Raw genomic sequence first — 288,358 nt, forward strand, 5'->3', positions numbered from 1 at the left:
CGAGAGCAACGTTCACCAAAGTCGTAATAATTGTCACTTTGACACTTTCAAGTGATCTTCATGACTGGACCAAAGTGTAGGGCTGCCAGAACTATACAATTTAAATTCAGATTACTGTACCTCGATTCTCTACCACTATCGACTCCCGACAACCGGCTAGCTATCGAAATTTTGCCATTTAGAATGTATTGCCATATTGTTTCCTACAACACCCGTCAGAGGCGCTTATCAGATTTTCATACAAAATTTATCGATGACAGGTCGGTTGTCGGTAGTCGATAATAGTAGAGAATTAAACTACTGAGGCAATAACCGAAAACGAAAATTCGTACGAAATAGTGTCAAAGTTCTTGAAGCCCGAAAAGCCTTTACACAGCTTAACTTTGTTATCTTAATTGACAACACGACGGACGTTGTGTTGACGTTGACGTGTGTCCACGTTAAATTTTCTGTACCGCGCCTGAGCTCTCACGGGGCGTGTTGGTTGCCGTACGTATCAGTTATCAGTACCGCAATGACTATCTACAACTGGCTAGCGAAATCTAATATATAAAATTCTCGCGTAACAGTTTTCGTTGCCATACTCCTCCGAAACGGCTTGACCGATTCTCATGAAATTTAGTGAGCATATTGACTAGGTCTGAGAATCGGCCAACATCTATTTTTCATACACCTAAGTGACACTTTTTTTTTATATGGCAAAGCAACGTTTGCCGGGTGAGCTAGATTTGAATAAACATCATATTAGCGCCTCTAGCGAGGGCCCTAGGGACTATTTTCGTAGTATACCTTAAATATCAAACTTTCGCTGCTCGATAATGCCGAGTGTAGACAATCGTGCTGCAGGTTACCGTAGAACAAGTTCTGCTCAGTTTTAGATTCAGGTGACCGTGTGTGAGATGCTTAAATATCATTAAGTACTGGTACTTGGTAGCCCTAAGCGTACAATATAAGTGTATGAACCGCTGTCAGTTTTCATTGAAAACATTTGAATTAATTCGCAGAACATCGGTGCAGTGTATCATTTCATCTCGTCCCATTAAACGATTTAATTTCGTAAGCCGCGACCGCATTATGTGACACAATTGCATTCTTTATTCGTTTAATTGGTGAAGACAATTAAATGTAATGCAAGATTTTTGATTAGTGTAATGAAAACATCTCAATTACTGTTGTAGAAATAAAACTGGGGGCCAGGCTTCGTTTGGATCAGCCGATCATAATTTGTATTAAATCAATATGTTGTCCATGTACCTACATCTATCCATAATAATTTAATGGACGTCCCTATGCGTCAAAAATGCGTTTTTTTCTCGAGAAATTGATTAGTCTCAAAGATTACAAACCAAGCAACAAAATTACCGTCCCCTTTTAAAAAGCATAGGTTTCGCCAAACAACTTGAACACATTTGGTATTTGTTTCAGAAAGCAAACTGAACGTAGACCCAGTGCAGAGGACTCGCGCCGTCGCCGCGTCGTGCCCGTCAATTCTTTCCTAGTCGAAGCAAACATCGTTAAATAAGACGTAGCGAAATTGTTCAAGTTGTTTGTACACATAATATAACGAAATATAATTCGGAGCTTCTTAGCAGCGAGTGTCTACATAAAAGTTCATATCTATAATGTCTCCACAGATTATATTTTACAATGGTGAGATAATGGAAGTCAAAGTGGCATTATGCGATTATCATATTAAGAGCTAACTGCATCGAATAGTTAACACGTTCGAGGACAGAACGAGATTATACGTCGTCGTTCGAAATTTTGATATGGCACAACGTACAATGACGTCCAAATAAAATTTTTACTTTACGACAGAACGTACATTTCCGATGAACGTTCAAGTTAAAATCCTATTGAATGTATCTTGTGTCACAACATTTAAAATACTCGAAGCTTTACTGTCACGTAGAGTAAGTTTTAAACTATTTCAAATAAGAGCCGTTGACGGTGGGCGGTAACGGTACTCACACACGCACAACGTGTAAATGCGTCGCGCGCTCCTACCGCGCTCCTACATTCAGTGCGGCTGCGTCACTGCGGGGTGCGCTCGCGTTCACTAAACATTTCGTGGCGTATCGTAATATTTGCCGCGACACAACATCGTAAGTATTTAGTTTATTTTATTTATGTATTATTTCTCAGCCAGACAATATACTATTTTACTATGAATTAATAATTTTACTCCGTGAAATTGATGTTTATTGGATTATTTTGTGTGTTTTAGATGGATAAGCGCAAAACAAGACTGATGAGCATTTTCGATGATTCCGACAGCTCTACCGAGGCGGATCCTTACACGTTGTGTCCGTTCACGTCTAGTTAATTTTACTTTTAATGACGTAACGTATTTATACGATAACGTGATGAAACGGTTGTGTCATGGTGTCTTTAAAACGATATATTTTCATGGGACGCTACGTACTCATACGTCGTATAATTTGTATGGACATTTACTGTGTCATTTTGGTACACAGTCTCAAGTGGTAGCGTCCTCGAACGTGTTAAACACTTATGTCACCGTTAGACTGCATCTGAAGCCTTTTCCTACATACATATACAGATTTAAAAGTCGTATGTATTATTTGTTCTTTCACGCAAAAACAAGTGATTAAACTTTGATATAGCGCACGGACAGTTTATAACTGGAATTAATTTCAGTTTTTTATGGAATACTTTAAACTCGTTTTTAGTTTCTGATCAGCGCTCCTGACATATTTCGGAAGAACTATTTTCTTAACCTAGTTTGAAATGTCACACGATCTCTGAGTAGTACCGGTCGTACACTATAGATTTGTTTTTTAAACTTTCGAAATTAGAATTGAATTGACAGTTACAACCCTCACTTCATCAATATCGATGAGAGTAATGATATAATAGATACGGGCTACTTAAGCCCTCATTGTATTTAACACCATATAAATACTATAAATCATTACATCAATCGTTGATTTTTATATGTGGTCTTTGCGGTAGTTAAAGTACTGCTAACACCAAAGCCTAGGGTTTTGTTCCCGGGTTGGACAATGTTTTTTTATTGATACCAAAACTTACTCAATAGTATCCCGGAGTTAGGTAACATGCTCAGTATATGGCAATAGGCTCGCACCCTATTACATGGGCTATGGACTAACATTAAAAATAGCGAATCGTGGGTATTCCATACACTTCTGCCTACATCTTCGAGTATATCAAAATCAAATCATTTATTCATTTAGGTCAAATATTGACACTTATAATAGTCGTTACAATTACTGAATCTACCACTGGCTCGGAAAGGGGGTAGAGCCTTATGAGAAGAGCTAGCAAGAAACTCACGGCCACTCTTTTCAATCGCCAAAACTTTTACAATGTGGTTGATACAATAATTGATCATGCGAGGAGCTGCCAACAATCAGCGATATAGACTAAACGTCAATTAAGGAAAATGAATATAGCTAGGTTATTTATTAGTCTCTGATCATACCGTATGTTGGGAGCAACTACTAGCATGTGATAATAAGAATATGGGCAGCAAGTGAGCACATTGATTGTAACATTATAAGAGAAAAAAAGTGACAGTTTTATGATTAACATCAAGTTGTACGTAACATCACCTATTTGCATCTTAATGATGCAAATAGGTGATGTTACGTTTACGTTTGCCCATATTTTACAATATTTAGACCTACTTCTACTGAGTTTATACAATTTATAGCAAAGTTCCCTAATTTCAAAGAATCCTAATCAAGCGAGCGACTAACCCCAAGAGCTATTGTCGTTTAGATATAACAAGCGTAATGTTAAATATGTAACAACTATCTTGAATGACTTATGTACATTGATTCATTCATAACTTCAATTATGACACATTCGATGACACAATCATACTTCTAAGGAACATCTTAATTAATTAATTATAGTTGTTATTTCAGTTTTCAGTACTGAAATAGAAACATGAATAATTATACATTATTTCCTTTTAATAGATTATTAAGGTCAACCGCAGAATTCAGCTGAAAAGGTGTTTGAAGACGATTAGGCTGTCTTGTACAGTTTATTACCGTAAAGGAAAACACAGTCAAAAACTTAATGTGATTAAAGGTTGCTACGTGCTTCTAAGCATGCCATAGTCGCTGACATAACGACAAATATTTCATGTAGCAATATACTGAATAGTGACCATAAATTTCATGTACACTGGTTGTCAACTGTAGCTCGATTCTAACAACCACCGACAATCGGCTAGCTATCGAGAAATTCATTTTCCTTAATCGACGTTTAGTATATATCGCTGATTGCTGAGAGCTCTTCGCATTATCAATTATTGTATCAACCACATTGTAAATCTTTTGGCGATTGAAAAGAGTGGCCGTGAGTTTCTTGCTAGCTCTTCATAAGGCTCTTCCCCTTTCCGAGCTAGTGGTAGATTAAGTAATTGTAAAGACTAATTGTAAAGACCTAAATATATTAATGATTTGTTTTGAATGCACGAGAAATCTGTTTTGAACTATTTTGGCAGTAAATTTTAAATGTCAAACTCTCGATACTCGACATTACAGACTATACAGTAGCTCGATTCTCTACTACTATCGACTACCGACAACCGATCATCGAGAATTTTTGTATGAAAATCTGATCAGCGCATCTGACGGGTGTCGTAGGAAATATTTTGACAGTACATTGTATTGTGTCAAAATTTCGATACTCGACAGTACCGACTGTACAGAATCGCGCTACAAATATCTATCTATTCGTGCTACGCAGCGCCCCTAGCCGATATTGCATATAGTTTCTTAAAATAATGTTTTTAATGATAAGCGCTCGATAGTAGATAGTATCGGCTGTAGAAAATCGTACTACAGACATCTCCTTCTATCGACCGTTCAGTTACAAACAAATTTTGTATGAAAAACCCTCACGATCAGCGCCGATAGCGTATTTTCCAAACAAATATACAAATGTAGAGTACTTGATGGTACTTAAACCTTTAATACGAATACTCATGTCTTAACAAAATATTATTGAAGATTTGGCGAAATGTGGGTGTTTTGTTTACTTCTACCCACTCTTGCGGAGAAAAATAGGCGTGATTGTATAACAAATATGTTCCGGAACTAATATAGTTCTAGTAGCTACCTCGCAGATTGTTTTGCGATTATTGTGATTACTCTATTAGCGAAGCGTAATGGTATAGTATTTAGCCTGATAAATGTCGCTAGGGTTTACTGAAATATCATCAGCCTTTCTTCCAACTATGTTGAAGTCGACTTCTAATCCTACCGGATGCAGTTGAATACCAGTATTTTACATGGAACGATGTATGTATTATGTTTTCACGTATCTACATAGTAAGCTTTGGAACCGTAGCTTAACCTCGTAGATCAATCCGCGTGGCTTGTTACTAAGCCACGCAGATTGATCTCCTCATTAAACAATATCATAGTAATTATTGTAAAACTACTAAACCGATCTCGGTGAAAATTTCGTATTACAGTTTTTGAGTAAATATTTATGCTCAATGTAGGAATCGAACTAAATAAACAAACTATGGATGAATAATGACTAGTCCGAAATAAAAAATATTTATTTCATTTATCTATGTAAGAGGAGGGGTATTTTCACCATTAAAACCATCTTGATGTTCCATAATTGAATATATTTAAAGTACCACAATAATCGCACACACACACAAATTATCCAAATAAAATAACTGTAAATAAAAAAAATCACTACTTCACTTCTCAATAATTAATTTAAATAAAATATAATTCACTTATAACTTGGAGACCCGTCTAGCTCAAGCGCCGACGATCGAATGGCACGTTTTCGCTCCGCACCTCCTTATAAAGGCGTGTCGGTAGTGGGGGCGTAGCAACAGATGACGCGTTGTTGACGCTCAGACGGTTTGCGTCACAATCGTACGATGAATTGTTCGTTTACTACCCACTATTTTAATAGTTTTATATTCTGTTTAATTATTGCGCCGATACGGCCATTCTGATGATAGGCGCGTCCCTGCGTCTACATCACGTTAATCTCATAGCCTCAGCGCTTATTTTTGTAAGATTCACATAACACAGCACGTTAACCTCATAGCCTCAGCGCTAATTTTGGTTAGATTCTCATAACACGTTAACCTCATAGCCTCAGCGCTAATTTTGGTTAGACTCGTGATGCATCAACCTCACAATCTCAATGCTAATTAGGGTTGATACCGCATTATGTTAACCTCATAGCCTCAGCGCTAATTTTGGTCAAACTCGTAAACAATGATCATGAGATCATTAAGCTATAACATAGTAAGATAAAATCGATGTTTTGCCATAAGACTACAGTACTCGTTTTTGTTGACACATTATTGTAATACTCACGCTGGTCACCTCTTTTAGATATAACCGGATTCAGTCACAGTTTTGTCATGATCAATTTGTTTGTTCATCGCCGATATGGCCACATCACTTTGGACACTGAATTTAGGAGCACTTCGTAGTTGCTCATGACATACCTTCCTTGATCGACCACGACCATTAATGCGTCGAATTTCATACCTGTCATGTGGTAATACCTTTCGTATTTCAAAAGGTCCATCGTATTTTGGGCTTAATTTGGTTCCAAGTCTTGGGGATTCTTTTAGCAAAACATATTCACTCTTCTCAAATCTTTTCACTTTAGCTTTGTTTTTATCATAACGTAATTTATCTTTTTCGGCCTGTTCGGTCATCCTTGTCAACACAACTTTTTTCAACATTTCTGGATCTATGCGCTCATTTTCTTCGTCTATGAGGTTTAGAAGTTCTGGAGGTACACTACCTTTTTTTCCGGTTAACAGTTCAATTGGTGTCTGACCTGTGGTTTTCGAAAATGTTGTATTGATAGCTAATTGTAGAGCTCCCAGTGATTTCATCCAATGGTTTCGTTGGGTGTTATTAATGACAGTCAATCCATTTTTTATTATTCTCATAATTCTTTCTACTTGCCCATTGGCCCTGCTTGTATATCCAGCACATTGATGAAGTTCAATCCCAAATTGGTCACAGTAGGCTTTGTAGTGTGAAATAAATGCGCCGTCACCATCAACAATAATGCGCCTTGGAGCTCCGAAAAGATAAACTATTTCTTCTAAATGTTTTATCGCACTGGCTTGCGTTTTATTTTTGGCATATTGTAAAATCACAAATTTCGTATATGAGTCAATTGCCACAAAAACATATTCCTTCTGAGAAGCGCTCCCACTGAGTTTGCCAGAAATATCAATATGAAGTGTATGAAAAGGCTCCGGAATCTTTTCGATGGTATGAAGACGACTTTGTGTTGCTCCAGATGATCCTTTCATTGTCTTGCATATCACACAGTGCTCTACAAAGTATCTGACAGTTGAAGACATCTTTGGAAACCAAAAGTTCTCTTTAAGTTTTGCCAGCGTCTTTTCCCATCCCATGTGCTTGAGTGCTTCATGATACGTATTTATAAGGCTCCATCGATAAGATTGAGGAACAACTTTAGTGAGTTTCATCTTATCGTTTGATATTGTTTTGTAGTGTAAAACATTGTCCTTAAGTACGTAGTCTGGATGCAACTGGGGATTTGTACGAACCTCTTTCATGATTTTACTCAAGTCGGTATCGCGATATTGTTCCACAATCAGCCAATCATCCTTAGTTGACAAATTCATAACAACTTGAATAGGATTTCGGCTGAAGAAATCCGCATGTTTTAGTTGTTCTCCTTTTCGGTACTCTACATCGAATTCAAAATTTTGCAAGAATGCCCACCATCTGTGTATCCTGGGCAGTAATTCTTGTTTGTATCGTGATGCTTTTACTGCGTTACAGTCTGTAATGACTGTGAACTTTCTTCCATATAAAAAATGGCGAAAATGCTTAATAGCTCTGACTATTGCCAATGTCTCCAGCTCGTAGCTGTGGTACTTGGATTCTGCTGAAGTTGTTCGCATACTGAAATAGGCAATCACGTGACGTACTCCTTCTTTCACTTGGATTAACACTGCTCCAAATCCCATAGCACTGGCATCCGTATGGAGCTCTATTGGATGGTGTTCTTGAAATATTGTAAGGAGAGGTGCTGAAGTCAAATAATGAATTATCCTTGCTCGTACAGCTTCATGCTTTTCTGTCCATTCCCACTTTACGTCTGTTTTAGTCAAATTATACAAAGGTATCATTATGGTTGAGAAATTACGTATAAATCGACGAAAATATCCAGCCAGGCCATTAAACTGCCTTAGTTGCTTCACATTTGTTGGAGACGGGGTTCTAGCTAGTGCATCAACCTTGGATGAACTAGGTCTCACCTTCCCATTAGCTACTATGAATCCGAGATATTCGACGGAAGTCTTCAAAAAGGAGCATTTCTTAATATTTATAGAAAATCCACATTTCGTAAGTGCTTCTAAAACTCGATTCAAGTTATTGATTCCTTCATCAATCGTTTTGCTTGGTATAAGTACATCATCCATGTATACGAGCGCTATCTTGCCTCGAAGGTCTCCCAATGCCTTATTTATAGCCCGTTGATAGACTGACGGTGCATTCGTTAGGCCAAACGGCATTGTTAAGTATTCATACTGACCGTCGGGTGTGACGAACGCTGTCTTCTCAATAGACGCGGCTGATATAGGCACTTGATGGAAGCCTGAAGTCATGTCAAGACAAGTGAAATATTTCGCATCAGCGAGCTGGTCTAGTTGTTCAGAGATAAGTGGCAGTGGGTAATGATCTCTCACCGTGTTTGCGTTTAGTTCTCGATAATCCACACATAATCTGTCTTCTCCATTCTTCTTTTTCACCATTATTATAGGGCTTGCAAAAGGTGAGTTACTCTCCCTTATAATATTTTTCTCTTGGAGTTCTTTAATCATAGTTTTAACCTTTTCACGTTCGACTGGCGCCAATCTGTACGGCCGTCGATTAACGATTTTGTCTGGATTTTTCAACCGAATATTTAGTTCACCAGTTGTAATTCTAGATCCAGATACTCGCTCTTTGAAATAATCTTCGTATACATTAAGCAGACTCATCAGTTTATCTATTTCTTCTTTATTTTTTATATCAGTATTAATACAACTTGACGACAATTGCCATATATTACCAGTACTTTGACGTTGCTCATCTCTCGTTATCGAAATTCCATTCCGAGTCAATGTTACTTTTAAACCTGGTATGTTTAAAATATCTCTTCCAATAAGAATATCTGTGGGTAGCTCGTGGTCTAAGACTATATGGAAGTTGAGTTCGAGGTGCATATTGTCTATATTACAAACTGATGTTACTTGGCTGAAAGATATAACAGGTACCGGTCCAATACCCTTCAAGTACGTAGTCTTGTTTGATTTCGATCCAGGTATCGAAAGCGCAATTGATTCTCTTACTAGAGAACAGTCCGCTCCACTGTCAAATGTTGCTTGGAAATGTTTTTGCCCAATGCCAATTAAGATGTCACTCGTATTTACGCCATTGATTCTGGCTTGGCACAGGTTGATGTTCTTTTCAGCGTTCATTCGCTTGTAACAGGTTTCGTATGTGTGTCCAGGTATGGAACAATAGGAACATTCTTTTTTCCTTTTATCTGTGGCCTTATTTGCTTCTGTCAATCCTGAATTAGACGGCTTCGATTGTTGATCTTGTTCAGTGCGTACGCGTGAAATAGCATTTTGTTTACACCATCGAGCTCGGTGGCCTTGTTTACCGCACACAAAACACGTCATGGCTTGATCTGTTCGATCGCCATCAATCTTGATCCTTTTGTTTGCTGAATTGTTTTGAGTAGGCAAAAACTTACGTTTACGCATTGATTTGGCAATTGCAATGAGCTCTGGGACGGATTGACACTTAGCGTTGAGAAGTTCTGTTCGAAGATCATCTTCTTTAATGCTGCCAATCACAAATTCGACAGCATCTTGTTCCGTAGGATCAGGTTTCACTATCTTTTTAAACATCTTCCAAACATTCGATATATAGTCAGTTATGGTCTCAGCATCATTGATGTTGTAGCGTCTAAACTTCAAGACATCTGAAAAATACCTTGATTCTGGCTCGAAGGTTTGTAGCATGTCCTCTCTCATTTCAGCCCATGTGGTCGTTCGTAATAAGCAATCATCAGCCCATGTTTGTGCTCTTCCTTTTAAGACACCAGCAGCTTTTAGACGCACTTCATGGTCTTTTAATTTGTACTCTGATTGAGTTCTGCTTATTAGATCTACCCATTCTCTGACGTCAGTACCTTTGTCAGGGTCAAAACTAGGGAAATAAATGTCGGAGATACGGATTGATCGAGTTCCTTCCGTATTGAACGTTTTCATCATTTCAGCAAGAGCGGCACGATTTTCTTGAGACATCTGTATCATCATTTCGCACATTGTATCCTTAAAAGTGTTAGCCAAAAGCGCCATGGTTGCAGAACCTCCTAGAGCCGGTTGTTGGCGTTGGTTCATCCCACTTCTGATGTAAGAGGAGGGGTATTTTCACCATTAAAACCATCTTGATGTTCCATAATTGAATATATTTAAAGTACCACAATAATCGCACACACACACAAATTATCCAAATAAAATAACTGTAAATAAAAAAAATCACTACTTCACTTCTCAATAATTAATTTAAATAAAATATAATTCACTTATAACTTGGAGACCCGTCTAGCTCAAGCGCCGACGATCGAATGGCACGTTTTCGCTCCGCACCTCCTTATAAAGGCGTGTCGGTAGTGGGGGCGTAGCAACAGATGACGCGTTGTTGACGCTCAGACGGTTTGCGTCACAATCGTACGATGAATTGTTCGTTTACTACCCACTATTTTAATAGTTTTATATTCTGTTTAATTATTGCGCCGATATCTATACTAATCTATACTTAATAGTAATAGCTGAAGAGTTTGTTTGTTTGTTTGAACGCGCTAATCTCAGGAACTACTGGTCCGATTTGAATTTTTTTTTCAGTGTTAGATAGTCCATTTATTGAGGAAGGCTATAGACTACATCTCATCACGCTACAACTAATAGGTGCGGAGTAGCAACGAAAAATGATACAAAAACGGGGAAAATTTTGACCCATTCTCTCTTAATATGTTCAGCTAGTTTTAAATAAACATAGTTGTTCCTTATAGGAATCGAGCCTAGCTACGTTACCATTGTCGCCACTGCGCTACGTCTACGATGATTTATACGCCCTATTAATAAATAGATACGTCATTAATGATGAAACAAACACCATTGGTAGTCCTTGGAGTTCTTTGAATTCTTTCCATTGTAAACAAGTATGTTTTCAGTTATATATTTATAGAATATATTGTTTAATTGGTTTCCTCGTAGTTATGGAAGATTTCTGACTAAATGGTCCAGGAATTAATTGGTAGTGGCCTACTTGTACGATAAGTATTTAATTAACTAGCTGATCCGCGCAACTTCGCTTGCGTCACATAAGAGAAAATGGGTCAATTTTTTCCCCGTTTTTGTAACATTCTTAACTGCTGCTCTGCTCCTATTGGTCGTAGCGTGATGATATATAACCTATAGCCTTCCTCGATAAATGGGCTATCTAACACTGAAGGAATTTTTCATATCGGACCAATGGTTCCTGAGATTAGCGCGTTCAAACAAACAAACAAACAAACAAACAAACTCTTCAGCTTTATAATATTAGTATAGATTTTGTTAATTAATAGATGCTTAAGGTGTATGGAAGGTACTCACGTTTCCCTATAAACAATGTAAGTCCCATTTTTTAGGGGGCAAGCCTAGTGCCATATACCGGACGCGTTACCAAACTCCGAGCTACTAATAGAGAAATACATATAATTTATTTCCTCGGTGTATTTATTGATACAAAATAGTTAGTTATTACAGACATAAAATAAACGAAACGAAATTAATCTATTGGGCGTCGTAGAATTCGTACTTAAATTATTATATATATTATTATACTTAAATTTATTATTAGAATAAATGTTTTAACAGCAATGCAATAAATTTATAAATGGCCTAAATAAATTAGAAAATACTAAAAGCGCTTTGCTTAGCTCTGGATTCAAATCTGAGACCTCATGATCAACAGTCGAATACACTACCGACCGGGCCACAGAGGCAGTTCGCAGCAGATCGTATCAACATTATATCATAAAAACTAGACAGGTGTATAAACCATCAAAATGGTATTGAGAATTTAGTTCAAGGTTCAATTTAGATTGTTTCAAACATAAATAAGGAAAATGTGCTAAAAACTCAGTTTAGTGGATACTTATATCTCTATTCTAACTATAGTCCGACAACTTAGACCTTCGTTAGCCTCGAAACTTGCACACAAGGCTCACTACAAAGTTGTCGGACTATACTTCACTTTAGCTTTACAACCATTTTCAATATTCTCTCAATTAAATGTTTTTGTTAGTTAGGTACAGCTGTAACTAACTGTAACTGTAGCGCGATTCTCTACAGTCGGTTCTGTCGAGTACAAAAAGTTTGACATTTGAAAAGTAGTTACTGCCAAAATAATTCCTACAGCGCCCATTAGAGGCGCTGATCAGATTTTAATATAAAATTTATCGATAGCTAGCCTGTTATCGGTAGTCGATAGTGGTAAAGAATCGAGCTACAGCTTAAGTATTAAAAAACTAAACTGTAAATATCACTAGATTCAAAAATGGCGAAAAAAAAATATGATGAAAAATGACGTCTGTAAAACGTAGATTTTTCCCTCGATTTAAGGAAAAATAAGAAAGCACCTAAAGTCTTTGCGATGACGTATGCATTGCTAAGAATATCAAAAATATAAATAGATTTTTTACCTATGTAACAAATAAACAACTAGTTTATCCGTCAGCAAAAACTTATCAAACGTATGTGACGAATTTATAAAATCCTAATCCGGTTTTCCGCCAGCGTTGAGACGCAACAATATAAAAATTTCGACCAATATTACAATCATACATGTAAACTACATGTATAGCGACCGCATTTAAAGTCAGGTGTTCGATGGCGCTAAGCGCAGTCTGTGCCTCACTCAGTGTATTTGCGACAACAGTTCCGAACGAACGCCGCAACCACATTCAATTTATTCCCGCGCGAATTACAAAATTAAAAAAGTGAATTAAACTTTTCTGAACATTTTTTTTTTACATCTGTGCTTGTTCGTATTTCGAAATGGGCAGCTGATTTTTTTTTCATAAAGTCTAGTTTTGAACATTTGTGTTTTGGGAATTTATTTTATTGCATTTTTGGTCTCTTAGGCTGTGTTAGTGTTTAAGAATAATGGCTTACACGTAAGTATTTTACTTATTATTTATTTTAATATATTCCGGCGCCACTTTGTTTTCGACAACAATAATAACCGTGAAATTCGACTCTAACGTGCAATGAATTTAAATTATCGCGTAGCGGACTATTCTACATTCTTAGATTATTTTTATGACAGAAAACTATTTTTGTTGCCTAGGAAAACAATAGGAATATATAAACAGTATATTTATTTTTAACCTGTGACAAATAATGGCTTACGTTTTTTTTGAAAAGCATAAGAAAAAATATAAAGTACCTACTTGAAGATCGAGTTGGTAAAATTTAAAAAAAAATTAAAAAAACTAGTCAAGCGAAGGCTTGACAATTTTAATCTGGTAATTATTAGATGTACCTATAACAATTTTATTTGAATATTAATTACATCACTATCCATTCGAGAAACTAAGTCAGTTTCTTAATTAGTCAGAGAGGAAAACGGTTTGTTATTTGCATATTTAAAGCACTTACAGGGAGTAAGTAATTATAAAAACATCACAATTTTTTTTATTCTCGGTACGTTTTTGCCAGATATTTCAAAAATTGTTTGCGGTTTTTTTACACGTATTCGTAAAACAATTCTAATTTATCTGCATCTGCAGATAAATTAGAATTGTCTTAATGTAAACAGCACGACAGTTGTTATACTATTGAATTTTTAAATTATATTGATGGAAACTTAGCGAGCAGTAAAATGTTTAAAAAATATTGTTATACAAAAAAAAGTGTGTAGTGCCTAATCAGAAAAAAATCCTAGCAGTAAAAAATATAAATTAAAAAAATGTTTTACGTTTTAAAACGACACTCAAAATAGGTAATGTTCAATAATATTCAAAAAACAATTTAATATTTAAATCGACATTTCTTTTTTGAAATTTGAACATGTCAGAATAGGTATTGACATAAAAAAGTTTGTGAACGAAATTAACATAACAATGGACATTTACGAACGTTTAACAACTCGCATCGTCTGCATGCTGAATTATTTGCATTGATAATATTACGCTAATTTAAAATTAAATTTTAAACTCAAAAAAAACAATATTTTGTCTCAATGACATTTTTTCGTGGAGAACTAAATTTATCTGCGTAAAACGACTACGCCTTTTGCAAAATGCCAAAACGTCCAGAAAACTAAAGTCAATTAGGCATGCAAAGTTACTTTATATTGCGGTACTAGCTTAAAAACCACTAAAATACAGTCCTAAGATAAATATGGAAATACCACATACCTATTTTTTGTCCTTAGCCTGTTTGAGTGTCCCACTGCTGATCAGAGGCCTTCAAACTCTCCTTCCAAATCACCCTATCAGCAGCAAGCTCCGACCAGTCATTCTGAAATGCGTAACGCATACAATTATATATGTTTAAAATTACGTAGGTAGCTACAAAGCCCAAGCCCGAAAAATAATAAAGGTGACCTATTGAAATAGAAAATATCCACGTAGCGTAACTGTCCCACTGCTGGGCAAGGGTCTTCTCCCTAACGAGGAAGAAGTTAAATTCACCTTGAGTTCACAACGCGGCCCAAGTGGTGGTTTGGACGTAAAAATAAATCCATGCCAAAACGGCTGTGTAAAAACCCATTAGTCTTTACTTAGTATTCTAGACTAGACCAATAAAATACTAAACAAATGTCTGTCTGTTTTATTTAGACAACTAAATAGAATCTAATAGTATCAATTATTCCATTACTAAATGTTTTGAGTGCTAAATCTGTTCAACAGATTTATTACCCGCCATTTGCTTTCATAGATAACAGAGGAAAAAAACGATTTACATTATCTATGGTTAAGTAAATAAAAAGATTGATTGAGAATTTTATCAATAGAAATTGTTGGATGCGTTTACTGTTATTTTTAAGGCAAGTCACGCAAGAATTAGAATATGTATTAGTAGGCATTTGCCGACGACTTCGTTCTGCATGGGAGGATTTCCCGAAGTAAAATGTGTGAAACACTTACTGCAAAGATATTTTTTTGCCCTATAGATAGAAAAAGTATATCATATTAAACTTCCGCATTTATAATATAAGTAGACTTAATAGGTCAATGATCAAAGCATCGCGATTTTAAGGGTTTCAAGTTTGACCCAACAACACTAATTTATTGGCGAAAAGTTGTATTTTGAAACACCATAGTAGTCCAAAATTAAAACCAGACTTCCATATTTTTTAGAACCACTATCGTTGGTATTTCGAAAGATAGTCCTTTAGTCCTATTTTTAAAATTTCACGGCCACATTCCCCATAAAAAATATATAAAAAATAAACGATAACTTATATTGTTTATACAAAGTTTAAAAGTTATGGGTTGTTTCAACCAAATAACCCATCATATTGACTAAAAATAAATAGTTTGTTTATTTTAAAGAGAACGTTATAAAAATTCCTAGAGTCTAACGAGAATGCTTGTTCGATTTATTTATTGAACAAGAAGAATGAAAATGAATGTTATTTTATCACTTGCGTTATAAGTTCATGGGAATAGAAGTAATTACTATTCAGTTGAAAATTGTTTACATTTGTATAAATAAACTACTGTTTTTTTTTCATAAGAAAGTTATTGTCATAGTCGCTACATAATAATATGAAATAAACAGCTTCCTTCGTCCTTCGCAGCTTCTGTCTATCTGTTTGCGAGAAACTAAAAATTTACAGATTAGATTTCCGATTCCCGAAGGTTGTAGTGTATAATTTACTGATATCTACTTGTTCACAAGCTGCAAAACAGGCCCCATTATTCTGTTTAGTTAAACTCAACTTTAGTTTTTAAGCTAAATCCTTTTAAATATTTATTAAGGTCACGAAAAATCTAACATTCGAAAAAAAACATACATCAAACTCTTTTGAAGTGTAAATCGGGTGTTATAATATAAATATGCTTTGATCAGCTCTAGGTAAAAAGAGAATCTAGGATGATTGGTGGAATGCCTAAACAATTGTAATGGAAATAACGAGTGGGAGAAAAAAACTAGATCTGTTTTGATCATTGTTGATACGATTCTGAATCTCATTTTGATAATAATTTGGGTTTGTTTTCGCATACTTTTCTTACGTTTGTTTATTTTTAAACACGCCTTAATAAAAAGTTCTAAAGATCTCCCAAACGAGACATATTATATTACATAACTTTGATGATTAAAGAATTACATAGGTACATAATATCACACCTGTAATGCCCGAAGGCGTAAGTAGAGGTGTACGAATCCCAGGTTCCGCAATTGTAAATTTTGTCGGATGTAATATAAATGACAGTATGTCAAAATTCTTTTTATGTCTTGACTGGGCACTTCACTTTGCCTGCCCGAGAAACGAACTTCGACTTCGACTTCATGATAAGCAGATACACGTAGAAGCAGTCCAAAAATCCTTTGCTTTCAAAAATTCACTGAGCATCTTCCAGCCATAATTCTAATTGCAGTAGTAACATTTGTGGTAAGTGTTGCAATTCTGAATATGAAATCAAGTTATTTTAGCACACCTAAACACTTACATTTTAATTGATATTCTAATTTCATCCTTGACTTTATGCTCCCGTAATATCTACGATGATACATTCCGATCGTAAAATTTGATTAGATCAGATAATATCTTAAATCTAGACAAAATGTGTAGAGTCGCATTATAACACCCCAACTCGCTATTGGCCAGTGTCACTTCTTATTAATAAGGTATAATCGTCATACAAATAGACAAGGTTTTGTAAAATATCAACGCCCGTCTATCATAATATTTAAGGGGCCACTTTCATTTGTAAAATCTATACTAATATTATAAAGCTGAAGAGTTTGTTTGTTTGTTTGTTAGTTTCTTTGAACGCGCTAATCTCAGGAACTACAGATCCGATTTGAAAAAATCTTTCAGTGTCAGATATCCTATTTATCGAGGAAGGCTATAGGCTATATATCATCACGCTACGACCAATACGAGCTGAGTAGCAACGAGAAATGTTACAAAAACGAGGAAAATTATGACGCATTCTGTCATAGGTGACGCAAGCGAAGTTGCGCGGGTCAGCTAGTGCTTTAGAAAATCTGTTCAGTAGTACTTGAGTTTACCGTAAACAAACAGACGAAGCCTGGGGGACAGTTTTTACTGATAATATTAACTTACTAGCTGACCCGCGCAACTTCGCTTGCGTCACTTAAGATAATCATAATTTTTCCCGTTTTTGTAACATTTTTCACTGTTACTCTGCTCCTATTGGTCGTAGCGTGATGATATATAGCCTATAGCCTTCCTCGGTAAATGGGCTATCTAATACTGAAAGAATTTTTCAAATCGGACCAGTAGTTCCCGAGATTAGCGCGTTCAAACAAACAAACAAACAAACAAACAAACAAACAAACAAACTCTTCAGCTTTATAATATTAGTATAGATAATATTAAGTTTGCGTGACATACACTCACGTTTAGTCAAAAAATTATAATGATATAGTTATTAACTAAAACTTAACTCTTTGTGACAAAATTAACGGCTCGATTTAAATACGATAAATAGTAAACATATTAAAAACTGTAGCCTACTAAAAGGTCGACACGATAAGGTTGTATATGACTTCTATTTAACACAAAGGAATGTCACCTCTTTGAAACATTATCAGCCATCGCAAGCGGATACATCCGTTGTAGTATAATAGAATATTGTTTATCTGTGTACATCTTACTTGTAGTACATTTCTAAGGACTATGATATAGGCTATTGCCTGCGATTCTGTTCATGTAAACTAGCTTTTACCCGCGACTTCGTCGGCAACCTGAATTTTCTCATGGGAATGCGTCATTTTCCCGGGGTAAAAAGTAGCCTATGTCCTTTCTCGGGTATGAAAATATCTCCATACCAAATTTCATGCAAATTGATTCCGTAGTTTAGGCGTGATTGAGTAACAGACAGAGATACTTTCGCATTTATAATATTAGTATGGATAAGCTACAGTACTGGCAAGTTTCACCAAAATACGTTCGGTACTTAACGTGAAAGAGTAAGACTTTTTGACCTTTATAATATTAGTAGGATACTGTGTTATTAAGGTTTGTTGAATCAATCTCAGGAACTGCATTGTTGATTTGAAACCACCTTTTATTTAATAAACAGTTTTGTAACTTACATTTTTACTAAATTTTCAAAGAATGTGTTAGATTTTTTATTTTTTTAAAGCGACATCTCCCGCACTAAGATTTGCTCGTGTGTCACGGGGACTTTTACAAACATACAAACAATGGACACCTACCGACGCAATGGTAGTGGTGTGGTGACCTTAACCACTGCGCCACGGAGACAGTCCAAATCTTCTAGGAATCTGTATAGATTAACATCTAAAGGTAATTTATTATGACTTATCGTCTTAAAGATAATTTTATTTGAGGGGAAATTTTGACGACTTATTTCTTGAATAATTTACTCATAATCATGAAAAATAGTAAAAAAAATAGAAACTCAGTAATCTGAATTTGAAAGAGCATAAGCGTTTATACCGAGAAAACTGTAAAAAAAAAAATATTTTGGCTATATTATGTCAAAAGTCCAAAGTGGTTCGTATTCCCGCGCTTTTTTGCACAGACTATAAACAAAAAGGATGTTGTATCGTTTTATTTTGGACTTCACAGACCAGTCAGTGAAAGTCGAATTGTAATCCGGTTCTCCACAAAGAGATCTAGGCTGTAAATAAAATACGTTTGCCTTATACAGACGAAGATAAATAAAAATACTAACAAGAATATCAAGACGAATCATTTGTTTATCTGATTCTTTTGACAAATATTTCTGAGAAATTTTTCGTCTCAAATATTTTGTTTATCATTTTTAGATTTGTTCCGGTATTAGGAAACTTATGATATCATCTTTTCTTTTCTTAGAATTTGCTATATTTCTAGAACACATCTATAAAGAACTTGGCTTTTTGCAATACTTAATATTATTATGAAAAGCCTCATAACTCCCTCCCTCGGAGGAGACTCTTGCCCATCAGTGAAAAAAATATTAATATGAACAATGAATATGGTGAAATAGTATAATTTCAAACTCAATTTATATTATTGTGTAGCATTTTTCTTGGATTTTTTTTAACAAATTTTGTTTTTTTTATCGACTTTATTATTTGGTTCAAATATTCTCACAATGACAAGACGTAGTACAAAGCTTGAACAGCTGCGTATGAGATTACTAGTCTAGCATTACGAATATATCTTTAAATTGTGTCAATAAGTCAAACAATACAGAACCATCTGTTTATGTTCTCAGCTGTTTCAAGTCTACGAATTTATCAAATATTTTATAAAGATAAACTTGTAACGAAGGCCAGCGTCTAAAAGAACTAACCAATTTTGAGTTGTGAACATCTTTTTTTGCTCCAAAAAAAAAAACAATCTGTCACTTTGACGTTTCTAAATTGACATTACAATTTTTTAAAGTTTTCTTTTTCATTCTTTCCATCATCCCCGTAAATTTTTCTCTCACTTTGCAAGCAATTTACACCTTCGATTTATTATTCGGTATTCAGTTCATCATGGAAATAAATATTAACCCAGTTTATATTTTTATATCTACTTAATAAAAAATAACGACCACAATTCAATCTTAACGGCTGCTTTTTGCGTTCTAATTTTAAACATCCCATTATCGTATATCATTATTTGATTTTTTAATCGGTCAAGTGGCTGAACATCGATGCGCTGTGAAATACCTTTGCTTTATTACTAAACGATGTTTAGAGTAGTAGCGGGATTCTCTGCAGTCGCTACTTTAAGTCCTGAGAATTTGACATTTAAAAAGTACTGCAAAATAGTTCCTACGGCACCAGCTAGAGGCGCTGATTAGATTTTCACACATTTTTTTTCAGCGGCCAGCCGGTTGTCGATAATCGATGGTAGAAAATCGTGCTTCGGATTTAAAGAAAATAGAGATTGAAAATAGCGGGATCGTGCTTCAGATAAGAAAAAAGAGATTAAAATAGCGGGATTAATTGTCTAATATTGTTAGCAAGACATTTGTAGGAAAGATTCTGTTTTGTGTATTTTGAATCATAGCTACATATTTATATTATTAAAGGAAGTCTTTATGGCGAATGAAACATTAAAAGTTAACACTATATTTTACAATCCTTAGACAATTGTTTAATTGATTATTATTTTCGTGCGTAACGAAAATTCCATTAAGTTTATTAATACCATACGATTATTTTATATACATTATACAATATACATATGTATATACGCTACAAAGCCGAAGGTCAGATAAAATAATGAATTCATTTATGACGATTTCAACAGATAACACCTTAACTGTACAATATTCAGTTCCAAGATTTGTTCTAAAAAAATAACTTATAATGATCTATACTATTATTTTTACCATATTATATTTAGAATATAATATTAATAGAACAATAGACAATAATGTATCTGTATGTAATAGTTTTTATTTGTTTTACAGAATACCTGACGTTTCATTCTATTATACATATAATATAAACATGCAATGCGAAATTTTAAAAGTCATGTTTGTATCTTCGAAACACAGTCTAAATTTCACGCAGTCCAGGACTGCCAAGTCCTAAATCTGCACTTGGCTATGATGGGTTAAAGATTAAACAAGTGCTCTCATGCTCTACATTGGGATTAATGATTTATCCTGATACAAATGAGTGAAAGCCTACGCCATTCGTGAAAACACACAAATTTCTCTTCAAACTTATCGTCAACATTAAGTATTTTAACTTCAACTGAACCACTTTGAATATAATATGTTTATTGTTAAAACCAGTTTGTGTGTAGTTGATTTATTATCACTTATTATAAGATATATATGTTACTGTAAAAGCCCGAACGATGGTAAATCCTAAGATTTTCCGGTATAACCTAAGATTTACCAACTCGCAATGGTAAAAGTCCGAAAAATTATTTTATTTTGAACTTTTACCTATATTCACTTGATGATTTCGAGATGTCGCCGGAGCCCCGCTTCGCGGGGCTCCTCCTTCTGGATGGTTAAAAAAAAAATAAACACGAAGGCTAAGGTGGGAGCTTCGCTTCGCTCGCTCCCACCTTAGCCTTCTAACCTAACCTACCCATGTCGCTATGCCCAAAACTCCTTCTTTATAACTATGTCACAGTATATAATTATACCGTGAAATAGTTATAAACATAATTATGAAGGAGGATTTTTTTATATATCGTAACATAGTTTTTAAACTCTGGTTTGTTCGGACTTTTACCATTGAGAGTTGGTAAATCTTAGGTTTTACCGGAAAATCTTAGGATTTACCACCGTTCGGGCTTTTACAGTAACATATACACATATTTAAGATTAATATTGCGATTGCAAACCATTTGACGGCTCGATAGAGATTTGGTTCCGCATATAGCTATCTAAATAATATTATCAACTAGCTGACCCGCGCAACTTCGCTTGCGCCACATAAGAGAGAATGGTCAAAATTCTCCCCGTTTTCGTAACATTTTTTATTGGTACTCTGCTCCTATTAGTCGTAGCGTTATGATGTATAGCCTATAGCCTTCCTCAATAAATAGGCTATCTAACACTGAAAGAAGTTTTCAAATCGGACCAGTAGTTCCTGAGATCAGCGCGTTCAAACAAACAAACTAACAAACTCTTCAGCTTTATAATATTAGTATAGAAGTATAGATTAGTATAGATTTATCAAACAGGTTTATTTACAGGTTATAAAATAGGAGCATCATTTTACCATTGCAAGCTTTTGCACAAATCTAGCGACTAGCAGGTAGCTATGGATTCGAAAAAGAAGATGTAAGATGGTTTTGATATAATAATGATATTATATGTAGGTATACGTAAAAGGGTCCCGATTGTTAAAATAGACAGTAAAGATCTGGAATCTAGTTAGATAATAATATACTTTTTGATAAATAAATTGCGCAAATAAAGTCGGCCTGAATTCCTATATTTCTTTGGAAGTCATACATAAGTCCGAAATAAATTTCGTAATTCCGCTACGCAACTTCAAAAATCCTTTCCACTATAATTACAGTCAAAGAACTTGTTACGAGTTGTTGGCGCCGACGCGGATTAACGGGTTAACGCGATATGGCGCCAAAAATTAAGTCGGCCATCTTACATCTGTTGACAGATTAACTTTTTAATTGAAAGTAAGTTCTGGTAATGCGTTTAAGTGCTTTTTGAGAGCGTGTGAGTGTGAAAAAAAGCGACCTTATTTATTTAAAATTGTGTTATCTTACTAGGATATATCGGTCAACTTTTTGTGATATTTTTGACAAAATAAAAGTTAACATTCCTAAAAAGATTATTAAATATGTTCAAATGCGTTATTATTAAATGTTTATTCACATTAGGACGGTTTCTTAAAACACGATTTTCAAAAGGACTCTCCGATAGAAACCCTTTTTTCTATGGACTCTCATATCCTAGTTCAGTAGATTATATTTATAGTTTACCCTAAGCACCTTATCTAAAATTCTCTCATTACGTACTCTCACTCATTTCTAAAAGGACGCACACATTCAACTTTATCGCGTGACTTACACCTTTTTGAATGCATAATAATGTACGATAGTTTCCAGATCACCATGGAAACAAACAAATAATTCCATTGTATCTAGTCCAAGAGGATGGAATGCCAAGGTTGCAGACAATTAACGCTCAACTTACATTGTTATCAGTCGCGTCTTCAATGTAAACAGTAGCTGGCTTTTTGGAAGAATAAACATACCGGTTCAAACCGGTATGGTATTAGGCATTATGGTATTAGTACAGAAAATTTCAGCATTTTGGTTCTATTAGGCACTAGTGCTTATATCTACACATACATATTCTCAATCGTACTTTTTTGTTTCAAAATAAAAAATTAATAAGGTATTGCTAATAATTTAGTTCACAATAAATACATGGTACATGGGATGTAAGATTACTGTACGTTTAAGTTGAGTTTTCATTTTAGTCTTTTCATTGGTTAAAATCCTCTTGGAAATTTGTCCGTAGATACTTTTGTTTGTGATTGTATAATGTACATAACATTATTTTTCTAAAATTTTCACCAAACTCCGGACTATTGAGAAATCTATACCAATATAATAAAGCTGAAGAGTTTGTTTGTTTGTTTGAACGCGCTAATCTCAGGAACTACTGGTCCGATTTTAAAAATTCTTTCAGTATTATATATAGTCCATTTATCGAGGAAGGTTATAGCCTATATATCATCACGCTACGACCAATAGGAGCAGAGTAGCAATAAAACATGTTACAACAACGGGGAACATTTTGACCCGTTCTCTCTTATGTGAGGCAAGCGAAGTTGCGCGGGTCAGCTAGTATTCTATAAAAAATAAAAGACCAATAGCACTTTGTCCGACCGATTGCTAACGGTTGTATGTATATACACCATCGAATAGACCACATGAGCACAGCCACACAGTTGGTTTACAGTAAATAAAAGCCATAAAAGACTTCAAATTGGTAACAATTCGCAGAACTATCTATCAATCGTCACTTTACAATAGACTGTTTATTTAGCAACTATGTCACAGTATATTAAAGATGTCGCCACCCGGCGCCTGTGTGTTGTACACATTTGATACATTAAAATACACAAACATTGTTTTATGATTCTGTGGGCAGTAGTGAATACGACTGCAGTAGCGTGGTTCTTTTCAGTTGAACAAACAGTTTGACAAAAATATTTCCTACAGTGCCCGGTAGAGGCGGTGATAGAAATAATATTCATGTAACATTTTGATTGATGAAGTTAGCCGATAGTGGTCGTCGTTATCGTATGGTCAGTGGTCAACCTAGTGTCAAAGTTGTTCAAGCTGCCCGAAGGCATTTGACGTGGCTTAACGACTGTTACCTTAGTAGATAACAGCCGGGACCGACTTTTTACGTGCCCTCCGAAGCACGGAGACGCCCAGTTCAAATACCACTATGCGGTCACCCATCTATGGAATGACCGCGCCAACGGTTGCTTAACCCACAGATCGTTTACCGACCGGTGAGCACAACTGGCTGGGAGCTCTCGGGTTAGCTTTCCGGGTTTTTCCCGGGGTTTTCCTATAGGTATCTGTTGGAATGTTATACAACGAGCCCTACACGTCATAGAACCGTTAATTTTAAATATTTCATTTACATAATCATCGACCAGAAAGTCCCAGAGATAGAGAGTAATGAAAGGTAGAAGTTAATGAATGGTATTCAAAAATGTCAGTGTTTTCTAAGGCACGCAAATATCGTAGGTCCATTCCATACAAGATTCTTTGTTGAATATTTGGTGCCTGGCCCGATTGAGATAGAAAATCACCTTTTTATGAGTTATCCTACTAACATTACAATTGCGAAAGTTTATAACGATGTGTGACTGTATGTCTGTTACTAAGTATTTTACACGAAAACTACAAAACACGATGATATTTCGTACACATTAAGTTCATACCCTGGATACATATACACACAAATTAGTGTTTACCCCGGGAAATCTTTTCATGCCGACAGTGTCATGGGCATAAGGTAGCAATTCCATGCAACAATATTTAAGCGATTGATTTGAAATCAGCCTACGTCTATCAGAACATATCGAGTTGATTACTTCTCTTTAATGATACATTGTAAGTAGTTCCGAGATGTCAGCGAATATTGTCAGTTTGTTTAGTCTACGCAACTGCCGGGAATACTGAGCCACTTGGAATGAAGTGTGCCTGTGAATGATAGTTTTAGTGTTAAACAAACAGATTGACTTTGTATGCTCTAATTTAAATATTTGTGATGGTGTTAAGTACTTTAATTTATTAGTTTTTTGTATGTTTGTCGAGTTTCCCAGTCGATAAGATTTTTGTGATCGTTCCCCTGCACTTGAGCAGCCTGTTTGAAGCGTCTGTCTTAAAGACAAGATTACAAATGCTTTTACATTAAAGAGCATCGTTTCTTACTTTTTTACAAGTCGCGGATTACTACGTAATCAAGTAGAATTTCAAGGACCTTTAAGCAAAAGGCCTTCATTACTTGCTGGCATTTATTTTTAGCCTAACTAAAACAATAAAACGCCCATCATACGCTCTCTGACTCCCAGGGGTCCGCGAACTACGGATTACTTTTGCAGAATTGGAGCGCGCATCGCAGTCAACCTTCACTGAATAAATGTAAATAAATAAATTAAAAAATGGCACTGCACCTTGAAATGCACCTAAATAAATAATTGTATCTACAGCATATTGTCTCAGTATTTACATATTACAATGAATTATTTAATAAATAAGGAAATAAGGTTAAACACACTTTATCGTAAAGCTAGAAGGCTAGTGGGTCAGCCATTATCAGTTTGATTTGATAGACTGACAGGCGCGTGCCGATACGTTTAATTGAATTGCCAATTTCTAAAAGGGCGCACGTCTATTTTCTTTGTGATTTGATTTATGCCTTTTATAAATTGCATATTTTAACTTTTGCCAGCGACTTCGTCCACGTGGTTTCTGACTAAGGGCGGAGTTTTCACAAAAACTTTCATCCCCTATTTTAATCCCTTGGAGTTAGAATTGGTCAATATCCTTTCTTAGCGGATGCCTACGTCATTACATCTACCAGTATGACAAATTCTAGACCGATCCGTCCAGTGGTTTAGGCTGTGCCTTTATAGATCATTATGTCAGTCAGTCATCTTTGAGTTATATGTGATATCATTTAGATACTTGGTTGTTATAGATGTAAGCAACAATCTTGGCCATTCGAAAAATGATCAAGGAACTGCAAAGCATCTCGTTCTATATTCTCAATTTCTCCCACTTACAATATAAATCATAAAGTATTACTGTATCGGCCATCTCCAATCACGGCGACTATTCATTTTAATCGACCCATCTATCAAATGCAATAACTAATTTAAACTCTCATTCAAGTACTGTAAGGTACAATTTAAATTGCCTGCATGCGTTCAGATAGCCCTTAATAATGATAAATGATAATTTCAAAATGGTTTATTTATGACTAACTTATGTTTGACCGCGGTTTGTTTTGTTGTTTGTCTTTTGTAAGGATGTAATCTATCACTTAGGAAAATTCTATCCGAATCGGTTCAGTCGTTTTGATGTGAGAGGAGGACAAACATTTCTACAATACAACTTTTATGGGTGTTGTTTGAACGTGTACTTATACTTATATACTATCAGGAATTGATATATAAAATTCTAGCCGATGTTTATTTATTAACCTAAGACTGAAAGTATATTCTTATGATCGCAAATTCTGCATTGATGGTAATTTTTTGGTCTTGGTGTCTTTATAGGGTCTTTAAAATATTGCGTATTCTTCGATTCTCTTGTGATTTTTTTCAAACCATCTCTTGATTTTGAAAAATATCAAGTTCTACTGGTACTGCGCTTTAATTGCTACAAAAATGTCGCAAAGAATTATCATAGATTTTGAAAATCAAAAAGTCAACAATAAATTATCTCAAGAATGTTTTATCCGCGTGCCACTTTAGTTATCATATACATACTCGTTACTCGTATTATGTACTACATAGTTACACTACTTGTATAGGCGACAGACGGGCGACCAAAAGCATTATTCGTCTTATATAAAGTAATCTAACCAATATTGTAGATTAGCGAAAGTTTGTGAGGATGAGTATTATTGGGTATGTTTATCGATCTCGATTGTACGATCTCACCCAAAACCTACTGGATGGATTTTTTTCCCGCAGACGAAATCGCAAGCAAAAGCAAGTATTATAAATCGGAAGTTGTTTGTGTGACGATTTAGGTATCTACATTTATTACAATTTAAAACAATAACTAGTAATAACTACTGGATAGATTTTGATGAAATTTGGTACAAAGATAGTTTATTCCCCGGATTAACATAATTTTTAATCCGAGATTTTTTCCGCAGATAAAATCGCTGACTCTATAATAAAAAGCTAAAGTTAACTACTTTAGCTTTTAAATTGTTGGTTTGGGGTTTAACCAAATTGTGGGTGTGTTCCTCTGCCTGCCCCCTTGCGTCACTCGAATATATGTTACATATTAGTAATTAGTGAAACTAAACTGTTCTTAGAATCAATCAAAGTATTCAGGTCGAACTGTTCCGGGAAGTGCCCGACTATTTAGAGTCGTTTTAGCCGTTTGATATTTATGTGCATTCCTTTGTGTTTATTGTGAGATGTACCGTAATGAACTGCGGTGTATCCGCTGAGCGTGAGGTCTCGGATTCGATTTCCGGGTTGGGTACAAATGTCAGATTCAGTGCACTTCGATTTTAATAAGAAGGAAAAGTTAGTTGTTACCAACAAACAATCTACATAAGAAATTAATCACCGAATGAAACGGGAAAAATATATCTTTTTCATGTGTCTTAAGCTAGACTAATTTTGTTTGGGATCCACAGGAAAACAAACGGCATAAAATCATACTAGATATACCCAGACGAAGTCGGGCCCGTCTACTAGTATGAATATACATAAAAAAGTATGAAGGACTACTCTATGCTACAAACTTTTGTCTTCGTATCACGTTGCCATGGCAACCGCAAACGTCAAAGTCAAACTTAAAGAAAAAACATAACAGATTCTTTGAAACGCAGGTTGAACAAAAAATACCATTCATAAAACTTAATTGGTATGTAGTTTTTTTAAACGGAGTCAATGCTAATGATATAACGATAAGAATATAAACAGTAATCGATTATTGATATTTAATAACATCGATTACTCATAACTCATATCGCTGGCTAATTTAAAAACAAAAACATTTTTTTTATTTTTATTGTATGGCTAGTGCCTAGTGGTCAACCTAATGTCAAATTTTTATACCGAAAGACCTTTCACATGGCTTAACGACTGTTACATGAAATGATTTCAACCGAGACCGACCTCATGCGTGTCTTCCAAAGAATAGAGACGCTTAGTGGCTCAGTTCAAATGCCAATAAGTGGCCACCCATCCATAGATTGACCGCACCAAGAGTAGCTTAACCCACAAATCGTTAACAAGTCGGTGAGCATATTATCAATATGACGGTCTAAAAAGGAAAATCGGAAAATGACTGCTTTAATTCATAGGGTTTCCCCGAGTCTCTGTTTTGCGTTAGTCATATAAACCTGTTCTTTATTAGGCATGCCCTGCATTCCGCCTCAGTGTGTGTATGTGTTACCCAATCGCATATAACTAATGAACAACTGGCAACACAGGAAACAAACCTCAAAATATTTTCGCGCGCTTAGGCGCGTGGCGCGAATTCAGGAAAATATTTTAAGTACAGTCAAAGTTTGCATAACTAAAATGAATCTTTATCAATTGTGTTAGTTTCATTAAAAAAAATAATCAAAACTAGTTCAAATTCCCACGTTCAGTGTTACCCAAATGATTCAAAGTTACCCAAATTGACCTTAGATCCTTCTAATATTATAAGTACACGCAAAAGTTTGTGAGGATAGGCATGTTATTAACTCTTTCACGGAAAAACTGCTTTACGGATTTTAATGGGTTGACAGATAGTTATAAAGTAGATTAACACATACTTAGTATACATTTTTCCGCGGAAAATCTTTTCACGCAGACGAAGTGTCGAAGTCGCAAACCAAAGCTTTTGACGACCTCCGCGGAACAGTGGTTAAGGAAGTCGTGGGTTCGTTTCCCGCACGGAACAAATAGTTTTTCAATCTACAAATAGATGTCTCGGATCTTGTTTGTATTTTTGTAAAAGTCCCCACGACACAAGAGCAATTATTAGTGCGAGTGCTAACAAAAAGAAGCTAAATAATAAGCCTTAAAAAATAGGCCTTTTAAGTAAATATGCGGCACACGTTTCACTATTATATTTAGTCATTAACACAATAATGATAAATATTGCGTGACGCGTAACTTCATACCTTCTCATGATGTCATGGCGTCATTCCAACGAGTTGACGTTTTTTTACGTAATTCTGATTATTCTATTTAAAGATGAATATTTGAATGCCATTAACTTTGATATTTAGTTATTTTGATCTATTGTACCTTCGAAATAATAATTATAATAATTACACGAAGTGGACGCCACAAGATGGTCGGCGCCGAAGAGGAAGGCCTAAACGGAGATGGCGGGATGACCTGGATGCGTTCCTGCATGGATGGCCAGACGCAACAATCGACCGAGGGGACTGGAAACTCAGGGGAGAGGCCTTTGCTCAGCAGTGGGACATAGAAACAGGCTAAATAAAAAAAAAATAAAAAATTACACGATCGAAATCTGAAATGGATGGTTCACAAAATTTGTGCTAAAGACTAAATTAGTATTGATGAACTTAGACGTACTTATAAATAGTAACGTAAAGATATAGACACGAACAGAGAGACAAAAGTTCAGAAAAAAACTTCATAAAAATGTATATAAAACTAGCCTTCTTTGTTGAAACAAAATGAAAGGAATTTTACTATACGCGTGACATATTTATGTATCTAACATCTAATTCCAGTGGCATTTTAAACAAAAGACCTCATTCCCTTCCAATATGCTAATCGGAACTCAAGATAAAACAAAACCAACTTACATTTGCAGCTGTCAAACGATTCGTACAGAACACTTTCTTCGCGCCAATGGCATTTACAACTGCAAATATACATTTGTTTTTCTTGTATCGTAAATTTTGAATGTTCAAATGATTTATTCTCTGTTTGTATTGCTTTGTTAGTAACTTAAGACAAGGGCAAAGGAATAGGTTTTGTAATGCGACGCGTCATAAATCAATGTTCGTTTTTATGGATGTATCTTCCGAAACTGCTGGTCCGTTTTTGGCAAGGTAATCTTAGACGACACTAGGAAGTGTCGCAATGGATTTAGTAATATTTTTGTATAAAAAAATAATCTATACTATCTATACTAATATTATAAAGCTGAAGAATTTGTTTGTTTGTTTGTTTGAACGCGCTAATCTCAGGAACTACTAGTCCGATTTGAAAAATTCTTTCAGTGTTAGATAGTCTATTTATCGAGCAAGGCTATAGGCTATATATGATCACAGTACGACTAATAGGAGTAGAGTACCAGTAAGAAATGTTACAAAAACGGGGAAAATTTTGATCCATTCTTTCTAATGTGACGCAAGCGAAGTTGCGCGGGTCAGCTAGTCAATCATACGTAGGTTGTAAATAAAGTAGTGTTTCATAATATGCTTTAAATAATATAACAGCTGTCAAACTTCAGAGTAGCCACTTTCACAAAAAAAATACATTTCATGAACGTCATTTTGTAAGTACATTATTTACCCCCGGTTTCTGAGGCACATTTAACGGTATTTTATCTATTCAAACAATCATTTTTATATGAGCTTGAACGCTATCGACATATATAAACTACCACTAAATGTACCTCAGTAACTGGGGGTAAATCTATACTAACTAATATTATAAAGCTGAAGAGTTTGTTTGTTTGTTTGTTTGTTTGAACGCGCTAATCTCGGGAACTACTGGTCCGATTTGAAAAATTCTTTCAGTGTTAGATAGCCCATTTATCGAGGAATGCTATAGGCTATATATCATCACGCTACGACCAATAGGAGCAGAGTACCAGTGAAAAATGTTACAAAAACGGGGAAAATGATGATTCTCTTATGTGTCGCAAGCGAAGTTGCGCGGGTCGGCTAGTCTATACTAATATTATAAAGCTGAAGAGTTTGTTTGTTTGTTTGAACGCGCTAATCTCGGGAACTACTGGTCCGATTTGAAAAAATCTTTCAGTGTTAGATAGCCCATTTATCGAGGAAGGCTATAGGCTATATATCATCACGCTACGACCAATAGGAGCAGAGTACCAGTGAAAAATGTTACAAACCGAGGAAAATTATGATTCTCTTATGACGCAAGCGAAGTTGCGCGGGTCAGCTAGTACCATATAAAAGTAATTAATTCAGAAGAACTGAATCATACTCCTTTCCATACTCCCGTTTTCTTAGAAATCAATCATTCCTGTTATATTTCAGTCATTCGTCATAGTATCAAATGAAGGCAAACTTGCTACGACCGATAACCTACTTTACCTAGTTATTCTTTCATACTCTATTTACTGTGGATATTAGGAACGTGAATTGTTTCATAGTTTCTTAAACATAGTTTTCAATATACTTAAACAAATATTATATTAATTTTTTTGCCAAAGGTACAAAAGTATGCGAGCAATATTTTTCTTACCGACATTATTTTTCAAAAATTCGTTCAGAACAATGACTGAAGAGTGTAAATAAAAAAATATTTGCAAGGTACTTAGCGTAGAAAGTTTATTTTATCCAATGGGTTCAACTGCCTAGCCGTAAATGCGAAACAGACAAGCAGACAAGCTTTCAGACAGAACAGCAAACAAATTATTTATAATACTAGTGTCATATTGATTCAAAATCTAGTCGACAAAATAATATTAACAATTTCACAAACCCCATTTAGAAGCAGAATCTTCACAAGTCATCGAAACAGCTTCAAATTAGTTCTCCATAAAATTCCATTGGTTTTTTAACGGTCTTTCGTACAAAAACATAGCAGAAACACTTGAACACATTAACAACGATAGGGGCAATTTATAAGCAGTAAAACGACCATAGACTAGTTGTTGTAGATACGATTTTGTGGTACTTTGTACCTACAATTGTTCAAAATTATTAATGACTTAATACAATTTTATAATTATTGCCGAAGAGTTTTGTTAACATAGTTGCATTTAACGCTAAATCATTCAGATACATTGAAACAAGCTAAAATATTTTTACATAATCCAAAGTTTTTTTTATGATAATGTGGAAAAAATAAACTAACAGTAATCCTTTAAATATATTAATTACCAAATGTGTTATTTAGCACAAAACTCGAAAAGTCTTCACTTCTTTAAAACGCAAGGAAATTGTTATGCGAAAGAAAGTAAAAAAAACTGCGAATAATATACGAAAACTATCAATAAACTCGGGAACGGAGCCACGCGATTAAGCTTGTTTAAAATAAAGCTTTCTAGCAAAAAAAAATGTCGTGCCAAAATCAATAAAAAAATATAGATTTACTAGTACAAAAAATATATCAACGCACAGTCTTTTCTACAGCAATTGCGTTTATAAACGTTTGGTCGTAAATAATTTAATTGGGGCATTACACATATGCTAAAAAAACGTATTACTCATTCAAACAAATAAGTTGTTCATTTCGCAAACAAAATCTTAGTACTTAAATTTTATTGCTCTATTAATCTTTTAAACATCAACACACTCAACAAGTACGCTTGTAATGTAAAATAGTTGTTCATTCATTTATACTCAAATAACAACAGCCGCGCCGATAGATCTCTCAGATCAAGCTATGTTTTCCAAGGCTATTCCGCGGATGGGTGACCGTATTATGGGTACATACCGAATGCCTCCGTGTTTCGGAAGGCACGTTAAATTGTTGGTCCCAGCTAATTTTCATAGATCTTTGACAGTCGACAACAGCCGTCAAAAGCTTGAAAGTCTGACAACCAGTCTTACCGAGGGGTACCGTGTTGTAACCCAGGTAACTGGGTTGTGGAGGTCCGATAGGCAGTCGCTCCATGTAAAATACTGGTATCCAGATACATCTGATAAGACTGGAAGCCGACTCCAACACAGTTTGAAGAAAGGCTAGGCATAGTTTGATAATGATGCAATGAATAAACATCTCATCAATTTAACGTGCCTCCCGAAACACGGAGGAACTCGATATAGTCGATATGTTTAAGAAGGTCACCCATCCACAAAACAACCTCGACAAGCGTAGCTTAACCTCAGTGATGGATCCGCGCATTTGTTGTTAACTAAGCCACGAGCTCCTCAGATGTTTATTCATTGCGTTAGGCATAAATAGTTGTTTCTGTGCCACGTCTGTATACACTCATTGATGCTTCGAGTACAATGACCGCTTCAAGAGTTCCTGATAACATTGCCAGCGGATTGTGATTCAATAATCTTTTGTTTCCAAGATCTATGTACTATTAAAGAGCAAAGAATATTTATGCTCAGTTTGACCACTTCTAGATAACTATCAGATAGCTGAATAAATGGAATTTTGACAGTAGTTTTCCTACATTTGCTGTAACTTTATCTACGAGATAGGTTATCTGACACACTCTATTACACTTATTCATGGATTATGAAACTGGCACTTAGTTGTGACAAAAAGGGTTTTCCTGAGCTTTTTTTTGTACCTAAAATTGAGGTCGTAGGCCTGCGTACCGTGGAATCCGTGTAACGTCGTCGATTTTGCTCCTGACCTCTCAGTGATCGTATCGGTTACTTTTTCCATCGGCATCGGCCTGTATGAGAGTGGTTGAATAGAGTGTATCCCTGTGTATTGTCATCCATTGAAGCTAACAACGGTGCAGTTTTATAGTGTACACTTCATTTCATCAGTCTCATAGAACGGTGAGATAGTGGGATACTCCCAGCTATCAATCAGGCGCAGGACTAACCGCTTTGCGTGATCTTCGAAGCACGGAATATACTCACGGAAATAAGAAAACTTTGAAGCCTGTAAAACTTCGTTACAATGTTTTAATTGGTATTTCTCTTTGTTTCAGATTACAATTACTACTAGTGCTATGCGGAGTGGTGGGTCTAAGTTGCGCCTACTACGGCCCTGACCTGCCTCCAGGTCCGTACTGTGGTACTAGAGACCAGTGCTGTAGCGACAGACAGGACCAGTGCTCAAGACCTATCCTTGGTGAGTCTTGCGTCATAGTCTATACTAATCTCACTTGTGTTAAAATGCAGTTCAAGCCTACCCGTACGTGTTGCTAAATGAAGTCTTTAAAACATCGCTGAATCTGAAATGAAATGTAGCGTGGAGGTATTTGGGAACCAGAATCTTTAAATCCTGAACACGGTTTCCCTCCCATATAGAGGTGATGCCGATATGGGATTAGGACTTTCAATTTCATTTGAAAACTTGTTTAAAATTTCTTCAAGTTGTGTTCCATTACCGAATACTAAGCAAGTGACAATGATATCTAATGCAACCAAAGCTTCCAAGAATCTCTACAGGTTCAGAACCAGTGCATTGAAAGAGAATGTAATACAATATATCATATCTTCTTCTACGACGACAACGAAACAAACTAATTTTTGCTATCTCTTTTAGACACGCTATGCTACTGCGACTCATTCTGCAACAGAACGAGAGGTCACGATGACTGCTGTCCTGACTACGAGGAAGTGTGCCTCGGCCTGAGTCCGCCGACGAAGCTCACGGAGCCGTGCCGTCATGCTGGCAAGTTGTACTTACCTGGATCCTCGAGGGAAGATGGCTGTAATACTTGGTAAGTCGCTTTTCTTCGGATTTCCATAACTTTGCTGTACTGTGTTCACAAATAAATAAATTGATTGATTGATTGATTGTGTGTATTGGAGTTTCTTTGATAAGTTTTTTTAAGTAACGGTAGACTGAAAGCCAAATGAAGCACGTTTATCATCTTTAAGCTATTCTTATTGCGTTGTCTTTGTTACTTTGGCGGGTTTCGTAGAGTTAGAAATACTTTTAAGCGTTACTTAAAATTCGACGATATTTTTGCGTGTATGCTAAGAAAGAAGGATTTTCCATAATTTTCTAGAAAATTCCATTTAACTGATTTCATATGCGCATTACAATCCAAGTCTTAAGCAAAAAAATAATCTTTAATATGAAATATAAACACAAATACTTATTAAACTACCTGGATTTTCACGGTTTATGAAACACGAATACATAAATACATATATTTGAGGAATAATTTACATAAATATTCTTTATTGACTTTCAAATTATTATAATGGAGTGAGCATATGCCGTCAGTGTCTAAAAATATAGGAACCATTCAAGGCCAAAGTGAGAAAAAAACAATTATTAAAATTTGTTAAAAGTATTATATTCACGCATCGCATGACATATTTTTTGAGTGGCAGATACATACTAACTTAAAAGCATAAAGGACATAGGAATTTTAACTATAACTTGCTTGACGTTTCGGCATGTACAACACTGGTCGCGAAAGAGAATGAGTTGAGCATCCACTAAACAGTTTATGACTACTTGTATAAGTTTGGAAGGAACATGTAAAAAGTCGGTCCAAGTTGTCAATTTAGATAACACACCCATGGCGTCTTTAAACAACTCTAACATTAGAATCACTGACCATACGATACAAAATTGCGTTAATATTGAACCAATTATGTCGCACATGCTCAAGAGTTTTATTAAAATGTAAAACATATTTATAACGTACACTTAGATTTATTCATTTTTGAAACTTTTATTAATATCACCTTTGACAATGATAATAAAACAGGTGGTGAGTACTGCAATTAAATCATAAAACTATACACTAGAAAATAGTAAAAATGTATACGTTTTTATTGCCAACATTAATAGGTTTGACACCCGCGACATTGGGATTACCCCTAATTCTAGTGTTGCCATAAAACAATCCGTGCTCAAAATGTATTCTGCCGGCTTTTATTGGTATTACCAGACGATAAAATTTACTATAGTACGACAATTTTGTAGAGATCCTTGGCACATATGATTTATCTACCTTATAATAAATGCCTCTAGCTCTAAAAGAAAGAAAGGAAGTTCTAGAAAGTATCTTAAAGTTAGTTACATAATTAATTCTGTGAGACACCGATACTCTGAATTCTACATTTTCTATACCTCCGTAAGACACGAAACATATAACTAGCTCTCACCTGACGAACTATATTATACCATATTTACATACTTGTAAATAACGGATGAAAAAGTCATAAAAATGACAATATTAATTGGGTATCAAATATAATTAGAAACCGTAACAAACGGGTTTGTGGTTCAACAAATATTTATTTTATAATATAAATGGTCGAGTGTCAAAGTTGTTTTAGCCGCTCTTTGACCTTTGACATGGAAAGACTTGTTATCTTTAATTGACAACACCTGGGGCCGTTTTTTACCATGCCATATAGACAGAAAAGCGCTGTTCAAATACCAACAAGTTACCAATCTATGATTTGTTCGCGGCATTGGTGATTAACAACAGCGCTTACAGGTTAAGCACCCGAAAAATACATAGATGGATGGTCGCCATTGGGATTTAAGCTGAACGTTTCCGTATTCGAGTGGCATGTAAAAAATTGGTCTCGGTTGTAGTCTAATAAGTTAACAGCTGTTACGATTTGTCAAAGGCATTTGACATTAATTAGATTGACCACTATCCATTTTTTTTCCGTAGGCAAAGGTCTTCCCCAAAAAGTTTCACTATCCATACGATAAAAATAATAATAGTGCACAACAAGAAGCTAGGAGTGTAAATACAGCTGTGAAATCTCAATGCGAGCTCAAAGCTTTTAAAAATAAACAAAGGAAATAAACAGGTCATTCACAAGAACATAAAACAAATCAATTTATCTACACTACAAATAGAAGGTTTATTTCTGCATTCACGAAAATGTCACACAAGAATTTTGTTTCAATGCTAAATGAGTTCTTTGTCCCGAATCTCTAATGATTCATGGATTAATCAAATCCAAAATAATGTCTACACTAACGCCGACCTGCTGTTTTTGACACTTATTTGTCAACAGATAATAAATAACGGGAGCAGGTGTTGCCAGCCTGAATTAATTTGTGATTTAAATAGGCTGAAACCTGCACCTGTCTGTTTTATAGTGTTTTTTTTTAGTTTAAGCGGGATCTAGTAAGCATTCCTGAGATGATTCTAGATGAAGTCTAGATAAGCCAGTTCGATAAAATAATTAATCTGCATTATTGCGAATACGGCCTTCATTGCAATTACTAAAACATTTAATTATTTATTGTAAAGTAAATAACATTTACACACAACATTCTTCCGCGTAAAGTAGTTTACTGGAAAATCATTTTGACTATACTTTTTTCGATTCAAAATCAAAATTCTTCAAGCTAGTTTGGTGGCCTCTGGTGGATGCAAAGCTAACCATCTCATTATTTGAATAGTAGTTGATTTCTACACACGTGAAAAATAAATCCATTAAGAAATATTGACAATTATTGTTATACGTCTCTGAGGTTCGGTCGCTGATCACAAGGTTTTCTTTTTCGATTCCGGGCTAAGTATTTATTAGTCTTTTCTTATTTATTTATATGAGAATATTTTTCAAAAGTTACCTGGAGTTTGGTAACAGTCCCGGTATATGGTTATAGGCTCGCCCCCTATTACATGGGATTAACATCGTTAATGGCGAAACCTGGGTGTATTAAACCTTTGTCTACACTTTCGGGTATAACAGGCGTGATATTACGAGTATGTATGAATGTGTTTAGTTATGTTTCTATGTTAATATGTATTGTAACTACATAATTAAATTCTAAATACTAGAGGACCTCTACTAAAGTGGCCAAGCCTAGTTTACGTCATGTCGCAGACAAGCCTATTGTACGCGAGCATCGATTAAAGATAACATATTCATTACTGATACAAATACTATTGAATTATCGACCTTGTATCTATTAATATACGGTCAAGTGCTACACGTATTTGCGTAATACGGGTCCCGTAAATTACTTTCGATTATTGTCTTTGCTGGACACTGTAGCTTGTGTTGTTCGGGATACAGTCTGACATCTTGGCAATTTTTATTTTTTACAAATTGTCAAATCTGTGTCTGATGTTTTGGATTATGGGGAACAAATATAAGCACATATACACTTTTTGTTATTATCTTGGGACATTGCTTATCAATAATCTCTCCGCTGGACTTCTAGAACCCTCTGTCAACAATTTTCTCTCATGGGGAAAGAGCCCAAACAATGTTACTTGCTATGATCCCTACAAACATATTTTATTTACTTTACACATCTAATGATATAGGAGCGCCGGTTACGTATACCAAGCCCATGACCATTTTGAAGGACATCATCGATATAATCTGTACATGGATTTTAAATTGTGTCGCGGGGACTTTTACAAAAGTACAGCGGACGCAAGTAAAACCAGGCCCGAAACAACTAATTGAGGATCGCACAAATAATTGTTCTCAGTAGGAATCGAACCCACGACCTCCCGAAGCAATGTCGGTTGTCAAATTGACTATCATAGTTTCAGTTTCACTTTGTTCAGTCGGGAACACTAAATTCGGTCGTATTATTCGATCTGTCCCTGAACTCCGTATTACTTTGCATAGTTGATTGTACAATATTGTACAATTGTTATCAATTCATGAATGTCTACGTCTAGACTGTTACGGTTCTATTAAGAAACGTTTGACGACGTAATTATTGACGGAAATAAGGGAGTTCAATGTCTTGCCTTTGTTTTTGACAAATTGCTTTTGAGGGATTTTTTGTATATTTTTGCTGTTTGGACTTAAGTATGATAGTGTAGTTGCATCTTATAGTTTTCTCTTTCGGACTAGTGTACACATTTCGTATTTTATGATTTAAATCCTGTATTATATTAGGTCGGGGAAAAAGTCTTTTCACATTATGGTATGTATGAACTTGTAATAAAATATCTTTGGCTTCAAGAATAATAAATGAGTACACGGTTCTTTAGGTTTCTTTCAGTGAGCTCGTGAGGTACCTAAATATCGAGTTTTTTTGTGTAGAGAAAAGATTTTATTACAAGTTCATACATATATACTATAATGCGAAAACACTTTTTCTCCGACCTAATATGAGGCGGACCGACTACTGCGCGCTCCTAAATCCGGGTAGCTACCGAGAATATTCTCACCAAAATCTGTAAAACGCTTAAAGCTTGCTCGGGGCTTCACGATAAGTTTACAATCACTAAGACCACAGAAGCAATTTAAAGATATTGCAAGTGCATGAACGTAGGCCGTATGTCCAACCTCAATGGATTTGTATGGTGGTAGTCGCTTGAAAACTAACTCTTCTAACATTTTGTAAAGGAGAACAAGAAATAAGAAGAACTAAGAAGAAAGAAGAATAAGAATAAGCTTTAACAGCTTCCAAATTACATTTCTCGTCAACTTAACAGTGCAATTTCAATAGAAATTTTTGCTTATTGAAATTATTCAAACAAGCATTGAAACATCCTTGATCAATACCGTTAACACATGAAACTATAACTGCGGGGGTGTGTTTCATATCCGCACTCGCACGTGGGAGTAAAATTACACCACACGGCTCCATCCTTTATCAAAACGTCAGTTCAACCATGTAACTGTCATTCTACGTGTATCACCTACGCAATGTCATAGTCGATACTGAATGAAATGCACTAGTCATTGTCACTTCTGATTATGTTTAACATGGATTTTTGATTAGATTTTACGCCTACAGTATTATCGGGTGTATTTTAATTTTAGTGGTTGTGTTTTAATTTTGTGAAGTAACCAATAGGCCGACACGACATTCGTCCGCGATTAGATTCGTATGGTGGTAGTCGCCTGAAGGCTAAGATTGTTGAGTATCGAAGACATGTGTAGCCTTAGGCTAAAATAATATTGATCGGAGAAAAATACTACCTAGATTTGCTTAGGGAGTCCACAGATACAGATTTTTGTATTTAATTAATTTTGCACAGTACCTACACTATTCAACGAAATATTATGCTAAAGCTCAATGAGTCCATTATATATCTTTACTAGCGATTTTCACGTAAAGTTTTCTATGTCCCAATAGTCTTGTAGTATTTGATTAAAAATAACTTCAATGAAATAGATCACTAGTGGTTTATGAATCATTTATATACTGAGTATCTCGTAAAGAAAGTCCACTGACGCCACGGCGCGACGCAGCGAAAGTAGTAACATTATACCAATAACCGCATTGGGTTTTTAAATATTAACTATAAATAGCACTATGGAATAAGGACTATTTTCCTGTGACCGAATTTGCACATCTATAAAAGTGGTCCTGCAAGGGTCCTTTCATCTTTATAATTGTGATTATCGTATTTCTATTGTCTACATGATTTACTTATAGTCTTTTGGTTTTTAATTAACCTTGTTTGTGTATAAAAAAATCTGCCAAAGTTTTTAGAACAATCATATGATACGATTATTTGTTTATCCTATTTAATTCTAAGTTCATTGACCCACAATTCGATATTGTTCCGATTCTCAAACAATTTTTATTTCTGTATCTTTTGATATGAGAGAATAATATTTTTAGAGCGTAGCGTACGCAACGCGTGCAAAAAGTTTGGCAAAAATGCGTATGTTTGTAAATATGACATTCTTTTCTATTTATAATAAGTAGAGTTTCATAGTTTTATGCTTATTAAATAGGGCTATTGAAATGTTAAAAAAATTGTGTTTTCCGCGCGTCTTCGAAGTAAATTTTCGTCGTGATTTTTAGAGATATTTTTATAATCTATTCAAAATTTATCTGCTTCCGCGCAGTTGGTAGTGTATCCGACTGCTGACCACGAGGTCCCGGGTTTGATTCTCAGATCGGGCCAATTTCTTTTTAGCCTTCTCAAATTTATATTAATTTATCTTCTAAGGAAACCTGGAGCTTGGTAACATACCTGTTTTATGGAAATAATCTCGCCCCCGATTAGGTACATGGGACTAACATTGTTAATAACGAATTGCGGGTATATTTCATGTGCCATTGGATATAACAGTCGTGATATTATGTCATTGTATGTATTATTTAAATATTTCTGCGCACCTCAGTGATACAATGTCACAAACAAATTAGTCTAGTCCAAACGACTGTCTAATTTGCAAACCGCAAGCCATTATGTCCGTCGACAAAGTGTGAAATAATATAATGCACTTGCATTAACCGCTGGTTATATTTAGCAACCAGGTGGGACTTCTCACTGACTGGTATTTAGTAGAGATTCTAGACTCGTTGTCGGTCTAATGTATTGCCTAGGTTAGCATTTTATTATCTGGTTTTTGACATTTTGCCTGGGACGGTTTGAGAGATAGATTGAAAAGAATGTTTTAGTCTGTCACCAAGAAATGGTTTACTTTGATTTGATTTTGATTTAACAATTAGTACTTAATTAAAAAGACGATAAGACTCTATCTTTTTCAAAGGCAATCTGCCCCACAAAAAACTGATCTAATAATGAAATTAATAACACACCTAGCCACAAACATCTAATTCTGAAACAACTGTTAATGGATCATATAAGAATTAGTTTCGTAGGCAAAAGTCAAAAGTAGGCTCTATGAGCCTACTCTTGAACATAAAAACTGGCATCTTCAGTTTCTCCAATTATTTTTTTTTTACAAAAAATTACAAATTTTGTTGTGAATTCATTATTGACTAGAAAATGCCTGCAACTCCGTCCGAACGGACTATAATTGATATAGTTTTAGGAATAATAAACCATATTTGTTCAAAATTTCATACAAAACAGATTCGTGGTTTAGTCATGAAGAGGAAACATACAGACAGATTTACATTCGCATTAAAATATGTAACGGAATTCTCATTTTATCATTAACATCGACCAAGCATCACTCTTATTTTTACTCCTCCCACCTGGGATAGGTAGATAATACGTGATAGTGCACTTGCACACCGTTATATTTAGGTGTGACCCAGGTGTGAGACCACCATCAATCAAGTCCTGGCAACTCGCCATGCCGCCGCTAGGCATGCGACTATCTTCTTACCGTTGTCGATGTTTACCTCGGTACTTGATTGTAGGCGATTGAAATGCGAAAGCGTTCAACCTCTACTAACTTGTACGTCTAGTACGCCTGTACGGTGTATTTACATAATATTTTTTTTAAAAGTAGCCCTAGCAAATAGGCGATGGGCCGCTACACAAATTTATGTATTTAGACGTTTAGTTAACAGTTAGTTTAGTCAACTATAGTTCAACAAGTAGAGAGCCTGCATGATGTATTAAGATAATGTTTTTTTATAAATTGCCGTAGCGAATAGGCAACAGGCCGCTTCACAATAATGTGTCAAGTGAAAAATTTGCTATTTTTCCGACACCAGCGTTTTGCTTACAATGCTATCTAAAAAGTTGTCAGACGAATGGTTTTGACTGCGTCTTCGTTCGCGTGAAAAGATTTTCTGTGTAAAAAGTAGTCCTAGGTATATGTTAATACAGGTTGTAAACTGTCTGTATGCCAAGTTCAATCAAATCCGTTTAGCAGTTTTTGCGTGTGAGAGTAACTAACAAACATAATATTATTATATAAACTATCATATTAGTGTATATTATTTTTAGGATATGAACTTTGATTCATCCATTTTTTTTATGGTACAAGGCCCAGTTCACTAGTTGATCGGTATTTTTTATAATTATCACAAAATTGTCGCTCCATTCGATATTCAGCAACATCTCTATGAGTTGATATTGAACTATTTTTTCTACTGAACATTGAATAAAACATTCTGTTAGTCTATTTATACTTTAAGATCTGTGACCGAAGGGATCAATGTTTCTGGTTTTGTTTCGACATTGAATTAAAAAATATCCTTTATAGCTGACCCGCGCAACTTCGCTTGCGTCACTTAAGAGAGAATGGGTCAAAATTTTCCCCGTTTTTGTAACATTTTTTACTGTTACTCTGCTCCTATTGGTAGTAGCGTGATGATATATAGCCTATAACCTTCCTCGACAAATGGGCTATCTAACACTGAAAGAATTTTTCAAATCGGACCCGTAGTTCCTGAGATTAGCGCGTTCAAACAAACAAACAAACAAACAAACAAACAAACTCTTCAGCTTTATAATATTAGTATAGATTTCATAGACGTCGTGAGAAGAAACGGCAAGAAACTCACAGGCTGCCTTTTGCCTTTTTTTAAACTTTTTAACACAAACTTTACTTAAATTACTTACTGATCCTTTCAGCTCTGTTCGTGTACATAGCTACATTATTTCAACAGTTAAACGTATTAATTTTGCAAAAATAAAAATATGGCAAACGTTACGTTTGGTCTCCATTCTTGTACTATCGCCAAGCTATATTAAATCAGTCTAGAAGTTTAGCCGTTAAAATGCAGTAAAGAGACATTTTCCTAACTCTTATGCATAGTATGGACGAAATATTTTTGGGAATTTGGCACAAGAATTTCCAAATCCGCCTATCTTTACCTGTTTGCCTAATCAAATGGCTGAATTATTTCGACGACAAGTTTAAACCTTGGTTTACCGGTATTCCCACGTTTGCGTAGGTCAGTTGTCCGTGCAGACATATTGCAACACTCTAGGATATCTTTTGATAAAGGTAGACTGGTAAGGACCTTACGTTTGTAAATGAGGAATAGTAAGCAGCAAAAGTTTGTAGATTCTATGAAATTCAAGGCGCTTACGACAATTTGGTCGGAAGAAAATTAAAATATTACATATTTAATGGTATAATTAGACAACAAGGAGTTTATCCTTTGAACTCCTTGTCTCCTTAGAATGCAGCCTTTTTGCGCTTACTCGACAAAGTCATCTTCGACATATTTTTTTAAATGTATCTATGGATATGAGTGAGGCAAAGGAAGTTTGTAAGGTTCGTTACCAAGTGGCATTTTTAGGTCCTGGCTTACCACTATAGGAAGGATGCCAGATATTATGTATGTATGTCATTGTATGTATGTCTTTTTGTTCAGGGTGGCGTCTCAACACTTGTACTAATACATCAATGGCTGTAACACACAAACTTAACTGGCGTTCTACAAAACATGGCCTAGTTCATCTCGTTTCCTTGTTCCACATGAACTGCCGTCATACATCATTAAAAACATCTGCCCAATCAAAAAGAATGCACGTTGACGTCACGCATCTGTTTTCAATGCAATGCCAATAATACCAATATATTGATATATTAGAAAAATTGTGTCAATGTTGTTTCAATCTGTCTGTTTCACGTGTATAGGGTTGCCAGTGGCGATTTTCTATCACTATCGACTACCGATAACTGGCTAGCTAACAACCAATTTTGTATGATGGGTGAATGCCTCTGGGGAAGAACAAAGTCCAAGTAAAAACTGGACAAGGCTTCGACCTTTATTTCCTAGAATTACATTTTTCTGACTCAGGTGTATTTATGCGAAAGTCTACCTGTCTATCCCATCGGTAAACCACTGAACTAATTTTCATAAAGTTTTGAATAAAGATCAGAAGATTCGGGACCAAACATGTCATTGGGTACTTAGTTTACTATTTCTCAATAATAGCCCATATAACCGAAAATTGTCGAAATAGATAGAATTATCTACTTAAATTGTAATAAAACCAAATTAAATCAGTAAATCAGTTTTCTTTCGGCCAGTCAACCAAAAATCCTTGTTTGTCCGAATATATCCATACGCCTGGCAACACTGTGTAAATGATATGGCAATAAACAGGTCACCTATTGTCATATTTTTTGTGCCGAAGCTCCGGTTACTGCGGTTTTATGATAAAAATATCTTGTTGTATCATATTCAGTTATGAGCAAAAATATGTATGAAATATCACATTTTTAAAAATATTATTATGTTAACATCAATAAAAACACTTTTTTTAAACTCATTACTACCCCACTGTTGGGCAGGGGACTCTTCCCGGAATGAGGGAGGAGTTAGGCCTCGAATCCCCAACCCGCACCAGCGTGGTGGACACTTTGCATGCCCTCAACAGTACTTTCTCAAAAAAGTGACCTAAGCTTTACGGCGGATCGTAATATGGGTATTTTTCTCGGAAAGAAGGCTATGTCTTTCTGTAATAACTAATTTTTTTGAAAGTTCATCAAAATCAGGCGGGTTACGGCTAGGGCGGGTTACTAATATAGAGGACAAATTGTCAAAACGATGATCTACTTCACGTATTTGTCAGTGCGTTTTGAATTAACCTACTTACTGATAAACGAATTACAATGTTTAATTATACTAACATATGTTTGTTAAATCTTAGAACATAACAAAAATATAGGTCAGTAGTGGTAGTAAGAAATTAAATACTGGGTGCATACCGCAACCTGTCGGAATGGGTATTAAATATAGAGTTACATATATAAAATCACGCGTTCTCCCCATAGGGGAAGACAGAGACCAGAGAACGCCACTTGGTACGATCCTTATAAACTTCCTTTGCTTCAGTCGCATCCTTACATCTTGTCATACAAGACCGCCGATTACGATTGTAGACATTTTTAACAAAACATCATCGATATGTGTATCTGTGATTGTCTTTCTAGTCTATTAATAATAATTGAGAATAGGTGAATATTGATACGAGTCTAGAATCTAAGAAAGAAAGTACTTAACATTCATATAAACCGTAAAAATAAAGTTATACAAAAAAAAACTGGCAGCAATAATTAATCCATATACATAAGAGTTTGTACATATGTGAAAGTATGTTTGTCTTGTCCTGTTTAACTACCAAACGACTGAACCAACTTGTATAAAACTTAATAGTACAATAGATAATGTCATCACCTCACTACAAAAAAGTTCATAAAATCATCGATACAAACAACAAACTTTTTCTTCTAAAACATCGATATATTATTTACATTTTCATATGAAAATCAAACCCCAAACCTGCGACACTAATTTGACTGATGACAGCTCTAATTGCACCACACAATTTATTTAAATCTTTTTATTCATCTCGCAGTTATGCAGGAATTTCTTGACAGTATTACTAATGCATACGTCACACTATACTTGTGCCAAAACACATGATTACGAAATAGTGACGTCATTGAACAAAAATCTGCTTTACATTATTCAATCGTAAGGTCTTTGAGTCATTGATTTCGTAAGCTTATGTGACTCAGATATCTATCATCTATTTTATTGTCAAACAACTTTGATTTTTAACTGCCTCCGTGGCGCAGTGGTTAAGGTCACCACGCCGCTACTATTGCTTCCGGTAGTGGGTTCGATTCCCACACGGAATAATTACTTGTGCGATCCACAAAAAGTTGTTTCGGGTCTGGTTGTACTTTAAGTCCGTTTGTATGTTTGTAAAAAGTAAGCTCTCTAGTAAATAGTTGGACTATAATTACTTTTTCAATCGTGGTTAGTGGTCAACCTAGTGTCAAAGTAGTTCAAGCCGCCTGAAAGCTTTTGATATCGCTTAACGACTGTTATCCTAATTGACAACAATCGGACGGAGTGATTCCAGTTACCACTAAGCGGCCACCCATCTATGGAATGACCGCACTAAGGCTTGCTTAACCTACTAATTGTTTACTTACGAACTCATGAGCGCAACTATCTTTTATGCAAATCTTCAATGTCATAATTTGACATTTCAAACACTGATGATTAAATAAAACTCAGGAAATCACCAAATTCATATAAATCACTTTATTCATTAAATATTTTAATTATTTGAGTAATCAATCAGATATTAATACGCGATCTCGTACCTATAATTTTAAAAAATAAAAGCTTATTATACAATAACTATATTTTTAATTAACCAACACAAAGTTGAAATTGAATTTACGGAATATTATAAGTAATCAATTTATTTTTAATATGTATAGTAAATTGCTACCGTACGTTATGTTATTGATATTATATACATCATTATACATACTAGTATCTGCCCACGACTTCACCCGCAGTAAAATATTTCTCAGGGTATACAATACCTATCGTAAGCCTAGCTTTTCTTCCAACTATATTGGAGTCTTAGAGTTTCGTTTAGTGGTTTTTCCTCACAAAGTTTCGCATTCATAATATTAGCAGGATTTTCAACAGCAATTTTGACTTTTTAGAAGTCAAAATTGCTGTTGAAAAAACAGAACAGTTTATCGAGAACAGTTTCTCGATAATCCAAAAGAACATATTAGAACCACTAACTACTCTTTCTAATAAAAATTCTTCACAAAACATCTCAAGCATATTTACGTTCAAGCAATACACTAAATTGAGACGTGTTTAGCTTGAAATCGCTATTTTCTAATATAATCCGTGTTCCTACATTTTATTGGCTACATACACAGATTTTCAATGATTTGTCAAATCGACGTCCCAATGTTTTTTTTATATACAGACCTATTTAGTCTTTGCCTATTCGTTTTGAAAAACCGATGTGAAGAACTAAGTGAGAGTTGGATTCGAGCACGAAGTTTTCCCGAACATAATTTTAAAAAAGCCAAAAAAAATCTGTTACGTGTGAGCTCCCGTAAATCTATACTATAATATTATAAAGCTGAAGAGTTCGTTTGTTTGTTTGTTTGAACGCGCTAATCTCAGGAACTACTGGTCCGATTTGAAAAATTCTTTCTGTGTTAGATAGCCCATTTATCGAGGAAGGCTATATATCATCACGCTACGACCAATAGAAGCAGAGTACCAGTAGAAAATATTACAAAAACGGGGAAAACTATGACACATTCTCTCTTATGTGACGCAAGCGAAGTTGCGCGGGTCAGCTAGTTAAATATATAAGCAGAAATATACTACATTATGATCTCAATCCAATCAAGGATTTTTAATTATGATTATAATTAAAATGAAGATGAGGTACATTATTTACGAGCTTTTTTTTCTTAGTTATAGTTGTTTAAGATCTTGTTTTATGTTTTGCTTATGTAATAAGTCTCGATAGTTTTAATAAGAAACGGGAAAAATATAATAATATCTAACTGACATTGTAAGAGGACAGATGTTTGTTACTCTTTCACGCAAAAAGTACTGAACGGAATTTGATGAACTCCGTGGCGCAGTGGTTTAGGTCACCACGCCGCAACCATTGCGCCGGGAGGTCGTGGGTTCAATTCCCATACGGGTCAATTATTTGTGCGATCCACAAACTATTGTTTCAGGTCTGGTTCTGCTTTGTGTCCGTTGCTTGTATGTTTGTAAAAGTTCCCGCGACACAAGAGCAATTCTTAGTGCGGGAGCTTTAAGTAGTTAAAAGTAGCGAAGAGATAAACACCATAATAATATGTTTGTTTACAAAAACATTTTGTGCAAACCACAACCTGCCACACGGCAACCCTCCTTGGGTATTCTACATAAATTAGGAAGAATAATTTGAACAGTGCTGGAGATTCATAAGAAATCTGGAATATACATTAGTATGTTTAGGATGAAAGGTGCAACCGAGGTGAAGGAATTGGCGAAGGTTGTAGTGGGTCAGGTAGGCCGAGATGACAGATATCCCTATTCTATGATTGGACAGATTTTTCCCCAAAAATCTTTGTTTATAAAACCATATGGGAAGAAATATACTCATTTAACGCACGGTCCCAAATCTTTTGTAGGCATAGAAGTGCAACATAAGGAAACTATAAGTAAGCCTCTTTATCGACGTGTGGGCTTAAAATAACACCTCACCAATAAATATAGACATGCAAATCACTATCAAAATACTCATATACAATCAGATCATGATCTCAAAGGGCCTTACGAAAAACCTTCAGCTAAAGCCTTATAATAACAAAATCTATATTCATAACACAACTTTTAGATAACTATGATCTCACGCTAGTTAAAAACATTTGACGACATTAAAATAACGATAAAATAACTGTTTTTTTGGCTATAAAAATGTACACAATAGGAAATTTGATTACCAGTCAAATCAGCTATTGTTTATGACACTTTATGCTATATCAATAATGTTTTTTTAAGAAATATCTATGATGTCACTCAAGTCAAAATCACTCGGGCCATTACAATCGTGCGAACTACGTCATGTTATTTTATATGACTCTACCTCACAATTACATTTTATCAGCGTTTGACGTTTACGAAACTTAAAATACATAGGTAGTTTTGTTGTAGAATTCTAGCGGAATTGATTAGGTGGTTTACTTATGACACTCGATTTCGAATTCAGTTGTGGTGAGGAAATGTCAAAATTATATATTTAAGTTCCAAACTATGATGAATATTTATTCTCGACTGCTATTTCGTTGGTGATAGTCAATAGTGATCTCCCCTCAGTAGCTACATTCTCTAGCACTATCGATTATCGCCAACCTATCAAGAAGTTTCGTATAAAAATATGATCAGCGCCTCTAACGGGCGTCGTAGGAACTATTTTGGCAGTATATTTGAAATGTCAAACTTTTGATACCCGACAGTACCGATTTAAGATAATCGCGCTACTGATGTCACTATTGATTGATAACCAAAACGGTTATTATCACCGTGACCGTGACAAGATTTCTGGTGACATCACTAGTCAAGATTAGTATGATTGTTTGTTTGCCCTTAAAAGGGATTTATTTCCGTGTTTTTTTTTAGTTATTATGTATATTTATTAAGCGTAACGAATGTAAATATAGTTAGGAAATTATCATGTTTGTTTTTAAAAACATTACTATGGCTATTTATAAATGCGATTGTTTGTATGTGTGTATGTTAACCACTCATTCATACTAGTTAACTTGCTACCTACGGAATGAATATTGATAAAATTTGGCATATACCTAGGTAGTTTATAATCTAGATTATCATATAACACTTTTTAACTCAAAGAACCTTTAACATTTTCTTAACTTAATATTTTCAATCACAAGCTGTTAAAAATGTATATTATGTTTTGTCAACATTGAAATATTTCACAATCAAATATTCTTATACAGCAAGTGACTAAAAACTAGGCACGCAATTAGCATTAATAAATAAGATAAAATATTTGACACAGTACAAAGCCTAACCTACATTTTATGTAAATTCAAATACTAAGTTGATAAAAAGCAAATGGAAAAAAGATAAAAACGTAAATATAGGATTTTTTGATAAACTGTATTTGGCACATTGTTAATGACAAATTAGGCGAATACAAACTTTAACTTCAGATCCTAAAAAGAAACATATTTTTAACTAAACTATTAGCTGGAATTCTTTTTCATACGAAAGCAAATATTACGGAGATACCAAGTCAACAGTAGCTAAATACCTACTGTAAAAGTTCTGAATAGTCTCTCGGCGACGTTGAAAAGTCGCATGTGAGTCGCCCTTACTGGAAAAATAAGATTTTGGTGGATACTATAGAAAACTTCCGTCCTAGTCGACCATCAATACGAAATAGATTATAAAATACTAAAATAATATTCTTTAACAAAGTGTCTAGTGTTTCAGAATAACTTTTTTAAACAGTAACAGTTTTTATTGGACTGTTTAAAAAAGTTGTTCTGAAAGACTAGACATTTTGTTTAATAGTTTTTGTAATAATTCAATAATTATTACAAAAACTATTAAATCATTTTCAAACTATCTATATCTTACAAAAAATACAGCAAAAAATGCACTAAAATTTTGGCAAAGGACGTTTCAAATCGATCAAACAGCCGTGACCTAAATAGAGCATTTTGTTCGAATCAATCATGCACGACCTATATTTATCAAGTATCTAAATAAAAACTGTTTCGTATCAATCTATCACATCGCTAAAAGGTGCATAATTTTCGAATGAAATATCTAAGGATCGTTGCACACATATACTTGTAGACGAACTCCGCATCTCTATGGACTGTTCGGTATCTACTCATTATAAATGAAGCTCATTCCAGCATTCGTTTGACAGCTAAGAATTACAATCAATAATAATATAATTTTAAACACTACGTGAGGTATTAAAAATACAACATTTTGTTTATATTTTTCGTGATTCAGGCATTTTTCGACGATCAACAGTTGTTCTCAAGCTACCCAGAACTTTAGTCGGCGTTCGGAAAGCTATAAACTCTAACCTAGAGTACTCGTGTAGTCGATTTGATCTACTTTAGTTATATAAAGTCAAGACAAAAGCCTATGCATTACGCGTTTTTCATCGAATATGTGTGCGATAACCTATCGTCATTCTTATCTGAAATATGATTAATGTTTGCTAATTATTTTGACCTTGTAAAGAAAGGAGAGAGTTTTTAATTAATGGCGATAATAACATAGTGACAAAGTGATGGATATAGTCATTTTAGTTCAAGGTTTTTCAGTGACATCTTGCAAGAAGGTCAGGTGCGTAGTACTCGTAACCGGCGGTCTTGTATGACAAGATGTATGGATGTGAATGAAGCAAGAGAAGTTTGTAAGAATCGTACTAAGTGACGTTTTCTGGACTCTGCCTCTCCCCTATTCCCATAGGGGAATAAGGCGTGATTTTATCTATGTATGTACGTATGTATGTCATTGTTTGTATGTGTATGGCACTAATCGAGGCTTAGCCTTCCTCATTCCGGGAGGAGACCCAGGCCCAGCAGTAGGACAGTAAGCTAGTTAGTTACTAACGTTAGTTGCATGTAAATGAATAAAAATAACTATTATGTATTAAACGAGAGTATTTACATTAAACAAAGAATTTATGACACTAAATACTTTATAATACTACTTTATCTCATAGATAATAAGAATGTAGTGCAACATACTCATCAAGTAAAAATGACATCATTTATCATTTCAAAGAGTTAATTGTTTCGGTCGTCACAAGGGCAATTCGCCTAAATCTGTTGTACCGCCATTATTTTGATAGATTTGTTTTGACATTCCAACAATTTAATATGACTAGAGTAAACCTTGTATCGAATTTACGATATCTTCAAAGAAATATACAAAATGTTAATAGTGAGTGGGACTAGTACACAAAGGGTTCCGTACCATCACTACATATGATAAAAGTAAATCATCCGTCGTGTCTGTACGTGCGCGATAAACTCAAAATACGAGTATACTGAATCTATTTTTATGCGGTTTTTACCAATTCCTGAGAAAGGTTTAAGTATCAAATTTGCTAAGGCTAACCCGTGGTAACCCGGGCGAAGTCGGGTCGCAAATCTAGCTATTTATAAAAAGCAGCATACAAATCAAGTTTGTTGCAAAGGAGTTTCACTTAAGTATACATTTTAATATGTTTATGGTAATAGTGACGATAGAAATACATCGTCCGTGAATTTGCATACGGTACCCTGAAAAGTGACATTGTTATTTTAAATTCTGAAACTACAGTTACATTTAACTGAACTAGAAATACCTGGCCGTTTTTCATTTGTAATGAGACAGTTGGCACATGGCCCATTACTGTGTTCGAAATAAATAATATCAAGATAAATTTTGTTGTTAGAGAAAATCTCCGAAACTACTGAGGCGATTATGAAATTACTAGTAGTAGTAAAATTTTGTAGCTAGTCGTAAAATGATATATATAATATGTACGTAACGTAATTTTCTGCCTCTATTTTTTACGTACACGTACTTCGTTGAATGTCTCTATCACTACAAAGTAGACTGGCAGAAAATGCCTTTGGCTTTAAGTCCGTTTTTACATCGTTGTATATGAAGTTTTAAGGAAATACTATTTCTGGCATTACCCTTCACTGCCTAGGATGTGACGTTTTGTTTTAGAAAAAAGCTTTCTTTCCCAATATGTAATCTGTTTTCCGATCACAATTCAACGGCTTAGCAGAATTACTAGATTCCAGAAAATTATTACTTTTGGCCCTTCTCTACAAAGACTAGAGTTTCCGCTCCCGTATTTTAATGATTTTTTTAGTTTCATTTCATCAAATTCGGCTTAAACCATTAAAACGTAACAGCCAAAGTTACCTTCGCATTCAATATTTCATGGGTATCATACTTATTAATTCAATAAAAACTAGAAGCTAATTAAAACTTATCTAAGTATACGTTTCATTATAAGATATATTTTCCTACGAAATTAACTTATAAATAAACCATGTATTTGTCACTGAGGTTTTATCAAGCCTGAAACAGATATCCCGTCTTGTCTTGTAAGATCAGATAATCTTTAAAGTGTTGCTAGACCTGTAGCAGGATGGGTCAATGACTTAGTTTGTCGGAAACTCAGGATGCGAGTGGTAAAAAATACAGAACGATAATAATTTCGATTTCCGGTAGTCCAAATAGTGTTTTTGAACTTTGAAGTACATAAGTAAGTGAAAAGTAATAAGCAAGAAGGTCTAGGAGATTGGAATGTCAAACAAATTTGTTAAAACAATGCTACGAAATGAATGCAATCATGCTAGGAAACACCCATCATGCGAATTTTAGTTTTCGGTCGAATTACATATAATATAAACATTAGGTAGGTTAGTATTAGGTGATAAAAGCTGAAATAATGACGATGAAAACTTACCCTCTTATTCATGAAAATATATGAAGTTATGAAAGGCTTATAAAGATTTTTGTTACTTTCACTCCTTAGCGAAATGAAAAAGAGAAAATATATTTAGTAGTCTTTTAACTAAAACAGGTTTATAATGTGTTTATGAATAAGAGGGTTATTGTTTATATGTAATGTTATGTTGTTTGAAATCAATTATCTCTGAAACTACCAGCCAGATATGAAAATGTCTTTCTACATAATTATAGCCGTATTCATAGCAAAGGTTTTGAGCTAAATACCTCCACGCTATAATCTACGAGAGTAAAGTAATCAGTACAAAAATAAACCAGCGTGTAGTCGCGCAGGTTTTCTATAGTAATATGAAGTGACAGTCATCCGACACGGTAATTAATCTGCAAGATGGAATACCGGTCTAGGTTTAAAAATAAGCTAGGTCTATAAATAGACTTGAATATTATAATAAGCCTTTAGGGCATAGAGTCGAATGGATCATGATTTACTTTACCTACACTTTCTGGAGAAAATCATTTGATTAGGAATAGAATAATAGCGCTTTATACATTTGAGCATAAAATGTATGTAGGTACGTACCTACATAATTTTTGACGTACGCCAAATTGAAAAATTCTTTTTTAATATGTTTGTAATGGTCAGGACAATGTTTTCTGTGGGATCGACGGGATCCTTTCCTCGGGAATGGGATTATACTATTATATATATACCCGGACGAATTAGGGTCGGTTCGATAGTAAGTTTAATATCTTTTCGTGATTAACTTGATAACTTCCCTTTATGACCAAATAACTCATGAAAGTTAAACTTAAGATGCAATTGTATCTTATTTTACGTAAAAAATACAAATTAACATAAAATCAAGACTAAACGACATTTCGAATATGAATGACGCAGTTAAAAGTCGACTTTAAATCAATAACAAAACAAAACATTGACGTAAAATATTGACCGAAAAAATCGATAAAACGTCCTTCCATGTCCCATCTCTATAGGAAAGTGACAGTGACGTTTCGCGTCATTCAATTACGTAACGCGTGACGTCACGTCAGCGCTCGCGTCACTTATATTAATAGTGTTTAAATTGCATGTGTTTTGAATTAGTCATGCATTCCGTTTTGCTAATTAATCTTAGGCGTGTTAGTGTTGGTATGTTGTATAAATTGTTTTGATTCTTGAACGATTTCTGATCGGTTTTTATGACTGGAATACAATTTAGAATCTAAGGCTATTTTTTGTATGTTTGTAAGTTTTCGGTTGAACTGGAATCTATCTGAATGTTTATAACCTAATTCGTCTTTCCTAAACTGTAGAGTTTTTTCTAAAATGTTCACCCATCTTTTTACTTACCGACTGAAAGGAACTTAACTTCCCAAACCATTCGACCATTGCCATAGAATACTCTCTTGGTCACCCTTCCTACTCCTGACCTCACGAAATATAGCTTACCTTCAAAAATCGTTCAATCAATGCCATTAGACAAAGAGATTAATCATAGATCGTTAAAATTAATGAAAAGAACAGTGCATCGGTCACCCATCCTAATCTTGACTGTAGCTATGCTTGCTTAACTTTACAAATCATTCGGTCAATGCCGTCGACTCGCCGCAGACTCTGTCATAGTACTCTAGAGATATGAAAATAATTAATGATATGTTTAATGAACTAATAAATTATATAAAGTGCTCATTACACACTCCATTATGTCGTATAATTGATTCTGTAATAATAATATGTAATGGCTTTTATTAGTTATGACTTATGAGTTAGATAATCATGACTATTATTTATCATTAAACACTAATATAATAATATTCCTCATTGCCGATATTTGGCTACGGCGCCCAGTTTTTCTATAACCAAAAATCAAAATCAAATCATTTATTCATTTAGGTCAAATATTGACACTTATGATAGTCGTTACAATTACTGAATCTACCAGCTAACTGTGCGGGACTTTGTTTAAAGTGTCCAAGTATATCAGCTAAGCCTTTCTTCCAAACTATGTTGGAGTCGGCTTCCAGTCTCACCGGATACCAGTGCTATACATGGAGCGACTGCCTATCTGACCTCCACAACCCAGTGACATGGGATATAAACGGTACCCTTCGGTAAGACTGGTTGTCAGACTTTCAATCTTCTGACTACTGTTAACGACTGTCAAAGATCTTCGACAATGACAGCCGGGATCCACAATTTAACGTGCCTTTTCTATTTAGTGTCCAAGTGTACGCACAATACAAAAATACACTCTCTATTCCCTCACTCTCACAGTAGTATTAATTATGCCAAAAAATAATTAGACAATAATGACAACTATTTCTCGTATTATTTGCTGACATAAAAAATTAAAACTGCCTCAGTGCGCTTGACTGTAGTGTATTTTTCTGAACTCTAGGTTGATAAAGTTAATTACTGAATTCCATTTATACATTTGTTAGTACAGCGAATACTCGCATAATTACGCCTAAATTATGCCTAGTCTAGACATGTTTGTTTACCTTTATGATAATTCTTAGTACATATTTGGCATTTATTCGAAAATTAAGGTAACGTTCTGTCCATTTTTTGTTCAAAGTGCATTGACCTCTAACTATCTATACTAATATTATAAAGCTGAAGAGTTTGTTTGTTTGTTTGATTGATTGTTTGTTTGTTTGTTTGAACGCGCTAATCTCAGAAACTACTGATCCGATTTGAAAAAATCTTTCAGTGTTAGATAGCCCATTTATCGAGGAAGGTTATAGGCTATAAATCATAACGCTACGACCAATAGGAGCAGAGTACCAGTGAAAAATGTTACAAAAACGGGGAATATTATGATTCTCTTAAGTGACGCAAGCGAAGTTGCGCGGGTCAGCTATGTTTTATAAACATATAAAAAATTAAGGTTAGAATACTTTATTTAATGTAATTTTAAATAAGGTATCCTTACCTTAATTTTAATGGATAATATATTAATTACATATGTGTACAAGTCGCGAGAGTTAAAAATCGTTAGGCAACATAATTTTTGACCAACCAAAATTGGTCAAAAATTATGTTGCCAAAAAAAATTTGTTACAAAATTAAATGTCAGCCATCAGACTTCCTTAACTTAATAAGCAGATGTGAAAAACAAAAATAAAATAATTAATCATTATTAATCTATCTTTAATTTTATAATAATTTTACGTTCTCCAACAAGTTGGTTTTAATCCTTTAATGGCTAATCCTTTTGTCAAAAAATATTAAAACTAGCGTAAACTGAATATTAAGATACACCTGGCCCCATAATTAAAAACATATCTACATAATATATTTTACTCATATCTGATTAAATTATTAAAAATTTACGATCTATTTAATTAACAACGGCGAAGAAATATCAAATTTCTGATAAGTTTAATTCTTTTTATGACATAATTTACGACAAATTATGTTATGATTTCTTAGAGCGGAGTTTATCGTTTTTATTTTTGCCATAATTTCTACAAATATATGTATTTTTGTAAAAAACCTAAGAAGGTATCTGTGATAAAAGTTTTAAGGTATTTTTCTAAAGTTACTTAATTGATTTGAAATGACAAAACAAAACATGATCGAAACGTAGTGTCAATCTTAGCGTTCCCGCTAATATTTTTACCAAAGAGGTTTCATTTTCTTTTTTTAAAGTCTTTATTCGTGCAAGAATGTCAACCTTTTTATTATGACTCATCTTTTAAACTTGGCTATTATGCAAACTTTTTTGTTCAATGAAATCATTGAGTGAGTCATTTTTAGTATTTTATATTCACAATTGATCTAGTTAACATTTTATTGGCTCTGAATCACTTAATGTGAACAATTTAGCAAATGGCAGTGCAGCTTTTTGTCGTTGCTATGTGGGCTTGATTTATTTTTAGAGGTTGACAATAAAACTGGGTTTCGCCTACTTAATTGTACAATGTGAATCCAAGTTCGATTTCCAGGTCGAAAGCAGTGTAGGCATGAGAGACAACTGACAGAAGCTTAATAAATATTTTTATTTAAATGCTGATCGATTCTTTTGATTTCTTTGGATAACTATTTAAACATAATTGAGAAGTTAAAGAGAATTACTCTTTGTGAAATGTCAAAAAAACATTTTAGTATAGAAATACAACGTAGTGACGTCACTAGTATTTTTATTGCTATTAAATGAGTGCCTAATAAAATGTTGCAGTCAGTAATAATTACAATTTCGACATTTTTACGATGTAAATTACATAGCCTGAGCATTTGAGATGAAACTTTTTTGCGAGTTTAAGATTGTTTTGTTAACTCACTCAACTACCCAATTGTGTTCTGTTGCATGTTTTAATGGAGCCTGAAGCATATCTATTGTCTATCCCTTTAAAACGTCATAAATTGGCATTAGTTCGAATCGATATGTTATCATCAAAAGTTCGATAAATCAAAATATTAGAGTTACGTAAACAAGATCGATCAATCAAACAATGACATCATATTTTTTATTACGAATCGTTTTAAATAATCGAAGGACATTTGAAAAAAATAATGTAAATATCAATGATTTATTTAGATTTGATGCGACACGATGTTTTTAACTGTGGATATTATTTTATTGTGAGCTTTGTCATAAATTACTGTCACTTTTGAGGTCAAATAGGTAAACAGTTTGACATGAGGTATAATGAGGATTTGGATAAATAATAATAATAATAAATATCATTGGACAATTCACACACGGTCATTTGCTTCCAAACTAAGCAGAGCTTGTACTATGGTAACCAAATAACTGATAAACATACATAAATACTTCTAAATACATACTTATATAGATAAATTGACATCCAGGCTCAGAACAAATACTCGTGCTCATCACACAAAGATTTGTCCCGGGTAGGATTCGAACCACACGCGGCGCTACGGTTATTGCGGCGAGGTGACCGCTTAAACCACTGCGCCAAACGTGCAGTTAAATGATGTCTATACTTCAGTTATTGTTAAGACTTGTAAGATGGCGGAAAGAATGACGTAATATGGGATTGTGCGCTTTTTTCTAAGTCCAGTAAAGAAAGCTTAATGTCCTCGATTTTAAATACTTTTTTAAGCCTTTAGCAAGGGAGTCCATTTAGCTAGAATCGTTTCGGAAATTAAAAGGCCGTTGATTGTTTGTGGCATTATATTTGTAGCATACATATTTAGAATAGAAATTCGATTAGAGGTGAGAAAATAAATAAATAAATATTATTGGACAACTCACACACGGTCATTTGATTCCAAACTAAGCAGAGCTTGTACTATGGTAACCAAATAACTGATAAACATACTTATATACTTCTAAATATATACTTATATAGATAAATTAACAACCAGGCTCAGAACAAATACTCGTGCTCATCACACAAAGATTTGTCCCGGGTAGGATTCGAACCACACGCGGCGCTACGGTTGTTGCGGCGAGGTGACCACTTAAACCACTGCGTCAAACGTGCAGTTAAATGATATCTATGCTTTAGTTATTGTTAAGACTTGTAAGATGGCGGAAAGAATGTCGTAATATGGGATTGTGCGCTGTTTCTAAGTCTAGTAAGGAAAGCTTAATGTCCTCGATTTTAAATACTTTTTTAAGCCTTTAGCAAGGGAGTCCATTTAGCTAGAATTGTCTCGGAAATTAAAAGGCCGTTGATTGTGTTTGTGGCATTATAATATCGTAGCATACATATTCAGAATAGAAATTCGATTAGAGGTTAGAAAAGAAAAAACGTTATATGTATGTATACTTACATGCTAGATACTAGAAAATAGACATTTTAATAAATTACTTGGCTAACAGTTGACTACTGCAATGTAAATAATACTAATGTTTATTTACAAGACTTAAGGCATGCGTGTGCGCGTAAACATTTAAGATCCTTTAGGTTACGGTGCGATCATATCGGAGAGAATGAGGCGAACATATTATTATGTTTGTATATTATTTTCATCTATACTATACTAATATTATAAAGCTGAAGAGTTTGTTTGTTTGAACGCGCTAATCTCATGAATTACTGGTGCGATTTGAAAATTCTTTTAGCGTTAGATAGTCCATTTATCGATGAAGGTTACAGGCTATATATCACGCTACGACCAATAGGAGCAGAGCACCAGTAAAAAATGTTACAAAATCGGGGAAAATTTTGACCCATTCTCTCTTATGTGACGCAAGCGAAGTTGCGCGGGTCAGCTAGTAGTTTTATAATATACTTTTACTTTTATTATTTACGATAAGGGAAAACATTGTGATGGAACCTTGGACGCCTGGAAGTTCTTTTAAATAGTTTTTGAGGTTGTGAAAGTTCCTAACCAGCACTTGGCCTATGGTATTGCAGCGAGTACATTAGATTTGAGGCACTCCCTCATTACGGTAGATGACCCTTACCCAGCAGTGGAACAGTAATTCTACCTGATAGACTAACCGATACTTATTTATAAGTGAAAGAGTGGTATCTTTGAAATGTTCATTCGCCATAATATATTTTGTTCTGTATGTATTCTTCTTAAGTAAGGTGCAATCCCAGTATTTAAGTCTTTGCGTTAGACCGTAACATACTCGTAAATAAGCATATATTTATTTATTATATGTATTTATTTAAATCCTTACAGCCATTGACGTGAAATTACCGTGGCAACTGAATTGTTGAGTAAATAAAGCTTAGGTTTAAATTCTAAGGTAACCAATGACAACGGTCCAACGACATAATACTAAATTGCTAAACGAGACTTAAGTGCGGTGAGAATTTTAGAATTACTATAACTTATTTGTTGTCCGTCTAGCAGAATGGTTCCCAACCAGTGGTCTGCGGACCACTGGTGGTCCGCGGAAGTCAAAATATGGTCCGCGAATGACTTCAAAATTGTAAACTTTCATTATTATTACACTTTATTTTTAACTACCCGCCCCGCGCAACTTCGATTGCGTCACATTAGAGAATGGGCGAAATTTTTCCCCGTTTTTGTAACATTTTATACTGTTACTCTGTCCCTATTGGTCGTAACGTGATGATATATAGCCTTCCTCGATAAATGGGCTATCTAACACTGAAAGAATTTTTCAAATCGGACCAGTAGTTCCTGAGATTAGCGCGTTCAAACAAACAAACTGTTCAGCTTTATAATATTAGTATAGATATACTTACATAGTGGTCCCTGCTATCCAGAATAATATAAAGGTGGTCCCGGACTAAGAAAAGGTTGAGAGCCCCTGGTCTAGCATGACTTATTTGTCGAGTATTGTACAAACCACGATAGTTTAAAAAATATTCATCGATATATTGGTCTCTCATAGATTAAGATTAAGACTATAATCTTCTTGCTTCATAAATGCTCATCTATAATATATTTTCTTTGAATTCAGTGCTTTAAGAGAGTTTAAGTTCACGTCCAAAGAGCCCATTTTAGTAATTATTAGGATCCCATATTAATAGCGTCGTTTCTTGTTATATTCTTTAAAACAATCTTGTTTAGTAATATTTACAAAGGAAATAAATAATTTTGAAAGTCACTATACAGAAATCCTTACTAAAATGTATAATAGATAAAATATTTTACACATTTTACAATCAATTTCAAAATATTTAAAAAACAAGAATGTATTTTTTAAATCAATATTAACTGTATGTGATGCGCACATTTATATGATAAAATTATTTAATTATGTACTCAAATATTATTTATGCTTATTCAAGTTTTATTGGCACTCATTTTGCACACATTTTTGTATAATTTATTTAGTATGTAAATATTCTGGTATCTCCATATCTATAACAGATTAAACTTTGATAAGGAATCCAAATAAAAAATGACCGTGACAAGCTTTCCTAAGCAAGGTATTAAAACAATAACAATAGTAATAAAACGAAAGCTGGTTTAAAGTGAAACTAATAGGATTATTTGAAGCAGATTATTTTCATTTTAAGCCAGTGTTTGATCACGCACTAGTTGGAAATTGAAAACTACGATTTGACATTTCTTCAAACCAATCGAATTCGTAGGATGTGATAGCCGAGTGGTATAAGTTGACACCGCCCACTCAAGTGGTCGCAGATTTGAACCCGAGGCAACACACCAATAGACTTTTCGAAGTTATGTGTGTATCAGAAATAATTATCACATGCTCCAACGGTGAAGGAAACCATCGTGAGGAAACCTTGCATGCCTAAAATTTGTTTAATACATTTATTGAGGGCATGCAAAGTCCCCAACCCGCACTTGGCCAGCGTGGTGGACTCAAGGCCTAACCCCTCCCTCATTACGGGAGGACACTTGCCCAGCAGTGGGACATTAATGGGTTAAATTTATTATTTATAATCGAATTTGATTTTCGACTCGATATTGCCGGGAGTAAGCCTGCTGTATCGAGAGAAAATAAAATGCATAAAGCATTTATCATTGTGTACAGTCACGTCGCCTATAAAACTTTATACGTTTACTCGTTCATCAATGTCACTGATTGACAACATATGACTTGTGACGTCACTGCGACAACTATGACCTTGCGAATATAGTCATAGACTGTTCGTTTATTCGCTTCGATTCCTAATTGAGTACAAAAATGTGGTGTTCCTAAAAAGGTAAAAAACGATTTTAAAGAAATATTTTTTATTAATTTTGTAAAAAGCAAGAAAAAAAGTCCCAAACTAGGGTACACATTAATCATGTATCTTGGTCACTACAGAATTTCGTTTGATTCTGTGCAAAATTCTGGAGCGCGAAGTTATGCGTATGTCATGTATAAGAAAGAATTACGCCTAACTTAACGACGAATAAAAGTTAGCATACCTAAGAGTTCTTTAAACAGTTCTTGTGGGTAGTCAAAGTCTTGGCACTAAATTACAGTTGAGGACTCAATGCAGAATCCTCATATCTCGAGGACACCCTTGCCCTGCAGTGGGACAATTTAGCTTATTATTTTCTTATTCTGCATCAGAAAATAATAAGCTAAATTGTCCCACTGCAGGGCACGCTATCGCATATAACCTTTGTAATCCTTTTATAATCTATTCAAAACATAAACATTTATTATACAAACACCAAGCAATCAAATCAACAAAGCACACAATAAATTATATAAAAACCTATGTGATATTGAATACCTGATTGATCATCAAAAGACGTCTCCATTATGAAAAGGTAATTGTATGACGACCAGTCATGTCATGTTGAATAGTAAATAAATGTTTTGTTAAGAAGTTTGTACATAAAAACCGCCAACATTCCGTCACATGTCGCTGATTTCATGTTGGCGACTTTAATTTCAATATTTTAGGCGATTATAGCTTGTTCTTAGTTTGCCAAACGATTAACGGGTAAAGTATTATTAGGACAGATATTCCATAGATAGGTACCTACTTAAGTAGACGATTAAAGGTATTTCAACTGAGCGTCTCCGTGCTTCGGAAGGCAGACAAAATTACGGTCCCGACTGTTGTCGATTGAGATATTAGTCGTAAACCCATGTTAAAGGTATGCCATCAAAAACATTCTGTAAAAACCTCAAGTCTCGCCGTAAAAAGTTGTGAGATCTATATAATACCAAGTCGATTAATCTATTTAGTCTCTACTGAAAGGACATTCTGTCTTAAGTTATTACGTATGTTATTATCATGCCAATTTAAAAGAAAATACCTTTAAAATAAATAGACCGACCTGGCCATCGCATGATTTGATTATTGGTATGTATCACACTACACAGCACGACGACAAGTTAATGCTCCTGAAATGTTAATGGCGAATTTGTGTTTTCTTGCGATGACCAAGTCGATCTATTTGTTTTAAAGGTATTTTCTTTTAAATTGGCATGATAATAACATACGTAATAACTTAAGACAGAAGATCCTTTCAGTAGAGACTAAATAGATTAATCGACTTGGTATTATATAGATCTCACAACTTTTTACGGCGAGACTTGAGGTTTTTACAGAATGTTTTTGATGGCATCTCACTTCTTTTTGTAGAGCGAACATAAGTCCAATTTGTATGGAAAGACGTTTTTTTTTCATAATTCAACATATTTTCTTTTGGGAATGTTGTTCAGTTTCATGGGCTAAACACCCTTACCCACCCTTTACCCCCTCTCGTTATGCCTCATATAGTGGGTACCTATTTACACCTATTTATTTTATTTTCTACAGTAATAATAATTCATTAACTGCAAATGTAACCTTGTAATCTTATACATTTATATGGGATTACAAAGTTATTGTTGCAGTTGGTGTATTTAGAAAACTGGACCGAAATTAGAAAATATTAAATTTTTCCCATGATAAAGACACTAAACCCTATTTGTATTCTAAATTTTAAGCTTCTAAGTCTGCTAGAAGTACCTTAGACTTTTGATGATCGGTGAGTCAGTGAGTCAGTGAATCAGTGAGTGACAAAATTCTAAATTTTAACAAGTTGTCATTCTTAAACTACTGGTTCAAATTGACTGAAATTTTAAATATACCGTGTTTATACAATGACTGATTAGTTGCTGAAAATCCAGGCTTCTTGTTTTATCCACAACGAAATTATAGGGGTGTCAAAAATAGCCCGAATTGCTTCGAGAAAAGGATGTTACGGCCGTGCCGCTTTTTTTTTGCTCGACTTGCGGGGGCACTTCCGTGCCCCCAGATTCGGGCGGCTCAAACAACTTTGACACTAGGTTGACCACAAACCATACGATAAAATGTTCATATTTAATCATGCCCTGTATAGTACCTTTTAAATTAACTCGCCGACGTCACGTCGCCGACATATTTTGTCGGCGAGTAGGCGACTTTACTGTAGATTAAATAATAATACGGAAATTGTATGGCGACCTATTAAAGTGATGTCAATACGTTGAATAGGTTTCGTTAGATTACCTAGGTTTTGTGCTGTAATGCCTAAGTTATATAGTGTTATTGTATAGTCGTAATTGGACTGCGGTTAGAGTGACCGTCACATGCTGATGGTTTTGACATAATAATGATGAGATTATGAAAAGGTATTTTTAACTAGTATTATATATGCTTTCGCCTTAGCGTGGATTGGATTATCCAAATTATAGACTAACTAACTGACCCGCGCAACTTCGCTTGCGTCACATAAGAGAGAATGGGTCGAAAGGTTCCCCGTTATTGTAACATTTTTTACTACTGCTCTGCTCCTATTGGTTGTAGCGTGATGATATGTAGCCTATAGCCTTCCTCGATAATAGGGCTATCTAACACCGAAATAATTTTTCAAATCGGATCAGTAGTTACTGAGATTAGCGCGTTCAAACAAACAAACAAACAAACAAACTCTTCAGCTTTATAATATTAGTATAGATAATGCCAAAAAATATAGTAAAATTAAACTTTACTGTAAAAAGATTTTAAATGCTATTGATGTTATAAATGAGAAAGTTTGTGTGGATGGACGTGTGTATGGAAGTATGTATGTATATTTGTTACTCTTTCACGAAAAAACTACTGGACGCATTTTCATTCTATTTGGTACACTGAGATCTTATAATCTGGATTAACACATAAGATACTTTTTACAACAGAAAATCTTTTCACGCGGACGATGTCGCTCGCAGAAGCGAGTATTTCTATAAAAATACTGGAAAATATTTAAATATTCCGATAAGGCAATAAATTAGGTTCCAATCTAGTTTCAGTGTAAAGTTATAATTAAATAATAAATTAAAAACTGTATTAAAATGTCTTCGGTTTTGTTATTAAAAAAACTCATTCATTTATTATTATCATAGACTATTAAAACTAAATTATATCAGAAAAGGAAGTTTATTTATTAAATTAATTCAAAATTATGTCATCGTGTTACAATTCTAGATCATTTAGAAATAATAAATAATATGTTAAGAGCTTTTATGTGTCACAGTTTTAATCGAAAATCTAGTCTTTTAAAGATAATAAATACTATTATTTTGCTATGTCTCGTTCTAAAATCTATACTAATATTATAAAGCTGAAGAGTTTGTTTTTTGTTTGAGCGCGCTAATCTCAGGAACTACTGATCCGATTTGAAAAATTATTTCAGTATTAGATAACCCATTTATCGAGAAAGGCTATAAATCATCACGCTACAACCAATAGGAGCCGAGTACCAGTAAAAAATGTTACAAAAACGGGGAAAATTATGACCCATTCTCTCTTATGTGACGCAAGCAAAGTTGCGCGGGTCAGCCAGTAAAGAAATAGCACTCTAAGAAAATAATTGGTAAAACAATTCGTTTCACACAAAAATGTATTTACTTCAGTTTTATTTCAAACAAACCTACCGTGACATTCGAAAAGCTAAATCTAGACTTTAGACCCTCGGTCACTGACCTAGGTTTTTTGCTAGACTTTTAGATAAAAGATATATTATTCAGCCATTCTTTGTGCTATTTACGGAAGCGTTAAAATATATTGTTATTTTATGTATTTGATACAAAAGATGTTTAGACTGTAATTTCGACACGGATTTTGGAAATGGCAGGTTATGATAATATTAGCTGGCTTTTGAGTGTTATTTTCTTTGGAAATTTACTTCAGATTTATTTTTTGAAATTATTTTTAAGTTAAAGTCCCCAACTCGGACTTGGCCCGCGTCTCCTTCTGGAACGAGATAGAGGTTTTAAGACCATCCCGCTAGCCAAGCGCGAGAGACGTAAACCTACTAAAATAGTTCTTGTCTTAATGTATAATAGAATACGGGAATTAACACGAACACGCATTTTACCTTAAAATGCCTAACGTTTCGGCGCAGGTTGCACTCGCCGTGGTCGCAGGCTGACTGGCCCGTATTCTATTATACATTAAACATGCAACGCGAGAGTTTAAAAGTTATGAGTTCTTGTCAAAAAACTATGTATGGCCGTCGAAAATTTAGGTAAGCCATTTGACTAATTAGCACTACATACAATCTAATGCATTCTGCACATCATAATGAACGTTGCTACCATTAGATCTATTACCACTAGTGACGTCATTGTCTATCTGTCGGTCATGTTTCATCTTCAGAACCTTGGTGAGTTCCTTGAAGTAATTAGTGGAGCCATCATTAGCAGTTCCCAGGGTGATTGAGTTTAATACTCGTTTATCATCGTTTCTAACGACAATCTGGGAGGGTTTGGAAATTTTTTAACTAGGTTTTTTAGACATAGTAGATACATAAACACTTGTAACATGTTTTTTTCCCAAGTTCATACAGAGACTAAAGAACGGCATTATGCATAAAGCTGCCACGGCAGTGGTTAGTAAGAGCCGCGAGCCCTGCCTCACTAGGACGCCAGGACGCCACATACATTTCAATATTAACTGCTTGGATACGTAGCCAGCGACGCCGCCATGGCGTCCTAGTGAGACATGGCTCTAACATGTATCCTTCAAATTAAATAGTGGCTTTGTAATCTCTTTACCCATAAATTTAAGGATAGCTTAATACAAATAGGGCAGATATAATAATCAGTTCATATTTGTACTTAACTTGCTAATTATCATGACATTTGATCACTTTGGACAAAGATCTCATCAAGATATTTTTCTTTGCTGTTAAATGTAGTTGCTGATGTATCTATAAATGTATTAAGTAATATAAGTTTACTTATGTATGCACTAGTGAAAGAGAATTCTAGAATTAAAGTTACTCAATAATAGTTCCTTCAAAAGCATTCTTTAGTTCTTATTTTCGTAGTAATAAGATATTCAGATAAGCATCCATATCTGGACTGAGTTAAAAATTGTTCACGTCACATATAAATAAATGCGACTGGTTTATACCTATGTTTACAATGTATAATACATTGCACGCGGAAGACATTTCGAGACGTCATATAAATATTATCATAATCCCACACTTAATTGATTATGAAATGCTCTAATAATAATAATAATTTAAACTACATAGTTGTAGGCAATCGCTTCCTCATTCTATTTACAATACTAGATACTACCCACGGATTTGTTTGATCAAAAATACAATAACTACTGTCACATGTCCACTTCGATTATTCTTTCTGGTAAATGATTGTACTATATTATACTCTATCGCTTCAGGTTTTATGGGCTACCGCTAAAGCTGCCTCATATAATTTTGTAAATCTTACTTATATTATTTTACTAGTAATATTTCAAATGCAAAAGGTTGTGGAGTTTGACGTATGTTAGTTACTCTTTCAAGAAACTCCAAAAAACGACTGGAAAGATTTTCATAAAATCCGGTAGGTACACAAACAGTCTATGACCGGGTGTAACACATGAGATACTTTTCATCCCGGGAAATCTTTTCATGCAGACTAAGTGCCGGCAAAACTAGTAACTAATATTTGTAGTTTATATAATAAATACGGCACATACAAAACATGGTGGAATACTTTACATAAATCTTATTTAGAAATAAATCGATAAAAAATAATTGACACTCTCATTCAAGTTTCCTTCTGTTCGACGCATCATTAGTTTTGTTAATAGTTTGTAGGAGGATGTCGATTAAAGGAAGCGAACAAGACTTTAGGCTATCAGAAATCATAGGCCGGTCCATCAATTGTTAGTAGACATTAATTAAGACCATATGAAATTGATAGCAAGAAACAAAAACGCGAACACGCATTTTACCTTAAAATGCCTAACGTTTCGGCGCAAGTTGCACTCGCCGTGGTCCCAGGCTGACCAGTCCAGTTAATTCCCGTATTCTATTATACATTAAACATGCAACGCGAGAGTTTAAAAGTTATGAAAAAACAAAAACGTTATATTCATTTATTTTTTTGGAGGGTTAAGCAAAACCTTGGCGCGGTCTTTTATAGATTAGCGACGAATGTATTTGAACTCGACGTCTCCGTGCTTCGGAGGGCACGTAGCAGTCAGTCCCGGTTGTTGTCAATTAAGATAACAGTCGTTAAATCACGTCAAAGGTCTTCGGGCGGTCTGAACAACTTTGACACTAGGTTGACCACTAACCATACGATAAAACAGTAAATAAAGATAACCTAGATTAACATATAGGATACATATTACGTTTTGAAATCTTTCACTTGAAAGAAGTCGCGGGCTGAAGGCTATTTTCTTAAAAAGTAGTCTATATAGTCTAATTCAAAGTGCGATATAATACCTAAGTACATTAATTGAATGCAAATATGAGATATAAAATAAGATGTATTACGTCTTTTTCACACCTTGAGAGACCATTAATAAATTGAAGAACAATGATATCAATGAACACATACCACTGAATCATTGATCATTCTTCAATTATCGCCGTATTCGGAGTTCGCAAGAGCTGTGTCAATAATAGGCATATAAATAAGTGTCGCTGGATGTTTAGAAACTAGTGGTTTACTGAAGTTTACAAATGAGAAGTATATTAAAACAAGAACTAATAGTAATATTATTGAACTTATGTTTTCAAAACAAAACATTCTGAAACCCTATTTCCTTATTTTTTTTATAATTAAATTAAAGATTTTAATGTTCATGTAGATTATGCCACAATTTGAACAAGATGAGGTTTTTTATGTTTGGGTATTTGGCTGAAACATTTCGACAGCAATATTAAGATAATATACGCCATTTTTCGACACATGGAACTATAATATGAGGCATACTCATCCGACGCCGCCTGTTTTATACGAAATTTAAATATATTAAAATCAAAAGCATAAAATTTTATATATTTAAATCTTTTTTCATTACTCAGATCTGGGACACAGCTGGGCAAAGGCTTAGATTTCTAGTCCCTTCAGTCGTTCGTACCATCTGGCCGACCATCTACTTTATCATTAATTTGTAAGATTATCAAACTTCTAAATTCCTAATCTCCCTACAGCACATTGATAAACAAACGCCTACAAAACAATATATCGTCATAATCTAGCCGGCCTCGTCTTCAGGCCGTATCTCATGACATCGAGGCAATGTATTGAATGACGCTACACTACATCTTATGATTTACTTTATAGTACATTGAAGGTCTTCTCCAAGTCATTCATCATTCAGCTGCTAGATTGTTTTGTTTAGGTTAATGAGCTTTTTGAAAATTAAGAATATGGCTTGCTCTTATTTAAAAACTTATTTAAACTTAACTTAATACATTTTGTCAGAGGTGATAAAGCTTTTTAAGAATTTAATAGGACTTCCAAAATGAAAGTTTTGAATTTTGTTTTTGGTTACTATGTCTTATTATGCCAGATTCACCAACTAGACATTCGTTGTGAACTTAAACTACCAAATGTATGGTTAACTTACTACTATTTCAATGTCAGGCGATAATACACAAAATTAAAACTGCTAATTTTTACCTATCACGTTGAATAAATTGCGGACTGTTATTACGTGCACTTCCTAAATCCCTATGACACAAGACCTCAGAGCGAGAATTGAGTGAAACTATGAAAAATAACAGATCAATCTATATAACCGAACTTCGTGTTGTTGTATATAAGTTTCCATAAATTTCCTACGACAAAATATCAAATCTTAATTCAAGAATTGTGAGAACGCAAAATAATATTTTCTTTTTATCTCCACCTAACAAATAAATCTTCTTCCACAGTGAATGTGTCCTCGAAGACGGCATCACTCGCTGGAGCTGCAGCCAGGAGGCTTGCATCATTGATGGTGAGGTCATCAGCCGCGTCAACCAGGACCCTCGCCTCGGATGGAGAGCATACAACTACACGCAGTTCTACGGCAAGAAGCTCACTGATGGACTTATTTATAAACTTGGTAAGTGGAAAGAATAAGACTATTTTATTAGCTAGCTTGAAACGTCGTTGCACAAGGATTTCAAGCCGAGTGAGTGAGTTCCGTCCGTGAGTTTCTTGTCGTTTCTTCTCACGAGTAACAGCTTTTCCGAAACGGTGGTAGATAAAAAGTACTATGATGATTTCTAATACTTGTTAAAAGTTTATGAAATAAAGCATATTAGATTTTGGCTTCATAGAATGACTGGGCACTGGGCAGACTTTACTAACTTTATTTTGGAAATATTCATTATCATTATTTGTGATCATTATAAATCGTGCATGCCAAGGCCTTCTTCTGTCGAACTATAGTAAAAAACATTTTGTGCAACTAAATATTAGCGTAGCTGGAAAACCATATTTATTCAAAAAACTGTGTACTGAGCCAAAAATATAAGAAAACATTTCGAGGGATTTTTAAATCACTATTTATATATTTCTTAATCAAGTAGAACACAAGCAAAACATGGACACACTACACCATTCAAACCATCTACTTGCAACTTTTACCATTCAAACGCGTCGATTGTCCTGAGACTAAAGCCTCAGGCTGTATTCTAGATCTCATTGTTAGATGCACTTTCACCTAGGCTGAATAGAAATGATCTAGATTGTACCACTTTCGTACTGATATATACTACGACTAGCTGACCCGCGCAACTTCGCTTGCGTCACAAAATTTTCCCCGTTTTTGTAACATTTTGCACTGGTACTCTGCCCCTATTGGTCGTAGCGTGATGATATGTAGCCTAAAGCCTTCCTCGATAAATTTACTATCCAACACTAAAATAATTTTTCAAATCGGACCAGTAGTTCTTGAGATTAGCGCGTTCAAACAAACAAACTCTTCAGCTTTATAATATTAGTATAGATATGATTCACTCATAAACATAATATAAAGGTTTCGTAACATTACACATAAGAAAGACAGATTTTTCATAATTCTCTGGCAACGATTGCTTGTATTCTAAGTTCTGCCACTGAAGTTAAAGGAAAAACAAATATTTACCCAAATCTCGAATAAGTGTTAGATAGCCCATTTATTGAGGAAGGCTATAGGCTACATATCATCACGCTACGACCAATAGGAGCAGAGTACCAGTAAAAAATGTTACAAAAACGGGGAAAAATTTGACCAATTCTCTCTTATGTGCAAGCGAAGTTGCGCGGGTCAGCTAGTAAGATATAAGGTTCTTAGTTGACGTAACTATTTACTAAATTATTCCATTATTCTTAATCTCCAATACAATTTAACGGTTATTTATGTGATTTAATATGAATAAGCTCGAAAATACCAATGAACTAAGGTCACACCGAGGCGCCATCTTAAAACATGCAAATCGTTCCCTTTTATAGACGTTACATAAATATTATCTTTATTACTATTTAGTTTGACATAATGATTTATATTATAAGTTAAAATTCGTGACTTATTTAAGTCCATATCCATTAGTATATTGTTGAAATATAATATATGAATTAAAATGTTTTCTACTTTTTAACGTAACTTTTCTTTTTACGTAGATCGGGCACCATAGTACAGTGAGAAGAACTACATTAATTGAACTGGTTATTACCCGGGTTATTAATTTCGAAATTAAAATAATGGTTACTACCCGAGGTTTGATTCCTACTTCGAAGGGGACAAAAATATAATTATTTGGAGACTTAAAAAAATATTGTATCTAGTTCCCTCGCCTGTCTGTTTGCTAAAGTCCAATACCATATTGTCTTTTCTCATCATTAATTAATTCTTTAAAAGAATCACAAGTTTGTAATTAACTACATTTACCCACAAAATAAGAAGATAAACAAATAATCAAAAAGGTATTTATTATAACGACCTCATAAAGCACTTAAAATGCACATCACATTAAATAACCAAATAAATAATTTATCTCTCATAAACGCATCATATAAATCTATTCAGCAATGTATGTAAATTAAACTGATTTATTAGTGTAATTTTCAACCTTATTGCTAAGGTAATAGAAGTTATGTCTGCGGTTAAATTGACGAATGAAGTGCATTGAATACGGGAAAGTCGGTCACGATGACCAATTTAGTTGGTTGAAATTCTTAAGAAATATTTTCTATTCTTGTAAAGGACTGATGGCTTTATTATGATATCACAGTTGTTATAGTTTTAAGTATTTATTTTATTTATTTTGTACAAATAAACATTATAATTAGTGTTCATTGCAAGTATTGATGCCTCCGTGGCGCAGTGGTTTAGGTCAGGGTTCGATTCCCACACGGGACAATTATTTGTGCGATCCACAAATATTTGTTTCAATCTGGTTGTGCTTTGTGTCCGTTGCTTGTATGTTTGTAAAAGTCCCCGCGACACAAGAGCAATTCTTAGTGCGGGAGTTGCCAAAAAAAAAAGAGAAAAAGAAAGAAAGAGAAAAGAGAGTAAACTCACCAAACTTTGACGTTTGATGGCGAGAAGTGCACTTTTACGAAAATAATAACGTAACAATAAGAGTAAGTTGTAAGTCATAAGTGTAGATGTATGTATGGAAATGCTGTGGTGGTCTTATGTTATAGGGGACGAGTCATTCGAGCACGTTACTATGGGCTAGTAGGTATTCAGGAACATACTAATACCAATTACCGTACTTTTTGCCCAACGCGGGAATCGGACCCGAGACCTCGTAATCAGCATTCTATTTATTTAGAAACATGGGTGTTAATTATACACTTTTGCCTACACCTTTGAGTATATTAAGTTAGATAATATGTATGTCTATCATAATTATAACAGCACCAGCGGACTGGTCCGACCAAGCCCGGGTATAGTTCAATTTTATCCCTATGATTTAATTCCCATAGGAATTTTTAATCCCGTCGATCCCATATCAACCTTGTCCCAAAAAAATATTACACAACTTGGTTGAGTTGTTCAATAGTAAAGTTATGCGTTTACAGACATTTCGGTGATTCATTTTTAGTTATATAAATTTAAAGAGTCACATGGTCCTTTAACTATTCCTTCTTCTTCCAGGAACATTGAAGCTGAGCCGCGAGACCTCCCGCCTGGGCCCCATCAACTACGACAAAGAGATCCCCTACCCGAGGGAGTTCGACGCCAGGACCCGCTGGCCCAACTACATCTCTCCTGTGGTAGACCAAGGCTGGTGCGGCTCTGACTGGGCCGTGTCTCTTTCTACCATCGTTTCTGACAGGTAAGTTGGAGGGAGATGCAAGATAAAAGTGACTTTTTAGAGAAAGAATGGAGGAGGCAGCCATTCTTCGCGACGCAGGAGCAATTCATGTGGCAGTTATTTCATTAAAAAAAAAATTATGTTTACATAAAGGCTTAAGGAACAGATTTACCACTGGATAAGTATACGGATAAGATCCATCAGATAAAATATCTGACAGTTATTTGTAATCTCTAAGGCCCTTTATCATTACACAACATTAATTGTATCATTTTTATTTGCGAACACGCAATGCCCGGAGATTGTGCGTCAATAAACGTACAGTGAATACAAATATCTTTAATACCTCTCTCTTAGTAATCGATGTTTGGAAAACCCGAGTAGTCTTTAAAACATGACTGACATAAGGAAATGCCGCGAAGACTTTAAATGAGAGTATTTAAAAGAAAACCAAAATAATTGCTACGTTGCTCGCCCTTCCGGGAATACTGATGAGCTTTTTAGGTAAATATCTGGGATGGGTAAAACCTTGGGTTTTGTTTACACATTATACAAGTTAAAAGTGAAACTTTGCTAGCTTCTGCTCGCAACTTCGTCCGCATGAATAGATTACACGGAGTAAAAAGTATCTATAGTACGGCCGCTGAGTAATTACCGATTTGACAGAATATTCTTTAAATTAATCGATATAACCTTGCACGAGCGACACATTTGTCGAATGATTTAGAATACCTCTTTAATATAAAACGTTATGTCAAAATATCAGAATTAAGTTATTTTCCAATAAACACTGTCTCATAACTTAAAATAGTTTGTAAATAATATGAAAACATTTATTTTTTGTTCTTTGGCGCGCTTGTATAAAGTTACATCGTGCGGATTCGTGCGTCTAGTTTTCATAGTGATGTGCTTAATAGTATTCGGTCCGAATTCATTGGATTAGGTATGATTTTTATTTCAAGGAATATTGATGTAATATAGTAATAAGGGATATGGATAATATGGATATTTATTTTATTTCATCAAGGATACTCCACCTAATGAAGAACTTGTGTCTTTAACTATTATTGCTTTTGATTTTATATAATTACACTCTATACTAGAATATTTAAAAACAAACTGTTCCAAAATGAAATTAGGGTTACTGGTTCAGTCACTTCACTAGTATTGTCAATTTGTCATGTGTCAAATCGATAATAACTCAGCGGCCCTACTATAGTATGCTAAATATATGACCATTTCAAATACATTGTGCGAAGTTTTTGTATTAATATTAATAACTAACTGAACAGATTTGATGTTTGGCACAGATAACCTAGATTAACACATAGGTTACTTTTTAACCAAAAGGTTATTTAAAACTGGTATAAAATCATGTTACCGAAATATTTGAAATAACTCCATTTGAAATCGGTTAGTAAAATTCTTCGCGTCTATACGTATTGACATAACATGACTTAACAAAGGCCAAGCACCTACGGCTCGTCACATATACTTATAACACCTCAACTCGCTAATTAAAATGGTCATTTACGAGTGCATGATAATTATTTGTTTCATGATAGGCATAGGCTAAAAGGTTAAAAAGCTGTGATGATGACACTGTGTTCAAACTTCCGAATATGTGTCAATTAGTTTATCCAGGAGAATAGTGACTGAATGTTCTTCACCATATCTCTCAAATAGCTTATCCAGCAGTTACCCATCAGTAATTAAACTGCCTAAGACTTGTTTAAAACATAGGTCTTGCTCTTTCTTCTCATAATAAAAGTAATAACCACATTTTACTCCAATTGTTTTCGCGGTTTAATATTAAAACAAACCTAATACCGAAATTTAAAGTAACTAATAGATATATCAAACACGGTCTATGTGCACATACACAAACACTAACCGTCTGACTATTAAAACGCTCTGATTACTTATACAGAGTATTGTGTTTTTCACTCATATACCGTTTCACAAATTTATAAAAGTAACAATAAACACTATAGCTAATCACAACTTACTCAGCTTTTATTAATAGGCCAGTTTGAATTAAGTTTATGAAAAAAACCTAACCGCTGAAGTCAAAATTCAAGCTCGTTCAAAACAAATAATATAGTAAGTAAACAATATAAATATAAGAGTTGAACAGTCAAAAGCTTTTAAATGACTCGCACAATAAACAATAAGAACAAAGCACGGAATGTAGCCACTACGACGAATGATACCCGATTCTTTTTCTTGTTTATGCAAACCTGAGACGCGACGCTAAAAATAAACTAAGAGCCCTTCACACAACAGCCTCTCTTGCGCTACTTCAGGTAGTCAAGGAATTATAGGGTCGTGCAAGGTTGCGCGCTGGGACCGCTTTTGTTATGCTAGATTTTTGTATTGAGTTATGTTTGTAGATAATTTTATTGTTTTGTTTTATTAGTTTTCTTGTTATAAGAAAGTTTCGTTGATATGCTAAAAAGATGCTTATTTTTTAAAAACTTGCCTACATATTTTTTAAATATTTAGTTGTTTTTCTTTGGCATACTGGTATATTTTTTTTATTTAAATAATTTAATATAGAATTTGGTTAAAATTTATGAATGTCTTGAATCTTGACTTTGATAACATAAAGTTATTCTTAGGTCGCCCCTACACAATCAAATATATTACGCAATATGACGTATTGCACAATTTTAATAAGTTTCTGGTAATTCTATTGTGCAATATTAGAGAGAAGACGTTCATTTTATAATGTAAACTGACCCAATATAATTTTTGCACGTTTTTGGGCTGACCTGAAATGTTACAAGAGACAAAATTTGGATATCTTCACCATTTTTAAATTCAAAGTCAGTACCAATATTGATAGTTCTTAGTAGTAACTCATTTACAAAATGTTAAAACTTATGTCATTTGAATTTCAAACGCCATTGTTTTCTCAAGTGTGTTGACAGTCCTTTGTTTAAGAAACCCAAAAGAAAAACGCAATAAGTGTATTTTCTAAGAAATGCTTCTTTAAGTCCAAAGTGAATTACTTACTAAAACGAACGGGTCGCGTCAAAATATGAATCATTTCAACAGCTTCGGACTTCCCATCAAAAGTTGCGTAATGTTAATACATACTCTGCTACGGGAATTTCCCTATCTTTCTTTTTGTTCCACGACGTAGGTAGGTTCGAATCCCAAATGAGGTTTGGGTTCACTGTTTTGAAGTTGAAATAAAAAATATTTAAGTTCGTGAACGTATCGCTATTCACCTAAAAAGTAGGTAGCAAAGGACTATGAGGTTCTGCCTGTTCCTATTAACCTAATTTAATAGACTTCAAAATATAAGAAGGTTCTCAATTGGTTTATAAATATATATTTTTTGGGTGGTGTTGCCTCATAACCTTTTATTGGATGGACCGATTTTGATGGTTATTTTTTGTTTAATGGGTGTTTTATAATAATATTATGTGGTGTTATGTTATTATAATTGATCCAGATCCAAAAAATCGCTTTTAAGATATATTTTAAAATGCGTCATTTTGGATTCTATTACGTTTATAATGGTTATATTATCGAAATGCTACTAGTGAAATTTTGCTCTAAAGTCGGTCTTTTTTTGTAAAAATTATATTGTGATCAAACAACCTGTTTCTTTTTGTCCATAGATTTGCCATCCAATCCAACGGTGCTGAGAAGGTGATCCTGAGTCCTCAAACTCTCTTGTCTTGTAACGTGAAGGGCCAGCAGGGCTGCAAGGGAGGGCACATTGATAACGCTTGGATCTACGCGAAGAACCGTGGGTAAGTGACCTTTATGTCTGAGAGATTTAAGAACTATATTTGATTATATTATAATTGGGACCAGGCTTTTGCCCAGTAGCTAGACGATAAAAACTAAAAATTAATGAAAATGAAAATAACATTAACGTCATAATTAACTGCCCCTTTGATCCACGGTAGTGCTGATCACAAGACCCCGGTTTTGAAGCCCGGGTTTTCTGTTAAGATTTTTAAGTCAAATTTAAAGCCGTCGGATCTGCACCTGACCTTTCACTTTAAACAACTAACGATTTAAAACACTCGCAAGTTGTACATGTACATGTCCTGCAGTTGACCGGCATCGATTAAATTGGCCGCAATAGCAGAACATCAGCGGAAAGGACATTTTTCTAATGAAGCAATTTCTCTTACAGTTTAGTAGACGAATCCTGTTTCCCGTACAAGGCGCAGCTCACCCGCTGTCCCTTCAAACCCCGTGGCAACCTGATCGACACCGGCTGCAAGCCTGTGGTGCCTCAACGCACTGACCGGTACAAGGTCGGACCTCCCGGACGCCTCACCAAGGAGAAGGACATCATGTATGATATCATGCAGTCTGGACCTGTTCAAGGTATGTACTCAAACTTTTAGGTAAATTTTCAGCTTACATTGAAGATATTTTAATTTTTTTAAGGTACTTAATATTTTTATGATAAAATAATTCACTCGCTCTAACGGTGAAAGTAAAATATCGTGACTAAACATATGCCTAACAGTTTTTTAACATATTTCTTGAGGACATTCAAAGTCCCCAACCCCAACGTGGGCATCGTGGTGGGCTCAGGGCCTAACTCCCTCGTACGGGAGGATATTGGACATTGGACATGGGTAAAAAAATGGTACTATGTACGATGACTGCCTCTGTGGCACGGTCGGTAGTGCTCCGACTGCTGTTCATGAGGTCTCAGATTCGTTTCCCCGAATAGGCAAAGTACTGGTATTTTTTAATTTAGTAACGTACCTGGTAAATGGCAATAAGCTCGCCCCATTCTACATGGGACTAACATTGTGAATGGCAAAACTGCTCATATTATGTATGTAACATTATTTAATCAATGGTGCTACTCTTCAAAACTATTCCATTATCTTATAAAATCTGTAGTAGCTAGCGAGTGATTTCAACAATTTTTATCACAACCTTGTGGTTATCTGAGCCTGTTTACAAATACATTGTGCCTTCGCTTTGATAACAAATCTGATGGTACACAGAGATCAAGATATTTACAAGCTGTTATGGTTTTGAGATCAAGTACATGAGAATACTTAGCATACAAACTGAAGTAGTATTTTTTTGTATCTACTGCTTCCAAAATTAGGTATATATATTCCAGGGACTCAAGTCAAAGAGTAATTTAACATAAGCAGATATTAAGTGATATTTTGTGTGTTTCTTATTACAAATCGGTTAAATAAATGTTAATATGTTCATCGTGTATTCTCTTCCCCTTGTACTTGTAACAGAAATGCTTTTTTTTTTTTTTTTTTTTTTTAATTATTATTTTGACTAAGTCATATGAATTGACATATTCATAAAATTATACCGACCTCAAGTATTTTGTAAAAATACCTGTGGCAGCTATTATTTCAAAAGGAACATATCGACATATTGCAAAAAATCTAATAATCGCGCTTTGATTACTGAACACACCACGTTTTCAATCAAATGAAATAAAGAAATCAAAATCAAAGCATGTTCGAACAACGATCATCAGTACGACGTTTAACTGGAAATGTTGGAGAGAAGTTAGGGTACCTAGCGGTAGAGATATGGGTTTACGGTATAGGAATTTGGAATAAACATAGGCCGGACTTTGCCCTGCATATTGCAACCTGCAGCTATGGGGAAATAGTTGGTAAAGGCTGCAGTTTAGGATCACATGCCCAAATGTCTCTATTATAACATGATCGGACTGATATACATACTTAGTTTGTAAGACATTGACCGTTAGAGACATCCCGAACCATTTTGACATTCTACGGCATATCTTATTTATATTTTTTTTCCAGCCGTGATGACAGTATACCAGGACTTCTTCCACTACCGCGATGGTATCTACCGTCGCTCCAGGTACGGCAACCACGAGTTCAAGGGATACCACAGCGTGAGGGTCGTGGGCTGGGGAGAGGAGAACGGCGACAAATACTGGGTAAGAGATTAATTAAATAGCATTTTACCAGTAAATTGCTATAAGTAAACACATTTGAAGTGGTCTTCCACAAATATAACAATTTTTACCACTGTTTTATGAAACGTGGTCACCTTTGAAATAGTTTACCAATCTCCATACAAAAATCTACCTACTCATATGTTTTGACGCTTTTGTGGTACATTTTGTGTTAAATGGGCAAAAATGCTCTATCGATTTAGATGAAATATGGAAGGCCTGTATATTATTTCGTGGTGAAGAACAAACTAAGGTCGCATCGGATAAAATGAAATATATGATATTCGCCCAAAAACAATAGACCGTCTATGAAAAGAAAAGAATTGGAAGACGCTTTTCGATAAAACCAATATCTATAATTAATTCTTCTTTACAGATCGTATCCAACAGCTGGGGTCCCGAATGGGGAGAGAACGGCTACTTCCGCATCGCCCGCGGTAACAACGAGTCGGGCATCGAGAACTTTGTAGTGACCGTCCTCAGTGACGTCACAGAGGCTTACCTGCGTAAATAACATAGAACCTACCTGGTATCACCTCTATGCGTCACCACTAAAGTGGTCAATACCATAAGAGGTGTGATTCTGTTAAACAGTACCAGGGATTTTGGTTAGCGTAGACTTATAGACTGGTAGCGACATCTAGTGGTGAGAAGTAAAAACTGTACTAGCGCCATCTATGTGTAAAATTTCGGAGTGAAATTGAAAAAAATATAATATATTTCAGACGGTAATTAATAACATTTGTATGTAAAAATATTGATGTTTGTAGAATTTATAAACTTTTGTGTCAAAATTTCGACAATATTTTAAAGACTTGGAATGTTTTAGATGCTTTTATCCTGTTTTTGTTTTGTAAAATAGGGTAAGAGTATTTTTTTAGATAGGTACTTTCTACGCTGACCAAAATTGAGTATTTTAATACCCACGATAATTATTTTATTAAATTATTTAGTGTACGATCTCCGACCGACTAGGTGTATAAGAGATTCAAATTGCAATTTTATATTACTATAAAATTAAGGTTTAAACAAATAAAGACCAGAGCGAATGGATCCTTCAAATGTTTCTTGAATCATTTTTGTCGCTGCGATCTTTATTTGTTTATAATCTTTATCAGTAAGATATAAGTCACGTTATCACAACATATGATAATAATCTTCACTATTTACTATTTAGCATTGACAAACACACTTATTATAATCCTTAGTACTAAGTACTTATCAAAAACTGGGGCAATCCCCGCAACCCAGTGTTCCCACACTTAAATATGTGACTTAAACTTACCAATTTATAAAAAAGAAAGAAAAACTAAAAAAAATGCTTTTATTTTCTTATAATCGTATTTATTGTACAGTAGTTATTTTTTTGTGAATCTTTACTGCCATGTTAAATATGGACACTTAAAGTAAGTTACTTAAAACCTAGTCTTAGGCACATTTAAACTTTAGATCTAAGTAATGATCATCTCAAATATGCTTATACTTAGATATTAATCTAGATTTATTTCTCGTATTTACTTGCGTAACAACACTGCACCAAAAAAACTATATACGAATGTTTTCAAGTGTATTCAAGTGCTTATTGTTAAGTATATAGATGTCGCCTATCAACTTGAACACTAGTAGTCATTTTAGACAGCTAACTAAACGTAAGCCCAGTGTAAAGGACTCTTAGTTGACTGTTCTACCAATCAGACGATCGAAGTGCTATAGCCTTAGCCTTCGTGCTTTGCAATTCTTTCAAGGCGTACCTAAAAATTGTTCATTATGATGTAGCGAATTTGTTTAAATTGTTTGGCGACACCTGTATCAGTTATTATAACAGTTTTTTTAACAATAGCAGGACTTAAATAAAAATAGTGATGTTTAACTTTGTAAGTTATTACATCTTTATTTAGAATTTATAGATACGGTCGTGTCATGGCCAAGCCCAAGTTCAAGAGTTCTAGATTTAGAAAAAGAATGCAATGACAATAGCAACTAAATATAACTGCCAATAGGGATGTACGCAAAGTATTCATATCGATATTGCACGATAGTTTTGAGTATGGTTATGTGATCTGTTAACGAGTCATACTATTTTAGTGGCACAATATACCAATGTTAAAGTTTGTAATAGCACTGTAAAGTCGCATTTGTGACTATAGCCTTACATAAGCCTTTTAATGTAATATTGTTATCGCTATATACAAGTAAAATGTAATATTTATTTTTAAATAGTATTTACAATTTATTGTAATTTAAGTAAATAAAGATTTAATATTAAAAGCTCTTTTATTATGCCATTTCCTGTGACAATTGACTTAAACAGATGACAGTGTGTCAAGACTGTAGACTCTGTGTTGGTCCTTCGTTAATAAACAGTAAGGATCCCCAAATTTAGGGTGTTTAATTAGAAGGTGCCTTAAAAACCTATCGAAGAAGTGCTAGAGGTGTAGGTTATTAAACTATTTGAAGGTGCCAAAATATGATGTTATCTGTACGTCCTGAAACTGAAGAATTGTTTACATAAAAGATCTTAAACTACACAATTAGTTATGAGGTTGACAGCAAAAGTACAGGTACAAAATAAAAAAAAATCATTTACTAAATATAATCTACGCGAAATCGGGCCCAAGATTTGTTATTATATGAAGTCGCTTTTACTCAGCAATTGAATACATTTTAGGTCTTACCAGAGTATAACGACAGGGAGCCAATATTGATTACAAAAAGACTCATGTCTTGTCTCGTCAATCAAAATCAATGCAAGAAAAATACTCGATATCTCTTTTTACGATATACAATTCACTGGAGATACTGGACGAGAAGATTCCGTGTAATAAATTATTGGAATAGTCTTTAAAAATATATATTTTATATTACAAATATAAATCGATTGATTTCAAAAGGCGCATCCCTAGTTGACCCAATTGACACTTTACATGACATGACATCATATCTCAGAATGACACTATTGACATTTGATAGTGGCAGTTGTACTGCACGAATACAATTTATTTATTTTGGAATTGGAGTAAATAGATAAAATCAAAACTATATTATATTACACTACCAAAGTTCTACTTCATTATGGAAAGGTATTTCACCATTATACATTATTTGGTAAAGTAAACATAACCTTTTTTTGAGATTTTAATATCAATTTACATTTCATCGAAAATGTTATTTCAGTTCCACTGCCGAAGATGCTAAAACCGTTCAGCTTCTTGCCAAAGGCATAATGGAGTTATACGAACCTCCTTTGACGACTATAAACACGCATTTAAAAGAACTAACGTAAGTAAAGTTAAGATACATAGTTTAGTTTCGATTTTTGGTACATGATCATACTTATTTATTGTCAAATAATGTTAGCAAAAAAGTTTAGCCCCTATTTATCGTGAAATGAAGCTTAACACTGTGTTCCTCGATAGATATACCCTACGCTGGATTTATGCCGGGTTCGAACCCGAGGCAACACACCAATGACTTTTAGAAGTTGTGTGTATTCGAAATAATTATCACTTGTTCCAACTGTGAAGGCAAACATTGTGATGCAACCTTGTATGCCTGAGAGTTCTTTAGAACCGTTCTTGAAGGTATGCAAAGTCCCCAAGCCGCAATTGGCCAGTGTGGTATACTTAAGGCCAAACCCCTCCCTCATCATAACTTTAAAAGTTATTAACTCTTGTGTTGCATGTTTAATGTATAATAGAATGGAAATGCGTTTTCCCAGCATTTTCCCTCCCTCATTACAGGAGGAGACCCTTGTCCAGCAGTTGTACATAAATGGGTTAAAATTTATGATTTGTGTTAGATAATTTATCTAATAGATAAAGGTTAACATCTATACTAACATTAAAGCTGAAGAGTTTGTATGTTTGATTGTTTGTTTGTTTGTTTGTTTGAACACGCTAATCTCAGGAACTACTTGTCCGATTTGAAAAATTATTTCAGTGTTATATAGCCCATTTATCGAGGAAGGTTATAGGCTATATATCATCACGCTTCTACCAATAGGAGCAGAGTACCAGTAAAAAATGTTTCGAAAACGGGGAAAATTTTGACCCATTCTCTCTTATGTGACGCAAGCGAAGTTGTGCGGGTCAGCTATCTGCCATAATACTGGCCAGCTATTGAGCGGACTCAATTGTAATTTATTCATATTTTTATTGACTTTCTGCAGTGAAAAACAAGAAGCAGTTCATAGTATGTTGACATCAGAGAAAAGGAGACTGGAAGACCTACAAAATGATGCAATGCTTGATGCCTTGGTAAATACTTTTAATTACATACATATGTTACTGTAAAAGCCCGAACTGTGGTAAATCCTAAGATTTTCCGGTAAAACCTAAGATTTACCAACTCTCAATGGTAAAAGTCCGAACAAGCCAGAGTTTAAAAACTATGTTACGATATATAAAAAAATCCTCCTTCATTACTATGTTTGTAACTATTTCATGGTATAATTATATACTGTGACATAGTTATAAAGTAGGAGTTTTGGGCAAAGCGCCATGGGTAGGTTAGGTTAGAAGGCTAAGGTGGGAGTGAGCGAAACGAAGCTCCCACCTTAGCCTTCGTGGTTATTTTTTTTTAACCACCCAGTAGGAGGAGCCCTGCGAAGCGGGGCTCCGGCGACATCTCGACATCATCAAGTGAATATAGGTAAAAGTTCGAAATAAAAGAATTGTTCGGACTTTTACCATTGCGAGTTGGTAAATCTTAGGTTATACTGGAAAATCTTAGGACTTACCACCGTTCGGGCTTTTACAGTAACACATACATAAAATCACACCTTTTTCTATAGGTTAGGCATAGACTCGAAAACTCCTCTTACTATGATTTTTATAAACTTTCCTTGGGTTATTCATTTTCTGTATGGAAATGAATAAAAAGAATAACATATTGTCATGTAGGATTGCCAGTTATGAGTACTATGCACCTGACCTTTCATTTATTTTCTTCAATTACTTAGTAGTCTGTACTCAAAATTAAGTTTTTTAGCATAATATTATTATTAAAAGCTAGATTTAAATAAAGTAATTATTTATGTAAATTAACAACTTTTTCCAGTAAGCCTAGGCAGTCAGTTCTTTACTGTAAAATGTGGTTATTTATTTAATGTAATGTAAATGTTATTCTTTATGAACCTTTCAGTTAGCTGACATTGCAACTAACAAAGAGAAGTTAGTGACCATATCCAATTCTATGATGTCTTTACACAAGAGGGTTCAAAGTTTACAGGTAAATATATTCCTATATCTATCTATATCTATTTTTTGTCTATAACTAGCTGAGCCTGCGCAACTTTGCTTGCGTCACGTAAGAGAGAATCTATACTAATATTATGAATATGAAGAATTGATTTGTTTGTTTGATTGAACGCGGTTTTATAATATTAGTATAGATATCACACATCTTATACTTGAAGCTGTAGGTAAAGGTTTATGAATATTGAATGATTTAGTATCATTCAACCTTATCTCATTGTAACCTTGTTATCTCATTGTACAGTGTTAGTCGCATGAAAACGGGATGAGCCCCTGATGCAATACAACATGCCCCCTACCATGGCTTGTTTCTTTCAACATATGGGTAGGGTACAGCCCTAGGTCAATAGTCATGTGACAAATAGACAAATAATATAATAATTCGCTAATTGAAAAAAATCTATGTTACACATACTAAATAATAAAATAACATAATCAAGGCAGATCACTCTTTAGCTACAAACATTCATTCATACGATTCATCCTACCATGACTACAAATTATTACTTACGTACGCTGGAGCGACCGCGGCAACGTCGCAAGGTTCGCGATTCGGCGCCGGCGCGTCTCGATCCTGTGACGACACTGACACTTCGTGCGGCGAATGTATCACCGACTAAGAGTTATTATAACTTAGTTGTTGTTACTTATAAATCTTCACTAATCACTTCGAGCACTTATTTTGAAAAGGCAATGTTTAAATTTTAACGTGTTAAATGTGATCGTCGCCTCGACGGATACACAGTTCTAATCGGTATTGCACATTAGCGCGTACTCTTGCTAATACAAATCTCCAGCCGAATCCAAGAAACGTATACGGTTTGTATTAGGCACCGTGAAACAATACAAACACTCGCTACTTTAAAATGATAAACCATCAATAACACTATGGCGTCATTATCGCAGTAGGTAAACAGTTATTATTGAAATATCTATTTTACACAAAACAATAAGAATTAGGTATTACTATTTAATAACACTAAAAACTAAATCAAAAACCACTAATAGGCGTCCTGTTTGCGTAAAGTGAACTTATTTTTTTTAAGTTTTTAGCGCGCGAAATGCACCGGTAATTGTTTCAAGGCCACAGGTTCGGGCGGCACTGGCGGGATAGATCAAACTCCATCAAACAGTGTGACCGCGTCGCGTGCGCCGCCCGCCCAATATCAGAGTAGCTAGGAAAGAGAGGCTTTATTGTATTAACATTCTATCTCATTTTAGTTTCATTTAATCGTATAATAATAATATTATGACGGGCGAGTTCGGTGAACTAACTTTATGCTTTAATTGATTCCGCAGTTGTAGATACAGACTGTTGAATTTTTTTTATAAAGTTAATTGTGAATAATTTGGTAAATAATTTTCTTATCGTATGGTTAGTGGTCAACCTAGTGTCAAAGTGGTTCAAGCCGCCCGAGAGGCCGTTGACATGGCTTAACGACTGCTATCTTAATTGACAACAACCGGGACCGACTTTTTAAGTGCCCTCCGAAACGCGGAGACGCCCAGTTCAAATACCACTATGCGGTCACCTATCTATGGAATGACCGCGCCAACGGTTGCTTAGCCCCCAAATCGTTTACCGACCGGTGAGCACAACTGGCTACGGGCGCCTCAACTCCGAAATTCTATAGTCCCCGGATACACAACAGACGTAGGTACCTAATAATAATACCTAAGTTAAATGTTGTATTTTGATTTATTTTACAGACAAGAGCAGCGAATGTGGAAAAGGCAGCTAAAGCAAGGGCAATCAATAAAAGTAATGCGGGACCTAGTAGTTAGTTTAGTTTAAAATAATTTATTATATAATTAAATGATATATGGGTGATTTTTCAAGTTGGTGTTGCCAAATAAAAATAATAAAATTCGAGCGGCTGTCTGTGACTTAGTCCGTTAGGACTTTAGTTTTCTGCTCCACTCCTATTAGTCACAGTGTTATGTTATATAGCCTTCCGCAAAACTGCATTCAAAGGTGTTTGTTTTTAAGGAACCATTCGTTTCTGAGCGGGTTTATACGGTTATTCGGATAAAAGTGGAATTTGGCTATCAAATTGAAGAATCACCCTACATTATCTTACAACATATATTTTTGTCATAATAAGATCACAAATTTTGTGCCTACATTAAGTAGGAAATCACTAACCCCCGGTTGTTGGGGTACATTTAGCGGTAGTTTATCTATTCAATAGTGTCAAAACTCTTATAAAAAAACGCTTTTAAATAGATAAACTACCGTTAAATGTACTCAGAAACCGGGGGTAAATTATATGAACCTTAAATTGAAATATTATAATGTTTTTCCACACTCACATATATAATGTTTTATCTTAATTAACAGTAAAAAAAAACTCAATAAATATGTGCCAAGTATCTTTATGAGTCGGAATATAGTCACAAGTGAAAAAGTAAAATAATCAAAACAAGGGTTTTAGGCGCTTGATAGAGATGTAGTAGCGACGACGTTTGTCAGTTCCGTCTTGTGGCTATCTTCCGGCACACAAAGTTATTTGGAAATGTTATTACTAATTCCCTTATTATTTTTCTATAATAAACATGCAACATGAAATTTTAAGCTATGATTGGCTATTGTTACGTTTTTTTAATAGTTTAAGTTCCCACTTTGTTGTTGATTTAAAATTATTTTAGAATAATATGTACATATTACTGACTTAATTATTAGTGTCGCCAAACAATTAGACCACAAGTTGCTGTATTAAGAACTTAATTGAAATCACTGCATCCGTTCGGGAGTTACGATGCCACATACAGACAGACACGTCAAACTTATAGCACCCCTCTTTTTGCGTCGGGGGTTGAAAAGCTAACAAAACATAGACCTACTGCAGAGGTCACTAACCCCCGGTTTCTGAGGTACATTTAGCGGTAGTTTATCTATTCCATAGCGTTTAAGCTCATACAAACATGACATTTTGAATAGATGAACTACCGCTAAATGTAGGCTCAGAAACTGTTCATAAGTAGACTGCCCCGGACCTTCTTAGGTCTAATCGTTTGATCATTGTGGTGCAATTGTTCTAGTTGTTTTGCGACACCTAGAACTACAATATAAGGCTTGTACACAAAACTGCGATGAGACATCGCATCGTAAAAATCTAAGAGCTCGCACAACGCATCGCAAGAACTTGCGAAGTGATTCGCACGCGCATTCCCGTCACTCTGGGAGACACCTTGCCGCACGAAATCGCATCGCAGCAATTCGTGTCGTAATTTTCTGCGTTGCGAATTCGCATCGCGTCGCATCGCAGTTTTGTGTACAAGCCCATAAACTGAAAGTTATTATTATTTCATGGATTTGTAAACATTTTCATAAAAATAAATACAAAATCATGTTTCGTAGCTATTTTTCAGTCCATGTAATAGATAGATGGTCCAGGATTGGATTAATTTAAATCATTGTTTAGTAAAATAGCAAAAAAAAATTACCTAACTTTAATGTTATTTCTATTGCATTCCTTTATAATTTAAAGATTTATTATAAACTGAAATATTGTTATTTAGTTAATGGGAAACCCAGGACTTCTGTTCCACAATAGTGGATCAATGTCGGCACTGCAGTACTTTAAGATATTTTTTAATATCAACTTCTTGACAACCCTGGCTGACATGACAAACGACCATGCCCGTGAAGTCATCAGCAAGGGTTGCAGGCCGGAAAGCCGGCTGAAACGATGGAAGGAGACCAATGCCGACGAACTATTGGTGTTTTTGGGCATATTGTTTTTTATGGGCACTACGAGGCTCAGTAGAATAAATGGTTACTGGGCAAAGTCTCACTTGGTTAAATTTAATTTAGGGCAGTATACGAGCAGAAATAGATTTTTATTAATATTTAGAATGTTGTATTTCCAATATAGGAACGTGTCGACCAATATATATGATAAGGTCGACCGTCTTATAAATTATTTTAACGAAACAATGAAAGCCTCTATATACTCCGAAAAGGAGTTATGTATAGATGAGTCCATGGTGTTGTTTAGAGGACGACTGATGATACGGCAGTACATTAAAAACAAAAAACATAAATTTGGAATAAAATTATATATATTAGCTGACCCTAAAGGTCTTGTTCATAAAATCCATATGTACAAAGGGTCAGCTGATAGTGAGCTAGGTGGTACTGGCCATGTAAAAAAAGTCGTCCTCAAATATTAATGCAGGACTACCTTAATGCTGGTCACTCAGTATACATGGACAACTTTTACAATAGTGTAGAGTTGGCTGAAGTATTGCTTAGCAATAAAACTCATTGCACGGGCACTCTTCAGCCAAATAGAAAAGGAAATCCTGTTACGGTGACCAGCAAAAAATGGGAAAGGTGTATGCGTCATGAAGTGGAAAGACAAACGAGATGTTCTCTGTCTTTCCACGGAGCATGCACCTGTAAGCATCCCAGTAACAAATCGGCGTGGTCGTGTCGTGTCAAAGCCAAAAATAATAGCTGAATATAATAAATATATGAAAGGCGTTGACCGACATGACCAAATGCTAGCGTACTACCCCTGCGAACATAAATCCGTTCGGTGGTATAAAAAAATTGGCATCCATATATTTCAAACGATGTTCTTAAATTCTTATTTGATGTTTAAATCCGGGACCGGCAAAACTTCGTCCTTGGAAAATTTCAGGGACGAAGTTTTGCGCGGTCTTTTACCTCCAGCAAGTAGAACACTTCCCCCGCAGCTACCGACACACATGCCTAGAGAATTAGAGCGAAATGCAAATGGAGTTATAAGACGGAGGAAGTGTTCTAGATGCTGGACAATAAATAAAAAAAGAAAGGACTGTGGCATGTACTGCCCCGACTGCAATGTGGGGTTGTGCATTACATGCTACGGTCCTTATCATATAGATAATAATTTATTACCGTAGTAGTTTATTTAATTATGTATGTGTTATATAGTTTATTTAATTATGTAAAGTTTAATTTAAATGAATATTATTAATCAAATTTCTCGTTTCATTTCATATATGACAAATTTTCCCTAAGACTTGGTACGTTTTGCAGGTAGGCTGGCAACTCGTTCACTACCTTCATTATTTTGTGCTTGGTAGGTACTTGGTATCAATCGAACGCAATAGAAATAAATATATTTTAACATAAACCACCTACAAATGGTATCGATATAAAAAAATAATAAAATACGAAATTAAATTATGTAGGTACTCATAATGCATACTTTTTGTCGCTAATATACTAATAACGACTGCCATCATGAAACATCTGGTGCATTGAATTAAAACAACAATATAACTTATAGACAATTGGATCCTTTTCATAATCCTAACATCAGTTTGATTAGGTATATGTACACGAAATTGTGCTATTGGAAAGCATATGCACGACTCACAATAAAAAATACCCAAATAGCTTCAAGTGTGCCTACAAAATTTGAAGAGCTCCCTCGATTACTCCAAGATTCTTTCATCAGATCCCGATCTGCTGACTGTGAGACTAACTAGGAAGTGTACCCTTTCATACAAAAAAAATATTTTTCAAATCGATCCAGGCGTCTCAGAGTTATCGTGGAACAAACTTTTGATAAATCTGACGAATTCAGAACGTCCTCCTATTTTGAAGTCCAAGTAAGATTGTTTAGGTGGGCACAGACCTTTACTCATTATATGTATAACAAAATATACCCAACTATGAATAGGTTCTCCAGAACAATAGACGCACAGTCGCGTCGGCGGCACTCGGCGATGGCTAGAGCAAAATGTATGAAACGCGCATATGCGTCGAGGGCACCTAGTGTTGCATTACAAAACGCACATACGCGTCGCGGGCAGCGAACGCGTTAATAAATGCATTCGTTTTTATTGTTAAGAGTATTATTTTATAATCATGTGTTTATTATAAAAGGTTGCGATGTTTGAATGTCCTGGAGAACGCCCCACGGATAGCGACCATTTTAAAGTAAATTCTAACTCCATTTCCACAGGTTGGAGCGTGATTTAAGATGTCCAAAGGCATCATTTAGACGTGAAATACTGACTGCTAAATAGCCGTCGTGCAGCTACAAAGTAGTTAGGTTTCAGCTCCAAATCCCCTTTCAGGCAAAGTGATATTAGGCATTAGGTTAGGATTTCTGTTACAATTAAATGACGTTAGTATACCCGATACATTATTATTGTCATGAGAATTTCCTTGCACCCCATGGTTTTAATTTACGATGCAGCGGAAAATGTTCAGTGATTGACTAAAGTCATACAACCAAAAGTTAATTTCAGATGATTCACGACTGATTAAATAGTAAGAGTGTGCATACGAGTAATGCGTTTTGCTAGTGTCTTCATGCTTTTTTTTGTGTCAGGAATTATATGCATTACTGCATGTCCCACCCCAGGGAGGAAAGCGGGGTTCTCTCTTTTCGGCGTTCCGGCTAATTTGGGCATACCGACTAAAAACCTGACGGTGTTCCTTCTACGGTCACCATAAGGTGGCCAGGACGCGGTACCTCCAATCGGATACTCCGCGTCTCAGTCGGTGACGGCTTTGGGATGGATGATGAGGATCCCCCCCCCCTAGCTCTCCACTTCAAGGGGTGTGCCAGGAACACACAGCACACCCCCACCTCTCGAACCTGTTCCCTGTTCAGGTAACGGCGTTCCGCCTCCGCCGCCCTCAGGTCCGCGTCACGGAGGCCGGAGGTCTTGCCGGCCCCCGTGACGGCGTCTGCAACGCCCAGTGCGTCTTGCGCGGGATTGGAGGGGAGCGTTGATTTCTCGCTCTTGTTCCGCCTCCTCCTTTGCGGAAATGACGTCTTTATGCACTTAAGTGCCTAGTTCAGGGGTTCCCAACCTTTTCTTAGTCCGGGACCACTTTTATATTATTCTTGTTAGTAAGGACCATGTAAGTAGGTTTATTAAAAATAAAGTGTAATAATCATCCTGAAAAATTTTAATTTTAAAATCTTTTGAAAAGAAAATATTTTGACTTCCACGGACCACTGGTGGTCCGCGGACCGCGGAGTAGATAAAACCAATAATTTAGCGATGACATTCTAGTCAGTGTGATTATCCACAATCATTTGTTTATTGTAATTTGCTATTTTATTTTAACTAACAAAATATTATAACGACATGTATAAAACAATTATAAGTAAAAATCGTTTTTTATGTTTATGTTCTAGTAAATGTAAATAAAATATTGTTGAATAATTTAACGAGAATGTCTGTGATAGTGACGTTTACGGTCTAGTGTTGCCAAGTCGTGCTGTAACATTTCGTTGTACCTACTCATTGTTTCTTTTATTTTTTCTCATAATTTATATAATAATTATATTCACTTGCAACGTTCACAAAATAAAAATATTGTAATTTTTTGGTTTCGTTTTCATGAATTTTAGGTAGAGTTTTTTTGTTATGACCAAGTAGGTAATCAATTACTACACGATGTAGCGATAAGGACGAAACGGTTAAATGGAACGGACTTTTTTTATGGCCGCTAGATTCCCCTTGTTTTGACGTTCTTTCATTTCATTTTTCGTAAAACGAGAGGGGATTTCTTAATAACGACAGCATATCGAGTGCGATTACGCTGCAATTCATCCGTTAATATAATAAAGCCGTCAAACTGGAAGTACTTCAAGTTACGAGAGAGGACGCCGATATGACGTCCGTGGCTAGGAGACGAGAACACGAAGATTCCGAAGAATATTCGGATGCATCGCAAGATATCGAGCACAATAACTCAGGACATGTAAGTACAGACACTGGCCACAATAGAGTAAACTTTCGTTTTGGCGCTAAAAAGTATTACGGCTTACTTTCTCTCGAGCGTTCGCGTGACGGAATGTCCATTTCTTTTAGTCATATTGAGGTCACGAATTGGGCACCACTCACTGAAACGCCGCCGATGTGTTTAGACTTTAATATTAGAAACGTTGGCGCCACGTAGGTTGTAAACAAAAGAGTTTAGTTGTGTGAAAATGCAGTTGTTGAAGGTGGAAGGATGTTTGCAGGATGGTGGGCAGCACGAGTCTGACTACGACTCCCAAGGAAGTGATTCGGAGCCCTCTGACCAGGATCCGGAAAACAAGGTACTATTTTCTGCATATATTTTAAAACAACTTATCTAAATAAATACATCAATACCCTCTTTACTATTTAATTGATCAACACATTCGTAAATTATTTATTTTATCCAAAAATGTATTTTTTTTTATTGGTAAATGTTATTGTTACTAAATTCATAGATTGCATAGGTATCTTTAAAAAAAAAAATTGTAGTAAGCTTCAGCGACTATGGTTAGTGTTGGCACAGAGTAAATATCATAATAATTGGGAGAAAACTCTCATTAGTTACAATTAGTGTGTGGTAATTGCTTTAGAAACTGTCATGATTTATTTATGAAATGGTCATGAATAAACATGAATGCATATTGTTTGAAAGACAAGGATATTGCAAAGTGACCATATAAATTGAGTCTTATTAGAATATTGTGATCCAATTTGATGTTCATTGAATTCCAAAAGTCTGGTTTTGTACTGATGGTCAGATAATATTAGTGAATCTTTAGGAAAACAATGGTATTTCTTAGATATAATGGTGAAGTAGTACGGCAGTAGGATAATACCACTTTAATTAGTCTGTAAAAAGACATTTGAGTTTGCAAATAGTTCAAATTGATTGGTAAATAATTAAAAAAACCAAAGTCTAAAATTATTTTCTATATCTAGAGAATGCAATATAATCATTTCATATTGTAAAACAAATTCCATGAAAATTAAAACATATCTGTTGGTCTGTCTGTGTGTACTTAAAACACAAAATCTTTTGAACAGAATTCATGTGTTTTCACAAATAGATAAAGTGATTTCTATGATAGGTTTTGGAATATAACTTGTTAAGATTTAGTGTAAAAGCTTCTGTAGTATGTTATACTAGAGGCCGCCTGCGACTTCGTTCGCGTGGAATCCCTTCCCGTGTAAATCCCGATCCCGTGAGAACTGCAGCATAAAAAGTAGCCTATGTGTTATTCTGGGTCCTGAGCTACATATATAACAAATTTCATTGTAATCAGTTCAGTAGTATTTGCGTGAAAGAGTAACAAACATCCACATATACATACATTCTCACAAACTTTCGCATTTATAATATTAGTAGGATTATTTATGCATATTATTATCTTGAAATTATTAGCTGATAGTGTACTTGTTAGTTCAAGGGTCACTTGAATCAATGAGAGTGTTGCATTTGTCATTTAATCATTTTTCAGTTATTTACACCTCTTATATAAATATCTTGTGTTTGGAAACTTTTACCCTTTTACCCTGTGGGTAGATTTCTTGTAGCAAAAATTAACTAAACTGTTGACTATCTGTGTACCTAATTTTATTGAAATTCAAAGGTATTTTATTTAACTTTTCACTGATTTTAAGATGAACATATTTATATTATGTGTGTATACTTTTATTCTTTAAATGTTTTCTGTTTGTTTATTTATCCTTCTTGTATAGAAAAGGCGGATCTAATTAAGATTATAAAATGTAATTTGCTAATTATTATTTATTACACCGCTGCCCACACCTTCGCGTATAACAGGTGTGATACTTATTGATATATTCACTGCCTCTGTGGCCCAGTGGTTTAGTTCACCACGCCGCTACTATTGCGTCGGCAGGTATTGGGTTCGATTCCCACAGGGGACAATTATTTGTGCGATCCATAAATAATTGTTTCAGGTCTGGTCGTACTTGACCGTCGTTTGTATGTTTGTAAAAGTCTCAACACAAGAGCAATTCGTAGTGCGGCTGTCTTTTTTAAAGAAAGAAAAAAAAATAAACTATGAATGTATTTTCATGTTATGAATGAAGCCATATTTGCCTAAGGTTATGTATGTTTACAAACATAAGTTATGACATAACAATTATAACAATGCTGTAAACTGGGTCACACTACCATAGAGTTACAACTCTAGCACTTTTATGTATTCACTATGGATCTAGTATTTCTTGGTTTATAAAGTAGTATTTACTGGTATTTTATTATACATACATTAACGCATGCCGGTTTCCCCATGGGGTTAGGTAGAGACCAAAGAACGCTTTGCAATAATCCTTACAAAAGTCTTGTACTATTAAAATTCATTCAAAGATGCCATACATTACCGCCAGTTATGCATACCATGCACATGACTTGTATGAAGGACGACTCGCACTACCAATATGATCTCTGTGCCTGTTTAAATGAAATTCATAAATAAATTGCGCCTATTACTGTTACACTAGTGGGCAAGGGTCTCCTCCCAGATTCAGTGGCATTAAGGCTTATTTAATAGAAGACTTATTTATCATGGTTACACTGTTAGGTATAAACAAGTACAAACAAAGTCTTCAGTTTTAACAGCAACAATTTATTTATGAAATCATATGCAATCATTCTGTTCTTTAACTATCAATGAAAGGGATCCATTCGTAGAGCAGATATAATATCACTGAGTTTTTTAAATTTGAATAAAAAGTAGTATAGTGTAGTCTTAAGTATATGAAACAATAGACAAACACATCACAATATCTATAGTGGGGGAATTCCCGTTTTGTAATATTTATCAACAATGCACTTGCTAATAGATTTGTTGCGTTATAATTATTATTAGCGTACGTATAATTAATGACCTAATAAAACATACGAAAAATGGGTTTCAAATTCACAATTGATTTATATTCTCATTGTTATGAAAATATTGCTTACGAATTTTGATAACACTACAAAACTTTAATGACAAATAGGAAAAAAATATTCCTTAAATTATGGCTATGGAAATCCTACCCTTAAATATTTATACAAATATTTTTTTAATTAAATGCTATAGTTCAACAACAGTCTTTTTCTTTTTAATTTTGATGGGTCTGTGTTGTGTGTTAGCTACTAAATTGCCGTAACTAAAATGATTATATTGACTGCTGTGAATAACTCCTATGACTCTTCAAACAAAACTTTGTGTCATTCCTTTTTATGTTTGTGAGTATATTGCGAAATACTGTATCATTAATTTTACGGTAAAACTATATTTACTTGATTGAATACTGCTTTTTTGTTTTGCAAATATAACGAGAGAATCGAACTAACGACGCTTGCGGCAGTGTTGTCTTTTAAACTTTTACTTTTTTTTCTTAGGTGGCGCTAGCTACCGTGTAAACATGGGCTCCGTGTAAAATAAATAATTAAAAATAGTTTAAGTGAGATTTCGTAACCGATTGTGTTAAATATCGTTAGCTTTCTATCCAATACTTATCGTGTATCGTTGGTGAATATGTGTCTATAGTGATTTAATAGTAAACAGAGATTAAATTAAACAACAGTAACAAACCGCTTGGTGAGTGTACAAAGGCAAATAGTGAATATAAACATTAGAACAAGATATAAAATAAACTACAAGACTCATTATAATTAACATGAACTACGTAAAAACCTGTGAATTAAATGAAAAATACAATTAACTAGTGATTCAAGTGAAACCAAACAGATTCGTTATTTGAATTCGAATTATACGACGCTATTATCGCCGGCCAATCAGAACAGTCTATTTGTCTTTTGAAAACTGCAGTGAGAGGTCAATCACCGTGCAGCTGTTAACGTTTTGATGCTAAATTGTGAACTTTAAAGTGATCAGACACTAAATTAACTAGTCAAATTAAGTGTTCGCGGTATAGTTACAAATATGACAAAATAATTGATAATAATAGAATAATGTGAACAATTTTAAATACTTTATATAAAACTATAAACTTAACTAAATAATTAGCGCAATAATTGATAGATGGCGCTGGTGGTTTGTATTAATACACTTCTTGTGGATGAGTGAATTGAAAATAAGGTAAAGTGATAATAAAAGTGAATATCCTGGACTGCACTGGACTAACGTATGTATTTATCACTGTTTTATGGACTGTGTTGCTATGACTCACAAAATAACTTTGATTGGTGGTGGTATGGACGCTTAGCTTATTTAATACCTAACACGGCGCGTCATTGCATCTGTATACAGTATAACACTTGCTTGAAGTTTATTACCATATTGCATGGATGGACATAATTGTGTTAAATTATTATAATAATATTTCTGCGACCACAATAATAATTTCGAACGAAGTATCGATTCTAAAAGTGACATCTAGTATCAAACTCCTACAACTAGTTCACAACTAGTTTACAACGAGTGTACGACATCTAGTATTAATCTCCAATAACTAGTATACAACATGTCTTCAAAATATTGTGGTATGATCGATATTACCCGCAAGATGTCAGCTCTTGTCACATGCAATAAATGCAAAAAAACTGTTGACATAATAAAAACTGCGCTATGTTCAATATGCAAGCACAGATATGAGTTCGATTGTGATGGCTATCCCGAGCAAACGTATCGCATGCTGAAACAGGATTCCAAAAATAAATGGAAATGTGAAACCTGCACCAGAAGTAAGAAAGTTATTAGTACCAATGAGTTATCTAATGTTACATTGCGGAAAAAGCAAATAACTGCTACACTAAAGAAAACCTCTGACACAAAACGGTGCAACCCGATAGCAGACCCCAACTCGTCAACGATTATGGACTCACACATCCTCACAGATTGTGAAACATCAGATGAATCGTACTCGACCCCCAGCAAACTCTCAAACACGCTCGATAGTACTGTAACTGATACGTTATCTATGGAGGACATAAAAGAAACAGTAACTCAACTTACATCTAAACTTAATAGTACTGAAAATGACCTGAAAGATGCAATTTTATGCAATAAAGATCTGCATAAACAAATCCAAAACCTAACAGAAGAAGTCGACACTTTAAAATCTTTATGCAATTCGTTAACTACATTCAGAAACATTCCCGAAAGTGACACCAGCAACATACACCTAACTCGCCAGCCTCAGATCTCGTCTTCAGCTCAATACACAAATACTGACTCCGACACCAAAATTTTACAACTACAAGAAAAGGTTACAGAATTAAAACACCAGCTGAAAGAGGCAAAGCAAGATATTGCTCTTCTTACTACGAAATTAGAAGGTTTGGCACTACAACTCCATCTACCCGCCACAACTGCGAGATCCCGAACTACATCTACATTGGAACAAAGCATGAATACATGTAGCACGAATGAGACTGATCAATGCAATGATAGGACTATGTTTATCTTTGGCTCTCAACAATGCGTCGGTCTAGCAGCTAATATCATGGACTCAAGACTAAACACCAAGTACGGAAAATATAAAGTTATCGCCGAAACTAAACCTAATGCTTGTAGTCGTGATGTTTTAGCTAACTGTCGTAACATTAAACCACAATCAGAGGACATCATTGTAATATGCGTCGGTGAGAATGACCGTAACTTGAAATACTTGTTATCAGAGCTAGACACTATACTGAATATGTTTCAAAATAACTCTATATTAGTCTTGAATGTATTTCGCAATGTATATAATATAGATGTAAATAAATTGAATTATAGTATAAAAAACACATGTAAAAAGTATAAAAAAATGTAAATTTGTTTATTGTAAATATTCTAAACTATCCGAAATTAACAAGTTGATAAATTATAATACAGACTGTATATTTTACGAAAATAATTATTTAGATCCTAAACTAATTAAACAGCGGATAGCATGTAACAAACCAAGCTACATTCAAAGTAAAATACCCAAAAAAGGAACAATACCATTTTATTTTAAAAGCTCCAGCTCTAACACATCACGAGAAGACCCAACGCCTAACATATCTCAAGAAAATATAACATCTAAAAAAATAATTGATAAAATAAATAAAGGTACTATGCCCTATTACTTCCCTATATTAAATAAACAAAAAGATATTTTTTTTCGAGCCCAACAACAACCTAAAATTAGTAACTAGTAACTTCAGAATACTTCATCAAAATATAGCCAGTATATTATCAAAACAAGAATTACTTGAATTAACATTACAGGAACTACACGAAGCTCGTAATGAACCAAACGTCATTTGTCTTTCTGAAACATTTATTAAAAAAGGTAATGAAAACTATGTACGACTTTGTAATTTCAATATGGCCGCCAGCTTTTGCAGGGACAAGCAAAGAGGGGGCACTTGTATCTTAGTAAAAAAGGGCTTAGACTTTAAAGAAGCATTATTAATAAAAAATTACGCTACTCAAAATACGTTTGAAGCTTGTGGTATAGAAATCATGTCCCATAATTTAATTGTTATATGTCTATATAGAACTCCTCAATCAGACCCCGACCAGTTTCTTATTAAACTAAATAATTTATTGCATAACCTATTTAAAAAAATAAAAACTAATACACGTGTAGTAATTGCAGGTGATTTTAATATTAATACCTTAAAACAAGGTCATGTTACGAATGAGCTACAAGATTTATCAAGGAATTACAATTTGAAAATACACATTGATGTACCAACACGTAAAATGTCTTGTATCGATCATATTCTAAGCAATATTCCCGACGCAACTGCTACTGTTTTACCACTGCATCTCTCAGACCATGAAACAGCGCAAATGATACATTTTCCGATTAAACATAAAAACCTTAAACCAATTACACACTATATTTATAAAAGAGATTATAACTTAGATAACATTTCTAAGTTTAAGGAATGCATTCAAAACCTGTCTTGGTCGGAAGTGTATACAGAAAACGACGCCAATACAGCGTTCAATAGTTTTCATGAATTGTTGTGTTTATTTTATAATCTTTGTTTCCCTAAAATGAGAATAAAAGTAAATGTAAATAATAATAATAAAAAACTTAATTGGATTAGTAAGGGTTTAAGACAAAGTTCTAAAACAAAGCGGGTACTGAGATATAATTATTATAAAAATAAGACTCTAGATAATAGGAAAAAATATATAACGTATTCAAATACTTTAAAAAAATGTATATATAACTCAAAAAAGAACTCAAACATCCGATTTATAAATAAAAATGATAACAAATGTAAAGCTACGTGGGCTGTGATTAAAGACGAAATAAATAACTGCAATATTAAGGATAATATAGATAATATTAAAATAAATAACACAGTTGTATCAAATCCAACAGATATGGCCACAGCTTTTAATAATTACTATATTAACTCCATACATAAATCATCAGAAAAACAAAGTACACATAATACAAATCAAAAATACAATGCAAACTCAATGTTTCTAATACCTATGTCAGAAAATGAAGTACTAATGGAAATTAAAGCACTAAATAATACATCGTCTGAGGGCTATGATGAAATAAATACAAAAATAATAAAGGCATCTTCTGTGGAATTATCTAAGATATTAACGCATCTAATTAATCTGTCATTCTCATGTGGAACTTTTCCTGACGCTTTGAAATTTTCTATTATTAAGCCACTTTTTAAAAAAGGAGATAGATCTGATCTTAATAACTACCGTCCTATTACACTTATACCTATTATATCTAAAATATATGAAAAGTGCATGTATAAGAGAATAATAGATTTCTGCAGTAAATTCAATATTATTAAAGATGAGCAATGTGGTTTTCAGAAACAAAAATCAACAACATTAGCTACTTTCTCATTAATCAAGGATATTATAGTTAATATCAATAATAACAATATGACAACAGGCTTATTTTTTGATCTTTCCAAAGCTTTCGATCTTGTTTCTCATGACCTGCTGCTACAAAAACTTCAATCGATTGGCATTCGAGGACCGACACTTCAGTGGATCTCTTCATATCTCAGCAATAGACAACAATGTGTTACAATCAATAAAATGAACGAAAATCGAGATATGGTACCATATTCATCTGAATTTCAATGTAATAAACATGGCGTTCCGCAAGGAAGTGTCCTTGGACCTATACTTTTCATTCTATATATTAATGATATTGTTAATATTACTGGTCATAAATGTGTCTTGTTTGCCGATGACATCTCAATAGTTGTTTCCTCAGATAAAAAATGTAACACAATTCATGATCACGAAGATGAAATTAACAAAACTATTGACAAATTGATACACTGGCTAGACTCAAATCACTTAAAAATTAATCTTGATAAATCCGTATATATACAATTCAATAAATCAAATAATACTAAACATAACTTAAAGCTAAACATACCAAAAATTAAAGAAGTAGCACATGTAAAATTTCTTGGAATACATATTGATGAAAACCTAAATTGGAAAGCACAAATAGACAGTGTGTGTAGCAGGATAAATAAATTTGTTTATGCGTTAAAAAAGGTAAAAAATGTAACAAACATAAAAACAGCAGTAACATCTTACCATGCCTATGTTGAGTCCTTACTGCGATATGGACTTATGATGTGGGGTAATAGCGTGGATATTAAAAGAGCATTCATCGCGCAAAAAAAGTGTATTCGGGCGTTATATGGCCTGCAACCGGATGAGTCCTGCGAGCCGGTATTTCGTAAGCTTGGTTTGTTACCACTACCATCGCTCTACATCTATGAATGTGCTATGTTTGTACATAAAAATAAAGCATTGTTCAAAACCGCCTCTTCGGTTAATTCTAGGAATAGGAGATATCCAAATATGTTAATTTTAAATGAAATACCCAGATTAACAAAATATAATAAAAGTTGCATAGCCATGTCAGTAAAATTGTACAATAAATTACCTACTTGTTTAAAATCTTTAAATTCAATGGCATTTAAGAGAAAATTGTATAATTGGTTACTTAGCAACAACTTTTATAATGTTAAAAGTTTCCTAGAGTTTAAGACATCGAACTAAAATGTTAGTCTTTAAGTTTTTGCATGCCAATAATGGCAAAATGTGATTGTTCTTTAAGATAAATAACACCTGTATACCTGTATACCACCACATTTTTTGCAAATAAAATATATTATTATTATTATTATGTAAGTCTTTACCACATCTCGGGACTATGGAGTCCCGGATTTTTGGAAGGCGTGCGTGGGGCCGAAGCCAACACGTAGAGGCCCTTTTCGACTGCTTTAATATTTTAAAAATGTATGATGTCACAATCCGGTGATTATCCCTGTTTACACTATGAAATGCACCCAAGGACAATCACCGGATTGAGTGGAACTATGGCAAAACTAACGGGATATACTACTTGGGCTATTGGGATGGGGTGCTTATGGACTGGGAAACTAGGAAATTACGGGAACTATGGCGCCTGCCTATAACAATGTAAATAACACGTAAAAGTGGCAGGCGGAGACTTGCCAACTCACAAACTGGGCCCCCTAAACTAGTCGCTCAAAATGCAACAAGGGGGCAACAGGGACGTGAGCAGCTGAAGGACGGAGAGGCCTCGCTGGACGTTAAACTCAGCTCACGCGCCTTTGCTAGGCTCAGGCATCACTGGCCCACTAGCCATCTTACGCTCAGCATCCGTCCTCCGAACAGAGTGGGAGCTCTGCTCTTGCGACTCCACTCTGGACGGCCAATGAAGGCAAGCCAGAGGCGGGGGACCGCTTCCTCGTCAGTTTTCACTCCGACCAGCCAACTAAGGCAAGCCGGAGATGAGGAAGGGTGACTTCCCCCTGGAGCACTCAGGTACCGCGGGGTCGCTACTCCCCGTCACCTCGCCTCAAGGTGCCCTGCGGGCTTATTATTATTATTATTACGTTTAAATACTAGACTCTTTTCGATGAAATTTAGTAGGGTATATTGAACACAATCCTGGAGACATAATTATGGAGATACCTGCAGACGTAGGTTCGATTCCTACAGGAAACAATTATTTATGCGTTCCACAAACAGTTGTTTCGGGTCTAGTTGTGCTTTGTGTCCGTTTTTTTGTATGTTTGTAAAAGTCCCCGCGATACACAAACCAATTTTAATCTTAGTGCTTTAAAAAACAAAAACTAATATATTTGTTGCGGCGTTTTTAAGTTCTCGGATCCGAAACGAGTTAGAACCAGCGAAATGCTACGAAAAACACTTCATTCACCTCCCAATTACGGGATAAATACACTTAAGGACATTAATTGTTGGCGGCTTTTTAATCAACCCGACGACATAAACCGGCATGCCGGCAACTTTAGTGTGTAGACTCCTTCATGCTCACAGTTAGAACATTTTCTAGCGACAAAATACATATTTCAGTACAGTTACAAAAGGTGAAAGTAGTTCTAAAACGAGTAATGATTACTATCTGTCTTACTCAAATAAAAGAATATCGAAATTGTAACGGTTTTTACCCGTGATTATTTATACTAATATTATCTATACTAATATTATAAAGCTGAAGAGTTTGTTTGTTTGAACGCGCTTATCTCAGGAACTACTGAACCGATTTGAAAAATTATTTCAGAGTTAGATAGTCCATTTATCGAGGAAGGCTATAGGCTATATATCATTACGCTAAGACCAATAGAAGCAGAGTACCACTGAAAAATGTTACAAAAACGGGGAAAATTTTGATCCATTCTGTCTTATGTGACGTAAGCGAAGTTGCGCGGGTCAGCTAGTATTTTATAAGATAAGTAGATGGCTTATGGTGTTGTTATTGAAGTGGTCTTCTACGCCCGCTGCCACTGCGTGGGAATCGTGAATTAATCCTTTACGAAATATGTGGTTCAGCTTCAAGCTGGATCGCTCACACATATTATTATATCGACAGGCTTTTTTTCTAGGAAATCTAGTAAAAGTAAAAAAGCCCCTATTCCAGTCGCTCAAAAGGTAGTATTTTGAAGAAATATTATCTATGTATCGATCCCGGGTCTAACTATATCGTTGTCGAATAAAATTGTGGGATAGCCATATTGCGTAATAGACTGACAGACGTTCGAATTCCTAATATTATAGGATGGATTAGTATAGAAAAAAAATTATGTAGAATACAAAGACTTTTTTATAACATAATAGAAATTCTAGTTTTATCTTTACGGTCACTAGTTCAGTGCCAAAGAAATGATAATATATTCAATAGTTATGATAATAGGATGAATAAAAAACTGATGATTTTATAATCGTTATAGAGATTTATAGGCACTAGCGGGCATTTTTATAATATTTGCTGATTGAATATGCGTAGGTGTTTTTTGTTAAAACAACAATTATTAGGTAAATAAATTATTTTTGTGTTGATGTTTGCAGGAGATAGAGGCTTGTTCTATGGTCCCTAATAATCATCATTATCATTCATCATTAAAATTTATTGGGTGCGTTACCAGACTCCGTGTTACTATTGAGAAATACTCCAATGTGAATTAGAAAAGCTTAATAGTACAATGCCTGACCCGGGAATCAAACCCAAGACCTCATGATCTGTAGTCGGTTACAACACCGACCGCATCACATATAAAGTCAAAAGATAAAAGTTTTTTTTAACCCATATACGTCCTACTGCTGGGCAAGGGTCTCCTTCCGACTCTAGCCAGTTAAAAGCTATGATTTATTTAATTTATAGGTATAGATTATTTTGGGGAGCGTATTCTAGGTTTCCATACTTAAATACATATTTAGAACTTTCAAAGCTAATAATTGTGTTATTTTTCCAGGAGACCGAACGCAGGGTAGACGATGACGAAGACAGGAGCAACCCGCAGTACATACCTAAGAGGGGCACCTTCTACGAGCACGACGACCGTACGGCAGCTAGGTAAGTGACACATTAAAAACTGCGCCCTATTGTTAAGAGCCCTGCCTCACTAGGATGCCATGGCGGCGTCGCTGGCTACGTATCCAAGCAGTTAATATTGAAATGTTGCGTTGCCACACCGTCGCTGCGTGAGTTAGGTGACGTACATTTTAATATAAACTGCTTGGATACCTAGCTAGCGACGCCGCCATGGCGTTCTAGTGGGGTAGGGCTCTTAGAGTGCCTCTTCTTTGACCCGAAGCGAAGCTGCTTTGCAGAAATGGAGAAGAATTTACAAGCAGGAGTTCACGCATTCTCCTCTAATCTCCGGTTTTTCAATCCGATAGGTACTCTAAAGAGTGTACTTTAAACCACGTAGGCGAACTCTATCTTATATACATACCTCTATTAACATTTTCATGTCACAATATTAGTTACCGTACTCCTCCGAAACAGCTTGACCGATTCTCATGTAATTTTGTGAACATATTGTGTAGGTCTGAGAATCGATCGGAACATTCATACCCTTAAGTGACACTTTTTTTTCGCTTTCGCTGATTTCGTCATCAACCACTTTTTTAGGGTATATTTGTGTGTTGCGCGCACGCACTTACTATAAACAAACCCCTCTACAGCTGGCTAATTTCAATATAACTGGCCGGTGGCCGAAAATATTTACACCGTTATTCCACTTGTACGTTACATTCATTAACGAAATACACGATAACCTTGACCTCGAAAACAACCAAGGGTCGAACCTGTTTTGAAAGACATCTTATTTTTCAATACATTGAGAATAATTTGTTAGGAGATACAAGATATCTTCCTTTTATAAGTAGGTAAAGGGGTAATTCACAAAAGATACGTCGTTGGCGACCGTTTCTGTGACACCTGAGGGACCGTTACAACCACCTGAGAATTTATACTATTATCTATACATATAAAATTACTTGTCCTGACTGACTGATAATCTTCGCACAGCCTAAACCATAGAAGTTAGAAACATGAAATTTGGCCTAGAAATGCCTTTTATGATGTAGGCACTCCCTTAGAAAGGATTTTTTAGTAATCCATGCCTAAGGGGGTAAAATAGGGGATCAAAATTTTGTAAGAAAGTTTGTTATTTTCGGAATTGGAAGCATGAAAATTCATATTTGAGATTTTCGTTTAAATTAAATTAAAGTAAATGTAAATGTTCAGTGTTTTTTAAACATCCCCCAGCGGGTTACAAAAGGGTTGAATGTCAACTTTTAATTAAAATTATATTTATTTTTTAAATCCAAAGAAATCGTGATAATCGATTATCATTGGCCGAATCCACACCAAACGACGGTCGATCGGCAATCCCGTAATTCGTAATCCTTGATCGTTTGGTACTAATCTGGGTATTTACTACATAAGTATTAAACTCTTAATTTGCCGTGCGATTTAGAATTCGCAATATTATTCAGTCTTGTATGGAAAGTCGGATCGGACAAAAATGCGATGTTTTCGAAGCAGTTATGTCAAACGTTTGATACGAATGCCGCACGATAACATTGAAAGTGTTTGTGTTTGAAATGTTTACACGCATTTGTCTTACAAATTATATATGATAGGGGGATTTAGTAACACAGTTGAAATTTTCACTAATGATGAGTTTCTGATGCCACTTTAAAAACAAATACTAAGAAACAGGGCTCTCGACCACACTCTGAAGTAACTTGTGACAGCCTCGCCTTTCTTCCAACTATGTTAGATTTGCTTCCAGGCTCACCAGATGCAGCTGAATACCAGTGTTTTATCATAATCATGGGTCAGGGTAACATGATACTTTTCGGTCAAACTTTCAAGCTTCTGACCACTGTTAACGACTGTCAAAGATCTTTGAAAATTACAGCCGGGACCCACAACTTTAAGCGCCTCCCGAAACATGCAGGAAACTCGGAATGTATAATATGGTCAAGCTGGCCAAGTGCGGGTTGGGGACTTTGCATGCCCTCGATAAATGTATTAAACAATTTTTTTAGGCATGCAAGGTTTCCTCACAATGTTTTCCTTCACCGTTGGAGCATGTGATATTATTTCTAATACAAACATAACTTCGAAAAGTCATTGGTGTGTTGCCTCGGGTTTGAACCTGCGACCACTTGCATGGGAGGTATCATCTTATACCACTCGGCTATCACTGCTATAAAATAAATATAAAATAAGTAAATCATATTCGAACCTTGGTAGATTTCATAGAAGCAGATTGTTTCAGCTATCATTAACTTTCTATGCACGGTTGAATGCGCAGTTCGGTCATTATCGTCTTGTAAAGCACGCACAACGGCTTATGTAATCACTTATACATATATGTACCGTTGCTTAATCGTTTTATTTATTTGCAACACAGTTTTTTGGGCAGGAATGTTGACGCCATTTTACCGGCTCTCATAAATATTTTTATTATAAACTAGCGAGCCGCATCGGGTTCACCCGGTTTGAAATGTTACTTTTGCACGAAACCTTAAGAAAATATACACTAATACCTTCTTTGGGAATCACTCTATCGTCTGATGAAAGCTGTATGAAAATCCGCTCAGTAGATCTTGATAGAAAAGTTTGAGCGCACATTGTTGTTTATCGTTCGTAATTTTTAAGCTAAAACATCTAAATCGTTTTTGAGAAAGGCGTGAAGAGACGTCCTGAACTTCATTACGACTGTTTTCAATGTCATATCTATCTAATCCACTGTTTACCTACTTACTAAAGACAAGCATTTCGTGATGTCTTGCAAAAGGGTCAGATGCATAGTACTCGTAAGCGCTGGTCCTGTACGACAAGATGTATGGCTGTGAATGAAAATTAAGACGTCGTAGGGATCGTACCAAGTAGCGTTCTCTGGGCTCTGCCTATTCCTAAGGGGAGGAAGGTGTGATTATATGTTTGTTCATGTAGAATCAGATTATGTCAAACTACAATTCTCATTCATTAGTAATTTTTGACAGAGCATTATAAATGGTTGTAAATGTGGTTAAAGTAGTGCAATAGCTAGTTAAAATAATAAATCACGAATGCTGCTACAAGTCAATCGTCGCGGTATTTCGAAACGAATATTTCTTTGAACGCTAACTGTTGATGTTACATGTTTGGACATAAGGTAATGTTTACACGAACAGATGAATGTAACTCGGCATTTTTCTTGAAGAATCGGTTCATCAAATAAAAATATAAATCATGCATAAATTTACGGGTCTAAAATTGTTTATTTCTCAAAGATTATTACAATCACTTACAAGATCCATACTAATATTATAAATGCGAAAGTAACTCTGTCTGTCTGTCTGTCTGTCTGTCTGTCTGTCTGTCTGTCTGTCTGTCTGTCTGTCTGTCTGTCTGTCTGCTACTCAATCACGCCTAAACTACTGAACCAATTTGCATGAAATTTGGTATGGAGATATTTTGATACTCGAGAAAGGACATAGGCTACTTTTTATCCCGGGAAAATGACGCATTTCCCGGGAAAATAATTAAGGTTAAGGCTAAGGCTAAGGTAAACGCTAAGGCTTATCTGTCATTAAAACCGTTGCCATGACAACGGAATTTTGTTAATTTAATGTCATTATAATATTGATTATTCGCGACTTATTTCGCCACCTGAATTTTCCCGGGAAATGCGTCATTTTCCCGGGGTAAAAAGTAGCCTATGTCCTTTCTCGGGTATCAAAATATTTCCACACCAAATTTCATGCAAATTGGTTCGGTAGTTTAGGCGTGATTGAGTAGCAGACAGACAGACAGACAGAGTTACTTTCGCATTTATAATATTAGTATGGATTTTGAGAATATTTTTCGTGAAAAAAAAGCATAATTTGTATCATCACGCTACGACTAATAGGAGCAGAGTAACAGTAAAAAGTGTTACAAAAACGTGGAAAATTCTGACCCATTCTTTCTTATGTGACGCAAGCGAAGTTGCGCGGGTCAGCTAGTATAATATAAAACAATACGAAAATAATGTTCACAATATGCGCAGACGGTAATTCTATAATTTTATGATATTATGTTTATGATAAATTTTAACATTAACTTGCTTATCCTTTTAACATTAAAAACCCTTTCTCAACTGACTCTTCTTTTTTAAACACCTTCATAGTAATCTCTGCTCACACCCCAAGGTAGGCTGGCAGAAAATGCTACTGGCATTAAATCTGCCTTAATAAGTGTTTTACAATAAGTTTAAGGGACGGGCCACATCTGAAGGAAGATGCGTCGGGCGTAGCCTAAATAGTATGGGATTCGCAACGATGCATCATCGTTTGAGTGTGAACGCGTTACGCGACGGATAATACGCGACGCATGTTTCGTCAGATATGAACCTTCCCTAACTAAATAAATGCGTTAACAAACTTCGTTTTTCCTTTAAAACACTCAGTTTAAAAGGAAACAAGTTAAAGATTTCCGCTAACATTAAACGCCTAATTCCGTTTAGTTCTTGTTTTACAGTTACAATCATCTTATCATTTTTAATTATGTATATTTTTCAACCAATAGCTCATACAGTTTCACTCGCGTTTCACACACCTAGTTACTGAAATACACGTATTTTGCTCTACTTGTTGCATCATAAAACCAATTATAAACGAGATGACCTGTTTTACGCATTTTTAACTCATTGTTGTTTAACTGGCGGGCACGTAACTGAGGCTTGGCTTGAGTTCACCACGCCGACCAAGTGCGGGGTGATGACTTAGCATCCCTTCAAAAACGTTTAAGAATTCGTTTAAAAGTGATTATTATTTCTAATACATTGACTTCCAGTCTAGAATCCAGAATATCAGTATTTTACATGGAGCGACTGCCTATCTGACCTCCACAACCTAGTTACCTGGGTTATAACAGGATACCTTCCGGTAAGACAGGTTGTCAGGCTTTCAAGCTTCTGACTACCTACTGTTAACGACTGTTAAAGATCTTTGAAAATGACAGCCGGGACCTAGAATTTAACGTGTCTTCTGAAATACGGAGGAACTCTTTATGCATAAGATGGTCATCCATTCACAGAACAACCTCGGCAAGCGTGGCCTAACCTCAGAGATCGATCCGCGTGGCTGTTGTTAACTAAGCCATGAGCTCCTCTTACAAAAAACTGACGTTTAAAAATACCAATTGCTGTCCCACTGCTAGGAAAGGGTCTCTTCCCATGAGGGAAGGGATAGACATCGAGTTAACTAACATATTATTTTGTTGTACAGTGGTGAAGAGTCAAGCAACGCGACATCAGAAGCGGCGTCCGAGAAGAAGGAAGGCGGCGAGCCGGTGGCAGAGCGACGTCGTCCGCCGCGCAAGTCCGACATCGTCAACAAGTGGTCGCACGACAAGTTTAATGAAAACGAACAGGTGTGTCTTCACTAAAATCTTTCCCACCATTTATAATAATAATGTCCCTGCCGATCCGGCTACGGCGGTCAGTTTCATTGAAACTGGCCAACGTGCGAGAGGTCCCGGATTCGAATCCTGGGTCAGACCAAAAGTCTTTTCTGAGATTTTCTGTTAAACATTTTTTAGAAACTGCCCGGAGTTAGGAAGTTGAGGTCGCTAGTCCTCCGTGCCTCGGAGAGCACGTAAAGCCGTCGGTCCGGCGCCTGACCTCTCACTAGTCGTGTCGGTTATCCGGCCCATCGGGTTATGAGAGTAAGCGAATAGAGCGTGTACCTGTGTATTGCACACACTTGGACACTTTAAACCAAGTCCTGCACCTTTGGCCAGTCTCAATGACACTGACCGCTGTAGCTGGATACCGGCTAGGATAATATTAACACTTAACTCTTTGACTGCCACGGTCGGCGATACTCGACAAATCAGAAAGTGCTCACGACGCTTTCGTCGGATAATGTGGAGTCGTTGTGAGCGCGTTCTGATTTGTCGAGTATAGCCGACCGTGGCGGTCAAAGGGTTAATTATAAAACGTGACCTGTGTGAAATGCCTCTAAATCTTTTGCATTAATTCCAGGCACCAAAGTCCCGCGAGGAGTTGGTAGCGATCTATGGATACGACATTAGGAATGAGGACGCGCCGCCACACGCGAGACGTAACAGACGTTATGGGTAAGTGTAAAGTGATGATAAACGTTCTGTCTCGTTCTAACCAGGCTACCGAAGTGAAGAGAGAAAGAGACAGCAGTGCGGAGAGGCGATTTCCTACTACTATCGACAACCGGCTGGCTATCCAGAAATTTTGTATGAATATCTAATCAGCACCCCTAGCGGGCGTTGTAGGAACGAATTTTTTTATACATTTTAAATGTCAATCTTTCAATACTCTATAGTACTGGATGTAGACTGCGTTTTGTAATATTGTAATAGCCGAAAAAAATACACATTTTGTTTAGTGGCACTTGAAAGTATATACGTGACAAGTGACAATGATAGTTTTAGTTAAACTTTTCAGCATTCAGACAGAAATTACTTGATTTGAGTGTGAAACATTAATCATCCTTATACTCGATACGGGACTCGAGATTGCGCATCAAAAGGTCTCTGGTCATTATATTGGGCACTCAAAAATACCCTAATGATAAAGTTCTAAACTCGCATTTCACTTAAGGCCTTACCTCTCCCCTCCTTTGGGAGGAGACCCTTGCTAAGCAGGGATATCTGTGGCATAGTTTGGGTTTAAGAATAAAGCAGAATGAAAAGCCACCCAACAAATACCTTAATTATTATTTATACTACAAGAATATTGTTCATTAAGCTACAAAAGTAAAAATGTAATTAATATTTATTTGTAACTAAAATGACTAACTTATTATTTTGTATCGCAACACTGTGGGAGGTATAGACACTGGCGGTTAGTGACATTGAAATGATTTCAGCATGCTGTGTTTATGAAATTTGCGTTTTATTTTATTACTTTCTTATATTTTAATTAATTAGCTTTTTATATCTCATTTTGCACGAATATTTTTGTTGTTACACAATATTTTTTTGTTGCAAATATGGTTGTGTCACAATAGTTATTTTAGATCTAGATGTTTATTTTAAATATTCTAAGATTAGTAATTAGATGTTTTTTTTAATAGCATAAAATATATAATGTATTGTGTTAATAGTAAATAGTTACCGTGTTGTCACATTGACGGTTGACTTTTTATTCTTTGTCTATCTAGTAAAAAAATATGTATTTGTCAGCAATCGGATGACCTACCCGATCATAAGTGAGAAATACTTATACCGATCAACCTATAGATTTATTATCGCAAGTAGAAATAAAACTTACTATCTTACTTTCGATCAAACAGAACACGGGTTAGATATTGTTTAATATAAATTATGATTTTTTGTGTTGCTGTAGTAAATACTTCTTCGTAGGTATTGGAATTGCTTCAATTTAATTAAGATAATATAAAAATATTTCTTAAGATACGGATAAGCTTGGATGGTTTGATAGATAAACGTACGAAGTACGTATACGAAACCGATTGATGTAGCAGCACATTAGAAAAAAGAAATGTTTTTATATTGCACAATGTTCTTTACATCCGCTTTTCATTTGAATATTTCTTTACTTCTTTATATTCCTTACTTACATATTGTTTTGTGTCATCAGGCGTGGGCCTAACAAGTACACTCGAACATGGGAAGACGAGGAGGCGTACAGGCGCCAGTCGGCCGCGCAGCTAACTCCGCGCAAACCACCTACGGCCGAAGACTTCCCAGAACTGGATCCTAGCAAGAGACAAGGGTGAGTACCCGCTTATTTTTTAGTTTATTTGTTTTGCACAAACGAATTAATAAATAGTGGTCAGATAGAAGGCACTTACTCTCATTTCTATTATTGTAATCTGTGGAAACGTCATTGATTGTACTGTAATTTTATCTCATTGTATATTTATATGTAAGTCTAATTGTACAATTGTTGTTTTCCCTAATAAAATAAAAATAAAAAATAAAAACACTATCAGACACTTAAACCGTAAAACTGGCCCGGAACGTCCGTGTAAAAGTGGTTGTTCCGTCGTGAAACATTAAATAAAGGTTCAATCCATCGCTGCGATATCCACACCAGCCTCCATCGTAGAGGCGCTCCTAGCTACTTGCGCTCACCAGCCGGTAAATGATCCGTAGGTAATGCTACCTTTATGATGTTCGAACTGAGCGATTCCGCGCTTTGAAGGGCACGCCAAATTTGATCCTGGTAGTCGTCAATTACGATAACAGGCGTTAAGCCATGCCAAAAGTCTTCAGACAGCTTGAACAACTTTGATACAGGTCGACCATTAACTGCATATAGTCAAACATTACATTGAATTATATGTATATTCTTTTCTGTCGTAGTAAACCGCGCACCCCCCGGCCTCGCTCCAAGTCGCAGCCTTCCTCCGGCTCGCCAGTAGAGAACGGCTCGCTGCGGCGCCAGGCCTCCATCAAGAGCAAGAAGCCGGCCGCCCGCGCCGGCACGGGCCGCGTGCCGCGCCCCAGTAACAAGGACAAGATGCCCAATATTGAGAACCTGACTATTACCGCCAACGTTCATAATAATAACAAGTGAGGTTTTGATTTCTAATTATGTAAAACACACGCCGAGTATATTGTGTGTCTGAATGCAAGCAAAGAGGCTTTAATTGAGTGCAAGTGACAGGATAGACGTCGTTGCTGTTATATCTCCATTATATTATTATGCACACGTTTTCTAAATGCTGATTTAAAAATTTTCGTCCTTACAACTTGCGGTTATACTCAGACAAAAACTTTATTAGCGCGTCCTGAATTGTATGAATTATAAGTATTTCGGTGTAATAGTGTAAACAGCGAGTTATAGTGCGTGCACGGTCACAAGTGACGCAAGCTCGTATTATTATTATTAGTAAGTCAATATTCATATGGATTTAACGTCAATTTTCTTACATATTGTGTGTGGTAAACACGTGCATACACGCACATATATGCTCTCGAAAACGATATGGACATATAAAATGCTGATCTAAACCTGCTCAAAGTATGATGGAATTATTAATTAAGTATGCCAGTATGCAAATACAGACAGATATTTTTGCAAAGAAATAAGCCGTATTACGAGGACCACTGTCATCAAAACCCTAACTGTGTGAAGTAAAACATAATTTTATTATCTATACTAATATTATAAAGCTGAAGAGTTTGTTTGTTTGTTTGTTTGTTTGATCGCGCTAATCTCAGGAACTACTGGTCCGATTTGAAAAATTATTTCACTGTTAGATAGCCCATTTATCGACGAAGGCTATAGGCTATATATCATCACGCTACGACTATTAAGAGCGGAGTAGTAACGAAAAATGTTACAAAAACGGGGAAAATTATGACCCATTCTCTCTTACGTGACGCAAGCGAAGTTTCGCGGGTCAGCTAGTGGATATATAAAATGTTGTTCTAAACCTGCTCAAAGTATGATGGAATCATTAGTTAAATGTGCCAGTATGCAAATACAGACAGATATTTTCGCAAAGAAATAAGCCGTACTACGAGGACCACTGTCATCAAAACCCTAACTGTGTGGAGCAAAGCATAATTTTATTATTATGTATATTGGTGGTACAGATATAAAGTCATGTCATAATTTCCAGTCAAGGTCAGGCCCAGCGCAAGGTGAACGCGACGGTGGCGCAGCAGAGACCCGTGCCCACTGACCAGGGGAAGAAGAAACCGCCCGCTAATAATGCACAGGTAACACAGAAGCTAGTTAAATAGTAGATGTAAGGTCTTCAGATACCACAAATCATAAAGTCGTCTAATTTGCATATGTTTTTTTTTTGTATTCTTCTTATTCCACTTTACGTAGGCTCGGTACAACATGTTTACTTGAAGAACTAGAGATTTGATTGATATTTGGCCAAACGTCAAATCTTCTGTCGAATCCTAAATTTAACGGAAAATTTGGAAAGGGAATTACGGCAGTGGTGGGGATTCAGGCTTTTGGCATAGCCCAAATGTATAGGACACTGCACCTTTGGGGAAGGATTTTGTAAAGGCTACAGTCCCTCGGGAGTTTGTGCTACTGATCTCGAGTGGAGACAAATCGTTTCATATCAGAGATACAAACGGCATTATGCTGCTCCAGAGATGTCCGAAGTAGAAAATAGTGGAGACATCGTGTATGAAAATTTTACTTCATAAAGAATGTTATTTCTTGTCAGGGACTACCGCAACCGACTCCGACGCCGAACAAGTCCCCGCCGCAACAGCCCTCCGCCCCGCAACAACAGAAGCAACAACAACAACACAATCAACAAGGACAACAACAGCCTGCTTCTGGTACGTACCAACTAGTATACGAACAATTACTAACTCACTTGTTTGAGACTGAAAACCCTTAGTGCTCATTCACGTTGACTCGCGGGCGCGGTGGCGGGCGCGGTCGCGAAATATCAAACATATGGCGATGTACCGAAGTGTTCACGTACAAACCGTGCGCGCGGTCTAAGTCGCGGGCGAGCTAGCGGCGTCGCGCGCGGCCCGCGAGGCGCGCTCGCGCCAATATCAAACAAGTGAAGATGTTCGTGTGTGTTCACGTCGAACTAGCGGTGGCGGGCGCGATCCACTCGCGACGTCAAGTAAGATCAACCAGTTTGAGCCAGTTTGAGCCAAACGCCCGCCTGGCAGCCAACGTGAACACAAATCGCCACGTCCCCGCGCTCGCGACCGCCACCGCGCCCGCGAGTTCCAACGTGAACAAGCACTTATTGTGTCGCCATTTTCCGCTGGCGTAAAATTTTACAACGTTTCTGTATTCATGTTTGGTTCAATAGTGATAAATGTATAGAAAATAAATCGAGTACCTTGAATGTATTCAGGTAACAAAAAAATTGCATCGTAATCAAATAAAACTATCACTTTTCACATGCACATATTTACTTTTTTGCGGAATCGGTCGGTTCTTTCTTAACGTATCTTCGGAATGTAAGACATTGCTATATTTCATGTAAATATTCAGAAGTGTAGCCAGGGCAGCGTGATTATGTTTAGTTAAACCAAGACTGTTTTTTTATTAACTAATTTCATTAACATAGGCGGTGGCAGTAAGCGATACAGCAGCCTACGTCAAAGGCCGCTAGCTGAGCCGTACACGCCGCAACAACAACAACAACAGCAGCAGCAGCCACAGCAACAACAACAGCCCCAACAACAACAGCAACAGCCGCAGCAGCAACAACAACACAGATATCATGCTGGTTAGTAGCACTATACACAAGCAATTAATTTTTGTTTACGTCTATGTCTTGTTGGCCGATTTCGGCTACGGCGGCAAGTTTCATTGAAACCAGCCAACTGTGCCGGCCTATCTGTATAGCTTTTTACAATACTGAATGTATCATATTAAGACTGACAGAATTATCTGTAATTTACTCATACAATATCTTTTGCAGCTTTATTTTTATAATATTAAAATTCAGTTTCCTCGCATGAACTTTGATATGATTTAAGTTTTTTTTATAGGGTTTTCTGAATCTTTTAGGCCTGTTTATGTTAGTTAATTATTCGACCGTATGTAATGAATATTGTTACATTATATTATAATCTACATAGCAGGTCCAGGCGAGTACGTAGGTCCAGCGGCGGGCGGACACCCGCCCCCGGCGGCGGGGCCACACGCACATCCACAACACATTATACACCAGGTAAATATATATTATTAAGTTCATGTGTGATTGTTTGAACTCCTTTCACGTCAAGCATCTGATTTTGCATTACAACAGATATATAGATAATATGTCGTAAAAGATTTTTTCAGCCAAAAATTATCACGCTGATCCACCAGTCTGCCCCAATAGAGTATTTTTTTCGGGAGTTACTATATTTTAGCGAATCTGCACTCAAATCCGTCAGCTACATGTCATGAAAGTCAGCAAGCAGATAAATAGGCAGTGTTTTTTTTATTTTTTAAATCTTTATTTGACAAAGGGGCTGGTTCAGACATGAACATATAACCCCTATAATAACAATCATATAAACTATACAACTCCTATATTACAAACATAACTTAAAACGTAATTCTTCTGTCAACTGTTTTCTTATACAGTTTATACAGAGCATAAGCCCCCACAGAGACAGGGAAGGACAGCATAAAATAGGCAGTGTTTGTTTGACAATATGTATTTATTTGTATGTTTGTAACAGCAGGTCCGCAGCGGGTCGCACGCCTCGTCCCCGCCGCAGCACGCGCTCCCTCCCCCGCAGCCGCCCGCACAGCACACGCAACAGGTAACTACCTAACTATGCATATTATGTCTTTATCCGACCTGGCTAATGAAGATAAAGAGATCTCATTTTTAAATAAGCTATTGCCAAATTCACTGACCACAGTTATGAATGTCTGAACTATCCATTCAGTAGATAAGGCCTATTATAAGTGTGATTTCTTAAGAAAGATAACATGCTAAAAAAAAATTAATTTTAATGTATTTGTTTTAAAAAACGGCCTATAAAAAACTTAACAAAGACGACAAGTTTTACTACTGCCGGTTATTTTTGTATATTTAACAGAAAATATAAATTAACTCTTATATGTTTATTCATAAGTTATGGTTATTATATTAGCAGGTACGGCTGGGCATTCTGGAGCAGCAGCAACTGGCCGCCGTCCCACACCCCCACCACTCTATACACAATATGCCACAACCACACACCATGGGTAAATACATCTTCACTTCATTGACCCTTGTCTAGTAGCTATTGGGCATTATTTGTACATTTCTATTGGTTGTTGCAGGTCAACTACAGCCATCACAGGGCTACGCTCCACCAGCGATGATGCCCGCTCAGTATATGCAGGTAAGGAAATATAAATCTTAAAATAAAATATCTAGCAGAGCGTTATCCAACCCCCGGTTTCTGAGGTGCATTTAGCAATAGTTTATCTATTCAATAGCGTTCGAACTCATATAAAAAATAACGCTATTGAATAGATAAACTACCGCTATATGCACCTCAGAAACCGGGGGTAAATGATTTGTTTAGTGAGATACTGTTCGTTATCAATGTAAACGAGGCCGGATATCGCTTTAAGCTCAAATTCTACTAAAAATGTTCTGGACGTCTGTTATCTTTTGGTCGTTTTCAACCGTCAATGAATAATTGTATTTGTATTCCAGCAGAGTGGTAGTGGCGCAGTGTTCGGCGGCGCCATGTTCCCGGCCGCCCCGCACGCCCCGCACCCGCCTCATGCCCCCCACGCCCCGCACGCGCCACACACACAACACGCGCAACACGCGCCTTACCAGCATCAGATGTATCCACACCATAATTATGTACGTATTCTTTTTTAATATTACTGTTTTAATACCTAAATTTGGCGTTTTAAAATGTTTTTACGACCGTTTTTCAAGGCTATCTAGCTATAGCGGTCATAGTTGCCAAGCCTGCGACATTAAGATCTTTTAGACTTCACGCAGACTTCACGCATATTCGGATCGGCAGTGTTTATCGAACAATAAAACCGACACGAATTATTACTGCTCTTGTTCAGTTTGTGCCGATCGGAGAGTTCCTTCGAGTCCGATCGTCATAATTTAATTGAAACATTCAGGCGCGGCGATGTTAAGAAACATTTTTTCAGAACATTCATCTACACGTGTCGAACCGAACATGTGTGTTTAGATATTCTTTTTTGTCAGTTCGGTTCGACAATATTTATCGAACATAAAAACTGCCTTGACTCACTCGTTCGGCTCGTGCCGATCGCGTCCATCTATACATATTTGATTTTGCTAGGTCGATTAATGCCGAACCGAATATTATGTACCTATCAATTCTCAGAGATTTTGATGTAGCAGCGACGATAAGCTCCTTTAGAAAATCTAAACGACGTGAAGTAGATGTATGTCGGGTGACATGCTGACATTATATGTGATGCGCAGGCGCAGGCGGGCGGCGTGACGTACTACAACATGGCGGAGCAGGAGGCGCCGCCCGCGCCGCGCGCCACGCGCCGCCCCACGGCCGCCATCCCCATCGTCAGCCCGCACCACGCCGAGCGGTGACTATCCATACTTATATTATTTACGCTTTCCCGGCTAAACAGCGATTCTGATGATATTTGCTATTTAAAGCAACGAAGATCGGAAGACGAATATAGCTTATTTTTCTGTAGACTTCCACGGCGAACTAAAATCGCGACCACAACTGTTGTTACTACAAATATAAATAGCAAAGTTTTAAAATAGGTATGAATGGATTCTCATAACACCCATGAAGCAAATTCTGAAATATTAATGACTCCAACAAAACTTAAAACCTAACAGTACTTTTCTCGACTCCATTATCGAATTCGGCATCTCTACCACTTGCATATACCTTTACATTCGCCCTATTATATTATATTCCTTAACAGTGTTTATAACTTTACAGGCCAGCAAACTCCACAGAGAAGGACAACATCGACAGGATCGTTGAGAACATGTTTGTAAGGAAACCGTGGCCGGCGACACACGGCGCCGGTAAATATACAACTGAATTCTCTCATTATTAATTAGTTATTGTGTCAATATTTCTTTTTACGTTTAGCTTTTGCCAAATAGTTTATTCTGATAGTGATGAGGTTCTTTTGATAGATTACCTATAGCTGGCTTGTAAGATTTATATTGTTATGAAAAAGAAGTTTAATATCAACTAAGTTTAAAGGCTGTCTCTGGTGAGAACGTCTTAGTGTTTTAAATAAATAGTTCCCTGATCGCATCTGGGAATGCGGCAGCCAGTTATTAGAAAACTATTATAATTAAGGAAATGTTATTAATTTCGGGATTACTTGAGGGAATTTTCCACCTTAGAATTTGTAAATTATGTTTGTTCATAATAACGTGAACTCAATTTTAATTGATTGCATTAAATATTTATTAATGTTATCAATTCTCATTCAATATATTTTGCTTACAATAAACATATTTTTTAGCTTGAATAGTAATTGCTAATTAATTGTTATCAAAGATTTGCTCTGGGCGAAGTTGTCCCTGCAAGCGTGGTTGCAGTCTAGAATGCAATAGAAGTAACAAGAATATAAAGAAGACTTTACTAAAGGGAGAGAAGCTCCCACTTTCAGTTTATTTCACGTTTTTATCTTTCTGTTAGTACATCTTTGATTTTATGTTGCGTAGAAAGAGTATTTTAGAATATTCTTTAGATATTTTACGTGTTAGAGTATTAGTATATGTAATTTTTGGGTTATATATCATATAAGAGCTGCAAGCTGCGGCTTGTCGTATTTATTATTATATTTATGTAGCGGAAGTTGATTTATATTGATGTATAATTGGTTAATTTGACATTCTCAATTCAGTTTATTAAAATAAACAGATTTTTTGATTTCGTCGCGTTATATTTAAGTTTATTTATACCTATAATATAAAGTATTAGCTTAGGTTTGTAGTTTTACTATAAGTATTTAGTATATTTTAGTTGTATATTATTATAACTCTATTAGCAACAACTATATTTAACAAAAACGTAGTCACAACTTCCTACAGCAAATTAAAAAGGTGGCTTCGAATCCCACATCGGACAAATAATATTTATGTGATGAACACAAGTATCTGTTCTGAGCCTAGTTGTAAATGTATCTATATAAGTATGTATTTAGAAGTATCTAAGTATGTTTAACAGTTATTTGATAAGTATAATACAAACAGTTTAGAATCAAATGACAGTGTGAGAGTTGTCCAATAATATTTATAATATTTATTCATATATCAACAGATTCAAAAGAAAAGCAGACAGACCGCAGTTCCCAAGAACCACAGAGCAAAGAGTCATCGCAACCTAACAGTCTAACATCAAGCTCTATATCAACCGACTCCAAACCTTCTGAGAGCAGAGAAGAGAAGCAAGAAGAGAAAGAAGAAGAGAAGACAGAACAAGTAGAGAAGGTCACGCAGGAGAGTACGGTCACGAGAGAAGATGCCTGACTGCTAAGGATAAGGCTGTATGATAGGTATACAGAGAAAATTTATAGCAAGAGATAATTCCTTTTTTTATTTATCAGACGGTCATGCTTTTAGGACTTTGTAAGGCTGGGAATTCTAAGAAGTTCTATAGTAATTTTTATTTGGTTATACATTTTCATTTCTCTGGTCTTTGCCTGTCCCTATAGGAAGAAGGCGTCATTTTATTCAGATATAAATTGTAATAGCTTTTATAGGTTTTGCTGTTTTCTGTATTTTGCAACGGGAAGCTAATTTTCCCGTTTGGGTATAAAATATATTGAACACCCAAAGTATGGATCTTTTGAGGGTCAAACTACACTGAAAAGGAAATAATCTTATTAATTTTGGTTTTGTTTTGAAATCATAGCAGAATCATTGCTTAAATAGAAATATGGCAATATTTCTCAAATAAACTATTAAAAAGGATCACTGCTTACGGATTTTTTTTAAATAAAATAAATGATCACTGAATTTTAGTTAAGTTAGTTATTCGAAAATTTTTGGTTCCCATTTTGCATAGATTTTGTGGCCTTATAAAGGCCGATTGTAAATATATTAGGACTACCCTTGTATGACAATATCGTTTTAATATAATTTTAGGTAAAACTTGTATAGAAAGAATTAAATCTATTCTTTCTTGTACTAATTCTAAATTGACAATTGTCAAAAATTAAGAATAAAATTTGACATAAATGTCAAATAAATGACATTTTGTTAGTCATTTGTCATAAAGCGACTATTTTCGTTAGTCATTTGACATAAAATGACTATTTATTAGTCATTTTGATATAATGACGTTTCAAATAAAAGTCGATTTAGCATAAAACTTGACCTAAAATTGGATAAATAATTCGATCACTATTCTAAATATTATAAAGTGTAAATTAAATCTTAATATTATAATCGTTCGAATAAAATTTTAGAATAACTTATGACAAATAAAAATTATACTTCGTATTAAATCATACATATCTGAGTTTGAGATTAAATATAAATTAGGCCAAAACTTTAAAAAAAACTAAATCTATTAAGAAAATATTTCGAAATTGTCGCGTGACATGTTGCTTAACATTGTTGTAATGTTGTGAAACATAAAGAGATACATGCTTATCTACCGGATAGGCTAACCAGCACTTATCTCTAAGCTATTAAACCTGGCAATCTCAGTGTGTAATTAGTTTCTATAATAAAGTGTGACCGTCTGACAATATTCTAAATTTTAGAGATTTTTCAAAATATACTATTTTGGCTGTGTTAGTTCTGTGCGGTTGTAAAAATAATAACTTGTAACACGTGAAAGTTCAAATACGATAAATATTAAGGGTTTTGAAAGCCTCGTATCAAATTATTCCGATTCTCCGATCCATTTTAATACACGAACAAATTGCCTTAAAACTTAGTACACTGATAGACCGTAGTTATCGACTAGAGTAGTAACTAGTAAACATGATTGTGTCTCGCTCTCGCATAAGTAAAAGAAAAAGGACAGATACGAGGCGGTTATAAATTTTACTAGAATTAAAATTGGTGTTGTTATAGGCAAATATTATAGGCCTAAATGTGTGTTTCGAACAAATTTATTATTAGAAAAGTAGACATTTTCTTGTCGAACTTCTTATGAATAGAATTGAAGTAGATAATTAGTTGTAACTCTTAAAACCTAGGCCATTTTTTAATTTTCTAAAGGTAAAATTTGATATACGAAAGGGAATTCATTAGAGTTATTTTTTACAACCAAACAGATAACAATAGGAATAAAATCTTGAAAATAAGGGCTGAATTCCTCTTCGTCAGGTGTGTTTATTCGAGGAATATTTTGACGTATTTGACACGATTTAGAACACGTTGTCTGTGTGAAAATTCGGCCCAAACTATCATATCTTCGTTGACTCATTGTTCGATTTTATATGGGAGTATATTTATTGTGTATGTATTAGTCATGTAGAGTATTTTTGTATTAGACGATATAATAAAAGTCCGTTATGATCAATTGTAGAGCGACTCTCTACCACTATTTACAACCTGCCGAGGGAGACATGTTGTATGAAAATCTGATCAGCGCCTCTAGCGGGCGTCGTACGTACTATTTTTGCAGTACATTTTAAATGACAAACTCTCGATACTCGACAGTACCGACTGTAGAGAATCGTGCTACTGATTATCTCGGGTCAAGTCGATTTGGTAGGTGTAAAAATGTGTACTAAAATGTAAAAATAGTTTTGGTGTCTAATCTAATTGACCAGTGATCATTGTGACTTTTGAAATAAGATTTTGTCACAGCAATCGGTTGTTAATCGATTAATCGAATGGGTAATTGAAATCGGTTGCTTTTTACTTCGATATATTTTTAATCGATGAGTGTCTTACCACAGTAGAGCTACTATGATGAATAATCTAAATTATAACTAGCATTAGTTATTTAAATTATCAAGTCAATTCTTAAATAATGCTTTTGCAATAGCGTCTGCATCTACGGCAGTTTAAGGTGGTCAGTACAGTTCGGGTTTGATTCCCAAACGGCACATTTTTATTTTGAAAACTGACAAACTTTGATTCTTATATGCGTTGTTGTTTTGAGTTCAACCGGTGATGAGGTAAGTAATGGTGCAATAAAAGTGAGATTTTATATTATTGTAATTCACTGCCGCTGTGCTCTACGAGGTCTAGGATTCGATTACCGGATCGCAAAGAACTGAGTTATACCAATTTGGAATATTCTGAATAGTAGCCCATAGTTCCATATGTGCCCATTATATGTCGATAGACTCCCCCTATTACATGGAACTAGCTTGTAAAAAACGTAAGTGTATTTTACACATCTCTGTCGATACCAGACTTAGTAACAGGCGTATGTTACGCTTCCGATAAACAAGAGACTTATATAAAGAAGAAAATTCGTAGTACGTTTTTTGAACACCAAATAATTTTATAAGTAATAATATAATAAGGTTTACTATTTATTATATCGTCTAATATGAAAAACAGATGTGTCTGTCATTGTATATCTGATTGGGAACATGTTAGTAGCTCTGTTATAAATTATTTTATATATCCAGTGATCGAAATGTCTGAAATGTAGGTTTAATGTACACACTTCACGATATGGGTATGGCATGGATATGATATGAAAAAAGCCTAGAAATTATTCTTGTATAATTAATTTGTCGAAGGGTATATCTTTGTCCCTTTCTTGCTTGTGAGTGAATAATGTAAAAGAATGAGATGCAAAACGTATACGGATACGTATGTATACGTTTACGTTCACGTAAACGGTACCGCTATTCTTTCAGTTACTAGATACTCTAAGGTATTACAAATATCTTCGAAACTAGGCAACTAAAGTATGGTGAAAATAGAAAAGTTCCGATATATATTTCTTGATATTTCGGTCAAATGACATCGGCATTAGTCGCGAGAGAAATTGACAATTTGACTGAATAAGATGAAAACTCGATTTCACCACTTATAGATAACAATCGGATAAACTTATCAGATGGAATTTTGATACATTTGCTGTCACTTTAACTAGCAGGTAGGTTATCTGACACATTTATAAGTAGTTAGACTAGGCCCTACGAGTACACTTACCTCATACTCTCGTCTCATCGTCACTCATAAGACCTATTTTAATAAAAAAACGAGACATTTTTATTAATACAAAAGATATTAAATAGAGTTTTTTTCATAACATATCCAGGCCTCATATCCTTCAAAACGACCGCAAAAATTCGTCAGCATTATGTCATATTAATTGTTGTGCGTTTGTATAAAAAAATGGTGTTTTTTTTTCGTTTTTTTTTATTATTCGCGATCTCAGATGCTTTGTTCGTTGTACTCGCGTCTTGTTATTATATTTTATTATGAAATGACGTAATGTTATATTTGGTTTCGCGTCTGACGCTTCATGTCTTCGTAAATGCAAATTTTCAGTTTTTTTATAACCTCTCTTTCATTAATGATATAGCCTTCTAACCCTCGGTAATATCGTATCGCCTTATTAAATACTCGGGCCATTTCAAACGTGTGAACGAAGTCATGTCATTTTATCGGAGTCTCGTGCTCGCACTTACACATTGTCACACTCATTTCATTCTTTTGATTATAACGTAGTTCGCACGTTTGTAACAGATTATATATGTGTTGCCAAACAACTTGAACAATTTCGCTACATCGTAGTGAAAGATTTTCAGTGTGCAACGTGCAACGGCGAAGGCTATTGCGCTTCGATTTTCCGACTGGTAGAACAATCAACCGAGTAGCCTCTGCACTGAGTCTACATTCAGTTTGCTTTCTATTACCACAATTTGCGTTCAAGAAGTTAAGCGGCATCTATATTTGATGTTTAAAACTACTTGACATGAATTTGTGGGTCTATCCCACTAGTCCCGTTGAGTTGTCCTGTTGTCACACAACAACTGAATGGAACCAGTTCTTTTGACCCTTCCTTCTGTCCCATTAGTCCCGTGATTTTTCTGCAACGGGACAACTGGCACCAAAACAGTGTCACTTGTCCCGCCACGGGACAACTGGGACCAAATAGTGCCAGTTGTCCCGTCACGGGACAACTCAACGGGACTAGTGGGATAGACCCGAATTTGTTCTTTCAAAATACCCTAGAGGGCGATGACCAATTTACTGTATAACAATTTTTAATTGCAATCGAGAAATTGATGGTTTAAGGAAATTGTCTGTATGTTTTATCTCTATTGTTTCTACGTCAACACTTATTTGAGGGAAAGAGAAGGTTATATATTTGTGAATAAGAGGACACGTCTCATATTTAAAATTGTTTATGTTTCACAATTTCGTTTGTATGTTTACACGACTCGTATATTGTAATAATTTTGCAATTTTGTATGAAATAAACTAGATTTAATGACCTTATACATCACATTAGGTTTAAGGCTGCTAATATTTGTTGTTTTTGTGCACTAGTTCTGTCTCTTTTACTCATACAATAAGATTTGAGACGGTACTGTGTTTGAAAATTAGCGAATATAAATAAAGAAATGGAGTGCCACCACCTTTGTTAAAAATATGTTACAATAATTTCGTTTCCTCACTAAGTTCGACATTACAATGGGACCCTACCGAGTGTTCCACAGTTTATTTCATACAAAATTTGTATTTGTATATCTGTGTGCGTGACCTCGCTTTTAGCGTGATGTTATGTCGGTCATATATTTTAGTACACCAATCTTCCAATATTTACTAGTATTGGGACGTAACTTGAAGGTAAAGAGTTGTATCAAATTAAAACAAAACAAATGTTGATCGTATTTTGACTGTAAAGAATATTACTGATCAGAGTGATCAAAAAAGGTATCATTTATTTTATAAGAAGAGTTTGGAATTCAACCCGTTAGATGGCGTTGTAGGTACACTAAGTTGTCTATAAAATGTATGAATTTCAGGGTTTGCAACTGTTATTAACAGTCATTCAAATACTTTGACACAGCTCGATAATGAAGTATATTCTGTATAAAATGGTTGCGTCCTAATATTAGAGAAATCTCCACAGCTATGTATAAGAATATAGATAAAAACAATGTTGTACGTAACTAGTCTTTTTTATAAGCAAATCCAGAAAGTTCTATGCGAAAAAGCAATACACATTGACAGTATAATTTTAAAAATACCTTTTTTAAGAATGTCGGTGTATAAATTCTTTGTCGCGAGAAACTTAGGAGTTATTTTTAAATAAATATAAAAAAATCACTATAAAAAATAAATACAATAAGTCTGGCAATAACACGAGTTCTAAACGATATTTTTTAAAAAAACGAAGGCAAAAAAATTGTAAAAAAAATAATGCTTTTGTAAACTAAGCTGGTTATTTATTATGATAAGTAAATCTTCTAAAACTGAGTTGTTTTGTTTTATTTGTACCCCACTGTCTTCGCTCCATGTATAATACTGGTATTCAGCTGCATCCGGTGAGACTGGTAACCGACTCCAACATAGTTAGAGAAAGGTTAGGCTCATCATCAATTTAACCTTTTCACCGCCACGGACGTTAAGAGACGTAAAATTGAAAATCGCTCACGACGCCATCGACGTGATAGCACGTCAAAAATATCACTTTTTTATAGTTCAAAATAAACATACAACAATACGTTTCAAGTGTTTTCTTTCTCCTGTTATTATTACCTAAACATATTTATTACATTATTACACAAAGACATATAATAATTAGACAGTTGTACCTGAAAAAAAAACAAAGTAAATCATCATGCAAAATGTATAAATTTAGCCCGCAAATCCACGCCACAGACGTGAAGACGCGTCAACTAGTGATGTGCAAGGAAAAGGACTACAATCTAAACACTTTATGCAATATTTCGAAAACAAATTGAAATACTTCACTCCTTTCTGAAAAAAAAATTTTTTGTCTGATATGTTTTAAATTAGATTCAATACAAACCTAAATATGTAATAAAACTACCATATCTAGTGATAAACTCATGACTAAATAAGTGCAAATCGATCATTTTGTGGCAACTCTCGCGCATCTCTATTAGCGGAATCCCTTACAGTGCTTCGTACGCCACTGACGGAATCAGACGGCGCGCTCTGACGTCACCCGCGCTGCTGGACACTCGTAGTGTTGTTGCAATACGTTATTAATAATAGGTACATAAATTCTTGTGTATAATAAATTTTTCGTACACCATCTGCGCCACAAAAATGTCTTCAAGTCAAATGACGACAGAAGAGCTGTTGAGAGTGTTAGAAGGTGTAGAAGATGATGTTACATATTCTGAAGCAGAATCTTTAAGGAGTGACGATTTAGAGGTAAGTTATTGTTTGAATACATTAAACAAACAATAAAGGTATTATTAATGTTGTAGGACTAACAAAAAAACACAGTTATCATGCCAATACGTACTATCTATGTTTATTGCACCTTTTAGGTATAGTTACTACTTTTGTCGTTATTCAATATTAGAAATATGTTATCACTACATAGTATATTTGTATGCTTAAATCTTTAAAACTACGCAACAGATATTGATGCGTTTTTTTAATAGATAGAATGATTAAAAAGGAATGTTTTATGTATAATATTACATTCAAGAAATAGTGGAGAAATATTGTTATTAAATACCCGTGCTAAGCAGGAGCGGGTCACACTGGTACATCTCTAATATAAGGCGGCAAAATTTGAAATCGCAGCGCTGACCACGCCAGTGGCGTTTCTTAACGTCAAAAGGTGTCGTCACAACTGGGATTAGTGCTGTGACTTTTTGAATAAAATATTTGAATTAAGTACTTTTTTTATGCAAATTGTTCGTGTATATCATTGTTATTTTTGGGTAATGAGTACTGAGTAGTGTAAAGTTGACACATGGGAGAAATTCAATAAAATTTTGTGGTACTTTTATGCAATTTTTACTCATAATATAAGAACACGTAAAATTAATCGAAGTTTTATCGATATACACTTTTCCCGTGACTATTATTTTGTAGGTATAAACGAAGGAATTTATTGCTTGGCGTGGGGAACACCGATTTTCAATATTACTCTGGCGGTGAAAAGGTTAAAAGCACGTATTATTGAAGTGATGAAGTAAGTAAATTACTATTTATAAACATTTATTATCACGTTTCATCATCTAAGATTATATTTACAATTAAATGAAACAATTACTACTAAAACATAATTACGTAGGGTACTTAGTTATATAATTACTTCATATTAAAGTGATGACATCGTAAGATCTTTAACTGCTGAAAAAAATGTCTACGGGTGCATTTTCACGAAAGTGTACCTCGGCTGAGCGGAGTATATTGGAAACATTGTCTATTTATTTGTATCATGAAAATTCAAAAAAAATTGGTAAAATTGCAAAAAAGAAAAACGTTAGGGATTGAGCAGTTAGCACTTAGCACTGGTGACTAGAAATAGACAATGTGACCATACTATGTATTTTGTAATATGGCAACACGGAATAATCTACGGGAAAGCGATTTAAAAGAAAATAGTCTTGCTGCGAGCTGTAGCGCAATTCTCTACAATCGGTACTGTCGAGAGATTGAGATTTAAAATGTGCTGCCAAAACAGTTCTTACAGAGCCCGCTAGAGGCGCTAACAGATTTTAGACAATTTTTTTTCGATAGCTAGCCGGTTGTCTGTATTCGATAGTAGTAGAGAATCGAGATACTGATCGCTGTTACTATATTAAGTTGATTATGTACCTACGTATTACGTAATTATAAGTTTGGAGAACACTATTTGTATCTGAAAAAGTAAAATCACCATTTACATGATCACTTATAGTTAAAATGATTACCTAATTTTATTATCTACTTAACGTAACAATTTTAGAAACTAAATTATCCTAAACATTTTCATAGAAAACTTTTAAAGATTACCGCCAAAACAAAATGGCCGATAGGCAAAGACATTTCATGCCATAGGAACATAAATCAAACATGATTGGTTTCAACTACTTCGTCGTTCTTCTTTTTTCTCTTCTTCCCTTCTAAGTCTGCGTAGATGTCTTCTAGGTTTCGCATTTTCGTTTCTGGTACCCAGAAGATTAGGTAGAATACGTTTGCGAGGCAGATGAAACTGAATACCCAGAAAGTGGAGTGGTAGCCTATGATTGCGTTGAGGGGGGAGAAGACCTTGAGTAGCGCGAAGTCGGTGCCTAGGGATATGGCCATGATGAGAGTCGCTACTGTGCCGCGGAGCTGAGAAATAAAAATTAAGATTTTATTATTTAATACTAGCTGCTCGCCCCGGTTTACCCCTGGTGCAAACAGTAATTTTACGCGAAAACCTTTGCAACTTTTACACATAAACCTTCCCTATTGAATCACCCTATCTATAATAAAAACTACATCAAAATCCGTTGCGTAGTTTTAAAGATCTGACATGTTCAAAAAAGTATCTTGGAATAGATTGAATATAAGTTACTAAGGTTAGTAAAACAACATAGCCGGAATTAAAGTTTTGGCTGTGAAAAGCCCGTGTAGCAATTTAGTATGAAACGTACCTGGAAGTTAAACATCTCGGTCATAATAACATAAGGCAGCGGCTGCAGACCGGACGCGTCGGCAAATATGCACACACACAGCGCCACGATGGGCACCCATCCAGGCATGAACACCTCGATGCTCTGCAGGTAGAACCACACGCCCAGGAGACACATGCTGAAGCCTGCTACTGCACTTGTTATGATCAGGAGGGGCTGGGAAATATACATATTGGTTAAAAACTGAATTTTTAGATACGGATGGAAATAAAATTAATTTATAAGTCTATTTGTCACTTTGCTGTAATGTAATAATGTTTTAGGAGTTATTTCGTTTTGTGTGTTTTTGTTTCACAATAGTAATTGATACATTAGGTAGGTATGTATTTTTTCTCTAGTCTGGTTGAGTGTCCCACTGCTGGGCAAAGATTTCCTGCTTTTCTTTTTAAATCACCCTATCGGCGGCACGATCTGACCATTCCTTTATTACAATTTATTTAATTGGTTACTTATTTTTTATTGTAGTGGCCCCTTAATGATATCAACTTACGATCAACAACTTCCTATAAAGCATTTTTTTTTATTATTAATAGGGAATATAATAGGACAATATAAGTAAGGCCGCATCATAGAAGTCGCTTTAATAAAACAATCGATTATCATAATATTAAAGTAGACCCAGGATTTGCGTTGTTTTTTGAAAACCTAATGAGCGAGGACAGTTGCGGGTAGATATGGAAATTAGTCTGAATATCCGATATTGTTTTCATTTAGGTACACATTTTCTGATAAACAAAAACCCTCTTCCTTCGAGCAAGAGTATAAATATTTCAAAAGAATTTATATCAACGAAAACGTGAAATTCCTACTGTATATTAACTTCAAAGTAGCCTTACAAACTCTGTGTATTGTTTCTAGCCCAAAAGCAATAATTAAAATGATATTTTCATACAAAAAAGTAGGCACAATCGTTTCTACTGTGTACTACGAATACTTATATCTAATTTAAGGTCTGACAAAGCAAGGTTTTAATAATCCGTTTCTCAAACTCAAGTTGATATCAGACTATTAATTCGGACCTAAACGTAGGTTCTGAAAAATACAGAGTAGTGCTACAAAAACGCCTAGTTATTAATGAAATTACAATTCAACTCGTACCAGTTGGATATAATACGTTTGAACGGATCATCTTTGATAATAACACGTTATTACTACGGCGTTTTCCATCGAGTTTCCATTCAGTTTCCATGGAGTTTACGATTGTCATGGTGATGTTCATTCATGGGTTGTATTCGGAGTAATTGAAGAGTGACGATGGCAGCGGGTATTATCGAGAAATATGGGTATTTTGGCCTTTGATGCACGTAAGAGCTAATCTACGGAAACCGGTATTGGAATGTTTTTTTATTAAACCGATTGTTAAGGAACCAAATCTTAAGCTTCTTCAGTCTAAAAGCTTCTTCAGCCCTTATGTGCCGAAAGAACTGTAGGATAGCTAGAATACTTCTTTGCGATCACCCTTCTATAGATTGGCCGCGCCAAGCGATTCTTAACCAGCTTGCACTCACTGGTCGGTAAACGTAATGGGTGACACCTTAGTGGTATTTGAACTGGGCGTCTCGGTGCTTCGGAGGGCACCTAATAGGTCGGTTCCAGTTGTTGTCTACTCACATAACAGTCGTTAAGCTATGTCAAAGGCCTTTCAGGCGACTTGAACAACTTCGACACTAAGGTGACCACTAACCATACAACAAACAAACAAACAATGCAAAAATAAAACGTTCCTATTGGCTAATGGATCCCAATTGCCATTAATACAAGCAATCGATCTCAAATTCTTATTACCTGTCTTTTCAAAAGTATCTATACCAATAAATTCTTCAAACAATGGCCTTCAGAGGAACACAACTCATTAAATCTTTGAGGTTTATTATACCCATTTCCTTTGCAATTAAAGTTTATGAAAACAAAAGGAAATATTCAGATAGAAAGCTTTTTGATGTGCTAAAATGAATTTTCCTTTTGAAATGATCTATTATGCGTTTCTGAACGAATATTGTAATGCATATTTATGGCGCGGTAATTATTTTAAGTGTTTGTTTTGATGGTGTTATATTAAAATTAAGAGTTGAAGACATTATTTGTTATTTGCTTTTAATATTAATGTTAATATTTTGGCAGGATTCCTATATACTTAGGTACTTATAATATATGGTACGGCTATAAAGACAAACTGAATAAGCGAATTTCTAGAAGGCAATCTCTTACTTAAAACTACATGTACGCCTTTGGAAAGGTAAAATTACCTATAAATATAAAACTCTTCCGTAACTGAGTGACTAATGGACAATGCACAGCTGAAACTACTGAGCGTAGAAAGTTGAAATTTAGTATGAAGTTTCTTTATGAAGTGTAGGGGAGAACTAAGAAAGAATTCTTGGAAATTTCTCCCCGAGGGGGGCTAAAAGGGTCAAAAACATTTTTGTAAAAGATCAACAATTAAAAAGTGTTATGAAATCGGGATAACTAAACTAAAATAGGCCGAGCGTCCGCTAGTATTAAATAAACAAAAGTGTTATTTACCTGTCTTTAGTTGTTCTACAAAGTTATGTAATAAAGGAAAATTCTAATAAAAAGTGTATTAGCTAAGTAGGTGTTATTGGCATCGTATCGATGATCTATATTAATTACGGGATTTCCAAGTAGCTGTGTTATATAATAATATAAATAATCACGCGTACCAATGGTGTAATATACAATAATCATTGTATAATTATATAACAATGAATTATTTACGTCGTGGATCTTTCTTGGAAAATTGCCTACGATGTTTTCCTCGAGAGATTTTTATACTTACTAGCTTGACCTCGCGGCTCCGTCCGCGTGAAAAGATTTGCCGCGGTCAAAAGTACACAATGTTTTAATCGAGATTTTAAGCTAATAGTATACCAAATTTCATTATAATCCGCCCTGTAGATTTACGTGAAAGGCTAATTTTGATGATTTTTTTAATTTTTTTTAGAAAGGCCCAGTTTTGAGAATCGAACCCTTATACGAAGACCTTATGATCAGAAGTCGGACCGTGCCAGAGGGGCAGTTTGTATTATCTGAACAATTTAATATATTCTCACCTTTCTACCAGTCCGATCTACAAGCTGGCAAGCCAAAAACGACCCTATAATCTGGACAGCAGCGAGCAATATGGATTGTTTGTTCGGCGACAAAGAGATGCCGCTGTTGCCTCCCTTGCCAGCTTCCGCGAAGATATGACTGGCGTAGACCAGCACTGCTATACAGCCGCAGAACTCGCGAGTCAAGTTCACGATCAAAGCCACCCAGAAGGCTTTTACTGCGGTCTTGTCGGCAACTGGAATGAGAAACAAATGTTAGTTAGATGTTGAATGTGTGGGTAGTTCTTTCGTTCTTAGTTTCTAAAAAGCGTCATAGATGTAGGGTCTTAATTTTATCTCTTTCCGGGAAGAGACACGAGCCCAGCATTAGTAAAGTAATGGGTTATTAAATAAGTACATTTAAGAACTCTAATAAATCTGACCAAGGAATTGAATTCGAGACTTAGTTTTCAGCAGGTAGGTAACTACAGAAATCAAAAAACATCATAACTTTGCCCCGAAAAAAGACCCCGAGGTCTCGTTATCGACATCGAAGTCGAATATTATACTGCCATTTCGTCAAGGAAGGCTGTGGTAACTGAAGTTTTTACACAGCAGAAGTATTATAACTAATTTCTTTAAGACTGATACACGTGTAATTGTTTCTCAGTAACCAATCATAATGTGGGTGGATCCTAATTCTACAAACTATCACGAAACATTACACACTAGCATAATTTCAGGGAATCCCAGCAAAAACCAATAATAACCAATAAAAAACCCACACAGTAGTTGAGGATAAAATCAAATATTATTTTTCAGAATTGCATTGAGGCGTCCTCTGGCGGGCTGTCGTTGAAAGCAATATATAAGAATAACAATTGTAACGGTAAGAAATAATATTGAATTGAAAAGATATTATGTTAATATCATTGCTGAACCTTTGTTTTTAATAGATTTTTTTTTCTGTAGTCTAATTCTCTAGGGCCGATATATGTTACTATCAAATATCGAAAGTATGACATTAAAATGAACTGCAAAAATATTTCCTACGCCGCCCGCTAGAGGCGCTGCTTCGACTTTCATACAAAATGCATCGTTAGCTAGCTAGTTTTCGACTGCTGATAGTGGTAGAGAATCGCGCTTCATCATACAAAATCTACAGCAGCTGATAGGAAATGAAACCGATCAAATCACGTCTAGGAAACAAACATACAAATAAATGAACCAGGTCATACAAACAAAACATTATCATTACAAAACAATTAGATCTACCAGGAACGAATGAACACGAAGAGCTTGACACGAGTTGACCGCCGAGCGTCTTCAATTGACTCCCTTAACTTTTGACACATGCAAACTGTCGCAGCAAATTAGATGAATGGCAGAATTGAGAATGATGGTCACCGGTCATGTATCAAGGACTATTGTCACGTCACCAATTGATTTGTTTTAGTTTGTTTGTTTTGGTCAACCGTTGAGAGCTTGTGAGAAATTTCGCGAAGTGAAACGATGACACTAACTTAAAACACTATATGAAGTTATGAAAGGCTTACAAAGTGTTTTGTTTCTTTCACTCCTTAGCGAAATGAAAGAGGGAAACCATATTTTAGTAGTTGTTTAACTAAAATAGGTTTATAGTGTGTTTATGAATACGAGGGTAAGATGATGATGGTTTCAATAAAACCACGCAGCTGTACAAGAGATTGTTGATGTTGCGTTTAAACGGGTGAGTGGGATTGGCCGATTTTTGCAGTGCGGCGAAAAACAACTGTCTAAATTGCAATTCGGGTAGGTCGCAAGTCGCAAACGCCCAAATACGTGTATCTCTTTATGTCATCACTGTTTCGTCGTTATTTAGCCAAATATTACTACATATCTACTTGTTTCATGTTGTAAAAGTGCTGGTTTATTTAGAATACATTGACTATTGGAACCCATATTGTTCAAAAACGCCAATTTATATGCAGCTGAAAAATTTCAACTAAATAACAGGAATAAAGGAGGTACGAGACGACAATTTTGTATCGTTCGTGAAGACCAATTCATTAATTATTTCGTATTTATTTGGCAACAAACTATCTAGAATTTGTTTCTAGTTATTATTATAAAGGTTTACTTCAAGTTTACAGATTATGATATAGACTTAAGATTTCAAAGCTTAGGGGCTTATTCTAAGTTAGGTTAACAATAGTTTGAGGATTTATTAAGTAAGTACTTCGACTAAGTTCACTGAACTAACTTGTAGAGAGCTATTAATAGAGGCTTATTGTATTTTTAGGAAACCCCGTACCTGTTCATTCAGACTTTTAATAAAAAGGACAAGGGTCTAACTATTAAATTTTTGTTAACAGTTTTCTTCAAACAACTCCAAATACGTTAATTTTAACGTGACCATTTATAATAGGTATATGTTTGTTTTAGAAATATATATATTTTAATACAAAAAAAAACAAACATATTATTCTGTCTTGCGTTTGTTTTGCGAAATATTGAAAGACGAACATACGAACGAATAATAGGCAAAGGGCAAATCAGAATGGAGAATTTAGATAATAATATACGAATTTCGTAATATATTATACCGACATCCTGAAAAAATACGTAATAGACAATAATACATAGGCAGTCAAGAGAAGCGAAACCAAAGCATAAAAATTTCCGACCTACATCAAAAATAGTGTTAAACGTCTTACAATATACCTACCTACATATAATAACTATGTATTCTAACACAGGCATGTATAAGGCTGCTTCGTGCATAATTTATAAGCTCCGTGAACTACTTCAAAGCATATCCGTTCTGATTTCTGATTTTCTCTTTGTAGGGTCACGTCATTTCCGCTACCCTTTCTATGACTGAAGGATAGGGATGTTATTTAATATTTATGTTTATTTGTTTGTTTGATTTTATTAGGAACACAATAGATAAAAATTTTGACTATTTTTAAAGAAAGTCTTAAGTTTTTTTCATCATTTTGCATATCAGTTTTTGTATAAATTTCGAATTTTTATATACGTAGTGAACAGAGGGTAATACCTATATCAAAACCAATACATTTCATATTACCTACTTTTTATTTCAATTATAGCCCTTTATGTGTACTACTGGACAATTATCTCTCCTACTTCCATCCCAATCTCCCTTTCTTGTACCATATTAGCAACGAAGTTTTTTTTTCTAATAGACAACTCCCGCACTAAAAATTGCTCTTGTGTCGCGGGGACTTTTACAAACATACAAACAACGGACACAAAGTACCTACAACCAGACTCGAAACAATTATTCGTTTCACTTGTGCACAAATAATTGTTTCGTGTGACAATCGATACTCCCGACGCATAGGTAACGGCGTGGCGACCTAAAACACTGCGCCACGGAGGCAGTCAAACAAACAAAGTATTCCATATAAATTCATAGATATAGACTTTCATTCGTGTCAATTGCGAGCATTTCTTGTCCAGCAACTTGTAATAAATACTTACACAACAATTTAGGAGAGAACTTCGGCTCGCAAGTGGTCTGTTCAATGATGAGACGGTCTACTTCTTCAGAGATAGACTTGTCATCGACGGGAACAGACCGAAGCCAGGCCAGTACTTTCGCGGTTTCCTGAAAGAAAGAACGTTGCATTTAATTGTAAAGCACCAGCATCACCAAGGCAGTACTATATTGGACTTAGCTCCAAATTCATTCTTGCTCATGGCCAGTTGGGCTCAACGATCGGTAAACGAGTTGTGGGTTAAGAACTCTTGGTCTGGTAGTGGTCAATTTAGATTACAGTTGTGTAGCCTTGTCGAAGCCTTTTTGGCGGCTTGAACAACTTTGACACCACGAAGTCCTTTAACCATACGTTTAATGATTACGATGGCATTAGGCGTGTAGGTTGACTTTGTATTTCCTACAAGGACTGTTTTACTCTTTAAGTTTGACGATTGTAAGAACATAAGGTTTGGACACTCAGAGCGAAACTAACGTGGGTTTTTCTATGTAGTACGCAACCGACAAATTCTGTGCACCAGAAAGGGAAGCCTAAAGGTTTTTCAGTATGTTGTAATTCAGCGTTATATCAATTGATATTTTTTAATAAAGAGTCAATATACGTAAATTAGATTTATAGAGCTTATTAGAAATACCAGGAAAACTTGTACAAAACGCTTCAAATTTATTGGAACGTAAAATATTTGATCAAATTTATCTAGAACTCTTGATAATTCGGAACACTCTCCAGGCGAATTCAATTCGCACGTGGCCCAATTTTCAGTTAATAAATTGCGGCGCAGAATTTTATGTTATTAATTAGTATTTATTAAATACAATCTAACATATTTATTAACTTGGACGTTATTTATTCAATTTATTTTATGCCGTATGGTTACTAGTCAAATTAGGGTCAAAGTTATTCAAACCGCCTTAAATCTTTGCGATTGGTGATTCGGGACAAATATTTATGTGATGAGCACGAATATCTGTTCTGAGCTTGGTTGTTAATTTATCTATATAAGTATGTATTTAGAAGTATATAAGTATGATTATCAGTTATTTGGTTACCATAGTACAAGTTCTGCTTAGTTTGGAATCAATTAACCGTGTGTGTTGTCCAATAATATTATTATGTATTTTATTTATATTTAAGTATATGGCACAAGTTCAATTTTAAATATTTGGATCACGGAGTGGTCTTTCTAATAAAAAACCAGCATAATAAGCGTTATTACTTACCTCATTCCTTCCACACTTGATCAAGTACGAAGGTGTTTCAGGCAATCGCAGTAAGATACAGAAATGTATCAGAGGGATCGCGAGTAGGATCCATAGCACCGTGTTGAATGGGAGAAGATCACCGAGTATGAACACGAAGAGATTGCCAGCTGTCTGGAGGACAAATAGAACAAGAAAATAATCAAAATCAAAATCGCACATCTTTTACAATAAATCTTACATAGTGACCTACTTATAAGTGAAAGATATGCCTGTGCTAGGAGATCATGCTCTTCAATGGCAAATTATAACAGGGTATTCAAAAAAGAAATAATACAAGCGACGGAAGTCCAGAAGGGCGATTTTCTACTGATATCCCCTGACGACAACCGTGTATCTATGAATTTTGTATGAAATAACTATTGTTGCTAGTGCCAATTGCTCCCTATGCGGTGGTACCGATTGTAGAAAATCACTCACTGGACGTGGTCTCGATCTACAAAGAAATACCTATTTATTTGAGTTATCCGCGATTTGTTTTTTTTTTATAATATCACAGTTTCTCTTTATTTTATTGGATAAGCAGCCTAAGACTACAGAAGAATGTCAAGAAAATAATAATTACTATTAATAACTATTAAACTACAATAAACGTTTTATATGTATGTCTCGTCAATAAATAGTGTCATAATTGACGGGTCTTAATGAAAAGACTACGAGATAGAGCAATGAACAGGACTGCCACTCACAATACAAGAGACTCGGGGTCAATGTACTCGAATAGGGAAAAGACAGAATAAGAGAATATTGTGATGACAAATATGACAGAAATTGTCTTCTAAAATCATGGGCGTTTGTTTCGTCAAATATATTGTTTGAAATGTCTATCAATTTTAAGTAAAGTTTTAATCTCATACTGAACAGAAATTCTAACTTAGATTGTAGCTACAGAAATACTTTTCAGCGCCACTTAATGTTGAGTATTGTTTCAAGATTCAGTCAAGTCAATGAATAGCAAAAAAAGTGGCAGTTTGTGTGAAGATGTCTTAAACTATTTAGGGTTTTTGTATTTCTATGTGCTTACATAAGAAGTACCGTTAATATACGAGATTATAAGAAACCTATTAGAAACCTATAAATGTAAAAAATGCTGAGCTGTGGTATCCGTAAGCTCATTGTCATCTATACTAATACTAATATTATAAAGCTGAAGAGTTTGTTTGTTTGTTTGAACGCGCTAAACTCAGGAACTACTGATCCGATTTGAAAAATTCTTTCAGTGTTAGATAGCCTATATATTGAGGAAGGCTTTAGGCTATATATCATCACGCTACGGCCTACAGGAGCGGAGTAGCAACGAGAAATGTTACAAAAACGGGGAAAATTATGACGCATTCTCTCTTATGTGACGCAAGCGAAGTTGCGCGGGTCAGCTAGTTAATAAATATTCAGCTGCATACGAGTTTAAGGAAAATCCTTTGTTTGGACCAAAAAAGTACCTGAACTTATCTATTTACAGTTCCGCATAATTCCTTAAATCACTTAACTAACTAACTGTAACTAATGTAAATGCTCTTAATGCATATTTTTATTTTCTAAGAATGCTTTTACGTATGAGGAAAATCTAAGTCTTTTGTATAATCGGGGAACACCTGAACATTTTAATTTATTCTCGAAAACAAAATTAACTATAACTACTGCTATAGTTAATTTTGTTTTGTAGTCACGATTTTTTGTGGTTTTCTATTGTAATAGATGGCTTAGTTGATGAGGTAATAGTTGTATTATGTCATTGTTTTATGTACCTAGAGGGATCTTGAACTTGAAATAGTGAGAGCTTGATATTGATTTTTTATATGTACATACATAGAATTACGCCTTATTTCCCACTAGCTGACCCGCGCAACTTCGCTTGCGTCACATAAGAGAGAATGGGTCATAGTTTTCCCCGTTTTTGTAACATTTTTTACGGTTACTCTGCTCCTATTGGTTGTAGCGTGAAGATATATAGCCTATAGCCTTCCTCGATAAATGGGCTAACTGACACTGAAAGAATTTTTCAAATCGGACCAGTAGTTCCTGAGATTAGCGCGATCAAACAAACAAACTCCTCAGCTTTATAATATTGGTATAGATAGGGGTACGCAGATACTAGGGCACGCTACTTGCTACGATCCCTGCGATCTTCTCTTGCTTCATTCACATCCATACATCTTGTCTTACAAGACCGCCGGATACGGTTATGGCAGAATTCAATACAATAAGAGAATCAAAACTGCTAGACCTTTGTAATAAAGCAATGTACAAAAGCTCTCATAAGCCATACGTCGATAGTATTTTCTTTAGGATTCCGTTTAACGGGTAAAAACAGGACCCTATTATAGAGAATTTCCTGACTGTTTGTCACCAGGCTGTTTCATGAAACGTAATAGATAGACAGCTGAAACTTTCAGAGACAATATTATTTGTATTTGTGTTTGTAACACAATAAGATAATTATTTAAAGGGACTTCTATACAATAAACGTGATTTCTTTGCAGTTATCTATACTAATATTATAAAGCTGAAGAATTTGTTTGTTTGATTGTTTGTTTGTTTGTTTGTTTGAACGCGCTAATCTCAGGAACTACTGGTCCGATTTGAAAAATTCTTTCACTGTTAGATAGCCCATTTATTGAGGAAGGCTATAGGTTCTTATCATCACGCTACGACAATTAGGAGAGGAGTAGTAACGAAAAATGTTAAAAAACGGGGAAAATTATGACCCATTTTCTCTTACGTGACGCAAGCGAAGTTGCGCGGGTCAGCTAGTTATAAATAATGGTAAATTAACCGTTCATACGCGAGTCCAACTCGCACTAGGCCGGTTTTTAGTAACCAATTACGCGATATGTGATGAGCATTTAAAAATGTCGTTTTTTAATTTAAATTCTATTTTTAGCTGCCCATATTCTAATAAGATGTCTAGACGCTAATATGTTCGTCCTCAACACACTACAAACTTATAATTATACTATTTATCATGTACATAGAAACTGTTTTCAAATAAGGCTGTGTATATAACGTGTGCCGCTTCCGTGTTATGTTTATATTTAATTTGACAGCTGTCAGTGTCAATATGTCGTATTATGGAAATGTCAACGGGAATTGTTATACCATAGTAGTAAAATAATGTCTTTAGTGCCGAAGAAAGATTGACTTCATAGGATGTTAATGTAAGTTTATTTTGGTCAGCGCCTCTAGCGTCGGTATTAAGAACTAATGAATTTAATGAAGTGACGTCGATTATTCAAACCTAGATTTATTAAAGTATATAGTAAAAAGGAGAATTGATGGAATTGTTGACGTTTGGATACAGTGGTTAAGTTAGTCAACCATGCCGCGACTTTACCCGTGCGATTCGATTGCCACACAATTAATATTATACCAACGAGATATTTTACACACAGTTCGTATTATGTATGTCATGATTTTCAGCGCTCAAAGCTTAATTTTACAGTAATTATCAATATCAAATGACAGTACCGAGTTACCGGAACCAGAACAATTATTGTATCAACTACATTGTAAATCTTTTGGCGATTGAAAAGGGTTACCGTGAGTTTCTTGCTCTAGCTCTTCTCATAAGGCTCGACCCCCTTTCCGAGCTAGTGAAAGATTCAGTAATTGTAAAGACTATCATAAGTGTCAATATTTGGCCAAAATAATAAAAATGACGTGATTTTTATTAGACAACTTACTTGTGAGAATATAACGAAGGTCCCCGTCATGCCTCGGATGCTGTCCTCACTGATCTCCTTCACGTAGAGAGGGCACACGACGAAGCCGCCTCCTGAGCCGAAGCCGATGAGTGCACGTGCACCGATCAGAGCGATCGGGTGACTGCATATCAGCTTTACCGCCCAGCCGAGCTGTGGGAAAATAGGTTTTAATTTAAGACAATAAGAAAAATATAGCGAAAAATAAAGCGGCATGTTGTATATAACAACGTGAATTAATAGTCGTTTTGGATCATCAAATTGTTGATTATAAAATAGCATTCATAAAAAAATATTACATTTATTATATTATATTGATAAATTGAGGAAATACTGCTATATTGCACTGCTGAGTAAGGATTGTTCCGGTTATTAGGTAGACCTTGAGTCTACCATGTTGGTAAAGTACAAATTGAGGATAGGTATGTGAAAAAAACTATTAGCTTGCTCCAGTTATTTGAGTTATTTATATTTTTGTGTACAGTCCTCGCGGAATAAGACAACTCTTAGTGGAAGATGTTTTCTTCAAAAATGAATGTATAATGCATTAGTGGTTTAAAATTTGCCTGTAGGTGGCTTTAAAATCCGAATGCAGAAACACCATTAAATTTTGGGTGATATTCAATAGAAATAGGTATCTATATTCTGCTATATCTTTCACGATAAACGTCTAAGTAACACAGCATGATACGGAATGCTTAAAGTTGAGAAACTTTTTTTCACTCAGCCGTAATTTAGCAATTAAATAGTCAAAGAACTTACCGAAATAGGCACAGAAGCGAATAACAAAGCATTTTTCCGTCCAAACTTATCCGCTGCGACACCAAACACGAACACAGCGATAGGTGCAAATATGAACATGATGGAGGCCATCCAGGAGACGTCTTCTTCAGTGAGCCGCTTGTCTGAGGGAGGGTTCTCGCTCATGAGCGGAGCCTTGTTCGGCGAGATCCAACCCATGGCTGTCCCGTATGCTAGGATTGGCATGCATACTGTGGACAAAGAAAAAAAATATAAAACTTCGGGTAAAACAACTGTGATGTGTTTTTTGTAAGTCATTACTCTCCCACTGCTGGGCAAGCGTCTCCTTCCGAATAAGAGAGGGGTTAGGTCTTGAATTCACCACGTTGTCTTATTGCTACTTCGAAAACATTGGTGTGTTGCCTCGAGTTCGAACCGGCGACCACTTGAGGGGTGCCAACTTATAGTTACCACTCAGCTATCACTGCTAATGTGATGTTACAAAGAAAAATAAAATAAGTTTATTTGAGGAATAATTTTGAAATTTGTGACATATTAATTTGTAATATTATAGAAAGAAAGGTGCATAAGACTGATTTCGAGGTCCTGAATTTGATTTCTATGCCCAGCACATTGATCATTTTTACAATTTCTTAATTGCCACAATCCATCGCCTGCTATTTTGAATTCTTCGCAAAAAAGTATTGGTATGTTGTTACAAATGTTTTAATCAAGCAATCCTATTAATTGTTCATCCGTTCCCTTAGTTCCCACGTAGAGCTTAAGTTATGCAATTAAATTAATTATAAGCTGATAAATACAGAAACATGACTAGAATAGCATTGTTGCTCGGATCACATATTTGTAAAGGGGTAGAACACACAATATGTATAAACGGCAGCGTGTTGACTAACCACTTCTTTATTTCGTTGACATCGTATTTTAGTATTACCAATAATTAAAAATATTTTATGCACTCAATATTAGAATATTGAGTCTCACTAAATATTAGAATATTGCATGTTTAAAATATTTACCAGATATATTATATTAATTCCAATCTTTTTAATTGAAAATTGAATCAACATCTTTGTAGGATGATAAAATCCAATGGGACGAAAGTTAATCTATACTATCTATACTAATATTATAAAGCTGAAGAGTTTGTTTGTTTGTTTGTTTGTTTGAACGCGCTAATCTCCGGAACTACGGGTCCGATTTGAAAAATTCTTTCAGTGTTAGATAGTCCATTTATCGAGGAAGGTTATAGGCTATATATCATCACGCTACTACCAAAAGGAGCAGAGTACCAGTGAAAAATGTTACAAAAACGGGGAAAATTTTTAACGCTTATGTAACGCAAGCGAAGTTGCGCGTGTCAGCTAGTTGATAATATATTTATTTCGTGATCTTCTTTATACTTAATTTTAGAAGTCGTATATAAATAATCGGAGCAACTAAGATGAAAATTAATTATAAATCTTAATGGCCTAGCTAAACATACGTTATACTTTGTCACGAATTGTATCAAATCGACTGAAAGTCATATCTTAAATGTTCTTTTGATATTCAGAAACTGCAGCCTTTCTCATTCAAAACTAGGTTATTTATCAAACTCTCAAAAACATATAACAAATGGAATTTCGAACTAGCAAAAAAAGAAAATAACCGCGAATTCTAAAGTACCTCATGTGTACCCAACAACCCTTAGCAGCTAAGCTGCTCAAAGTAACACAATAGATATATTTAGCGTCCTTCTTGTTCGGTTCATTGAACATAAACAACATGCTTAGTTATACACTGAATCACTTAATTAGTCCACTGCCACCTGCCTTGATGTGTTTGAAACATTAAGACTGGTTATAAAGAATTCGTTTTTTCTGGTTTCAAGTTTTTAAAGAACCTTAGCTTGCATGGTTTTTATAGATAAGTAATAGTAGATTAGTAGTTAAGGTGGTCGCCAACCGCTACCACTGTGGTGGGAGGTCGTAGGTTCGATTCCCTTACGGGACGATTATTTGTGCGCTCCACAAGTAGTTGTTTTGGGTCTGGTTGTACTTTGTGTCTCTTGTTTGTATGCTTGTGAGCGCCCCGCGGCACAAAAAAACTTCTTAGTGCAGGGGGTTGTCTTTTAAAAAATATATAAATAGACTACCATTAATTATTTTGTGTATTTCCTAAATAAAGTAGTTGTATAAAACTGGCCACCGTCAGCTGCTTAAGCCTGATATTCTAAATAATGAATTTAGTTTACCTTTGGTTGCCGCAAACTTTAGACACACGGCTCTTTACTTAGTTGTCGAACTATTATAGTATTCGACGTTGCATGAAAATGTAAATTTCTGCTTCGGGTAGCCGTATCTTAGAAGATAGATTCTTTTCCTTCCAGAAACATTGCATTCGCATAATATAAGTGGCAACTTAATTTGGAAACGTGAGTAATTTTTTATCTTCAAAAGTTTTAAATTTTGGTATAGCTCAGTTCACAATGATGTTAAATTGTAGCGCTTTGTCGCAGTGATTATGCGAAAATAGATTTGAATATGCCAATTGGCGGATATGTCGTATTAAACGTGTTTATTCTAAGTATACATGATTATTGGACAAATGGCGAATGTGGTCAAATTGATATAAAAAGACGACATTACAGTGGCCAGTGTTTAACATACTTTACTAACTAACTAAGCCTTTTTTGGAAACAAATGTATTTATTTAAAGAAAAGTTACCCAATATTGTCCCACTGTTGGACAAGGGTAACCTCCTGATATGAGCTACGATGTTTTCCTTTACCGTTAAAACAAGGTGATAATTATTTCTAACACTCTTACTAACTTTGTAAAGTCATACGTGTGGTGTTACCTCGGCTCAGGACTTGGCTATTATTACTCAATTATTATTTATACTATTCATAGATGGTTTAATATACATAAATTCCGGAAAATGCACCTTAACGTTTTAAATACAGAGACTATTATCAGGTAATTAAAAAAAACTAATCTTTCATCAAGAAGTGCACATTTTCGAGGTTAGAGTTTTGAGGTCAACGAACTCATCTTTTTATAGAAGAAAATTCTATAAAAAGAGAATATAGATTACGCAACCATGATCGTGCAAATCATAGCAGAATAACGGTTACAAATTAAGAAATTTAAAATAATAACTAAATATTTATTTATAGTTTCAAAAACCCGTACCTATCTACAAAAGTAGAATCAATAATTATTCACCTAGTAGAATGGTTTAAAGATTGTTTCTATACTATGAAAATTTGCTACAATGTTTTACCCGTGACTTCATCCGCAAGGAAAGCCTTTCGGAGGTAATTATATATTACTAGCTTTTACTCGCGACTTCGTCCGCCACCTTCCCATGGAAATGAATCTTTTTTCCGGGGTAAAAAGTAGCCGGGTATCAAAATATCAAATATAGCACAGCATAGCAAATTTCACGCAAATTGGTTCAGTAGTTTAGGCGTGATTGAGTAACAGACAAACAGAGTTACTTTCGCATTTATAATATTAGTATGGATTATGTAAATCAATTTTATTTAACTACATGTATGCGAAATCCTTATCCAGATTCTTATTAGATCCTTGTTTCTAAAGTCAAAAGCCGGCTATATATCCATTTTGCGTTACTTATAATATTTATAATAGTATACATAACTGTCATTTTTTATATTCTAGTGTGAGAGTCTACACCCAGGCATTTTATCGCTCGCATAGACAAAAAACGCATTATAGTCCTTTGCATTGTCGGCTAAAAATAGCCCACAAACGTCTAAGATAGCAGTTTATCAAAGTTGCAGTTCAATTTCCCACAAGACAATTGTACTAAGTGTCAATAATTACTTGTCGCACGACAGTCGTTTCAGTGTAATGTATAATTACTCTATTTATCATTATAGGACGTAAGTGGTAAATCAAGAGGTTGACCGGATGATAGATTTAATGAATGGAAAAGTAGGCCTTTGACGTGGCTAAACGACTGTTATCTTAGTAGACAACAACCGGGACCGACTTTTAACGTGCCCTCCGAAGCACGGAGACGCCCAGTTCAAATACCACTATGCGGTCACCCATCTATGGAATGACCGCGCCAATGGTTGCTTAACCCACAGATCGTTTACCGACCGATGAGCGCAACTGGCTATGGGCGCCTCCTTTTTAAATCTATACAATAATAAAAACTACCTCTACACGTCTAATTGTCGGTACGAGATAAATTATACTGAATGGATTTTCATGGAGCGTTCATCAATTCCCAACAGATTAAGTATATCAATTGTTATTTATGGTCTGGTGTAAAATTTCTTTCAGAGCTGGGAAGCCGCGTGTTACTTAACTATTAGGAGTATTGGGTAGTGTATATGGGTAGTGGTAGAGTATTGGAGTAACATCCAGAATATACTTGCATACGATATTGTCTATTGGCTATGCAATAAAGAGTGAAGCGATTTCCTAGCACAATCGACTATCTAGCGGAAAAACTGTTCAGTGCGTCTTTTGCAAGAACTATTTTTAGATGTCAAAATGTATGCGTTAGTCGATAATACCGGTCGTATAAAATAGAGATAATAATTAAATAAACCTAAAATATGGGTGGTAGTGTTGGTCTATTTTGTATCATGTTTGGCATATCTTGGTTATTATGCGAAGACCTATTGCTATTTACGAGTGTAATCCACAACAACATTTCTATTCTTACGAAGCCGGTTTTTTGACTACGAAACATAATAATATTATACCATACACACTGACTTTGTAAATCACAATTTATTTATAGCTAAAAATAGCACTGATAAGAATGTCAGGTGCCGCCACGTGTTCATAAATGTTTTGGCAGCTATAATAATACGTCATTGATGTACGAAAATGTAAATGATGACATTTTTTCACTAAGAGAAGGGCAGTAAAAAAAATGTCTGCTTTCCCCACTGCTGGGAAAGTGATCCCGGAATTGGTAAAAGATTTAGTGACTACGGATGTCGAAGTGCAGGGTTCAAAAGGCTTTACTATAACCTTAAATTTTGGTAAAATAGAACCACAATCTTGGCAAATTGTGAAGTAAAACAACACGATATTAGCCAAAATAAAGATGGGTGACCGTTTACAAAAATCAATATTTCCTTTGTTGTCTTATTTTCCTTTTTAAAATTCTCAAATAAAAGTTAATAATTACTTTAAACACGCATTTTCTGCGTGTAAAGAAACACGTCTGTATTGCGTGATTTATTTCTTAATTATATTCATAAATCTTGTTATAAAACTGTAAATAATCATGGGATGTTCTGTCCCTTCCACACTAAGGTCATTTGTGATAAGATAAACAAAGAAGGCACTATGCAAATAAATATATACTGGTAATGTTTGTTAGTAAACCAGTCTAACCGCGTTTAATGTTATAAATATTGTAATTGTGATGGTACATAAATCATTGAAATAGCTAAATCATGTTATTGGTAATGATCATTATTATATAAAAAAACAATAGTCACTTAGGGACACGAAAAATACATGTTGGCCGATTCTCAGACCTACTCAAAATTTCATCAAAATCGGTCAAGCCGTTTCGGAGGAGTATGGCAACGAAAACAGTGACGCGAGTATTTTATATATTAGATAAAGCTAAGTCGCTTCCCGCGTCTGTCCCTATGTCTGTATGCTTAGACGTACGGATTTTAATGAGTTTTATATAATACAAAGATAGGGTGAAGAGGAAGGTTTATGTGTAAAAGTTGTAAAGGTTTTTTCGTAAAATAACTGTTTAAATAGGGCGAAGCTGGGACGGCCAGTCATTCATAAAAAAAATAGTATAGTAATAATTTTGCTGTTATTAAAATTATATTACAAGAGTACTTCTACATACATACATACATACAATCACGCTTTTTTTCCGTAGGAGTAGGCAGAGACCAAAGAACGCCACTTGGTACGATCCTTACAAACTTGCCTTGGTTAATTCATATCAATACATCTTGTCATATAAGAACAAGTTTTGGTAAATGAACTATTAAAGAACATAATCACGTGATTGGTATTTATTATTGTTACTCATTATAAAAATAATAAAAAAACAAGTCAAATAATTTGAGAAAACTAGTTAAAATACTATAAAACAAGTTAAACGTTAACATTTACTAATGCAAGTATAAGTTGTAGAAAGGAATGTGGTTTTGGTACATTTTAAAGAATTTTTTTATCAAATATATCTAATATGTATAAGAAACTTAATATATGAGTATTTAATAAAACATCCAAGAAATCACCTATTTATAGTACATAGAAAAAAATCATTATACATTTTGATAAATACAAAAATTCTATTTTAAATATTTAAAACATTAAAAGCCAGATCCAATTTATATATTTATTATTCTAGAACGAAATTTTCTTAATCAAATTCCAAAACTATATCTAAAAATAAAGTTTGATATAAATAGCGTTTCTTATTGCATCAATGGATAGAAAGTACTTTATTTCTTTGAATGAAAAAGGTAGATTTTGTACCCGAGGCAACGCAGCAATGGCTTTTCGAAGTTATATGTGTATTAGAAGTAATTATCACTTGTTTCAACCTTGAAAGAAAATAACGTGATGCATTCCATGCCTGAGGGTTCTTTAAAACAGTTCTTGAAGTTATGCATAGTCCCCGCACTTGGCCAGCGTGGTGGACTCAAGGTCTAACCTCTTCCTCATTCCGGGAGGAGACCCTTGCCCAGCAGTGGAACAGTAATGGGTTAAATATATTTTATTTATAAATGAAACATTTTTTCCAGCGAATTTTTACATTTTACATTCAAACGAATCATTTCACACAATAATATTAAATATGCAATTCATGTTTTTGCATCATACTTTTAACATATTTGGCTATCATAAGTATGATTCATATAATATTTGTTCCTACTAACATGTTTAGGTTTGTTGGTTGTTAAAAAGGCCCCCGTTCTTATAACTGGTATAATTAATATTGTATGTTTAACTCAGCTATACGTATATTAAATCAACGGTCAACATACCGAACTGCAAATCTATTTGACGTTTTAACAAGTCATGTAAAAATATGTACAGCTAGCTGACACGCGCAACTCCGCTTGCGTCACACAAGAGAATCATAATTTTCGCCGTTTTTGTAACATTTTTCACTGGTACTCTGCTCCTATTGGTCGTAGCATGATGATATATAGCCTTCCTCGATAAATGGGCTATCTAACACTGAAAGAACTTTTCAAATCGGACCAGTAGTTCTTGAGATTAGCGCGTTCAAACAAACAAACAAACTAACAAACAAACTCTTCAGCTTTATAATATTAGTATAGTATAGATTTACATTGTACACACAGACATATTTTCGCCTAAATCACTATACTGATTCTGATAAAATTACGCATGAAGAGCTAAATATTTTTATTTATAAATAATCTGCTACAAAGCGTCTTAAATAAAAGATTAAACTTTGTTATGAGTTAAAAAATATTTAATAATTCCTGTATAGCAACAGTCTGTATAGAGGTAGAACTTGAATAACTTGATTTTAAACGGATCTTATTCTTTTAACATATAAGTTAACTACAATCGTATAATGTATAATATCCAAACCAACATTATGAAAACTGTTTGTCTGTTACGTTGTCATGGCTAAACAGCTGATAAGAATTTAATGAAAATCAAGTTTATATTTTTTATTCTAGCTCCGGGATAAAAAGCCTATCTGTTATTCTGGGTCTTCAGCTCGCTACATACCAAATTTTAACGCAATCAATTCAGTAGTATTTGCGTGAAAGAATAACAAACAGAATACATACATACTCACAAATTTTCGCATTTATAATATTAGTAGGAAAACGCGGGTGTATTCTATATCTCTACCTATACCTTCGGGTAAAATAGATCTAATGTTATGTATTAACTTAGCTACCAAAGAAAATAGGCAAGGATTTTATAAAAACACTTCTATTTCTCTTTTACGCAATCTCCTAAAGAAAGGCGTAAAACGTGTTTTTTTACAACTAAAAGGTATTTTTAGAAAGTTAAATAAATACTAAGATCGAATGAACATTTACATAAATATGTCATTATTTGCGTTCTTTGGAAGCATTAAGACTTTAGTGAGTTATTTAATCCATATTCGATACAAAATATTATGTTTTATATTATTATTATTTCATTTATATTAACACTTAAATAAGTGGTTATAGCCAGTTGTGCTCACCGACCGGTAAACGATCTGTGGGTAAAGCAACCCTTGGCGCGGTTAATCTATAGATGGGTGACCGCATAGTGGTATTTGAAATTATTATATAGATTTAAATAATCGGCCCCGGTTGTTGTCTACTAAGGTAACAGTCGTTAAGCCATGTCAAAAGCCTTTCGAGCGGCTTGAATAACTTTGACACTTGGTTGACCACCAACCATACCACAGAATAGAATAGTGATCCGAAGTTTGACTTTTATTACATGGGACTAATATTGTGAATCGAAAAATGTATGTACATATGTATACTTATTATACCGCTCTGCCTAGATGTGACGGGTAATGTTGTAAAAAATACTTTAATCAATAAGTTTGGCATTTCCCCAGCAGTGGGGCATATAATTGGCTAATTAAAAGAAAGAAAAGAAACGGAGTTATAGTCTAACAACCTGCTAGAGAGCCTTAAAATGCACAATTTATCTAGATTTTAAGTAATGATTCGTGTATTTCCAAAATAAAGGCAGGTTTCAGCCAGGCGTATCACCTGCTTAAGTCTACGGATCACTTATGTTTTAAATTCTGAAATTTGTACGCCTTCGCCAGCCGCGAACCTTGCATACAAGACTCTCTACTAAGTTGTTGGACTATAGTAGATCATGTGTTTATAATAACAAGTAAACAATGTAAGTTCTAAGTGTAAGATAAACATAGTTTGAAAGATATTCTTCGTAATTATACTCAATTAAACGTAGTACAAAAAATCATAACAACAGTTAATCTATCTTAATAATTAATAACTGACTTTTGCTCGTGACTTTGTCTGCTTATTCGTTGAACTGTTATACTATGAGTTAATTCTGTTTATAAACTATTTCTGTGCTAAATTTTAGCATAATCCGTTGAGTAGTTTTTGCGTAAAAAAGTAACAAACATACAGTCTTCATAACTAGCTGACTCTCAGGCATGTAAAATAGATATAAAATAGATTTTAGTTATAATTATTTGCTCATATTTTATCATTTAAGTATTAAGCTCTCAATTTTTTTCTATTAAGGTTTCCGAAAATATTTTTTTATCTAATATAAACCAAATTGATCACTTCATTTTTATAAAGATAAAAATAGTTTGAATTACTTACCAACTATTGACATCAATATTTGATTATGCTTGCTTCCTATCTTCTCTTCTTTTGGAGAACTTATTTTATACACTTTGTTCACCATTTTGAATATAACAACACAAACTTATCCACAAAAAATCCTAATAACAAAACTTTGAAGAAAATGCAAAGATGTAGGTAATTTTTTAATTCCTCAATGGCTGTCGATAATTTTTTTAAATTCGAATTTACAACTAAATGTCAAACGTGTTAATTTTCTTTTTTATTTATTAAATGGCGGTCAATTCTTTTTTTTATTAGGAATGAAACTACGTTATGTCAAACGTCCGCGTTTTGGCGCGATGTCGCGCGCGACTGACTGCGTGTGAGCAATGATTGTGTTCTATCAACTATCATTGAATGCTTATATATGAGATGTTAGGGGTGAACTTCGTGATGTTCGTTATATATCCTGTTTTAATTTGATAGGGGACTTTTTACTTCGGTTGTATGAATGTATGTATCTATGTAATGAAAACTTTAAACAAGATTTTGAATTGTTGGATTAATTTAAAAATTTTGCTTGCCTAACGTACATACGTTCATGCATTAACGTTCGGTAGGATACCTATTAACTGTCACTGATATTCTAAATTCTGAATCTTGTATTGTCCCTTAATCCTAGCATCGAAGGCTCTACGTTACTAAGTAGGACTTTAGTAGGTAACCTTAAAAAAATTATGTCCTGTTTATTAAATTTTATATTAAAGTCCTGCACAGTTGGCCGGCTTTAACGAAACTAGTCGACATAAATATACAGGAGTTTCTGAGGCACATTTAGCGGTAGTTTATCTAATCAAACTGTCATGTTTATATGAGCTTAAACGCCATTGAATAGAAAAATACTGAAATACCGAATACCGGCTTGGAGGACAATATCATTATTAGTGCGACTGAAAATACTGTATTAGAATAATTTTATCTTCAAGTTTATTGAGTGTCTTTGCGCAATAGTTAATATAAAATTCTAAAGTTTTGCAATCGTTTTATGAATCGTTAAATATGCTAGTACCTATATTTTTATCACCTTTTGTGATTGTTTATTGTTGTCTCTGTAAAAACTTTTTTCCTGTAAATAAGTGTTTTCGAAGTGCCCAAGCCGCACTTAGTCAGCGTGGTAGACTTAAGGCTTAGCTTCTTCCTCATTCCGGTCGAGCCCTCAAACTATGCGGCCACCCGTCTATATAATGTCCACGCAAAGATTGCTTTACACACTGATTCTTTACCGACGGGATACCAGAACTAGCAACGAGCCCCTTCATTGACAAAAATGGCAAGCACGCTTGTTCTACCCGTAAGCGTAAGCAGAGGCAAAGTCCCACGCTTCGCCATTAACAACGGTAGACCCATGGAAGGGGCGACCCTATTGCCATTAACACATTATCAAACTCCAGGCTGTTATTGAGAAACATTCTTATATACATTACAAAATTATAAATTATAGGGAAAATTGGAAAAAACATGGGGGAGGATTGCCCAGCAGTGGGACAGCAAAGGTAAGAAAAATTCAAAAGACCAACAATACTTTGCCCAACCCAAGAATCGAACCAGAGACCACATAATTAGCAGTCCGATACACTACCGACTACGCCACAGATGCAATCAGTTTCATAGGTACTCCGGAATTCCCAATGTTATCAGACAATATAAAACAGAGGTCAATGGTCAATGGTCGCTTGATGAAAGAAAACAGTTCAGGGGACTCTAGGGGATTCCTTAGATCTTAAGTAACACATAGGAAGAGATTATAGGTTATCTAAATATACTAATTAAAACTTATTCTTGTCGTATGGTTATTGGTGAACATGGTGTCAAAGTGGTTCAAGCCGCCTTGGACGTGGCTTAACGACTGTTATCTTAATTGACAACAACCGGGACCGACATTTTACGTGCCCTTAGAAGCACGGAGCCAGTTTAAATACCACTGTGGTCACCTATCTATGGAATGACCGCGCCAAGGTTTATTTATTTATTTTTTATTATTTTTTTTATTTTTTAAAAGACAACTCCCGCACTAAGAATTGCTCTTGTGTCGCGGGGACTTTTACAAACATACAAACAACGGACACAAAGCACAACCAGACCCGGAACATTTATTTGTGGATCGCACAAATAATTGTCCCGTGTGGGAATCGAACCCACGACCTCCCGTTGCAGTGGTATCGGTGTGGCGACCTAAACCACTGCGCCACGGAGGCAGTCAAGGAGTTTGGAGTGCGCCAGGGAGGTTTGATTAACCTACAGGACGTTTACCGACCGGTGAGCGCAACTGGCTATGGGCGCCTCATTAACTAAAAATTGATATGTACACATCAAAACATAGCTTGGAGTTTGGTACGTGGATACCTTGTTGACAATTAATTCAACCTAGAATCGAACCTGTAACTTAACGCAGTTTGTACTTCTGAAATAGTTAGATTTTATAATCTGTTTTTACTGTTATATTTTCACAATACAAATGTGTTAATGTAAGAGGAAAAGCGCGGGGATTTCTACCGTGTCTGTATTCTGAGCTTGTACGTGTGACGACTTGTAAATTGTCTTATTATTTGTTATCAATTGCTTGCTTTATTGGTGTTCCTTAAGGTTTTCAACATCTCTAATAAGAAAGTTGAAAATAAAAATAATAATAAATAAATATTAATGGACAACTCACACACGGTCATTTGATTCCAAACTAAGCAGAGCTTGTACTATGGTAACCCACTAACTGATAAACATACTTACATACTTCTAAATACATACTTATATAGATACATTAACATCCAGGCTCAGAACAAATACTCGTGCTCATCACACAAAGATTTGTCCCGGGTGGAATTCGAACCAAAATTGAAAAAAAAATTCTAAAATGATCTATTTCTTATAAGGAATACGGGAATTAATGTGGAATAACCTTGGAATGCCTGACATTTCGGCGCAGGTTACCGTGGTCGCAGGCAGTATGTTTGAGCTAATTCCCAAATTACTTTACTATTATGCAACACGAAAGTTTGAAAGTTATGGTATGTTTATCTTTAGCCATAATTGCAATTATTTTCTAAGTATTTTCAGACAGGATTTACATTTACAGGATCACAAATCTCGCACTAAGAAAGGGCGAACTATATATATATGTTCAAAAGTTGTATATAAATATATAACATGTGAACTTTTAACATACAAACAACCAAGAACAATTACGTCGCATATGCCGTACGAGTCATTAAAATTGATTTTTATTTACTCAGCTGTGATCATCAAATATTATGCCAATAAAGTAAAGTACCGGGTAAAAAGTACGCGAAAATTGTATAATGAATGAATGAATTACGTAATAACATTATAAACAAAAAACACTGTGTGCGACGCGGGATTTGAACTATTCATTCATTCATTGTATGGTTAGTAGTCAACCTAGTGTCAAAGTTGTGCAAGCCTCCGAAGGCTTTGAAATGGCTTTGCGACTGTTATCTACAGCTGGGACCGACGCGCCTTTTTTTTGCCTAAAGCACGGAAATGCTCAGGTTAAGTACCTCTATGCGGCCACCTATCTATAGAATGTCCACGCTAGTTAGACTTTCAAGCTTCTGAATACTGGTAACAACTGTCAAAGGTCTTTAAAAATTGACCCGCAATTTAACGCGCCTTTCGAAACACGGAGAACTTGGTACTAAACATACTATATGGTCACCCATCCACAGACCAACCTCGGCAAGCGTAGCTTAACCTCAAAGATCGGTCCGCACCGGACCTCAAGACAAAGACAAACTGTTATCAGAATAAGTAGGTATAGTAATAGGTGTCTCGAGGCCTTATCAATATGTTCAGTAATAGGGGACGTACCTCAGCTTTTTGTGAGCCGTTCGTGATATGAATACGTTTAATGACTCATGTTTTAATCACTTGTTCAAACGGTCTTATGACTATCTCTGTCTTGGTGGTTAGACTGCCTCCGTGGCGCAGTGGTTTAGGGCGCCACGCGGATACCATTGCGTCGGGAGGACGTGGGTTCGATTCCCACACGGAGCAATTATTTGTGCGATCCAAAAATAATTGTTTCGGGTCTGGGTGTGCTTTGTGTCCGTTGTTTGTATGTTTGTAAAAGTCCCCACGATATAAGAGCAATTCTTAGTGGGGGAGTTGTCTTTAAAAAAAAAATGTGTCTGATCACGACATCCTCGGTTTGATCCTCGGGTCGGGTATATACTATTTATTAATATTAGGTCGGGGAAAAAGTCTTTTCGCATTATAGTATGTATGAACTTTCTCTACAAAAAAAACTCTATATTTGGGTACCTCACGAGCTCACTGAAAGAAACCTAATGAACCGTATACTCATTTGTGATTTAATGAAGCCAAAGAGATTTTATTACAAGTTCATACATACTATAATGCCAAAAGACTTTTTCCCCGACCTAATATTTTACTAATTTATATTAAAACATTTTACAATAGTAGTAATAGTAGTTTCTGTATATTATCGTGAGGTCTCGGGGTAGATACCCAGTAATATAAAGTGTTACTGGGCTTTCTAGCTTCCGCTTGAATGTTCGCTCCTATCTTGTCATAGCGCCGCACGTGCTCTCGTTTTGTACTAGAAAAATCTGATTGATCTATACTTACTAATATTATAAAGCTGAAGAGTTTGTTTGTTTGTTTGTTTTGAATGCGCTAAACTCAGGAAGTACTGATCCGATTTGAAAAAATATTTTAGTGTTAGATAGTCCATTTATCGAGGAAGGCTATAGGCTATATATCATCACGCTACGGCCAATAGGAGCAGAGTACCGGTAAAGAATGTTACAAAAACGGGGAAAAATTTTACCTATTCTCTCTTATACGACGCAAGCGAAGCTGCGCGAGTCAGCTAGTAATTAATATGTCTTCAGGGAAAAACGTATGTTAATTCTGGTTTTATTTTTATATCCGTAGGATTTCTAGTTTGCGCTGTTATTTGTCTTATTATATCATAATTATAATATTATTCTAACATAATGTCACGACTGAATTTCCCAAAGTTAGCTTTGCATGAGGTAAAACAAGAAATTGTATAGTATTATACATATATCGATTTTCGCAACTGAAAGAGTAAACAGCCATATTCTGCCATATTTATATATACTTATATTGTAAACTTTAGCAGCATAAATGATAGTATGAAAAAACACAATTTTGTTATGGATTGGTGACCCAAGAATCGAACCTGAGACACGAGTCAGTGGTTGTGAGAGAATGTTTGTCATAAATAAGATAAAATACACACAATGATATAAATCAGAATATAATTTATGTACACATGTCGATGACAAACCACGTTTTAGTTGATGTGTTTATACTTAGCATACGTTACGTCGTCTTAAGAAATGCCTTTAGACGTTGTAGATGACAATGACCGTTGTAGATGAATTATAATATTACATTTGAAAAATCATTTTTTGTTTCATTGGATATGCAGACTACGATACGGCTGTGAACTAAGATTTTGAGTTATTTTAAACAATGAGCAAAAGTCATATTTACTTATAAATTAGGTAGTTGTAGTATTTGTCTTTAATAACAAAATAATATTGTCATCTAGAGTCTTATTGATGTTACTATGTTTGCAGTAGCTTTCGTTATATACCTTGTCCTTTACTTTTGATAAAAAAATCTTACTACAAAAGTTAAATAAAAGAAATTAATTCAACCCATTACTGTCCCACTGCTGGGCAAGGGTCTCCTCTTGTAATGAGGGAGGGGCTAGGCCTTGAGTCCACCACGCTGGCCAAGTGCGGGTTGGGGACTTTGCATGCCCTCATAAATGTATTAAACAAATTTTTAGGCATGCAAGGATTCCTCACGATGTTTTCCTTCACCGTTGGAGCATGTGATAATTATTTCTCATACACACTTCTTCGAAAAGTCATTGGTGTGTTGCCTCGGGTTCGAACCTGCGGCCACTTGCGTGGGAAGCGTCAACTTATACCACTCGGCCATCACTGCTCTTTTATAAAAGTTAACGTTAGCTAAATATGTTGCGGCTCTAATCACGTGTTGTTAAATGCGTGAATCGATGGAACTTCACCCCGGAGTATTAAATTGATTCATTCTATATCAATCTCAGTCACATTGAATGTTCAATCGCGTCTTGTTGTACATTACTTTAGTTTTTTGCTTGTTTATATTGTTTTTATCTTTCACTCAGTTTTGAACATTATTATTTCTATTAATGACAGGGTTTTTAGTAACAATGAACAACTTACAGTTACTTTTCAGGGATATAAAAACTATAAAAAATGTGACGAATTGAGAACCTCCATTGTTTACTCAAGTAACTTAAAAATATCAATATCTGTGCAGTTAACTAACATAAAAAAGTTACATTATTTACTCTAAAAGAGATAGTTTTCTAGTTTTTGAAAACACGCAGCTATCGAGAAATGTTGCATGAAAAACAAATAAGCGCCTGTAGCGTATTTTAAGGAACTATTTTTTTACTCAAATGTCCATCTGTTAAATTGTTTGAACAACGCGAGTGTAGGAAATCGCTTTAAGAAATAGTAAACCAATCATCATGTCAATAAGAGGTTTTTGGAAAGGAAAATGCCCAAACGTTACATGATGTTATTTACTAACACGAATTACTTAATAATACCTTATTAATAAGGTTTCAGTCACCAAGGTGGTTTATTAAGGGATGTTAATTAAGTTATGCAGTTCCTTAATTATTAAATTTAATATTATTTACATTATAAGTTTGGTTGAAGCAAGCTTGTTTGATAGCCGACTGCGCGACACAAAGGAGGGTAATGCGTTTATGAGTATATATTATGTATGCATGTTTGTTAGTATATAGCATTAAAGAGACCAGTAGAAAGGCTAGACTGATGATGAATTATGTAATATCTTTGGTTGAAGCAAGCTTGTTAACTACCCGACTCTGCGATGCGAAGGAGGGTAATGCGTTTTGAGTCTATATATGTTTGTATGTTCCTGCATGGCATTGTAGAGACCAATATATAGGCTAGGCTGATGATGAATTATTACAATCGTTGTAAATCAATATTCATAAGATAGGAAACAATTTCATTTTTATTTTCCTCAAGGAAAACGAAGTTAAAGAACAGTCATACATCCAGAGGTTACATAGATAACCACAGAGCATAAATCAGAGACAATATTGCGTAATAGACGTATTTTATCTATGATTCTGAACGCGAGTCTGTTTATGGCAATTAGTTTAGATAATTTTAATTAATTTACTTGCGGTGGGGTCTTGAAATTAAAGATAAGGTCTAGGATTGTTGACTAGATTCTGCCTGTGACTTAGTCTGCGTAGATTTTAAATTGAGTCTTATTAACAGACTACCTCTATGGCGGTTGTGTACCCAACGGCTGACCAAAGAATCCGGGTTTGCTTCTCAGTTCGGACAAAGTCAAATTGGTCCTTTTCTTAAGTTTATAAAAGTCCCCGCGACATAAAAGCAATTACTAGTTAGAAAATGTCTTTAAGAATTTGAACCCAAGACCACTTAGTAGGAGTCGTAACCTCTGCAACAGCGTCACATACCACAGCGACACAGAGACTTCAGGCTAACATTATTAATCTTAATTATTTGGGATATTAAGTAGTATGTGAAGAAATACATATCTTAAAAATGAGTAAGTAAATAATTAAATCTAAATCAAATAGGGGAAGTCCATCAATGTAGGTTATCTCTGGTCTTGTTGAACTTATTCTCTTACACTTGAATTAGATAACACGCCAATTAATTATACTTGTGTATCAAAATTAGGTTTACAAAAGTGTATTATGATAAGTAAGAGCATTGATAATTCGATTGGTTTATTGCAAACCACGTAATTTGTTATGAGTTTAAACCACATTAAAGGCGTGGTAGAAATAAATATCTAATGTTTTAACTATTAAGAAATTTCTTGCGACTGCTCATCATGAAGTCGGGGCTCGATTCTCGGTTTGGCTAAACTGCTTATAAATGTTTCTGATTTCTATACAATTTTGCCACTAAGAATTTGGTAATACATTCGCGTATAGCAATAGGCTAGCCCCCTATTTTCTGGGACCAAGCACTAAATTGTAAATAGCGCAATTTTAGTGTAGGTACTTTATACATGCTCTGCGTACATTCGGTTACATAAAGAACGAGACTATATAATAAAAAAAACATTATTTAAAGGCATTTATATAAATGAAAAACTTACGTACTTAAGCATTTTTGTGTTACCTAAGTAATGCCTGGGTGACACAGAAAATCAAAGTTATTTCTTATTCTGACGTACAAATTAGTCCTTATCTACTTGTGTTAGATTATCTCGTATAGCACTAGTAAATTTCCCGTGAGATTTGCGTTAATTAGATATTAGTCAAAAGATTCATTAGTGTACTAGTTAACTGATTATAAGCGTACCTATGTGTAAAGTTACTTACTTTGAACAACTATGTAGTTCTATAGTTCCTAGAAGCTCCGACAATCTTAGGGCTAATTAACATCAGCCGCGCGCATCGATACTTCAGGTCAAATCAGTGCCGAGGTTGGTCAGTGTAGTATATTATGCATATCGAATTCCTCCATGTTTCGGAAGGTACGATAAATAAATTGTTGGTCTTGGCTGTCATTTTATACATCTTCGATAGTCGTTGCCAGTAGTCAGACGCTTGACATCCAGTCTTAACTAGTGGGTTGTGGATGTCCAATAGGCAGTCATTCCATGTAAAATACTGGTATGCTATACTGCAGTTGCATCCGTGAGACTTAAAGCCGGCGGATGATGACTTCTGTAGTTCCTATAGTCTCCTCTTTAGATCTAGAGCGATCAGTCTCAGCTGTGGGACTGCCAGAATTATTTCACACTAAGTGTAGACGACACCTGAAACAGCATGCATCCTGTTCGACACTATTTGTCATTTGAGGCGCCCATATCCACCGCCCGTTGCACTCACCGGCCAGTAAACAATTTGTGGGTTAAGCAACCATTGGCGCGGTCATTCTACATATGGGTGACCGCATAGTGGTATTTCAACTGGGCGTCTCCGTGCTTCGGAGGGCACGTTAAAAGTCGGTCCCTGTTTTTGTCTACTAAGATAACAGTCGTTAAGCCACGTCAAAGGCCTCTCGTGCGGCTTGAACAACTTTGACACTAGGTTGATCACTAACCATATGACAAACAAACCACAACAACTATTTGTCACCAAGATAGAGTCAAGTAAAATACGTACAATCATCCAAAAACAGTGTATTTACGTTCCCTAATAAATATTCAATATGAAATAATCAATGAACAATAAATGTAAATCACGATTGAACCTTGAACCTTTTCTCCTTTCAAGCGTTAATATCGAAGAAACTTTTGTAATTAAGTCAAATTTTTTCAGAGCTTTTTTTATATAATGTCCAAATATTTTGACAAAAACTTTTAACATAAATAATCATGAAATAACCTTTCAATTGTTCAGTTTTAAAAAGTCACTTCTAACAGGAAGATACTGTTACTATACGACTTTTATAAATTTATACTTTAATAATTAATTCATTATATAAATCATGTACTTTTTCTATGAAGGTAGAAGACTTTCGACTACCACTACTGTATGACAAGATGTATGGATATGAATGAAGCAAAAGAAGTTTGTAAGGATTTCATTCATATCCATACATCTTGTCATACAGTACCGCCGGTTACAAGTACTACGCACCTGACCTTTTGGCAAGACATCACCAATATGATCGGTGTAAGGTTCTCAAGGGCGTCCCCTCCCGGCGTTTCCATTTATTTCCACACAGTTCTATTTGTCATTATATTCTTTCCCTCCATATAACCAGGCCATTGTCTATTTTTATGTAAAAACATAACTCCTTTCGAAAATATTGCTAGGAAATATAACAGAAAAGCGATGCAATCAATTTATATAAAATCAATCTGAACTGAAAGGGTTCTTAGCACCATGCCAAGGAGAAAATATAGAGAACGATAAAGGTGACATCTTTTAGACAATAGCGCTATTTCCTTTAAGCATTTGACATTTGAAATGACACATAGTAAATAGTTCTTACGAAATACGCTAGGGGCGCTGATCAAATTTTCATATACATATTTCATTTATCAATAATCGATTGTTGTAGAAAAACATGCTGTAGAAACCGGCTTTAGGAATGTTTGAAGGATTGTGGCATGTTTCGTTCTTTGAGTTCTGCCGACCACATATGAGTATGAGGCGTGTTATTATGAGCGTATGAACAATATTTAATATGCAAGATTTTAATACCTTTATCAAAGTAGACCCGGAATTTTCAATCAATAAACAAAGTTGTGTAATAAGTAGGAGTTTTCTAGCTAAAACTCGACTTTGGTTTACTTTGGGAAGTGCCATCTCTCATGTGTCTAAGTAATTAATGGGCTACAGTAATTAAATACTGTTCAGGGAATAAGAAGGACATTTTTTGTAGCCTCGAGATGTAACGAAGGAAACAAAAATGATTTTCGTTAAATTTTGTTGCGTTAGACCTCTTTTGTGCGACGGTGTATTTCATCTCAGTTTTAATTTCCGAGTGCAAAGTGCTATTTAGTTTTTAAACCTGTAGCGCAATAAATTGTATATAGTCTGTACTGTCGAGTATCGAGAGTTAGACATTTACTGTTGAATGAAATGTACTGCTAAAGACGGACTAACTTACGGAGCCCAGTAGAGGCGCTTAACAGATTTTTGTATAAAATTGATTGCTACTCGGTTGTCGGTAGTCGATAGTAGTAGTGAATCGAGTTTTCTTGGATTATTTTCAATAGCAGGCTAAAATTTGGTTTTGTGGTTCTGATATGGTAAGCTTTGCATGCATTGTATCCGTTAGTTATATGTTGCAGTTTAAAGGTTTACGAAGCTTTTTTATTAGACGACGTATGATCCAAGACCGATGTTTAAAATATTTTATAGTTTCGCTCTCTACAACTATATCGAAAAGCATTTCAATAAAATAAACAACAAACACTTCTATCTACATTTTCCGTTTTGAAAACGCGATTATACAAGAAACAATTCTCTATACGTAATGTGAACGCAAAATTCCATTTGCTTCATGAAATAATAATAGCTTTACTCAGTAACTTTCAGTTTCATTTCAGTATCTCATTAACAAACAGTAAGTAAGCCTTCGTAACAGAATAATACGTATCAATCAACAAAGAAACAATTAACACGTTCACTTCGAAATCAATTAAATAATTTAATTTTACTTTAAAATGGCGATTTACGAAACAATTGACAGTGAAACAAATTACGATGACTTTAAAAATGAAAACACTTTGAAGAATAATATTTCTTGCCAACTCTGTATTTGCCAACCACTACAAAAAAAATGTTGTGAGTTGGTTAATATGTTTGACGGAAATCAAATCAGTCTTATTTTCTTCTTTGCCATAGGGTAAATACAGTTTTCTAGATTTATTCATGCAATTCTCAGTAGCAGTAAGTTGAGGCGCACGTAGCCAGTTGCGCTCACCGGTCGGTAAATGATCTGTGTGATAAGCAACCTCTGGCGAGGTCATTCCATAGATGGGTGACCGCATAGTGGTATTTTAAACTGGGCGTCTCCGTGTTTCGGTGGGCACGTAAAAAGTCGGTCCCGGTTGTTGTCTGCTAAGATAACAGTCGTTAAGCCATGTCAAAGGCCTTCGAGTGGCTTGAACTACTTTGACACTAGGTTGACCACTAACCATACGATATGTAGTAGTTAGGAATGGGAATCAAACCAATGATAACTTGGCATAAGACTTTGAATTGCGTTGCGTTTATAGCGTCGCGTCGCGTTGCGCATATATATCTATTTGACAGTAACGAGGGTTTTAGTACAACAACTATTAATATATTTAACAAAAAAACGCGTCCAATTGAGCAAAGCCTTTACTCATGTGACCGTCGCACACCGGGGCAAGGTACCCTTTCTGCTGGCATTAAATACGTTTTCTAGCTAAATTGCTTGAAAATACAAATACTGATTGGTCTGTTACATTTAATGTAGTCTAAATCAAAATAAAATGTTGCTAAAATATTGTCACATAGCTGAGGTTGAAGGTTCCATAGCTTAATAACACAACTTTTCGAAAATAACGATCAAAATACGTATACGAGTAACAGAATGGGAGTATCTCGGAGCTTTTCATTCAGACGCACTCTAACAACCACTAACAAAAGATATTTATTATAGGAATCAGTATAAGTAAGCTGAGTTGATTGTGTGAAATGATGCATTAGTCCCTGATTTAATAAAAAACCATTGTGGGTAGTCCGAAAAACGGGTTTCGATTTACGCATTTCTGCCACTTATAAAGGTATTTTGCCCTAGTGCGCCGCTTCATACTTATCTAGGTAATAAAACAGGCCTTTTTATAGCTTCTATCTAAACTCGATCCATCAATGCCTTCAATTAGTATCTATTTTCGCGCTTCTTTCTTCTTAATGACAAACAACGTGTCAAAGGTCAGTGAACTTGCACGTGTCAATGTTCGATGTATAGAGAGTGTTGATCTAATTTGATGTCTTCCTGTAGCACCTTTGAATAGTAAATATTGGGATGTTACTAAGTGAGAAACAGAATGGGAGTATTATGGGGCTTTTTCTAAGAATTTTTAACATCTATTCGCATAAGACGGACGCGGTTCGAAGAATCGATTTCCTACCACCGTTGACTATCGAAAAAAAATGTATGAAAAACTGCCATCAGCGCCTCTAGCGTATTTTATACTAGCTTTTACCCGCGACTTCCTCCGCCACCTGAATTTTCCCATGGAAATGCGTTTTTTTTAGGGGTAAAAAGTAGCCTATGTCCTTTCTTGGGTATCGAAATGTCTCCATACTAAATTTCATGCAAATTGGTTCTGTAGTTTAAGCGTGATTGAGTAACAGACAGACAGACCGAGTTACTTTCGCATTTATAATATTAAAGTATAATAGTATATAGTATGTATAACTATCTTCTTTAAGTAATTGTAAATGCCGAACCTGCTAGTAGATAAACTGATTGTTTCAAGTGTAAGCTTAAGGCTATAAGCTGTACAAAAGCGGAAAATAGCGCATATATTTGCAGCTCTACCGGTAAGTAAGCTTAGCGTTAGTGCTGTAGAAATTCCGTTGTTTTCAAATCTAGGGATTTCCCGGAATCCTGCACTTTGTCCCGTGTCCAGTAATTAAGCCCGTCTGGGATTTCAAACAACTTTTATTTTGCTAAATGGGCTGCAGAGTTCGTTATACGTTTATACGGAAATTAAATCTATGTCTAGCATCTCTATGTTGCGGGCGAGAAGCTATTGGTGTGTTTTGAAATTAATTTAAAAGTTTTTGACATTTGACCAAAATTAATAAAGACCATTAAAAGAGCAGTGATAGCCGAGTGGTATAAGTGGACACCTCCCACGCAAGTGGTCGCAGGTTCGAACCCGAGGCAACACACCAATGACTTTTAGAAGTCATGTGTGTATCTATACTAATATTATAAAGCTGAAGAGTTTGTTTGTTTGTTTGTTTGTTTGTTTATTTGAACGCGCTAATCTCAGGAACTACTGGTCCGATTTGAAAAATTCTTTCAGTGATAGATAGCCTATTTATCGAGGAAGGCTATAGGCTATATAACATCACGCTACGGTCATTAGGAGCGGAGTAGCAACGAAAAATGTTACAAAAACGGGGAAAATTTTGACCTATTCTCTTAGTTGACGCAAGCAAAGTTGCGCAGGTCAGCTAGTTAGAAATAATTGTCACATGCTCCAACGGTAAAGGAAAAACATCGTGAGGAAACCTTGCATGCCTAAAATTTGTTTAATACATTTATTGAGGCATGCAAAGTCCCCAACCCGCACTTGGCCAGCGTAGTGGACTCAAGGCCTAACCCCTCCCTCATTACGGGAGGAGACCCTTGCCCAGCAGTGGGACATTAATGGGTTACTTTGTTTTTGTCTTTGTGACCAAAATTAACAAATCTTTGACAGAGATTTTTCATTATTTACCGTCCGTTACACTTAACGTCATACTGTTTTATGGTTCGTCTTACTAACACTATAAATAAAAGCAAATAGAGGCTCATTTCCCATACTGCGTTACACCCTTTTATCCCTAAAAGGTTTCTTTGTTTTCATGTAGGTACACATACACACCTTTATTTCATAGCGAGTGATCCTGTATCGCGTTTCATCGCATTTTTCATGCATTGTATGAATTATTGAAAATGTTATTTGCGTGCGAGAGAATTTGTTGAGAAGGAATTTGACTTTTCATGGGATTATTGCCCATAGATTTTGATGTTTATGATACGTCTCTATGCGATGGATTCATAGATTATACATATGTTCATAAAGAATAGCATTCCTTGCCAATATCGTTTTAAAATGAAGACTAGATTTGTTCCTTGAAGAGGCTAAATGCTTTTAGATTTTTTGATTTCGCTTTTGAAAAGCCAAGTGCGTAGTATTATACCTATACCCAGTGGCGTAACTATATCGTTCGAGGCCCGTGGCAAATTCATCGAAATCCGTCGGCCTCCTCCCCCCAATATAAGAAAGTTGAAATGTATGATAATTAAAAAATTGGGAGTTGGGATTCTCCTATGATCGGGGGCCCCTTCCGGCTGGGGGCCCGTGGCATTTTGCCGACTTGCCACCCTGTAGTTACGCCACTGCCTATACCCTTTACTAATAACCAAGGGTTTCTGAGGTACATTAAGCGGTAGTTTATCTATTCAATAGCGTGTTAGCTCATATAAAAAAACGCTACTGAACAAATAAACTGCCGCTAAATATACTCAGGATCCGGGGGTAAGTCTACTATTACTTAACAATATTGAAGACAAGATGTATGAGTGTGAATGAAGCAAAAAAGTTGGCAGAGATCGTATCAACTAGCGCTCTAATAACAGGATAATATTTGTATACGTGTATTGATTTATATATCACATTGAAGGACACAAAAATAATAAAATACTTGTATGAATATTGAATTTTTTAGTGGCTCTAATAACAGTGTATTCTATTTGTAGCACTCAAGGACATATTAAAAATTCAAATCGAAATAACATGGCTATTTAAATGACTAATCACTGTTGACAATAATTATTAATTCTGGAACTTTGTAACTATCCAAACCTACGATTTAAAGTAATTTTCTAACATACTAAAATTAACTGTTAAACTATATAAGTTTAGTATACAATTGATGAGTCATTAAATATGTAAAGAAAATTACGCAGTTCTCGAGAAAATGTCCCAACTGTCTCACTGCTAGACTCCCCTCCTCGGATAAGAGGGGGTAAGATTGAATTTCTGTGAAATAAGAACAAATTTCTAAACTTTTATTATGATTAGAGTTTCAAGAGTCATAGAAATATGGTAGACTGGTGTATTTTAAATATTTTTATAAAGTAGGAAGGCAATTGAAAGCATAGGCATTCACTAAACTGATGTTAACGAGGCTCAATATCAAAAGGCCATTTTCCCTAAATACCTTGATAAAAGCTAGATTAGTGTCAAATATTAACCTTTTCATACGTTTTTCATTCATTGACACTTCCACGCGCGTGTATTTATACTTCAAGTGCCTTGTAAAATTTTAAGACGCTTACACTTTGCTACTGGTTGCTATTGGCAATTTAACAGGCGCTCAGAGCATTTGTAATATTGTATTCAATGTTGCTATGAACATTTTGATAGGCGCTCTCTTTAAATCAATATAATAATATTATTATTTTGAACTTTTAGTTTAGACTCGCTCATAAAAAAAAAACATTTAACTAGTTTAGTCTTGTCCTAACAATGACCTAGTTTTAAGAAAGTAATTAATTTGCAATTCTTTAACGTTACTTTTAAATGTTAGAAAACAATGTGAGAGCAATTTTAATGAATTCATCGATTAATTACGAAATAATGTTTTAGCAAATATGGAGCTGTGCCTGAAAAATATTTTTGTGATTACTACAAAATGAAATATTTAGCAAATCATAATTATTTTTATCAAAATAATAGTCAAGTAATTGGAACTGGAATTTATTTTCATAGTGTATTTTTTGTAGGTAGTCTCTCAGCACTATTATTTTTTAATTTTCTGTCCGACTGGTCTTTCATATTCCTAAAAAATGCCTTTATCCTTTATCGGCATTTTCATAACAACCCTTTATAAAAAAAAAAAACCTATTATCTTATAATACAACTAGTACAACATAACCTCAAACTTATAAAATTACAAAAAGGTAATAAGACCGCGAGGTTTCTGAGAAAGGTTTTTAAGTAAACTGTTTCTATGAATTTGTCAAAGTGCTTTGTCACTTAAGTCCTTTGTTATTCGAGTTTGTTATGGCGGTAGATTGTCAATTAACTGATGTTTATTCATCACTGTTTAATTAAGAGATGTTACTACCGGGTATTTGAATTATGAGCAGTGATAGCCGAGTGCTATAAAATGACACCTCCCACGCCAGTGATCGCAGGTTCGAACCCGAGGCAACACACCAATGACTTTTCGAAGTTATGTGTGTATTAGAAATAATTATCACTTGCTCCAACGGTGAAGGAAAACATCGTGAGGAAACCTTGCATGCCTAAAAAATTGTTTAAAACATTTATTGAGGGCATGCAAAGTCCCCAACCCGCACTTGGCTAGCGTGGTGGACTCAAGGCCTAACCCCTTCCTCATTACGGGAGGAGACCCTTGCCCAGCAGTGGGACATTAATGGGTTAAATTTATTTTATTTTACTACCGGGTATTTGAATTAGTAACATAGTTCATTATGTGGGTTATTCTTTCATAGTTTGATTTGTAAATACTAATCGCTTTGCTAATTCACATAGCACAAAAATATTTACCAATAAGATGATATTATGATATAGAATATCAAGATAATAATATATGTATATATTAGGTCGGGAAAAAAGTCTTTTCGCATTATAGTATGTAATTATGAACTTGTAATAAAATCTATTTGGCTTCAAGAATCACAAATGAGTACACGGTTCATTAGGTTTCTTTCAGTGAGCTCGTGAGGTACCCAAATATCGAGCTTTTTTGTGTAGAGAAAAGATTTTATTAAAAGTTCATACATACTATAATGCGAAAAGACTTTTTCCCCGACCTAATATTATGTACCTAGACATTGTGTATCATACGTGAAAAGAAGTATAAGTCCAAGTTTCTCTTGTTCTGGATAAGTATCAAATAGCTTAGCAGACGGAAATTCGACAGACGTTTTTACATGTTTGCTAACACTTTACCCAGAAGATAGGTTATCTAAGACCACGAAAATATATACGACTGTTGCATTTCAGAACTATTACTAGATTTACAAATAACAATATTTTCAACAAAAAACCGCGTTTTTTCCCATCTATTCAAAGATATTAGATACAAGACAATATTTTCATGAATATTCAAAGGAGTAGGTACCTAATAATCTTTTTGTTGGAAAGGAAAAATACCGGTCTGATATTAAATTTTCTATCGTAGAGGATTGATAAGAATATTAAAACCACCATGTACTTACCTATTTATATAATTTATGGGCATATAGAAAACTTAACGAGAAATATTAATATCAAATCCATACCTTATTCTAAAGTCTAATTTCATTGAAACTGACCGCTCTGGACATTATTATTATGTTGACCCGCGCAGCTACGCTCACGCTTTCTTGATTTTATTTAATACCGCGCATTTTCAAATTTATTCAAGACCAAAATTAGCCAAATCGGTCCAGCCGTTCACGAGTTCTAGCGAGACCATCGAACAGCAATTCGTTTTTATATAATTATACTCATAGATATATAGATCAATAATTATTGCTTTAGGTTTGTTCTCACAGCAAATGCCACCAGTTAGCTATCACTGCTTATCCATTTTATTTAATTAAAACAATGAACAAGTCCGTAATTAATAATTTCATCTCATTATAATGATCAACGTATGGAGAATTCCAATAATTAATTCACTGGGAACACTAATAAATGTAAACAATGGGTTTGAAACAATAGCTGCATATCATAAAATGTTAAAATACTGGTGAGTGAAATTCAGTTTAACATTTTTCGTTTTTAAGGCTGTTCAGGCACTAACCCGCTGTGATTGTGACTTCAAAATATACCAAACTAAAGGCTGCTCGCGATTTCGTTCGCGTGGGAACCCTTCCCGTGTAAAACTCCGGAATAAAAAGTAACCTATGTGTTATTCTGGGTCTTCAGCTACCTAAATACCAAATTTCATCGTAATCGATTCAGTAGTATTTGCGTGAAAGAGTAACAAACATCCAAACAAACATACTCATAAACTTTCACATTTATAATATTTGTATGATTGCTAAACGGGTATTACACGCGATGACAATTTTTAAGATTTTGGTACTTTATTTTTTGCCTAATCCGTTTAAAAAGCAGACTCGCGACTTGTTGCGCTCGTCAAAGTTGTGTGCGAATGAAGGTCTGCTTTTGTCAGGGAATATTGGAATAGTAATGGTATGGTATTTGAAGACACAAAGTGCTAAATTATTTACAAGACAATGTGCAAAAGGAAAATTACGAATACACAAAAAATATAGCTGCATCAACGACGGCGTTCTTCCGCCACAGACGTATTTCCTTTATTTAGTTATCACGTCCTGCCGCTTCAGTGGACAAGCCACCTTATTTTCATGAATTCGACCCACATATCGTGAATTATTGAAATGTTTTGGGAATTATGTTACAAAAATGAACATTCATTTTGAGGTTTAATTTTTGTATTGGCCTTTAAAACTATTGTCTCTGTAGTCCAACAACTTAGCAGAGAGCCTCGGCACGCATTTATCAAAATTATCCTTGTTATCTATACTAATATTATAAAGCTGAAGAGTTTGTTTGTTTGTTTGAACGCGCTAATCTCAGGAACTACTGGTCCGATTTGAAAAATTATTTCAGTGTTAGATAGACCATTTATCGAGGAAGGCTTTAGGCTATATAACATCACGCTGCGGCCATTAGGAGCGGAGAAGCAACGAAAAATGTTACAAAAACGGGGAAAATTATGTCCCATTCTTTCTCTCTTATATGACGCAAGCGAAGTTGCGCGGGTCAGCTATTTCATATATGCGAAAGGTTTTAAGTATGTATGTATGTTTGTCACTCTGTCAGGAAAAAACTAATCGACGGATTGTAACGAGATTTGGTACACTGATAGCTTATAAGCTAAATTAACAAATAGGATACTTTTTATCCCGAGAAAGCTTTTCACGCGGGCGAAGCGGACAGAAACAAGTAATTCAATAATAATGCAGCGTACCTTTTTCCAAAACCTTCCAATTATGTACATACATAATAATATGTACATAAAAACACGCCTTTTTCCCATAGGAGTAGGCAGAGTCCAAATAATGTCCCTTGCCACGATCCCTACAAACTTCTTTTGCTCTATTCACATCCATACACCTTGAATTTTGTCACGCAGGAGAAGAAATTTTTAAACGAAAATTAACCAAAAAAGAAATAGAACTAAAAATAGGAGTAGAAAGAGACCAGAAAACGCCGCTTGGCATGTTACCTAGTGGACTCAAGGCCTAATCCCTCCCTCGTTTCGGGACCTGTGCACATCACTGGGACATTGATGGGTTAAATTTATCAAATTTATAACATAAATTATACTCATATTATAGATGCGAAAGTTTGTGCCAATGTATGGATGTTTGTTACTCTTTCACGCAAATACTTTTACTTTAATTTGGTATATAGGTAGCTGAAACCTAGAATAACACATAGGCTACTTTTAATCCCGGAGTTCCCGAGGGATCGGGATTTACACGGGAAGGGTGTCCACGCGGACGAAGTCGCGGGCGGCCTCTAGTAAATAAATATAGTCAAAATGTGTCTCAAGTACTTACTAGTCACAATGACGAGAGATGTAGTTCTATGTTTATGTTTACAAACGCGTACAAAGCTAACATTTCGAATTTCCCCAATAATAAGACGAAGGAGTGATACATGCTCTAATCTCTTGATCGTGACGCGGAGACACGTGGCGGTTAAATATAGATACAGTTTATATACTCCTGTTTTACATAAATTATCTATAATAATATATTAAAATCGTAGAGTTCGTTTGTTTGTTTGAACGAGCTAATTACAGGAACTATAAGTGAGAATTGAAGAATTCTTTTACTGTTAGATGGCCTTTTTATTGAGGAAGGCTGTAGGCTATAAATCATCACGCTACGACCAATAGGAGCAGAGTAATATTTAAAAATGTTTCAATAACGGGGAAAATTATTACGTTCTCCCTTTTGTAACGCAAGAGAAGTTGCGCGGGTGAGCTAGTGGCACTATCTAACGATGGTAAAGTCTTGCAAAAGAAAAAAATATGCAATTCCTAATCAATTTCATCCAAGCCTAGTCAACATCCATACATCTTTACAAACTTTAATATTTTCAACATTACTACGAAAAGGCAAAATATTATATAAGTACTCCTGCTCCAATATTCTCAATATTGTGCCAAATGATTTTATTATTGTTTCACCCTCAAGGCCGTAGGGGTTGTAAACAGGGGTAACATGACGTCATCATCTGAATTGATGTAATCAATCATTGATATGACGCAAGGATATTGCCTATCGAGTTGTTGGGTTAGGCTTTCAATATATAATAACACTAGCTGACCCGCGCAACTTCGCTTGCGTCACATAAGAGAGAATGGGTCAAGAATTTCCCCGTTTTTGTAACATTTTTAAATGCTACTGTGCTCTTATTGATCGTAGCGTGATGACAAATAGCCTATAGCCTTCCTTGATAAATGGACTATCTAACACTGAAAGATTTTTTCAAATCGGACCAGTAGTTCCTGAGATTAGCGCGTTCAAACAAACAAACAAACAAACAAACACTTCAGCTTTATAATATTAGTAAAGATATGAACCTGGTTAGATACTGCTAGACTGCTACTAAGTTGTTTATGTTCTTACAAGTGGTCGAGAGTTTAAAACTAAAACAATACAACAACTTTTCGAAGTTGTTTTTATATAACCCATTAATGTCCCACTGCTGGGCAAGGGTCTATTCCCGTAATGAGAGAGGGAATAGGCCTGGAGTCCACGCTGGCCAAGTGCAGGTTGGGGACTTTTCGAAGTCTGAAGTTATATAGGTATCAGAAATAATTACTTGTTCAAACGGTGAAGGAAGATATCGTTATGACACTTGCATGCTTGAGAGTTCTTGAAACAGTAGTTGAAGGTGTTCAAAACATGCATGGTCCTCAATTCAAGTTTTTATTTGTTTTGTAGGACCAAGGCCTGAAATATTTCTCGTACCGGAAGATCTTTCAAAATGATCCTCAGATTTTTATTTTAGTTGTGGTAACTTTTGTGATTATTGTTTGTGTGTTAGTAAAAGTCCCCGTGATTTAAGATGAATTTCGATTATGAGAAATCTTTTTAAGAAGAAAAATAACGAGTTATTATCGTAGCTAGACAACTCCAAAAAAGTTCATCCAATTTATTTTTTTGTGAGTGAAATGAAAAGTTTTTTCTAGACTATTCGAACTGCATACTAATAGCTCAGATAAAACGATAGTTTTAATTTTCTAGCAGATATTAGATTAAAATGTAAATATCTCAGACTACGAACAGGCTTTTTGGAATATTTGAAAATCCAAAAAGCCAATTGTAGACTTCAATAAAATCTGACTGATAAAATAATAGGATTAAATTTAAAGCCGGGTATTATATTCCGATATAGTATATTTTATATGCTGCAGAGTTTAAATGGCCTACTGGCTAAAGCCTCTTTTTCAACGAAAAATATGTAACGCCCCCTTTTGTAAATACTAATGGCTATACCAATTAAATAGGCTCGGTGTCACCGTTCCTAAATATCTATAAAATAACCTTTGACAGCCATTGTCTGAAACTACACTGAGTTTTTAATTATAATCTGTATAATTGTGCCAATTTGTATTGACTTTTGTGTTCCTATTCCGACGTCTTAGGAGAGACCCCTCTGCTAGTAAATACAAAGTAATTTAAACTTTAACAAACATAAGTTATTATACAAAGTTAACGAATTAAGGTCTTAGCTCATAAGAGCCACCAGGCACCCTACCAACTTCGTCGTTGAAGCACCTTCTTGGCGCAGTGGTTGAGGTTATCACCACACCACTACTATAGCGTCGGGAGGTCGTGGATTCGATTCCCACAATGGACGAATATTTGTGCGATCCAAAAATAGCTGTTTTAGGTGGGGTTGCCTTTGTATCTACTGTTGGTATGTTTGTAAAAAGTCCCCGCGAGACAAGAGCAATTCTTAGTGAACAAAAGTTGGTGAACGGGTTGACGATGCGTTGTTGAACGTCGCGAGATCAAAGTCAAAGTTATAGTGGACATCGCTTGGTCCACGAATTTTGGAGAAGTGAGTTACCGTTTGCACTAGGTCACTAGTTTCCAACCAGTAGTCCGCGGAGGCCAAAATATGGTCAGCGAATGATTTTAAAATTTTAAATTTTCAGGATGGTTATTACACTCTATTTTTAAAATACTTCCATAGTGGTCGCTGCTAACAAGAATAATATAAAAGTGGTTCCGGACTAAGAAAAGGTTGGGAACCCCAGCACTAGGTCAATACGTGTTTTTAGTAATGTCGAATTGGTATTCATAGCATAAACGAATAAGAAAAAGAAATAACTGAGATCAATAGCCTTTTTTTGCATCCCTCAGTAACAAATAAAAAGAATAGCTTATTGATTGAAAGAAATATTAAAACAAGGAAATAAAGAGGGTAAATATTTTCCGGGTGGCTCTAATATACCTTTAAACAACAATAGATACATTTCATTTGCAATTTCTAGAGCGAATAAATAATTCATCAAATTCCCGCCAAAGCCCAATCTGTCAAACGACGGAACATCTGCTCACCGAAGAGACAGCCAATATTAATATTAAAACCTTTTTGTTCAATTAAAATTTGATATTTGACAAGATTTTTATTAAAATTTGGTGACTAGGAATCATTTTTAAACTAGATTACTTTTGGATTGTGTATTAAAATAAATGGTTATTTTCAGCTAACGTGTATTTTTCAATCTTACATTAAAACTAGCTTTCGTGTTCGACTGCGTCCGCGTGAAAAGATATCCCATAGTAAAAAGTATCCCAAGTGCTAATCTAGGTTATTAACTACGTATTTGTATCGACTGTATCTCAATCATTAATATCCATTCAGTAGATTTTTCGTGAATGTCTAATGTTAAATTAATATACTGTCCTAACGATTGGAGCCTTTCAAATTAAGCAAATGTTACATTAAATAATTATATTCAGGCAAAATATACTTAAACTAAGAATAACAGTACAATTCACAAACGTTAGTTGACGTAATGAATTCAAAAAAAACAAAAGCAGCCGCCATTTTTTTCTTTTTCTTCCTTTTCTTTTTCGGCAGCTTCACTTGATGTTGCCTGGTTGCCAACACGGCCCTCCTGCTACGTGCATGTCCTCAGGCACGTCCATATATTCAAATTACTCAATGAATCAAAACATCTGAAACGAGTATACAAATATTGTATTATTGTTCAATTAAAAATTTATACTTTGGGTCCACTATTCCGACCAATAGTTTTCATATAAAGTTCCTTTAGACTTAGGCAACTTTACAATATCTAATTATTGCTGGTCCGCCCAACTTAAATTTTGTCTTTAGACTTAGACATTCCCTTTTTACCAAGTATTCACTCCTTTAGTCCGAAGTAGCGCCTGCTCCAGTTTACTCCTTTAAATCTTAGGCAGTAACTGCTTCAGCACACTACCCCTACTCTGGATAATGAACGCAGTTGGTACCTCTGGCGGAACAGCACACACTCACACACACCAATATTAAGTATTACAATGCATTGAAATTAAATTTCTGATCAATAATTTGTATTTATGTATATTTCTACCTTGCCAACACATTCTCGACTTACTGCTGACATTATTTTTGTTAAATAGACCAAATATTAATGTTGATCCATGGCTTGATATCTTTCGCAGCGGCCACTCCTCTACATCTTTTATTTGATCTCTCGCTTCCTCTCATATCTTCTATTTGATTGATACCTATCATTTCCTAAGCATTTCGTTATTTGAAATGGACCCTTGAATGTAGGAAGTAGCTTGATATCTTATAATACCGTCGGACCATTTAAAAGTCGACGTTTAATCATCAATCACATTAAGCCATGAAGCTACTTTATCATTCAAAGGATCAAATTCCGGTATCATATTATGGAGGGTAATCAGATTTGTACTCACAGTTCTAGGGTGTTTAGACTTTACCCTTTTCCGAGATCGCGACGACCTTGGTGGCGGCGTTTTCAAACCACTCGTACCTACTCATGCTTGAGCTGCTACTACTCGCCATTGTGGGCCGGGAAAATACTATATCCCACTTCTGATGTTAAATTAATATACTGTCCTAACGATTGGAGCCTTTCAAATTAAGCAAATGTTACATTAAATAATTATATTCAGGCAAAATATACTTAAACTAAGAATAACAGTACAATTCACAAACGTTAGTTGACGTAATGAATTCAAAAAAAACAAAAGCAGCCGCCATTTTTTTCTTCTTCTTCCTTTTCTTTTTCGGCAGCTTCACTTGATGTTGCCTGGTTGCCAACACTAACAAACATACATTACGTATATCCATCCTCACAAATTTTTGAATTTGCAAAATTAAAAAGGATAAGTAGAATTTTAATAGAAACTTATAAATAATAGATTTTATATAGTTAACTTTTTTGTTACTTAATTCTTTGTGATAACAAACATTACTGTTTTTTATATGTATATAGATTGTAGCACAATACTTTCGTTATATTTTCGCAATTGGCTTATTTGAATGTACGACACAAAGAAAATACTTCTATATTATAGGAATCAAATCTACGTCACTAACTATGAAAAACATACAAAGAACATAATGTTTTTCACATACCTATCACTCTCCAAAACCTACATACAATAACAAAAGTTTCAGCGTCAATTTATATCCACGCAATTCTTCATATATTTCTACGTATTCCATACGGAAAAAACAAAATATCAACACTTAGATACACCTGCTAACGTAATAAAGAAAATAAGTCATAACAAATTGTATCGTCAACTGTAGCATCTTTACTTAGCCATATTAACTTAAAATAACCTATTAATGTCCCACTGCCAAAATAACCTATTAATGTCCCACTGCTGGGCAAGGCTCTCCTCTCGTAATGAGAAAGGGGTTAGGCTTTGAGTGCACCACGCTGGCCAATTGCGGAGACTTTGCATACTTTCAAGAACTGTTTTAAAGAACTCTCAGGCAAGGTTGCATCACGATGACTTCATAGTTAGAACAAGTCATAATTATTTCCAATACACATATAACTTCGATAAGTCATTGGTCTGTTGCCTCTGGTTTAAACCTGCAACCATTTGCGTGGGAGGTACCAACTTATACCACTCGGCTATTACTGCTCTCCCACTGCCATGTTAACTTTACCAAATGAAAAATGTAAGTAGATATTTTCAATGATAGGTACCTATTTGTTTTTGGTGTCATATTCTTTAGTGAACGTCTCGCATTAGTTCCCGGTTTTTGAGGTAGGTACATTAAATAGCGGTAGTTTATCCAATAGTGTTAATGCTCATTTAAAAATGACAGTTTGAATAGACGAACTACCGCTAAATGTACCTCAGAAGCCGGGCATTAGTAGCACTTTATCATTAAACTTAAACATATTTGTTGTTAAATTATGCATAGGTAAAGTTATCATGACAAAGTATAGATGCCACATTTGACTGGAACTGAAAAGTAACGAAAAAGTTTCTATTATGCTTCTATAGAGCGTAGATTCGTATATGCCAGTGTGAAACCAACCTTATTCCATGTTACTGGCAGTACGCTTTCGGCGGCTGTGTAAAACGGTTGCCTTGGCGCGCGTTAAAAAAAATAAGTTGGGCGGGAAATTTGAAGTTCATTTGACATTTCGGAAAAGTGAAAAATAATTATTCGTTTTGAAATTGAGTGGATGTTATTGAGTTAATAAAATATTTATTGTGCAGTGAGGTGTTTTGTTTTAATTTTGTTTTGGTAAGTATTTCTTTTATTAATATTATTAAATATATAATAATCAAGTAATATAAGTGAATTATACAATAAGGTATTTTAATTTGATTTTCAAAAAAGTTTTGGAAGTTGAAAAGATTTTTTTACACTTTCAATAAGGTTTAATTTTATACTATTTTTATTTACTTTCGTTTAAAATTTAATTAGTCAAAAATAAGTAAAAAATAAAATGTAATTAAAATTGTTAGTCAATATTTTCTTATTCAGCTTTCTTATTCAATTTGCTTTAGAAAAAACATAACTAATGTTAACATAAGCCCTAAAATACTTCTAATAATGCGATAAAATATAAAACCAATACATGACCAATAAAACATACTATAACAATGATTGATAAAGGTGTAAAAAGGGTAGTCACGTGAAAAACAATGGTATCTTAAGAAAATCTAAAAATAGAAAGTATACTGTAGAGCGATTTCTTTCTAGTGTCGATTATCCATAAACTATGTAAGAAAAACTGATCAGCGCCTCTAGCGGATGGCGCAGGAACTAATTTGAAAGGTCATTTTTCATTTCAAAATGTTGATACTCGATATCATTCAGCAACTTAGTAGAGAGGCTTGTTTGCCAGGTTCACGTCTGAAGGAGAAATACAACACTCAGAATTTAGAACTTTAGTGATTCGTAGGCTTATGGAACGGGCGGTGAAGTGTTTGCTATGGCAATTTTCTTTCGGATGTACATATAATTGTCGATTATAATTATAATCTAGAAAAATCGCGCATGAAAAGCTCTACTAAGTTGTTGGTCTAATAGTACCAACTGAAGAAAATCGCGCTACTGTTTACGAAGATAAAGATACATTTATTTAATAATTGAACCTTTTTCTACTTCGACTATGATTGATAGTAATTCTGGTATCAAAAGTTTCTATGTTATCAAGCTCTTTACGTTTGACATCAATTACTTAACGATTAACATCGACAATCGATCATTGGAGCCGCCGAAAGGAGATATATTATATAATTTTAACGGCCTATGAAGAGGTGTCGCATATCATACGTACTCGATAAAGTGACATAGATTAAGTGATATGAAAACAGCTTTTCAAATTCTACCAGTTATGCTAACCGATACTTATTCGGAAGTAGTGAAACTTACTAAGTATATTAAAATTCTTAAAATCAAAAATGTTTGTACTTTCTTAGCATACACATACTGAACTTCGATTAAGATAAAGCGATTTATTTTATTCTCTGGTCGTCTTAAGTGTTTATAGGCTTTTTTTGAGCTATATAAAATAACACCTAAGGTATTTATTGTAATTTCGCAGCAATATACAGTGTACAAACTGAACTACAAAAAATGAAAAATGCGTGGTGTTGTGTATAAATAAACGCCTGAAACGCATTTTGTCTCAATAGCATATTTGATATTAAAATTGCGAAGACGACGTAATTTTTGAAGAATTTTGTAATATTCGCAGTTTCCTCGGAGCGGCTGGTAAATTAGATTTCCAATTATATTTCAATCGATTTATGTTATATAATTTCTAACCCTCACCCTTGATTAAACCGCAGAAATCAATTTAATTTTGCGACAACTCTACAATATTAACTTAGCTTTCAATATCGTTAAATTAAAAATTAAAGTTTACGTTTGCAAAATTAACTCTAAGATTTTTTTCTATAATTACCTAATTTTTATTTAGTGCTTGTAAAATCGGACGTAAAGAAATTATTTTGGGTTTGATTTTACAAAAATCAATTCTATACTTTTCTTCTCGCAACATAATCCCTGAGGAATATTTCGTAGAGTATTCTAATTTAGAACATAGATATATAGTTTATATCTTCAGCATAGGATGAATTTTTTTCAAGCGTACTAACCTCCGGTTTCTGTGTTTTGGTTGTTTATCTATTCAATGGCGATTAAACTCATAAAAAAACTGTTTGAATAGCCAAACTACCGCTAAATGCTCCTCAGAAACCGGGCATAAATCGCGGGCCAAGCTAGTCCAATAGATAAAATGACAACAAATATGTAGAAGAAGCTGTCAAAATTTCATATAATAATTTAAAAGTGGCTGTTAATAAATCTAGTCGTATAAAGTACACAAATTATTGAAGTGAACCTACTAGCTATCTATAACTAAAATATATTATCGGAAACCTTTGTAAATATTAGACAGAATATACAAAACTTTTATTTCAATAAAGTCTCGGTCATTCCAGTTCTCTAGGAGATCATATTACAGCATTATTATTCCACAAAAGCCTTAGGGAATAGAAACCTTTTTCTTAGAAAACTGATATAGCATTGTTAGGACAAATAGCTTCCTTTGTTACTGATTTGTATGTTTGTTAAGTCTCACGTGACATAGGATTTGGACAAGACTACTAAGATAATACAGTAAGTCTAGTAGCGCAATTCTCTATAGTTGCAACTGTCGCGTATCGCGAGTTTGACATTTAAAAGTACTGCCAAAATAGTTCCTACGAAGCCCGCTAGAGGCGATAATCAGATTTCCCTGCAAATAGTTAGCTCCCACAACCCAACTAAGTACTTGGGTTATAACACGATACCCTTCGGCAAGATAAGACTGGTTGTCAGGCTTTCAAGCAAGTCACATTATTACTGACATCGACTTACTAAAAAATATCATCATTTCAGACGATCAGTAGCTCGATTCTCTACTACTATCGACTACCGACAACCGACCTGTCATGGAGAAATTTTGTGTGAAAATCTGATCACCGCCTCTGACGGGTGTCGTAGGTAATATTTTGGTAGTACATTCTAAATGTCAAAATTTCGACTTTCGGTTGTCAGTAGTCGATAGTGGTAGAGAATCGAGGTACAGTGCACATAATTTACTCAAACATATTAGTCATTACACTAGCGAGAGTATTACGAACATATTGATAATAATCATGTTTATAATTAGTTACGATTCGGAATAGCGGAATTGATTAAAATGTATTTAGTTTGTATTTACTAACTAATTGCGAATATTATACTCCAATCAGCCGATGTAATCTGTAGGGGTTTGTAGTCTCTCATTAGTGGGTAGAACAACTTGTCAGAATAAAAATGAGTTTTCTTGGCTAGAAAATATTAAGAACTGTCACTTTCCTTTTAATAATCGTTGTCCATTATAAAAGTTGTGAAGATTTGTAGCTTTTTAAGCCAAACCCAAGGGTAAGAACTTTAAATTCACCTGAGGTGTGCAGTGTGAAAGACTTAACAACTGTTTTGTAAAGAACAATGGCAAGTCTCCATACAAAGTTTTACCTGACATCGTTTTGGAGCGTCTATGAATGAAAAAATGTTAAAACTATAGAGTTTCTTTAACTTAAACAGAATCATTAAGATTTTTGGTTTGAGAGGGCCACAAGAAAAAAATATGATCAATTTTATATCTTGAGGTTATATCATGAAAAAACTTATGTAAATTGCTGTTCTACATTATTTATGTCTAAAAAACACATTTAGATTACGTGAGAGCAAAGACAATGCATTATTTTACAATTTTGTATAAAAATCTGATGTATATGCAGCAAACAAATGGTAAGTAATGTTAAAAATAGATAGGTACTATACCTACTTTAAAATTCTTATTATTGTTGCAATTCACACATAAGATGCGTGTAAGCCTATTACGTCTTTCCATCTTCACACAACAATATCAATTTCAAAATAGTGAGGCACAATCAAAGTCCTGTTAGCAAAAAGTTATTGGTCGTTTACAGCGTAGAACGTCGATAGTCCATGAGAAAGCACAAGTAGTCGTGAGGGGCAGAGAATTGAGTCCGGGGGCAATGCAAGTCAAAACTGAAGATAAACCAAGAAAGCAATCGTAACACCAGTAGCAAGCAAAGCTAACTAACAAGTTCACAACAAAGTAAACAACTAGTGATGCTGATAATCAATCATCAATTAATCGATTATTGAAATAATTGAAGTCATAATCGATTATAGAATATAATCGAATTAATTATTTTTTAAACGATATTATTAAGATTAAAAACCAAAAAAACTACTGTTATATTGCGACTTACTATTAAAAATATTTTTGATTAAGGAAGTTTTTGTGGATGCTGTAATGATAACGTCAGTGATTACTGTAATGCTATTTGAGGTTTTATTTTATATATTCAAGTACATATTATTATTGCAAACAAATCAAATATGCTAATAAAATTGCTTAAAATAATAAGCTATTATAAATGGATTATTCTTTTCATATTATATATTTGTCATAATCGATCAATCGATTGTGAAAATAATTTATTATCAACATCACTCTAAACAACGGAAGGAAAAAAAAATTTTTTTTAGTGCTGCCATTACACTTTCATCTAATAATACCTGACTATTAATCACAACATTAATAATAAAATATGTAACTAAAACACCTATCAATTATATTTGTTATTTTTTTTAGCAAAACCTATGTGATTTGTTTTTAACGTTCACTTAATAATCGTTTTTTGATATTTAAAAACAAAATAATAATTTTGAAACATTTTGTAAGTGGTAATACTGACTGAAAGATTATGTCCACTGGATGTGGACGTATTCAAGTAAAAGTTTATTTTGTAAATAATTTAAGCTAGGCTTTTACCGAAAAAGTTAATTTCATCATAAAAAAGGGCTAAATTAATTACTAACTTTTGCACGTGTCCCATTTGTAGACGCTTCATATAACACTTAGGTAAAAACTTGCCATTGTTCTTTACATAATAGCTGATTTCTAATGCGTTAAAGTACTTAAATAGCCATAACGTAAGGCCTTTGACATGGCTTAACGACTGTTATCTTATTAGACAACAGCCGGGACCGACTTTTTACGTGCCTACCGAAGCACGGAGACGCCCAGCTCAAATACCACTATGCGGTCACCCATCTATAGAATGACCGCGCCAACGGTTGCTTAACCCAAAGATCGTTTACCGATCGGTGAGCGCAACTGGCTATGGGCTAGCGAATCGAAAATCGATTAGCAAACTATAGGATCGTCGGGGATATAATTCTTTTGATGTCAGTATTAGAATTACAGCCCCTTAAGCTTTCATTAGACTTTATCAAAAATCTCGATCGAAAATCCCAATATAGCAATTAAATTTACACATTCGTATTTTTTACAAAATCCGTTTTTCCATGGTCATTTCCGACGCAAACTGGACAGAAACATCGTAGGCCAGTATTAATGCAATAACACATAAATCAATCAATCTTTTTGTTTTCCATTCATTCAAATACAAACACAATTAGATGTTCCGAGAATTCAACGGATCATTTGAAGCGAGATAGATGTAAAATGTCCATTTAATTGGAAAGCGGATGGACGAAGCGCTTCAAATATTGGTAAATTTTCAAAAGGAATTTTCGCCGTTATTATACTGCATTCACAGTAATTCAGTCCCAGTGAAAATGTTTTATATGGTTGTTTCCACAATATCAACATCAAATCATTTATTAATTTAGATCAAATATTAAATTGACACTTATGATAGTCGTTACAATTACTGAATCTACCACTAGCACGGAAAGGGGGTAGAGTCTTATGAGAAGAGCTAGCAAGAAACTCACGGCCACTCTTTTCAATCGCCAAAGATTTTCAATGTGGTTTAAAACAATAATATAAGGTATGTACTAGGTCTAAATAGGTCTGTTGCAGTAGAATTTACATGCATACATAAATCACGCATTCTTCCCTTAGGGATAGGCAGAGACCATAGACAGTAAAATTTATTAAATAAAATGTTGTAAATGGATGGGATCGTACCAAGTGGCGTTTTCTGGTCTTTGCCTACACCAATGGGAAAAAGGCGTGACATACATTAAGTATGTATGTACTAGAGGCCGCTCGCGACTTTGTACGCGTGGAAACTCTTCCGGCGTATATCCCGATCCCTCGGGAACACCGGGATAAAAAGTAGCCTTTGTGTTATTCTGGGTTTTCAGCTACCCATATACCAAATTTCATTGTAATTGATTCCGTAGTATTTGCGTGAAAGAGTAACAAACATCCCTACATACTCGAAACTTTAACATTTTTATTATTAGTAGGTTGTATATATTATCTGACATTAGAAAAACTAGCAGTAAACAAGGTTTATGTGACTCAAAACATACGTTAAAACTGCGTCGCAAATTCATCTAAAATAAACACACATATACGTACAGCGTTAATTCAAATTCATACACCTTCCTCTAACATACAAGTAACTTTAAGATTGATTGATTAAGTAATAAGCCTTAGCAAGATTAACCGAGTTACGGAAGGTAGTCACTGAATAATCCGCGGTGTAAATAGGCTTTGAAACTTTGCTCATGTAGCTTTAGAGATTATTTTAGGAATAATGCTTTATCAGATTTAAGGAATCCTGGTTTTCAGAGTCGGTTTCGGTAATTTTACGTTATTAAATTTGTTAGTGTTTGTTATGCTTAGTTCTGCCCGTGACTTAGTCCGAGTTAAAATATTTTTGTTTTAAGAGTCGTTCGTATCGTGATAATCTATGCTATATGCGAGGTGTATATCTCTCAAATTCAGTTCAGTAGTATTAGTGTAAAGAGTAATCTCAATACATCTAAAACCCTAAACTGTCGTATTTACAATTAGTATTTTAGTAAAACTACAAAACGACCAATTTTACATAGGTAAAATCACGCCCTTCTCACATAGGGCTAGAACAGAACAGCATTGAACAGAAAACTCCATTTGGTACAATCCTTACAAACTTTCCTTGACTTTCAAGCTTTCTAATTTATTGCAACAAACAGAGCGGATTGTAGCCAATTTGTAGTATCATATTTCTACAAAAATGTAGAATGTCCGTGAAAATTCATAATTGGTGTTGTTGTATCTCTTGTCAAATACATATTTCAACTGCTTTAGTATTTATTTTTAAACTTGCATGGACTATATTTCTGAAACTAACAGTTAGTGGTAACTAGGTCAATAATAATAATACATACATAATATCACGTCGGTTATACCCGAAGGTGTAGAGTTGTACGACATACGCCCACGTTTGCCATTTGCAATTGCAGTCCCATGTAATCAGAGGCGCGCCTTGCCATTTACCGTAATCTAAATATATATAACTCAAAGGTGACTGACTGACATAGTGATCTATCAACGCACAGCCCAAACCACTCGACCTACCTGCATGACAAATTGCAGTCAAATGCAGTAAATACTCTGACGTAGGCATCTGCCTAAAAAAGCCCCGGTTTATTTTATATGAGTTTAAACGCTATTGAATAGATAATTAAACTACCGCTAATTGTACCTTAGAAACCGGGGGTAAGCCGCGGGTAAAAGCAAGTAATTCTATATTAAAGAATACCGTCAAATATATAATTACAGAAAAAAGGACCAAGTCTACGTATAAAGGTCTTTGAAAAGGGATCAGGTTTATTGAAAACCAACGATGCAAGGTTTAAAATAATTTAGGCAGGCCGGATTTCAATATCGAAGATCCTCGCCAAGAAATGGAATTTCAGGGATTCGGCTTTCGCGATTCAAGAATTTCTTTTTATAGGATCTTACCTATAAAAGGGACTGTCAATTTTACGACTTAGATTTTGTTTATTGTTAAATTAAGCGCTATTTTTAGCTTATGCTTAACCCATTTATTGTTCAATGGCAAGTCCCGTGGTTTTTTCCGGAAAGAAAAGGGTGAGACATTTAGTTTAACACGTTTCAAATTTATAAAGGAGTAACACACGTTTTGTCAATAACAAACAAACTTAGAAGAGAGCTTTGGCATGCAACATTTCTCTGGAGTTAAATTAATAATTTCATAGTCCACTATATGAAGTCGTAGGCCGTAGCGAACGAAATTGTAATTGTAATTGTACCTTGCAAACGGGGCTCTGTACTAAGTAGTTATTCTATACCTGCCAATAAAGCACAATTATCTCGCCGACCTGTGTCAGCAACTCTTTGTCGGCGGGCTAGTTGGCTAATGGAGTCTTAGTGGACGTAGACTGTGGGTTGTGGTGGCAGGTCAACGTTGCCGCCGGGTCCGTGACTTTAGTGTGCGTTGTGCTTTAGAAGGACAAAACTGGTGTAAGCTTACCCGAATGTCCGCCACGTGTAAGAGACAGTTGAAGTTAAAAATACCCTAGATTCGTATCATAATTTGAAATTCTTATACAATACGATGTAATCAACAATCTTGTCCCAGTAAATAAGAAGCAATTGCTTCCATTTGCTTCAGATTACCTAATGACAGCTATCCAATAGGTAACGTTAAGGATTCCTAGAAAATGACGACACGCTTACACGTGCCTTGTGAGGAGCTTATAGCCAGTGGCTTTCATCAATCTAAACAATTGCGGTCTTTCAATAGATGGCTGGCCTCATAGTGGTACTTGAATTGAATGTCTCCGTGCTTCAAAGGGTACGGAAAATGTCGTTCCCGGTTGTTGTCAATTAAGTTTACAATCGTTAAGCCATGTCAAAGGTATTTCTGGCAGCTTGAAAACCTTGCATTCAGATAACACGCTCTATTAAGTTGTAGACATAGGCGACTGATATTTTTCTGCCTAAATTTGGAGGATGATATTGCTATAATGCATACGATTTTTACGAGATCCGCAGGAGAACCAAAGTAACCGATATAGCCCTAAGAGTTGCGAAACTCAAGTGGCAGTGGGCAGGACACATAGCTCGCAGAACCGACGGCCGTTGGGGCAGAAAGGTTCTGGAGTGGCGACCACGAACCGGGAAACGTAGTGTTGGCAGGCCCCGCACAAGATGGACCGACGACCTGGTAAGGGTTGCCGGAGTCCGATGGATGAGGGCGGCCCAGGACCGGTCCTATTGGCGCTCGATGGGGGAGGCCTTTGTCCAGCAGTGGACGATTCCCGGCTGAGATGATGATGATGATGATACGATTTTTATTATTTTAATAATGTTTCCTTTGTCCGCTTGCCTTTTATAGGCTCGCGGATATAAAACTACCGAAACCATAGTCCAATAAATTGCAGCACTAACAGTTGGACCTCCAACAATCATTATCACATTTAAGACACACACAATAAATTAATCAGAAACTTAATCTTTCGTTCTGAATCTATTTGTCAATTAACTTACAATAATTAGACAATTAGATCTCTCGGCATCTGCTAAGGGGCGCTGATCAGGTTTTCATACATAATTTCTCGATAGCTATCAGGTTGTCGATAGCTGAAAGTACTAGGGAATAGCCTTGTTGTTTACCAAATTAGTTTTAAAAGGGGTTTAGTAGATACTGCCTGAAAGATAACAAAGATCCATACATCCTGACAAACTTTAGGTAATAATATTAGTAGGATTATACGTAAAGGCACTACACAGCCGGCGGCACGCACGGCTGGCTTTTGGCGAATGCAGGAACAGGCACAAAGCTGTCAAGCGTAATTCCACTAGTGTGTCAGTTCAACCAAATACAATACTATCTAAGGAATGAACTGCCGGCTTACTCCTGACTGAATTGAACTTGAATTCGATTGAATCAGATTCGAGGTAATGTCAAATCCGACTCCGAAATTCCAAACTTTCGCATTATTAAACGCTGGTTGAAAGTGAAACTAAATTAATTGTTTGATTTAGAATATTTATTTTAAGCTAGTGTGTGATCACGCGTTAGTTTGGAATTTATCAATACGATTTGCCGTAAGCTCTGAGAATCCCGAATCATAAGAATTCGGAAGTAAGCCACCAGTACATCGATTTTCTACCACTATCGACTACCGACAACCGGCTAGCTATCGAAATTTTGACATTTAGAATTATAATACTGCTAAAATATTTCCTACGACGCCCGTCAGAGGCTCGATAACAGGTCGGTTGTCGGTAGTCGATAGTTGTAGAGAATCGAGGTACTGTACTTGTTACCCAAGCGATACGCAGACATACTCAGGTAGTTATGTCGGTTGTCCTACAGCTGGCTGTGTGTGTAAGAACCTTTAAATAATGAAGATTTATCCATTACGTCATTTTGGTGAAAAACATTACAGATTGTACGGTTGATTTAACAACAGATTGTATGGATGAGTGCGTGTATTGTATGCGTAAAATTCCGATACACTGTAAGACGAGGAAAACAAACATGGGTCTTTGTACACATACATACAATATATTTTTAAATAAAAACAATACTTAAGTACAAAACCTAAACTAACTAAATCAATCGGCTATCATTGTGTATAGATGCAATTCTTTTTTAACTTGCGATGCAATTAATTTAGATTCCAGCAGCTGCAGCGGATGTTTTTTCTCTTTTTCTCAGAGGCCTCTTTCGTTAACTTTTAGTCCCCTCGATAGCAAGCTGTCTTTGACTATCCGTCTAGGAACATGTCGAGTCCCCCCATTTTCGATTTAGTATTTTCAATCACTATATCACTAGATATCATAAAACGAAATCCCTTTGCCACGTTTGTCTATCTTTCTGTTCGCGATATACTCAAAATCTAAACGGATTTCCATGCGGTTTACACTAATAAACAGAGTAATTTTCAAGAAAGCTTGCAATGTGTAATTTGTTAAGATTAACTCAGTGTAATCTGGGTGAAGCCGGGACGGGCCGCTAGTAACATACATACATTTATTTAATTCTACGACTATTATTCATTATGCATTCATCTAAATGTAATAGAAACTCAAACAAAAGTTTCTCGGTAATTCATAAGTAAATCTGGATATTTACTTTATAACAAAGTTTCAAGCTCACCTAAGCTTTAAAGGTCATAATAACATGTTATATCACTCAGTAATAATTTCATAGCAAATTCTCTTCTCTACGGATAAGATAAAGAACAATATATTTCAGTAGTTAGAAATTATGAATACTTATGATACTTAGATAGCTTTTGCCTGCGACTTTGTCCGCCTGAAAAATATTTCTCAAGATAAAGGTGTTCTCCAGGTTAATCATGGTTTTAAATTTTCTGAGTACTAAACATTTATATCCTCGGTAGTTTTTGCTCGAAAGACAAACATTCATACATACATACAGCCAAAAAAAATCCGCACTTACCTAGCTAGGTGTTTGTTGCTATCTTAGCAAAACTATTGAATAGAGTAATATCCAATTATATGAATTTTTCTATATAAAAACCAAGCAAATAAAATAACCTAATAGTGAAAGCAGTTTTACATACAAACATTGTATCACCCCATTTTCAGTTGCAGGGACCAAAGAACGCCACTTGGTACGTTCCTTACAAACTTCCTTCGCCACATTCACATCTATACATAATAATATAATATAGTCATACAGGATCGCCGGTTTCAGGTACCTCGCACCTGATCTTTTATCAAGACGTCGCCCATGTGATCTGTGTAGGTCTTTCTACAGCGTCCTCTACCGGCGATTTAATTTACATCTACGCAATAAATTTTTTCAACAATCTACATTCATTCATTCTCTCTACATGACAAACTTTCTAATAAAGATACACACGTAGACTATTTCTACGCCCTTCCTTAATGTTCAAATTATTTCCAAGGCTCAATTTCCTAATAGAATTTCCTGGTTTATTTGTATAACACAAATCAAAGTTGCCTTTACTCTGTTTCACTGGATTTACCTGTGGTGTATACCCTTGCAATCTACCGTGAAAATTTGTTACCAATAGATCCTTGTGTTGGTATAGTCGCTGATGGATGATCACGAATAATGTCCGTCATAGGATAGCTATAAATTATTTGAGCGTTAGTTAATAGCATTAGTACGGCTAAATTACTCAAATTTAACTCTTATTTATGCATGAGACTTAATTGTAACTTAAAATTTTGTGTCGTTTTAATATGTTATTTGAGTACCTGTATTGTACTTAGAAATATTTATGACAGGTAATTTATATTCCGCTGTAAAGTTACTATTCTACGACACAAATTATAAAGTTTTGAAATGTCACCATTATAATCGATTGATACTAGCGAATGCGAAAGCTTGTAAATTTTACAACGAAAGGACATGACTCGAAACATTTCACTCGACCAGAACAAATAGTAGACAAACGTATAAAATAGTAAGTATTGTATAAACAAGAGGCCATTTTAATTTATAAAAAAATCTTTGACACAATATAATATAGCCCGATTTTCTTTGATTTTTGGCTGACGTAAAAATATACTATGCCAAGCCCTGTCAACTTCATTGGGACCCAAGGTTGACCAGTAATTACAAAATCAACAGCCAACCCCTTTATTTGTCCTCTAATTACGTCTTTCAATGACATTTTCAATGAATTTCATTGCTTTTTATAAAGTTTTTTGCTTCAAAATCCATTAAACTGTCGCCACCTGTTTAATTCAAGATGAAAGATTAAAACATTGGTATTAAGTGTTAATTTTGCGGAAAATGTTGCCATAAATTGCGTGTGACGCCGGAAAATGTTGTCATTATAATAAATCTTATTGGATGTTTTACTTTTTTATAGACTTTGCACGCGATGAAGAAAATGTTTAACGATTTTGAACTGTACACAGTATTATATGCAACGCATCTGAAACGCGATTGAAAATTAAAGAAAATCTAAGAATCAAATTAAGAAAAAGTTATTGCAATAAAAATTATTGTTATTCATCACGCCTGTTATACTAGAAAGTGTTGGTAGAAATACATCTGTGTGTGAAATACATAGATCTGTGTTTTGCCATTTAGAGCGCAAAAGGATCGTCTCCTATTTTTACTTGTTATTACTGATGCAAATAGTGCATCAAGTGGTTTGCTCTTCTTGCTTGTTTATTGAAAAGTAGCGTGAGTGCAATTTATTACAATGTTTGTCAGCGTAAAGCTAGCAAATATTTAAATTGTATAGCAGGAAAAAGTAAGTTAAAAGGTATCTACGTGTTTGAAATGTTACTTTTCAGCCTGGATTTACTTTCTTGTGACTTGCGTGTAGACTCCTGCTTCAAAATTGGGGTTATACTTTTAATATTATAAACGGTTAATCTAGTAATATGTAATTAATTATATTAATAAGATTAATTAATAATATGTAAGTTATCTCTGAAACTATTCAACAAAACGTATTCCAAAAAAGATTTTCCTTTGCTAGCATTGTAGTTGATTGATGGGTGCTTTTATTCCGGGAAATCGTCGGGTTATTACGGGAAATGTTTACTATAATGTCGCAGACAGAAGTATAATAATCCTACTAATATTATAAATGCGACAGTTTGTGAGTATGTATGTATTTTTGTACGTATAGATGTTTGTTACTCCTTCACGCAAATACTAGGTACTGAATCGATTACGATGTTGCTATGTAGGTAGCTGAAGACCCAGAATAACACATAGGCTACTTATTATCTCGGAGTTCCTGTTTCCACGCGGATGAAGTCGTGGGCGGCCTCTAGTGTTGGTATAAGTATAGTTGTTTCTTCAGGTTTCTTACATTTATTTAAGTTATAGCTGACCCGCGCAACTTCGCTTGCGTCACCTAAGAGAATGGGTCAAAATTTTCCCCGTTTTTGTAACATTTTTCGTTGCTACTGCGCTCCATATGACAGTAGCGTGATGTTATATAGCCTATAGCCTTCCTCGATAAATGGGCTATCTAACACTGAAAGAATTTTTCAAATCGGACCAGTAGTTCCTGAGATTAGCGCGTCCAAACAAACAAACAAACAAACAAACTCTTCAGCTTTATAATATTAGTATAGATAACACGATATAATATTAGAGTTTCTGTTATTTCCATCATACTAGATTCATATTATGTATTATTTATTCTAGAAAATAAAATAATCCATACTTAATTTTTTTATCTTATCTTTTGAATGGGAGTGATGGCCTATAGTTCGCTGACACTTAGATCATGTTGTTTCTTTGTTTTGCCCCTTTGCAGCCCCAAATGCTGTTAGGCACTGCATAGTTTTAAGGGTTCCGGAACCCTTCATGAGCGAGTCCTACTTGCAATTGGCCGGTTTGTTTATAATCCCTAATGTAAGCAGTTTCGAATGTTGGCAAAATTACATTTTCTTTGCTTATCAATAGAAGTAGCCAATGCTTATAAATATTCTGAATTGATAATTTGCTCCTTATAACATTCAATTCTAGTGACAGTATCGTGAAAATCTATTCAGCAATTACAGATATCAGCTGGAACAAAGTAACAGGTTAAAATTAAAATTTTAATGTATTTTGTCTGTTCCATAAATTGCACGTTGATACACGTTTCGTAAATAATCGTTATTTTTACATGACAAACACACTCCATTTTGATTTACAGTATAATCTAACAATGTCGTCAGCTGATCTACGCACCCGCCCACACAAGATTATCGTAACGAGACATTAATAGCACTAACGTATCAGTCAACAGATAGTCCATTGAAATGTTACATGAGATTTACATTTATTAGAGGACGCAATTTTATTTTTGGATCATGTAGGGGGGGTCAATAGAAGCTTAACTTGAAGTTTGTGGGGTCGCCACCCTTGTCCCCCGGCCGCCATCTTGGAAAAGGGGGTGGAAACACTTTTTTCGCTATATCTCGGAAACTATGCGTCTTACAATAAAATTGTAAATGCATAATTTGTAGCAAATTATTTTGTCTACAAATATGTTTATAACTTTTTGCCCTAAATTAACAATTAAATAAGATATAAGCAAAAAAGTGCAATTTTTTTTATAATTATTTTCTTTATTGCTCTATAATTTTTTTTAGCGACAGCCGCGCGGATGGATCTCTGAGGTTAAGCCACGCTTGCCGAGGTTATTTTGTGGATGGGTGACCATCTTACACATATCTAGTTTCGGAAGGCACGTTAAATTGTGGGTCCTGGCTGTCATTTTCGAAGATATTTGACAGTCGTTAACAGTACTCAGAAGCTTGAAAGTCTGACAACCAGTCTTAACCAGGGGTATCGTTTTATATCCCAGGTAAATGGGTTGTGGAGGTCAGATAGGCAGTCGCTCCATGTAAAACACTAGTATTCAGCTGCATCTGGTGAGACTGGCAGCCGACTCCAACAAAGTTTGGAAAAAAGGCTAAGCTGATATGAATAAATGTAAAAAAATTAACTCAAACCAATCTTTTAGAGTATTTTTCGAGGAAAATCTTGCCATATATATATTTTTAATTTCATTAATTAGAAACTCAGTACCAGCGCTCCGAAATAGACCGAATATGGAAAGAAATTTTTTGTAAAAAAAATTTCACTATTTTGCTTATAACTTCTTTAATTGTTAATTTAGGACAAAAAGTTATGAGACATATTTGTAGGCAAAATAATTTGCTACAAATTATGCATTTGCAATTTTATTGTTAGACCCATAGTTTCCGAGATATAGCGAAAAAAGTGTTTCTGCCCCCTTTTCCAAGATGGCGGCCGGGGGACAAGAGTGGCGACCCCACAAACTTCTAGTTAAGCTTCTATTGACCCCCCCTACATGTTCCAAAAATAAAATTGCGTCCTCTAAGAAATGCAATATTCGGCCCTCAAATTGTAACATTTCAATGGACTAAGATAGCATTAATTGTAGCTTTTAGTACTTACTACACATTTGGGAAAACATTCATGCATCAGTAGCTCCATTCTTTACTACTATCGACTACCGACAACCGGCTAGCTATCGAAATTTTGACATTTAGATTGTAGTCGGTAGTCGGTAGTCGATAGTAGTAAAGAATGGAGCTACTGTAGCTCAATTCTCTATTACTATCGACTACCGACAACCGACCTGTCATCGAGAAATTTTGTATGAAAATTTGATCAGCGCCTCTAACGGGTGGCGTAGGAACTATTTTGGCAGTACATTTTAATTGTCAAAGTTTCGATACTCGTCAGTAATACCGATCGTAGAGAATCGCGGTATAGGTACGGCACGGCTTAAAAAATAAAGGTAATAGTAGACTAGAATTCTTTGGGGACTGACTGTTTTGGCCTAGATACGTGGTGACAGACAGTGAAGTCTCAACAATAGAGTCCCGTTTTCAGCTTTCAGGTTTGAATTTTCCGGTTTAAAGGTGCCCATAGCCAGATTGGTAAACGATCTGTGGGTTGAGCAAACCTTGACGCGGTTTCTCCATAGATGGGTGGCCGTATAGTGAATTTTAAACTGGCTGTCTCCGTGCTTCGAAGGGCAAATAGTCGGTCCCGGTTGTTGTCAATTAATATAACATTGATTAAGCCACGTCAAAGGCCTTCGGGTGGTTTGAACAACTTCGACACGAGGTTGACCACTAATCATACGATAAGGAAGGAGCCTTTGGGTACGGAACCCTAAAAAGAGCATGATTTTCTATGTTTATCTGTATAGATAAACACATGTTTCCAGTACAATTTTTTAAAACTTTGTACCTCTTTTGAGCACACCCACAGGGTAATGTGAAAAGAAAACTTAAAATTCATACTGAAAAGGTTCACTAAGCGACAGCTTATAAAATTATAAAAAGAAACACATAAGTTCCTGTACCAAGACACTGTAGTATTAAGAGACAAAGACAGTTTTTCCATTATTTCGTTCTTGTTTCTCTTGAAGGGAAAACAATATGGAGCGATGTTTTACTGAGAATACATTTAGTTCCGTGTAAGAAGCGAGCAAGATATGTTTAGCCTAGATTGGTCTTGAAGGCTGTATTCTCCGATCAGCATTTGTTCTTGCAAATATCAAGCAATTTTCTTCAAGACTTTATTGATTATATTGAAACGGAAGCTTTTTATGCTCATTGTAGGTTAGAATGTTTAAGATTTCTTAGAAGAAAGCCCTGGCATGAACGATTTATGAAGAGTACCTACCAATGATTAACAATATTCTAGGTATTTCGAAAATAAAGCGCCTTTATCAAACAAACGACTGTTAGCTGTATAAGCTTGCGGGTAGCAAATGTCCTAAATTCTGAATTTTATAAACCTCCCCTAGCCGCGAACTATAAGGCTCTTTAAAGTTGTTGGGGTAGAAGTCTTAAGAACAAAATCTTCATATGACAATTAAATAAATTGAACCCATTATTGCACAAAGGCTGGGCACGTGTGTCTCTCCCAAACGTCAGAGGTTCTTGACCTTTCATCATCCTGACCAAATACAGTTGGCTGATATAGAGACGCCGATTTTATAATCCATCCCATATTTAAAGACAAACATATGAAATGAAAACCACACGATATCCGCTGTAATTAATTCGTAATTTCATCACTTTATGAAGTAAATCTAAAATTATTTGAGACGGTAAATTCACAAATTAGCCGGATAAAGTACGATTCATTCAAAATTAAACCGCGTGTGTAAAGTAAATGTAATTTTGAACAACATCCCGCTGATTGCGGTTCAAGGGTGCGTGTTTGCGCTCTTCAAAAATGAACGTTTGGTTAATATGGGTAAGGTTTAATTTGCCACGATTTAAATAAAAGAAACGTATTTCTCATTCAACTTTTTGATGTCTTATAGATTTAAATATGATACAGGTGACTGTAAAATGCAAACGGCGTCATTAGTAAATACTGGTACGGCTAACAATATTTGAATGAGACGGTTTCCAACTTCTACGAACTATTGCAATTGCTGTTACTCTCATTTATTTATTTATTGTGAAACAGTATTATACACACCAAATAACTTTGTGTGTCCTAAATACAGCAACAAGTTGCTGCTATAAAGTGAGAAAATATGGACGCCGTCTTTGTTCCACGTTTTCCACCCGAAACCGTCTCCTTAGCACATACAAAAAGCAATCTGCAGCCTTGCACACTTTGAATTCTAGCTTTACATACAAACATAAATACATACATACTAGGGGACCCGACAGACGTTGTCCTGTCTACACGTCAAAAAAACATTGTTCAGCGGACAAAATTGTGAATCTAAGCCATACTCAGATCCCCTTGAGCACACACAAAAAATTTCATCAAAATCGGTCCAGTCGTTTAAGAGAAGTTCAGTGACGTACACACTTACAGAAGAATTATATATATAAAGATAAACACGCCTTTTTCCTAGCGGGTAAGTCAGTTGATTCCAGCTTTGTTCGAGTGTGATATTAAATTTCCTACGATTGATTGGTGTTCAATTCGATTCACCCTAGATTGAACTATTAGTGCTTATGACAGCCGGTCTCAGACGGTTGATTGAGTTCTGTGACGCGGAAGGGAACGTGAGGTTTGTATGCGATTTGCAATTTGAGTTCGAAATATTAGCTATGCCTAGTTATCTCAATTTGTGTGAAGCTCAATGCAGTGTATTTAAAATATGTTAGTAGAAAATATCGCTCCTTGAATACAAAAGGGCCACAAATCGAAATCTATAAATTTTACAGGAGAGCCAAAACAAATTTTTGAAACTGTTTTTTTATAACATTTCATATATTTATTTATTGAATATAAGATGTTAATATATCATTAGATGCGTATTTTTTAGCTCTATCTTTCTACAAAATAAACTTTGTAATAGCTGTTACCTATTAAGAGAAAAAAGCATATAAGTCCCTTTTGCATTCAAAATTTGAACCAATATTATGAGAAATATGTCAAAAATTAAACACAGTTTTACAAATAAAAATGGTTAATTGTACTTTTTTGGTAAAAAAACCGTATCAAAAAGTTTAATAATAATTACTAAGTAAAACCATAACTGAATAGACCAGGAAAACATTGTATTAAACAATCTAAATGAAAAAATCTTAACTTTTTATTAAGTAAGTAAAATTATTGAGATCAACTTTGTGCGTAACTTTCATTATTTAGTAAAATTAAACATCAATCATCATCATCAATCAATGGGTAACGTGACGAGTAGACTGAGTGCAGCAGGAGTATTAAAGAAATAAGATAATAGAAAAGGTTTTTGAGTTTTATAAGCCTTTATATTTAGCATTCGTGGATTATTCCAAAGCTTTTGACAGCATTACTCATTCCGCCATAGAATCATCACTCCATCCAAGTCCTACTTAAAGATACTATGTAGAATCGAACCTTCATACATCAAACTCATCAAAGCAATAGACAACAATATCATTCCCGAGACCCGCTGTCTCCCAAATTATTTACCAGCACCCTCAGAGAAATTTTCAGGAGCCTGGCGGTGCTATGGCAATCAAAAGCATAGTTGTAAGTGGTAAACAGTTAACAAACCATTGTTTTGTAGATGACATAGTCCTCTTCTCTTTTTCGGCATCGGAACACGAATCAATGCTCAAAGATCTGAGCACGGCAAACCTTCAGATTGGACTGAGTAAGAACCGTACAAAAACCCAGGTTATGACCAACAACACAAAACGTAGGGTCGAGGTAGACGGGCATGTCATAGACTATGTCGACGAGTACACTTGCTAGGGCCAGATAACCTCTTTTAACAACCGACGGGACAAAGAGTTGGACAAACGTGTCACAAGTGCCTGAAAGAGATCCTGGTCCAGGAAAGACCTAATGAAGGGTAACCTTCCACTGTCACTGAAGTGAAAGCTCGTCGACATGTTTATACCTACTACCCGTCCTTACCTACGCTGCCCAAACATGGTCCCTTACGGAAAACCAGAAAGAGCCAGAGAGCGATGGAGCATAGTATATTATGCATCAAAAGAACAGATCACGTCCGAAATTCTATACTGCGCTCCCAAACTCGCATAGCCGATGTAACTCGCATGGCTGAAATGGAACTGAGCCGGCCACATAGCCGGAAAGGTGGACCCGCATATCTACCAACTGGATGCCAGAAGATGGTCATAGCAGACGCGGGAGACTTAAATGGAGATGGCGGGATGACCTAGACGCATTTGAAAAGGACTGGTCGGATCTTGCCCCTGAAAGAGGAATTTGAAAGGAAAGGGTGCCTTTTTACTTTGCCGGCATCAAAATGTATTATTTTATTTTTAAAATTGTAACGAAAACTAAAATTATTATCATACCAAACGGTCATATTTCTGGCCTTCCCATTCTAGCACGCTAAAAATGATTATTTATTCCACAATAATTTAATGCAAAAGGGACATATTTCAAAATATGCTACTGTTATATTACAAAATATAATAACAAATACTAGTGTTTGAATGCAAAACGGTCGTTTTCAGAAATATGGCACTTTTGTATTACAAAATATGGTAACAAATACTATAGTTAGAATGCAAAAAGGACGTTTTCCAAAATATGGCAGTTTTGTATTGTAAAATATAATCACATTAACTTGAAATTTTGCACCCAACACAGACATATTTTGGATTGTGGCACTTTTTCATGCAACTGACGAGCATTTGCGTTGAATCTCCGGGCGCAACTCACAAAGTGGCTGTTTTGCACTGACATTACCTGTCAAAGTGAGCTAATCCAAAAAGGGCAGTAAGTCAGTGCAGCCATAATATAAGCAAAAATGATGGGGGTTTTTTTTTACTATAAAATATAGTCGGTTCAGGAGTCATTTTTGCAATAAAACGATTTTCATTTTTTTTTGAGTTGTGGCCCTTTTGCATTGAAGGAGCGATATGATCATGGTAGCATAAAATCTCAAGTTTAAACATAAATCAAAAACCTAATTAATAAATGTTATTAAATTTTTTGTCTAAGAATTGAGTTTTGTAATAAATATGTTTGTGAAAAGATTAACATGCTTTATGTTGTAAAAACAGAATTATTTTTGAAATCCGATAATGAAACAGGTAGTTCGGTTTGCAATAATTTTACTTGACTGTATGTACCAGAAGTTATAAATGAAAATAAGTTGGATTCTAACTTTGTTCTACCCTTTATCAAGTTTCGCTAAAGAACACGTTTTAAATAATACACAAAAAGCAGTTTAACTTATTAAATAACTATTTCCAGACAATTAGTCTTTAACTTTACTTCTAGACTATTAACTTGCGTTCATCTTCTTTCTGCCGTGAGTTTTCAACTAGTGCACGTCATAGACTACGCAAGCGCTAGTTATTTTAATTCATGTAAACTGTGTAACTATCCAAGTGTTTTTCTGTTTAGTTTATAACTGCTTTTGAAATAGAACGACTATATCCACTAACTAACAAGAGAAATTTGTGAAAAAACAAATGATTAAGCATGCTTATTGGATTAGTACACTATAAAGCCACATAAAGTTTTTAGGTAAATGTTATATAGGTGGTGATTTGTTTATCTCTTTCGACTATCGACTACTGTAGCTATCCAAAATATAATGATGAGCGCCCCTACCGTGTTCCGTGGGAACTAATTTTTTGGAATGTCAAACTCGATACTAAAAAGTGTAAAAATTCGCTGTACAATATCTTTAGCGTAGTTTGAAAAGAATATTCATTTGTATTTTTATTTCTTGAGAGTAAAATGTCATTAAAAATATATGAACTCGATACCAAAAGGAAACCAATCTTGAAAAACTACGCTGTATATAAGTTTAAGGCTGCGTTCAGACATGCGGGAATCGTGCGTTTACGAATCGCGCGGTTTGAAACCGCAAAATTGTGATGCTATTCAGACACCCGCGGTTAGTATGCGATTTCGTGCGTCAGTTTCAAAATGGAGGTCGACGAAGAAGTGTGTTTACTGTGGTTGCTCCTTAAAAAAAAGAAAAGAAAAAGGCGGTATTGGGTGCATCCAATATTACGTGACCGACTAGTACATGGTCAGTTCGTAACGTTATATCCCAAATTAAGAATGTATGATAACAAATTTTTTGACTATTTGAGAATGTCAATAAAATCTTTTGATAAACTAATTGAACTGATCAGGCAAGATATTTCAAGCTCTGAAACGCATTTGCGGCGAACTCACGTGCTGTGACGTGCTAACCGCGCGATAACCGCAACGCCACTGAACGCGAAGTAAGGACTCAATAGTAATAGAAACGCGCGGGAGCAGCGCGATTCTATTTTCTGGCGGTTGGGTTGCGGTAACCGCGCGGCTTGATTAACCGCGCGGTTATGTCTGAACGATTACTAACTAACTCATATAAATAAGACCCGCGCGATTTCCATGCGATTCTATAATCGCGCGGTTCCCGCCTAGTCTGAACTAGCGCTAAAAGTTATCGAAACTTTTGGGAGACGAAAAACTTGGTGCAATTAAAGTTATACCAGAGGAAAATTTTAGTTTATGAGAGGGACTTTTATACGTTCTATTAGTTTGATAATGTTTTTATAAGTCAGACTAAGGATGGCTAGAGCTATTTTATGGTATGGGATACAGGAAACATATGAGGGTTAACACCATAAATCCCGGTGATTTAAAATCAAGCGGTAAGTCAAATTGATTAGGTGGATGTGATTGTATGATTACTTATCCAATAAATTAAGTGACAGCAAATGTATGAAAATACTGACAAATTGCCTATCACGTATCTCAGTTGACAACTAGTTGAAAGCCACTATGATATACATTGTTTTCTCCCTTAGATTATAGTGATTAACATGTTACGTCAAGGTAACAATGTACTGAATAGTGACCATCAATTTGATGTACACTAATTGTCAACTGAGATACATGATAAGCCCGCTAATAATCTATCCGATATTTCTGTGGAAGTAGTAAAATCGGGCCTAAACAAAAGCCTATCATTATTTTCTCCAAAAGAATGTCAATACCTCAGAAACGAACATAATAATATAAGCCAGGTACGATTATCCGGTCGACTCCCAAACCTTCATCAGGATTCATCCAACAAAATGGACGGTCTCATCCGCTTATTATTCCTTAAACGCAGTTATAATCGTCTAAGGGTAAGGGCAAGACGTCTCAAGTAAATCTTTTGACAGAAAAGGGCCTAATCCCTTTGCCGTCGTACCCTGGCATATAAGAAGTTATGTAAACATATGTATATGTAGTACATATGTTAATTTGAAACTTAAAACGTAGATAGAATTTACGTAAAAGGTTTGTAGTATATGGTTTCCGCTGTCACGTCTCATTTCTGTTATGTATAAAGAAAATTGATATCAGGTGATATTTTATATGGTTTCTTATAATTTTGCGTATTTCTTTCCCAGATATACGATACAGATACAGAATGACGAGCTCGTGGCTTAGTAACAACAGCCACTGTTGAGGTTAAGCTACACTTGCCGATGTTGATGGGTGACCATCTGTTACATATTGAGTTACTCTATGTTTGCACGTTAAATTGTGAGTACCGGCCTTCATTTTCAAAGCTATTTCACAGTCGATACCAGCAGCTCGATTCTGTATAGTCGGTACTGTCGAGTATCGAAATTTTGACATTTAGAATGTACTGCTAAAATATTTCCTACGGAACCCGTCAGCGGCGCTGATCAGATTTTCATACAAAATTTCTCGACGACAGGTCGGTTGTCGGTAGACGATAGTAGTAGAGAATCGACTACAGTACTCAAGTATACAATTACTCGATCGAGTAAAATCCTTTACGACGGGCGCCTCTTAGTTGTTCTACTTAGTTTAAAAACAAGACAGTCCATTAACACATGGCCATTATTAGTTACAATCACGTGCTTAACACCTTTCAGTAAAGCTATTCACATCTACGTGAGTGATTCATGTAAAAACATCGTTGAACCCACGCAGTACCATAAGGCTCAATAAGTTCTCTTTATTTCTAAATATATTCTTTCTTTTATAAAATTGTAATGTTGTTAAGAATAACGCATCGGATCTTGAAGAAAGTCGTCAACATTGCACTGAGCTTCGTGTGATACGTTCTACTGACTTACTACAAAATATTTATCTAACCTGATGAAAAAGTTGGCTCTTCTAGGACAAAATTAAGATGAGTTTCATTGAAACTTTTGAGCTTTTAATGATAAATATTAAAGGAGTAATCTTTATTTTTTATTATACTTACATCCAGACTATTCTTTAATGAGATTCTTTAATAAATACTTATTCTTTAACGAGTAGGTACCTAAAACCTTAAAACTTTTAGTATGAGAAGAGTTGCACGCTGGGCGTTTCTTAAAACTTAGCATTGTGATTGTAGCAAATGGCAATAGTCCATGCGTTCTTTAAAGGACGCAAATTTACTTTTTCAATATGTAGGTCGGAAATTTAAGTTCAAGTTTGTGGGATCACTACTTTTATCTCCTGATCTCGACTCTTTTTTCCAAAATGGTGGCAAAGAAAAAATATCACGTCCTCTGAAAAACACAACCCCAATTGTAATTCCTTAATGGACTACAAGTGTTATATAGAAAAACAAAAGAAAAACGTGTCGAAAATATACTCCGTGTAGATAAGTCCTTAGTCATTATTGGTCACGTGTACACTCACCGTAAGCGTAGGCTTGTAAAAATGTAACACAATTTGTTTTGATTCAATGAACGGCTGAATAAAATTTATTGTAACCATCCTACGCGAATGTATTTATTGCGAGCAATCGATGTATTTGTGGCAGCCATATTGAATTCAATGTCAGGGCTACTAGATTTAGGTTAGAAGAATGTAATGATATTGATGTATTGGTTTTGGGTGCTTTATATCAGATGAGTTTAGGAAAATATTGTATAATTTAATAAGGGAGAAGTCGCTTGCCCAGCAGTGGACAGCAATAGGTTGATATAAACATTCTAATGAAACAATTCAGTATTAGAAATAGACGTAAAATAACAACACAATTAGGTATAAGTACGATGTACCTTTTCAATAATTACCAAATAATCTTTTAGTTGGGAGAAGTTTCAGAGTTACGTACAATTGCTGACATGTAAACCACGGGGAGCCTTTGAACATCTACAACACAATCTTTCAGGAGAATGTCTCACATTGTCACAATAGCTTAGTATTTTCGCACGAAATTAATACACATCGTAGATGTGTGAGAAAGAAAGTTGAAATTTGGTACGAAGATTTCTTAGTAAGTGTAGTAGAGTACAAAGAGGGGATTTTTGGGAATTCAAAGTGAAATTACAAGCGGGCAACGTCGCGAGCGGAAAGCTAGTAGGATATAGAAGAACTACCTTTGCTGCTCTTGTTAAAGTAATTTTATTATTTACGCCCACATTAAGTTTCTACAACAACAGCCTCGTGTAATATGTGATGACAAGGAGACGATATTAAAATAGCTCCACACTAACGTAGGTGGGTTGTATCAATAGTTTCATCAAAACATATTACTTTACCGTGTCATAATATTTACAAAGAAATATTTGTATGATGAAGATATCTCAATTTCGATGGTTTTTTGTTTGAGAATGATTCTTCTGACTCATAAGTGTTTTTCTTGCCTGTTGACAAACTGCTAACCTTGGGTCTAATTTCTTTTTTTCGGTTGATTAGAGATTGATTCGTCAATTCATTCGTAATTTTTCTTACAAGATCTTCGAAATAGTATACTTTCTATGGAGTGGTCGTGGTATTCGCTTTGAAATTTCGCTTCGCTGGCATTTGGCATCAAGGTAGATGTTATGACGTAGACAAAGCTACTATGACGTGGGCATCCCTCAAGAAAGGATGTTGATAAATTCCACCTCTAAGGGAATAAAACAGGGGATGAAAGTTTCTATGAAAATTCTGTCCTAAGTCACAAATAGCGCGGATGAAGTCGCGGGCAAAGGCTAGTTATTGATATAAAAAAGACACTCTCCATTTACAACTTAACTTGCCAAAAGTTTAAACAGATTCATCAAATCAAACTATTAATACGTCTCTTCAAGTGACAATAACGTTACAATACCTACAGCCTTTAAACCTCTTAGAAATATGAATATTCTTTTAAAAGTTAAAGAATTGACGGCACGGAATAATGACAGTCAGAATTTATGATTACAAAATGTTTTACTCACATCGTATGTCAATGTTGAAAAAATGAACGTGTTTGAAATACTCTCACAGAAATGTTCGACGCTATGGATACGGAAGTTTCTTTGTGTTTTCATGTGCTCTATGTTTGATATATACGTTGTTATTATGTTATTAAGGTTGAAATATAAATTTTGTTCTATATAGCAGCTTGTATTCTTTTGTTGATTTAAGTAATGAACGGGTCCTAAATATGTTCTTTCTTGTACATATTAGTTCGGGCAAAAAGTCTTTTCGCATTATAGTATTTATGAACTTGTAATAAAATCTCTTTGGCTTCAAGAATCACAAATGAGTACACGGTTCATTAGGTTGCTTTCAGTGAGCTAGAGAGGTACCCAAATATCTAGCTTTTTTGTGTAAAGAACAGATTTTATTAGTTCATACATACTATAATGCGAAAAGACTTTTTGTCCGACCTAATATGTAGACTGCTTAGCGGTTTGTGAAAACTTAAAATTGCTTTCCGTGGACTTTATTTAAGTTCTTATCTATACAGGATAATGTAGGTAACCTGAATATTCGATTTGTTTGTACCAGAAAAAAGCATTTTTTATAAATATTAATCGTTTTTTTTTCTCATATGACGATATAAAGCGTTAAAATTAATCCATTGTCATTTTTCGTGTCATTAAAATTTATCCATTGTTTGGCGAAATTGCGTAAGTCTATACATATATAGACTTTAGCAATTTTGCCAAACAAATTGTATTGTCATTTGTATATACGAATGACACAAAACAACTTGTAAAATTATGTAACGCAATTTTTGCTGTCATAAATAATTTGATTAATAATAAATAACATTTAATGCATAATAGAATACGGGAATTAACGCGAACACGCATTTTACCTTAAAATGCCTAACGTTTCGGCGCAGGTTGCACTCGCCGTTGTCCCAGGCTGACACACATACATTAAACATGCAAAGCGAGAGTTTAAAAGTTATGAAATAATATATAATTTGTTAGAAAGAAAGATTTAAAATTATTTGTAGGAAAAAGCTCTTGTGAAATCTGCTAGGAGGTAGGCGAAACTGTAGCGCTATTTTCTACAGTCGGTACTCTTAAGTATCGAAAATTTGACACTTAAAATGTACTGCCAAAATAGTTTCTACGGTGCCCGCTAGAGGCGCTCACATCACATTTTCATACAAAATTGCTCGATAGCTAGCTGGTTGTCAATAGTCGATAGTGGTAGTGAATCGAGCTACTGATTAGTTATTCTGATTAACTCGACAAATTATCGTAATAGGAAATCGTCCTACTGATTTTAAATAAAATCTATTCCCAGTATCTTTAACAACATTATATTATAATCATAATACATGTTCATTTCTAAATATACCCGTCTCGATACATTAAATCCTCAGAAGCTAAGTATTTCGTTAGAATCCATATTAATTATTCTAAGTAGCTCCGACTTCGCTAATTATCTTGTACAAGGTTCGCGCGAAATTATTGAAGTACTGTAATTAAATCAGCTATAATCTATTTAGGATTCTACTTGATTTACGTCTAAGTCGACATTGAGGAATAATCGTAATCATTTTTGACTCCCGAAAAAGTATGATTGTTATAAGTTTGTCTCCTATGCGTGTCTGTCTGCCTGCGACACCGAATGAGACAGACTATAAAAGATGCGGTTTTTTTGAGACCATATAATAATTTTCGGCAGGGTTTTTTTAAGATAGTTTTGACGATTCTTATTTTATTTAAAAGGAGATTATTAGGTCGAGTTTTCGACGAAAATGTGTGAGGTATTCTGCCAAAATAAGGATAAGCCATGCTAAACGCTGCTATATCCTAAAGCAATTCTATTGCTTAAAACATCTCCGGTCAAAACGCAGCCCTAAACCTAATCGCCCCGTCGCTGAAGCTCAAAAAATCGTGCCAATTTAAGCTGTGGTTACCATTTGCAGATTTGTGTGTTTTGATATTATTCTACTGTTGTTGAACTATGTAAATTGTTTTGACTGCATTGTAAGCTGTGAAAATGGTTTTATAGTAAGTATAAAACAATTTTGACAGCAAAGTTGACTTCTAGTTTTTCATCTTCATTAAGCATTGCTTTGAGTGGTTGTTATTAAAATAACAAAAGATTTATGCTTTTATTTTTCATTTTTAAGCCTCTCAAGTAAAGTGGTCCGACAGTTTTTTCAACGGCAAGCTTATAAAGTATCACTTGTTTCAGCATTTTCATTACGACTTATAGTAGTACCTCTTTATATTCTGTTTTCACAGTGACTGATTTTATTTTTATGTGAAACTATTGTGCTGTTGCGTTTGAGAGAAATCCGATTTAGGAGTTGATTTACTTTAACCTCTTTGACCCATAGTCTTCGATTATCCTCAAAATCGGTATAATAATGTAGGATGTATGATAAATCCTATTTAAGGATTTCGTGCCTAACGCTGACGGCTTCGTGGCTTTACAAACAATGTATTAAAACTTAAAAAATGAATATTTATGTAATAAACGTTTTCATGTATTTTTTTTATTATGGTGGTTTGTGCGCGTGTTCAACTCGCACTTAGCCGGTTTTTTACTGACGCAAACGTACGTTTTCATAAGTTTTTGTGTTATTGGAACTTTAAGATTTCACTACCAACCCTTTCGTGACTTTAACAAAGTCACTAACAAATATTTTGACAGATATCCTTCGGGAATTTGTTCGATTTGAATTGACATGACCCAGTAAAAGTTTTGGGAAGAAGGTTTATATCGAACTAGCTGACCCGCGCAACTTCGCTTGCGTCACATAAGAGAGAATGCGTCATAATTTTTCCCGTTTTTGTAACATTTCTCGTTGCTACTCCGCTCCTATTGGTCGTAGCGTGATGTTATATAGCCTATAACCTTCCTCGATAAATGGGCTATCTAACACTGAAAGAATTTTTCAAATCGGATCAGTAGTTCCTGAGATTAGCGCGTTCAAACAAACAAACAAACAAACAAACAAACAAACAAACAAACTCTTCAGCTTTATTATATTAGTATAGATTAGTATAGATTAAAGAAAGTTATATTTATGGTTTTCATAGAGCTAGATTCCTGGTAGTAAGTGTGAATGCAATATAGAAGTTTCGAGTTTGGTTTCAGCGGTAAAATGTACTTTTAAGAAATTCGCAGTTTTAGCCAGAGTTTGAAGAGGGTCCTTGCATTGGTTTCTTTGCTGATTATATTATTACTAAACTAGGTGACGCGGGTGGTTCCGCGCGCTATTTTTAGTAAAAATTGCCTGTGTTTGGCCCCGAGTGGTTTGACTTTATGCATAGCTGTTTCCGTTGTCTGTATATTTGTGCCTGCGAAACAAGAACAATTCTTAGAGCAAGAGTTGTCTTTTTAATAGAAATAGAATATGAAGTTAATAATTTATTTTCATCAAACAAAGATACAAGGAAAAGAATGAAGTAAACTTTTGGACTGTGTATACTTTTGTATGGAATAACTATAACATGATGTTATGTTGTTCACAAAGCTGATATTTGCCGCAACAAGTGGAAACTGAAAACTGAAAAGCCTCGAGCACTTTCTAGTTGAATACAACACAAATACTAATTTACCAAAGCTTTGAAATACAGTACGAACAAATTTTATTTTTAACTAGCCGACCCGCGTAACTTCGCTTGCGTCACATAAGAAAATCATAATTTTCCCCGTTTTTGTAACATTTTTCACTGGTACTCTGCTCCTGTTGGTCGTAGCGTGATGATATATAGCTAATAGTCTTCCTCAATAAATGGGCTATCTAAAACTGAAAGAATTTTTCAAATCGGACCAGTAGTTCCTGAGATTAGCGCGTTCAAACAAACAAACTCTTCAGCTTTATAATATTAGTATAGATTAGGTAACAAATAATAAATAGAGAAGTGATATAGTTTTTTTGGTTTTAGTGTTTAATTGTTATATTTTGAGGAGACCTCTATGAAAATTCTAGCCTTTTTAAATTATTTCAAAAGAAGGAAGGGGTACGTCTTTATTTTTCATACCGTAGTGGCTATTGGAAGCCGCAGCTTGCTTTAAAAGGGAATAGACCGTTGCCTAGCAACGGGACAGTAGCGGGTTATATGTTTTTTATTATTCTTTGGTGATTCTCAATCTTTATATATATAATTCTTCTGTAAGTGTGTATGTCACTGAACTTCTCTTAAACGACTGGACCGATTTTGATGAAATTTTTTGTGTGTGCTCAAGGGGATCTGAGAATGGTTTAGATTCACAATTTTGTCCGCTGGACAATGTTTTTTTAATTAAGTAATTTTTAATTTATTAGTAGTTCTTGATTTTAGAATAATAATTTTTATCAAAATGGTCCAGAATGTTTTAGCTTATTAAAAAAAGTTTAAAATTTTCAAATTAAAGACGTGTAGACAGGACAACGTCTGTCGGGTCCGCTAGTATTCTCTGAAGGTAAAACCACGCGGTAGGTAGAAGCCTACCCTATTGGAAGAAGACGTGATTTTATGTACGTATGCATTTTTAGTTCACCTTTGGTATTTCTACAATTCTTTATTGAGCTGTTCATTTCATTTGTCGTATGGTCAGTGCCTCAGTGGTCAACCTAGTGTCAAAGTTGTTCAGGCCTCCCAAGAGGCCTTTGACGTGGCTTAACGACTGTTATCTTAGTAGACAACAACCGGACCGACTTTTAACGTGCCCTCCGAAGCATGGAGACGCCCAGTTCAAATGCCACTATGCGGTTGGTTGCTTAACCCACAGATCGTTTACCGACCGGTGAGCGCAACTGGCTATGGGCGCCTCATTGAGCTGTTATTATTGCTTAATTCTCAATGTTCGTTAAATTTTTTACATAAGTACCGATAAACTATGGAGCTCAGGTGAAATACCAAGTAGTGGTCTTACATTTATATGGAATAATCACGCCTCAATACACTCAAAGTAAAATACCGCAAATTAATACTTAAACTGAAAGACAAAATTCTAGGAAACATGTATTATTATTTATATAAAAGCGAAAAATACTATGAAATTGGCTACGAAAATGCAAATGGCTGAGTGTCGACTTTCCAGACAGATTTTCATTGAAACAATGATATTTTAACTTTTGTTCGACCGTACAGGCTGATACAAATATATTATTGTTCAGTTATGTTTCAGGTTTTCACATTATGTTTCAGATAGTCTCAATTGTATTTATATGTATTTAATATAAATGTGAAGGTTATAAACTGTCACATTATACTTACTATTATTTGTTCACATTATACATATATTTTTTGTTTTATAATACTATTGTTTGTTACTCAATTTCGCCAAAATTACACGGAGGATTTTCATGAAATCCCACGAGAACAAGCACTATGCCGGCAATTAGATGTATCACTATAGACTACGCGGACCGAGTCGAGAGTAAGACTAGGTATATTTATTAAAAAATGCAATGTTTTTCACTTGAAAAATGCAAATGGCATCCTGTAATACGCTTATCTACCACTATCGACATCCGGCTAGCTATTAAGAAATTTTGTATAGAAATCTGATCAGCGCTTCTAGTGGGCGCGGTAAAAACAATTTTTGCAGAACTGTTTTTAAATATCAAAATATTGATACTCAATAGTACAATAGAGCAGTGATAGCCGAATGTTATAAGTTGTTACCTCCCACGCAAGTTGTTGCAGGTTCGAACTCGAAGCAACACACCAATGACTTTTCGAAGTTATGTTTGTATTAAAAATATTTATCACTTGCTCCGACGGTGAAGGAAATCATCTTGATGCTACCTTGCATGCCTAAAAGTTTTTTAGAACAGTTCTTGAAGGTATCCAAAGTCCCCAACCTGCACTTGGCCAGCGTGGTGCACTCAACCCCTCCCTCATTACGGGAGGAGACCCTTGCAGTGGGACATTAATAGGATAAATTTATTTTATTTAATAGTACTGTAGATAATTGCGCTACATAAATGCCGAATTGGGTCCAAACAGATCTATTTTAACTAGTGTCTGACCTTACAGCTGATACTAACACAACACTGCTGATTCCCAGATAATCTCTGTTTTGATTCAATATTATTTCTATAACGGTAACGATATGTTTTCATTAGCTTTCGTAAACGATAGCGAAGCGTACATTCCAAGAATCTTATGTAAGATGGTATTTTAAAGATATTTGTAGGTGGAGGTAAATTGTGGTGTAAACAGTTTAGTCACATAATATTTCATACATTGTTTAAAGTGTGTGATAGTAATTTGTACTTTATTTTATGTATGTATGGTTAGTGGTCAACCTAGTGTCAAAGGAATTTAAGCCGCCTGAACAAAGCTTTGGTGTAGCTGTTATCTTAATTGACAACAAACGAGACCATTTTTTTACATGCTTTTCCTAGCACGTTTAATTAGTCTTTGTTGTGAATACGTAGTTTGAAGAAAAGCAGTTATTTGTATCGAGGTGTAGTCAGAAGAAAACACCTTGGCTACATTTACGTACTCGGCACTGGTGGTCCTGTATAACAAAACTAGCTGACCCGCGCAACTTCGCTTGCGTCACGTAAGAGAGAATGGGTCAAAATTTTCCCCGTTATTGTAACATTTCTTACTGGTACTCTGCTCCTATTTGTTGTAGCGTGATGATATATAGCCTATAGCCTTCCTCGATAAATGGTCTATCTAACACTGAAGGAATTTTTCAAATCGAATCAGTAGTTCCTGAGATTAGCGCGTTCAAACAAACAAACAAACAATCAAACAAACAAACTCTTCAGCTTTATAATATTAGTGTAGATGTATGAATTGGAATGAAGCAATATCATACGAAATTGGTCTTCTTTTGTCTCTGCCGACTTACATGAGAATGTAAAAAAAAAATATTGTACCTATGTATATGTACCGATCTAATATTGTACCTATGTATATGTACCGATCTAATATTGTACCGATCTAAAATCAATAATCTACGCCCACAGCTTCACTTTTTGGTTAATAAGAACAATAATCTTTTGTTTATGCTCCTTGAAGATAAATTAAATGTATTTATTTTTTTCGCATGTGATAGCCGAGTGGTTGGCACCTCCCACGCTAGTGGTCGCAGGGTCGAATCCGAGGCAACACACCAATGACTTTTCGAAGTTATGTTTGTATTAGAAATAATTTTATTATCACATGCTCCAACGGTGAAGGAAAACATCGTGAGGAAACCTTGCATGTCTAAAATTTGTTTCATACATTTATTGAGGGCATGCAAACTCCCCAACCCGCACTTGGCCCAGCGTGGTAGACTCAAGGCCTAACCCCTCCCTCATTACGCGGGGAGACCCTTGCCCAGCAGTGGGACATTAATGGGTTAAATCTATTATTTATTTATTTATTATTTATTTTTATTTCAAACAGGTGTTATTTACGAACCAACATAATTAACGTAACACGATCAATGTATCATCTTACTTGTTTATAAAAACAGCGGTAATAGCGCCCGTTGGGAATCCGTTTATAAGATGTTGTTGACAAAAATGTAATCATTATTTCCAGAGTTTCCTGATAGGGATTATTTTGTGATGGAATTATCATAAACAAGTTGTTTTTTTCCAAATATTTAAGTTATTAAAATGTATTCCGCCCACGGGTATGTCGTCATTTTTGGTAACAAAATTGAAAACAATTGAATAAAAATGGTAGCCAATATCTGCCTCCATGGCGCAGTGGTTAAGGTTACCACGCAGCTACCATTGCGTCGGGAGGTCGTGAGTTTGATTCCTACGCGCAACAATTATTTGTGCGATTCACAAATAATTGTTTCGGGTCTGGTTGTACTTTGTGTCCGTTTTTTGTATGTTTGTAAAAGTCCCCGCGAAGCAAGAGTAATTCTTAGTGCGGGAGTTGTCTTTTAAAAAAGTTGCGCGGGTCAGCTAGTATGTATTATGTTATGTACTTATTCTCATGAAACCTTCTAAAGTTCAAGTTTAGTCTAAGCGATATAATTGGAGGTTTTGGGTGCCTATAATAACATTGATAGTACAGTATATTCTGAGGTCTGTGTTTGGTTAGATCAAACAACGTACCTAGTTAATTAACTGATCTGGAGATAGTTTGACTACTAACAGTCTAGAGCTTTGGTAGCTTTGATTGAAGTTTAATGACCTCGCCATATGTACATACATACATGCATACATACATGCATACATAAATACATACTTACTTACATACACACACGTACGTATATTGTATGTACGAAACATACAATATACAAACATAAACGGTTTTTACAATTTTTTCTTTCGGGACCGCCTTTTGCTAATGTAAAGAAATCAATCCATTTTGGGCTGAGTTTGTGCTTTAATGGTGTAGAATATACGCAAATATTGAATTGTCAACAGATCATTGAATCATCGAACCAGAAACAGTTGTTTCGGGTCTGGTAGTACTTTGTGTCCGTTGTTTGTATGCTTGTAAAAGTTCACAAAACAAGAACAATTAGTGCGTGGGTTGCCTTAGAAAGAAACAAAAAGGAAAACTACCGACCAGATAATCAAGCTTGCCATCTCATGTTAAATAAAATAAATAAATTTAACCCATTAATGTCCCACTGCTGGGCAAGGGTCTCCTCCCGTAATGAGGGAGGGGTTAGGCCTTGAGTCCACCACGCTGGCCAAGTGCGGGTTGGGGACTTTGCATGCCCTCAAACAAATTTTTAGGCATGCAAGGTTTCCTCACGATGTTTTCCTTCACCGTTGGAGCATGTGATTTATTATTTCTAATACACACATGACTTCGAAAAGTCTTTGGTGTGTTTCCTCGAGTTCGAACCTGCGACCACTTGCGTGGGAGGTGTCAATTTATACCACTCGGCTATCACTGCTCCGCACATGTTAAATAGAGATACAAAATAATTGTTTACAATTTAGTTTATTAAATACCAATCTCCCATCTTTGAGAACATTCAACCGTTAATATAAACAACACGCCAATCTCCTCAGTTTACATTACTAAATATCTACTAAAAGTTTATACAAATAACTTTTGATGTTCGCCTCTTGACATGGTTATTAAACTGTGCCTTGTCAGGGAACTGATGTATTTTTGTATGAGTCAGTAAGATTAAGAAGGATCAATCAATGTCTCTTTCATACTAACAAGTCTTTCCGTAATGAAAATGAATTGGAAAATAAATGATGTCTGCGAAAATAGAAATTCAATCAACAACAATAAAGAGAGCAGTGATAGCCGAGTTGTCGAGAGTTTGTATTAGAAATAATTATCATTTACGTGTCACCTATCACAAAAACTACTCGTCAGATTTGAATCAAATTTAAATGTAACCACATCAAAAGCACCAGCTTTAACTAAAGAAACATCAAAATCGGTTCCCGAATAAAAATAAAAAAACAGGCGCATCGAGAACCTACTTTTATCTTAACAATGTCAGCAAAAAAAAAAATAAACAAACTTAGGACACTTCCAAATTGAATTTTAATATTTTTAATATTATGAGTTTTCATCTGGTTTCAGTCCAAGTTAAATGTCAAACCTGGAACCTTATGGTTGAGGCCTTTGTCTAGTAGTTAGGCGACAGAAACGTGTTTTCAGGACGCTATATCAAAGAATAAATATTAATTTACCCTGACATAAAAGTTGAAAATTGAGGTACAAAATAAACATTATCATCATTTTTGTTGAAAAAACTTCAAGACAAGCGAAAACTTTCCGTGCTCTACATTTTGTTAACGTTTAACCCTCGATAACCTCTGAAATTATGACCTTTTAATCCCTTTCTTCACCTTTCCTGTCCTAAACAATTAATTATAAATTCTTATGCAAATTTGCCTAGATTTGTAGTTCTAATGTGCTTGTTAAAATTAATGTTCTCAAGACTAGTACTGTAAAGGTCAAAGCACATACGTTGTTAAGATGATAGATACTATTTTCCCATAGGATCAGATAGAGACCAAAGAACGCCACTAGTACGATCCCTACATAGTTCCCTTGATTCATTCACAATCGTGTACATAATAAGCAGAACATTTTTATTTATCGAATTTTCATAAAATAATGTCGAAAAAAAATGAAAAGTGTGTTGAGTGTTTAGACGACATTTAAAAAAAGCTTGCTAGTTTAACAAAAAATCCCAAGTAAATGAGACAGCTCATGGATGATGACAAGTGACCTTCGTAGAAGTATTAAAAATAAGGAACAAATACATTGAGGTTGCCCTTCCTGGCAGGGGCCTCCTTGGTACTCTAAGTTCACCATGTTAGAAGAGTGCGGGTCGAGTACTTTGAGTTGATTTTTTTTGTGTTTATGGTCGTCAGTACTGAAAATGTGACAGCAGCGTTTTTATATAAAGCAAGTGTTTTATTTTCTTTAAAGAGACACTTGTCAAATTTTCTTCGCATACTAACCTAAACATTGAATAAGTTTTGCTATTCAATGTTAAGTGTACCTCCATACGTATTTTATAAATGCGAAAATCTCTTTTCTAACATGTTTTGTAATGGAAATAGTTGAAATAGTTGAATTAAGATTAGCCTCACTATTAAAAAGTATTTTGAAATCCTAAATTACACACAAGTGAGCTCGCAAAGGTCCACTAATCACAAAGGGCATTTGATCATGTAGCATAGTGTCTGTCGCTCACGTATGACACGCCCTTAAACTTGAACTAAACCTCACTCTTATCATATCATTACTTCAGCGCCATTGCATTTTATAGAGTACATGACTTTATTGTTGTTTCGACCGGAGTTCAACTGAGTGGAAATTATGTTGTGTTAAGAACAAATCAGGTGTGTGGACTGATAATAAAATGTGAATAGATTTTCAACAAATCGTTTGAGAGAAATGTGTCCATGAGACAGATTTTAAGCTTAACTTATCCTACTAATATTATAAATGCGAAAGTTTATGAGTATGTATGTATGGATGTTTGTTACTCTTTCACGCAAATACTACTGAATCGATAACTATGAAAATTAGTACGGACTTTTTGAAATTTAGAATACCTGGAGACCCAGAATAACACATAGGCTAATTTTTATCCTGAAGTTCCCGAGGTATAGCGGTTTACACGGGAAGGGTTTCCATGCGGACGAAGTAGCGGGCAGCCTCTAGCACTTAATGAGGTCAGATACACCATTCCCTTATTTTAAGTTTTCTCGAAAAATTCATCCTTGCCGAGCAGTGAGACTTTAATGGGTTAATTTTCTTTTTACGGTAAAATAATAATGTAACTAAACATATTAACAGCAATACTATTCACCCATCTACTTCTACACCCCGTCAATGTTGTTTACCTCCACAATATACTCTTGTTACCAAGACTATTAGAGCACTCAACCTGCAACGTTTCCACGATTTATATCAATCCATAAACCTGTGTATTACTGGACATAAACTTAGTTTAATGTATATACGTTTTATTACATACTTTAACCGTAATGGTTTGTCCATCCTGTTCAGAGAATAAGAGCTTGTACGCAATAGCTGCAAGACATTTTATTACTAACTCTTGCCCGCTAATTTGTCTACGTAAACTGTAATTGTATATATTTTTACTCGCATAGTTAGTAGAAAAATCCGAAGCGAACGGGTCACATAAGATTTTCGGAGTTAACATTAACATTCTTTGTCTTTGTCGGGTCTTAACTTGTCTTTTCATGCATTTCATTCATGCAAATCAATTCAGTGGTTTAGGCACAAAAAAAGACGGACAGACGGAGTTATTTTGGCATTTATAATGTTAGTAGGGACTTATAGTATAGTTAGTGGTCAATCTAATGTCACTGTTTAGGCTACCTGAAAGGCCTTTGATGTGGCTTAACAAGTGCTATCTTAATTGACAACTACCGGGATCTTTTATGAGCCCTCCGTGTGCGGAGATGCTTAAAGTATTTGTCCAAGCGAAATCGAAGGTATGATCACACCCGCAAATTGGCAGTGGGACGAACACTAAAACCTTCTACAAGGCTTTTCCACTCATGTATAATTTCTTAAATTGATTGAAAGGGACAAAATACTGTTGAACATATCAAAGATTACACGACGTTTATTATTCAAAAGATCGCCACATTTGCCGTTTCACACAAAAGTATCGTATTGTGCACGAAATCTTATTAGTAATTAAATGACAAAATAAACTAAAATGGAAGGTGTTTTATTTCTTACGACAGAGGTTTGTTTATTATCAATCTTTGAAGCACGCACTACTTTACTGTTAGAGGGCCACATTAGAAATTAATGAAGTGAAATGGATTGAACTTCGGGTAAGACTCAATAAAAGGAGTCCTTTTAGATGTACTAAGAATTACACTTTTATGTGTTTAAATGGTTACTTTATTTAGTTACGATCTGGGTTGATAACATCTATTGCAATCTCTGCTTGAACAAATGGGACAAGTAAGCAATAATTTTGTTAAATACGAAGCACTGCGAAGGGTAAAGATAAAACTATTATAAGTATTATAATTCACAAATGGCCGGGTAGTGTCCAGGAAATTTTGAGTTTAACGCGAAGAAGCAATCATACAGACGGCGAGGTGACTTTATTTTACTATGTAGAGAGTGTTATATTTATTTATCTTTATATTTTATCTTTTAAGTGATGAGTGATGATATAATAATCTCTAGTGTGACTTTATCGAAAATTTATTACTTATCAATAAAAAGCTAAAATAAATTTCTCTATACTGATACAACACACTAAAGAAAAACAAAACAGTAAATAAATCTGTCCAATTTTACTTACCGATTTAGTAAAAGGATCTATAATAATAATCGTATCGGCCTTTGATGGAGTGCCTTTGTGTTTTAAGTTAAACAATGTAGGCGTTTCTAGCCAAATCATGTCGAAGCGTGATGGATTCGGGTAAAAGGTTTTTATTGAATAACTTTACACACAATAGGCGATAAACTCGGCTATTATATCGGTGGATAAAACTTTGTGTAAATATTCATTATAGAAAAGGAAAATTCATATCGGAATTTATATCAAAAGTTGTTTGTTGGAAAATAGTTTAAAATTACTGATTTTTAACTATTGTAGGCACGAGGCTAAATTACTAGTATCATTATTCGATGTTTCTATTTGCCATCGTTTGAAATTTATACATATGTTTTTTAATAAATATGTATAAGAATATAAATGGCCGGGAATCCGAAACCTAAAGCAACATAACACGCTGCAATTTACTAAAATAGGTCTACTTACGTATCTTTGTACATATATACAATCACGCCATTTTCTCATAGTTAGGCAGAGTGAGGCCATTGAAGGTAACTCCTCCCTGGCCGTAGGACAGCATCAGCTGTTGACAAAAAAATATTTTATTACTTGATAAAGTAACAGTATAAAGTTTAGTGATAGTACATAGTAATATTTTCAAGTTGATGGACTTGAAACATAATTATAGCGGATTGAGCATATAGAAGTATTTGGCCAATTCACTACACAACACAAGAGTTACCAGCCACAACGACAAAACGACACCATCGGCATGTTATTTGCTTTATGACGATTGTTTTTTTCATATAAAAAGTATGGAAACTATAATAAATCAAAACTTTAGAACACACGACGTAATGATCCCAAGTTTCATGTCCTTGTGCAAATTATATTTAGTTCAATACCAAATCTATAAATAAACCTAAACAATTGTGTGAAATACTAACTTTAAGTCTTTTGTCAAAAGCCTAGTTCCAGAAGTTCTAAGAGACAGATCTGTCAAGTTTTCCCCGAAGGCTTTCTTAAGTAAATGTAGCTTCATAAAAGTACAATGAAGTTCGTAATGATGTAGCTCTTTTACTCTTTATATTGTCTATTTCAGGTTCTCAATGTGGTTTTATTTACTTTCGACTGTCATACACAGATCATAATTATCTGCAATGTCTTAAAAAAGGTCAGGTGCGTAGTATTTGTAACCGGATTGTGAATGAGGCAAAGGAAGTTTGTGAGGATCGTACCAAGTGGCTTTCTATGGCCTCTTGGCACCTATGGGAAAAAAGCGATTTTACGTATTTATGTATGTAAACTCTGCTGTCTGTCTGTCTTATCAATCGAATCAAGATCCTTCCAATAAGTATTTATAACTATAACTGTTAAATGAACAGGTTATCAATTGTACAAGGAACAGTACCTCGATTCTCTACCACTATCGACTACCGACAACCGGCTAGCTATCGACATTTTGACATTTAGAATGTACTGCCAAAATGTTTCCTAGGACACCCGTCAGAGGCGCTGATCAGATTTTCATACAAAATTTCTCGATGACAGTTCGGTTTACGAGTTTATATCGCCTCTTTTTTCAAGTGAAATTGAAAATCCAGTTTATTAACTTTTCAGTAGATTACATATACAAGAAATCGAATTTTAATAAAGTAATTTTGTCTTCACACGTGCTTTGCATTTAGTCCTAATAATGCTATTTCATGCTTTTATGTGAGGTTGGTTTTTTATCTAGACACAGAAACACTTTTAAACGTCACTTATGTTTGAGTACCGTTTCAGTATTCAGGCGTTTATCTGAAAGCACTCAATATCATTCAAAATGTGCCAAAAATGCCTAAATAAAATAACTCAAGTGGTTTCACGATAATTACTATTGTCCTTAATTATTTCGCTTTTAATATACACCTATTTAATTTCAGGCTAGACCTTAATTCTCAGAACTGGACTTTATAATGCTTTGAGTCCATTAATAAAGGTATTTAGTTCAAATGACATAGATGGGATCGTTAATAAAGGCCCTTGGTTAGTTTAGGATTAAAGCCTCGTTTAATCTATTTATAATAGTTATGTGAAGCCTAAAACCTGTTTGATAGTTAGCCTTTTAATTTGAAAGGACCACAAGGCTGTTTATTTATGGTACACCGAGCAAGGGCTATTAGGTACCAAAAAATAAAATTTTATTAGGCGATTCTCAATTTTAGAAAGATTCACAATAGATCTTTCTAAGGAGGTATTATGAGAATTACGAAGAACAAATTTATATTAGCTGGTAAGGGCTGCTTTTGATATTGTTGATCCACATCTCCTGTATATAGATATAGGCCAAAATTGGGGAGCATCTTTCTGCCTAAAACTGTCTGTATAATTTCATCAAAATCCGTTCAGTACTTATGGCGTGATCTAATTATAAACACCTAGACAATCATTCAAAGTTTTGTGTATATATGTAATATATACACGAAAATACTTTTTATATAGTTAGATAAAAAGTCATTAAGTCGTCATACATTTCAAGGCTTTAAATATTGCGATCACCCAACCATGTTCATTGCTTGTCATCATCCAGACAAAATTCTTAGTAAAAAGCTTCGTATTTTTGTAGAAATGGATCATATTTAAGATAAATGGTCCATTATATTATATATTATACATAATCTTTTCACTCAAATAAGGTTGCTTCCAAAAACAATATTACGCAGAAAATTCAAGTAGTACCAAGAAATTTCAGTCATTATGACATAAACATACGTGTGTTTTAATTAATGATAAATTGTATGGCTGCAGTTTGGGAGGAATTAATTAGCACCTTACATAAACAGTTCGTGTTTTAATTGACGCTAGGTTTGTTTTCAATTATATGTTTTGTTAGATGTAGAATGACGTTTAGTTTTTACTAGAAGTTGTTTTTTGTACTTTTAACAAATACAGTAAAGGAAATAATACTTTAGATTGGCGTGAAGTAATATTTAACTGAAAGTACCTCGCGTCTCTTGCGCGTAAAATAAAAAAATGTTTGATCCTATTTATAAAAATATCTGTAAGCTGCATTTTTAGTTTTCAAACTTTCTATTGGCTGCGTTTAGTGCGATTTCGTTTAGCCTCAAAATTTATAGTTGTAGATAGACAAACTTTCATATTTAATTATTATACTTTATCCACCTAATAAAGTGTTGAAATACTCAGATAGTTTTCTGTACTTTAGCATTAAGTAAAATATAATAATTCCTGTTATAACTAATAAATCCTTCTATCTTGAATAATATAAATTGTTTGAATGCCAAACCCAGTTCCCTAATTACCCGTCCTCATAATGAAGGTAAGGGGTACAAACCTCGGGTCTTCTAAACTTTTCAACCAAACTTTATCAAGTATTTGTTTAAAAGGACCCTGTTTATAAAGGAAACCGCTATAAAAAACAAGAGTACGTGGTCAGAATAAATTTATAAAAGATCATTGTGTGGGAAGAATACTCAATTTAGAGTATAAAATTAGTGTGAAGGAGTTTTAGTAGGTACTAGCTGACCCGCGCATCTTCGCTTGCGTCACTTAAGAGAGAATGGGTCATAATTTTCCCCATTCTTGTAACATTTTTTACTGGTACTCTGCTCCTATTGGTCGTAGCGTGGTGATATATGATCTTCCTCGATAAATGGGCTATCTAACAGTGAAAGAATTTTTCAAATCGGACCAGCAGTTCCTGAGATTAGCGCGTTCAAACAAACAAACAAACTCTTCAGCTTTATAATATTAGTATAGATTATTTAGAAGTATATATAGCATTATAGTATTTAGGCCTAGTTTCATATAGTCAGATAACCTATCTGCTGTATGAAATGACTGTCAAAACTTTCTCTAGTTCGTAAACATTGAAATTGATAGGTACCGGACCTGAGGCGTGGCGATGCGAAGGTGAATTCTTATAAAACAATTTGACGTAAAATGTATCGTGACGTCACGATCTTTTTTTATAATTGAATAGAGAACCGTAGAACTTTGATGTTCGCTACGACTACGTCACGCTTTCGCTACGAATTCACTTCGCCTATGCTACGCTTTCGCTACGCCTTGAACATGTTTTGGCGAAGTTATCGCCACGGTTTGGTAACGATTAACTGTTAAATAGAATATATTAGTAGAATAGACAGATTTGACAGCTGATAAGTATGAGTGGAAGAAGAGAACATTTGTACCGACTCTTCTTACTTTTAATAAAGGCAAAACAATGATGAACTTCTGATTAAAATGTGTAGTTTTGTAACATCACGTTGCGCCAAGTCATCAACAAACAGTACCTTAGCTATTTTTAAAAAGCTTTTGCTAAGAAGTACACGTACATAATTCATCAAAAATCAATATTTTCCGTAAAACATTTCATAGATATTAATACCTCAATACACACATCTGTCCACGAACAATTAAGGTCGTCTAAACACTGAAAATATGCCGTAAAATACACCGAAAGAAATAACAAATACGGCTATTAATAACGCTCGTGTACAAACATACAAATCGTACGGTTTTGTTTGATTTAAAGCTATGAGTCATTCGGACGGAGCGAAAATAAAATTTGTGTATTGAAGTTTACGAATTTATAGTAATTTGTGTATCTTGATGGAAATATAGATTTTTACGGAACGGGTACGGGAAAAGCTATGGTATTTTATTTGACGTTGATTTCGAAAATTATTTAAGTATTTTTGACTGACTAAATTTATTTTTTGCATTAATTACAAGACGGTAGCGTGTTACAGATGAGTGAGTCTTCTTATCGTATGGTTAGTGGTCAACCTATTGCCAAAGTTGTTCAAGCCGCCCGAAGGCCTTTGACATGGCTTAACGACTGTTATCTTAATTGACAACAACCGTGACCGATTTTTTACGTGCCCTCCGAAGCACGGAGACACCCTGTTCAAATACCACTATGCGGGCACCCATCTATGGAATAACCGCGCCAAGGGTTGCTTAACCCACAGATCGCTTACCGACAGGTGAGCGCAGCTGGCTACGTGAGTGAGTGAATGAGTAAGTTGGTCTTTGTGACTTACACTCAATAGATGGGCGTGCATTCAGAAAAGTTTCCTTAAATATTTAGGTCTGCATAGTTCATTGATAGAACGAAAGAGAGATAAAGAGCTAAAGAAAATATAAAGGAGTATATATTAGGTCGGGGAAAAAGTCTTTTCGCATTATAGTATGTATGAACTTGTAGTAAAATCTAGAATCACAAATGAGTACACGGTTCATTAGGTTTCTTTCAGTGAGCTCTTGAGGTATCGGGTTTTCCCCGACCTCAAATGTACCTAGTTTAAATCTTTGATTGCTATCGTAACTCTATATGCAAGCTCTAGGGAACTAAACACTTTAACTTACTATAAACTTGTTATAACGATGCATTCGTATTGAACTTAAATACAGGTCACAGGTAACTATTAAATTGGTTCTAAACTTGGACACGTGAAAGAAAAACGGACAAAAAAAAGCACGATTTTCTAAACTCCTCATTATTAAAGAGTCTGACGGTCAAAATGTACAAATATATTTTCTACAGCACACATTAGTAGTTTTTTTAACAAGTTTTGAATAGCGAGCCGTTTTTCCGATAGTGGTATAAATTCACACAACGGGTCGTACTTTTAAGAGAACCCCCTAAAATAAACCTTGATATTTATACTAATGGACTACTTTTCTGATTGTAATGTCCAGAAACAGATAATCTCGCCACTTGTCTGTGTGAAAAGGGTTCACGAGTAGAAAAGTTTACTATTTCTTAAAAATCCGTTCAGTTGTTAAAGTGAGGCGCCGTAGCCAGTTGCGCTCACCGGCCGCTAAACGATCTGTGGGTTAAGCAAACCTTGGCGCGGTCATTCCATAGATGGGTGACCGCATAGTGGTATTTGAACAGGGCGTCTCCGCGCTTTGGAGGGCACGTAAAAGGTCGGTCCCGGTTGTTGTCAATTAAGATGACAGTCGTTAAGCCACGTCAAAGGCCTTCGTTTGGCTTGAACAACTTTGACACTAGGTTGATCACTAACCATACGATGAGAATGAGAAGAGAAGTTGTTAAAGTGTGAAAGAGTAACATATACACAAACATACATCGTCATAAATACGTCATACCAATAATAATAATAGGTTAATCCTGTCTCCGAAAACAGTGTAATATTTCAAGCAAAATATTTGGTGTCTCCAATCAGAATGTCAATATTATTCTGTATCTAAGACAATTTCTTACACAAACAAGTATACTGGTTCCTCTCTTATATTTTTTTATAGTACGGAATAGTATCCTTTAAGGAACATGATACGTCTTCCGACAAAGTTTGTTTCAAAGTTATGCAAGTTCTTAAGTCGATTCAAGGATATTTTGTAAGAAAAAGTTTTTAAACACGTTTTTGTATGTATTTGAAACTGTAGTACACACTGTGGTAATATAGGTAAATAATTATAGGTTACAGTGTAAGTACAATTTCTCATAGATATTGTTTTTATCTATCTTTGCTAAATCACGTTATTTTGAAAAACAAAATCGCCCACCACGTCTGTCTATACGTTCACGGTAAACTCAAAATCAACTTAACCTCTACTCAATATATATATCTCAATATAGATACTCAAGCGTTTTGTACTGATAAATTGAGCAATTCCTGAGAAAGTTTTCAGTATATCATTTTTTAAGGTTGACCCGTGTAACCCGGGTGTAGTCGAGGCCGGTCGCTAGTGTATATAATAGGATATATTGAGGTCCCATATTGAATATTTCCTAGAAATACTAATGGAAATGTGATAATCTTTCCTTTTAAATATATTTTAATAACAGTGATTCGCAAGGATTATTATTCCATTAAGAGATAATGTAGCGGGTAGGGTTGTTCTATCGGGACGTTGCCCTTTCATTGTCCTTTAAGAGGTCAAAACAATAGACATGATAATATCGTTTCATTTTGAATATAAATTGTCGTTGATAACGTAATTCAGAATATGGGGAAATATTGCTTGGGTGTATTGCATTATGCAATATGAATGTTCACATTATTTATTTGCTAGTAAAGAAACAACAAAAATATTGTTCAATTATTTTCTTTTCTAAATAAATCTTCTATAACAAACTAAGGCCACTATGCAGTACATCCTAAAATGATGGCAATCTATATTTATCAAAATAGCAATATACAACAAGTGCATATGTAGCGATAGAGACTACCAAATTATAGTACACAAGATTTTCATATCAATATAAATACACAATAGGCTTTCCGTGAGATCAGTTTTTTTTCGTAGGTACCGCGAACAAGAAGGCGAAACAGGTTGGATAGTTTATTCGAAAGTTATATTAAGGGGTGCAGTTTTCAGAGGATACTACTTTATTTTTTTACGTGTAGTTTTTAGTGTTTTTGCATTTCAACAAACTAAGGCTTTTATCCTATTTTTCTAAATGGTAAACAGTATCTACTAGTTTATGCTGTCAATTTTATATGATAATAAGAGTTAAAATCTAAAAATCTAAAATCGGACAGCAGTCATAACTTTTAAACCGAAGCTATCTAGGAATAGAGGGATTGCATTCTATAATCCTTTAGATTAGAACTTTGTTCTCTCTGTCTAAAACCTTTAAGCTCTTGCAAAAGCTAGTCAGTTTCAAATCTGATTTCTAACTTTCCTGGTATTCAGTTAAGTCTATAATGCTAGTTTAATGACAAGAACACGTTTCTCTTGTCTGATGTACAATAGTTTTCTGTTTTTATTTTTGTTAGGAGATTGTAGTGACATTTTCAATATAAATATTTTATCTGATTTAAATATTGTTCTGTAGTCATTTCTGTAAAGCTATGTTCATATTTTTATTAATGGTATGTGTCTGCTAGGTGTCCATAAAATTTCGGTACCTAAGTGATTGGCTAAATGCCCTGTACTATTATAGAACTTAATATTAAGTTAATTAAATGTTTAATTTATTTTATAGAAACACTATTGGAAAAACATTCTCTAGAAATCTCGATAGTGTTTTCAGCAAACAAATAGAGATTATCTTTGTGACCCAGTAACATACAACGTTCCTATTTATCAAAATTGACCACAATGATCACTAAATTAGACCTACAGACCCTCAAAAGAACCCACAAATTAGGTTGATATCATTACGGTAACCTAAAAATAAACAAACGTAATCCACCCCCGCGCCATTTATTTGGACTCACCAATAAAATAATTGAGTCGTAAAATACTCATAAAGTAACTACTCGTAAAAGTGCTATAGTCTTATCCATTTATTATAATTAAGTGGTAGATAGACTACTGTTTCTTTACTACTACTAATACTATAAATGCGATGTGAGGATGGAATAAGTAATCGCACAGGATACTTTTCCCGGGGAAATCTAATATATAAAATTCTCGCGTCACAGTTTTCGTTGCCATGCTCCTCCGAAACGGCTTGACCGATTTTGATGATTTTTTTTGTGCTTATCCGGTATCTACGAGAATCGGCCAACATTTATTTTTCATACCCCTGAGTGACACATTTTTTTTTTATTTCATATGGCAAAACAACGTTTGCCGGGACAGCTAGTATTTTTATAATGGTAAGTCGCGGGCAGGAATGAATACTTCATAATGTTAAGAAACAAGCAAAGTTCCTCTTTGCGTCTGTCTGTTTGTTTGTTTGTTTTGAGACACAGAGAGAGTTACAGTGAGTCATAAAAAAAACTGCAATGCGTACATTAAACTTTTGCGTAAAATGGTTTTACATGATGGTAAAGTTAAAGGTTTAATTTCCTAATAAGTTTATGTCAGTGCAGCACATTCACTTTGCTGTTTATATGTTAGTACGTACGTTTGTGTGTAATCAACTGTCAGAATCACTGACGTTATTGGTCCGTGTAAAAGCCTATGTTTATTTTAGCTGGGATTCATGACTGAACGAGCTCTATGTACAGTCAGCTCCCAAAATTACCCAATTTATTAAATCTTCCAAAACCTTTTTTTATGTTCTGAAGCATAATTATTATTTATTCCTCATGTTCGTTTTGTAGTTCTGTTGTTTTTGGTATCGTATCCGAGATACCTACAGGAGTCTAGTAATAGGACTGTTCTCAGTCTAGATTTTTACATTCGAATAGTCAAGATTATTTTATTTTGGTTCATATTTTTTTACACTTGTCGATCTGCGCGTGTATTTTGGGTTGTCATATTAACTTAGGAGTCGATTTTCAACAATAAACCTTTGTTTTTATTCTGAGTATTCAACCATTCATTCGTCGCATTTGGTCTCGCAAAAAACAGGCAAAACTTGACTTCAATGGAACACGGAATTTAATAGTAGCGTTACACAAAATGGAATTCAAATAAACAATATTTTCGTGGGATACTGGATAATAATTATTTACTAACAAAAGGAAACGACTGTATTAATGTAGGCTAAATGACAAAATAACTGTTTTAATTAATTTATTGGTAGTGAAAAAAATAAATAATAATAGTAAATACGGGAATAGGCTCGTTTAAGTACTTAATGTTGAAGAGTGGGTGTAATACACCTCGGCTTGCACTTTCGGGTACATCAGGCGTCATATTATATCTGTATGTATATAAACATCGAAATTGCTACAGTGTATTTGAAATTATTAGTGTAATATGCTTCAACGCTACCAGTGAAGTGTAATTGGCTTTATGTTTTTTAACTCTAAAAATGTTCTTTTCAGTTGTTGACAGCTGTTGGTTTTCCAATAATAAATAAAAAACTAATAATAACCACCAACTTTCTATTAATAAAACAATTTCTCAAACTATTTTTTCTCAAACCTACCAACCCACAATATTCATTTACCCTTCCATCCTTCAAGGAAAAGCTTTGGATATAAAAACAATAACACCAACTAAATTACACCGTGTGTTTGAACACCTCGTGAACTCGTGACATTTTCAAAAGGAATGCGACAGCTGTCTCTGAGTGTATTAAATGACGTACTCTTCTTACTCTTACTTACTTTTACGGTTCTCAATTCGTTTGGATGTTTTTTATTTATGTTTAGTGTGGCTTCTTACGGGATATTTTATCCAATAGAAGCTACCGACTATCGACAAAACGAATGTCAAATTACCTATAGACTTAGCTAAAAACAGCCGCACAGATCGCTCCATATATAATAAAATACTAGAATCCAGTTGCATCCGGTGAGATTGGAAGCCGACACCATCATAGTTGGTAGAAAGGTACAATAAATTGTGAAAGTACAATAAATAAATTGAACAATAGCATAAAATGTTTCGTATCTTTCATTTTTGATACAAACAGTAATCATAATATGTTTCGTCCAAAACATTTTATCATTTTTATTTAGAAGTAGCCTTTCATATAATCAGCTTATGTGATTACAGATAAAATATTGTCTTGCAATAAAATTGATTTGTCTTCGTTGTCTTCAAATTGAGTTATTTATTTCATCTCTGGTGTACCTACTATTGTGCTAATAATAGAAAAGGCAAGGAATAATATATGGTAAAGTAACTTTAGATAGACTCAAGGCCTAACACCTCCCTCATTATGGGAGAAGACCCTTGCCCAGCAGTGGGACAGTAATGGGTTAAATTTATTTATTATCTATAACTTTAGATGTAGACACAAGTTTACAGTAAGGAACTAAGAACTCTGTAAGTAGCAAAATAATCAAAGATCTGTGTGAATAAACATAAAAGATTGAGAGTGAATTATTCATCCGAAAGATTTTTCAGAATTCCGCATAGTTAACCAATATCTATTTAAATGTGTATAAGACGTACCCTAACATAGAATTCCATTTATAAATTTTCTTGAATATATTTTGATTTTATATCACGCGAGGACATACATTCATAACATAATATTTTATCATATTTTGTTTCAAAAGTCAAACACGGCAAAACAATTATTTATTCGAACAGAAACATAGAAAAAATAGACTTTCCTTACAAGTAAATCTCATACTAAGACCGAAAACCCAGTCACTAAGGACACAAACAACACAAAGCACTAAAAGCCATACAAATACTAAAAGTACAATTGGTTCAAAATAAGTCACAATTCCCTTTATAAATATTTCTGAGAAACTGTCATTAAAGTCCTCGGATTAGACACTCTCCTTTGAATTGTACTTTACGGAAGGAAGTCCAATAAATTGGGGAAAAATCTTCACAGTGATCAAAAATAGACGTGAATAACCGTTATTATAAACTAGCTGACCCGCGCAACTTCGCTTGCGTCACATAAGAGAGAATGGGTCATCATTTTCCCCGTTTTGTAACATTTTTCGTTACTACTCCGTTCCTAATAGTCGTAGCGTGATGAAAATAGCCTATAGCCTTCCTCGATAAATGGGCTATCTAACAGTGAAAGAATTTTTCAAATCGGACCAGTAGCTCCTGAGATTAGCGCGTTAAAACAAACAATCAAACAAACAAACTCTTCAGCTTTATAATATTAGTATAGAAGTATAGATGTGGGTAATTTCAGGTGCCCAAGATACAGGCCTAGCCTACCTTTACCTTTGTGACCTAGTGTTAACCCTATGTAACTATATTATGTACTTTTTCTGGAAAAACTAAACTTTTATCTATTTAAATAAAATTTGAAGGGTCAGTTTAAAAGCTTATGAATAACTGTTTGATTACTTATCTGACAGATAGAAAATGTACGAAAACCTCTGGCAAATCTCCGCGTGATGGACTTGTATCTTTTCTTTTTAAAGTGCGATCCACAAATTATTGTTTTGAGTCTGGTTGTACTTTGTGTTTGTTGTTTGTATGCTTGTAAAAGTTCCCACGCCACAAAAGCAATTTTATAATGAAAAAAAGATGATATGAAAAATATTGTAGAAAACTGAAAATATTGACATGACAACAAAATAGTATAAAAGATTGTACATATATTATTACTAGCGGACCCGACAGACGTTGTCCTGTCTACACGTCTTTAATTTGTAAAAAATAATTAAATAAACATTGTCCAGCGGAAAAAAATGTGAATCTAAACCATTCTCAGATCACCTTGAACACAGGGAAGTTTAGTGACATACACACTTACAGAAGAATTATGTACATACATATATAAAGATGACAACAAAATAGTAGAGAAGATTGTACAATGTACATATATTATTATTATCCTATTCCGTTAGTTTTACCAGGAATTTTACTAAATCTAATATTCGCACATAACCCTTTATCCGTTGATTTAATTTGAGAATCACTGGAATGGAACAGGGATTTATTTCAGGAACTCTCTATATTTATGAAACCAATAGTACCTTGTTGCTAGGTAGGAATATAGCTGAGCTAGGTAATATTTTGTTATATTGGATTGAAGGGAGCTAGGCAATATTTCATTTATTTTATTAGAGTTAGATATTTTTGCTAGAGACTCTATCGTTGTATTATTGTTTTAGACATCGAGTTAGCATTCAATTATTATTATTTTTTTATCTTATTTAAGTAATTATTTACTCGTACTGCACAAAGATGAAAAACATTGTGGAAGCAACAATCGATAGTTTAAACGGATAAATGATTTTTTCTTACTGAATTTTTTGATGAAACCTTACACCGAGTTATAATTTGATACTTATTACTTATAAACGATACAATATATATATATAATTTTTACTGGGGATATTTATTCCAAGCAGAGAAAGTCACGGGCAGATCCTAGTTTTCAATAACAACCTCTTAAAAGCATTTTCCATGCCTGGAGCTTTTCACACATTTTCCTTTAGAAAAAATTAGGCCATTTACCATTTATTAGGCCTTTATTTAGCATGTATAAGCATGTTCTATTACGTATTCCACACTAATGTACGTCATACGGAAGCTTCATGGCCGTACCTTGAACCGTTAATTTGTAACAAGCCCTACAAATATCAATCATCATCGTCTTTAATACAGTTATTGAGTTGTGACGTCTGAAGGAGCCGGTGGCTAAGTAAAAACAGTCGCACGGATCGATCTTTGAGGTTAAGCTACGCTTGTCGAGATCGTTCTGTGGATGGGTAACCATAGTATACATATTGAGATCCTCCGTGTTTCGTAAGGCACGTTAAATTATGGGCTGTCATTTTCGAAGATCTTCGACAATCGTTACCAGTAGTCAGGAGCTTGAAAGTGTGACAACCAGTCTTACCGATGGGTATCGTGTTATTATATAGACCAGGTAACTGGGTTGTGGAGCTCCGATAAGCAGTCGCTCCATGTAAAATACTGATATTCAGCTGCGTCCGGTGAGAGTGGAAGCCGAATCCGATAATATAAAATAAAATATCAAAACAATTTACTTTTTAATTATGTATACCATGCGCAATTAGCATGTATTTTTAATGCTGTCTACAAATAAACAGTCCAAAGCTAACATTATCCAATTTATTCATACATTTCTAAATTAAATAAAGCAGGAAAACGGCACTGAGAGGCAAAGCCGTATAATAATATTTACACATCACATTAGTGCTGGAGCTAGTTGATTTACGAACCTAATGATTTATGTATGTATGTTTGTATGTGTGTATGTATGGAGTTAGGGTGCAGTTTGTAGCACAGGCGGAGCGAGAAGCGAAGTGGTTGAGATAAAAATTTTATAGGTTGTTAATGCCCAGCATAGTGGACTCAAGGCCTAACACTAAGACACTTGCCCAACGGTGTCAAACTTTTTCTATCCGGGTATTAGGTATCGAGAAAAAGGTTGTATTTGTAGTATTACAAGTACGTTATAATAAATTACTAGTTTTATGAATCAAGGAAAAGATGTTAAAGAAACCTTGCTCGTGAAGTGACTGACGGTTTAACTGTCAATTTCGTTGTAGCGATTTTGCACCGCCATACAGCATCGCGGCTTTACAAAAACATAAAAATCCTATGTTTATATTAAAACCGCGTTAATTGAAGCGGGACAAGATGTTTGGTACATTTCACGCAAACAGATAAAGATTTATTATTTGTTAGAAATCTATGAGAATTGTTGGGTGGTAATTAGTTTTAAGATACAAATAAAGAGTTTTTGATACAAAATAGTAATTTGATAACGTTAGATAACTAAATTGTTTTGATGGGCACATTAGGGGGAACAATTATATCTACTAGACTGTAAGTGTGTATGTCACTGAACTTCTCTTAAACGACTGGACTGATTTTGATGAAATTTTTTGTGTGTGTTCAAGGGGATCTGAGAATGGTTTAGATTCACAATTTTGTCCGCTGGACAATGTTTTTTTATTTAATTTTTATGGCAAAACAACGTTTGCCGGGTCAGCTAGTATTGTATGAAATTCATTTCTTCTCGCTTATTTTTCGAAGTGTAGTGAGTCGCTTATTTTTGTTGTGATCGTGTACCATTTTGTTATATATTTCATAGGTCATTTTTATATGTATTTCAAATAAACGAGCCTGAAATTTTGATAAATTCGTTGGATGTTTTAAAGATTCATAAAAATTGTATCAATATTTTTTGTTTCTCCAAATTTAGTTATTAATGTAGTTCTTGGTTGAAATATTATTTAATACAAATACTAATACAACCATCCAAATCCTTGAAACTTCATCTAAATTTATCTTGAACCCAAAACTATTATAAATTTTGGCTTCAAAACGTTAGAGATACGGGGAATTTGAACTATTCTATGAAAAGCTTTCAACTGACTACCTGACTGACCGAATAATTATAATTGAATTAGACTTAATACTATTAAAATGATATTGTTTATTGATGATTGTGGCAACGAACATTATTCAAAGGTTTCAATCATACATATTATATGCCTACAAAATTAAGTTAGTTATTAACTATGTTATGTATTTTGAAATTGTGCGATCGTAATATAACATAGGGTTTTCTCTGTTTAGTTCGAAGAAAGCTCATTTGTACATCTATCATTGAGTATAATTACTCAAAATTATTTGTAAAAAGAGGTTATTTTTCAACAATATGGTTTTACTGGGCGCCCGCGACTTCGTCCGCGTGGAAACCCTTCCCGTGTAAATCCCGATCCCTTGGGAACGCCGGGATAAAAAGTAGCCTATGTGATTTCATTCTGGGTCTTCGGCTACCTATATACCAAATTTCATCATAATCGGTTCAGTAATGTTTGCGTGAAAGAGTAACAAACCTCCATAAATACATTCTCATAAACTTTTAGCATTTATAATATTAGTAGGATTTGGAGTTACACAAAGTCAAAAAAACGTGACTTGATGCAATTTGTTCCCACAACATGAAGCAAAATTCGAAAAATCGTCGCGTTTTATACCACCGACTATACAATTATTTCGGCGAGGTGACCACTATGACCATTACGTCAAACGTGCAGTTTATATTCCAAAACACTTTTCTACAAATAAAAACGTTTTAAAATGTAGATTTACTATGAAATAAACGCATTAACACTAGGGATTGTAAACAATTTAGTTAACTATAAATTGCGTGCTTTTCAGTTCTTTATACAATAGGAATGAAGATAAACACCACCTGTCGTTTTGAAGGTGAAATGTAAAAAATAGTACTGTTTACTGTAATTATAGATGACTAACATTTCCCCATGACCTCGTCTATGTAAAAATACTTCCAGGGTAAAAACTATCCTATCAAGATCTCCCAGTAGGTAATCTTCTTGTTTCGCCTTTACGGCCAAAACAATTAACTTGTTTTGATGAAATTTTTGACATATATAGAATCCACGAATCCCCTTCTTTCACCTTTTTTTTCTTAAAAATATTTGTACTTACTGATATTTTTAATAGAATATTTGACATGCCACACGCTTTGGCCTTAGGCTTAGTCCTTTTATGCTGGTCAAGTGAGACTACCCCTATTTCAGCATCTACGGTTGTAGCACCAGATACTACATGAAATACATGCTGAAAAAAAAAAATTACAGTACTTAAAGAAAAATACATCGAATAATTATGTTTACAGCAGCAAAAAACACAGAAAATTATAAACGTAATAAATAATTCACCAGTTATCGAAATTAATATTCGACAATAAATAAAATACTGGAATCTATAAAAACCGATATAAATATACAAAGGGGTATTATTCTGGATAGCTTTCAAGCCTCCAGGGCTTTTCTTTTTTGTGGGGTCCTGTTGTTGACGCCACGGAATAAAAGGGACATTGAAAAATAATATTTTTAGGTTCAAACCCTTTTAAGGTCGAGTCTTAATTAAGTTTTCTTTTCTAATAACTTTTTTCGTATTTTTAGGCTGTACTGAAAATATTTTTGGTTTGAAATAACTGTTTGGCTAGAAATGTTTGAGCTAAAAATAGATTTTGAGTTGGTGTCAAAGTTAATTTAGTGCGCGAAAATCGTAATTCCTTATTAAATATTATGATTAGGTATACACGATTTTACGTATACAAATATCTAGCATTTTTTTTAAACCCATTACTGGCCCACTGCAGGGCAAGGGTCTCCTACCAAACGATGGAAAAGGATTAGGCCTAGAGTCCACTACGCTGGCCTAGTGCGGGTTTATCAAGCATTTATATCAGCCTAGCCTTTTTCCAAACTATGTTGTCGGCTTCCAATCTTACCGGATGCAGCTGAATACCAGTGTTTTACATGCAGCGACTGCCTATCTGACCTCCACAACCCAGTTACCTGGGATTTAACATATAGGTGCGCCAAACCACTTGAACAATTTCGCTACATCTTAGTGAACGATTTTTAGGTCAGTTTAGGAATAACAGTTTTGCGCAAAGGCGAGGGCGTTTCAGCTTCGACCCCCCGACTGGTATAGCAGTCAACCAAGTTTCCTCTGCACTGGGTCTACATTCTGTTTAATTTCTAATACAGCAAATTATGTTCAATGTTGTTTGGCGCCGTCTATACCCAGCGGTAAGACTGGTTGTCAGACTTTCAAGCTTCTGACTACTGTTAACGACTGTCAAAGATCTTCGAAAATGACAGCCGGGACCCACAATTTAACGTGCCTTCCGAAACACGGAGGAACTCGATATGTGTTAGATGGTCACCCATCTACAGAACAACCTCGGCAAGCGTCGCTTAACCTCAGAGATCGATCCGCACGGCTGTCGTTAACTAAGCCACGAGCTCCTCTGGGTTTAACTAGCATTTACTATGTTTAAATCTTAATCTAAGTAGTAAGCCCTCCAGACTTTCTCACAAGTCTGTTACAAGATCAACAATAGTTTCTAGTACTTTGTCTTGTTATTCTGTACTTTATTGCGGTAGACTACTTCAATAGATTAAATATCGCTTCTCTTAGAACTATCGAACATTGAGAGGGATACTTAGCATTCAGATTACGTTTTAGGCTACTTGGAGTGGTTCAATATAATAATAGTTAGATTTGCTACATTATTTATTCGGTGAATTGGTAGTACTCGTAACCTGTACCTCGATTCTCTACAATCGGTACTATCAGGTATCAAGAATTATATACGTCAAAACAGCAATTTACTGAATAGTGGCCATAAATTTAACTGACTCTAGTAGAGTTAGTTAACTAACTAAGTTAACTGAGACACGTGATACGCATATTGGTACTGCACGACAAGATGTATAGATATTCATACATCATATATGAAATCAGAAAAGTTCGAGTACGAATCGTGGCAAGTGGCGGTCTTTGGTCTCGGCCTGATTGATTTTATGACTGTAAAATAAACCCATTAGGCAGACCAAGTGCGAGTTAAGGACTTTACATACCTTCAAGTACTGTTGATACTATTGATTTAGTGTTGAGCTGAAAAGGGTCTGACTTTTTATGAAACTTATACTGATAGACCCAACTTTCATAAAAAAAGGAGTGACCAACAGTGAGTAAACGACTGATACCAATAGAGTAATTAAATTATGTTTAAATTTAGCACTTCGGTTAGAACATTATTGTCCAGTTTTATTAACAAAAAACCTGATAAGAATGATATTATTCTGCCAAAAATAATCGTATTGTAATATTAAATTAAGTACATTTTGTAGTAGGAAGCAAAATAATGTTTTATTGTAATTTCACGAATTAACAATAAATTCTATGGAGATTTGAGGCTTATCTCCGTAAAGGAAAAGTCCTGTTTTTTATTTTCTTTATTAAAAAGGAAATCCTATTATGCTTTAATTTATTAATTAAATATTATATTCTATCTTTAAGACGTATTTTTGTGAAGAAACGTATAAAGGAAAATCTTTGTTGTGTTGTAAAGAAATCATGAAAAGATGTAAACAGGTCAATCAAATCATTTAGAATAGACATAAGGCTACAAATAGAAATTAATCTAAAAGTGACCACAAATTATCTTGAAAGATTATTAAATGTACTTATGCCTTGTTTTTGAGGCACATTTAACGGTAGTTTATCTATTCAAACTGTCATGTTTGTATGAGCGTAAACGCTATTGAATAGATAAACTACCGCATAATTAATGTACGCCAGAAACAGAGAGTCATTTATTTAATTTTGTTCAAATGTGGGTGTATTAGATCCAATAAAGAACTATCGCTTGTAATTTCTTAGTACTAAAATATTGCTATCACGAATTTTCCGAAACACAATTCCCGAATTTCATAAATCAACCTGATAAAGGTCATATTGTCCAATAACAATAGTACTTCAAGTTATCAAAGAGATAAGTTAACCTAATTATATATAGTGTTCGGCAGTATTGATCCCTAGATAGTTTATCTAGAGGATAAACAGATTAATTTGATAACACTTCACGAATCGTACATAGACCTGTATTGGAATTTCGCGATAGTTTTGTTTTGAAATTACAAGTTAAATGTTTATTTATATATCGTGTGATTATACTAGTGTCAAAGTTACTTACTCCTTATATATTGTGTACATAATATAAACATATATTAACATATGTAAACGTATAGATACACAAAGATGATATTGGTGATGTCCTTCAATAAGGTCAGGTGCGTAGTATTCGTAACTGGCGATCCTGTATGACAAGATGTATGGATATGAATGAAGATGTGGAAGTTTGTTTGGATAGCAAGTGTTTTGAGGGTAACAAGTTTTTTGGACTCTTATTAACCCTTTGAGGACGCTTTCGTCGGCAATTGCCGATTAAAATATAGCGTCGTGAGCACTTCCTGATTAGTCGAGTATAGCCCACCGTGGCGGTCACAGGGTTAATAATGTCTACTACCTACCTACCTACTGCTGTAATATCTAGTATTTTACTCATTCATTTTAGGAGATGCTAAAAATGCTATTTTTTAAATCTACTTGTTTTTTGTAAACAGAAATACCTTTACATAAAATATAAGCCAAAGTTTTTCGTTTGTAGGTACGTAAGTGAGGAATCCAATTGTTCTGCAAACACATTGTTCTGAGGCGAAAAAGATTTGAAAAACATTTCATTCATTGTGCTTTCTTTGATCCAAATAAGAAATCAAAGTATTTTAACAGAATATACTGGATGTGGTTGTGTCTTTTTTGCATTTTAAGACTCAGGCTGTTGAAAAGCCATTAAGGGTTACCTGGAAAACTAATTGTTCGACTTACTCTATTACTAATTTCAACTGATTAGTTATCGATAAATATTGTATGGAAAACTGACCAATGCGATTGAGTGTTTTAAAGGATCTAGTCAAGTAAGTTTTCAGACGATCGATATTCGAAAATACCAGTTTTAAGAAAATGCGCTACCCTTCTTTTCTTCGGGTAACCCATGTTGGGAGGAATAATTCAATTTCATTAAATAGGTATTTGCTAATGTCAAAAGATATGAATGTATCATTGTTATCACAAGCCCGTGAAAAATGCAGTAGATTACCGTTCAAAATGAACAGTTTGTAAGGCTTTTTCAATGAGATCTAAAAATTACGAAACAAGTTGTCCCTCTTTCTAGCGCGGTCGGATAAAAAATGTGGAAAGTACCGCCTCCGTAATAAATATTAATTAAAAGCACCAGCTTTATCTAACCATGTTGAGCTGTGAATATTTAATCTCGGCATAAAAATTAATAAAACGACGCAACAAATGTTGCTAATTGAAATTCATAACATTTTATCTAAGAAGATTAATTATAACAGAGGAGAATATAAAAATATAGCTAAAAAAGTGAAGAGATAAACAATCATCTATGTATATAATCAAAATCCATCAACATTTAAAGCTGACTGTTCATCCGTCTTCATAAACTTTCGCATTTATAGCATAAGTAAGATGACACTCTGCACTGCACGGGTCAGCAGTGATGCAGCTATAGTTTGGTGGCTTTCAATTCTCAGTAAATAGATTGTCAAAGCCTATTACTAAACAATTGTCATCATCACGTGTCTATGCCTATACAATGCTAATTTAAACATGACCTTGTATGACCTACTGCCGTTCGAGGAACGAGGGTAGATTAGCTTTTGATTAATTCTACGAATATGGGCCATGGTCTGTCGTCAATATTATCCCGGGTTCCGTATTGTAACTCAAGTTACTAGAGTTAGATTATTGCAGTGTAATCTGTAGCACTATTCTTTACAATTGGAACCATCGAGTAACGAAAGTTTGAGATTTAAAATGTACTGCAAAATTAGTTTCTAAAACTTCCGTTAGAGGCGCTGAACCAATTGTTTATCCAAGAAACAAACTGTGCTTAACTGACGTTTTCGTTTTTTAATGAAATTATCACTTGACCAAGCTTATCTCGGAAGAGCCATTAAAATGTCATATTATTATGAGAATACTATACTCATAAAGCCCTATTTATACGCATCTAAATTGTAAATGAGAAAGCAACTAATCACCACTAATATATAATTTCCTTTGTTACAGAACCGAAATGAAAACAAAACAAGCAAACTAAAACAATCAAGATGTTTATCACGAATACCATTTTATCTGTCATCGTAATTCTATGCATAACAATTCACGTCAAAGCAGACACAAACATCAAAGAACGATACAGAAGAGCAGTAGAAGAACACCAAATAGAGAACGTAACGACCGAAGAAGAAAACAAAACAGAGGAATGTATAGGACAGGTGGAATTCTGCAATATGTCTCGAGAAGAATACGTATCAATGATAATAGACTATGTCTACCCACACACGTATGAATGGATTTTAATTGGGACTCATTCACTGGTTTTCATAATGGGGTTGGTAGGGAATGCGCTGGTCTGTGTAGCGGTGTACAGGAATCATTCTATGAGGACAGTGACGAACTATTTCATAGTGAATCTGGCTGCAGCAGACTTTATGGTGATTTTGTTCTGTTTGCCTCCAACTGTGTTGTGGGATGTGACTGAGACTTGGTTCTTTGGTAACGCGCTGTGCAAGATATTGCTGTATTTTCAGGTATGTGCAATGTTTTAGTTTCCGTATTATAGTATATATGTATGTATGCTTAGATCTTTAAAACTATTCAACGGATTTTTTTTTCATACATAGTGTGATTCAAAGGGAAGGTTTATATGTAAAATTTGTAAAGGACTACTTTAACAGTACTTTTTTAATGTCATACTCTGAATGTACCGCCTATAGAAAATCGCGCTTCAGCAGAGACAAGCTACGGTCATCCAGCCTCGAGACAACTTATTGTGGACCAAATATTTGTTCCGTTATGAAAATCGATCCCAGCATGTGCTAAAACCGGCGTTGTGACCTTTGCCTCATTTAAAGCATGAATCCGAAAGCCAGACTAAAGATATACACTAAGCCATCCACAAAATAAAGTCTGTAGCGTTTCACCAAACAGGTGCAAGAACGGCACGCGGGCTTGTCAGATGAGCGCGGCGCTTGGTTGCACACTCTTTGTACGTACGCTCTTTCACGCGCGATTGTGGTTTCATGCACGATAGAGGGTCTGTGTAAAGGGGGCTAATGTTGTTAAGACATTCCCTGTATCGTTGTACTTAAAATCTCAGTATTAATGAAATTGCTTCTTTAAACTGCAAACTTATTAAGGAAATCTTAAGTATCTTTAATCCTATTTTCTAACGGTTTGATCGCGGTCTTTTTTTCCAGTAAAATAAATACCTAGTAAGCTTCCAAGCTTATTCATAACAATACAGAGTCAACTTTTGAATTGCTACTTCAATAACGATTCAGACTAAGAGAATTTAATAAAGCAAAATAGCAAAGTTATTGGGTATCAAATCAAATAATTTAGGTACATATGTACTAATAAAGCTAAGGTCACGAAAGTTCATGTATATTGTGTAATATAAATTCGCTTTTATCTTATACCGTTACCAGGCCAATAGCTTTTCAGAAGGCTTACGGTTCAATTCATTTAGATGTGCTGAAATATCTTTGTACCTTTAATATACAAGTAAAAGTAATTTTAACCTTAGGGAAGAGTCACCCGTAATGAAAGAAGAGTAAGCCCTCAGACAACCCTGGCTTAGTACAATTCTGCGTCTATGTTTTTGTTTTGTTCGGAAGGCGATCCAAAGGGTAGAAAAGTGCGAAACTAAAACTTGATTGAAAAATATATATAAAGTATATATGATAGTTGTAGAATGTCGACATTGTAACAAAAATTAGCATTAGTTTTATAAATAGCACAATATGATCAAAATTTATACTAATCTATACTAATATTATAAAGCTGAAGAGTTTGTTTGTTTGATTGTTTATTTGTTTGTTTGAACGCGCTAATCTCAGGAACTACTGGTCCGATTTGAAAAATTCTGATTAGTGTTAGATAGCCCTTTTATTGAGGAAGGTTATAGGCTATATATCATCACGCTACGACCAATAGGAGCAGAGTAGCAACGAGAAATGTTACAAAAACGGGGAAAATTATGACCCATTCTCTCTTATGTGTGTGACGCAAGCGAAGTAGCGCGGGTCAGCTAGTTATTCAATAAATGTAATTAGGCAGCAATTTGTATTTCTTTAAGAACTGCTTACGGGAATCTCATGCAAGGAAAAAGTTTATTTCTCAACCAATTTCTCATCATTGAGCAAGGGATTAGCCTGATCACTTCGAAAAGTCTTTCTTCGATTACTCTTAATTACTATAATGATCATGCAGGGCTTGTGCTTACATCGCTGTATTATAAATGCGAAAGTTAGGATAAATAAATAAATGTAAATATTTTTAGACAATTCACACACGGTCATCTGATTCCAAACTAAGCAGAGCTTGTACTATGATAACCAAATAACTTATAAACATACTTAAATAGTAGATAAATTAACATCCAGACTCAGAACAATACTACAAGACAGGTTATGATAAAAGTTGAAACACGATTAAATCGTAACTTGAATCAATGCATGAGATACTTTTACTCCGGGAAATCTATTCGCACGGTCGAAGTTGGAGCAAGAATTTAGTAATAAACATTTTATTTCTTTGCACTGGTTTCGCAAAAGGTTTGACCTAAAATATTTGTTTATTTGTATCAAGAAGCTTAATATTCAATCTTGCCGTCCTCAATTTTGTAGCCTGGTGGCCGAATTTCGGAAATATTGAAAAAGAGACCTTATTCCTGGAAACTAATACCATTAACCAAGTAAATACTTGCTAAAGGAAAACCTGAAAAACTAGTTACAATTTCTTTTCAATATTTGGTCTTATTTATTAAAATTTCTAGACATTTTTCCTAAAAAGGCTGGGTGTTTGAATATGAGCAGGAATAATCTAGGTACCTTTTTTAGATCTGTTTATAAAAAACCTTGGAAAATTTATTGTGATATTTAGTTTGTACTTCTTACAAAATATTGTGTGAAACTTACTGATTTAGAAAATTATCATGAAATTATGTATATGAGTATTTAATACATTTCTTTTAAGGTCACAAATTGTTGCCACGTTTTATGGCAATGTTAATGCGTTGCTGAACTACATGATTTATAAATACATTGTAATTACTTTTGTTAAAAGAAAAGTAATGACAAGGATTTTTGACTTTAAAATTTTACAAACTGGAATGCCTGACATTTCGGCGCAGGCTAAACTGGTCGTGGTCGCAGATTGACTGTTTAAAAACGATTAATGTATTCAAAATCATCATTATGGTAAATAAGTAATTAACTAGTCTTAAGGTATTATTATTCTTTAGATATCTTTAACACAAGTCATTATAATTATGATAAAATAATAAAAAAAGCTGAGTCCTTATTACCAAAGTAAATTGCGAATTAGATATTTTACTATCTTCCAGCAGCTCTAGAAAATCTTTATTCAATTAGTTCAACAATTAATAAAGTTAGCGAAAACGATGAGTCGACGTCGCGTCTGATAATGAAAAGTCTTATAGACTGAAATAAATTGTCTAATAATCTAATTGGCTTAATATTGCAATGGAAATATATTTTTTTGGTGTTGTAAGAGCCATGTTTACTAAAAACTATGCAAAGATTTATAATTGCTTGCGTGGCGCTTCAATATGGTACTGCTGTACTGAAAAGCCCTTAGTATGAATCTTATATCGGGTAAAATCCTACTCATTTTATAAATGCGAAAGTTTGTGAGTATGTATGTATGCAATGTATGCATGTATGGATGTTTGTTACTTTTTCTCGCAAATACTACCGATCCGATTACGATGAAGTTTGTAAGGATCGTTACATAAAGCGTTCTCCAGGCTTCGCCTACCCCTATGTGAAAAAAGCGTGATGTATGTTATAATCATAATCACTTATTTGCCAGAAATGTGGTAATAACAAAGAAATTAAAAAAATATATAGGAGCAGTACACATATTATATTATTACATGTTATTTATTTTAAAGCTTTATATACTTTATGTTGTATAGGTACATGGAATTAGTGCTATAGGCATTTTCTATATCACAACGTAAGCAGAGCCGCGCGGGTCAGCTTGTTATCGTGCCGAAGATATATTAAAATCTTGCAACATCGTACTAGAATTTCAATATATTTTTAATCGAATTCTTTAGATTAAATTATTTGCAGTATGCAAATGTTTAACGTTGATCGTGACTTACACCCCACTTGCCTTACGAATTGTAAAACGGTTTCAATTTATTAACTGGGTACATTCAGATCTTTGTCTTTAATGAAACGGCTCATTTGAATTCAATCTGTTTTCTAGGGTAAAATAAAAACTTGCTCCTTTACTTGAGACTGATAGTGACATACAACTTAAGTTTTTTTTTTATACTATGCTATTCTAGTATCCGGACGATTTCGGCAATGGCGACCATTTCGACCTGTGTTCAAATTGGTGCTGATGCACATGGACATGGATCATTTATAGCCAATTTTAGCAGAAAACTCACGGTGGCAGTGGTTTTTTTTACATTAATTTATCGTATGGTTATTTGTGGTGTCAAATTTGTTTAAACCACCCAAAGTCCTTTGACATGGCTTCATGACTCTTATTCTAATTAAACAATGACTGGGACGTATTTTTAACGCACCTTCCGATGTGTGAAGAAACTTATCTTAAATGCCACTAAGCGGCCACCCATCCATGGAGTGTCCTCGCTAAAAACTGCTTGACCAACTGATCGTTTACCAAACTGTCAGTGAGTTCAAGCTTGAATATTTTCTTTATAATAAACTTTGTGATAATGTATTATTAGATTAGATTATACTAAGCTAGAGGAAAATCTAGTTTATAATAATAATATGTTTGAGAAAATATAATAACAGAGTTATATAAGCTTTCGCCTCCCACGCGCATGTGGTCGAGGGTTTCAGCCCAAGGCGACATAACACTGGCGTTTTGTTGAATATTCTAATACACACATTATGTATTCTAAGAAAAGTGTATGCCACCAAAAACATTCTGTATAAACCTCAAGTCTCGCAGCTCAGTCTTTCTGGCGTAAAAAGTAGTGAGATCTATATAATACCAAGTCGATTAATCTATTTCGTCTCTACTTAAAGGACCTTCTGTCTTAAGTTATAACATAAGTTATTATCATGCCAATTTTAAAAATATTTTACGTTTAAAACAAATAGACCGACCTGGCCATCGCATGATTTGTATGTATTACACTACACAGCACGACGAGAAGTTAATGCTCCTGAAATTTTAATGGCGAATTTGTGTTTTTATGCGATGACCAAGTCGATCTATTTGTTTTAAACGTTAAATATTTTTAATATTGACATGATAATAACTTATGTAATACCTTAAGACAGAAGGTCCTTTAAGTAGAGACGAAATAGATTAATCGACTTGGTATTATATAGATCTCACTACTTTTTACGCCAGAAAGACTGAGCTGCGAGACTTGAGGTTTATACAGAATGTTTTTGGTGGCATCTCACTTCTTTTTGTAGAACGAACATAAGTCCAATTTGTATGGAAAGACGTTTTTTCTTACAATTCAACATATTTTCCTATGGGAATGTTGTTTAGTTTCATGGGCTAAACACCCTTACCCACCCTATATTCCCTCCCGTTATGCCTCATATAGTATGTACTACACCTATTATTCATTTATTATTTTCTACAGTAATAATGATTCATTAACTGCAAATGTAACCTTGTAATCTTATACATTTATATGGGATTACAAAGTTATTGTTGCAGTTGGTGTATTTAGAAAACTGGACCGAAATTAGAAAATATTAAATTTTTCCCAAGATTAAAACACTAAACCCTATTTGTATTCTAAATTTTAAGCTTCTAAGTCTGCTAGAAGTACCTTAGACTTTTGATGATCGGTGAGTCAGTGAGTCAGTGAATCAGTGAGTGACAAAATTCAAAATTTTAACAAGTTGTCATTCTTAAACTACTGGATCAAATTGACTGAAATTTTAAATATACCGTGTTTATACAATGACTGATTAGTTGCTGAAAATTCAGGCTTCTTGTTTTATCCACAACGACATTATAGGGGGATCGAAAATAGCCCGAATTGCTTCGAGAAAAGATGGTAATACGGCCGTGCCGCTTTTTTTTGCTCGACTTGCGGGGGCACTTCCGTGCCCCCAGATTTTATTTTCATTTTTATTATAAAATGTTGAAGGTTAACGGCTCAGCGGGCTTATGACGTATCTCGAGTTTCTTGCCAGCTCTTCTCATTGGCCCTACCTTCCGAATTGGCGGTAAATTCATTCTCTGTATCATTGACTATCATAAGTGTCAGCACTTGACCTAAATGAATAGATGATTTGATTTTAATTTTTGATTTTCTCAGCCAGTTTAATTGATTCAAATTTATGGTAACTGTTGAGTACATTGAAGTAACATGTTAATCACTATGATCTATAGGAGAAAACGTCGTTTTCCTTCATATAAATTAATAAACCCTTAAAATTCTCCCTCATGCCTTAGAAAAAGAGCAGTTACAAATATCGCACGTAAATATGATCTCAAAAATAATTATTCAAAAGGATAGAGTCGTTCTTCAGTTTTGCGCCTAGTAACACATTTGGCCATTCATTTTTTTTTGAATAAAGAAAGATTTCTTCTAATTTTTCTGACACACCACCCTTCTAAGAAATTCCTCAAAAGAAATTGATTAATATATAAACAAACGGAACATTTCTATTCCCTTTTCTCCTTATTCCTTTTTCCTACTATTTTATTCATCACGATTTGACATTTCACTTGACTAAAGTGCCGTTTTAAATCATAAAATACTGAAATCCGTTTTATTTAATTTGTTTTCTTCCTTAATAATTTCTTGGAAAATATGACGATGTTTTTACTCCGGATTAAAATGTATTAAATCGTTTCCAACGTTTCGGAAAAGGATTTTACTTTGCTAACAAAGTTTTGTTTAGCGTTTGTTCAGATGGATATAAATAGAAGCACAAAACACTTATTTGCTCGTGTAGTTTTTTAACTTCGCATAATATGTTCTAACTCCTACTCGCGACTGCGTTGGCGTGGAAAAATTCATTGGGTTTTAATAATACTAGTTTCTATAAAAAGCATCATATTTTTTTATACAGATTTTAAAATATACCGATTCTTGGTTAATGTGCATCGTTATCAAAAGTCTTTGAATTCAGTTATATTTATTGTCAAAAATAAAAGTAGATTTTCTTCTAGTGAATTAAGGTATCTTCTATATTATAGTGGTTGCCCTCAATGGGCCATATTTTTATTCCAGCTTGTATATAGATTGTAAAAGTAAAGGAATAGATCGTGCATCAGATTGGAAAATAAACTATCACAGGTTGTAAAGCTTTCTATTTTCTAGGCCTTAATATTTTTTATTATTATGAATGGATGTATTGTAGTCGTTCTATGTAAGCAGACCCTTACCTCTTCTAAAAGAGTGTCCTAATTTTCATTTAAGCGGAAAGGACTTCCAGATATTTTTTAATTTCGTATTGAATGGATTATGAGATGACGTTTGAATCGCTTTCATGCCATGAGAACGCCGTGAAGTGGGTTTGTAATGTCACTAACAAAGATTTCACTTAAAGGAAAAATATTTTTCCGCTAATTGCAAAGAAAAGTGAAAGGGTTTGTTTATTATTCTTATAAAAGGTTGATACCATGTTAATTTTCTACAAAATGTTTCCGGTATTTTAGGAAATTGTTTTTCGGTTTTGTAAGAAGTACCCGTATCACAAAAGTTGTGTAAGAGACTGCTAATTTGATACTCCGTTTTCTTAAAAAATCTTTGAATTTTTTGTTTAAGATAGTTAACTAAAATGTTTAACGGCACGGTTCAAAATGTAGCTATTTTGTATGGTAAAATAGTTAGGTAAATAAAGAAATCAAGGTATATAGCTACGTGGCAAATTACTTTGTGTCACTAAATATTGTAGAAAACTGCAGCTGCAAGAAATTAAAATAAGTGAAATAAATAATAGAATAAAATAAACAAGAAACGCGATTTTTTGCCGTTCCATAAATAATGGTTCCGAAAACCTTCGTGCGAGTCCAACTCGCACTTGGCCGGCTTTTTTTTTACTTCGGCTTGCTGCTATATTCAGGCACACAAAGTAATTCGACGTGAACATTACCCAAAAAGTTTAGTTGCTATAAGGTTCTGCTAAAATCTAACAAAGGTCTATTTATAACACTGCACAACAGCATTTCTGATGATTGGGTTATGTTACATGATATTAGTCCAATTTTTTATGACAATTTCAAATCTTCAACTGAAATTTTCGTATCAGCTCTAGTTAAAAAAATATTACATGTGGGTCTTTGTTAATAAAACGCTATATATTTAAAGTTAATCCTATTTTATTTAGATCTTAAGTTGAAAAAAATTTTCTTTTACTTGATTTTCTTTTTGAAGCTGAAGGCATGGAGCTATTCTGAATGCTCCAACAATAGTCAGCCATCATGTGTGAGTTCCAGTAGCCTTGATAGCGTTCCTCCATCGTACGAAGATCTTGATGAAATCTCTCGCCCTGTTCTTCACTTAGATCTCCAAGATTGGCGGGAAAATAGTCCAGGTGGTTGTGAAGAAAGTGTAACTTAATGCTCATGTTACATCCAACTTCTTGAAAGTGACTCATTAGTTGTTCGACGTTATACGTTCGGTAATAAGAAATTTTAGTTTCTTTTGTTACTAAGTTTCTTTCTTTTAGTCTAGACGCTAAAATTTCTGAAGCAGTTTTTGACAGCCCCAGATCTCTGATAAGATCGTTTAAATCGTCTTGATTGAATGGTTTCGGCGTACCCAGGTCACAATCAAAATCATCACTACTGTCATTTTCTACCTCAAAATCCATTGGTTCCTCCTGTGATGCATCAGCTTGAGGTTCAGGTGATACCTTAGGACTCAAAACACGTATATATGCCGACCTTATGCAAGGATATTCCCACTTGGCTCGATTTTTTTTGTTTATGCCAGTTATGTTTACCAAACAAAAATAACAGTCGTCAAAGTGGTTCTGGGGTTCATTCCAGATCATAACGGTTTCGTACCTAAATTTATTTCTTTTCTCATTTGTCCACAAACGTAGAAACTCAACGCATATTTTACATACCTTTTGTGGAACCCAAGGCTTATTTTTCATATCCAGTGGGTGACCAAAGTAGTTCATGTAAGCTTTTTTTACGAACGCTGTCGCGTTTAAACGGTATTCTTTAAATATATATTCTCCGCAAATGAAACAAAAATGATTCGGATTATTCACACAACTTCGTTTTGACGATGCCATATCAAATTACACTGAGAAAACTTAAAAAAAAATAATTATCAGCAAATTAACACTATAAAACAGCAAATTTTAAGTGAAAGCTATAACACGTAAACAAGAGCTGTTACAAAAAAAATGAGGGTATTTTTAGAATCAGTGACATCAAATCAGTAAACATCACGTGATAAAAGTCATTCATCAGACAAAAGTTGTAATTTTGTTGTGCAGTGTAATCTATTGCTAATATACGTCAGATATCAGGTAAGTTTATTTACCCAATAACTTATCGGTCATTTGACGGTCATTTACTGGCTAATGGTATCGATTTAGCCTTAAATAGGTAGACTGTTTACATTATAATTTATGTTTAGCCTGTGACGTCATTTGGAAATACTATTTATGTACTATCCTATTCTTGGAGCCAGTTAGTAATGTATCTAGTTTTTTTGTTGTAATTTTTTGTATATATGTTTATTAATAGGTACTTATAAGTGGTAAGGGTATTTACATCGTGTCGAAGAATACTTGATAATTTTCAGAATTTTACACATTAATATGCTACACACCTCTGACTTAATTATTCATAAGTTCAAAGCTATCGTCATGTATGTGTAACAAATAATTATATTGTTAGAAGCTTCAGAAGAACATAGACTAGTATTACATATAGAACGCAGGCCGGAATGTTTATCAAAACAATTTTTTTAAAAAATGCGAAAGCCCATCCTGCTCTCGATGGACATTATGCCAGTATTATAGGACAAAAATTGGTTTTATCTATTAATTTATTTGTATGTATGTTTGTTACAGTCAGTATCAGTGACGGTGTCAGTGTTGACGCTGACGTTCATCTCCGTGGATCGCTGGTACGCGATCTGCTTCCCGCTCAAGTTCAAGTCCACCACGGGACGAGCCAAGACAGCCATATTTATTATATGGACCGTATCTCTTCTATTTAGTAAGTATTTTACTAGCTAAAGCTAGAATAAAAACTAGAACTTATAAAGCTAAAACTTACGGAAAAATTAAGAAATATTCCTCAATTCTAAGCAACTCTTATGTGCCATGTTGTCATTGTCATTTTAACGTGAGAATCATAACTTTTAAACTCTCGCGTTGCATGTAGTGTATGTATTGTATAGTGCATGTATAGTAGAATACGGGAATTAACGTGAACACGCATTTTACTTTAAAATGTCTAAGGTACGATTCAGACCAACCGGCTAGCGTCGGCCCGCATCGGAACGGAGCCGTACGCGTGCCGCGGCAGCCGAACGTGTGCCGCGGCAGCCGAACGCGTCCGCCGGAGCTGTACCGCTACTGCGGTATGCGTACGGCTGCCGCGGTAGCCGCACGCGTGCCGCGGCAGCCGACAGCGTCCGCTGGAATCCAATCATATGTTTGGACTAAAGAAATTAGTGTTTCTTCCGTATCCATTTTTGATTTTAATATGTTAACTGTCGCTTGAAGAACACAACTTCAATGATTCGCTAGTTGCTGCACCGTAATCTCCGTTCGTATTTCACGACGCACAGCTGACCGGCTCCGAACGGACCCGACGGCAGCCGATTGGATGCCGACGGCGCCGTTCGGAGCCGGTCGGGGCCGGTCGGAGCCGGTCGGGGCCGGTCGGAGCCGGTCGGGGCCGGTCGGCCGTCGCGACAGGTCGCGACGCGTCGCGGGATGCCGACGGAGATAGCTATGCGTAAGTTGCTTGCAAATATGAACTGTATTTACTGTTGATACAATTCAATGTTCTTTACCGCATTGTAAAATGCCGCCCGGCCCGGCCCGACGCGAGCCGGTTGGTCTGAATCGTACCTAACGTTTCGAACTTTTCTTCGACTGAAAACAGTCAGCCTGCGACCACGGCGAGTGTAACCTGCGCCGAAAGCATTTTAAGGTAAAATGCGTATTCGCGTTAATTCCCGTATTCTACATGACCTTTGAGAATTTTTACAGAATTACACTTTTCGATATTTTTAACAATCTAATTGGAATGTAATAAGATAACATAATTTTTTCCTATGGAGGTTGGCAGAGACTAAAAAATTACTACGGTCTCTATAAACTTTTATTTTCAGTAATTTTTTTCATTCATACAATTTCTTACTTAGTACTGAATTCTGCGTAGAATTTGTTTTGTAAATAACTCTCGTAAGAGTAGAATTCTTAAAATTCCTGTCTTTTTATTCGCTTAACCTTTTCAAAGAACCTCTACCAGTATTTCAAATTCCTAGAATCAGTGGTCTCGGCTGTACATTGATAAATATTTAAGCTAGCCAATACGTCAGATGAAAAAATAAATGTTTTATTTGTGGTTTTGTCTATGTGGCTATACTTTCCAAATACATTATACCGTTTCTATACGTAAACGTTCCACCAAAAGGACTTTCTAACAGTTTGATGAATTCTCCATACGTCTATCAAAACTACTCTACATTTGTTTTCCAAAGTTTAATTACCCGTACTTAATTACTTCTATTGGTAGGTATTTTTTTTTTCAAGCTTTAATTTTTAATTCACATTAAGTATTTCATTTTATTCATCTAACAATAGAATTTTATTACATGTTATACAGTACAAAACTTATATAACTAAATATTTACATTAAATTATTAAAATTAAAACTATATATACACATTGACGAAAAAAAAGATTAGGTAGGTATTCTTATATAAAGATGAATATTATTTCGTGAGCTGCAGAAATAGAGAATATATTTGTTATTCCCCAATCAGTACAGGATGTGTAATTATCTTCCAAATAAATGCTCTTTTTCTGCTAACATTTTATCTATTACATTTTACATTTTTGAACAAAAATGTTACCAGAAAATATTATCCTACAGAAATTAATACTAGAACGTTGTTAATATTTTAACGAGTTATAATATATTCGTTTCAGGCATTTCATACGCTAATTAAAAGTTGTGCCCATGCAAATGTTGTCCGCATTTAAATGTTTATCATTTATTTACTGAAATTTCGTTTGAAATGAAACTTGAAAGAACTGAGTATTAATGAGTGAGTTTGAAATGTATACTTTTTCGTTTCCACTTTTTTGACTTTGATCATGCATGCGTTTTTGATATAATTTATTAAACTCCATCGTTTTAGGAAAATGAGTTATTCAAAAGAGGTGATAGACTCTTGAGTATAACATTAATTATAATCATGAATTATCACGACCACACATTTTACCTCGGAATGTGTCCCAGGTTGTTTTAGACAATCGTGGTGTAACCTATGCCGAAACGTCAGGCATTCTTAGGTTAAATGCATGTTCGTGTCAATTACTGAATCCTATAATATTAGGTCGGGGAAAAAGACTTTTCGCATTATAGCATGTATGAACTTATAATAAAATCTTTTTTCTACACAAAAAAGCTCGATATTTGAGTACCTCACGAGCTCACTGAAAGAAACCTAATGAACTGTGTACTCATTTGTGATTCTTGAAGCCAAAGAGATTTTATTACAAGTTCATACATACTATAATGCGAAAAGACTTTTTCTGCGACCTAATATAATAAACATGCAACGCAAAAGTTTGAAACGTTATTTAAAACGATCCAAGGATCTCAACATACTCTTAACTTTACTTTCTTCCACAGACAGTCCAGAACTAGTAGTCCTGAGCACAGAGAAGCTGGTCCCTCTTCGCTTTGAGCTGGAGTATTTGACACAGTGCATCGCGACCTGGTCTCCGAGGAGCGACCTCGTGTGGCATGTCATCAAAGTGCTGTTTATTTATACGTGAGTATCTTAAGCAAAAAAATATTATAGGTACTTAAAAGATTAGGCAAGGTGTATGAAAACTTGCAAATAATATTGCAGCAGAAATTCTGGGTTCAGAAACTATGCGAAAAAATTTAAAAAAATCAAGTCACGATAAAACAATTTTTCAATTTACACGCCACCTTCTGCTTAGCAAGGGTTTTTTCTCAGAATTAGGTAAAAGTTAGGCATTGAATTTGACATCAGTTCAACATGTTTGCCCAGTGAAAGTTAAGAGACCCCATCCCCTCCCAGAGATCCCATCAAGAACTGTTTTAAATATATTTCAAGCAAGCAAGGTTTCATTACAATGTTCGCCTTCAACATTTGAACATGTGATATTCCTAATACACATAAGTTACTAAAAGTCTATGTTTGTGCCTTGAGTTCAAACCCTTAACCATTGCGTGGGAAGAACATACCGTATTTTACGAGCTATTGTTCTTCAGTAGTAGAGTATCTTGTTAGAATGCAACAACAATCAATCATTAATCAATGCATTTTACGTTTGTTTGTGTCGTAAAACTGAACGGATATGCGTCTCTAAACAATACTGGTATTTTACATAAACAAATTAAAGCTATATAAAGCTTAATGAGTGTTATTAGTCCCTTTTACTGAAACAACATAATATTCCTGCAGTAATGAGATGAAAATCTAATCAACCTAACGTATTTCGTAACATATGGCTAGAGCTAAATGCTTCAAGTAATTTTAAATGTAAAATGCTCGCTTGTCGATAGTAACGACTTCTGAAAATCGTGCTATTTGAGGGCGTTTTCCTATTACTATCAAGTTTGAATATTGACAATCGATTAGCAATCGATAAAATTTTGTACGAAAACTAAAATCCGATTCCAAACCTGTTAAATTCGAGTTTATGTCAAAACGTACCCTAAAGTTCTAAACTAACAAATGATTAAACGCTATTCTGTAATAAAATTAATTAAATTGTTTCATTATGATGTTTCATTATGATTTTCATGTTGAGCCACCGTCCGATAACACGCTAATATAGAATTTTAAAGTACGTTTTGACATAAACTCGAATCCGTCACGATTGGAATCCAATTCGAGTATCGTCACTAAGTCAGTTGATCTTGGCCACAAGCGTAATACGTAAGAATTTATTTTTCAAGGTAGTCCGCCTCTATTCATAGTTACCGAAGTCCGAGTAACAAACGAGATACCATTAGTTCAGTTCATTATAACTTCCTAACCCACCGACCGCCCCAAGGTGGAAATCTTATACGCTGCATATACAAAGACGCGTGTAACCTTTGACGACCTTAAAATCTTTTACATAGAGGATTTAATACCGATCTATCTATACATAATAAGAAAATGAATCGCTAAATTTGTTGCTAAGCGCAAATCTCGAGAGCAGCTGAATCGATCTCGCTAATTCTTTTTTTTTATTATATTCCTTGAAGTACGAGGATTCTTACAGAGAATAAATACAAAAAAATAATAATAAAGAATCAGCTGTAAGGCAATACGAAGTCCGCCGGTCAGCTGAAACTTAATAATATAAAGCTAAAGAGTATGTTCGTTTGAACACGCTAATCTCATAAACTACTTAATAAACCTTTTTATGATAATTCATTTATTGAGGAAGGTATATAACATTACTTTTAATTTAAGTCTACGAGGACTACTAGTATACTATAATCCTGTCAACCGAAGCCACAATCTGAGTGGTTTGGTGCATTATTTAGTAGTGTTATGGAATAATAATGACGTCATTTACCTCATACTTCGCATGTAATAAGTGACGTGCGGGGTAATATTGATTTATATTCCATTTATAATTGAATCTGGTAGCAATTCCACGTGGAAAATGCTGAAATAAAACAGAAGTACGTCTTTTAGTATGATTCTTTCTCTCTTTCTCGTTTAAAAAAGACAACTTCCGCACTAAGAATTGCTCTTGTGAGGTGGGGACTTTTACAAACATACAAGCATACCCAACCAGACCCGAAAAAAATATTTGTGGATCGCACAAATAATCGCGCATGGCTCCCTACAAAGTTAAGGCACACACTATATTTTTCCTATTCGCATTTATCCTTTAAAAAATGTAATACGTCCCTGAAACAGTCTCTCCTTATGCTTTTCGTCATCAACACTACTGAAGCTTAGATCTTAATTAAAATATTATTATTTAATTAATATCGCATAAACAAGCTTTTATAATGCTCTAGTAATTCTAAGCCACATAATTAATCATTAAATAATTAAGGATAATTCTTAAACAATCCGCCATTATCCAAATAACAAAACACTTGACGTAGACATTATTATTAATGAGTGTATTTTTCAATGTCCGTTTAGAAATCCAAGATGGCGGCATTTAGAATAATTAGACGTAATTTGTTTTGGCAAATATAGGTCGGGTGTTTGTTTACGTTTTAATAAGTGAGCTTAGAAATACTGGATTGCTAAGTGGAGTTTTAAGATTGGTGGGACGTCAAGTCTTTTGTTAAAAAAGGACTTCAGGGCTTATAATGACTTGCTTAAAAATCGGCCTTGCCTATAGTTAAAGACAATTCCTATTATTCATAAAAATATATTATGAAGTTATGAAAAACTTCTATAGAGTTTTGTTTCTTTCACTCGTTAGCGAAATGAAATATAGAAAACATATTAATTTTTTTATTTATTTTTAAACTTCATATACATGTGTATATAGGCGGACTTAATGCCAAAGGCATTATTTACCAGTCTACCTTAATATTATAGTAGTTCTTTAACTAAAATAGGTTTATAGTGTGTTAATGAATAAGAGGGAATATATATAAGTTAAAGTCAACTTTACAATATACTTAGTAGCTGAAACTCGCGGCTTCATCTGCGTCAACATTCGCATACAATGACATGTCGTCGTGGTAACTATTATTGCAGAACATTTTAACTGTTGAACTCTCGAGTCGAGATTACCGACTGTAGAGAATCGCGCTTTTTTGTCTGAAGCTACTTAATAATATATAGTATTATGGTAATAGGCAAATAATTGCACCCAATGTGATCCTAAAACGACCGTATTATCAACATTAAAGTCGATCCCATGTGCATCCCAAATTCTTTCGAGTGACAGCTGCCGGCCTCGTGTGATGGATTTTTTTTCCCTTTTTTGATAATTCTCGTGGGCGTATAGAAAGGTACTATGTAGGTATACAGTAAAGAACAAACAGATCCCCTCTCACGTGTATCTGAAAGTGGTATCAATATCTTCTTGCGTTAAGACCCTGACACATAATTCGAACTCAGACATATTTGCGAAGTAAAGAACGCAAAGGAAGGCAAAAGCCTTGCAGTATTTTTTTTCCATCTTACTCTTATTGGTCAATCTAGTGTCAAAGTGGTTCGAGCCGTCCGAAATAGACAACAACCGGAACCGACTTTGTACGTACCGTCCGAAACATGGTGACGCTCAGCTTATATACCACTATACGGTCACCCTTCTATAGAATGACCGCGCCAAGGGTTATTTAACCCACAGATCGCCTACTGACTGGTGAGCTCAACTGTTTTTTCAATTCGTTTCGTGGTTTTCATGTGCGTTCAGTTGTAATGGTTGAATAACAAACCTTCCATACATTCAAGCTATCACGTTTATTATATGTATTATAAATATTGTTCCATAAAGAGTATTCAACTGTCCGTAGCTATTCTACTTTTTTGGCTCAACCAAATAAATCACTCACTCACTTTTCATATTTTCTGCTTAGTAACAATGTTGGTACACTAGTGAACAAATAATTTAATGTTACAAAAAATACACCAACAATTTTCTCTCGAAACCTTACATCAAAGTAAATATTAAATATCAACTCGATCGTATTGTTCAATTTCCCATTATTACATCACAATTATTTACTGAGATAAATTCTAGGAAGCTGCCAAATAAGTTTTATAATTTGTCCCGAGTTTTGACTATTATTGTATCAAGGTGATGTGAGCATGACTAAGTTCGTAACTTTATAGAAACTTGGATTTAATTTGGATAAGGACACGTGCTAAGATCCAATTTACTTTTACAATAAGTATTTATATTTCAATTGCTAAATATATCGCGGAAATGGAAACGTGCTATGTAACATACATAACGACGCATGTTATACCTGAAAGTGTAGGCTGAGAGGCATGAAATGACCACAGGTTTCTGGGCTAGATGGGAAACTGGCAACGAACAAAATTCTGGTCAAAATACATAAATGTTGGTCTTTTTAAATAGATATAAGATTATGAGTTAGGTAACGTGCCCAGTTAATGGGAATAGGCTCGCCCAGTATAACATATGACTAACATTCAAAATTTGTGTATAATTCACTTCTGCCTACACCTTTGTGTATGAGAAGCGTCATTTTATGTATGAACGTACATATGTATGTATGCATGTTTGTATGAACGTGTGTAAGTACATATTTATGTATGTATGCATGAATGTATGAATGTGTATATGTACTTATGTATGTATGAATGCATGTTTGTATGAAATTATGTATAAATATAATGTAGCAACCGGTTAAACTGTATGTAAATAATTAAAACTAAAACCTACTAAAGAATTAACTATTTCCAGTGCTAAATTAGCTAAGTGACTACTCTATGTCGACCTTTACATAAATAGCGTATAAGTTTCACATTGTTTGAAACAATGACTTGACTTACACGCCTAGACGTGATGCGTAGGAGTAATCCTTCATACATTAGCTAATATGTATTTTAAGCTTAAGTAACTAGATATTATAAAAGAAATGATTCTAACTCGAAGTTTAACATATTTTTTATTGAATAGTTATATTATATAGTATCATTTATTGGGGGCATGCAAAGTTCTCAACTCGCACTTGGCCAGCGTGGTGGACTCAATGCCTAACCCCTCCCCCTCGTTTGGGAGGAGACCCTTGCCCAGAAGTGGGACAGTAATGGGATAGAAATAAAAAGTTTGTAATCGCTGAGTTGACGAATTTCTTAAAACACAGACAGTCTTGTGTGTAGCATTGCATAATGTTTATGAAAAGAAAAGCTATATGTAACAGTAATGTAATATTTGAGTCCGGGTCTTTAACTATCTCCAAGAAAATGTTGTATCAGACTCGATATAATGGCTCAGCTGTAAAAACGAGCGTAAAAGATAGACAGACGGACTTTCAGCTCTCGTGCTGTAACCTAAATTCTTATTATCTAAGGAACTTTAATGAGTATAACATTATCATCATTTACTTATTGATAAGGTATTTTTAACATATCATCATTGTTCCAGATTACCTCTCCTACTAATGACAGTGGCCTATGTTCAGATCGTGAAGGTATTGTGGCGCTCAGACAAAATTCCAGGACAAGCGGAGACTGTTAAACTGGCATCGGCTGAACAAAGTAAGTCATATTTTATAAATATCATTAAATAACTGACCCGCGCAACTTCGCTTGCACCACATTAGAGAGAATGGGTCATAATTTTCCCCGTTTTTACTGTTACTCTGCTTCTATTGGTCGTAGCGTAATGATATATATATATATATATAGCCTATAGTGTTCCTCGATAAATGGGCTATCTAACACTGAAAGAATTTTTCAAATCGGACCAGTAGTTCCTGAGATTAGCGCGTTCAAACAAACAAACAATCAAACAAACTCTTCAGCTTTATAATATTAGTATAGAGTATAGATAAGGCAAACGATATAAATTGAACCTGTACGTGGAAAAAATAAGACCTACTGTTTAAACAAAGAAGATAACATGTTGAGCTAATTCAGGGATACTGCTAGATTTTTCTATAATACATCCTTCAGAACTCTTAATTATTCTATTGTATCCTATTAAGACAAACTTTTATGTGTTTTGAAAACCACGGCACGTGTATTGCTTCTTCTCGAATGTTATTCACAAAAGCTGTGTATTTAAGGAAGTAGCTCGTGGTTAATTAGTAAATAATTAACAAGTCTCTTTAATCTGTGAGAATATATATTAGTACACTCAATTTGTGGCAATATAGAGCGTCTAGAAATACATAATTTATGTATATAAACCGCTAAAGAAATGATGTTGAAAATATAAGTACAGACTACTTATATTTTCAAGACGTAATCTGATATTGTTTGACGACAAGAAATATTGTTTCAGAACTAACGAAACGGTTTTAGGGTTTTATATAACGTAAACAGTAGCACGATTCTCCAGAATTGAAACCATCGAGTATCAAAAGTTTGACATTAAAAATGTACTGCCAAAATAGTTTTTACGAAGCCCTCTAGAGGTGCTGAACCGATTGACATACAAAATTTGTTGCTAGCTAGTCGTCGGTAGTAGAGAGTAGAGAATCGAGGTACATTAGCGCAAATCTCCACCGCGAGACATTTTGTATTAATATCCTATCAGCGCGAGCGCCTCTAGCGAGCGCAGTAGGAACTATTTTTGCAGAACATTTAAAATGCCAAACTTTCGATATTCGGTTTTACCGACAGTAGAAAATCGCGCTGCTGTGGTACATTATATTCAATAATGTTTACACACATTTAGTTACGCTTTCTTACTGTAAGGCTAAGTAGAGGCAAAATAACTCCAATTAATGTTTAAATCCCTGTAGAGTTATTTAGTTTCATTCTTGTTCTTATTGACCTAGAAAACTTTAACTTTTCAGATAACTTAAGAATGAAATGCTGATAGTTTAAAAAAGAAAACATATTTCAAATATTGTAATTTCCATACAATTTTTCGTTTCTATCCCACCGATTCTCAGAATATCTTAATTACATTTTAGAAGTAAACGCAAAGAATTTGTTCCCATATTTTGTTATGAACATAACAATTAAAATGAATTTGACAGTAAAAGAGGCGTTAGAACACCGTTCAACGTTCCTGTTTATAATAAATATTATAAACAAAGATTTTTCAAAGAAAATCGTATGTTTTTTCAAACTTGTTTTGCAGATATCAATTGCGAATGAGTGAACGCTTTATGACTATGTTATTGCAATTTCTTTGTGTATTTAGTGGCGTCTTTTGAAAAAAATGGCATTTGTAAATAACAAATTTTAGACGCCCCTATCCATCTTTTTGAGAATATACATAGTCTTTCTTTAAAAAAAATAACTCTCGCACTAAGAATTGCTCTGGTGAGAGTTACACCGGTTTTGGTCATTTAGTCTTATCTTCTTCTTCTTAAAAAAAAAAGCTCACAATTTGGCGTGAAAACTACCCTCCACCTCCAGACTTTGTCCCCCCGGCCGAGGAACTCCCACCAGGACACAATATGCCGTGGTCAACCTGGAAATCCCTCAATAGGTTACGAACCCGGGTAGGCCGCAGCAAGGAGAACATGGCCAGGTGGGGTTTCCTCGACAGGTCAAATATTTCTTGTAGATGTGGAGCCACAGAGGACATGGCCCACATGTTGTCATGCCCGGAGTGCCCTGACTCTTGCTCATACCAGGACCTTATGAGCTGTACAGAAAACGCTGTACACGTAGCTCAATACTGGGCTGGCAGTGTATAGCAAGACAGAAAGTGTCATACACTATTTTAAATTAATATTATAATTTGTTTGCCATCGACACGCTAAGAAGAAGAAGAAGAAGAAGTCTTATCTATGTGTAAGGAAAATAATCTAGTCTTTGTATAAGTAAAGTTTTATGAGTCTATTATTTTTTTTGGATCACACAATCGAGTCTTGAGTTATTATTTAGTTTCAGCTTTCAAATATTGCAAACAGCATAATCCAACGGATTTTTATTCCGGTTTAGCGTTAAAATTGTCTTACCTATCCTTAACCTTTCTGTCAAATCCTAGTTTTTGAAGATAATATATAATAGGTCTAATATTTTTCAATATATTATCATGATTCGTCAGTGCGTGAATTTCGCTTTCATAAATACAGCATTCTCTCACTATGAATTTCATAACAGTGGAATTTATTACATAAAATGTTTCAGTTTTTATTACTGACATACCGGCTACTATATTACTATTTATTCTCACTCATGATTTGATTTTCAAGTGCAACTCATAACCTCGTTCTTGACGTATACTATTATAGATTTATTTACGACTATTTTTATATTGCATTACTATTTTTGTTAGTCACGTTGAGATATTTTTAAAGGTTCATTTTCTTTTAGATTTAAAAACTTTGTCGGCTGATACATTTTGAAATGATGTCCCTTATGCATCACAAAACTTTGAGTAAATAATATGTAAAAATCTGAAATTTAGTTTGCTCGGTGTAGAAAAATAAGTTTTGAAGTTTTGAAGAACGTGACGGCAGTCACCCGTAGCGCAATTCTGTATAGTCTGTATTGTAGAGTATCGAGAGTTTGACATTTAACATGTACTGCCAAAATAGTTCTTACGGAGCCCGTTAGAGGCGCTTAACAGATTTTATTGTAAAATTTCTCGACTACTAGCCGGTTGTCGGTAGTCGATAGTGGTAGAGAATCGAGGTACAGATGCCCAGTGTCGTGTTTGGACTACCGTCGGCCTAACACGCTGTATATTTGTAGACTCAATCCATACTATCCATACTAATATTATAAATGCGAAAGTAACTCTGTCTGTCTCTCTGTCTCTCTGTCTGTCTGTCTGTCTGCTACTCAATCACGCCTAAACTACTGAACCGATTTGCGTGAAATTTGGTATGGAGATATTTTGATACTCGAGAAAGGACATAGGCTAGTTTTTATCCCGGGAAAATGACGCATTTCCCGGGAAATTTCAGGTGGCGAACGAAATCCCGAATAATCAATATTATAATGACATTGAATTTCGTTAAAAACAAAATTCCGTTGTCATGGCAACTGTTTTAATAGCGGATATGCCTTAGCGCAACTTCGTTACATATATTAAGAGATATAAATAATTTTGAGAATATTTTTCGTGAAAAAAAAACATATTTTGTATCATCACGCTACGAACAATAGGCGCAGAGTAGGTAACAGTAAAAAGTGTAACAAAAACATGGAAAATTCTGACCCATTCTCTCTTATGTGACGCAAGCGAAGTTGCGCGGGTCAGCTTGTGCCTAATAATTTTCTCATACCGTGTGAAGATCGTTTACGGGTTTAAATCATTTACCCCCAGTTTCTGGAGGTAAATTCAACGGTAGTATATCTATTCAATAGCGTTAAGTCAGGTTATGTATGTAAAATTAAAATAATAAGTTTATATTTTATACTATATTTACACGTCAAAACTGTGTCTAGACTGTCTATATTTTTTAATCTCGCATTTGAAGTCCAGCCGCAATTAAAAATACGACAAAAGCCAAAGACCTCATACAAATTCTTAACGTTTTAATACATAGCAAATTAGTTTCAGTTTCAAACTCTGTTAAAATCAATACTGAATTTAATATGGAGTTGTTTCAACTGTCTGTGTTGATCTTGTGCATCCCGTCTACTTCGCTAGTCGTCAAAGGGAGTTTGAAAAATGTATGCAGATACAAAACGTGAGATAAGCATTTGCATAAAATTCTATTCGTCATGTGGTCTCGGGTTTGATTCCCGGATCAAACAGAGCGTTATTGGGCTTTTATAACTCATAATTATCTATTTTGACTGCCTCCGCAGTGCAGTGGTTAAAGTCGCCACGCCGCTTCCATTGGGTCGGGAGGTCGTGGGTATGAGTCCTACACGTAATAATTGTTTGTGCGATCCACATATAATTGTTTCGGGTCTGGTTGTACTTTGTATCCGTAGTTTGTATGTTTGTAAAAGTCCCCGCGACACAATAGCAATTCTTAGTGCGGGAGTTGTCTTATTTAAAATAAAAGAAAAACGCAAGACACCTCTACCTTCGATATAACATAAAAAAAGAAACAAAAACGTAACCTAACACTCTCATATCATCACACATCTTCAGATATAACACCAGTCATTAATTTATTAGTAGAGGTCGTAAAACGTGCTTTACTTAGTAATAAAGGCATAGTTTATTATTTGCCTAGAGGTACGTGGGTCTACGTGTAATGGACTCATGTACGAGGCCTTTTCTAAAGGTTGTGATGTAGGTGGCATATTAGTCTTAAGTTTTGTTGGGTCTAGAAAGTTTATAAATTACTAGCTGACCCGCGCAACTTCGCTTGCGTCCAATAAGAGAGAATGGGTAAAAATTTTCCCCGTTTTTGTAACATTAATTACTGGTACTCTGCTCCTTTTGCTCGTAGCGTGATATCAAAATATCTCCATACCAAATTTCATGCGAATTGGTTCAGTAGTTTAGGCGTGATTGAGTAGCAGACAGACAGAGTTACTTTCGCATTTATAATATTATAGTATATAGTATGGATGAGCTAGTGTCTGCATAGTTCGTGTAGAAAAAATATCAAGGGGTAAAAAGTATCCAGGATATAAACTATTTAGAAGTATATAAGTATGTTTATCAGTTACTTGGTTACCATAGTACAAGCTCTGCTTAGTTTGGAATCAAATGACCGTGTGTGAGTTGTCCAATAATATTTATTTATTTATTTGTCTTACGAATTTAGTCTTTATATCTTTTCAGGAACTTTTGCGTATACTTGCTACGTAACGTTTAATTGTAAGATAGTTATTATATTAGTAGGATCGATTAGTTACTTAAGAGACGCTCTAATCGATAGAGTTTTGATTGCATTTCGCAATTCGTTGATCATATGCCGATTCCAATTTGGTGTAATTAAGCTGTTCACTTGGATCGCACTTCGATTGCAATTTGATTTCATCGAACTTAGTCGCTACATTGGATTTAGATCTCATCGCAACGTCTAGATTTTCTTATTGAGTCTTATTATCGTATTTCTATTACGTCTTCAAATCATTAATATTAAAACTTTGGTTAATTACTTTTATTTAGTCCTTATTTCTTCAAACATGATATAAATCCAGTTATTACTGAGAAACATAATATAAGACATCGAAAAATCCAAAAGCATTTTAAAAATACTTTTTTTTGTAACCAAAAAGGATTTAGTTTCGTGTTCTTATTTACATATAAGACGTATTTTATATCTGGGGGCACGGAAGTGCCCCCGCAAGTCGAGCAAAAAAAAAGCGGCACGGCCGTAACATCCTTTTCTCGAAGCAATTCGGGCTATTTTTGACACCCCTATAATTTCGTAGTGGATAAAACAAGAAGCCTGGATTTTCAGCAACTAATCAGTCATTGTATAAACACGGTATATTTAAAATTTCAGTCAATTTAAACCAATAGCTTAAGAATGACAACTTGTTAAAATTTTGAATTTTGTCACTCACTGATTCACTGACTCACTGACTCACCGATCATCAAAAGTCTAAGGTACTTCTAGCAGACTTAGAAGCTTAAAATTTAGAATACAAATAGGGTTTAGTGTCTTAATCATGGGAAAAATTCAATATTTTCTAATTTCGGTCAAGTTTTCTAAATACACTAACTGCAACAATAACTTTGTAATCCCATATAAATGTATAAGATTACAAGGTTACATTTGCAGTTAATGAATGAAATTATTATTTCTGTAGAAAATAAAATAAATAGGTGTAAATATGTATCTACTATATGAGACATAGCGGGAAGGGGTATAGGGTGGGTAAGGGTGTTAAGCCCATGAAACTGAACAACATTCCCATAGGAAAATATGTTGAATTATGAAAAAAATACGGCTTTCCATACAAATTGGACTTATGTTTGCTCTATTCGCTCTACAAAAAGAAGTGAGATGCCATCAAAAACATTCTGTAAAAACCTCAAGTCTCGCCGTAAAAAGTTGTGAGATCTATATAATACCAAGTCGATTAATCTATTTAGTCTCTACTTAAAGGACCTTCTGTCTTAAGTTATTACATATGTTATTATCATGCCAATTTTAAAAAAATACCTTTAAAACAAATAGATCGACTTGGTCATCGCAAGAAAACACAAATTCGCCATTATTAACATTTCAGGAGCATTAACTTCTTGTCGTGCTGTGTAGTGTGATACATACTAATAATCAAATCATGCGATGGCCAGGTCGGTCTATTTGTTTTAAAGGTATTTTTTTTTAAATTGGCATGATAATAACATATGTAATAACTTAAGACAGAAGGTCCTTTAAGTAGAGACTAAATAGATTAATCGACTTGGTATTATATAGATCTCACAACTTTTTACGGCGAGACTTGAGGTTTTTACAGAATGTTTTTGATGGCATTCATATTTTCTTAGAAACATGTGTGGGCAAATCATCTTCTTTTCCAAGAACTTTTCAACATACTTTTTTGTATAAAGAATTAGTAGTACTTTAGAACTTAGATTCTAGTTGCGGGCAAATTGCTAGCATTTTCAAAGTTATTTATTAGCAAGTTTATGAACACATACCTAATTAGGCACTTGATTTTCTTATTACCAACTTTGCTACAAGTTTTGAAAAGTTTCGCCAGGTTGAGAATCTTGCAGTAAATTGCTTCCGTGTTAAAAATAAAATGAGCAAAATCTTGTACTTTCACGAAACTATCCAGCGGTCAAAACTTGGACATCCTTGCCCCCGCAAGTCGAGCAAAAAAAAAGCGATCTATTTGTTTTAAACGTAAAATATTTTTAATATTGGCATGATAATAACTTATGTAATAACTTAAGACAGTACTTTAAGTAGAAACTAAATAGATTAATCGACTTGGTATTACATAGATCTCACAACTTTTTTACGGCAGAGAGACTGAGCTGCGAGATTTGGGTTTTTTTACAGAATGTTTTTGATGGGAAATATAATTATATGAGCAGAGTCCTACACAGTTAGCTGGTTTCAATGAAACTGAAACCGAAAATCGACCAGAAGGATATTATTAGCTACTTTTAAACTCTACTTCATATTTTTTTATGTTTAGTGAGTAAACGGTCTGTCGGTTAAGCAACTCTTGGCGCGGTCATTCTATAGATGGGTGACCGCATAGTGATATTTGAGCTGGGCGTCTCCGTGCTTCGGAGGGCACGTAAAAAGTTGGCCGTTAAGCCATGCCTCTCGGGCGGCTTGAACAACTTTGACACTAGGTTGGCCACTAACCATACGACAAACAAACAAACAACAGTAGGTAATACTTAGTAACACATTATATACTTTAATATTGAGAAAGCTATCTAAGCAGACGAAGCCGCGGGCACAATCTAGTTAATAACATATTACAAACAGCTCATCTGTTCAAAGTTGCACATGTTACGAGTTCAAAGCAAAGTTGAATGTATTTAATTAATTTCAACTGCGGTATGAACTGAAACTTTGTTTCGTGATACCGAACGTAATTTGTGGAAATCTGTATATTTGATGTTTATTTGATATTAACTATTATATACAAGTCGATTTGATATGTTATATTCACTTTAAAATACTTTTATAGTGTGCTAGATAACGTGTTTTCATTAGCCATTTAGCCCTTGTATTGTTTCTTTGCGGGAATGTCATATAAATCTATTACCTACCTTACACTTTGTTCTAGTTCATACAATATGTTTATTTATTAAATCAATTTTTCAACACATTCATTGAATTAATCGTACCAATATTATAAATGCAAACGTTTGTGAGAATGGATATATGTCTGTATGCGTGTATGTCTGTTACTCAATCACGCAAAAACTACTGAATAAATTATTATGAAACTTGGAATACAAATAGTTTATAGCCTAAATTAACACATCGAATACCTTTTAAACTGGTAAATAATTTTACACAGGCGTAGCCGCGGTCAGAAGCTAGTACAATATATGGCCTATAATTACTTATCTTTGAACTAAAGCTTCAAGTCCTAAAGGTCTATCCTATTAATTAAGGCTTAATTTAGCTTTTGTATTGACCCTTAACGTATTGGTCAGTGTGGCCTTTAATTAATTTGAGGCCTTATCATTTACAATAATTACTATCTGACCAAGGCTTGTATATAATTGCTATTACTTAATTTGACTTATCTTTATTGCAAACAAGATTGCCTGCGCGGTACGATTCTTGTCTAAATTTATAAGATTTTCTACAATTTTTTTCGCAATATTTTTCATTTTTTCTCTTGTCTCTCTCTCTAAAAATCTTCCCTGTGTCTAAATTGATTAAACAATATTGAAAATATTTGTTTGACAACACACTTGTCTATTTATTTTAATTTATATACTTCATGAGGGACATAAGTATGGAAGAAAATTATTTTCCGAAATTTGCCTTTTCAAACTTGTTAGTTTTTTTTGCAAATACCTTAAACAATGCTGCCAAAGTTTTTATGTTTGTACCTACTGGTCAAAGTGCACTTCTTTTGGAATCGAACTCGAGTCTTTCAGATTAAAATTACTGGATTTGATCTTCTAAGGGTTTCAGGACTCATAGATTAAGTGTTGTTTATGTATTGGAAAGATCAATATTCTACTTAGCAATTTAACCCAAACTAATGCATAACTGAAACCAGTCATTAATATTGTTAAAAATAACTTCCAGTTAAAATTCTACTAGCGTAAAATTATTAAAAATTCAATTCACTTTTCAGAGTTCATCAAACAATTTTATTTATAGAATAAATATAAACTTTGTACATAGCAAAGTATAGCTTCAAAAAATATTTCCAAATTGAATCAAAGTAAAGTTCAAAATAATTTGTATGTCTAACGAGTGCAGATGTTACTTTATGTTCAAACAAAAACAATAAATTACGATCTAAAGTTACTTTGAAGTAGATATTTAAGGAGTCTTCACGATAAAGCCGGGTCCAGACAACTGTAACGTACTATAATCCACCGCGTAATGTAACATTCTGCCCGTAGACAAAATTGCGAACGTTACCGAGTGTTACATGAAACGTTTGCAGCGCCGTAGAAGTCACAGATAACCAATCTGCTAAATTAATTGACAGTATGAGAACAGCAGTCAAAATGCAATCTGTAAAGATATCTGATAGATAGGAGTGGTGAAATCGGGCCTTATCTCTTTGACCGCCACGGACGGCTATACTTTACCAATCAGAACCTGCTCACGACGCTATATTCTTGTCGAAAGCGTCGTGAGCACTTTTTGATTTGTCGAGTATAGCCGACCGTGGCGGTCACAGGGTTAATCACGCCGCCACTGGCCTAACTTTGTCAGCGTGTTTAGTGTGTAGATGGCTTTAGGCTGACAAAGTTATCAATTAGGTGTTCTAAAACTTTGAATACTAGGCTTAGTAATTGAAGTATTAAGCGCTGATTGTCAAAAGGAATATTTGAGGATTAGGTTTAATATAATTTATTACAAGCTGTATTATTTTGACGTTGAAGTAATAAAATGTTACTCAAAGCAAAGTTACGTTTAAATCTTGCATTGTTCATAATTTAGGCGTATAGTTATAGGTATAGTATAGTATGTCGTAAGCATATAAATGAATAAAAACCTTTTTAGAGTACTTTCAATATTTCGATCTAAATTCTACCATACATACCGGTAAAAAGTTAATAAAAAAAAAATATTAAGCAAATAATGAGATAATATATATGTTTCGTCTTTTGCAGAATTATAATCTAAATTCTAATAGACTAAAATAAATTGCCTAGTGGTAACATCGTCTTAATTTTGTAGTATTTAAATAAAAACTTTAGGAAAGTAATTTTCAAAATTTTAATTGTTTTCTGTGTTTCATTTCCAGCTCAGCTACGTTCAAGACGGAAGGCAGCTAAGATGTTAGTGGCCGTGGTCATCATGTTCGCCGTCTGCTACTTTCCTGTACACCTACTCTCTGTGCTCAGGTAACAATATAAAACTATCACATAGCCTTCTATGAATGTTAAGGTTTGTAGAGTGGGGTGTGATCTTCGCCCGTCCCATGGCCGTCAGTCCGTTACTGCTTTGGTCCGCCTTCCGTCTTCACGTCTTGCCAAGTGCCCTATTTCTCCAATACTATAAAACCTAATTTGATAAAATTTGCCATGCATAAATATGGACGTGATTTGGAAGGAAAGAGAAGAACCTTTTGATCACATGGGTGATGTTGATGGGACACTCAAACAAAAAATGGTCAGTTTTAACCTGGATTATCAAATATGATACTTTTCATCTCTCCTTGTACTAAACAAAGTCGCGGGCAGAAACTAGTTTTACTTGTTTTATGTTTAACAAACTCTCGATTTATCCTGTCGCCTTTCAGAACTACTTATAAGAACATCAAATATTTTAAGAAGTTGAGAACCTAATTGAAGTTGGTCAGACACGCTAAGTTTACTAAGAAATTACTTACGACAGGTCTTTCGTGGAACGTTCGCAGTGCCACTAAAGTACTTCGAAGTAAATTCTGAGCACCCAATTTGTATGGACATTTGACTTCTTACTTCCTTTTATACAGATTAAAAAGTTTTATTGAAGAAAACCAGAGGGAATCTACTAACGATTACATTTATGATACAAAAAAAGTATTCATTATGACTATTTATCAGTTCGGCTGTATATTATAATATCCTACATGCTTATAAGAGTGGCCTGGAGTTTCTTGCCAGCTCTTCTCATTGGCCCTACCTTCCGAACTGGCGGTAAATTCACTCTCTGTATCATTGACTATCATAAGTGTCAACATTTGACCTATATGAATAAATGATTTGATTTGATTTTGATTATATACATAATATCACGCCTGTTATACCCAATGGTGTAGGCAGAAGTGTATGATATACACCCACATTATGTCATTAATAATGATAGTTCCATGTAATAGGGGACAAGTCAATTGCCGTATACTAAGCACGTAACAAATCTCCAGGAACTAGCAAAGCACTTTACCTTACCTGGAAATTGAACCCGAGACCTATAGTCAGTAGTAGCAGGCCCAGACCACAGAAGCAGTTAATTATAAACTGATTGATCAATCAAATATGTACCAATACATAAACCGATACTTACAAGGTCCTTCAAAGAATCTCCAACGTTTTTCCCACAAGTTATAACTGACTTAACTCTTATAATTGACACAAGACATTATTGACAAGTAACTCAGTGGTATTTGTTCTGCTACTTGCAGACGCTACGTCTAATGTAACAGTCAATAATGACTAACTGACAAATATTATGTGGTAATTTATTCTTAAGATGAGAATACACTTGTAAACTATGTCAAAACAGTCACACTGATTCGATGAGGCGCCCATAGCCAGTTGCGCTCACCGGTCGGTAAACGATCTGTGGGTTAAGCAAACCTTGGCGCGGTCATTTCATAGATGGGTGACCGCATAGTCCCGGTCAAAGGCGGCCTTGAGTCCATCAAACTGGCTTATTGCAGATTGTGGATTTAAAATAAAAATTAGGTTTTAAGCTACAAAAAATATTACAAAGACGCAATACTGTTACTGCTGGGCAAGTTTTTCCTGCTGATATTATAACGATTGTTCTATAATCTGAGAGATTGATGGCACAAACCCGGAACTAGAAGCTAATAAAGTGACGGTTAGAACAAATGATTAATATTGTTGACACTGTAATCATGTTGTATCTGGCTACTAAATACACAAAGGGATGGTAAAACTTTGGCCAGACCTCGGACAAACTAAACAACAGCTGCTTTTGGAAACATACAAACTTAATTTGGCGATAGTTATACGGTAAAATCTTTATACATATAATTCTTCTGTAAGTGTGTATGTCACTGAACTTCTCTTAAACGACTGGACCGATTTTGATAAAAAAATTTGTGTGTGTTTAAGGGGATCTGAGAATGGTTTAGATTCACAATTTTGTCCGCTGGACAATGTTTTTTTAATTAATTTTTAATTTATTAGAAAGGACAACGTCTGTCGGGTCCGCTAGTAGAAGTATAAGAAATACACACATGTTTCGTGATTAACAATGTCGGTCCCAATACTCCCAATTTAAGGCTAAGTTCATATGATCGCGCGGAGCCGCTCGTTTCCTTAAACAATTACATGAAAATATTTTTACATACATTGACAAATGGTGACGCGACTGGTGTTCATTTCAGTTCCGCGAAATACGTAAATCACGATCGCCAACACTCTGAACTATCGAATAGCTAGCTTTTGACATTTTAAAATAACTTGAATGAAAATAAATGTCATAGTGAAACATACACGCGCCGCTGGTTAGTTTTTATTTATAAAAAATCCATATAGCAAGCAAGGCCCCAAAATTGGCCATCTATACGTAGTATTATACAGTATATTTTTTATTTTTTTTTAAAACAACTCCTGCAATAAGAACTGCTCTCGTGTCGCGGGGACTTTTACAAACATACAAACAACGGACATAAAGTACAACCAGACCCGTAACAATTATTTGCCGATCGCACAAATAATTGTTCCGTGTGGGAATCGAACCAACTAGCTCCTGACGCAATGGTAGCGGCGGCGGCGTGGCGACCTAAACCAAGTCAAGTTTTTGTATTCTACTATAGCATATTATACTAATCAAATGTATATTCTGGGCTTAGGGCTTGTGTGTACACTTCTTAACAAATCACGGAGCTTCATAGTTAAATATAATGACGGATATGAATCCAGACGTGTGATTTCATTTGAAAGAATTTGTTTGTGTAACATTGCATTGCACTTACCTACTAAATGAAGTTGCAATAATATTAATTGAGGGTTTGCAATTGCTTGTAGATTATGACAATAACTTGCAGATTGAGCCTTCGAAATAGTTAGTAGAAAATACAATAAAGGGCATTTTAAAAATAAGTTCCATATCTCAGCATTATTATTTTTTTTGAGTAAACTGCCGGTGGTCTAGGAGTACTTATGATTTCACATTAAATAAAAACTAAATAGGTGAATACAATAATTAGATGATTTTTGTAAGGAAGAGTATCTGTCAACAAATTTCTTCACATTAAAATAGGACAAAAATAACAAAATTTTCACTAAAGGTAAAAAGTTCAAAAGTTTATTAGATTACAATTTTTCCAGGAAAACCCTGAAGGATCTTTAATAACACCATAATTTCATAACTTTACTCTTAAAATGATTTCCTTAATTAATCTTTACACGTGTTAGCAAACAATTTGGACGACAAAATTCAAATCTTTGAACACTCGACGGGACTTGAAATCTAAAGGTTTACGATAAACAAATTTTTCAAAAACCCTTTTGTAGTCTGCAAACTTATTGCATAGTACAAAAGTAGATTAGTTTTCTCTGTGATATTTAAAAACTGATTCCATAGAAAAGAGACCTCTACCCATTGAGTTTATGGATAAAAAGTATATTAGTTAATTAAAAATTCTACTGCAACTGTATTGGGTTGGATAAAAATAAAATACTTTTTATCTACCACTCCAAAAAAAATATAAAACTGCCGCTGCAATGGCTTATTTCCTATTTGTCCACTAGCCCGAAGAGCAGAGGTTGCTAATTTTACGTATCCCAGACTATTTGTATTTGCCTTCGTATCAACAGACCATTTTCAAACTTAAATTTGGTTTTGCTATTTAGGTTAGTTAAAACTTTCAAATCGAAATCAAACTCACTTATCTTCGAGATATCACACTACCGATCACCTTAGCCTTTGCGTCCCAACTTTTAATGTATTATCCCTGTCCCCAAATATTCTCAATATAAAACAACTTATAAACTTTCTCACCGTTTTCATGAACGGCATTCCTCAGACGGATATCTACGGAAGTTATGTCAAGTTTATTTATAAGTAAGAAGAACGACTTTTGACGAAGTGTTCGACTTTGGAAATTAAAAGTTTTAAGCTGTAAAAGAATATATACAAAGTTAGGATGTAATTGTTTACCATTTTTCAAGAAACCTTTCTTGTTATTTTTCTGCTGTAATTTGTAATATTGATAAATGGATAGACTTGCAGGATTAAGTTATAGTAAAACTAGTCTTTGTCTGCGACTTCGTCCCCGCGGTTGGTGACTTAGGACAGAATTTTCTCACACACTTTCAGCTCTTATTCTATCCTCCTAGGGGTGAAATTGATCAAAATCCTCTCTTAGCGGATGCATACGTCATCACATCTACCTGTAGCTCGATTCTCTACTACCATCGACTACCGACAACCGAATTATCATCGAGAAATTTTGTTTGAAAATCTGATCAGCGCCTCTGACGGGTGGTGTCGTAGGAAACATTTTGGCAGTACATTCTAAATGTCAAAATTTCGATAGCTAGCCGGTTGTCGGTAGTCGATAGTGGTAGATAATCGAGGTACAGCATGCCAAATTTTAGCCTGTTCTGTCCAGTGGTTTAGGCTGTGTGTTAATAGATCACTATGTCAGTCAAAACATTATTATTCTGACATAGTTTGTGACCAGGAGTTTATTACCAGTTCTTCTCATTGGGCCTAATTCAAGCCTAGTTCAAATTCACTCCCTGTATCATTGACTATCATAAGTGTCAGCATTTGCCCTATATGAACAAATGATTTGATTTTGATTTCATACATATTTTATCGGGAATAACCAAAAATATATTATCCGCCCGGAAATATAATCCGAAACTTTGCGGTTGTAATGCGCGCACCATAAAAGTAGTCAATAATATTTGGTCGTGTTTCAGTAAAAAAGAACACATATTGGCAAAATAAATATAAAATTTCACATTTCAATAAATTTAAATCGTGGCATAAATTGCGGCGTGCTTTTCGCGGAAACAGATCAAAATTAGAAATATGTTTCAATTGGAATGAATAAACATTTTTTGTTACTAACCTTTTATACGGTTCTAATTCCACTGAATTTGACATTTGAAAACTGCTGTAGATCTATTTTTGGAATTAACTTTTTTTGTCAAAAGAACCACAAAAAATGGTTTTGGTAGTGAAATCGTAATTAAAACCTTTCAAAATTTTATTTTAATCTAGCCACTGGTTTCTAAGACATAATAATAGCTGGCATAGTTAAAATAGTCAAGCGGATCGATCTCTGAGATTAAGTTACGCTTGCCGGGGTTGTTCTGTGGACGGGTGACGATCTTATACATATCGAATTCCTCCGTGTTTCGGAAGGCACGTTTAATAAAATTGTGGCTGTCAATTTCAAAGATTTTTAACAGTAAGCAAAAGCTTGAAAGGCAACCTGACAAACAGTTTTACCGAATGGTATAGTTTAACCCAGGTAATGCAGTCGCTCTATGTAAAATGCTGGTATTTAGCTGCATTCGGTGAGACTGGAAGCCATATTTCCTAACACCATCACCAGTTTTTGTTTTCTAAATATTTTACCTGACAACCAAAAGAGGTTGAAAGTAATCTTGTTATAAAAAAAAACTTTCTGAAATCTGTAAACATGTTTCTTTTCATGGTCCTCTTAAAACTTAGCGACCCGTAAATCTTGAGGTTTTACCGTCTTTTCGAGATGGCGTCAATATTTGTAGAGTCTTGTTCCGGATTTGATCCTTTACGCGTGGGTTTATTGTTACTTGACACTTTGTTGAAATGTGGCATTTGTTGTAGAAAATTTGAATTGCTTATTAGTTTTTGTTTAGCATTAGTTAAAGAAATTATCTAGTAAAAATTAAATTGTAAAAACAACATAAAAATTATTATCTCAGGATACAATGCATACAAGAAATTTCAGAAGAAATGTACGAGATTGCGAGACATTACTTTACCAATTTTAATGTGATCCGTTTTGCTCTGCCCATAATTAAGTAATAATTGTCCGCATTAAAAGCTTTGTCAAGCCATTTCTACACCTATGAAACGCCATACAATAAATGCCATACAACTACTATTACGTTACCTCTACTTTCACCTTCGAGTACTACTACTACTTATCGTATGGTTAGTGGTCAACCTAGTGTCAAAGTTGTTCAAGCCGCCCGAGAGACTTTTTACGTGGCTTAACGACTGTTATCTTTATTGACAACTACCGGGACCGATCTTTTACGTGCCCTCCGAAGCACGGAGACGCCCAGCTCAAATACCACTATACGGTCAGCCATCTATGGAATGACCGCACCAAGGTTTGCTTAACCCACAGATCGTTTACCGAGCGGTGAGCGCAACTGGCTATGGGCGCCTCGAGTACCTTCAAGTATAACAAGCGTGACTCAATGCGTACTATGTATGTATGTATTCAATGCCTTAAGTCTTATTCTCTGTCTTCCAGGTACACGTTGGACATGGAGCAGAACGACGTGATCACCTGTCTCGCTCTAGTGTCTCATGTTATGTGCTACGCGAACTCCGCTGTTAACCCGGTTATATACAACTTTATGAGTGGTAAGTTTACTGTGTTTTCTCACTGTCGTTCTTAATGATACAGACTTATTACACTAACACCGGCTCTACACGTTGGCCCCAACGCTTGTACCAACGTTGGACTGCAAACTCGGTTAGGCGTCCAAATGTTGGCAAATAAACTAGTTCCGTCCCGTCAGATCGCGAGCGTTGGCGCAGATTCTTATCTTAGCACCAAAATTCATTTAAAATCCTTAGTTAGTTCTAAACCTTATGAGCTATATAAGACATCAAACTACGTCATTACAAATTGTCACCTACACGCAATACTCTCGAATTCTTAGTTCTTGTTAACTACAAACTTTTAGTCAAGATAAGTCAAAGTTTGCCAAACTTTTGACTACGGTGGGTGGCATGTGTTAAGTTAAGTCAAATGTTTGACATGGATAACTTCTAAACCACATAGTAGACGCCCTCATACTTTTGTTATGTAGTAAATAAATCTTGTTTCTATGCAAAACTTCTAAATTTAATTAAATTACGATCTCCTTCATTGGCTTTCTTAGCTATTTTTAACTTCACTTATCCTTAACCGTGATATATTATATATTTGTAAATAATATATCGCCAACTGAACACACACTGAAATGCATATAAATTTTTCTCATAACACATTATTGGTCCCGCGAATTACAAAGAGGTACTAATTTTGCAGCGTGTTCGTCAAAACTGGACCACTGCAAAAATCCTTATAATGGCAACTCCATTGATCGTTGCATAGAATCAAAAATCTATCTAAAGCCCTTCTCCCATTACGATACGCCCGCGCGACTCTAGTCTCGGAGACTAGTCGCCACGAAGTATCTCACATACATTTGTATGGAGACTACCAGTATCGTAATGTGAGAGTCTCCATACAAATGTATGTGAGATACTTCGTGGCGACTAGTCTCCGAGACTAGAGTCGCGCGGGCGTATCGTAATGGGAGAAGGGCTTAAATCAAAATTGAAAACAGCGTATTCCGTAAAAGAAGTCAGTTCGAGTTTTAAATAAAATATGTTGTTATTCCTTGTCTAAAATCGTGTAGTAAGAAGTAATATAACCCAGGTATTATAAATATCCGTGACACTACAAACAAACGACGTGTCACCCGTCTTTCTAACACGGCCGCGTAATATCCGGCCTGTAGAGTAAATGTTGATATTGCATACAAATCGGAGACGTTTGACCTTTACAGCTTCTATTGCCTACTAAGAATAGAATATTTTTTTTTTTTTTTTTTTTTTTTAATTTATTAAAGACAACTCCCGCACTAAGAATTGCTCTTGTGTCGCGGGGACTTTTACAAACATACAAACAACGGACACAAAGCACAACCAGACCCGAAACAATTATTTGTGGATCGCACAAATAATTGCTCCGTGTGGGAATCGAACCCACGACCTCCCGACGCAGTGGTATCGGCGTGGCGACCTAAACCACTGCGCCACGGAGGCAGTCTACTAGAGTTTGGAGTTTTGTGTACTAGAGGACATCATTGGGTTTTGATTTATTTCCAAAAGGGGAAATACGAAGATTTTAACAACGCTCGATATATGGCTATTGAGGTCTAAGGCCCTTGGGGGCGGAACTTCAATCCCAATAACCTGTCACATTCTCCTTAGTGATCATTTTGAATTCATGTGCTATGCCTTTGAATTTTTTTTTTGCTTTAGATAATGAAAGTTCTATTATAGCGTTACACCTACATATTTGAATGTCTGACAAATGCTTAACAAATCGCTGCATGGTCGTTTTCTCAATACATACATGAAATCACGTCTTTTCCCATTGGGTAAGCAATAACCAGAGAACTTCCCTTGCATCATTAATATCCTTAAATCTTGTCGAGTAAAGTTTAAGTTTCTTTAAAATATATCTTATCTTTTTCAGGTAAATTCCGTCGCGAGTTCCGCCGAGCATTCTGCTGCGCCACCACATCAGACCTAGAGAACTTCACTACTCTGACCCGCATCACGACGTCAAAGAAGAGACCCTGTGACCTTATGACCTTTGAGAGCAAGGCTCAAGGTCGCAACGTGTGTAGTACGACCTTTATACATAGTGCTTATAAAGATAAGTTTATATTGACTTAAGTATTGTTAATAGGGTGTGATTTTAATAGCCTACGTCATTATGCAAAATTTTATCATACTAAAAAGTGGAACTGTGCATATTTTTTTAAAAGCCATTACCGCAATACGAATTGCTCTTGTGTCGCGGGCACTTTAACAAACATACAAACAACAGACACGAAGTACAATCAGATCTGAAACAACTATTTGTGGATGCCACAAATAATTGTCCCGTGAGGGAATCGAATCCACGACGCAATGGTAGAGGCGTTGGCGTAGGCCACCTTAACCTTGCGCCACGCCGAGGTCGTTTTATATCCTTAGTTATCTTTAGCCTAGCACTGTGAATTATTATATTTTTGTAAAAACTTGCAGTTATCTCATGGGGTACTAACTACTAAAAGAGACGTAATGACGTAGACTAGTGTTGCTTCTTGGTATACAAAGTTGTATCTGTTTAATATTGAATAAAATAAGATTTAGAAAGAAAGTATTGAATTGTGATTTTGGAATGTAGAAATGGATTAAGATGTATCGTAATATAGATTTAAATATTCTAAAACTTTATACGCTTGGCTTTATGTTATTCTTTCACTCAATAATATTCGTCATAATAATATGGTAAGTGATCAACTTAGTGTCAAAGTTGTTGAAGCTGCTGGATGAACGACTTTTATCTTAATTGACAACAGCTGGAATAGGTATTTTAAGTGAATGAATCACGCTCATACCACTAAGCGGCTACCCATCCGTAAGCCATGTCCGCGCTAAGGTTGCTTAAAGCACTGATAGTTCACCGACTGGTGGGCGTAACTAGAAATGAGCGCTTCAATGTATATTATTATTATATTCTTTTAAAATAAATAAATGTACAAAATATGTATAGAGTAGCAAAATCGTATCGTGGCACCTTTTTCTGCAGTAGGTACTATCGAGTATCGAAAGTTGACATTTCAAATGTGCTACAAAATTAGTTCATCAATTTTCATAAAACATTTGTTGATAGCTAGCCGGTTGTCAATTTTCGACAAAAGAAAAAAAGATTTATCTCTGTAAACATTAGCTTTACGTATTCATGATTCTTGATTTTAGTTTTATAAAAAGCATTGCTGTATCATTTAGTACATACTTTTATATTTATTATGCGATTTCTGGTCATGACTAGTCTTAACGATTTTTTACAATATATTTTATAAAAAGATATATTTAATTTAAAAATCTACTGAATATGATAAATAAGAAAATAAACGTTTTATTTAATTATTTCTTCCCAAGAACGATGTCAACCTATAATGTTTTGCGTTTTATTATAATAAACGTGTTATATTCTAAAATGTGTAAGATACACATATTTTTTGCAAATATAAATGTCATTAGGTAAAACTTTTTTTTACGAAAAAATCATTGAATTCGTGCAATAAGACATGTTGTTATGATTGTTTTATAAAACCATGTTATAAAAAAAAAACTATACTTTTTATTATTTATGACTCTAAACTTTAACAAAATGCTGTAAAAATTAAATTTAAATGAGTAAAATAATATAAATAAGTAAATATATTTAGTGGTCATAATGTATCTTAAATGTGTATAGGTACTTAATAATTATCTCTGAATATAAAATCTAGTTAACATTTATCATCACATTATTTTATGAAATATCGAAAAAAACATAAATTGATCCATTTTTTATTTGAAAATTTTTATGTTATCGTTATTATATCTTTACTATTATTTTTAATTCTAGTTGAAATATTAACCTAGTTATTGAATTCAAAAAAGGTAATTAATAAACTTCACTTATTTGTTCATTATAAACATTTACAAGTGAGGAACATAAGAATAAATGTAAAAAATGTATACTTAATTAAATATTAATAATATCGCTTATTGTATAGATTAATGTGATTTATTTTGTATAAAACATTTGGATTTATAATAAATATTGCTCAGCGCATTGGCTTCTTTTATTTCTATAATCTTACGTGGTACTCCGTATAAACCTCTGTAACAGTCTTTCTACACTTAAGGTATAAGACCATTGATACAGGCTTGTGGTCTGGGCTACTGCACTACGTAGTCCAGACCACAAGCCTGTTGCGTTTGTACCATCGTCTTCCCTACACCCTGTATGTTTAAAAAAAGTTAGTTCTAACTTTTTTTTTTCTTAACGATTCTAATCGTTGGTACCGGGTATTAGCGCCATCTGTTGAAAAGCACTGTAACTATTTACTGTACCTGGTAAGGAAAAAAATGGTTTGTCGAGAGTCGAGGAAAAAAATGGTTTGTCGAGAGTCGTGTTCTTGAAAGTGTAGAGTAAGCTCCTGAAATACAGTTTGTGGAAATCTGTATAGATGGCGTTGTACTTAAAATGTCTTCTATATAATACCAATAACTATAATATAGGTATTCCATAATATAAACATAACATCACGCCTTTTTCTATAGGAATAGGCAGAACCTCGCTTTGGAATAGAACCTTACAATTGCAGTATTTTATATTAGGCTAGATATTGTATGGATGCGAATGAAGCAAGGGAAGTTTGTAAAGATTGAACACGTGATTTTCTGTATGTATGTATAATTAAATAAGCATGTATGAGATTCATTGATTTGTTCAGGTCTATATATGCAACAGTGATAATTTTATTATTACTTAACCTAATAACTGTACTATTCCATCGTTGAGAAATAATGCGTTGCTCTCAAGTAGGGTTTGGGGTTAAGGTTTTTTGTTGTACATTTAACATTTTACAGCAATTAAAAACAATTATTTTATATTACACAAAAAGCTTCAGAAGTCTTTGGAGTATTTCATTTTAAATTCTAGACTTGCGTGGTACGCGAGGCAAAACCAATCACTCAGCTTCAAACCAATATTTAAATATTCACCTCAACCCTTAAGTATAGCTTAGGTTTTAGAATACTTTTTAACCAGTAACCGGTATCGTCATTTGTTTACAGCGTCTAGACGAAAATTATAGCTTTTTTAAAGCTTTTATTATACCTTTCTGAATAATACAATTTAATGCACAAATGGACTGGTTATTGAAGTTTTATAGCAAAATTAAAATAGTTTAAAAATAAAATTATATACTGTTGTTTTAAAATAAAGGGTAAGCTTTGGTTTCATTTTTAAGTAGCGTATAGCTTTTCCGGGGGAATTTAATACATTTGATTTTCTCCGACTGTGCGACGTAATGGAGTGTAATGTGTTAGTAAAGAATTACAGGATTAACTATCTTATGGATAAACCCTCTTATTCATAAAAATATATGAAGTTATGATAGGCTTATAAAGAGTTTGGTTTCTTTCACTCCCTAACGAAAACATATTTTAGTAGTTTTTTGACTAAAATAGGATTATAGTGTGTTTATGAATAAGGAAAGTATCTAAAGAGATACTTTATCTATAAGATAGATATAATTGTTCACTCAACGTTGATAGAATATGGTGTAATTCTCGTTGTATATTAATATATTTTGCAATTTCTAATTCCTAAATGTTTTTCGTGACATTTCGATTACATGTTATTAATGATTCCATCGTTCTGCAGTTCCTGTTATAAATTGAATATCCTTATTACTTCCTGTTCGTGTTTGGTTACGAAATTAATGGTTTTTGTAAACGTGTACGAGTTACTGTTTGTTTACCTCTGCTTTTAGTAAGACTTATAATAATAATAGCTTCAGCCGGTGACTTCGTCCGTGTAAATTATTTCCCAAGGTAAAATTTATCCTATGACAATGTGTTTCTTCAAGTTATTAACTGTATGTGTGCATTTCAACAACATCTGTAGCTCAATACTCTACTACTATCGACTACCGACAAGCGGCCTGTCATCAAGAAATTTTGTATGAAAATCTGATCAGCGCCTCTGACGGGCGTCGTAGGAATTATTTTGGCAGTACATTCTAAATGTCAAACTTTCGATACTCGACAGTACCGATTGTACCAGAACCGCACTACTGATCAGTAGATTTGGCATGATTCATTAACTTGTCTATTATCTACAGCACTTATATTTGTACCTTTATTTATTTTTGAGAACCCAAAGCACGACTTTGTACTGTCGGAACTCTCAAGTATAAAGTTTGTCATTTAAAAATGTACTGTAAAAATAGTTTCTACGACGCCCGCGAAAGGCGCTGAACCGATTGTCATACATGGTTTTTCAAAGCTCGCCGGTTGTCGTCGATTGTGGTAGAGAATCGCGGTACTGCTCGTGCTCCAAATATCTATTTTCAAATATCTGCAGTCATTGATCAAATACAAATTTGAGCCTTTATTCTATCCGATAGAGGCCGTTAAGCGAAAAAACACTCTCAATATTCACATTTCAACAAAATTAATCAAATCAAAACTCACTCATAATGACTTCAAAACAAAAAATACGCACCTTCTTCAATTAGATTTTCTATTGTATAATTTTACATACAATTACTTTCCAATAGATCAGCACAATGATTAATGTATGCTCTAAAAATAGAACATTAACTGCGTCTGGGTTTCTTTGGTTTTGTGAGAAAGAAAAAAGGTGTCTGTCTGGGGAATGTTATTAGCGCTTACGAATAGGGCCTTATTTAATTGGGAATATTACCAGTAACTGCGAGAATAAGATAATATTGTAAGTAATAAGTGTGGGTGATAGCCGAGTGGTATAAGTTGGTACCTCCTACGCAAGTGGTCGCTGGTTCGAACCCGAGGCAACACACATATGACTTTTCGAAGTTACGTGTGTATTCGAAATAATTATCACAAGCTTCAACGGTGAAGGAAAACATCGTGAGGAAACCTTGCATGCCTAAAATTTCTTTAATACAATTATTGAGGGCATGCATAGTCCCCAACCCACACTTGGCCAGCGTGGTGGACTCAAATCCTAACCTTTCCCTCATTACGGGAGGAGACTTTATACAGAGAGATAATTTATTATTTATTACATGAAATCATGACTCATACACATTTTTCTCATAGGGGTAAGTAGAGATCTAAGAAGGCTTTTACGATCCCTTCAACTTCTATTTGCTTCATTCACTTTCAGACATTTTGTCATTAAAATACACATAAAATATATTATCGATATGATCTGTGTTTTTCTATGGTCTCTATTGGCGCTCTCATGTATTTTCTTTTAATGTATGTCAAAATTGAGAGAAATACTTATGTGTGACCAGAATATCAAGCACGTTGATGTGAATAAAGTACATAACCGCGGTAATCCCCACCTAATACGGTGAACTAATTAGGATCGTGATGCAAAAGTCACAGTGCACATTTTTGACCAAAAGTCTATTACAGTCTTCAGTTAATGAAATTTTCGGATTGGTGAGGCTAATACGTGAAAGTCAGACACACTACAAAAAGAAAGTATTTGGAAAGTTACACGTCTAAATTCTACAGGTAGAGACTCAATGAGGAAAAGTGCCAATGTAGGTAGTGCTGTTTTTTTGGTTCCTCTCCAACCAGGGATCAAATGGTAGGTCTTCGGAGCGGTTTATTTGGGCTACAAATCACATAACCCAGTCTTTCTTTCTCCAGGAATGATGGGCAATCCAAGGGAATAAAAAAAGAGTAAGTTGCACGCCTGCAGGTCATCTAATATTATTTTGAATTCTTGAAAACTTTGACAGTTGGTTGACAACTAACCATACGATAAGAAAAATAAGAGTTATGAGTTATTAGGTTACCGTACATATCATTAGCTTGAATAACTTAAATTGAATGTTACTCATATTTAGAATATTAGTAATTCACCAGATTCTTCATTTTAACCTAATCCTATGTCCTTCTAACTATTTGTTTTTTTTCAAGGTCCTAACATTTCCATTTGCGCAACAGATGTTATTTCCCTCGCACTTTGCTTCAGTCAATAAGAAACAATCAATTTGTTTCGAGAAATACACGCTGAGACAATTAGGTATGTAGGTTTATGTGAGACAAACTTTTTTATTTGATTGATCTCATAGTTAATAAATATATATAAATAGATCTTGCTTGACCACGTTGTATATTTTAATAGTCAAATTTGAAATGTATACCTTCTCTATATTTGATATTTTTCGTTTATTCGTAATATACTACGTAGATTCTTTATTATGTCTTTTACTACAAAAGGTGTTTTAAAATACAAGGCCGAAACTTATGAAATCTAGCCCAAAAGTCTCTATTCTCCTCTGGAAATCTACCTAAAACATCTCATAAAAATTGTATCTATTTAAAACATCCCTTTTATAAAACACGTCTCAGCTCTGATTTTTATAAAGACCATTTTGTAAACGGCCATTCAGAATTTCAATAGCTTTACGAACTGCCTAAAAGAGAGCGTCTTCATGAATTGAATTCAAGCTTGTAGGAATTAAAAGATACAAAATAGATTTTCTTCGCATTTTGCAGTGAATTTGTATCTTCTTCTTTAATATTACAATCTTTAAAATTTAAGGTTAAATGGCTTATTATTACACGAGACAAATTAAAGCCTACTACCATAAATCATCATTTACTTAGATCATGAGTCAGCTGATACAATTTTATAGGACTTTGTGTGTTTGCTAATACATAATATTCTCGAATCTGAAAATACAGTCTATCTGTTATAAAATGCTTAAAGAAAACGTAGCGTGGAACATTTAGAATTCAGTCTAGAAATTTAGACATTGACTCGCATGAAAATATGTAACTCCAGACTATTATAACTTATACCCTGTTTTATCAACCACTTACAAAATTATAGTAATCTTAAGCTTAAATAATCTTTATTATTTACACATGAATATTAACAATCCTATACCCAAACTATCTTATATATAGAAAATATAAGGTACTTCGTTACGTTTTTTTTTAATTGATCTTAAGTTTAAAATTTTTAGACCATCCCCTAAATTAAAACATCGGTTTTTTGGGCACGAAAAGAACCCTTATATTACTGTTGTGACTAATATATTTAAGGTGTTTGGAGCACCTGTCACCTCCCGTTGTAGCCGCTAAGGCTGCACAAAAAAATTACAGATTCTATTTCTGAGATTAATGTATAATATTTATTTATTTATTTATTTTAAACTTCTTATACAATTTGTATAAAGGCGGACTTAATGCCTAAGGCATTTTCTGCCAGTCTACCTTGGGGTGATGCAGAGATTAAATGAAGTAGGTGTTTAAATTATAAAGGAGGAAAATTTAGTTGAGAAAAAGGTTTACAAATAAATAACAATGTGGTCATGTGACTATACATAAATATAGATGAGTATATACATACATAATTATTTACATTTATAAAAATATTAAATACGAGTAATTCAATATATTATATAAATAGATGATATTAAAGACATACAATAAACTAAATATAATACTTATAATATATACATATATACAATACCTCATAAATACAAACTAAGATAAGTGTGACGATTCTGCAACTTGTTTTAGCAAGAGATCCCGAACTTTGCTCTTAAACGTAAGACGGTTAGTGGACATCCTGACTTCAAGAGGGAGCGCGTTCCATAATAAGACAGATTGGAGAGGAAAAGAAGAATACGGGAATTAACGCGAATACGCATTTTTCCTCAAAATGCCTAACGTTTCGGCACAGGTTTCACTTGCCGTGGTCGCAGGCTGACTGCGGCATTTTAAGGTAAAATGCATGTTCGCGTTAATTTCCGTATTCTATTATACATTAAACATGAAACGCGAGGATTTAAAAGTTATGTATTCCTGAGATTGTTTTAAGTAAAAAAAATTGTCTAGTTGTCCTTTTGTTCGCAAGGGCACTTCATCACTTAACCGGCCCCTAAAATGTACTTGGATTCCCTAGAACTGAAATGTCGTTGGTGAAACAGGGCCGAACAGAATAAAAGAAGCAAATTTACATAATTCAGATTTCGTCTCGAGCGTATGAGTATGTATGAATATTAATTCTGAATGTCTGAAGTCACATTATTATGATGATACATGACTTTATTATAAATTAATTTTATGTATATGATATGGATTTCGATTGTTAATGATCATGCAAAGAGTTAAGTAAAACGAGTGAGGTGATGTTCTAGATGGGTGGTCTTTTGGAAGAAACGCATTCATTAATTGCAGCGCAATTGACTAATCTTCTCAAAACAATAACTTGCCAAAGAAATTTAGCAATCGTATTTTGTAGATATGCAATAACAGTATTGTAAGTCGACATAATAATGTTGATACAGTTCTGGCTCAAGTTTTATTACCCTTATAATTGAAACGTCAAAAGAAATGTTAACTCAAATGTTACCGTTTCTTTGTAAATAACTTTTGTTCACGTAATCGCTTATCAAATGTTTTGAAGTAAAAGGTTTGTTCACAGTGTGTTCGGAAAACTTTTTATATACTTATAATTAGTTTTTGTAAAATTGGTTGGCTATATCCTGGACTTGATAGTCAGGGTGCTATAGATAAATAGATGGTTTTAATCAATAACTACTGTATCTTTTCAAAATAAAGTAGCCACTCTCACAGGCCACAGTCAGATACTGATGTTCTAAATTCTGAATTTGGTATACCTTCTCCAGCCCCTTACATGCAAAGTCCCGTACTAAGTTGCTGAACTATTATTTTTTTGTTTCTTTTTTCTTTTTAAAAAGACAACTCCGGCACTAAGAATTGCTCTTGTGTCGCGGTGACTTTTACAAACAGACAAGCAACGGACACAAAGCACAACCAGACCCGAAACAATTATTTGTGGATCGCACAAATAATTGACCCGTGTGGAAATCGAACCCACGACCTCCCAGCGCAATGGTTGCGGCGTGACCTAAACCACTGCGTCACGGAGGCAGTCAAGATATTTCATATAGCGAAGATATTTCAACTGAAATCGAATGATATCAAGAGTACCTACAATAGCTAATTTAGGAATCGAAGCCGAGGCTGATAAGTCGTAATATTAGATAGTTATTAACTACTTTTTTTCGTTTCGTTTCGCATTTAAACCTATTTTTTTATAGAGCCAAAAATTTTATAAATCTAAAACCTAGTGATCCTATTAGTAATAAAGAAAGTAAATCACAATCACCTTGACCGACATTCTAAGTTGATTGGTCGTAGACCTTATACAGTAAACAATAATTGTTATAATAAAAAACAATGACCATTTCATCGATATTGTTTATACATCCGTGATTGATGTTATAATCTATTTACTATACTTATCATAATGGTCATTACGCACTGTTTGGTTTCAGTGGTCCAAGAACATTCTTTGAGAAAACATCTACCTCTAGTCATTTCTATAACAATTCCTGAGTGTGATTTTATTATTTTAATCAGTAGTGTAAAAATGTGAACTGAACAGTGAAAAAAGTGAACTAATTAGATAAATAGTGGATAAACAAACATAATAATAAGGTTCCCTTGGCCGATATTCGGCTGCGGCAGCCAGTTTCCTTGAAACCAGCCAACTTCGTTGAAGCCAGCAGAACTTTGTTTATAGTGTCCAAGTGTGTGCACAATGCACAGGTATACCCTGGGATGGATATTCGACACGACCACTGAGAGTTCAAGCGCAGGACCAACGGCATTACGTGCTCTTCGAGGTACGGAAATCTACAATTTCAACTTCCTGACTCCGAGAAATCACTGAGAAAATCTTAACAACCAGAAAAACTCAGAAAAATCTTTTTGACTTGACTGAGTATCCGAGACGTCTGTGTGGTACGTGAAGGTGTAGGCAGAGGTGCATTAAATACAAAGATAGTGAAAAAATACAGATTTGAAGTCTATTACGCATGTTTATTCAATGATGTATGCGAAATTCGGGAATTACATTTGAAGCTTCGTATTTATTTCAAAATTGTAAGATGATCAAAGTGAAGTTGAAAATTTTTAAGCAATATTTCTTCAAAGTGGTCGCGGCTTTAGTGTTACGGAAAGAAACAAGGAAACGGTACAGTTGATTGCGAGTTACACTGACTCATTGAATTTTTAAAACTTAGTTACCAAGAAATATACACGGAAGAAGAATATAAAGAAGAATAATTATATGGAGTTTCTGAATGGAAGTGAAAATTGCTGTACTTATCTGGACATTTTACTTGTAATACGATTTTGCAGTGCTGTGGTTTAATCATAAATTTTGATACATATTGTATCTAATTCTTCATTTAAGTACAAAAATGATCAATTGCTCACTCAAAATGTGATTAAGTTTAAAAAATCCAAACTCACTGGGGTAAAATTATTAAATTTCAAAAACTACAACATTGGACTCAGAATCGGAATATCATCAAATACAAATATGTGGTCACTACTGTTTGTCTTGACGATGATGTCAAAGGTGAACAGTGACAATATGTACTTAACTAAATCTATAGAAATGTACAAAGACTTAGAAGAACATACTATGGTGACGGATAATGAAATATTTCCGTACGTGGTCGCCATATTGAAAATGGCGCAGTATATTAGTGCTGGTGCGTTGATACATGAGGATATGGTGTTGACCGCTGCTGACTCCCTGTTCTTGTAAGTAGAAATTATACAGTTCTCGTTAGAAAATCTTTGCGTCAGCAGTGTCCCTACATGCATTCTTCAATGTGCGTCTTTTTCCACGAAACGAAAATTACTGTAAAATTCAAATTTTCAGTCATATCAGAATAATATGTTACTGCAGTAAAACGACGTGGACAGCATGACATTTACAGTATACAGCACTAATTTAGTTAGGACACTATTGCATGGGTTTTGCAATTTGAATATTACTAACCGCGCAACATTATTTCGACACTTTAAATCAAGTAACAGTCATTTTCAAAACTACCCACAATATTGTGTACGTTTGTAGTATTGTTAATGTCATGCTAATTTCTTCGTCATAGATTACTCAACTAAACACTTGTCATTCTTTTCTGTCCTTCTTTTTAAACGTACGTGAAATATTTCCTTTCCGATATATTTTTACACACCAAACTGCACTTAGATACCTAATTCTTTTCAGTTTGGGCGAAGCAGCAAGATTAATCCGCGTTCGTCTCGGCAGTATTAACTGCAAAAAGGGAGGGGTTTTACTACCAATCCAGTACTTCGAGATCCACCCTCAATTCGACGATCAGTCCCCTGTCTATGACGTGGCTCTCATCAGGCTTTCAAACCCAGTGAGGTTTACTCCTTACCTCAGGTCTATCAGAATACAGAAGACTATGAAAGAGGTGGATACTACGCATTTTATTGTGACCGCTTGGCCTCTTCCTGGAGTAAGTAATATTTTGATTTTTGTTGTTGTTAAATCGTGAGAGACTTCTAAAATGTACTGTCTAAGCTTGTTTATCAATAAGCATCAGCGTAGACAATGGATTAGATTTACATTGCAGGCACATTTTGTAAGTTTTTATTTAACTTAGTCGCCCCTAAACGATTAATGATAATATATTATTGTAATTATTATATAACCATATCGTCAGTTTAGAGTTCATATTGTGCAACGTTTTAGACAATTACAAGGTGGTATGTTAGTTTATAGTTTAATAAAATGGTGTATACTTATTGCGGGATTATTACAGCCGGTTTGAGGGCGGCTAAGAGACCAGTATATGTACAAATACCATAATACTCAAAAACTAGACCTATCACATTAAACAGTTTAACCTAAACTTTTACAAAACTATAACAAACAATAGGTACTTCAAATGAGTAATTTTAAGTCTTAAATATCTACAATATATTATTCTTTCAGCAAGCAGAATCAGACGAGTCGAACCAACTGAAATCAATGGAGATGATCAAAAGACGTCGAATACTCTCTGTAACGCACTTACACCCTTTAGAGCCTGACGACTGTGCGGAAGAACTGAGGGGTAATGGCGTCAACGACAGCAGCAGTATCATGTGTCTTGATACTACGGAGATGGCTGACCCTTGCGTGGTAAGGCATTTCACTAAGCTATACTATAATTTATATATCCTGGATAGAGGAAAATGACTGGACTCAAAGCCTTGTCCAGGGTAAATTGCAGAATTGTACATCTTATAAGGGACGTTAGAGAATAAAAAAGTTGAAGATGTTACAATGGAAAGAAAAAATGTGCCTGTAGATGTATGGGGTTCATCTAGAACTAGAAAATTGTTTAAGATTTTTTGTTTCCATGAACGTGGAGTTTTTAGGTTCTCTTTTTTAAATTCTACATCAGAATATTTGTGTTTGTATTGGAATTAGCCTTCATCTTAAGCTTAGCGTTCATAGAAAGTTTCATTCACCGGTCGATAAATAACCAGTTGGTTAAGCAGCCCCTGGCGCGGTCATTTCATATATTGAGAACCGTTTAGTATTTGAGCTAAGAGTCTCCGTGCTTCGGAGGGTATATAATGAATTTCTATTCTTAGCATCCCCTAGCGCGGTATTTCCATAGATTGGTAGCCGCATAGTGGTATTTGAGCTAAGAGTCTCCGTGCAGACGGCATATATTAGGTCGGGGAAAAAGTCTTTTTGCATTATAGTATGTACTATGTATGAACTTGTAATAAAATCTTTTCTCTACACAAAAAAAACTTGATATTTGGGTACCTCACGAGCTCACTTCTTTTTTACAGAGGGACGTCGGAGCTCCAGTAGTCTTAAACGATATCCTATGGGGTATAGTGTCTTCCTGGCGACTAGGAAACTGTGAGAACGAACTGGCAGGCTCCAGTTTTGTAACTCTGGTCGCTGCTCCAAATATCACGAAATGGATCAACTCTGTGATAAGAGGAAATTCATAAATATGAACTTTGTTTTTAGGAAGTATGTTGTTTTATGACTTACAGATGAGTGCTAGTTAGCTTAACTGACGAATGTAAGAAAATTTGATCTAGATGGTTCTGCTAGCTTATAAAAGTAGATCTGAATATTTTAGTATAAGTTTATGTAAATATATTTTATTTAGAATTTATTTTCTTGTAAATAATTATTAAATAAATGATAAGTAGTTCTAATAGAATTTTTCCTATAGTTTTCGGTTCACTTAGTGAATTGTCGTATTTTAGCGGCAGAATTACAAGAATGGATTCTATTCCCAGGTCAAAATGTCAAGTACAAAATGGTATCAATGATTTTTTCAGAAGCAACTCAGTGCTTGTTCTATATTCAATATAATATAAGGCTCTTTCACTCAAAATACGACATGCTTAATTATGTATAAATCTGCGCCTACACATTCAATAATATCAGGCGTGAAATTACTAGAAATAGTATTCACAATGAATTTCAATGTTGTACAAAACGGAAACAGAATTCAAACAAAACTCTAGTTTACAGCGTTGCAAGCATTGTGTTGAAATCGAATAAAAATGACACATTTCAAATGTCGCCGGTTCACACAAACGAGATTGAATCCATGATTGAAAACCTACAGCGAGTGAATGGATTGAACGAATGGAAAATACACGTTTTGTGAATTTTATGCGGAGTTTGTTTACTGCAATATTTTATAGATTTTATAGCAGTGTCTAAGCTGCAGAAACAGTGAGGTTATATGTATATTTATATTGTACACACGCTTGTCAGTTCTCTGTGTCTCTTTTTCATACTATATGTACATCCTACTTATATTATTAATGCGAATATGTGTGAGTATGTATGGATGTTTGTTACTCTTTCAAGCAAATACTACTTAACTGATTAAGATGAAAGGAGATCATCCACGCTCCATACATTTTTGGGCCTTTTTTCAAAGTGCCGGCCAACAAAAAAAAGTGGCATGTATCGATAGAGCTAGCCATTTGAAGCAATAGTTAGTATGGCACGAAACCGGTAGGATCGCTTTGAACCGAGTTATACAGGTTTGAAGATTCATAATATTCAAACATTAATTCATTTCTGAAAGTGCTGTGAAACATAAAATAATGATTGATTTTGCTAGAATTAACTATCTAAAGCAAACAACCACTCTGAAGTTGATTTAAGGTCGTAAGCACACGTATCAACTCGGAAACGGGTCGTCTTAAAACTGTCACAAATCACTTGAAGACGCTCTGGGCGTAATCAACGCAAATTATACTCAAAGTAAAAGGCAATAAACTTGAATGGAAACGAAATTACTGCAGGTTCTTAGCAAGGGGATAATCTTGGAAAAATCGTACGCGCCCTGATTGATAGGGCGCTTAATACCTTTTGGGTTTTAGTGTAATTATATTCGTAGTATATTTTTAGGCCGAGGAAGAGTTTTGTTTTAAGTTTGTGCAATCGAACTAATGACGTTTAATAATGATAATAATGACAATGATAATGATTATGACACATAATATCACGGGACTACGGATAGTCTCTATTCTCGAGTCTATTTTCAGAGTGAAACGGCAGAACCGTTTTTCATGAATAGCTGATTGAAACATGAGTACCTACTTTATTTACAAAGGATACTTACCATTTTTTTGTAATAACTTTAAGTTATATCTATATTAGTACCCAAACTAAATTTATTAAAAATTAAAGCCCTATTAAACCCTATCATTCCTTTACACGATACAAAGCCTGACGAAACATCTGCACTCAAGAAATTCCTTTCTTATATCCAGATCAAAAGAGAGCGAAATTTATCTGAAATCTAAATAATTAATTCATTATTACTAAGAGCACTCGAATCAAGAATAACAAGAACTAATTAGATTTAGTCTTGGTTTCTGTTTCGTAGAATCTGAGGTTCCATTTCGGAGGTGGATACTATGTTGATATTTGATTAATTGGGAATCTGGGGCACACTAGTTAATGTCTCTGTAGATTCGTTTCCTTTTCGAAATAGAATATTATTATGTTCATTGTACAGGTATCTATGCAAAATAATAAAACTACTTTTTTATTCGAAGTCAAAAATATTTGTTTTTGTTGGTGTTGTCTTCTTGTATGTTTGTAAAATTCTCACGATAATTTCTAAACACAAAAAAAGTATTTTGTTTTCGGGAGGATTTTGTCATTTTGTGTTTGTTCTTCTATAGCTCAGAAGTATTAAATGTATCTACGGAGAAGAGGTCCTGCGTCTCTACCCCAGATATGGTGAGAAAATGGGTCCAGAGGTTCTATCAAGAAAATTATCTTTTACTCCTCGGAGTGTGAACTCCGCAAAAAACTCCTCAAAACTGCTCAGGATATAAGTAAAAGTTAAGGTCTTGTATGGTATTTAAGCAGTTGATTGTAGATATAGACTGTTTTGCGTTTCGTCGTAAGTTAAAACTTTAACACAACATTGCACAGGTTATATTCAAAACCATTATTTTTAAAAATCCCTAGATAAAACGTTGTACTACTAGATTTTAGCTTCAATTCGGTTATGTCCGGGTGTGAAAGTACACTTTAAATGCAAATTCTAATCCCTAGCTACCAGCTGCTGTTAACTGTACTCATAAACCGATTTAGAAACTGTAGCGTACTAACATTACCAGTATCATGTAGTGGGTACAGTCAGCAACGAAAATTATAGAACGTTTGTAACGATGACGGCGTTGGCAGTCATTAAGTTGCAAATTAGTCGAAAACAGTGTAAGTCTTGTCAAATAAGTACAGTCCGCACCAAATATTGTTGAACATTACTTTGTAAACCAAGTATATCGGCAAAATAGTAAAGTGGTTATGTAATTACCATTTTACTAT

The 288,358-nt window shown here is 34.8% G+C and overlaps 6 protein-coding genes across 11 annotated transcripts; 5 read left to right on the plus strand and 1 right to left on the minus strand.

Moving 5' to 3' along the window:
* Positions 1–12,969: 12,969 nt before the first annotated feature.
* On the plus strand, positions 12,970–81,276 carry Swim (Secreted Wg-interacting molecule). The gene is made up of 9 exons (XM_076129178.1): positions 12,970–13,254; positions 33,792–33,934; positions 34,352–34,529; positions 69,708–69,880; positions 72,905–73,085; positions 76,697–76,831; positions 77,224–77,420; positions 78,857–78,996; positions 79,391–81,276. Exons 1-9 carry the CDS (start codon positions 13,244–13,246, stop codon positions 79,526–79,528), a joined length of 1,296 nt encoding a protein of 431 aa, XP_075985293.1. The 5' UTR covers positions 12,970–13,243; the 3' UTR covers positions 79,529–81,276.
* A 679-nt stretch (positions 81,277–81,955) lies between these two features.
* Positions 81,956–87,934, plus strand: Pldn (biogenesis of lysosomal organelles complex 1 subunit pallidin). Its single transcript, XM_076129432.1, has 5 exons — positions 81,956–82,094; positions 82,189–82,293; positions 83,183–83,270; positions 84,157–84,243; positions 85,980–87,934. The coding sequence occupies exons 1-5, from the start codon at positions 82,087–82,089 to the stop codon at positions 86,052–86,054; spliced, it is 363 nt and encodes a 120-aa protein (XP_075985547.1). The 5' UTR covers positions 81,956–82,086; the 3' UTR covers positions 86,055–87,934.
* Positions 87,935–91,642: 3,708 nt separating this feature from the next.
* LOC142982911 (uncharacterized) lies at positions 91,643–125,629 on the plus strand. Of its 6 annotated transcripts, none has more exons than XM_076129643.1 (18): positions 91,643–91,992; positions 92,255–92,332; positions 103,768–103,868; positions 109,067–109,211; positions 109,825–109,919; positions 111,421–111,555; positions 112,149–112,358; positions 113,414–113,513; positions 113,984–114,101; positions 114,857–115,018; positions 115,374–115,465; positions 115,968–116,048; positions 116,388–116,478; positions 116,557–116,618; positions 116,939–117,094; positions 117,704–117,822; positions 118,194–118,282; positions 119,535–125,629. In XM_076129643.1, exons 1-18 carry the CDS (start codon positions 91,903–91,905, stop codon positions 119,741–119,743), a joined length of 2,133 nt encoding a protein of 710 aa, XP_075985758.1. In that variant the 5' UTR covers positions 91,643–91,902; the 3' UTR covers positions 119,744–125,629. The 6 variants fall into 6 exon arrangements, with proteins under 6 accessions (XP_075985758.1, XP_075985754.1, XP_075985755.1 ...); XM_076129639.1 differs by having other exon boundaries at positions 91,645–91,992; positions 115,377–115,465; positions 115,965–116,048; positions 116,385–116,478; XM_076129640.1 differs by having other exon boundaries at positions 91,647–91,992; positions 115,965–116,048; positions 116,385–116,478; positions 116,942–117,094.
* Positions 125,630–125,757: 128 nt separating this feature from the next.
* Positions 125,758–150,729, minus strand: LOC142982912 (facilitated trehalose transporter Tret1-like). The gene is made up of 8 exons (XM_076129644.1): positions 150,389–150,729; positions 141,075–141,304; positions 140,295–140,465; positions 136,576–136,728; positions 135,339–135,465; positions 131,874–132,109; positions 128,764–128,958; positions 125,758–128,458 (listed from the first exon to the last, which is right to left on the minus strand). Exons 1-8 carry the CDS (start codon positions 150,471–150,473, stop codon positions 128,192–128,194), a joined length of 1,464 nt encoding a protein of 487 aa, XP_075985759.1. The 5' UTR covers positions 150,474–150,729; the 3' UTR covers positions 125,758–128,191.
* Positions 150,730–176,313: 25,584 nt separating this feature from the next.
* On the plus strand, positions 176,314–273,920 carry LOC142982855 (orexin receptor type 2-like). Its single transcript, XM_076129553.1, has 8 exons — positions 176,314–176,479; positions 235,588–236,111; positions 245,613–245,760; positions 248,419–248,560; positions 253,851–253,963; positions 264,173–264,272; positions 270,590–270,702; positions 272,594–273,920. Exons 2-8 carry the CDS (start codon positions 235,629–235,631, stop codon positions 272,794–272,796), a joined length of 1,302 nt encoding a protein of 433 aa, XP_075985668.1. The 5' UTR covers positions 176,314–176,479; positions 235,588–235,628; the 3' UTR covers positions 272,797–273,920.
* An 8,756-nt stretch (positions 273,921–282,676) lies between these two features.
* Positions 282,677–287,221, plus strand: LOC142982650 (trypsin iota-like). The gene is made up of 4 exons (XM_076129267.1): positions 282,677–283,266; positions 283,739–283,994; positions 284,474–284,662; positions 285,328–287,221. Exons 1-4 carry the CDS (start codon positions 283,040–283,042, stop codon positions 285,493–285,495), a joined length of 840 nt encoding a protein of 279 aa, XP_075985382.1. The 5' UTR covers positions 282,677–283,039; the 3' UTR covers positions 285,496–287,221.
* The last annotated feature ends 1,137 nt before the right edge of the window (positions 287,222–288,358 follow it).

The sequence above is a fragment of the Anticarsia gemmatalis genome, chromosome 22, assembly GCF_050436995.1.
Source record: "Anticarsia gemmatalis isolate Benzon Research Colony breed Stoneville strain chromosome 22, ilAntGemm2 primary, whole genome shotgun sequence".
NCBI lineage: Eukaryota > Metazoa > Arthropoda > Insecta > Lepidoptera > Erebidae > Anticarsia > Anticarsia gemmatalis.

Coding starts and splice junctions, on each gene's coding strand:
- Swim (XM_076129178.1), top strand. Junction 33,935..34,351: donor GTGCTCAAGACCTATCCTTG/GTGAGTCTTGCG, acceptor TATCTCTTTTAG/ACACGCTATGCTACTGCGAC. Junction 34,530..69,707: donor GAAGATGGCTGTAATACTTG/GTAAGTCGCTTT, acceptor CTTCTTCCACAG/TGAATGTGTCCTCGAAGACG.
- Pldn (XM_076129432.1), top strand. Junction 83,271..84,156: donor ATGCAATGCTTGATGCCTTG/GTAAATACTTTT, acceptor TGAACCTTTCAG/TTAGCTGACATTGCAACTAA. Junction 84,244..85,979: donor AGAGGGTTCAAAGTTTACAG/GTAAATATATTC, acceptor TTTATTTTACAG/ACAAGAGCAGCGAATGTGGA.
- LOC142982912 (XM_076129644.1), bottom strand. CDS start 150,473: ATGGTGAACAAAGTGTATAAAATAAGTTCTCCAAAAGAAGAGAAGATA. Junction 140,466..141,074: donor TCGCTTCTGTGCCTATTTCG/GTAAGTTCTTTG, acceptor ATTTTCCCACAG/CTCGGCTGGGCGGTAAAGCT. Junction 135,466..136,575: donor TCAAGTGTGGAAGGAATGAG/GTAAGTAATAAC, acceptor TCTTTCTTTCAG/GAAACCGCGAAAGTACTGGC.
- LOC142982911 (XM_076129638.1), top strand. CDS start 91,903: ATGACGTCCGTGGCTAGGAGACGAGAACACGAAGATTCCGAAGAATAT. Junction 116,479..116,556: donor GCCACAACCACACACCATGG/GTAAATACATCT, acceptor TGGTTGTTGCAG/GTCAACTACAGCCATCACAG. Junction 117,823..118,193: donor AGCCCGCACCACGCCGAGCG/GTGACTATCCAT, acceptor ATAACTTTACAG/GCCAGCAAACTCCACAGAGA.
- LOC142982650 (XM_076129267.1), top strand. CDS start 283,040: ATGTGGTCACTACTGTTTGTCTTGACGATGATGTCAAAGGTGAACAGT. Junction 283,267..283,738: donor GCTGCTGACTCCCTGTTCTT/GTAAGTAGAAAT, acceptor AATTCTTTTCAG/TTTGGGCGAAGCAGCAAGAT. Junction 284,663..285,327: donor AGATGGCTGACCCTTGCGTG/GTAAGGCATTTC, acceptor TCTTTTTTACAG/AGGGACGTCGGAGCTCCAGT.
- LOC142982855 (XM_076129553.1), top strand. CDS start 235,629: ATGTTTATCACGAATACCATTTTATCTGTCATCGTAATTCTATGCATA. Junction 236,112..245,612: donor AGATATTGCTGTATTTTCAG/GTATGTGCAATG, acceptor TGTTTGTTACAG/TCAGTATCAGTGACGGTGTC. Junction 253,964..264,172: donor ACTGGCATCGGCTGAACAAA/GTAAGTCATATT, acceptor TTTCATTTCCAG/CTCAGCTACGTTCAAGACGG.